At 40.3% G+C, this 288,358-nt stretch overlaps 2 protein-coding genes and 1 pseudogene across 2 annotated transcripts; 1 reads left to right on the plus strand and 2 right to left on the minus strand.

The window, feature by feature from the left end:
• The first annotated feature begins 3,278 nt into the window (after window positions 1–3,278).
• On the plus strand, window positions 3,279–123,981 carry Map3k15 (mitogen-activated protein kinase kinase kinase 15). Its single transcript, XM_075958962.1, has 29 exons — window positions 3,279–3,680; window positions 19,282–19,421; window positions 21,615–21,638; window positions 40,043–40,236; window positions 43,213–43,381; window positions 45,406–45,512; window positions 70,109–70,279; window positions 72,471–72,583; window positions 72,931–73,090; window positions 77,257–77,407; window positions 79,720–79,827; window positions 83,832–83,881; window positions 86,529–86,624; window positions 90,561–90,648; window positions 92,484–92,617; window positions 98,535–98,662; window positions 101,109–101,239; window positions 101,459–101,564; window positions 113,562–113,719; window positions 116,070–116,253; window positions 116,949–117,114; window positions 117,543–117,717; window positions 118,576–118,761; window positions 119,268–119,373; window positions 120,191–120,404; window positions 122,703–122,815; window positions 123,353–123,453; window positions 123,529–123,605; window positions 123,909–123,981. The coding sequence occupies exons 1-29, from the start codon at window positions 3,320–3,322 to the stop codon at window positions 123,979–123,981; spliced, it is 3,984 nt and encodes a 1,327-aa protein (XP_075815077.1). The 5' UTR covers window positions 3,279–3,319.
• Window positions 34,524–36,989, minus strand: LOC142841624 (dehydrodolichyl diphosphate synthase complex subunit Nus1 pseudogene; annotated as a pseudogene).
• Window positions 123,215–138,677, minus strand: Pdha1 (pyruvate dehydrogenase E1 subunit alpha 1). Its single transcript, XM_075958961.1, has 11 exons — window positions 138,508–138,677; window positions 133,362–133,421; window positions 132,538–132,711; window positions 130,683–130,809; window positions 130,066–130,157; window positions 129,247–129,339; window positions 128,098–128,253; window positions 127,785–127,856; window positions 126,857–126,924; window positions 125,472–125,580; window positions 123,215–124,859 (listed from the first exon to the last, which is right to left on the minus strand). The coding sequence occupies exons 1-11, from the start codon at window positions 138,562–138,564 to the stop codon at window positions 124,695–124,697; spliced, it is 1,173 nt and encodes a 390-aa protein (XP_075815076.1). The 5' UTR covers window positions 138,565–138,677; the 3' UTR covers window positions 123,215–124,694.
• Window positions 138,678–288,358: the final 149,681 nt, after the last annotated feature.

A 288,358-nucleotide genomic window follows, 5' to 3' on the forward strand; every position in this document is an offset into this window, starting at 1 on the left:
CCACGATCTCATAGTGATACACAGATTATTAGAAATGGGTTGAATCAAGATGTGAGAGTTAGCCAAAAAGAGGCTAGAGCTAATGGACCAGGCAGTGATTTAATACAGATTTTCATGTGGTTATTTCGGGGGTTAAGCTAGCCGGGCCGGAAATGCAGCCCACGCCTCCCTTTACAACTTGTCTCTACCTCCCAAGGGCTGGAAAGTATGCGTCATCATGATTAGCTTATATAACACTCCTGAAATGACAAAATTATAGAAATAGGGAACTGACTAGTGGTTCCCAGTGGTTAGTGATTGGGAGTGATGAGGCTTGAGATGATTGCGGCTGCCAAAGAATAACAGGATGCATGCTTGTGATGGAGCTGTTTTTCTATCTTCATTAGAGCAATGTCAATATCCTGGTTGTGATAATGTACTACTAGTGTAACAAGCTGTTACTGGGGAAAACTGGGTCAAAGGTATGCTAGCTAGCTCTATGCGCTTTCCTATATCTACATATGAATATGCAATTATCTCCAAATCAAGCTTAATTTTTAAAAAGTCTTTTATGCACACAAAATAGCAATGATGACAAGTAGGGAATCTCCTAGAAGAAAATCATCAAGTTAGAAAATAGTCCGGAAATTATGTCTTAGAGAAATGGAAGGGACTGGTATCACCTGAAATAGGCGACCTCCTGGGGGCAGTACTCAGAAAGCTGCCCAGGAGAAGAGGATCACATTACCATCCACAGGGAGAAAGCACAAAGAGGAGAGTTTTTCCTCCACATCCGGAAGAACATTTGATGACGCTTCTGCAACAGGGCAAAGAGGTTTCCAGGACATGAGGTTTAGTGAATGGAAAGGCACAAGTAAGAAAAAAAAACACCTGTTCAGCTAAACAGGCAAGACTAACCCAGCATTTTGCAATTTTCTACTCGGAGGGGTTATGGGGAGTGGGGAGAACATTGGACGTTGAGGCCTGCTTCACGTGTGCAAATTGCTGGAGACAATGTGGGAGTGTGTTGTGTGTGCCAACTTCAGGGGAGGCGCTTGTTAGTTGGGTAAATGGTAGGTTCTTTACTCAGCAGGGTTTGTATTGAGAGAAAGATGCTATTCAAGTCATAATTCCCAACTCCTGAGCTTTTTGCTCCATCAGCCAGGCCCCAGAGAGACACGAGAGGAATCCGAGAAGACTGCTGTGAAGACAACAGTAAGACACTGGCAAAGAGGTTGGAAATGGGTGACTCTGCCCTCTGAAAGGCTGTGCCAGTCACTGGAGTAATTTCAGACGAGCAAGCACATTAGCAAAATTACTACTATTATGCATTGCAAGGTTGCAAAGAACACACGTGTCCTTGTAGAGCACCGTGTTTTTTGTTTTTAAAGTCTTAGGAGAAAGGTTGTTGAAAGTTTGCCGGAGTCCTATCTGAGTGTTCCCACAGATTTCCTCAGAGCTCACCATGCAGACACTCAGAATGTTCCTGATTTCTACTAGGGCTGGGACTAGGGAAGGGTTTCTTGAAGGATTTCTGTGGACATGTTTTACTGTCTTTTGGGGAATTGGCGTGAAGCACTGGCGAAGTGGAGCCAGGCAGGTTCTTTGGGCAGGTAGTCCAGCCTATTTAGACAGAGACCCTGTCTCAGAACTAAATTGGATGGTGTGGAGGGTGCCTGAGAAATAGCACCCAAGGTCTTGTAGCCCCCCCCCCATGCATGCACATGTGTGCCTGCATACACACACAAAATAAAAAATAATTGAAAAGTGGGCAAATGACCTAGACAGGTAATAATACTCCAAAAGAAGTCACGCAAAGGACACAGAAGTATAGAACAAGATGCTGACCACCTTTACTCAACAGGGAATTGCAAAGTCAAATCAGAACGAGTTACTATTTCATACCCACTAGGAGCTGTAATGAAGAAAGATAGGTAATACCAAGTGCTGTGGAGGGGATGGAGGAAATGCAGCCTTCAGACACTGCCGCAGCATGGGAGATGATGCAACCACTTTGGGAAGCAGTGAATTTCTTTGAAGGTTAAACACTTAGCATGCAACCCAGAAACCCTCCTGCTAGCATTAGACTCAAGGCAAATGAGACCCCATTTTCATACTTTGTCTGATTCCATCTAGTACATGAAATAGCCAGCAGGCAGATCTAGAGCCAGGGCTGACAATTTGCTAGAGGTGAGGGAGTTCAGGGGATGGGATGACATGATTTCCTGGGGTTTGGGGGAAGATCCGGGTATTCTAAAATTATGGTGATGGATACAGAAGTGGGACTATGCTAAGAAATCTATCAAGTTATCTTGTCCTTTTGTTCTGGATGGTTTGTAAATTATATCTCAGATCGGTTGCTACAAAAAACTCCAGCCTGCCCTCCCTATGACAACTCGTAGTGCATTCTACTGTTTAAAAGATAATTTAATACTGGAGGCTGAAACGGTGAGGTGCAGAAGATGTAGTGGAGACCTCTTTGGAGTCTTAGTAATTCAGAGGTCAGGCAGGCAGTGCAGTTCTACGGAGGGCTATTTTCCAGGCAAATAAGGTTTGTTGCTGGAACCCTCCCCATACCTTGTCAAGGTCACTACAAAAGTAAAGACAAATAGGGCTGCAAGACGGGGCTCAGGCAGGCTATGTACTTGGCAATTAAGAGTGCCAAATGAAGCATTGCTCATCCCGATGCGAAGTTAAAGCGCCACCTGTATTTAGCTGGGAATTGAATATCGATATTCAATTAGTGCCTTGGAAGTCTACTGTGGGTAAAGGCTTCTACTTGTTTGGAGGGGAAAAAAGGAAAAAAAAGGACGAAAGGAAAGAAAGAGGGAAAGGAAAGCAAAGGAAGAGAGAGGAAGAAAGAAAGGAAGGAGATAGGAAAGGAAGGAAGGAAGGAAAGAAGCAAGCAAGCAAAGTAGGAAACCAGCTTCTAAAGGTAGTTAGAGGGAAGGATGAGGAGGGACCCAAGAAATCTAATCAACCTAACCCCTGCAATCCCTGGCTCGACCAGCGGCAGAGCTGGGGGGCACTGCGCGGGGGAGCCGGCAGGGGGCGCCCTCCCCGTTCCTGCCCCGTGGCTCTCGCAGCCGCCCCCTCCACCGGTCCTGACGTCCGAGCCCCCGCCTCTTTCTCGTGGGCTTTCAAAGGGCGCTCGGGGCAAGCCGGCCCTGAGCTTCGCTCTGGCAGCAGCTGAGCGAGGACGCTGTCGTCGTCACCTGCGCACAGCGGGCTCTCGGCACGCACGCTCCGGGTCCCTCCAGCTGCCGTCCGTCTCCTGAGCAGCAGGTGCCGCGGGGATAGCGGCTCAGCTTCGAAGCCACCAGCCTCGCGGGCCAGTCACATGGAGGGCATCAGCAGGCCGGCCCCAGCTGAGGTGCTGGAGGAGGCAGGCGACTTGCCCCAGGGCAGGCTGCGGCTGGGGTCTGAGGGAGAGGCGTGGCTGGCGGGGCCCGAGGGCGCAGGGGACGCCGCCTCGGGCTATGGCTGCGAGGCTGAGGGCAGCCGCGGGCCGCGCCGGGCTCTCAGGGCTGTGTATGTGCGCAGCGAGAGTTCTCAGGGGGCGGCGGCTGGCGACCCCGAGGCCGGGGCTCTCAAGTGCCTCCTTCGAGCCTGTGAAGCCGAGGGCGCCCACCTCACCTCCATACCCTTCGGGGAGCTCGACTTCGGGGAGACCGCCGTGCTCGATGCCTTCTACGATGCAGGTGAGGGCGGGTGCCCCCTTGGTTCCCACCTCCCTCCAGCTGTCCTAGCTCTCTCACAAGCCCTGCCACTCCCCCACTCTGCCCTGGCCCTCTCCTGTGGTCTCCCCTTCCATCCTCCCACTGTTGATGCTTAGGGCAAAATCTCTACCTCCTGGACAGGGGAGAACATGTAAGGAGCCCTGGGACAGATAAGAGACTGCAGGCACTTAGACCCATTTCACCTTGTTTTTTATGGTAGCCAGCAACACACTGTAGTGCCTAAGACACTGGTTCGCAACCAGGTCGTGACCCTTTTAGGCCACGTAACAGATATCTGCGTTCCGACTCATAATGGAAGCGAAATTACAGCTATGAAGTAGTAACGAAAGTAATTTTATGTTTGGGGGTCACTACAACACGAAGAACTGTATGAAAGGGTTGTAACGTTAGGAAGGTTGAGAACCACTGATCTAAGATGATGTTGAACCTGTTCCCCACTTTGTTTTCTCCTGGCATATCCCCAATGTAAATGAATCACGTCAGTCATCTGGGAGTGCTGCAGTTTAAATCTTGTTAGGTAAAATGGCTCACTTTCCTAATCCCAGGAGACAGAGACAGGAGAATTGCAAGTTCAGGGCCCACCTCTGCTATGTACAGCGTTTGAGGCCAGTCTAGGGTCCAAAGTGAGACCTTGTCTGAATCAAGCAAAACAAAATCTTGCCCATCTCAGACCAATGACATCCAATGTGAGGCCTTGGGAGTGTTTTAATTCTTCCAGGTGATTCCATTCAACAACCAGAAAGTGGCAATTACTGCCTGGCATTCATGTGTGTGGTGGTGCTCCCTAGTGGCCTTTTGGACACTTTCACAGGCTTATAGTGGGGTGCAGTCTCCCACGACATGATGGTTTTTAATCTCACAATGTAATCCATTGCTAGACTAAGACCCTGTTCCAGGCTCACTGTAGTGAGTGCGACATAACAATCCAGTTTTCCCGTCACCACTTTGAGTTGACAACAGTTCCTTCCCGTGTAGAATGAATTCTTACCTGCCTGTTTTCCTTACTTAACCTTTGGAACAAATTTGTGAGACCAGGACGGCATTCCTAAGCATTGTATACGACACAGTAATTGCTAGGGGATGTTGGTGCCTCAGTTCCTCCACTGGGCAAATGGAATTAACAGTATCTACCTTAAACCTGAAAGCATTTGAGCAGAGCCTTTGGGGGTTGTTTTCAAACAGTGTTCATGGCCTGTCATTATAGCAGGATAGACGTCTTAGCTGTGTGTATAAAACTTAGCGCTTTTGCATGTTTGGCAAGTTCTACCACTGAGCCACCTTCCCACCCCTTACCCCCTAAACAGCAATCAATTCAGCTTGTTTACTGGAGGCAGCCCGGATGTAGGTTTTTTTTTTTCACAGCAAATGGCCAAACCCTCTCCCATCTGGAAAGAGGTGGAGCGTCAGGCTTGTTCAAACAAGTGGCAGCTGTACCCGCTGAGCACACTCTCTTGACATTTCTGTCCATGCTGAAAAGACTCTTGAGCAGCCTGTCTTTTCAGAGAAGTTGTTCAGGAGCCCACTTCACCTAGAACCACTCCGTTTTTCTCGACTTTTATTCATTCTGCTCCCAAACGGAGTTTGAAAAGTAAAATGTTCTTTGGGCCCTCGGGCCCAGCTTCTCCCCTTGCCTGCTGATAGCCAGTTGAAGCATCCGTGTGCAGCGTCTGCTTTTCTGGGCCTAGTAGTGTGTGCTCACATGCCCGAGCTGCACACCTTCAGCTGCTTCAGCAGGCTCCTTTGAACAGACCGGATGTCACAGTGACGACATGAAACCCGAGCACCCGGAGGGAGAGGAATCACCTTTGCTCGCTCTGGCTTCACACTGTTGACTTTTGCCTACACCGGGAATCCTTTGGCCAGCCTTGCCCTTGTCGGAAATAAAGAATTTGGGCCGCTGCTGCTGCAGTAAGCGGAGTTCTTTATTAAACAGATGACCTCCACAGCCCTGCCCTTTCCTGGCTTACCCATCGCCACTCTCACCAAAAAGATAGAAATCTGTCACTGGCTGTTTTGTTAAAAAAAAAAAAATCTCTAAAACCATGATGTAAAATTGAGTAGCCTCTGGACACAGGTAGCCATTAACATTTAAATTGGTTTAAATGTAAAATATGATCCGTGGAGTCAGAATAGCCTGTTTCAAGTGCCGAATATGGACAGTTAGGTGCTGTGAGGGAGATGGCAAAGATACGGAATGTTTTCCTCATAGTGGAAGGTCTCCTTAGCGATGCTGTTCTAGAACAGGATTAGTGAGGGAGGGCAGCTGTTGAACTGTCCCAAGTGTATTGTGGGGGGAAACCAGAGAGGTGGGACTTAGGCACTTCCTGTCTTCTGTTCTCATAGCAACTCAACGCGGGCTTTGATGTGTACGTATACTGTTTTGTGTGGTTGTGTGTGTGTGTGTGTGTGTATCCTAGATTTTTGTGTCATTAGCAAAAGGTTGATTAGAGGAGCTTCAGGAAAGCTACAGGCTGATGGAAAAATCGAAAAGAACTCACACTGGAGCTGGGAATGTGCCTTAGTGGCAGAGCACCTGCTTAGCATACATAAAGCAGAATCTTGGAAAACAAAAGAACTTAATGCTGGGTACACTAGACGGGAAACCTTGGCAGTGGAATGGAAATAGAATGACAGCAATGATTTTCTTTGTGGTTATTCGCGGCTAGGTAAGTATGATTTTTAAAAATAAATGTAGCAGGAGATTAAAGATGGCCTCGGACCTCTGGCTTATTCTGTCCCCGCTGGAGAGAGTGGCCTGATGTGCCACTGTGTTTTCATTTTCTCTAGGGATAAGACTGCACGAGCCCCTGCCCAGACATCAGCTGGTTTCTGCCCCCCCCCCCCAGGCCTTTGGTGGGCCTTTCCTGAGCTGCCTCCTTTCTGTGCTGCTCTTACCGCTACTCGCTCAGCATTAAGCCTGGAATGCTCTTTAGTCCTTAGCAAAGTGGAAAGAAACATTTCAGCTGCAGAATTTAATTGAACCATGGCTGCTCACCTTGAGTGCATTCTAAATAGAGAGATTTATTAGCCGGTCCATTGCTTTACTGACTTAGAGTATTTGTTACTATGGAATATGTATAATTTTGATTCCCAGCAGTCAACTTCCAAGCAATTTTGCTATATGCCATAAACATATAAGGCCCTCTATGTATCAGGCTTTGAGATAGCTGCTAGTCAAATCCTAGTTAAACACTGAACTTATACAGGGTACACTGGAAGAAATCATGTTTCCTGTTACTTTGGGCAGGGTTTGAGCTATTGGGTGTGACAAGGTTTGGTATAAATGCTTGGTGGGTTCCGGGGTTTGATTTTGTGATTGGTGGGGGAGGGCGTTTCAGGACTTGGAAGCCAATTTCATTCTAACTTTGAGGGTAGACTAGAGGGCAGTCAGAATTGGACTCGGAGAGGGGAGGAAAAGAGAAGGTGCATTTGATAATTTGCGTTCTTTTTCCTTTTCTCGTTCTTAAATTATGTTTATTATGGAAAATTTCAAGCATGCACAGAACCAAGCTTCAGCAATTCTTAACATTCTAACTTTCCTTTGATACCAGGGATTGAACCTACATGCAAGGCAACTGTTAGACCACTGAGTTATAATCCCCACCCTTCATTCTGTTATCTCTTTCCTACCCATTCCCCACCCAAACTTGTTACTATATTCGCTACATGCACAGCAATGAAAAGTGACTAGGCCTTGTGTAACTCAAACTCTATCACCATATAGACTTCTGTCTTCCCACCCATGTCTCCTTCCACTTCTCTCCCCTCACTCCATTCTAGACCCCAAGCAATAACTGATTTGCCATCACTTTAGAATTGAGCTACCTTTCTTGGAGTGGCTATCTTTTGTGGCTTCATTCACTCAGCATGATGTTTTTGAGATTCACCCATGTCATTACATGGCATTTTTTTCTTTTTTAATGCTAAGTACTATTCCATCATAAGAATAAGCTCCAGGTGCCAGGTGTAGTGACAGCTAGGCTACCCAATTAGCAAGCTCAAGACTCCAAGTTCAGTGAAAGACCCTGTCTCAAAAACTGAGGAGAGCAGTTAAGGAAGATGCAACATCAACCTCTGATCTCCACATGTGCTCCCATATACACAAAGGTGCATGCACGCATGCATACACACACACACATATACACACACACACACACATATTCAGACCATTCTATTAATGGACATTGGGGCTGCTTACAGTTTGAGGATATTACAAAGAAAACTGCTAGGAACATCTGTATGTCTTTTGTGGACTAGTGTTTACTCATTCTTCTTGGAATAGCTAGTAGTGAAATGGCTAAGTTCAAAAATTAGCTATATTTTCAGCTATATAAGGATCTTAAAACCCTTTATCTAAAGTGGTTATACTATTTTATATTCCCAGAAATGCTGCATGACATTTTCATATCCTCATCAATACTTTGAAGTATTGATCTTTTAAAATTTAGTTTTTGCCGGGCGGTGGTGGCGCACGCCTTTAATCCCAGCACTTGGGAAGCAGAGGCAGGCGGATCTCTGTGAGTTCGAGGCCAGCCTGGTCTACAAGAGCTAGTTCCAGGACAGGCACCAAAGCTACAGAGAAACCCTGTCTCGAAAAACCAAAAATAAAATAAAATAAAATAAAATAAAAAAATAAATAAAATTTAGCTTTTTAGTGAGGAGTATAGTAGTTTCTCATTGATGGATTTAATATGTCTTACCTAATAATGATGTCATGCACCTTTCTAAGTGATGTTTGTGACATGAATATGAAGTCACTTACCTATCAATTGTTGTTACCTTCTTGTTGAATTTTCAGCTCTTTTGATATATTTTGTGTTTAAGTACTTTGTCAAAGCCTGAGCCTCTCTCTCTTGCTAATTCGTCCATTTGTTGATGCTTTTTGATGATGCAGTCTGATTTAGAATATCTTTTAGAGCTTTTTAGCCTGCATACCTAAAACACCTTCCAGGTTTTAGTTGTTCCAACAACTAGTCCATGTAATCTTCTGAAAGCTTCAGTTTTCACTTTTATATCTCAGCTTTCTCTAATGAAACTGACATTCTGAGCAAGACACCTTAGCTTAAAAAATTTAGAGAAGCTAGTCTTGGCCTAGGATGAATCTAACATTTGGAGATTGGTAACAGGACCCTGGCTGCATCCTTTCTTCTCATCCTTCAAAGACTCAGAAGTCCAGGTTCTTTAGACTAAGGACCTGTCTGGCATCTGAAGACATGTGTCCATCCTAATAGTCCACTGACCTTGGAATGCTTGGCTTTATGCGTCAGAATTTGAAAGTCTACTCTATTATCCGTTGGCTGAATGTATCTGAGTCTTGCTAAAAAATGTCTCCAAGTAAGTGTCAGTGCCTTGAATTGAGCAAGTGCTTACTATCAGTTCTCTCTGTCCCATTCCTCTCTAACTCCTGCCATGACTTTGGTGTATAGTGTATTGCTTGGTGCAGTCGAGACTCAGATTTAAATCTCTTAAACAATCATCACATAGTAATGGTCTCCTGTAGTTTTTAGGAAAAGATTCCTAAAAGAGTTTTTGTGATTAAAGAATGAACTTCCTCTCCATTCCTTGTTCTGAACTGAAGAAAAAGACCCAAAATCCAGCTTTCAGTGTGCTTTTTGTTTTCCTGTTCAATTGAGACACAGTATATACAGAAAAAGGTGGGTGAGTTCTGCCTAATATTGTCCTTTTTTATAAATATAATTTCAGTTTGTACCTTGACATGTCTGTCTCCTTTTGTTTACCGTTGGTGTGTGGGCTACCTCTATGACATCATTGTAGCCATAGCGTATTCTTTGCCATTTCTCTATAGTACAGTGATTCTCAACCTTCCTAATCCTATGACCCTTTAATACAGTTCTTATGTTGTAGTGACCCCAACCATAAAATTATTTTCATTGCTACTTCATAACTCTAATTTTTGTACTGTTGTGTATTGTAATGTAAACATTTGTGTTTTCTAATGGTTTTAGATGGCCCCTGTGAAAGGACCATTTGCCCCCCTCCAAGGGGTTTTTGAGCCACTGGTTGAGAACCACTGCTATAGTATTTCAGTGCAAGAAGATGCCACAATTTATTTTCTGTTATAAAGAAGCATTTGAGTTGGTTCTATCTAAGATAATTATAAATAGTGCTGCTGTTATGAATTAGGTTTTTTAGACAACTTTATTGGGATATAATACATTTATTTAAAATATAAAGTTCATAGGTTTTAGTGTATTCACAGTTATGTAACTATTAGTACTGTCTAATTTTAGGCTATTTCTTTTAGCCCTCAAATAACAACTAACTCTTGTAAAAAACCACCTGGAATCTAGTGAGAATTACATTAATCCTTTCCAAGGGCAGTGTCCCCAGTAGTCTAGTCACGTTATATTAGTACCCAGCTCTTAAAGGTCCTACCTACTAGCTTTATACTACCACACTGGATATAAAATATTTTAACACATTAACCTTTAGGGTCACAGTCAAATATTATATAAAACTGTGGTTTCCAAATATTCATTATATAGTTCATATATAGCAAGTACCATTTTGAAGTTTAGAATGACTGTTGGATTTTCATTAGATTTCACAAGACCCAAATTTCAAACCATGTTAGATGAGTTTATTTAGAAATGTGCTCTCTGTCCTGAGAAGGAGAATTCTGCATCTAGAGTACTGCTTGTTACTAAGATACAGCTAAGTCTTTGTAAAGCCTATGACTAATGGACGTGTATGGTTGGTCAATACAAATAATAAGCACTCTGCATTCATTTTACAGTGGAAATCAGACATGAAAAATACAATGAATCTAGAAGAGGTAAGGACAAAGAAGGATAGTTTCCTATCCATCAGTGAGTCATTAGCCCTGAATGGATCCAGTTGCCTTTAAAGGCTGTGGCAATAGAAGCCAACGAGGAAATGTAAAGCATAGAAGAGGTGAAATCAGAAGTCATGCAAAAGTCTCTATGTTTAGTGATCTTGAAGGAACAATTGATTTTCTTAAGTAAAAGATAGCAGTATGATTGTTGAGGAAGTAGATGTAAAATCCTCGAGTCTTTCCCATTGACTGGCACTTCAGTGAGACAAATAGAGAAGAGCATCAATTTAGGACCTATTCCCTATGATTTTTGTCAATGTCAAAGAAAAGCTTCCTGACCTTTTCATGGTTGGTGGCATGTGGCAATAGCATAGCAAACCAGCTCTGCTCTAAAAAAATCATGTATCTCAAAGGTGAGTTGAATGTAGAAGTTGTGCTTAGAAAACCCTGCTAAGAAATAAGACGCCCCCCCCCCAAATTTCCTCTTAATGAAACAGTAGAAGAAATCTGAAAAGAAACTACCATGTGATGCGGATACAGTATATTCAAAGGAAGCCAGAATAGGGACTGTGGAAATGTGACAGCACGGATGATAATGACGGTATGGATGCTACTTAAACTGCAGCCTAGCTTGAAGTATAATTTGGCACATTGTTGTTCTGCATTGCTAGTTGTAAAAGCAGCATTCTTGTGCAAAAGTCAAAGTGCCTTAAGTCATGCCATGCCGTGCTTTATAAATACTTCACCCTGAGTAAAAGGAAATTAGACACCATGAGTCTGTTCACCTTAGTGGGCACACATAGTTTGCTTATCTATGGTTTATTTTGGTCTTAAAAATAAGTACTAGAAGGCTAAAGATGGAATTTCTTGATGGGTCCTTACTCTTCACCTTTCTTCTTCCTAATCAAATCTCAAAAACCCCAAGCAAGTTAACCCATCTGATGATAGCACCAGGTAAGGATGTGCTAAACTCTTGACGCTGATTTGGTTGGTTAGCATTTTCTGCATAGTATGTTCTGGAAAATAAGAGTTTTTTCCCTCTCTTTAAATGGAAAATAAGTTTAAATGACACTTCACAGCATTCTTTGTACTGGCCTCACCTGAAGTTTATTAGAAATGAGGAACAATGATAAAGACAGATATAATTTTAGTAGAAGTCAGTAGACATGGCTTCTGTTCCATAAAGGTGAGCTTTTTGTTTTTAAGGCAGTTTTAAGGGGACCAGTATTACCGTATGTCTAATTACATTTCTAAATGTCTCTGGCAGAAAACTTATTCTGAACTCTAGCTTTTTGTTTAGAGAAAGAAAGGAAAAAAAGGAAAAAAACCTCTCATTTACAATCATTTCTTTTTTTTTCTACTGGGAGGAAGATAGGTTTACAGACAACCTGGAGTGTATTTAAAGACTGGCATGAGCCAGTGTGCACACAAAATTACTATGTGGTAAATCATTTGCTATCATACCATTAACTAATGCCATGATGCATAAATTCAGTACTTTTAAAGCGCGCTAAACAGTGTGGTTTTGTTTGTTACCTATAAAATATTTAACAAAAATGTTTAAAGGTCAGGCATGGTGATGTACTTACTCCTGTAATCTTAGCACCTATAGTAGTGCAGAAAAGAGGGTGAGAAGTTCAACATCATTTGTTGCTACATAGAAAGTTCAGGATGAGCCTTTGCTACTTGAGACCCTGGCTCTTAAAAACTACAACAAAATTTTGTTTTCAATTGATCAAATGGTCTTTTTAAACTGGCAATGTTACACACACATATAATGTGTTTGGATCAAATCCATCCCATATTCCCTCCCCTACAATTCCTCTCCTATTCCCCCAACTACTTTTCTCTTCCAACTTTATATACCTTTTTTTTTTCTTAAGAAAAAAAATCCACCAAATCTGTTTAGGACTTGCCTGTGTGTGCGTGGGTGTAGGGCCATCTACTAGAGCATGGGTAGCCTCCCAGGGACCGTATACCTAAAGAAAACTAACTCTCGCTTCCCAAGCGGACAGGTAGAACCACCTCCCCTGTCCATGCTGGAGTTTTGCTGCCTTGGTCTTCAGCAAGTTTTATCAAAAGTTTTAAGAATGTAAGGAGTTTAAATGAATTAAAACCCTATGTTTTTCATATTATTTCATATGAACACATTTGGAATAATTATAATCAATAAATTTTTGAGGGGTATTTCAGTGATGAATTCAGACACTATCCTGTTAGTTTAGATTTGAACAGGATCCTTGGCTTTTTGCATTCTCTGATGGGGAATCACTTCCTAAAGAGAGTTAAACTGCATTAGTTAGGAGTGTGTGTGCCTGCCTCATTGCCTCACGACCAGAGAGGATGGGTTGTGCTTTATAGCAGCCCCCACCCCACAGCAAGGCTTGCCTGCAGCATTAGGAACTGACTGGTAGGAACTTTGGGAGGTAATGGTTGCTAAGCTCACAGAATGCATTTGGTAATGAAAACTTGCATTTTATCTCTTCCTTTTTAATCTGTGATCTGTTTACCTAAGATTTAGTCTGATACATAAATTGTTTTCCTCCCAGGTAGCTCAGTTTTAGCAAGAGAGTCAGGAAAGTAGCCTCATCTAGGCACAGGCCAGCCTAAGACTGGGGCCAGAAAAGGTGTGTTTGAGGCGTCTCTGTTCTGCCCAAGTTAAGTGACCTTGAAGAGTCTGTTAATAGCTTTGTGCTTCTTTTCCCCTACCTGCAAAGTAAAACCAGACTGTTCCTTACCTATCTTCTGAAGGGTTACTGAAACACAGCTGAGATGTCTAGAGGGATTTTCCATGTGGCAAAGCTTATGAAGGTTGTGATAAGTAATCTGAAATGATTGAGTTTCTCTCTCTCTCTCTCTCTCTCTCTCTCTCTCTCTCTCTCTCTCTCTCTCATCTTTTATCCTCTTCTTGTTTGTAGTTTTGTTGTTTGTTTTTGTTTTGAAATGCAGTCTCACATTGTAACACAGGCTGATCTGGAACTCACAGCAATCCTCCTGCCTCCTGCCTCTTGAGTACTGAGATTATTTGAATTGGTGGCCTCTTAAAAAATTGCAGTTGAGTGTCTTATCAGAATTAGCATTTAGAAATTTGATGCTAGATTAGTGCCATAGTTGCTCCAAAAACAAACCAGTTGAATCTTGTCTAGGTACAAATTCTCATGGTGAATTTAATCTATTCACTTGAGTAACAGACGTCAGTAAGTAAAAGTTTCAAGTTTGATGAGTCCAGCATAGTGACACACCTTTTTAATCCAGCACGTGGGAGGCAGAGGCAGGCATAATTCTGTGAATTCAAGGCTAACCTGGTCTGTCTACATAGTGAGACCCTGTTTCAATTTCTTTTTTCAGATTTGAAAGGCTTTTATTATTGAACATGAATTGCTTAGAATTTGGAGAGGTTTTGCTGTGTAGCTCAGGCTGACCTGAAATTTGCAGCCCTCCAGCCACTGTCTCCTAAGTCTGAATTCCTTCTTGAGTAGAGGTCGTCACCTATCTAATTTTAATTGGTACTGGAGAATCTCTGTGTAAGATCTGGGTAAAGGCACAGAAGGCTACCTTTCTGGAGGTGGTAAAGCCAGTATCCAGATTCCAGTGAAGAATATTGAATGGGCAGAGAAAGGAAGAAATTTATGTTACCAGATGAAAATGTAACCCACTTAGCAAAAGGCCACTCCATCAAATTCAAGGCTGCCTACAGAGATGAACTGTGTAACTTAAGGTCTGCTATCCTTCAGCTCTGGGCTCTGCCTCTTCCCACCACACTTTTTTCTTTCCCTTTACTTCCTATCCTCTAATTAATGTTAGTAGTCACTGTGGCCTTGGAATTAGCATCATTGTTGCCACTTACAATAGCTCCCTGTGAAGCACTTAAATTTAATTTTGATAAGTAATAGAGTCCAGGGAAGAATCGAGTAAGCAGACTACCTAATGTACTCTGCTGTTATTTTTGACTCTGCATATGTCTGCAGGGCACGGAATTGTCCGTTTGAGATAAAGTGACCCAGCTGAGTTGTAAAGTATTTCCTCAGCATATATGTTTGTCCTTTTATTAGCGATAAACTCTTAATGGGTAAATTTTAATATCATAGACTCCTGTGTTAAAACCTCTTATGACTGTTTTTAAAATAAAATGCCTCTAGGTGAGACATTGATACTATTAATATTTCTTCAAGTTCTCATCTTTCAGCCACACATTCTGAAATCTTTAGGGAGAAAATAATATAGCATCTAGTATTTGCTCAAAAGAATATAGAAGGGCATGGGGTGGGTGACAGTAGAGATAAAAGGAAGCCTCTCATGGGCTTATAATTTGTGAGATAAGGATCATTGGAATTTTATTATACTCTGTGTGTGTCTATAATAAAAAGGTTTTCAAGAACCTTACCAGAGGCTCCTCATTGCCTCAAAGTAGACTCCAGTTCCCTTGGGATGCCGTTACGACCTGTTACCTAGTAACCCTTCCAGATTCATCTCCAAAGGTGTTCTGGCTCCTATATTAACATTGCACCCTGTCTTGCCTCTGGTCCTTTGCATTTTCTTTTCTTCCATTTTCACCCTCTATTGACACTCCAGTTTAGTTGCATAAGTCTTACGAATTCCTCCAGGCTTCTATTATTATATTATATTAACTGCCACCTGCCCAAGAATGGTTGAGAACCTTACTAAGGGGTACATCTATCACTGAGATTCTCCCAGTTTATCTAGCCTTTGGCCTTTGGCACAGAAACTCTTCTTTTTGGTTGCCTACCTAGGTCGGTCTGTCTGTCTGTCTGTCTGTCTGTCTGTCTGTCTCTCTCTCTCTCTCTCTCTATATATATATATATATATATATATATATATATATATATATATATATATATATATATATTTGTGGGGAGAGGTTCCTGTGCATATGTAGGACACAGGTCAACCTTGGGTGTCATTCCTTAGGAATTATCGAACATGTTTCTTGAGACAGTCTTCACTAGGACCTCAAGTTTACTGATCAGGCTGAGCTAGTTGGCTAGTGATCCAGGTATCAACTTGTCTCTACCTCTCTACCTAGGGAAGTATGCATTACCATGACATAGGATATCTATGTCAGTTCTGGGGCCAAATCTCAGGTCCTCATGCTGGCATGTTGACACAAAAAGCACTTTACTGGATGAGCTATCTCCTCAGTCCCTGTACTATAAGAGCTGTTTGAGGAAAGTGATTATGCCCTATTCACACCTGTATCCTTGGTATTGAGCATAATGCCTGGCATGCAGGTGGTCGTATTCTTTTTAAGAGAATAAAAAGCCCACTCAGGGCTTAGTGACATTTGACCTCAGGTCTCTCAAGTGTCTCAGTATTGAGCCAGTGGTGCTTGGAGCTGATATGATTTTACTTGCCACCTTGTTTTCTCCTGCCTACAGCTCTAGTCTGTTGTGTTTCATCAGTACTTTGATGGCCTTTCAGTGACCCACAGTGTTGCAAGCCTAAGTTTGAACATACTTCTGTGCCTTTCTACTCATATGACGAGGAAGCAGCACCCATCAGACATGAAGCTTTTATGTCACCACCACCACCCCCTTTGAAAATCACAAGCTCTGAAAAGGCAACCAGTACTAAAGACACTTTAAATATGCTGGCAGCTGATGCCACCAGTGGACCCTCTACTTTGAATAGATCTCAACCACAGGGCATAACTTCAGGGAGCATTATATGCCCAAGGTGAATAAGTAGCCATGGCACAGAAATGCTAATTGTAATAGCTTGAAATAGGAAAGAGAAAAACTGACTAATATCTCCATCTGTAGACTTGGTAAAGAAATTATGATTTAGTCATCATGCAGTGGAATTTTATACAGAAATAAAATGTAAGAACTACACTGACACAAATTGATTGAATCACATCAAATACTAGAAAGTCAAAGACTTTGTCAACTATGATAGTATTAATAGATATAAAGTTATATGAAAAACAATATACTGTGTGTATTATAGTCTGTTCAGGATGCTGAAACCAAATATCAGAGCCTAGGTAGTCTACAAATAACAGATTTATCTCTCCGTTCTGGAGACTGGATACCAGCAAATTCCATGTCTGATAACAGTCGGCATTTGTCCAAGTGTCTTCATGGGATAGAAAGAACAGCTCAATTCCCTGGAACCTCATAAAAGAGGGCACTGATTTCATTCATGCATACATATTCCAAAGGCACCATCTCCAAATGCTGTCACATTAGGGGTTCTGTTTCAACACATGAATTTTGTGGGCATATAGACATTCAGCCTTTAGTGTGCACATATAAGTGATACATAATAGAAGTTAGCTTTCTCTGGTAGATCGGAGGGATATATGGAGGTCTAACTTGTGCTTGAATGCTAAGCACATGGGTTTTACTGCATTATCTTTCACTGATAGGTACATGTTGTAGTAAGCTTTCTTGTTGGACTTTCTTGGACTACCAGCTAGCATATAATGACCCAGGGACTTAGTATTAATAAAGCTTGGCCTTAGCTTGGGCTTTTTTCTAACTAGCTCTTATAACTTAATTAACCTTTTTCTATTAAGCTACATTCTTTCACATGGCTCAGTTACCTCTCCTCTATCCTATCCTGACTTGTTCTGTGACCCATTGGTGTCTCTCATGAGCCTGGATTCATCCCTCTGACTTCCTCTCTCTACTGGAAATCCCACCTATACTCCCCTGCCTAGCTATTGGCCATTCAGCTTTTTATTACACCAATTACAGCAACACATCTTCACACAGTATACAAATATTCTACAACATTTCCCTGTTTGTCTAAATAAAAAGAAAAGGGTTTAACAATAACACAGTAAAACTATATATAATAAGAACAATGATCAGGTAATGATTATATGCTCAATATCTAATCCATTTGTATTTGGCAATTTTAAAGAAAATAATCTATTATCTTTCCTATCTTGAGTTCAAAATTTATACCTAAACTACTTTCTATCATAACTTATATTATCATCCTAAAAATAATCTTTTTAGACCTAAAAACATTTTCTTAGATAAATAACTTAAACTTTTATGTCTCTGAACCCTATCCACTTCACATCTGGTATGTAAGGTTTGTTTTTCTAATTTTAGTAACAAGAAAAACTGTATTTATAACTATCTTGTTTTCAACCCCATCGAAGACCCAAGAAGGATATACTATTACCTGAGTAAACAGGAAGTGTGTAGCAAACAACTTCCAAAACTATAGAAACGACAGAGACATTTGGCTCCTTTGTAATGCTGGGGCATCCATCTTTTGCCTTCAGACCTAGAATATCTGACAGATTTTTTTTGTGAAGCAGGAAGTTTGAAGGATTGTCATACCTTGCCTTGGCAAGCTTTGGCAGTCACCTTCTTTTGTGTTCTGCTTGTCCAATTTGGACAACATACTGTCAGCAAAGAGGCAAGGGTAGTTTCTTGCCCAAAATGGCTAGGTTTGCCAAAATAGAAAGCAAACTCCATATAGAGGTTCTTTGATGCCCATCATCCTTTCTTGAAGTCTATTGGTGCTGCCAGGAGCAGATGTATCTCAGTGTCATGAAAAGCTTTATGTTATTAAAACATCTTAAATGCCATAGTCTGTAGATCTTTGAAATTTTTGAAGACAATATATCTATGTACAATATCTTTGTTTGACCTTTAAAACATATCTAATAAGACTATAAATTTGATTGTTATAGATGACTACTAACTTGCACATCTTAATTATCTTAAATGATTTATAAATATAGCTTTCAGTGACTAGAAATCTATATTACATTATTAAATGAGCTACATTAAATGAGTACACTGCTTATAAATCCCATTCAGATGCCCAGTAGCAGGGCCTCTTAAAAGAGTCACACACACCTCTGTACAGTGCAAGCACCCAGCCTATTTGGGACTTTTTTCCCAGCTTTTTCAGTCCCTATATGGATTTATGTGCTGGATGTTGGACACCAGTTGTAGGGAGCTTTTATCATTGGACATTCTTGGACCCCTTGACTATAAATAGTGACCCAGAAACTTATTAATTTTGAAAGTTTGGCCTTAGCTTAGGCCTTTTTTCTAACTAGCTCTTATAATTAATTTGTTTCTATTCATCTACAGTCTATCATGTGACTCAGCTGCCGCTCCTTTGTCCCATACGTCTGACTTGTTTGGCATCTCCTGCATGCCTAGATTCATCCCTCTGACTTCTCTGTTTCTGCCAGAAATCCCACCTATACCCTCCTGCCTAGCTATTGGCCATTCAGCGTTTTATTACATCAATCACAGCAACATATCTTCATATAGTATACAAATATTCCACAACATGTGGTTTTTGTATATCTATTTATAAGAAGAACCACCATTGAAAACAAATCTGTCAGCGAGTTCTAAGTGAAAAATTATTCTTAGCACTCAAGAAAGGAAAACAAGACAGGTATAGTGTCACACGCCTTTAATCCCAGCACTTGGGAGGCAGAAGTAAACTCACTCTGTGAGTTCTAGGCCATCTGTCCCTGTCTCAAAAATGTGTAAAGACACACACACACACACACACACACACACACACACATGCATACATATGTATTGGTCTCTTCATTCTTAAAAATTCTTACTGTTGTTCTTTTACAGTTCATGGGAGGTAATCCTAGTTAAATCATTTATCACTTCTACTTTATGTAAAAAGCTGATGGTAGAAGAACGAAATTGCTATAATCCTTATTGATCAGCAGCAGCAAGCAGAATAATTAAGTACACAGATCATCTCAGCCCCTCCCAACTCTTTTCTCCTTGTTCATCCCAGATGTTGCTTTCGTGGACATGAGTGATATCTCCAGACAGCCTTCCCTTTTCTACCATCTTGGAGTTCGAGAAAGTTTTGACATGGCTAATAACGTCATTCTGTACTATGATACTGATGCCGACACTGCTCTGTCATTGAAGGTAAGGAGCGTTGCTTACCTTCCTTTGGATACTTAATTTATGTCCATTTGAAATATGACTTCTAGCACTGGAGGTTTGAAAATGTGCTGAAGAATCACTTGTAGAGTTTCTTCCTTCCCACCACACTTTCTAGCTTCCACTGAAAACTCCTTGGCTGCTATGTGTGCATCCTTGCTATATTGAACTTTTGCAGGCACCCAGCACTTCAGGCTTAGGGAAGCTAAAGCAAAATCTGTTAGTTTCCACTGATGCAAACACAAGGCTCTGAGTCTCCTCATGGGCTGTTTTCATCAAATATACACATTATGAAAAATAGTTCTCAACTTTCATAACTAATCATATGAAGACAACCTAATGGTTACCAAAATGAGCAAAAAAATTAGCATAGACATAATCAATATTTCATTGATTTTTCCTTTAATCTGAAAGGAAAGCTTAACTGTGGAAACCTGTATGTTCCTGCACAACTCAGTAATTATTGAGAATTTAAAAATGTGGTTTTTGAAAGCTTCATGCAAGCTTTCTTGAATAGCATAGTACTTTAAGATGTTTTAAAATATATTAATAAAATGTAAATTTCTAATCCGAATTGTTCCAAACTTCATCTTTCCTGAATAGTGTTGAATATCTTAGCAGTAGCTAGGTAATCCTGGTTTGTGTGAAATCAATTTAAGAGTAATATATTAGTTTGTTTACAGCAGCACCTCTCAACCTTGACTGGCCTTTAAAATCACCCCAAGAGCTGGTTAATGCCCCAAGACCTAGGTCACACCCAGATCAGAAATATCAGTCTCTAAGGGTGGGACCCAGATACATTTTTATATTTTAAATCTCCCACATTTACAACCAGGGATGAGAACCAGTGGTTTAGAAAGTTTGACTTCACAGATATTATTCCTAAGTGTTCAGCTCCCTCAGTACTAAAAATCATGTGTATATAGCAATACAATTTGGTACCAAAGTTGGATGTTTGTGTTTCTTGAGATTTAATATTAAACCATATTTTTCTGGTTTCTGCAATGATTAGAGATTATTTCCTGCAACAAATGCTACGTGTTTCAGATATATAACCTGTATATAGTAAATTTTACATATACTTTAAATAAAATGTACCATGTAATTAGAGCTCTGGACTGTATTGTGCAGAAATCATTTATATGACTAAGAAAAGAAACTTTTGTCAGCATATGTTACATTATAGAAGTTTCCAAAGATTTTAAACAATCTAAATTATTATATATCTCTACACATGGACTTCTATTCATTAAATAAGTTGTATTTAGAAATCTACAGGAATTATAGATATAAAAATTTGATTATTTATATTTTGAGAAATGTGAAGTTAGAATGTATTTTCTTGTGTACATTTTCCTCAACCATGTCTTAGCAAAACCTTCAATAAAATCCTATGACATAAGTTTTATTTTATATTGTTTTACAGTTGTGGAGATTGCAAATTCTTTAATAGTACAACTATTTCCTAAAAATGGAAATGACTAGCCATTTATACACCAAAAGCAGGAGACTACACTAATTACCTGAAACCAGAAATGTCACAATGCATAATAAATGTTTTATATGGAGGCTATTCAATTATGTATTCTTTTAAAATAAATTTCGGGTTTCAGTGTAAAAGTGTTGCAATCAATTGATGCATAGTCAGCATGCTAAGTTAACAAACACTGTTGTCGTCATACTTTGAGCTACTTTGAGCATGCCCAGACAGCTCCAGGGGGGGTCAGGACAGTTTGAACAACACTCTCTGTGAGAAGGCTGACTATGGGATGGCCTGAAGCCTTCATACTAGTTTGTTCAAGAAATGTTCAAGCTGAAGCATAGCTAGTAGTGCTTTACTGTCTTCTCTGGCAAGGCAAGGACCAGGGCACCAAGCACCCCAAAGTGAGATCTTAAACTATATATGAATAAATGTTTTTCTCTAATATATTTGAGAATGTTTTTAAGTGTATATCTCCCCCAGTATTTGCAGAACTAACCAATTATCAGTTTTTAACTAACCAATTATCAGTTTTTCTTGGCATCTGAATTTTGAATGTAGAGTTTCATTCTATTTGAAGCTTTCAAAGGGTACACCAAATGATTAAACTTAAACTTAAAATGATTAAGATCTGGAGAGACTACTGGCTATGAGAATTGACTTTAAAATTTATATTCATATCTTCTTTTTCTTTTCAGGATATGGTTACTCAAAAAAACGTAGTAAGTATTATATTTTAAGATTTTCAGCCATATGTATGTAGATTGGTAAAATGCTTAACTAATGATCTTTCAGATAGCAGTAATATTTTTAAAAATATTTTTATTTATTTTGCATATGTATGGCATGGTGATTGATAGGGGCATGCACCATTGCATGTATGTTGGGGTTAGTGCTATCTTTCCACCATGTAAGTACCAGGAATTAAACTTGGATCTTCAACCTTAGTGGCAAGTACATTTACTGGCTGAACTATCTTACCAGCCCACATGGGTGATTCTTTTTAAAATCATGCCTGTTGATTTTGATTATAAGAAAACAACCAGAAATAGTTTGTCCTTCAATGCAGTTGGTAGGTCAAGACCCATTCAGCCATTCATTGAGTGGGGCAAAAGGTCAAGTCAGGCAAGTATGTATTCATTTCTCACTAGGGCTTTGAACTTGGTACAGTCTCCTTGTTTCTTTCTGAGTTGGGTCATTCTTCCTGAAGTCAACAAAAGACTTTTATTTGTTTGCTCATTTTTGTTTTGTTTTGTTTTGCCTTGCTGGAGGCCAACATTCCATACTTGCCCACCAAAGTTTTCCTGGTAATGGAGGAATGTGACCTTGTAACCCAGTTCATATGGGGGCCACACCTGACTTCTGACACAGTAGAAAAGAAGTGGGATAGAATTTCATTTCATTCTGTTTCTTCCTTAAGTACTGATGTCTCCAGATATGCATCAAACAAGTTACTGTGCTTGCAGAGTTTCATCACCATGTTGCTTTGAACAAGCTAATGAAACTGTCACCCTAGAAAACATTACAACAGCTCACCTCTTCAAATGTACCAAAATTACTCTAGATATTTTATTTATGTAAACATACATTTACAAACATGTAAATATATGTTATACACATACATACACATATACACATACATATAATTTCAGCCAGGCAGTGGTGGTGATTCATGCATTTAATCCCAGCACTTGGAAGGGAAAGGCAGACACATCTCTGAGTTTAAGGCCAACCTGGTTTACAGAGGGAGTTCCAGGATAGCTAGGGCTAAATGGAGAAACCCTGCCTAAAAAAAAAAAAAAAAAAAAAAAAAAAAGCAAAGAACTCATTTTAAGTGTATGGTTGTTTTGTCTGCATGTCTGTTTGTGCACCATGTGCATACATTGTCCATGGAGTCCAGAAGAGAACATCAGACCCTAGGAACTGGAATTATACATGATTGTGAGCTACCATGTAGATGCTGGGAATCAAACCCAGGTCTTGTGAAAAGCAGCCACTGCTCTTAACTGCTGAGTCATCTCTCTAGCCCTTCCTGTTGAATGTACCCCAAGCTTCTTCCCACCCAACCTCTGATATATGGTATTATATTTTAAGAAATCGTAACCTAGACTCGGGAATAAGCCCTTGGATCACAGCTTCTTTCCCACCAGCCCTTCTAGAATGGAAGGCTTTCTTGCCACTTCTCCTATTCTACTTGGAGTTCCTGCAGGGACGTGGTAGAAAGGGTTCAGGAAATGAGGTTCTTAGCAGGGCATGCTCTTTAGGAAAGTAGGAGCTTTATGTGACTACCTCACAGAAAGTCCCACTGAGCAGCTAAGGGGCTCAGGACACCAACACAATTCCCCACATGAGGTGAGCCTTCCTTCCCCACCCAGGGATGACATTTTAGAAACAAAGTGATTACCATTGGAACATGGATTTGTAAACAGGCATATTTAGAAAATAAGACAGAGTGGTTTGGAGTTCCTCTTCAGAAAAGAAATGGGAATATGTGTGCCTTTCTGGCATTCCCTGCTAATCACCCAGGAATTCTATTAACATTTGTAGTAATTCTAAGTATAACTTAGCCTCATTTTTCCAGTGTGGTTTGTTTGGGAATAACTTACTCTAGAGGATTTGGCAACAGCCATCTCTGCTGCAGTTGGCATTTCATTAAAATTCAGTGCCCTGTATTCTAATGCTTGAGAAGGCATAAAGTATCACCGCATTCATAAGAACTATAGAGAATGACTGGAGATAACTTGAAGGAAAGAAAATAGCATCAACTAGGAAAGACTAAAGGGAAATAAACCAGGGAGTGCTTGCATTCATGCTCATCCTCCAATATTATCCTCTTTCTGGTAATAAAAGAGTTAATTTTGCACTGCAGATGGGATGGAAATAAGGCAAAGAAGAATGGTTTGCATCAGCAGAATGGGCAGCTTACAGCTAATGGTGATTAAACATTAAAGCAGAATGTCAAAGTAAATTGGTTGAATTTTAAGAAGAATTTGCTCTATATCCCTTGTCTGTGGATTGGGTCCTACAGTCATATAACATCATAACATACAACATACAGACTACAAGAGAAAAAATGATAGAACTGTTGATTTGTGATCACTTTGAAAGGATTGAACACGCAGGCACACTCCCCCGCTACCACCACAAGCACATAGTCATAGTGAAGTGTAAAGCTCATGAGTCGGGTACAGACTAAATGCCATTCTGTGAGCATGCAGACATCCTGTTGTATCTTTAAAATAATTTTATATAAATGGAAACCAAGCTATTTTGAGGTCTTCAGGGGGCAGTTTGCTGGTTCTAGAATTGTGCCTTAAATGCATTGACTTGAAGTTGATATGAAAGAGGGGTAGGCATACTTGGCTTCATTTTTAGGAGCAATGCTAGAAATTATCATAGCTGGACATTTACACGTTCTCCACCATGACAGAGCATATCCTCAAACCAAGAGCCAAAAAATAAAACCTTCATTAAGTTGCTATTTTGAGGTGTTTTGCAACTGCAATATGAAACATAACAAACATGTCCTCTTAACAATACTGCATTTTCTAATCCATGAACATGGGCTATTTTTCTATTTATTTTGGTTGTCTCATTTCTGACAGCAGTGTTTCATCATTGTCAGAATACTCATTTTTTTACTGCCTTGATTTAAATTCAATTAAAGTTTATTCTTTCGGTTGTTCTTATAAATAGAACTATTAATTTGTATTTCTGAATTGATTATAAAAAGCGCTTTTCACAAAAATCTTTTAATACCACATTTAGTTCATAATTCAAGTATTTGAAACTACAAGATTTTTTGTCAGAGTTCTCACTTTTGCTATATTTTTATCTATAGTGTATTTATGACAGATCAAGAGTACATCTTTATGAAAGAAAAAAGATTGAGAATATAACAAGTCCTGAGGCTATTTTGTCTTTTAAATTTTGGAACTTTCTGGTACTTTGTCAGTAGTGTACATTATCTAAAGGTATTCTGTAACTTCTTTTGTTCTAATTTTCCTTTTCATGGGTTGATTTATATGAATCACTAGAAGCAGAGTCTGAGGCTTGGTTTAGGGTCCAAGTGGCTATTAAGAAGTGACCTTGAAGTCCACACTAGGTAAGTGGAGGAAATGACGCCTTTGAGCAGAGATGAGTGGAGTTGTGATGCTGGCTCATTGATAGTGATAGCTGTGGCCCCGTTCCCTGGGAGGTCTGAGTTTAGAAGGACTTTTCTGTGCTGTTGCTGTCCTGTGTTGTCGTTCTTGTATTGATATATTCCTGGAAGCAGAATAGCACTGGATGAGGCACATTTTGCCTCTGACAAAGTTCTAGAAGGGTCTAATAGTAGAGCTGATCTGCTGAAGAAGTCTCAGCTGAGAGGGACCTGAATAATGCACCTGGGTATACACTACATGATAAGCATTTCACTGCAGAAACAATAGAAGTCATATGTACCTCAAGAGTAAGGAATACATTCTTGGTTGATGAGCACAGAAATACTTTGTTTCAATTGAGTGGAGGGTTTATTAACTGAAAGCTACATAACTTTAACAGAGAGGAGAGATTTTGACCTATATTATTTCTATAATCCCGGAAGAATTATAGGCTGGTATAGGTTCCATTTTATGTTTATAAATGAAATTGTTGAAAAATGCTAGACCTCATTTTCACTTGTCATGTCCTAATGCCAGAGTTCAGTTGTTTTGAAAAAAAGGAGTTAAATTTCCAAAATAAGATCACATTATTTAAAAGTACCATTTTATTAAAAACTTAATCTGGTTCTTGACCTTTGGACTAGGTAATTATTTCTTTCTGGAAAATAAGATTTTAGAGAAACTCATTGTTCCTGTTTAAGTGGTTATCTTTATAATCCCAATGAATTGAAAATTCTTTGAGAAACAGATGCTGCCAATATTGGCATCATTGTTTTAAATTATGGAAATCTTCTCTAACATATAGATTGGGTTAAACCTAAGTTCAAGGATAAGAAATTTTTTCCTAGTCCTTCCTCTTCCTCTTTATTTTTAAAGTTTGCCATGGCTTTGGAGCCAAAATTATCAAATGTGATATCTTAGTTTCTTTTCCTGTTGCTGTGATAAAATACTCTAACAAAAAAAATCTTCATGGAGAAAGGGTCTATTTTGGCTTGCAGTTTGAGGGTACAGTTTTGTATCATTGTAGGGAAGCAGCTGGTCATATCATATCCACAGGAAAAAGAGACAGATAGAGAGAAAGACAGGAAGAGGGAAATTAATGCTACTGTAGTAAGGAGACCACTAGTTTGTTTCTAGATGCTTAGCCCCAAAATAACCACACAGAAACTGTATTAATTAAATCACTGCTTGGCCCATTAGCTCTAGCTTCTTATTGGCTAACTCTTACATCTTAATTTAACCCATCTCCATTAATGTGTGTATCGCCACATGGCTGTGGCTTACTGGGTAAAGTTCCCAGCATCTGTCTCTGGTGGGCTACATGGCTTCTCCCCAACTCTGCCCTTCTTTCTCCCAGCATTCTGTTTAGTTTTCCCTGCCTACCTAAGTTCTGCCCTATTAACATGCCCAAAGCAGCTTCTTTATTCATTAATGGTAATCATAGTATATAGAGAAGAATCCCACATCACCTCCACTTTAAAAGGAAGGTTTTAACTTTAACATAGTAAAATTACATATAACAAAACAGTTATCAAGCAAGAATTACAGTTAAAATATTTATATCTATCTTTTATCATAACTAAGAAAAATATAAATTCTTGAACTCCCATCAAAAACTCCAGAAGGATATAATATTACCTCAATAAACAGGAGGCGCACAGTAAGCAACTTCCAAAACTCTAGAATTGACAGAGACATCTCACTGCCTGGGCAGTCACCCAAAGTTCTTCTTTACCATTGGGACATCCAGCCTTCAGCCAGAGGCCCATAGTATTCCGCAAACTTTTCCATGAGGCAGGGAATTTCAAAGACAGTTCTGCCTATATTGGCAGTTTGTCAGTCACTTTTTTCTGTGTCCTGCAGAATGTCTGGTAGACTCTTTCATGAAGCAGGAACCTTAAAGGACAGTCTCACCTTTAGACAAATTCAGCAGTCATTTCTCTGTGGGTCCTGTATGTCCAGTTCATCAAGCAGCCCAGGCAAGAACAGTTTCTTACCCAAATGGCTAAACAACTTCATAAGGAGCCTCTTCGATGTCCACCTTCCTCTTGTAGCTATTGGTGCTGCCAGGAGCAGATGTGTCTCATTGTCCTGAAAAGTCCTAAGTTCTTAAAACATTTTAAATGCCATATTCTGTAGTCTTTGAAAAGTTTGAAGAATGCCTATCCATCTGAAATATATCTCTGTACATCTAGAAAATCTAACATGAATATTAAAGTCAAGAGCAGAAATACATATACATAGTATAACAAAATTGACTTTAAATTTATATCAATAAATCAAGATCCATACCAATGCAAATCTCTATAGTATATCCCCGTTTAAATGTAAACAAACATTATAAACAATATTTAGGGATATGGGCATAGTTCTTCTCCAAACTGCTTCTTGCTGTTTATTGGGTGAGGTAATTTTTTGAGGGGTGTTCAAAGTGACCTTTCAGGGGGTCTTGATCCATCAAACCACACTAGTCTGGAAGGATTCCACAGGTTCTCATCCTCTGTGGAAACAAAAGAAGAACCTCTTTTCCAAAGCAACATATCCTTATCAAATTCTAAAATCAAGATACCTTTAAAGTATATCTGTTGGTTACTTAGTTCCTTCGCAGTTAAAATTTTCAAAGAAAACACAATAATATACATAATCCAGACTCTTCTGTGAATTTTCCATCTTTATGTGGCTTATTTTTTTTACTCCTTTTAATCTATGACTGTGCTCTATCTCTTTAAAGACTTTTTTTCCTTTTATGACTTTCTATTTCTTCTCTCTCCTAAGCCTATGTACATTTATCCACCACTATGATCCATTTTGAGGTCTTTTTAAATCTGGATTTGTCTTTATTGCATATCTGAAATTATTTTCTGACCAGAAGCACTTTTTAAAATGCTAAGTGCTTAAGAATCTAAGCTGCAACTTTGCTAGGGTACATATGATACTTCCTGCTTGCCTTGTCCATTCCAACATGGCAGAGCTGCTTGCCATTCATTAATGGTAATCACAGCATACAAAGGTTGTTTCTCAGCCTCCTGACCTCATTTGCTCTACATAATCATCCTTTTAGGAATATTTAGAGTATCTAGAAAAAGATTTACATATCAATGTCATCAGAATACTAGTTGTGATACATCTTCATGGAGTAAGCTAAATTGCCTTTGTTAAATTAGTTCTAATGAGCTGGATTCATGAGATTATTTCATTTATAACAGTTTGAAATAATTCATCCTAGTTCACTATCCAACATATGTTATACTAATCATTCATTGTTTTTCTTTTTAATTTCTTGTCTGTCCACCTACAAAAATCTGAATGTCTTTCATCTTTTAAAGATGCATGGGGCCCACTCTTCCTCATTGTAAGAAGAAAAGCAGCACACTCAAAAGGCTACTTTCATTTGGAGTTCAGAATTACTTTTAAAAATATAGTCATTAGTCCCAGTTTCTTTCTGACAAATTTCTTAAAACTTTGGGATGGTTTCTGAAAGATTTTCTCAAAGGATGTATTTTTACCTTCCCAAGTGTTAAGATTCCTGCTGTCTCTTCAGTCCTGTTTATTAAACTCACTGAGCTGATTTCAGGGTTCATGCATTTCCTCTCTTTCTTCTTATTTTTCTCTAACAGTAGCTAAACATTTGTTCCCAACTCAGCTCCTCTCCTAGCTGCAGGGAAGCCTTCATCAGTTCCTGCTGCCATTCATTGGCTCTGCCTTCTGGAACAAAAACCCGTCATAGCACACATCCTGCTTGTCAAAATGCTGTTTTCACACCTTATTAGGATTTCAACAGGACTAGAGCAAAGTTTACTCCTATGCTGTTTGGGAAGATAGGTTTGCAAAAGCAGTAAGGCAAGCAAGGTTTCAGCAGAAATGTTTGTTTCAGAAGTCTATATAAATAGATTTTGTTCTTGTGCCTTTAATCTGTCTCCATGTTACAGAGGCCTGGGATTATTTAATTATGATACAAATATCTTTGATATCTTTTATTTTGCCATAGTGACCCACACCTTTGTTCAGACTAACCTGAAATTTACTATTTGGCCCAAATTCAAAGCAGTCTTCCTGCTTCCAACTCCTGGTGCTGGGATTATAGAAATGGTCTGCCATATCGGCTTAACTATGTCTATTAAATGAAATTTATAAGAAAATTTATATGTGTATTTGCATATGTGTATGGTAGGGTGGGATTGTATTCATTTTTTCTGTTTTGACATTTTTGCTTCTTTTGTCTTTTAAATGAAACTGATAAAAAATTTACATGTGTATTTGCATATGGGTATAGTAGGGTGGTATTGTATTCATTTTTCTGTTTTGACATTTTTGCTTCTTTTCTTTTATCTTTATTCCAGTACAACTTTATTTCCATTTGTATATTTTTTGTTCTTGTTGTCAAATACATTATATTTCTACATTTAGTTTTTAAATAAGAAATTAGCAATCACACATTTTATTTTTACAGTGCTAAAGATCAAACTTCAGGCCTTATATACAGTAGGCAAACAATCTACCACTGAACAATTTCCTTAGTCCTTGGTTCTTTGAGACTTGGTTGAGCCAAGGAGCTCAACCTGGCCTAGCCCAGGATAGCCTTGAATATGCAGCTCTGCTTCTTTCTCTTAAGCGCTAGGATTATAGGTGTGTGCCAAATACCTATAAATGCATTTTCTAGCCCTCCCCAGCACATTGAATGTCATCCCAACACCTTCATTGTTTCTCATAAAAGTAAGATATTATCTTATTGAAATTCCTTTATTTATGCCACTTTTTTCTTATTGTTTTCAGCTTTTTTAACTTATTAGATTAAAAAAAATGCCAATCCCAGTTTGGATGCTCACCTTACTAGACCTGGAAGGAGGTGGGAGGTCCTTGGACTTCCCACAGGGCAGGGAACCCTCACTGCTCTTATCTTATTGAAATTCCTTTATTTATGCCATTTTTTCTTATTGTTTTCAGCTTTTTTAACTTATTAGATTAAAAAAAATGCCAATCCCAGTTTGGATGCTCACCTTACTAGACCTGGAAGAAGGTGGGAGGTCCTTGGACTTCCCACAGGGCAGGGAACCCTCACTGCTCTTTGGGCTGATGAGGGAGGGGGACTTAATTGGGGGAGGGGGAGGGAAATGGGAAGCGATGGCGGGGAGGAGGCAGAAATCTTTAATAAATAAATTAATTAATAAAAAAAATGCCAATCCAAATTCCCACTCCCTCCCCTCCTCCCATTCCCTCTACACACCCTTCCACCCCACCCCACCCCCATCTAATCCTAAGAGAGGGTAAGGCACATTGCTTTGTGGAAGGTCCAAGGCTCTCCCTGCTTTATCTAGGCTGAGCAAGGTGTACTTCCAAAGAGAATAGGATCCCAAAAGCCAGTACATGCAGTAGAGACAAATCCCAGTGCCACTGCCAGTGGCCCCTTAGTCTGCCCCAGCCGTGTGGTATGTACTCACTCTTAAGTGGATACTAGCTATAAACAAAGGACACTGAGCCTATAGTTCATGATCCTAGAGAAGCAAGTAATAAGGTGAACCCAAAGAAAAACATACATAGACCCACCTGGAAATTGCAAACAGACAAGATTGCCTGACAAAATTGGGAGCATGGGGGCGGGGGGGCGAGAAGGGAGGGTTGAAGGGGAAGAGGAGGGGAGAAGGGGAAGGTTGAGGAGAACTTGAGGGAATGGGATAGTCGAGATGGAGGAGGGACAAAGATGAGAGCTTTCAGCATTTTTATCTCTTGTCTTTGTTAGGATTTGTATGTATGTATGCAAATATTTGTGCAGATGTAATTGCGTATGGAGGCTAGAGAAGGATGCATGGTATCCTGCCTTATCACTCCACGTGTTATTTTGTTGAAACTGGGTTTATCACTGAACCTGGAGCTGGCTAGTAGCCAGTGATCTTCCTGTCTCTTCCCCTAATAAATAGCACTGGGTTTACAGGCGTACAACCATGCCTGACTTCCTATGTGAGTGCTGGGATCTGAACTCAGCTCCTCATGTTCAAATAGCAAGGGCTCTTATCCATTGAGTCATCTCTCCAGATTGATCTTTCAAGATTCAGGGTATAGTGTGTCTAAGTTTGGACTTGTGTCTTCAGTCTGCTTGAAATTCATTGAGTTTCTTAGTTATGTAGAGTTAGTGTTATTCATCAAATTTAGGAAATTTTCAACAATTATTTCTTTGAACATTTTTCTGTCTTTATCCCTCAGGGACTATTACTATATGTTGTATATACTGGTGCATTTAATATTGTCTCACATTTAATTAACACTCTGTACATAATTCTTCGTCAATTTTGCTCTGTTCTTCAGGTTGCATTAATGGAGATATCACTAACTTGAGGTCTGTTTACCTTGACTTTCTCCAGTGAAGTTTTCATTTTGATGATTGAATTTTCCCACTTCAGAATTCTCATTTTTTTTTACTATTTTGCAATAATTTTTGTTCATGGATACTCTTTTTTTGAGACATGATTATCATGCCTTCCCTTTTTGGCTTTGTTTAATTCTATTTTACACTTTGTAACATTTGTTATGTATTTATTTTTTGGCGTATATGGGTGTGCATTTCGTCGCACCTGTGTGGAGGTCATGGACAACTTGCAAGAGATGATTATCTCCTTCCACTCTGAGAGTGCCAGGATTGAACTTCGATTGTTTGTCAGTGCTTTGAGGAAGCAACTTTACCCACTGCACCATGTGGCTGGCCCTGGTTGTTTATTTTTAATTAGCATACAAAATAAGTTTCATTGTGGAATTTCTAGACATGATTTGTCTTTGTCAATTCTCCTGCTCCCGTTTTCTCCTCTCTCTGCTTCCTGCTTTCTACCCTTTCATGTTTCCCTTGGTTCTTTCAACATATTTATTTTTTGTTTGGTTAGTTGTTTTTTTTTTATTTCAACATCTTTATAATATCTGTTTAAAGGTCTAAGTTCAATATTTAAATCCTTTCAAAGGCAGATAATGCTGCCTGCTCTTTTCCCCATATTATGATTTACCCTCTCCTGTTTCTTTGCATATTTTCTGTGTTTTGCTAAAATAAGAAAATGGACATTTTAGGTAGTTTATTGTTGAAACAGTGTTTATTGATTGTCTTCCCACTTCTGGGTCTGCTGTTTTTAAAACACCAGTGGGCTACAGTGAAGTCTGTGTCTCTATATTGCTCCACTCTAAATGCAGCTCCTTCAGGGGTATAGCCTTGGGCAGGGGCACTTATTTTAATTTCTCCATGAATGACTGTTGCAGTTGAGCTCTGGAACTGTCTTGTCCTTTGCTGTCCCTGTCATGGTTGATTAGTAATGTCTCTGATGACTCATGCTGAGTGGGTGTTGCATCTAGTTATTAGTCTCTCCTGTTAGGTGATAAGTCTAGAATATGTTTTATGTTTTTAGTTGAAACAGAATGACATCACTTCCCTCCTCCCAGCAAACCATCCCTCAAACCCTCCAATGCTCCCCACTATCAAGTGGATAGATAGCTTCCTTTACTTTGATTATACGGAAAAATATATATGAATTCAACTTGCCGAGTCTGTATTGTTTGTGTATATATCATTTCAAGGCTAATATTTTACATTAGACTAACAATAAGGCAGCTTATCCTAGGAGAAGCTAATTCTCCTTCTCCCATTTGTCAATAGTTGCATATAGTTCTTTATCTAAGGGTAGGACCCCAGGAAAGGTTCCCCCTTCCACATCCACTGATAGTGCTATTGTCCCAGTCTTTTTTATTCAGGCATTCTGAGGAAAGACTGTGTCACAGCAGACTTCCTTATATTCTGGCTCTTGTAATCTTTTATTCCCCCTTCCTTGATGTAGGATCCATTTTTTGTTTGCTTGCTTTTTTTATAAAAAAAGTGTGTGTGTGTGTGTGTGTGTGTGTGTGTGTGTGTGTGTGTGTGAGAGAGAGAGAGAGAGAGAGAGAGAGAGAGAGAGAGAGAGAGAGAGAGAGAGAGAGAGAATGAGAATATGAATGAATATGATATATATAGGACAACTCTGTGTCATGGTCCTTTGTGGAAGTATGAGGACAACTTTATGGAAGTCATTTCACTGACCCTTGCTTACCTTTTGATGGTTCCTTGAGGCACAACTTGTTTCACAATCTGAAATAATTACATGTGGGCCCTTTTTAAACTAGTGGTCTTCAATTCCAGTTCTGTTTATTTTAATTTTAAATATATTTTAAAAATCATAAATAGGGTTTATAATTCAAAACTGAAACATGTATTCTTCAGAGTCTGACAGGCAATTCCAGACCATATTTTCCAAATCCAATTTCTTTGCTCTTTTTTAGATATATGAGGCCTAGCATTAAAACTACTCTATTCTAAATAAGTGTACATGAGTCTTGTACATTTGAAAAAAGTTTTCTGAAAATTGTCCATCAAATATAAAGAATGGCTTCAACTCAAAGATTATCAGTGTGGGAAAAACATCTACCAAAACTTCAGTTCTGTCAGAACCAATGCTGTTCTCTAGAATACAGGAGAACACAGAAGATCACGTTAAATTATGCTCACAGACTTTGGCCTCTATCCCACTTAATCATTATGCAAGGTTGTCATTGAGATTTACTGCGCAAAGAAAACTCCAGGTGCATGCAAGAGAGGAGCAGATTACTTTTGAGGGAAAGGGATACCTTGGCAACTTCTTTCAGAAAAAAAGCTAAAGGAAAGATTTTTAAAAATGATTTGGGTAGTATACAGCTTACTAACCATCACACAAATAAGGAAATAAAATCTGTCTTTTAAGGACATTTTCCATCTTTAAGATGACCATTTACTTTTTGTTATTTTTTTACTAATTCCATAATTAAATTTTTATATTCTGTGCTTCAGTATTGTAAGATTTATTTTTCAAATGATCTTTACAACCCAGACCAGAGCATTTTTCTCAAGTCCCACTGTTTACTATACTGAAGAAATGAAATGGACAGAGAACTGAGGAGGTTGCTTTTGCTCTGAAAGTGAGCAAACTTTCAAAATGGGAACAATCCAGAGTCTCTGACTCTCTCTGTAAATCAGGAAACTTTCACTCATTAACTCCATATATTATTCTCAAAAATTGAAGTTTAGTCACTAAGAAAGAGTGAACAAAAACTATCTCCACCTACCATGAACAACTAAAACAGCTCTACTCGTTCCCTCTACTCCCACAAAAAGAGAAGTAGTAGGAGCTGAAGCCTTTACATCTGGATCTTAGCTCCTAAGACACTGCCACTACTTGTTTGAACTGGTCTCTGTACCCCATTCTTCAGTGTGTCCCCATTACAATTTATTCACACACACACACACACACACACACACACACACACACACACATATTCACTCTCTGGTAAGTCACTTTGTATTTGTTGGTAAACTACGAGGAATTTGAGCTAGGTGTGTACAGGGTTTTATAGGTACTTTGTAAACATCAGAATCATTTAGGTCCTTTTGTTCAAAAGCCTGAAATCAAATTATACAACCAGGAACCACTACTTTCCCAGATGCTGTTCACAAGGTATATGCTGATCAAGGACAGAGAAAATGTTCCCATAACTGATGTTTAGATGAGAAGGCAAAGATACAATCTCAGTCAATCTGATTTGCTAGGGAAGAAAGCCTAATGTGCTGTCCACAGGAATGAAGTACACACTAAATCAGGATCAGGGAAACCATGTGAACTAAGTAAGCTGTCTAGCAAGATCTACATCCAAATCTGCAGATCTGCTCTGCTTCTGGGATGCTAACTGCTACTAACTGGTAAAAATCCTGGGCAACTCTCAGGATAGTTGCTTTTCCATCTTCTGGGGACAGCACCTTCATCGCCAAAGAGAAATTTAAAACTTAAGCATCATTGTTACTGGTTGCAAACTCTACTGAGAATTTGGAACAATCTAAATCCAAAGGTTCCTTCTACTCTTTTAAAATTTTCAACTATAAATACGGAATTATTGATCTTGAAAACACCTCGCCCCTGCTGCCATCTTCCTCTGCCTTCAGTCACAAGTCCAGTTCTTGAAGTCTGTTCTAACCTCAGGAAGGCTCCTCTTTGCTGTCTCTTTTAGTTAAATTGCTCTCTGAAAAACTTAGGGCTGAACTAACTACCTTTTATTTATTGCTGTCAGAGCCCTGCAAGGCTCTTCTTAGCTCCTTGCCACCAATCTCTTTTTTTAGGAGTGTCCATAGACTTGAAATGTCCCATGTTGCATTACACATAAAATCAGCTCCTTACTGAGAAGGAGTCCTTACAGCCTCTTCTTCCTCAGGCACTGCGCTATAATGATGCTCTGGAGCAAGCAATGGAGGCAGCATCTTTTCTTGGGCTAATACCCTGTTCTGTGAGTGATGCATGGGTAGAGGTGGCAGTCTTGGGTCTTTTCTTAGTATCTCCTGGCATGGAATTGTTACCTGAATAAGTAGGGGTAAAAGCAATCAGAATAGAACTTCTGCCCTAAAAAAATAGTGCTTGAAGGAAAAAGGGAAGCCTGGTTCCTTTTGATCACACTTGATAGGAACAGAGTACCTACAATAAGAGGACATAATGTCATCCTAGAGTCAGAGCTGGAGAGAATGCCATCTTTTTTTTATTATTAGATTTTTTTAAAAGAAAATGCCAATCCAAATTCCCACTCCCTCCTCTCCTCCCATTCCCTCCACACATCCTCCCACCCCACCCCCCTCTAATCCTAAGAGAGGGTAAGGCACTTTGCTTTGTGGAAAGTCCAAGGCTCTCCCTACTACATCTAAGCTGATCAAGGTATACATCTGAAGAGAATAAGATCCCCAAAAGCCAGTACATATAGTAGAGACAAATCCCAGTGCCACTGCCAATCGCCCCTCAGTCTGCCCCAGCCATACAACTGTCACCCACATTCAGAGGGTCTGGTTTGGCCCTATGCTTGTTCCTTCCCAGTCCAGCTGGAGTTGGTGAGTTCCCATTAGCTCAGGTGAACTGTTTCAGTGGGTGTATCCATCGTGGTCTTGACCTCTTTGCTCATATTCTCATTCCTTCTACTCTTCAACTGGACCTTGGGATCTCAGTCCAGTGCTCCGATGTGAGTCTCTGCCTGTTTCCATCTGTTGTGGGATGAAGGTTCTATAGTGATATTTAAGATAAGCATCAGTCTGACTACAGGGCAAGGTCAATTCAGACACCCTCTCCTCTATTGTTTAAGAGTCTTAGCTGGGGTCATCCTTGTGGATTCCTGGGAATTTTTCTAGAGCCAGGTTTCTTGCTAGCCCATAACGGCTCCCTCAATCAAGATATCTCTTTCCTTGCTCTCATCTCTATCTTTCCTCTATCTCAACTATCCCATTCCCTCAAGTTCTCCTCAACTGTCCTCTTTACTATACTCAGAGTTCTGCAAAGCCAAAAATATCATCTAGTCCCCAAGATAAAGCTCAACTCATTTAAAATGTGTTTTAGTGAGACAGTATTGGTAATTGTTTTTAACAGACTATTTTAAGATTCAAAATGTGAAATGACATGGCCCAACAAAGTATAAGAAGAGCATTTCAGGACAATTATATTTTAAATTAAAATAGAAAAAAATGTGACTTATACTTCCATCAAGCAGATTTTATTCAGAAGGAAAACATGTAAATTGTAAAATCTCCCACATTTTCTGTTTGATTTTAGATCATGATATTGTGACAATTTTCTCTATAATTAATACATTTAGTTTTAATTTAAAAGGAGTCTTATCTCTTACTTGTTGTCCTACTGGGGACATAGTATACTTTAAACATTACTTTGTGTGATTAAAAATTATTTTGTGTGATATATGCATATTTATGTGGGTACATGCATATGTGCATGCAGATGAATACCTGAGGTTGATGTCAGTTATTTTCCTTAATTACTCTCCTCATTTTTGAGATAGCTTCTCATTTAACCTGGAGATCATCTATTTACCTAGGCTGGCTGTCCAGTCGCCTTTAGGGATCTGCCTGTCCATGCCTCTCAGCACTGGGATTATAGACAAGCTCAGGCCTGGCATTTATTTGGGTGTTGTGAACCCCAGCTTGTGCATTAGGTATTGTACTGAGTGAACCATCTTCTCAACCCCACAAAAGTACTTTCTGATGTTATATCTTCACTGTGTCCAACTTCCTGGATACCTCTACTACTTTAGTTTAAAAATTGGAAAAAGCCAGATGAATGGTTCCTCATGCCATATAAAGTCTTTCAAAATGCAAGTTGAAATATGGGAATTGAAGTTTTAAATTTTTTTCATGGACTGGGTAACTTAGGTTAGCCTTAAACTTGCTATAGAGCTGAGGATGACCTTGAAATTCCAACTCTAACTCCAAAGTGCTAAGATTACAGGTATATGCCACCAAATCTAGTTTATGAGATGTTGGTGATTAAGATCTAAATTTTTAAGCTAGTTTTTTTTCCTGAAAGTTCAAACAAAAGGTTGAATACATGAAGGGCCTGTGGAATATGCCTGTAATCTCAGGAGTTGGGAAATAGAAGCAGAAAGATGAGGACCAGGAGTTCAAGGTCATCTTGAGCTACACAGTAAGTTTGAGGCCAGCATGGGCTCCTTGAAACTTAGTCTCAAATTATGTTCAGCTTGGTGAAAGTCAATCTGATCTGCAGCTGGGACAATGGTCTAAATGTAATCAGATTAACCCAGAAAACACTGAGACTCTTTCCTTTCTAGATATTTCTAGTAGAACCTAGAGTAGCATTAGTTTATTGAACAGCCCTACTTAGTCTTAGTTTCTGTTGTATTTGCATTCAACTAAACCTCCAGTATTTTCTTTTTTTCCCTGCTTAATGTTTCATAGGGTTTTAAAAATTAATTGATTTTTTTTCATATTATATGTACATATATCTATGTGTGTATATATACCCCCATATATATATCATGTTTTCTTTCCCCAACTCCTTCCAGATCTCCCTTCCTTCCTTCTCACCCAACTTCATGACCCTTCTTTCTCTCTTTCTATAAAAAATTTCTAAACAAGAGGGGATGGAAATATGGCTCAACAGTTGATAGCACTGACTGCTCTTGAAGAGGACCCAGATTCAATTCCCAGCACTTACATGGCAGCTCCAACTGTCTGTAACTCCAGTTCCAGGACTTCTGACACCTTCACACAAACATACATGCAAGCAAAACACAAATGAACACAAAATAAAAATAAATTATGTGTTTAAATGCCAAAACAAAACAAGAAAACCACAAAAAAGCACATGAAGAAGTTCATTTCATTTTGACCAATTACTCCTGGGCATTGACCTGCCATGGAGTGTGGTTGATATACCCAGTGATATGCTATTAAAGAAAATTGATTTCCCTTTGCCAGCAGGCATTAATGGCAAATAGCTAGTTGGTTAGGGATGTTACTTTTTGTCTAGAACCCTCTCAGTGCTCTAGGACCCTGTGCAGGGTTCTTTTGAACCTGTGCAGGTCCTATGCATGCTGCCACAGTCTCTGTAAGTTCTTACGTGTATCAGTTCTGTTGTGTCTGGAAGTTAGTTTTTGGAGTCATCCACCACATCTGGCTCTTGGAATCTTTATGCCTTCTCTTCTGTATCCCTGAGCCTTAAAGAGAGGAGTTTGATAAAGACATCCATTTAGGACTGGGTGCTCCAAGGTCTCTCACTTTCTGCACATTGTCCAGCTAAGGGTCTCTGTGATAGTGCCCATCTACTACAAAAAGTATCTTCTCTGATAATGGTTGAGTGAGACATTTATCTTTGGGCATTGCACTATGTCATTAAGAGTCATTTTATTGCTATTCTTATTTAGCAGAATAACAGTAGTAGGTTTTTCCCTAGGTACACGGCCAATCTAGTCTCAGGTTGTTAGCCACTTTAGCAGAATCAAATGTGGGTTCCATATCATGGAGTGAGACTTAAATCTAATCAAAGAGTGGTTGGTTACTCCAATAACATTTATGACACCATTGCAGCAGTATATGTTGCAGGCAGGTCACATTGTAGGTTGCAGTGTTTATAACTTGATGACATTGATGCTTACTTTACTCCTCTGTTACCATGCACAGTAACTTCAGCACCATAAATGCTAGTCAGTAAGTATGGAGTTTCCAGTTGGGTTTCAGCTTGACTTCTCCATGTTTGATGACATAATTAAGTGTTTGTTGTCTTCAGCAATATGGCCTTCCTATCAGGTCGTGGAAAGCAACCAATATCCTTGGCAATCTCTTGTGATGTTTGGGATGAACCATGGGAGCCCCTTGTCCAACAATTCAATAAGATGTAAACTGTTCCTGGTACAACCTCCAGTGTTTTAAAAGATTGTTTTTCAGAGTCAAGCCACAGGTCTCCATTCTATTTAACTATGTATGTATGCCAAATTTATTTATATGCTTATATATTTATGTATATTTATAGTTATAAAGATTGATTATAAAACGTCATATAAATGTATTTTTAACCTTCAATATGTTAAAAATTTAGTATAATTAATGCCCTTTAAAGGTAATGAATATGTTTTTCAAAGGATCATGATTCAGTGAGCTATAATTATTCTACAGGACAAAAGATGCTGCTTAATGATGTGAAAATTGTTGACAGATTTTTATAAACTCCTTGAAAATAATCATATTTGTTGATGTGTGCTTTCTGTAGAATCACTTTTATTCACAAAAGTTAGTAGAAACTGTATTAAATCATCAAATTATATGGATTTTTATTTACACTAAAAACTAATAAGCCACTTTATAATGCTTGGTTATCAAGGGGTGCAGGTTCCTTACGGTTTGGAGAACAGGCAATAAACTTAAATAGTTTTTAAAACTTAAAGCTCTGTAAAATTTTTGCCAGTGAAATTCAAAGGTATACAGATGGTGGTGATTTTGAAATTGAATGGTTTCCTGTTTTGAGCCTAATAGGTTTGAAATGATAATCACACGAAGTGGTTTTCATGTTGTGTGTCTTCTCCTTCCCTGTCCTACCAGGTCTGCCTGTTCAGGCCTATAGCTGTGCTTCTGTATCACTCACTTTCTGAAATACTTTTTGTTTCTTTTTTTCCAGGCATCTAGTGGGAATTATTATTTCATCCCTTACACTGTGACACCATGTGCTGATTATTTTTGCTGCGAAAGTGATGCCCAAAGGCGAGCCTCAGAGTACATGCAGCCCAACTGGGACACCATCCTGGGCCCATTGTGTATGCCCCTGGTGGACAGGTTCACTAGCCTCCTTAAGGACATCCGTGTGACCTCATGGTAATTTCCATCAGCCACCATAAATCCTGGGAGTCTTGCAGAAAGTGATTTTCCCATCACTTTCAGGGAGATGATATACTTTGAAGTGACCAGGATGCCCAGAGAATAGGGGGCATTGGCCATCTACTTAATCATCTTGGAATCCATCATTACCCCCTTAGTGCCCCCTCACTAAGCTGAGTTCCTGAGATGAAGCCAGAAGAGAACAGGGCATGGGCATAATTGGCTCAGGAGCTAGCCATGGTTCCCTATGTGACCTTGATAACATAACTCTTCTTCTCTATGTCTCTGTCCTCTTTTATAAAACAGGGAAGTTAACTCTGTGGTTGTCTTTAAATGGTCTCTTTTACCTCTAAGATTCTGTGTTTTCATAATTTTGTGGACATAATTTTATACTCAGTTGTTCAGGTTCTCAAAATGCCAGAGCAAGGTTATTCTGACCTTAAGTTCTTGTCATAAGCATGCATTGAGTCAAGCTTCAGCCAGCCTGACCTTAGGATGTGTGTGACATGTTATTCATGGATTTATGTCATGTGGTATGGTGTCTACTCAGAGGCAGATAGGTTTGAGTGTGAATTCTGGCTTAGGTGATTGTTCATTGGGTAGCTCTTTGAACCTTAGTGCTAAATAAACTGTACCTTCAGTGTTGTTAGTTGAAAAGTTAAAGGCAGGAAATGATTTTTAACTAGAATATCCCTGTTGTTTTGCTCACAGCCAATTTAAAGGATTTATTCCTGTAAGTTGTGTCATAAGAAGGATTTGTTCTTCCAAAACAAATGAAAATCCAAAGGACTGGCAGAACTGACTTGTAATGAAATGTCAAGGACCTCATGTCATACTTTGGCTCAGATCATGGCACCCTGAACGGTGAAGGGTTACTGTTAAAGTACTGGCATGAAAGTCACACTTGTTAACAGACTTCTCACCTTTTCTGTCCTGATGCCCTTCCTTCGGATGCAGACTTTAATGAAAAAGTCTGATGACAGCAGCAGAAAACAAATAAGGGGTGATTTTTTTTTGACACCTTAACAATTACTGTCTTACTTCAAAGGAAAGATTTTAGTGAAGTTTAGAGAGAAACCTCTTCTAGAAGCACATAACAAAGAGATATATAGCTTGAATGTGGCAGAGGAATCAGATGTCTTTGTAAGAAATAGATTCGTTTGTTTTTCATTCAATAAATTCATATATTAGGAAGAAAACAAGCTTTGAGGGCATTTGTTTTAATTTCCAAAAGCTCAAAAAACTCTTTCCTGTAACTGGTGTCTGTCATCATTAAGGAGAGGGTTAATGGTGCTTATGTTAGAAAACCTCTATAACAGGGATAGCAGGTACGTTTTTAGCCCAAGTACCAACTCTGGCAGATTTATTATCTCTAGTTTGAGTTTTGTGCTAAAAGGCACTTAGAAACCATTTCATGTCCACAGTGATTAGCAACGTCCTCCCTCATCAGCTTCAGAAATGGCTACATCCTTATTACATATTTGATACCTCCCAATACACCAGGCATAATTTCATTTGCATAAAAGTTACTGTTCATATTTTTTCTTTTTAAATTTTTTTTTCATATTTTTTTCTTTTTAAAGCGATTTTTCAGTTATCCTTGAAAACAAGTGTAACTTTTCCCTTGTCAGGCCAAACTAATAACACCTTAATACTTTGATGCCTTTGCAGTTTGCTGAATGGGCAGTGGATTATACCCAACTTAATGACTCACTCAGCTACTAACAAAGTTTTAAACACTGGCAGAATCTACTAATTTGCTCATCATTAGTGTAATGGAAGTTGACAAATAAGGAAATAAAGAATGAAAAGAGTACACTGGCATTTTTTCTATCAGAAGCGTATCTGTAGGCTATGACTGTATTCTTAAATGTTAATTGAGGTCTTATTAGGAGCATTGAAGCAGATTATATACTGTGTGCACACTTATGTGCCGTCACTTCATAATTATTTAGACTAAGTGCTATTTTCTTCTTATTTTATCTGTGTCATTTCTCTTTCTCTAGAGCTGAGTTACTCTTTCCTAAGTGAGAAACTGAAATTTGTTCTTTACAGTTATATAATTTCAGCTTCTTAATGAATTGATAACATAACTGCTTGGTAATGCCCAGGTTCTATTTTAAATTACTTGGAAAATAGACAAGATGCTTAAACTAATCCATGGTCACCATTGTAAATTGGCTACTATACCTCTAGATGAGAATGCTTTTCAAGTTTTAAATGAAGTATCACATACTAATATTGGCTGAATGAGAGGCTATGATGACATTTCAGGGTAGATTTATACTGTTTTAAATGATTTTCATACTTTATTGTTTAGATTTTTATATTTGAAAACATTTTTGCAGAAAAATATAACAAGGAAAGGGAAGGGTGGAAGGTACTGTTGTCTGTAATCTTCCTAACATGTCCTCTGTGTACCCCTTGTTGGATTCCTCAAAAAAAAAATACATCACTAGTTTTCATTCTCCTTTACCTGGGAACAGCTTCTTGACTACAAGCTGGGAACACTTAGTAGATGAAAAAAATGTTTTTAAAATGAATTTGCCTAGGTTTTATGTCTTTTGGAGTTTTGTTTGACTTTTGATAATCTGTTGGAAGTGGGGGAAATTAAATAATCATGTAAACTTGCTTCTATGTTGTGTACATATATATATTTATACATACATGTACACACACACACACACACACATATATATATATATAAGGGAGTTGCGCTAAAAATTCTTTAGACTCTAAGTTCTAAGTTAAGTTTTGAAGATACTTTTAAAGTTGTAATAAGCTGAATTTTAGTATCATCTACTAATTTTTGCTGCAGTATGCAAAAAATGTATATTAACATGTTTATTGGTATAGGAAGACCCAGGGATGGCCAAGGCCCCATATGTTATTGAGACCTGTGCTTGTCTGAGCACTCCTTAAGAGAGACTTAGATGCATGAATATAATGAGGGGTGTTTGTTTTCTTCTTCAGTGTTTATTACAAAGAAACCTTGTTAAATGACATCCGGAAAGCCAGAGAGAAATACCAGGGTGATGAACTGGCAAAAGAATTGACTCGGATCAAACTCCGCATAGATAATATTGAGGTTCTGACATCGGACATTATCATTAACTTACTCCTGTCCTACCGTGATATCCAGGTATGAAATATACTAAGGTGAGGCTAGCATATGCCTGACTTTTCTTTGTTATAAAGAATTTCTCATACAATGTATACTTATTTACATCAGGAGTGTGATGAAGAAGCTGCTCTTAATAAGCATATGACCTGGATGGGCTGTTATAGATGATTTAGAGGTAGTTTTGTCATATTAGAGCTGTAGTAAGCACTCCAACAAGAGCCCCTGTTGTGCTTAAAATAAGAAACTAAGAGTTCAACATTTTATGTATATTTTATTCTAGGTAATAGAATAAGCTTTTTGTAAATTCTGATTCATTAAACCTCTTAACCCTATGGTTTAGGTATTCTTTAATTGTTTCTATTTTAGAAATGAAGAAATTTGAGGCACAGAAAATTAAGTAACCTGATCAGATTTACAGAGCGTGGTAAAGTCAAGATTCAAACAGAAGCTGATTAGCTCCATTGCCCTTGTTTTCAACTCTTCCAGAATTTCCTTTATGCTTTGGTCACGCCTTTCTCTTCTTACCACAACTCCTCAGTGAGAGTAGACATAGCTGGACTATATTAAAGAACTAGGGAAGCAGATGTTTATTCTAATATAGGCATCAGAAGTTACTGGGAAATCTTGAGACTCAGGTTATGAGGTGTGGAATCCTGAAGGGAAACTGAGGATTTCTCTCCAAAATTGAATTCTTTTCAAGGGTGTCTTGCATCTCTTCCTTCTGGAGGCACAAAATCAGGAGCATTGGGAGTTCAAAGTCATCTTCAGCTACATGGCAAGTTCAAAACTCAATTGTGCCATAATTCATTTTACAGAATTGGGATCAACCTCTAGTGCAGCTCTGTGGTATTCTACAAGTAGAAGATGCTTTCACAATGCAATGATTGCTACCACACCCTTGCCCTTGAAATGTTTCTCTGACTTGCTGGCTTTCTTTTACTCTTCCCTTCCTGAACCGCTTCAGTTCTTAACTTTTCATTGTTAGAACTCTTAAGCACAAAGAAGAGCCAGAAGGTTCCTTGGATATATTGTCTTCTCTTTTCTGAGGCAGCAGCATCAAAGTCTAAAGCTAAGTATTAGGTTTCTTTAGGAAGATCCTCTCTACTGACTGACTGGCAGTGAGTTGGCCAATACCAGTAATATCTAATCCTGGCTAAATGGGTATCTATTGGTGGCACTGCCAAAATGGAACCCAGTGGAGACACACATGGTAGCAGTTTAACCCCTGGGGTAATGTGTGTAGCATTTAAAGCAGTAGTTCTTAGCTTGCTGGTATTTGGCATTGTCTGGAGAGACATTCTAGTTGTCAAAACTGACTGTGTAGGTCCGGGGTACTTGTGGTTTCCAGTAGAGATACAGCTACCCATCCAACAATAAATACATGGACAGCATTCCGGAGCAGAAATGTAAGCCTAGAATATCAACAGTGCTGCAGTTGAGAAATTTTAACTTAGATTAATTTGATTGATTTAGGCAAAATAAGAAGGAGTAAGATGTTTTATCCATTTGCATTGGAAAGTCACTAGGTCTTCTTTCTTGTGTGTATTTATCCAACTGATTTTAATGCAGTTCTGCTCCTGGTATTAACCCTCCCACACTCAACATATAACATCTTTTTGTTGTTGTTGTTGCTAGGCTCACATGTGTTCCTGGTTTTGGGTTTAACAAAATTTTTACTTTTATTTTTGCTTTTTGTTTATTTTGTATTTTTTTTGAGACAAGGTTTCTCTGTAGCTTTGGTGCCTGTCCTGGAACTAGCTCTTGTAGACCAGGCTGGCCTCGAACTCACAGAGATCTGACTGCTTCTGCCTCCCGAGTGCTGGGATTTTTGTGCTCTCTGGTAGCAGGAATTCCTCTTCTGTCTCATTTATGTTCTTTTTCTTGATAATTTTTCTGTGTACTTGCTAAGGCTACAATTTCACTAAATACTGTCTGCTAGGAAAGGTTTCTCTTTAAATTTGGAGGCTGTCTTATGTTTATAACTATTCAGAAAAATCATAGAACTGTTTCCTCTTTCTCACACTGAGACATTTTTCCAACAGGACTATGATGCAATGGTCAAGCTGGTAGAAACACTGAAGATGCTGCCTACATGTGATTTGGCTGATCAGCACAACATTAAATTCCACTATGCATTTGCACTGAATAGGTAAGAATGATTATGTGTAGAGTTTGTGAACATGTGACCTGCTAAATTCATCTGTTGACTTGTAACATTCATTAGATATGATCCAAGTCATATGCTAACTGCTGAAGGTATGAAAACGCACAAGGTACTTTGCCTTTGGAACACATATTTTCTTAAATCAGACATGTAGAAAATCCTAATAAGGCCAGGTGTGGTGGTATATACCTTTATCCCCTGCACTCCGGAGGCAGAGGCAGGCAGGCAGATCTCTGGAGTTCAGGGCTGTCTGGTCTATATAACTCTTGTGTCAAAAAAATTCTAATAGTTTGGGGAGAGATATAGTTTAATGAAGGGGTTGTCCAAAGTTATATAGATAAAAGTATAGCAGAAGGAGAGAGTTTTTCTGTTTAGGGGTATAAATGCTTCTTTGTATTTTCTGGTCTAAGTTTGAAAGAATTCTATCATGGATGGGAGATGGTAGGATGTGGAGGATAGTGAAAGGCCATTAAATTTGGCTGGAGTGTGAGCATAGAATTATTTTTGCACAAGGTGCATCTAAGTAATATCAGGTGAAACCAGAACCCAAGACGCAAATGAAGGAAAATACAGGATATAAAGTTAAGCATAGAGGATGGGATTATACACATGAAAAAGGTATTGCTGGGTGGTGGTGTGCATGCCTTTAATCTCAACACTCTAGTCATAGGCGCACTTTAATTTTAGGCCAGAGGCAGATGAATCTCTCTGAGTTCAAGGCCAGGCTAGTCTACAGAGCTCATTCCTTGTCAGCTAGGGATACACAAAGAAACCGTGTCTCAAATAATAAATAAACAAATAAAATAGAATAGAAAGAAAAGAAAGAAGATATTGATGGTATCTTTTAGGCTATGGAGGACTAGCTGAAGTAGTAAGGTTGATGTTGCACAATAGATAATGAGGGGGTCTTAGTTAGGATTTCTATTGCTGCAATGAAACACCATAACCAAAAAGCAAGTTGGGGAGGAAAGGGCTTGTTTGGCTTATACTTCCACATCACTGTTCGTCATCGAAGGAAGTCAGGGCAAGAACTCAAACAGGGCAGAGCTGATACAGAAGCCATGGAGAAGTACTACCTTTACTGGCTTACTCCGCACGTCTTGCTCAGCCTACTTTCTTAAAGAACTGAGAACCACCATCCCAGGGATGGCACCACCCACAATGGGCTGGCCCTCCCCCATAAATCACTCATTAAGAAAATCCCTTACAGGCTTGCCTACAGCCTGATCTTCTAGAGGCATTTTCTCAATTGAGGATCCCTCCTCTCTGATGACTAGCTTTTGACAAGTTGACTAAAAACTAGCCAGTATAAATGGTGTTGATTTTTAATTTATTTATTTATTAAAGATTTCTGTCTCTTCCCCGCCACCGCCTCCCATTTCCCTCCCCCTCCCCCAATCAAATCCCCCTTCCTCGTCAGCCCAAAGAGCAATCAGGGTTCCCTGCCCTGTGGGAAGTCCAAGGACCACCCACCTCCATCCAGGTCTAGTAAGGTGAGCATCCAAACTGCCTAGGCTCCCACAAAGCCAGTACGTGCAGTAGGATCAAAAACCCATTGCCAATGTTCTTGAGTGGGAAGTACTCTACAACACATGGGCACAGGAGACCACTTCCTACGTATAACCCCAGCAGCACAAACATTAAGGGCCTCATTGAATAAATGGGACCTCCTGAGACTGAGAAGCTTCTGTAAAGCAAAGGACACTGTCACTAAGACAAAAAGGCAACCCACTGACTGGGAGAAGATCTTCACCAACCCCAAAACTGACAAAAGTCTGATCTCCAAAATATATAAAGAACTCAAGAAACAAGACCGTAAAAGGCTAATCAACCCAATTATAAAATGGGGCACTGAGCTGAACAGAGAATTCTCAATAGAAGTGCAAATGGCCAAAAGACACTTAAGGTCATGCTCAACTTCCTTAGCGATCAGGGAAATGCAAATAAAGACAACTTTAAGATACAATCTTACACCTGTCAGAATAGCTAAAATAAAAAACACCAAGGATAGCCTTTGCTGGAGAGGTTGTGAAGAAAGGGGTACACTCATCCATTGCTGGTGGGAATGCAAACTTGTGCAACCACTTTGGAAAGCAGTGTGGCGGTTTCTCAGGAAATTCGGGATCAACCTATCCCTGGACCCAGCAATACCACTCTTGGGAATATACCCAAGAGAGGCCTTATCATACAACAAAAGTATATGCTCAACTATGTTCATAGCAGCATTGTTTGTAATAGCCAGAACCTGGAAACAACCTAGATGCCCTTCAATGGTGTTGATTTTATTTCCTGTGTGTGCATACGTGTGTATGCACGTGCATGTTTGTGTTGTGTTGTTTGTACGTGTGTGCATGCATGCATGTATATGTGTAACTTAGAAAGTGTTGCCTAGAGACTGCAAGCCTCCAAAGCTTAAATAGTAGGTAAATTAGCTAAAATGATGTAGCAAAGAGCCTGCGAATCCAATGATTTAAGTAAGACTGAAATTTTCCTCTTGCTTAGCAGGATAGAATTGAGGGAACCAGGCTGTTAGCACAGCAGCACTGCTCTAGAAATGGCTTTTAGACTTAGCATCCAACCATTTTATAGGTTTTTGTTGTCCCCTAGACAAGCAGTTTTCAACCTGTGTTGCAACCCTTTGTGAGGTTGAATGACTTTCGTAAGGGTTATGTATCAAATACCCCGTACATCAAATATTTACATTATGAGTCAAAATGGTGGTAAAATTATTGCTATGAAGTAGCAACAAAATAACATTGGGGTCACCACAACATGAGGAACTATATTTAAGGGGTCACAGCATTAGAAAGGCTGAGAACCACTGCTCTAGCATGTTGGCTTCATCTACATAGTTGAAGCTAGTTTACTGCCTCTCTTACATTATAACAGATAGGCCATGGTTACAGACAAGAAGAAAGTGAGAGCCAAATTATTACCTTTCTCTCCCTTATTCTTTCAGGATTTTGTACACTGTATTTTGATCATTCATCCCCCTGCCCTAACTACCCCAAGATAAATCCCTCTTACCTCCCAGCCCAAATTGTATCCCCACTTTTAAATTTTAAACCCATTGAGTCCAATTTGTGATGCCTATATATTCTTGGTTGTGCAGTCGACCTACCAGGAGCTACACTTTTAAAGAAAACTGACCCTTCCTTTCTCTACACTAACAATTGCTAATAGCTCCTTGAGTAGGGAGTGAGACTTTCGTGCCCATCCCACCTCTCCATGCGGAGATTTTGTCTGGCTTGAACTGGCCCAGGTCTTGTGTATGCTGTCACAACCATTGTGAGTGCATGTGGAATTGCATTATGTGTCTAGAAAACACTGTTTCCTTGTAGTCATCTATGACTTCTGGCTCTTACACTCTTTCTGCCCCCTTTTCTGCAGTGATGCTGGGACCTCTGGAGGAAAATGGTTGAATATATATGTTCCATTTAGGGCTGAGTATTCCACAGTCTCTCATTCTTTGTACCTTGACCAGTTGTAAATGTTGGCTAATCACCATCCACTACACATAGAAGTTTCTCTGATGATGTTTGAGAGATACATTAATCTAAGAATTACTAGGAATCTGTTTAATACTATGTTCATTTAGTTATAATAATAGTAGATTATATTCTAGGGCTGCAGGTTTTTGGCCTGATAATAAAGTATGGGTTTCATCTTCTGGACTGAGACTTAAATCCATTCAGAAGGTGGTTGTTACTGGCATGATGTTCATGACACTATTGCACCACTGGGGATGTCTTGCTAGATCATATGTGTGTGTACATATACACATACATGCATATATATGTGCATGTATGTGTGTATATATGTATGCATATATACATATATGTATACATTTGTGTGTGCATGTATGCATACTCATAAAGGAGTTGAAAGAGAGTCACTCTATGATGAGGCACCAGTGCCTCTACCAGACACCATAGGCTAACAAATAAAAATCCCCATGCTAGGAATGGGTTGCCTCTTTTGGAGTTGTTGGCCAGTAAGGTTTCATAGACCCCCAACATTACAAGTGATTGTCAGTGTGAAAATGTGTGTTCTCTTTCATGTTCTACACCCCAAACCCCAGTGGGTCTTAAGCTCAACATCCCAAAGTAGGGAAAGCATTTTAGAAATGAAGGTCAACCTTCGTTAAACCTGGGAAAACAAAGTCTAACAATCCTGTTCCCCCAGTGTATGAGCTCCAATTTTAGTAACACTTGCTTCCATGTGATTGAATGTTGAGTTAAAAGAATTGTGTCATCACTTGTGCAAATTTTGAGAAAATTCCTAGTGCAGTATAAAAACTATAAAAATTAGCTTGTTAAATAAGAACTGGGAGTTGCTTGTTGCTATTTTTTAGCTAGACAAAATAGAGTGTACACATTTTCAAATAGTGAATGAAATAATGATTACTGTTCTCTCAAAGGAATGAAAGAATAAAACAGGCTTTGAAGTGGAAAATTGACATCTAAAAATGGATATGACCCTATGAGATGATTCAGAGATAAATAAATTTCTAATCTGGAGGGAGAATAGTTGATATTGCACACAAAACCAACATCCCTTATGCTTCCTGGTCTCAATGTCTCCTGTCAGGAGACTCTGTTGAGCCCAGGCAAGAGTCCTTGGTACTGAGAACCTTATTTTCACATAATAAGCTAAGAGTTTCCAATTGATTCATAGTCTTTAAGTTTATGTTTCTATTTTAACTAGTCCAGTTGTAGTAGGATATGGCTTTGTATACAATTTTAAGGAAGTTGTAGTGCTACCATATATATATATATATATATATATATATATATATATATATATATATATATATATGGGAAATAGTGATGGGGAAAAGGGAGTATTCCTGCATTTCAGCTGACCTTTAACTTTTATGAAGTGAACCAAAACATGACCATAAATTAGTTACTAAAGGTTGGCAGGCATGAATGATGTTTGACCCTCAGATGGCAAGGACTCCCTGTCAGTGGGAAAGCTGGCTTGAACCAGCCAGCATTTCCTGGTATCTTCCACTTGACTGCATTCAGAAGCCCATTCAAAGCTACGTGAAGTTTCCACTGAGCAATTAAACTGCTGGCCTCTCATGGTGTAGAATCCTTTATGAGCAATTTTGTATTTGCTATTGCTCTTATAGACAAGACTTTACTATGTACAAGTGTGTACTAGTTCAGGCATACTATTCTAACCAAGGATCTAGCTAGCAGGCTGAAAGATGACTATGCTAGACAGTGTTTTTATTTTTGTTCCCTATCACCATTGTATTACCCGAGAGAAACAATTTAAAGGAGGAAATATTTCATTTGGCTCTCAGCTTCAGAAGTTTTAGACCATAGTACTCAGCTCCATCATAGTACTCAGATCTGTGGTGAGGCAGGATATGGTGGGAGTCACATAAAAGAGCAGAGAAGTTCACTTCGTGGCTGACAGAAAGAAAAGGGAAAGAGGGAGACAAGATATATCTTTTCAGAGCATGTCTCCAGTGACTCACTTCCTCCTAATAATGATGTCATATTATTGATCCGTCAACATACTGACTAGATGAGAACCCTTATATCTAGTCATTTCCAAAAGGGCCATCAGCTGGCAACTAGCACCTACTATATGCCCCCTTGTGGTTATTTCATATCCAAACTGCCCTCCTAAAATCTTCTGTCTGTCTTATAATACAAAATGCATTCAATCTACTTCCAAGAGTCAATATAATATTAACAGTTCGGGCTGTGTTAAAAAGTCCAAGCCCAAAGTCTCTTTGAAGACTAAAGGAAAACTACTAGTTGTGAACCTCTGTAAAATGTAGAAGTCATGGCTGTATACATTCCACATTCAAAGGCACTTGAAAAAAATTCTAGCCCCAAAAAGAGAAATGGGGCCAAAAAAGAGGAATGGGACAAAAGAAAGACTAGAACCCAGTAGGACAAACCTGAAATCCTGTAGATGCATGTCTAGCATCCATGACATGTGGTGCCATTATGTGAGCTCTAGGTGGGTTAGGATTGTCCTGTTGCTGTGGCCTTGCTGTTTGCAACCTATATGACATTTTGGGTTGGCCCTGTTCCCCCCTGCAGCCTTCTTTAGCTGTTCAAATTTCTGATCTCCCTAGTATTTTTTATCTGCACTGCTTTACACGTTGCCCTCTAGGTGTTGCCTGCAGGGATCTTGATCCTGTTACAAATTGCCTACCCTCCCAGGCTTTCTTTTGAAATCTGGGGAAAGCCTCATGATCCCATAACTCTTGTTTTCTGTATCCTTGTAAAAACAGCATCTCATGAGCAACATTAAGGTCTGTTGCCAGCTAAAGCAGTATCTGTGCCCCCCTTGGACTATGGCTTCAGTGGCCTATAAATGCTTGGATGAGTGAACATGGAGAAACACTTTCCACGTGGCCTTATGCCAGCAGAGTGCCGTACAACTCTTTTTTTCAAAGCACAATCTTTCAAATTAGTTAATCTTTATACCCCTGAGCCTGAATGACTGGGTCTTGGTCATTCCTGAAGATAATCAAGGTATATTTACTATTGTCCTGATGCAAAATAGTTGGCTTCTTTAATGGCCCAGAGCTCTTCAGCAGTCATATTTTCCTTGATCCCAACATTAGCTGCTGCTTTTCTGCTCAAGTTGCAAAATATCCCAATCTTTCTACTTACAATTCTCATTGTAAACTTGGCTAAAAGCAGGCAATGAGATAGATGCCACAATCTGAATGACCACTTCCCTTGAACTTTCCTCTGCCAAATTTAGTAGTTTACCATCTTTATTGTTTTTATTAATTTTATTTTTTGTATATGGGTGTTTTTTCTTCATGTATGTCTATACCACTTGTATGCCTTATACCTGTGGAGGCCAGAAGAGGTATGGCTCCCCTGGGTTTGGAGTTATAGAGTTTGTGAGCAACCATGTGGGTGCTGGTGATTGAAAACAAGTCTCTTGGAAGAGCAACAGATACTTTTAACCACTGAGCCATCTCTCCAGCCCAATCTGTCACCTTTAAGTTCATCTTACTATAATATCTCAAGACACTGTAGACGGGTTCTTTTTCATGATATTATACTATGGCTATCATCTAATCTAATTCCTAGTAGAGTTCTTGTTCCCATCTGAAATATCATAAGCACAATCTTTACTGTCTACATTTTATTAGCCTCTGGTCTTGTGAACTCTCGCCAGAATCACCCATCAAACTTGGTTACAACCTTTTAGCTTATATCTCCAAATGTTTTCAAACTCTTAACGAAACCAATTCCAATGGCTTCTGAACCACATTATCAGGTAAACCCATAGACAGAGTCCCACACGCCTGCATATATAAAGTTTTAAAAGCTGAATTTAAAAGATATCTCTTATTTGAAATGTTTGGGACTAAAGTATTTTTTTGTTTTTCAGGTTTCCCCCAAGATTTTAGAATATTTACATACTTTACCAGTTAAATACCTTCATCAAAAAATACTTAATTGGGGCTGGAGAGATAACCCAGCAGTTAAGATCTCTGACTGATCTATTCTTTCAGAGAACCTGGATTTGATTCCTAACACCTACACGGCTCAGAACAGTCTATAACTCCAGTCCCAGAGGATCTGTTGCCCTTATCTTCCATCCTTGAACACTGCATGCACATGGTACACAGATATATTCAAGCAAACATCCATTTACATAATAATTAATTTTTTTAGAAATCTGAATTTCCAAATATGATACCCTTAAATTTTTGGATTTTTAGGTTAAGGATATGCAACCTGAATTACTTGGAATAGTCATGGCATGAAGCAGGTGTTTATCTATAATATCACTGTGTACTTGGATCTTTCATACTTTACCAGGCTTCAGTGATAACTTCTGACCACTCCCAAGTATCAAAACAATTGACAAAATGCAGAGATTGCCATCAAATGGATATATTTATCAAAGGAGAATCCCAACCAGCAATGTTATATCATATTTAATGATAAATTTAAAACAATGTTGTTGCCATTTTCTGTCAGACAACGAAAGTACAGATCTAAAATAATTAAAATCAGTTAAGGAGTTTTGAAGGTAGTTGTCTTCACTACTTAATACCAATCTTTCTAATAAGATTTAGAATATGTTTTTGTGTTTATTTTTATCTTGTATATTTTTTGGGGAAATGCCTTCTCAATTTCTCTAGTGATTTAAGGTATTTTTTTTTACTTTATAACAGAGTCAGATATAGGAGAATTTGTGTTAACACATCTTCCTTTTTGAGTGTTTTTTAAAATTTTAGGTTAGCATAGCATTTTTATTGTTTTTAAACAGCAATTGAAAATTAGCACACAGAGTAATGGGTTTAATTACAGTATTTCTGGATTTTTTGGATTATAATATAACATCATATTTTGCTTACCTCCCCATTATCTTTCCTTGTTCTGACCCCTGTTGTTCTCTTTCTTCCCCTGATACTTCCTTCTGTTTTCATGTTACAACTACATATATATTTAAATCTTAGATTCTGCATATGAAAGAAAATGTGATATTTACCTTTGGTTTAACAAAGCTTATATCTTTGAACCTCGATATCCAGAAAATTTCAGTGATATGGCATTACTAGTCAGTCACTTCATTGGTGCTTTAAGGCTCATGGCAGTAAGTATTGGCAGCTGCCAGATTCAGATGTCATTTAAGAGCCAAGATATTATTTGTAATACATTTTGACATATAAAATAAAGCATCAGTCATTAACCATTTGCTTTAGTCCTGTTCTATTGCTGTGAAGAGACACTATGACTAAGGTAGCTATTAAAAGATAAGGGATTTAATTGGGAGGTTGCTTTCAGTTTCAGAGGTTTACTCCATTCTCATGGTGGGAAGCATGGTGGCATGCAGGCAAACACTGGTACAATAGCTGAGAGCTACGTCCTGAACCAGAGGCAGAGAAAGAGAGAGACGGAGACTGACTGGCTGGGTTTGGCATGGGCTTTTGAAACCTCAAAGGCTACCCCAGTAATGCCCTTCCTTCAACAAAGCCATACCTACTTTATAACAAGGCCATACCTCCTAATCTTTGTAATCCTTCTCAAATAGTGCAAATTCCTGGTGACTAATAATTCAAATATATGGGGGGAGCTTTCTTATTCAAACCACCACACCATTTCTTGAGGAGATCTAATCTGTTAGCAAGTCCTCCACTTGGCATTAAATGGACAGCATGCGGACATTATCAATTATTTGAATATTTAATTTCCATATTAAATCTGGAAGAGCAAATTGTAAATCTGCATTTATACTTGGAGAAATCACATTCTCATTTTAACCCAAGGATTCCAGGAAAGTTTAAAAAGAAAAAGTCTTGTTTGTAGAAACTATTGAGATTTCCCCGTAGATTCAGTCTCTCTTATGTCTCAAGAGTGTGTATTAAGAGACTTCAGATGCATTCATTTCTTTTGATACTGCCCTTGAAATAGGGCATAAAAGAAAAGGGGAAGTAGGTTTTCAGATTTGTCAGGGCACATTTCTGAAGGGGGACACAAGAATCAGCAGATCAATACTATGCCTCTCCCTTCTAAGTTCAAGGATAGTCATTCACATTTTAGGCTAAATACTGTCAGTATCATAGTGTCAGGTAGTCCTTTACAGAAGACTCCCATGCTTGGATGTGTGTGAAAAAAATTATTTCTAGTGTATCACAGCTCTCACTAAAGCAATATGGAGAAGAGACTATTATGCCTGTGTTATGGGAGCTGTCAAAAAGTATCTGTGTGGTAGGGCATGTTTTTGTTTGGGAGTTATGTGACTATTTTCCACCTCCACTTTGTTGATATATACCCAGTCACCTGTAAGTAAGTCATGTGACTTCTCAGGAATTAGAACTTCGCAAAGATTAAAAATAAAAAGAGAGAGCCAGGCGTTGGTGGCACATGCCTTTAATCCCAGCACTGGGGAGGCAGAGGCAGACAGATCGCTGTGAGTTCGAGGCAAGCCTGGGTTACAAGAGCTAGTTCCAGGACAGGCTCCAAAGCTACAGAGAAACCCTGTCTCAAGAATATATAATATAATATAATATAATATAATATAATATAATATAATATAATATAATATAATATAAAAAGCGGGGTAGTAAGATGGCTTAGCAGGTAAAGGTACTTCCTGCCAAACCTGACCACTGGCATTCAATCCCAAGGACCCACATGCTAGGAAAAGGAAATTAATTCCCACAAATTTACCATCACATGGATGTATACCAACCTTTTGGTTGTACTCAGGGCACAGTTTCAAGGTCACTTGGCACTACCCCAACTATTTCAGTAATGGATGTTTACAAGATGAAAGGTAGGGTCTGACTATAATGATCAGTTTAGTTCAGCCTGAATGAAGGACACATTTATGATAGAAGTAGGTAGCTGTAAGGAAGGCTGGTACTAGAGATTGAGGACTACATACTTATGAGGGATTTAGGTTTTGTTCAGTAGATACTAGGGTGTTTCTGTTGAATAAGCAGGAAATTCAGAAGTTCAAGGTTTTCCTTGGCCATATAGTAAACTCAAGGGCAGTCTGGAATACATGAAATCCTGCTGAAAGAGAGGTAAGGGAGAAGGAGAGAGAAAAACTTTTTATGTACTATAAAGTTACAGTCTACATTCTTCCCTAGAATCAGCCTCTGAAAAAAATAGGGTACACATAATTTATTTGAGTGGTGATCATTTCCTCCCTTCTATTCCCCTTCCCAGTTTACCCAGGAGATCTTAACTATTTTCCTTTCCTGGGGCTCTCCATGTGTATCCCTCTAAGGGTCCTCCTTTTTACCTAGCTTCTCTGGGGTTGTGGTTCATAGCCTGGTTATCCTTTGCTTTATATCCAATATCCACTTATGAGTACATACCATGTTTGTCTTTCTGGGGAAAAATTTTTTAAAACAATTATTTTATTTGTGTAATGTTTAGTATAACTAAAAGAAGAGGACATAAACTTGATTTTTTAGAATTCTTCTGGGCAGTGTAAATGGTAAATCCTTGTCAGACTAATTGCTATGAACTTAGTTTTCAAGAATATTCTTAGTATCAAAATGTCAGTATTACTAAGGCTATAATACATGTAAAGTGATAGATTAATGTTGTTCAGCTAACTGATAGCTTTGCATGGTGAGAATTACAGGAGATTACAGTACCAATGAACAGTAGCATTCAATATCTAGGTTAGCTTTTTCTGTATATAATAATGGCTAAATTATCAAATGTTGAGATGGTAGCTGGTATCTTACAGTTTTAGATAAATTTTAACATAACTGTTATAACATTAAAAGTAAAAACAATTGCCTATCTGTATTCTCCTTTTTCTAATGTATTTTTTTTTATTTTTGAGAATTTCATTGGATTGGAGATTTAGCTCAGTAGTAGAGTGCTTGCCTAGCAAGCTCAAGGCCCTGGATTTGGTCCTCAGCTTCAGAAAAAAAAGAAAAGCATTTCTTACATGGATATTGATTGTATTTACATCATTGCATCATTTCCACACCTCTACCTCACTTTTCCCCTTCCAATCCTTCCTATCTGCCCCCACTGTCTCTCAAGTGAACATTTTTTTATTTGCTATGATGTAATATTTCTCTGTTCAAAAGTGGTTTTAATCTGGGTGAATTGTCACACACCTGTTGTCCCAACTACTAAAATGCTGAGGCAAGTGGATCTTTTGAGCCCAGGAGCTTGAGACTGCCTGAGCAACATTAGGAAAGCCCCATCTCAAAAACATGTTTTGTTTGAGTGCCTGATAAGTGAGTACCCAGAAAGCTTTTAGCAGTGCATCTCTGGATTATGCACATACACGTGGAGCATCTTCTGAGAGCAACATGGGAGAATCACTATAATGAGAAAACTACCCCATGACCCCTCCTTTATGAACAGATGGAGACTGTTGGCTCTGTCATTGATCCAAATGAAGCATCAAATCCAAATGCTAACCATCAAATGACCTTCTAGAATGAGAAAAATTTTACAAAATATTATTATTATCTAGAATTTCATACATGTGTAAAATGTATCTTGATCATATCCATCTCCAACTCCTCCCTGAAACTTCCCCCAGGCTGCTCCTAAATATACCTCCCTCCAAAATTTATAACATCTTTTTTTAATAGAACTCACACTGAGTCCAGTTTGTGTTGTTTATATGTTCATAGGTATGGGGTCATCCATTTGGGTGTGGGCTACCTACTAATGACTACCCACCTCAAAGAAAAGTGATTCTTCTTACTCCAGCAGCTGTCATCTGCCAGTAACCCCTCAGCTAGGGCTAGAGCATCTGGAACCCACTGCCCTCAGCACATACCATGTTAAAATTTTCACCTGGCTTGATATTCTGCAGGTCTTATGCTGGTAACCACAGTTGCTGTGTTTTCATGTGTGCAATAGCCATGTCATGCCCAGAGGACATTTTACAGTACTTCTTCAAATCTTCTAACTCTTAAGTTCTTTTCACCCCCTTCTTCTGAGTTGTTCCCTTAACATTGGGTGAGGATGGATGTAGCCAGCCTATCTATGGTAGAGTAATCACAATCACTTATTCTCAAAGACTTAGGATAGTTATAAGTTGTCTGCATTAACCTCTACCCTCTGAAATAAGCATGTCTGATTAAGATTGAGAGTATCACCAATCCGTATGTTAAATGTAAATATTTGAAGATAGTGTGACAATGTGCTATTTATTAAAACATCAGCTGAAAACTGAGAATTTAGAGGGAAAGAAAGGGAGGTAGGTGGAGGGTTATGGGAGTGAATGTAATCAATTCATTGTATGTATGTACAAATATATGAAACTTAAATTTTTATATGTATGGATGTTTTGCCTAGGTGTATGTATATGCACTATATACATGCCTGATACCTGTGTTAGCCAAAAGAGAGCATTGGATCCCCTGAAACTGGAGTTATTGGTAGTTGTGAGTCCGCATGTGGGTCTAGGAATTAAAGCCAGATTTGCTGAGAGACCAGGAAGTGCTTTTTACCGCTGAGCTATCTCTCAAGCCCCAGAACTTAAAATTTTAAGTTACTTCTCACCTATTCTTACCAAAGAATTAAATTAAGCCTCATGTAGGGACTCAATACAATGTATACCACATCTTACTTTAGTAACAAACTATTTTGTGCTTTTAAGAGGAGTCGCCTAGCAAATCAGATGACAATTAAGTTGAGAGTTCCTATACCTAAACATAGTAAAGGCAATGTACAGCAAGCCAACAGCCAAAATCAAACTAAATGGAGAGAAATTCACAGCTATCCCACTGAAATCAGGAACAAGACAAGGTTGTCCACTCTCTCCGTATCTATTCAGTATAGTTCTTGAGGTCCTAGCTAGAGCAATAAGACACCAAAAGGAGATCAAGGGGATACATATTGGAAAATAAGTCAAACTCTCACTGTATGCTGATGATATGATAGTTTACATAAGCGACCCCAAAAATTCTACCAAGGAACTTCTACAACTCATAAACACTTTCAGTAATGTATCAGGATACAAGATTAACTCAAAAAAATCAGTAGCCCTCCTGTACACAGATGATAAAAGGGCTGGGGAAGAAATCAGAGAAACATCACCCTTCACAATAGCCACAAATAACATAAAATATCTCGGAGTAACTCTAACCAAACAAGTGGAAGACTTCTATGACAAAAACTTTAAATCTTTGAAGAAAGAAATTGAAGAAGACACCAGAAAGTGGAATGATCTCGCATGCTCCTGGGTAGGTAAAGTTAAATAGTAAAAATGGTAATCTTACAGATTGAATGCAATGCCCATAAAAATCCCAGCAAAATTCTCCACAGATCTTGAAAGAATGGTACTCAACTTTATATGGAAAAACAAAAAACCCAGGATAGCCAAAACAATCCTGTACAATAAAAGAACCTCTGGAGACATCACAATCCCTGACTTCAAACTCTGTTACAGAGCTACAGTACTGAAAATAGCCTGGTATTGGCTAGCATAAAAACAGACAGGAAGACCATTGGAACTGAATCAAAGACCCGAATAACAATCCTCACACCTACAAAAACTTGATTTTTGATAAAGAAGCAAAAAATCTAAAATGGAAAAAAAGAAAACCATATTCAATGAATGGTGCTGGAATAACTGGATATCAACATGTAGAAGAATGAAGATAGACCCATATCTATCACCATGCACAAAACTCAATTCCAAATGGATCAAAGACCTCAACATCCAGCCAGCCACACTGAACCTCATAGAAGAGAAAGTGAGAAGTACACTTGAACACATTGGCACAGGAGACCACTTCCTAAATATAACACCAGTAGCACAGACACTGAGAGAAACAATTAATAAATGGGACCTCCTAAAACTGAAAAGCTTCTGTAAATCAAAGGACATGGTCAACAAGACAAAATGACAGCCTACAGAATGTGAAAAGATTTTCACCAACTCCACATCAGACAGAGGGCTGATCTCCAAAATATACAAAGAACTCAAGAAATTGGTCATCAAAAGAACAAATAATCCAATAAAAAATGGAATACAGACCTAAACAGAGAGCTCTAAACAGAGGATCTGAAATGGCTGAAAGACACTTAAGGAAATGTTCAACATTCTTAGCCATCAAAGAAATGCAAATCAAAACAGATCTGAGATTCCATCTTACACCTGAAAGAATAGCCAAGATCAAAAACACTGATGACAACTTATGCTGGGATAAAGGGAACACTCCTGCATTTCTGGTGGGAGCGCAAGCTGGTATAGCCCCTTTGGATATCAGTATGGTGAATCTTCAGAAAATTAGGAAACAACCTTCCTCAGGACCCAGCAATACCTCTTTTGAGTATGTATCCAAAGGATGCTCAATTGTGCCACAAGGACATGTGCTCAACTATGTTCATAGCAGCATTGTCATAGCCAGAACCTGGAAACAACCTAAATGCCCCTTGACCGAAGAATGGGTAAGGAAAATGTGGAACATTTACACAATGGAGTACTACACAACAGAAAAAAATAACGACGGCTTAACATTTGCAGGCAAATGGATGGAGCTAGAAAACATTATTTTGAGTGAGGTAACCCAGACACAGAAAGACAATTATCACATATACTCACTCATAAGTGGTTTTTAGACATAAAGCAAAGAAAACCAGCCTACAAATCACAATCCCAGATAACATAGACAACAATGAGGGCCCAAGAGAGACATACATAGATCTAATCTACATGGGAAGTAGGAAAAGATGAGAGCTCCTGTGTAAACTGAGAGCCTGGGGACAATGGGAGAGGGTCTAAGTGGGAGGGTAGAGGCAGGGAGGGGAGCAGAGAAAAATGTAGAGCTCAATAAAATTGGTAAGAAAAATTTGAGAGTTCCTGTAAGTCCATCTCTTATGGGACTAGTAACTGGATAGCCAGAATGCATTTTATGAAATGAGTTCAGAAACATGGAAGATCCAGCTGCCCATATGTCAACTTTCTTGTATTTGTGAAGATGTGAGGAAGGCCAAATGGTTGGTTCTCCTTAGACAAGAGCTAGCTTCTCCTTAGGTATTTAGGCAAACGCATCTTGGAAGGAGCTAAACTTTGAAAAACCATATGGAATAAAACGTAAAGTTTGAACAAAAACTTCTGAGTTGCTCTGGATATGTCTTTTTGGTTAGGCAGAGCTTTAGAAAAACTTTTCAGAAGAGAACTAACCATAGCTCCAGTGGTCTGGTTCCTTCTCTAGCTCACTGCACTTTTAGCTCGTCTTTAGTGTGAGGAGCAGCAGGCTGTTGATACTGTGGATGCTTACATCTGGAGTTCCTCGTCTGGGAATACTTTTTTTGTCATCACTTTAGACTGACTGGGATCATCCTTAAGAATCTAGTTCAAGCATCCCTTTCTGAGATAGGCTGGTACTAAATCTAAAAGGGACACATCTCTGTGTTTATTTGTGTAATATCTATCATCTCTCCCACTAGACTCTGAATTTGAGATGGGGGACTGTGCCATGGTATAGACTAGGCCACTGTATATACCCAGTGCTTAAGATCACTGTGCAACCTGTATGCAAGCATTCAATAAATATTTGTTGAATGGACTAAATTAACTAATGTCTAAGTGATTGGCTACAGTGTATAGTTGGAAGTGATCCGTATGTAATGAATGCTATATATATGGATGCTATAGTTATTTTCAGGGTTTGGCAGCAAAAAGCAAGTTTTTTCATGTCTTCTTTATTTACATGTGAGTGTATACATAAAATATTTCAGTGATATTCAGTATATATAGAAAATAGAGGAAGGAAAGGGAGTGGGAAATATGTAGCGCAATAAAAACAATAAAAAAGAAAATATCAAAAAATAATTACTGGTAATACCACCACCCATATTATATTACTTTCGTGGCTGTGATAAAACACCATGACCAAAAGTGACTTATAGAAGAAAGAGTTTATTTTTGTTTACAGTTCCAGAGAGAGAGTCCATGGAACTAAGTGACAAGCTCTACCTCCTATAGGTTCCATAGCCTCCCCAAATAGTACCAAAAGGAGATCAGGTATTCAGAGCCTATGGGGTCCATTTTCACCCAAACCTCCACAAATAGTATCCACTGAATTAGGACCCAAAGCAGAGGATGTGGAAGAATAGAGATTTACATAGATTAGACCAGGGTCAGTGGTGATAGAAGTCTTCCTAATCAGGGACCCCATGTATTTGATACTCAGGAGAGATAGCCTCCTCAGAGAGTTTATCTTCCTGACCATGGAAACAATCTGCCTTCTTAGTATTGTTGACTTATGTATTCACCAGGGTAAGGTTACTGCTATAATAAACAGCCCACAAAGTTAATACCTTGCAATTATGAGGATTTCTCTTCCCTTATGCAACAGAGTTGTACAATTAAACCATAGTTTTATTTTTAATTTATTCTTCTCTCATATATTATATCCCAACCACAGTTTCCCCTCCTTCCTCTCTTCTAAGTCCTTCCCAGGGATATCGACCAAATGGCATATCAAATTATAATAAAAGTAGGCATATAACTACAGTTAATTTTAGAGCATTTGCAGCATTCCCTCTGAATAAATCTGTCCATTACCAGTCACTTCCCTTTCTTGTTTCCTCCAGTTTTCCTCCCTATTCACTATTAATCTATTCTGACAACCCATTAGTAGTTACTTCCAACTCCCTCACCTCACTAACCAATATTCTTTTTTTGTCCCTGTCTATGGTTTTGCCTGCTCTGGCAATTCCCTATAAATAGAGTGAGAAAATACACGTTATTTTGTGTGTGGCTTTTGTCATGTGGCATAATATTTAAAACATTCATTTATGTTGGAGAATGCCAGTACTTCATTTTTGTGGCTGAGCATGCTACAGACCATATTTTATTTACCATTTCATCTGTTGGTGGATATTTGGGTTTGTTTCTACTTTTCAGTCATTGTATGGAGACTTCTATGAGCCTGGTGAGGGGTTACTGTTCGTTACTCCTTCCTTCATGTGTTCTTTCATCCAAATAAACTGCAAGGGAAAATGGAAAATGGAGTCTGGGTGACCAGGAAGGAAAGGAAATAGGCTGTAGTGAACCCACAACAATTTGTAAGTAAGATCCTTTGTGAAGATTTAACTGGATCCTTTGTGAAGATTTCTAATAACATGTCACAGAGCAGGATCAAGGCAAGAATATGCTTCAGATCCTGCCACCTTTGTGCAAGTGGAAGAAACAGTCTGCAAAATGTCCAGTTCTGTCGCACAGTCTTCTAGTCAGTGCAGGGCCATCACATATTCCTTCAAATCTCCCTGAAGGCGGGGAAACTTGGCAGGATGGGAGCACGGCCAGAGTTTCTGCCTGTGATGCAACTTGGACCTACTTGTAGAGTAGGAAACAACTATTTTAATTTTCATTTCTTTGGCTATGGGCATTGTTCATATGACAACATAGGTTGTTTCTAGTTGTTCCCTTCTTCTGTAAGTATGAGGCATCTGGCCAGGGGAGGGCACCTGCTTTCCTGTGGCAGGTGTGTATCTATCAGAGCCCAATCAGGAAACAGAAACTACCTCGTGTACTTAAAATGGAGGAAACTGAACATGGGAAATTGGTTGCATAGACAATGAAAGAGTTGATGGAATCAGAAAACCAGGAGGCAGCCTAGAAATTAGCAGCTATAGGAAGCTGCACCACTCTTTCCCTGGAGAGGTCTAGAATAGAGGGTGACATTAGTAAAAGCCAGATACAGGAGTAACCTGGAGTAGTGATCCTGAGGCAGCCTCCTGGGAGCTATCTATGGAAGAGGACCAGCTGCGGTCAGAGGTGCTCCAAACCAAGAAAGGACAGACAAAGTTGCTTGATCTTTTCTTCATCCCCATCTTCCAGTTACCTACCTAGATGGCCTTCCAGTGGCGATAGCCAGATACATGGTCATAAAAGCCTGAAGACTTACCCTGAACAAAGCAGAATGGTGAAGACTAGGAGAGTATCTGAAAGAAAACAGACCCATCAGTGACCCCATAAAACACTTTCAGATACACCAATTGTCTTCTGTATGCTCTTAACACAACTCTATTGTAGCATAGTTTATATACAATAAAATGTAAAATTAGAAGGAAATAATTTGATGAGTGTGGCCAACAAAATAATACTCATCAGATTACCAGTGCTGAGAGCTACAATGATTTAATCCTCAAAAGTTACCTTTTTTTTACCGCTTCCTAGTCACTTTCCACTCCCATCCAGCCTCAATTTGCATAGTTTTGATTGATCTAGTTCCCCCCCCCCCCCGCTCATCCTTTTTTGGGTAGTGTCAGAATTTGTATATACCCATTCAGTGATTTTTAAATTTTTTTCCTATGGTTCTTAGACTTGGTTTCTAGAGATTTCATTATTCTTCTTTCTCTGCCTTATTTCCTCAATTACTTCTCTCCCCGCTTTCCTCTTTCTCTCCCTTTCTCCACCCCCACCATGTACAATATTTATAAAAGCAATGTATTGTTAATAATTGATTTCAAATTTTTGTTTGGAGTAGATTTTTGTTTATTTGTTTTGCTTTTTTCCAACACAGGGTTTCTCTGTGTAACAGTTCTGGCTGTCCTGGAACTTGCTTTGTAAACCAGACTTGCCTCTAACTCACAGAGGTCTGCCTGCCTCTGCTTTCTAAGTGTGGAGTAGATTTTTTTGTGACACAGTCTCACACTGTTTCTCAGGCTAGCCTGGACCTCATCGAATTCCTCTTGTCTTGGTGTCCCAAATGCTTAGATCATACACATAGGTGCCCACATGTCTCCCGAGTTCTTTTACTTTCAGTAAAGTCATCCCTAGGGCAGTCCAGTTGATTATGTTGTATCTCAATTATTGGATCCCATTTTTCTGCTTCTCTGCACATCTTAGAATTTTACTGTACTCCATATATCTTTTCTCAAACACCTGAGTCGAAGTATGGTTTAGTTTTGTTTGTTACTGTGAGTATTGGAAGCCTTGCCTAGACCCCATGATTAGCATTTATGGCTTTTTAGTAGTTCTAGAGACTACTAGGTTGACAACGGATTGCATTTTAATTTGATTCACTTCACCTGTGATTAGACCAACCCCCAGTCCTCTGCTGCCTTTTCTGTCTTAAAAATATTTTGTGCAAAAAGAGCCAGAGACTGCCATTTCTGATATCTTTGGACTCAGTTTTTGCAGGGCCTGGAATCCAAGTGCTGTGATTAATGCATGTGATAGCTTTTGGTTTCTGAGCTTATCTTTAATTTCTAGACTAAATTCAGGGAGTGGAGATAGAACAACAGAATTGTTAGGGTGAGTGATTTTATTTTGCTTAGGGATAATTCTAAATTGGATTCTCTATCATCTTAATACTGTTTTTTTTTTTAAAAAAAAAAGCTCATTTACTCCTTGTCTTTACTGTCAAAGGCTCTTTCTTTCAGTGGTCTACTTAGACAAGGCAAGCAAGTGTGGAAATTGTCATACTTCTGTAATTGACTTCATCATGACTTCCCACCATAGGAAGGACTGTTCACATGCTCGTATGTCCTAAAAGTCTTTTATTTTGTTTTCAGCACCTGCAAGACAATGTTCTAGAAAGGATGGTGGTTCTTTAGAGAAGACCTCACTCATAAGAAAATGATCTGGAGGAATGTCAGAAAGAAGTCAGGGGTCATGTCACTGAAATACATGAGGAGGAAAGCGATAGGTAGAGAGACTAGCACAGGTAGCAGCAAGAAGGCTTGCACAGCTGGAGCAGATGCATAGATGATGGGGAGTATAGGTGGGAAGAGATGAGATTGGAGAAATAACTAACTACAACATCTTGGAAAGTATTGGAGGCCATTTTTAGAAAATGATACCTTTTCTAAACTAAGTGTCCTTGAAGAATTGTTGTTGTATTGTTTAAAGCAGAGTCTTATTGTGTAGTCAGACCTCAAATTTACAATAGTCCTCCTGCCTTAGCCTCTAAAGTGCTGGGATGCAGTAATACACCAACTTGCTCCAGGAGAGGTTAGATTGGACCTGCTACCTGACATAAAATTGTTGCAGGATCAATGGCTTCTGCGTTAAGAATACATTGTAGAGAAGTAAGGGAGAAGGGGGAGGGGGAATGACTGTGGCTTGGGCCATGGTGCTAACTGTGGAAGTCATGAGGAGTGGATTTTTCAGATATGGTTTGAAATAAAAACCAGTGGCATCTGTTTGATGAATAAAACAGTATTAGGGGACATAAAGCATGACTAATGTTATTTTTTAGCCTAATAATTGAACAAGATGGGGAAGGCTGCAAAAAGACCATTATGATAGTGTGATCAAATAATTTTAGATGTATTGAATTTGAGAGATTAGACATGCAACGGGTATGCTCAGGTGGAAATATAAATCTAGAGTTTGGGGGATAATCTGAGCCAGAAGTAGAAATTTGATGGTTGTCAGAATATAGATGGTTTGAAAACTCGGGTTATAACTAGATTGTACTATGAGGAGATTTAATGTATTTGATACAGAGGAGAAGGGCCAAATGTTTACGTTTGGACATCTCCATTGTTAAGATGATAGATATAAGTAGTAACCAAGCTCCAGTAAGAGGATAATCAGGTGACTGCAGTGTCCTGCTACTCAAATGAATGAAAAAGGAGCCACAGTTGTCATGTACACACACAGGTCAAATGCATGTGTGTATCAAATGATCAGACAGCTCAAGGACTGAGAATTGTTACATAGATTTAGCAATAGTGCAGACATACTGAGTCCGAATGTGCAGGATAAAAAGCATGGATGTCCAAGTCTCATATCTGGAGAGTCACATTTAACTAACTGATCTGGTGTGCACAGTGGATTCCAGGACTTTTAAAGACCCCTAGGTATGTCTAATAAGGTTAAGACCACTATCATCTTTATTTTATCATTGTGATATGTCCTTAGTGTCAGAAACTGACATTTCTGACTGATTAAACACAGAAGTTTTTATCTGTAGGGCTTGTTTCTGGGTACTTGGGATCTGAAAATGATAAGCAGATCTGAAAGCTGATTAGTAACCAGTAAAGGGATAAGCTGTTTAGTGCCTGTCTTAAATTGGCTTTTAAGCTGAAAATCTCTTGGCTTTCATTTTTTCAGGTGTTTGATTTGATTTGTGTTTATTCAAAAGACATTTTGTTTTAACAAGGGTAAGTTCAAGTTAATAATAATTTTAAAAACTCAAAATGGAATTTTAGTATAACCAGTCCAGAAATAAAGTAGCCCAACTTGAAAGCATTTAGGTGAGTTAAGCACATTCCTTGAAAAATCCTGAATATTTCATCCCTCAAAAGTTGTCTAGTAACAGATATAGAAATTTAATAATTTTTCACATTCTTACCATAGATGTTAGGAGTTATCTAGATGCTTTAGTAAATTTGAGTTGGTTTGGTATCTGTTAAAGAATTAAAGAATATCATGGTAGGCTATAGAAAAAGTCTGATTTGCAGCCAGGTTAAATGAGATACTCTATGACAAAGAGAGTGGGAACACAAATGCATTAAAAACAAGACCAAGGTAGAAGATAGAAAAAGAGAGTAGAAAAACAGGCTTAATTTTTACAGGTTCCCAAAAGGATGCCAAATGTCTACACTAGCCCTTCTCAATCTGAGTTACATCCCAACAAGAGAAATAAAGCCTAATGCCCCATGGCATCCAGTGAATGACATGAGTAATTCTTTCCTGAGTATGCAGTGGGGCTAGTCATGTACCATCTTTGGAAGAATTTAGAAACTGTCATACAAATGATATGATAATGCTCTCTAGGGTTTAATTTTATCATGGAACCCCAGTTGAGAAAGCCTATTTAGGTACTATTCTGTCTTCTTAGATGATGAAGTAAGTTTTTGAGGTATGTCTTTAGGAAAGAAAACATTTTTAAAAACCTGCTATAAAAGTACCAAAATTTAAGAAGATTAGTTTCTTTATTGATTTTACTAGAATAAAGCTGAGTGTAGTAGATACAATCTCAGAATTTTGGAGGCTGAAGCAGGAGGACTGCCATGAGCTTTAGGCCAGCCTGGACTACATACTGGGTTTCAGTTCATCTTGGGCTGAGTGACATGTCCCAACAAAATATTTAAAGGATTCACTAGACTAGTTATTAACAAAGCATAAAGACTACCATTTTATACAAATCCTCACGAGAGTTTTCTAAAGAGTTTAATGTGTATCCTTCCAGGCTTCTGTCTATCTGCATGAACATCTGTGTTAGTAGTGTTTATTTCAAAGAACAGGATCGTGCTTTTCATTAGCATTTTTCCATACAACATTATGGATATTATTCTATATTATTATGTATTTATTCCTTTCTAAAGGCTGCATTGTATTACATAGCTTGGTTGTTACACATTTTTATCTGTTCATTCTGTCAACAGACATTTACAATCATCTCCAATTGTTCACTATTACAAGCAATGCCGTAACAAAAGTACTTTTCAAAACTTGTTGGGAAAATTGTATATTATAAATTCTAGAAGTTGAATTGTAACCAGGCAGTGGTGGCACACGCCTTTAATCCCAGCACTTGGGAGGCAGAGGCAGGAGGAGATCTCTGTGAGTTCGAGGCCAGCATGGTCTACAGCTAGTTCCAGGACAGGCTCCAAAGCTACAGAGAAACCCTGTCTCCAAGAATTCCCCTCCCCTGAGAAAGAAGTTGAATTGTTAAAGTCGGGATGCTTGCCTATCTTAATTTTTATGTAAAATTTCAAAAATTGGAGAATACTGTAATTGTAGGCAAGGATCTTCATAGACAAAGAGCAACAGGAAATAGAGAAATCAGAGTCTGGTATGGTGGATGGTGGCGCATGTTTATATGAGTACTAGGAAGGCAAAGGCAGAATCACTGTGAGTGTCATCAGCCTCGTCTACACAGGAAATTCTGGAAACAGCCACACCTACAAAGTGAGATCATGTCTAAAAAAGATGGAGGAAATAGAAATGCAAAAGTATTTATTGCTAAGATTGTCTCGTGTGGTTATGGGGCCTGAGAAGCCCCATCATAGGCTGCCTTCAAGCCACAGACTCAGGAAAACCAGTGGTAGAATTCAGTGAGTCCACAGGCATGAGAATTAGGAGTGTCACTGTACATGATCCCTGAAGTCTGAAAACCTAGAACCAAGAACTTCAGTGTCTAAGGGCTGGAGAAGATAATTTCACAGCTCAAAGGGAGGGAAGGAGAAAAATAGATTGAGATTAGCCTTTTTGGTCTACATGGACTGCAGTGTTAGTGGTGCTAACTAGCATTGGTGCTAGTGGGTCTTTAATCTATTGACTCAAATGCCAGTCTCTCCCACACACCAAGAAATGATATTTTTACCAAGTCTCTAGGAAACCATTAGCAAAGTCAAGTTGATATGTAAAACTAACCATCATTATAATTAATCTCCATGTACCCTTTAATCACTTGAATAGATAAATTTGCAAAAGCAAAATTTTATTTTACCTTAACCCTCACTTTCTTCTACTCAAAGATCAGATTTTATTATGAATCAAAGATGTTCCATTTCCTCAACAGATATATCAAGGTTAAGGGTGCTTTTATGAAATAATTATAGATATGGTATCATAGCTAAAATTAATTACAGTTTCTTAATATCAGTGTTCACAATTTCCCAGTTTTACTTTTTAAAAAGATTTATTTTCATTTTATGTTTATGAGTGATTTGCTTGCTTGTATATGTGCACACCATAATACATGCAGAGGCAAGAAGAGGGTGTTAAATCCCCCGGAATTAGGGTAATAGGCGGTTGTGAGCTACCTGACATGGGGTACTGAGAACAAAATCTGGATCCTCTGCAAGAGCAGTAAGTGCCCGTAACCACCAAGCCATTTCTCTAATGTCTTATTTTTTTTTACAGTGGATTTGTCTGATTATGAATCTAGACATCATTTATATATTGCATTTGATTGACAATGGCTCTTAAGTCTCTTTTTAATACTGTTTTTTCCTCTTTTCTTCTTCTGGTACATTAAGAATAAAATCAAGAAAGGAATTGACTATACTTTTATATGAGATTTTTCTGGCACAATTTTTAAGTAGTTGATACATTTGAAAAGGGAAAAAGAAATCTTAGAGTACCTGTCCTTTGAGCAGAACAAATGAATATATATATATATGTAAACATCTTAACTTAGATGTTTATGATCTCATAACATTTTTCAGGAGAAACAGCACTGGTGACCGTGAGAAGGCTCTTCGGGTCATGCTCCAAGTTCTGCAAAGCTGTGATCACCCAGCTCCTGACATGTTTTGCCTGTGTGGGAGGATCTATAAGGACATCTTCCTGGATTCAGGCTGTGAAGAGGATGCAAGCAGAGACAGTGCCATTGAGTGGTAAATAGCACACACAGTGCTACATAGAGCAGAACCATGTAGGCTAAATAGCCAGGGCTTTCCCTAGTGCGTATATATGCTTGCCAACTGACAGTGAAAACCATTGCAATATATGTGGTCCAGGGATGTTCACATTTCTGATTCTGAGAGAAAGCTGTGAGAAATGGGTTCCTGCTGTTGTTTATGCTTATCCCATTCATTTACTCATTCGGGAGAAAGGAGGCATCATGTACTTCTGCCAGTTGTCCTTTCCAGAATTGTGTCTACCACCATTGAGCATCATCCTCCCAGTGAGCTATTCATGTCTGCCTGTCTTTATTCAACAAATGTTTATTCAAGGCTTATTTTGTACTAGACACTTTTCTGTATGGGAGGTGCAGACACAACAGTCATGAATCCTTATCTTTAAGGACCTTGCCTTGCTGTTGAGAGAAGTCAGCAAACAAATAAAATCTATAGGATATCAACTTCTGGTGAAGGCTTGAAGGGAGAGTGAAGCAGAGAGGGAGGGTAAAAAGAAGGCTGAGAGACTGTTCTGAAATTTTATTTTATTTTGTTTTATTTTGGGGGTGATAGGGATCAAACCCAAGACCTTGTACATAATAGGAAAGTGCTCTGTTACTATAGTTCAGCCCCTCATTTGTGTTTTTAAATAGGATATTTAAAAATAAAACTGTTTTATTTTTTGGAGGCTTGTGATTCTGTGGGATTTTGAGGCAGTTCCCATCCTGGTCCTCACTCCTGAAGTTGCTATTAGCTTGAGGGTTAGGCAGAACTAGGAACCCTAAGATGGCCCCATGAATATTTGGCAGCTGATGTTTAAAGTGAAGGTGGGAGCTACAAGGCCTGCTGAGGCTAATTTTCAGGAACTCACTTGAACTCACTTGTGTTACATTTTGTGAAAATAAGTCATGTGGCCTACCAAAAGCAAAACGGTAGAGAAATATGCTGTATCTTGGCCACCTAATTTTTTTGCGCACAAATTTTTCTGGGATTCCCAAACACTTCCATACTTTAGGACCCATTGAGAGGGACATCCGCTCAACTTCCCTCTTAGACTGTGATCTTACATCACCTGCTCTTTTTGCCCACTTGTTGGGTGACACTGATACTGAATTCACTGCAAATCTCTTGTCTCAGCCTTGCAAGTATTGAGAATAGAGGCATGACCCTCCACCATGTTTAGCTTTGGTATAACTTTTCATTGTGACGAAAAACAATGGGAAGATCCAGTGAGATATATGAAATTTTAAAGTCTTAGAACAGGTTGGACTTCTGTTGAGTAGCAATGGTTTTCTTGCTGTCCTCTGGTCTGTGTGGTGGTACTTGAGTTATCCTCCGAAATTCATAAAACCACATTGTAACTGAATGATAGCTTTTCACTTTAGGAATTATTGTGTCACTAAATTCTCTTGTCACATAAATGAAAAGAAAATCACCCATAGTTTGCAAATCGTTGGTATTCAACTCCATTGAATAAATTATTTTTCTTTATCATAGTAGTCATACTTGCTAATAGGATAAACATTTGTGTCTAGTAAAGAATAAAGATGAGAGTTAAAATGAAATTGTAAAGTTCTTCCTATAAACTAGCACACTTAAGAGTTTTTGTCTTATTCCCTATCCTAATATGGTAAATTCCCTACCGCTCAGCTCCCCCGCACATTTGCATTGATAGCCATTTAGGATCTGCTATTCAGGCAGTATGGTCGTACATGAAGAAGGGATTCACTGTTGTGATAATGGAAGCAAGCAAGCAAATGGCATGTAGAGAAATAACCCATGATTGATGCTATTGCTATAAAATAAAAATACCCAATATACACTGAGGAATTTAACGTAAAATGAGACTTAGATATCAAATTATCATTTTGGAGGATTATAATGGAGTTTAAATTTCTTTTGTATGTTTTCATTTTATTTCCTTATTTATATAGTCAATACAAGCTTCTATAATCAAAATATCTTAGGAGAAAAACTAAAAGCTTCTTAGTGTAAATTACTGTGTTGCTGTTACATTTTTAAAACTTTGACGCTGTATGTACCTGTTCATCAGGGTTAGGGGGAGGGAACTATAAAACATTAGAGTAATAAGTATTTTCATGAAAAGATCATTTGTATTATTGTGTGCACATTTCATTCTAAATCAATAACGTAATGTAATAAGAATTTGGTGGTTCTGTAATTATAGGTATCGCAAAGGGTTTGAACTCCAGTCATCTCTTTATTCTGGAATTAACCTTGCAGTTTTACTGATAGTTTCTGGACAACAGTTTGAAACCTCAATGGAACTAAGGAAAATAGGTAAAGCTGTTCATTATTGCAGGTATTTATGATTTATTTATACAAGTTGAACATTAAAAAGTTCTTTTCAACTTATCTTTAATCCCAGCACTCAGAAGGCAAAGGCGGGTAGATCTCCTTGAGGCTGGGACCTATTCTACATAATGACTTCCAGAGAGCCTGGCCTACACAACAAGATGTGTGTGTGTGTCCGTTCAAATAACTAATGCTGCTTTTCAGTTACTTTACAATAGCAAACCTGACACAGCAGCCAAATAAAATGCCTGCTCATCCTTTTCCTAAATTCTTGTATGATATGGCAGAACTAGAAAGATTTGTTTCATGATATCAAAACTCCAATTCTTAAGGTGTCCGGCTGAACAGTTTATTGGGAAGAAAAGGGAGCCTGGAGAAAATGAACAATTACTGGGACGTAGGTCAGTTCTTCACCGTCAGCATGTTGGCAAGCGATATTGGGAAGGCTGTCCAGGCAGCAGAGAGGTTGTTCAAACTGAAGCCCCCGGTTTGGTAAGTCCCATCTGTGCCTAGTAATCTCATGTCTCCATATCTGATCCTGTTCTAAATGTCTCATTCAAGGAGAAAATGTTAAAAACCAGCAGAACAACTGCTGTTTCTATTTTAATGTTTCTTCATTAAAGCAACTAAGACAGACATAACAGCTCTGAGGGGGTTATTGCTTTTATGTGTAGGCTGGAAGAGACAGATGTGCTCACCTGGAATGTATCCTTGCATGCTCTGTCCCTGAGACTAGACTGTCAGTTGTCTTGACTTCTTTTAGATTGTGTCTTCAAGAGCAAAATGCTGTTTAATACTAGTATGTGTATGCTTTTGTGATAAAGCACATAGTAAAACTGAAAAAGAACCTCGAGAAAATGATGTTCCTGGCCTGGCCACACTCAGTAGTCTGCTGGCCATCTTGGCTCGGTGGTGATGTAGGATCTTTTGTTGACCTTCAGTGAGGGTGTTGGCATCCTCCTCACTTGCTATACTGCCTGGCTGTTCCACAATGTACCCCCATTCCTATAGAAGCCCAGCCAGCTAATACTATTAAAGGACCTCTGGCCCTAGGTTATCCCAGCTACCAGCAAGACCACTGAGGAAGACATTGCCTGCCACTGCCATTGTGGGAGCTGATTGTCAGTTCCCTACAAGATGATCTTATCTCCAAGGAAGTACTGACTCCTACATAGCCATGAGACCCTCCAGAGAGCACCTCTGCACTATTCCCTTGTTCTGTGGTAGGGATGGGATACCCCAGTGACCTTGTCACACAGGTCCCCCCTTTTTTTGTCTCTCAGGGCAGCTTCCTACATGTAACAAGCTCACACTCCAGCTCCTTCCTGTGGCACCCTGATGAGTTTTAGAGCTAGTTTTTTGGCTTTAATGATGTTCATCTCCGATGAAAATTGGGCCTAAAAGACTAATAATAAAGACTGGTTAATAAAATGGTGACACAGCAACAGCTGTAGATTAACCCATGAGTCAGCCATTTAACTGTGCAGAGAAGGTTACTCAAAAGACATGAAATATGTTTATCAGAATGAGAAAGAGCAGGTACAGGTTGTATTTTTCTGCATTAAGGGTTCCCAATCTTTACTGTTCATTGGAATCATTTGTGTTGCTGAAAGTATAAATTGTGATGCCCAAACTCCAGTGTCTCATTAAGTACATCTTTAGTGGCCGGACGGTGGTGGCGCACACCTTTAATCCCAGGACTGGGGAGGCAAAGGCAGCAGATCTCTGTGAGTTCGAGGCCAGCCTGGTCTACAAGAGCTAGTTCCAGGACAGGCTCCAAACCTACAGAGAAACCCTGTCTTGAAAAAAAAAGTAGATCTATAGTAGAGCCTGAGAATTTGCATTTCAAGCTATAAGATACTCATACTGTTAATCTGGGAACCATAATCTGAGAACCACCTTTCTATAGACTCTCATTTTAATTACAAATGTGTGCTTGGTATGCTACTCACAGAAAAAGCATAGACAGTATCAGACTTCACCATAGATATATGAAGCTCCATCAGAATTGTGGTTACCTTATTGATAGCTATATTCTCATAATAAATGCTTAGTAGATACTTACATAATGCATAAATGATAAAGAGGAATGTTTTCTTAGGTATTTTCTAAGGTGCTTACCTTAGAGAGATGACTTGATAAAAGTTTTAATATTATGTTTTCTCTTATCCATGTTATCTGAGTTTTCTAAAATATGAATCTATTTCAGGTTAAATATTCCTTATTAGAAATACTTAGAATCCTAAGCATTTGAGATTTAGGAGTTTGGCTTGTTTTTCTTTATTTTTTTAAAAAATATTTCTATAGACTTTACTAGTTGAGCATCCCCAACTCAAAACTGAACTGTTTCAAAACCTAAACATTAAAACTGTGCAAAATGATGGATTTCATTGTTCAATTCTTCTGTAAGAATGATCATATACTTATTGACTGTACTCAGCCCCATTACCTTCTCCCATCTCCTCTCCTTCTCTCTGGTCTTCTTCCTTTTACAAAACAGTACCCCTCTACTTTCAAGTCTTTTTGAAAATTAAGACTACATTTCCCTGTATTTTTCCTCCATGGCCTGGATTATTCTGCTTAACCTGTTGATCTTTAGTTCCATCTATTTTCCTTCAAATGTTAGAATTTCATTCTTCATACTCAAATAACACTCAATTATTTATGTATACCACGTTTTCCCTGTTGATGGACACCTAGGCTGATTACATGTTCTGCTACTGTGAACCATGCTGTAATAAGCACAGAAGTGCAGATATAACACTCAAAATTTTGGGGTTTTGGAACATCTCAGATTTTGAATTCTCTGACTAGTTCTTACCTTATATTTGCATGTATTTTTTAAAAAGAATACTTTAAATGGCCCATGTTTGCCTGCTAGCTCTTACTTTGTAGTTTAGTAGACGAGTTGGATTCTTGGGGTAGAAATTTCTTCAATCATACCCAGTTTTCCCTATTCTCCCTAGAAGAAGCAAGCTAATATTTGATCTTCAGACCATATCGACATATTCTAGGTTCTCTTAGACTGAAAGAGTGCATCTATATTGGGTCCCTGATACTCTTAGAATGGCTGCTGTGCATAGCTTCCTAATCTTAAAGTACGTTGCTGTGACTGGACCAGTTAGAGTAGACTCCAGAGAGAGGAAACCTGAATTGGATCTAATGCCTTTACATCAGTACCTGAGTTGACTGACAGTGCCCAGAACCCAAAAGCCAGACTGATGATTAGGATTTACTGGAAGAACTTAAAGAACTCAGAACTTTTATGGCTTGTTACAATGAAATGTGTCTAGGGGAGATTATATACCCTCTTCCAATTCCCATCTCTCAGTGGACCAGTATTCATGGTGCATAATTCTCACATCACTGATATGTGACATTGGGTGTGAAATGTTGTCCTCTAGGAAAGTTCAGTAAGCCTTGATGTGCAGCTTTGCAGCTTTTTTATTAGAGTTAATTATGTAGGTATAAAGTGTTCATGTATCTGCTCTTAATATCAGTCTTCAGCTCCTCCAGAGGTCAAACTGATATGGTACATGGGCCAAGGCTTCCACCATATTGTTAGTGCAGACTAACTAATGGCCTAAGGCCCCTGGAAAACACATTTTTAGCAGACAAGATATTCCAGAGCTTAGAAGAGTATTAGTATCTAGACTAGAGCCAGCATATATATAGAATGTGTCAATTTTGAATGCTTAAGGCCTGGTAAGCACCCAGACAAATAAGCTAGAGTCTTAACTGGTTTACTTTTCTAGATTACTCCAACTTTATCCTCAAGGAACTAAATAATACAATGATGCTTTCATATTAACCATTCATATTTAGTACAAGAGAGGTTGTAACCACCATTGCCTAACAACTATATTTCCAAATACTCAGTGACAATAGCATATTGGGCATAATCAAGGTCTCCTGATATGAAAGTCTACCTGATAATATTATTAAATTTTTAGTAAAAGATAACAAGTTTAGATAAGCAGTTTCTGGAATTGAGGGAGAGTATGGGTACAGAGAGGAAGTAGTTAATACTATAGGACAACACCATGAGGTGTGGTGGCTTATAGCGATGGACATGAACTCTACCTTGACTGTATCAATGGCAGCATTTGATTTTAATCCTATACTATGATTTTGATTGTGATAGTATACTATAGATTTGCAAGATACTGTCTTTAGAGCATACTGAATCAAGGATATACAGGTTTCAGTATACTATTTCTAAAATACCTTAAAACAGAAAGGTTACTTAATTTTTTTAAAAAATGGATTTGACATATTGGGATTTTGTAATTGCATTTTCTGTTGAACTAATTGCTTTTGTTTTCTAAAACAGTTATCCCATGCTTTTCTCTACAATTAGATGTCATAATGATGTTTGGTCTTAACCACAAAGCCAAGAAACGTTAGATAGTATGTCCTAAAATGGGGGTGTTAGTAAAAAGCTGTCTTTTAGAATTTTGCTGGACTGATTTTGCCTGTTCTTTGCATTTCTTCTGACTAGTTATGTGGTTGCTCAGTGCCTTTATGAAGAGCTTGTGACAAATGCGAATTGAAGTACATAAGGCATTGTTTGGGGAAGCTTCTTTTAAATGGATTAAAATTGTTTCAGTTTCTTTAGGAATCTAATTTATGAGGTTTGTGATTTTTTTTTCCCCCAGGTACCTGCGGTCATTAGTTCAGAACTTGATGTTAATTCAGCGCTTCAAGAAAACCATTACAGAACATTCACCCAGGCAGGAACGGCTTAACTTCTGGTTAGATATAATTTTTGAAGCAACAAATGAAGTTACTAATGGACTCAGATTTCCAGTAAGATATGCTAAATGGGGCGGGAGGGTTGGTTGTTCCTTTGCTGAGATTAAACCTAGGAACTGGAACATACTAGGTGAATATTCTACCACTGAGCAATACTGCTAGTCCCAATCTTTTTTTTCTAAATATTTATTTATTTATTTATTTATTTATTTATTTATTTATTATGTATACAATATTCTGTCTGTGTGTATGCCTGCAGGCCAGAAGAGGGCACTAGACCCCATTACAGGTGGTTATGAGCCACCATGTGGTTGCTGGGAATTGAACTCAGGACCTTTGGAAGAGCAGGCAATGTTCTTAACCTCTGAGCCATCTCTCCAGCCCCATAGTCCCAATCTTTTAAGATAGAACAAAGACACTAGGGATTCATACTAAATAATTATTAAAAACTCTAAAAAGGAAGAAAACTGCAATTTATAATATTTGGATAATAGTCCTCTGTGAAATCAGCAAATGATAAATTAATCTCTGGGGAAAAGGTGCCCATGTCTCTCAAATAGTGATTCTCAACTAAATGTAATTTTGTTTCACTGAAGGGACATTTGGCAGAATTAGGACGCATAATGGGCTGTTAGAACTATGTGTAAGAGGTGATACTACTGACATTAAGGTGTAAGGACTAGGGAGTCTGGTAAATGTCTCCCAGTAAGTAGACTAGCACCTCCTACACACACAGAGAGAGGGAGAGGGAGAGAGAGAGGGAGAGAGGGAGAGAGGGAGAGTCTGGTAAATGTCTCCCAGTAAGTAGACTAGCACCTCCTACACACACAGAGAGAGGGAGAGGGAGAGAGAGAGGGAGAGAGGGAGAGAGGGAGAGTCTGGTAAATGTCTCCCAGTAAGTAGACTAGCACCTCCTACACACACACACACACACACACACACACAGAGAGAGAGAGAGAGGGGGGGGGGTGGGAGAGGGAGAGTCTGGTAAATGTCTCCCAGTAAGTAGACTAGCACCTCCTACACACACACACACACACACACACACACACACACACACACACACACACAGAGGGGGGGGGTGGGAGAGGGAGAGTCTGGTAAATGTCTCCCAGTAAGTAGACTAGCACCTCCTACACACACACACACACAGAGAGAGAGGGGGGGGGGGTGGGAGAGGGAGAGTCTGGTAAATGTCTCCCAGTAAGTAGACTAGCACCTCCTACACACACACACACACACACACACACACACAGAGAGAGAGAGAGAGAGAGAGAGAGAGAGAGAGAGAGAGAGAGAGAGAGAGAGAGAGAGAGAGAGAGAGAGAAATATTATCTGGCTCAAAGTTCAAAAATGGTAAGGCAAAAATGAAAAGATCTTGTTGTAAAAAATGTTATACATGGAATTTAAAGCTGTCTTTTTCTAAACTTTGCTTTGCCTCCAGGGCTACTAATTAATATTTAAAACTTTGTTGAAAAGGCAGAATTGCTTCTAGCATTTCATTTAGTTTTTGTTGCAGTTTTACGGGCATCTCATAAATTTTATAAGTAAGATATCTAAATATTCTAGAAATTGAATTTCAATAATTGTATTTCATATTTATGCCTTGATACTTTGTGGATATCGGTGATTTTAATAGGAATTTCATTAACTACTCAAAATGCAGTTATTGGGAATGATTATAATTATTTTGTTTCTAGGTAGTAATACATTTTAAAATCTTGTTTTAATTTTAAAATGTTTCAAACTGGATAGGCACATATCAGTCAAGAAAGCAGACACTTGTGAAAGCTTCACTTAGGTTTTTCATATTAAACGTGTTGTTGCTCCATTTGGGAGACTCGTTTTCTCACCCTCTCCCTCCACCTACATCTCTATGCGCTCTCTTTCTCCCTCCTTCCCTTTCTTCCTTTCTGCTCTCCAATATGCTTAACCAATTAACTAATGTTTCTTGGAAACGCCACTCACTTTTCATTTTCCTGCATATATACATACTTGGTACTTGCTGGTCCCCCTGTCTGTTTCCTTATTTCTCTCAAAAACAGTAACTTCCTTCTTTGTCACCTTCTCAAGAAGGCCTTTTTGTCCTCCCTATATGATGAAGCCCAACTTCCCCACTTCTGACAATACTCGTTTTGGAGTGTTGTGTGGCATTGGATTGGATAGCCTTGTGTATTCCTTGTTCTGGATGCCGCGTTTGGAACAGAGCCCTCATACAGTCAGGTTATGTGCCATGCTACAGACCTGGTTCCTAGAGTCATGTTTGGCATAGTTGCTCCTTCATATTCAAATTCTTCCATTTCCTCACTTGGCAGGGGTACCTGTTATAGATTGCTGTGTTTTGTAAAAATCTGCTCTTATTTTAGGTTCTGGTAATAGAGCCAACCAAAGTCTACCAGCCTTCTTACGTTTCTATCAACAATGAAGCTGAGGAAAGAACGGTTTCTTTATGGCATGTCTCACCCACAGAAATGGTAAGGGGAAAATCATGAACAGCCCTTTCTTCAATATGATTTCATCAACAATATGATTTTCAAATAGGACAGTTTATGTGGTAGTATTAGAAATAATAAGAACCCATGCAGGAATTCTAAATCATGAGACTATGAAACTAATCACAGATGAAAGAAGAGAGAGCTTTTTTTTTTTTTTGGATGTGGGCATGGAGGGCATGTGTGTTTATGTATAATCAATATAAAACTAGTACAGTTGGGTTTTTTTCAAGTTAGATTATAAGGGCCAGGTTGTGGTGGCACAGTCCTTTAATCCCAACACTCAGGAAGCAGAAGAAGGTGGGTCTCAATGTGTTCGAGGCCAGTCCGGTCTACAGAGCTAGTTCTAGACCAGCCAGGACCGATAACGCAGAGAAACTCTGTCTCCAACAACAAAAAACAGTCTTTAAGGAAGTAGATACAGAATATATAAAGTTCCTTCATATTTCTCAGCCCTTGTCCTAATTTCCACCCCATTTCTAGTGATTTAGTAGATATCCCTGTGTCCTTGTCCTAATTTCTACCTCCATCTCTAGTGATTTGGTGGATATCCCTGTATCCTTGCTCCAAACTCACTTGTATGTGCATAATATATGCACATATATTCCATACTTTACACACACAGACATTTTACATTATTATGTGGCAATACAAAATACATTTAAATTTTTAAGTTTTATTGTGTGTATTTATTTATTTGTATGTGTTCATGTATGTGCATATGTCATAATTTGCATGTGAAAGTCAAAGACAACTTTTAAGATGTGGTTCTTCTTTGGTATTTGAGGATCAAATTTAGGTCATTCAGTTTGTGCAACAAGTGCTTTTTATCTTGACCTAACATTTTTGCTTTTGAAACTTGTTTTTAAAGATTTCTATACATCATGGACAGTTTTTCACAACACACACACACACACCTGATTTTTAAAATGTCATATTTCTTAAGCTTTCTTATCGTATAGCATATTTTTTGGTCTAGATGAACCTATTTTATTTCACCTTTTTCATTGATACCTAGTAAAATTCTTCCATTTTTCACCCTTGTCAATGATCTTACAGATGAGCCTGCTTGACTCAAGAGTATGTGTGTTTAGAACTTTGATAGCTACTATCAAACTTCTGTAAGCTTATATTCATACTAACAATTACAATCGTCCATTATAAAGATTACAGAATGCTGAGCTGGGTCTTCGGGTCTATGGTAATAGAAGTATCTCCATCTGTTTATATAACGTAGTTCATTAGGTTTGTTCTTCCATAAGTTCTGCACTAATGAAGCACAGTGCCTTTGACGAGCGCATTAGATAGGTTTATTTGCTGTGCGTGTGTTTCCATGGAGTATAGGGGGACTTCTACCATTAGCTGAGCAAAGGAAGATTATTTTTTCCCTGTTAGCAAAAATGAGAATGATTATGTTATCAGGTAAAAACAAGAATTATTTTCACAAATAAAACACAACATTGTAAAGTAAAGAGACTCAAACTCAAATTAGAAATGCCTTAGCAAATATAGTCAAATCTCAAGCAAAGCCCAGCAATTTTGTCTAATGTTTAACTCTGGAGTAATGTTCTTGTTGAAAATACAGTTAACAATCATTAATGAGGATGAGATGCCATGATGTGCTTGTATTTAGCCTGCATAGTGTATATTAAATAACATGGATGCAAAAGAGAGGTTATATATATGTGCTCATACATATCTAAATGATATATACAATGTATCGCTTGTACATATATACATATTTCTCATTTGAAGAGTGCACACATTTTATTTTGCCTCATCTTTGTTTTTTTAAAATCTTGTCATTGAAGTACAGGTAGTACCCCTCTAATCTTAAAGACCAAAATAGTCCAAAATCTGAAATTCTACTGTTATTAGTCACAGAGCTTTAGATTTTGGAGCATTTTAGATTTCAGATATTTAGATCAGAGGTGCTCAACTATTAAAATCTATGGATATATTGCAAAATCTGAAACATTTCTGGGCCCCAATATTACAGATTGGGGAAAATCGATCTTTATTATATATACATGAAAACATGTTCAAATCATAAATGTATGCTGTGATGCATTTACAAGGTGAAAAGAAAGCACTTCAGAAGTCAGCATACGTCAAGGAGTAGAATTCCAGTAAACCTGCCCCAGTTCCCTCCATGTCCTCAAGATGGAAATTCCTGTTCCAGTCACTTTGTACCATGGCTGTTACTATCACTGTGGTAGAAACTTCAAAGTTCAGATCTGTAGATTTGTAATTTCATTGATATAAATGTGAAATACCTCATATTTTAACAGATGTTGCAGAAAAACCTAATGCTATTAAAGCAAAATGGTTTTGATGTTCTAGAATTCTACCACTGTGGCCTCCTTCATTTGAAATCCTGGGATGGTTATTGGCTCCTAAGTGAAATTTCCTTTGGTGCATGTTATCTTACTAATTGTAAATATCTTAGCTTTTTCTTAGTAAAAAATGGAAAAGAACTATTCAAAAAGAAAAATTTCCTTGACAATAAAATGTTTTGTTATGTTCTTCCACTTGTCAGAGGAAATAATCAAAGAGGTAGAAGTTTTGTTTTTCCGAGAGACACATTCTACATTTGCCGTCATTACAATTTTGAAACTCTGCAGCTTTTGAAAAGCAAGAGTGAGTTGCCTAGAGTGAGATGACATTTTTTCTTCACAGTTATATTTTCCCTCATGGCATATGTGTGGATGATGGGAAGAGAACTCTCATATACATGTATACAACTTCATGTAATGTCACTGCAAAATGAAATGAAATTCCTGGTTTATTAAGAATTCAAACTTATTGGAAGTATGAGGTAGTAGTATGCTGAGAAATGCTGACCATTTCTTGGAGTTCAGGCTGAGTTGTGGAGTTTGATTATTTCTGTGGTTTATTTAATCCCAAAGACCAATTTCTAAAAACTATAGGAAATCAAGTGAATTTTCCTGTATAAAATTATTTTCTACAATTATATGTTGGTGGTGTAGTCTGAAACTGTATTTTAGACATTTCCTTTATGGCCTAACTTTATGCAAAGTTTAAGAGCAAGGAATGGTAGTAGAGGAAAGGGACAGTTGTTTTGAAAGTTGAATCTTAGTGTGTAGTGGAACATGTTAGTTTTATTACCATGCTGTTAAAAAACAACCTTCCATTTCAATATTTTAACATGATAAAATTTTGTGTATGCTTCATGCCATATCCAGGCTAATAACAGAAGACCTCAAACCATCTTGCAGCTGGAGAAAAGGAAGGTAGAAGATTGCTGTAGGAGTTTGGGGGTATTTTTTGTTTGTTTTGTAAGAAGGAGTTAGGCTTTTTATAGGGAAAAATGCTTTTTCATTTACTTTTTGAAAATAGGGTCTCACCCTTTAGCTCTAGATGGCTTGCAATTTATTGTGTTACCAGGCCAGTCTTGAATCTGTGGCAATCTTTTGCCTACTTAGGGCTGGGATTAGACTTGTCCCCCATGCTCAGCTTTCATAGCGGTTTGTATGGGCTTCTCATACCTCATTGGTAAGGACTCTGTCACATAGCCTCACCTAACTGCAAGAAAGACTGAAATTGGGGTTAGCTTTGTGGCCAGGGAAAAAGTGAAATGAAGAGAAATGAGTTTTGTCAGTCTCACTTCTCCAAATATTTTTATAAGCCACTCAACTGAGATGGGCTGTCCTAAAGCTATTTCAGAGTTTGCCTACTGAGTTGACAGAGATGAAAAACTACTCAATGTGTTTCTGTGGGTAGGGTAGCTATCTCAAATTATGCATCTCAAATTTACATTGTTTGCTCTAAACTGGATCAGAGACATACATTTTCATATCTTAGAAAATGTTTTATGTGTTCCAAATTATGCGAAGTGTATGGCTCAAACCCCTAATCACTGTTGAAAACAAACTAGAAAAAAATAAATGACCATAGAATGAAACCAGAAATGATACTTTATTGAGAAAAATTAAGCTATTAACTTCTGTCTTTGATACTTGCAGAAACAAATCCATGAGTGGAATTTTACACCCTCTTCTATTAAGGGAATAAGGTAAGAACATGAGAGAAAATATGCTTTCTGTTTAAATACAAATAATGGTGGTGTTTAATGTGCTTTGATGGTTCCACTTATCAGATATGATGTCTTAATTTTTGTTTTTAACAGAACCTAGCAGACTATTCTCTTTACTGTTGTCCTATATGAAGTTCATAGTGTGATGCTAGGAAGGGTCTCTTGACTTTTCTAATCCAGTAGAAGAAATTGATTGGCTAGCAAACTTTCAAGAGTAGTTCTATCTCGTGACTGAACAAAGAATATCCTTTTAGAGCCAAAACGTTCAAGTGCTTGTCACCAACGGCTCAAGTTAGGAGTTACTTGGCATCTAGTACTTGAGCAGTGCTTCTTGACAGAGCTCTGGAGGTAGGGGGACTGTTAATAGGGACACAGATGATATATTCCAAGAAGTATGCAACTTGCTTTTGGGATCAGGAATGGCAAGCTTTCCTGGCTTACCCCAAGCCAGGCTAGCATACCTTAGCTGCCCTATTCAATGTGCCAAGATTCCAAAGGGGAGAGTTGCTATGAAGTAGATAAGAGTTCTCTCTTTGATATGTGGCATTGTAGAATCACTTGGCCTCTGTAGGTTTCTGCTTTTTCTGTTTTAATCAAATCAGGAAGTTAGACTGGAGTTTTCTGTTCTTTCTCTAAATATATGACTTAACTCAGAAGCCATTGAATGAATCCCTAATTACCTTCACACCCAGCATAATCCTGTCCTGAATACATTTGTGACTAAATGAAATAATGGCGTACTTGGATAATACTGCCTAGAAACCACAAGATAGTGCGAAAGGCATTTTCAAGACTGTCTTACGTGAAACAATGTTGTATAAAAAGTTGTTGTGGCCTTCTGTTTATATCTCTTCAAGGAGATACCTCTAGCTGCCAATTCAGCAGGGATTTGCATAGGGCTGTGACTCAGACTTCAGGACTAGCATAAAATGACAGGCATGCTTTGAATCCTATGATAGTTATTTTTTATAGATTAGTTTTTCAAAACTGGCTCATTTATAACCTAGATTTAATTTGTTTTGAATCACCCTGAGCTGTTCCTATTTTAATACATGTTCTTTGTGTCAACTACAGCATAAGAATAAGAAATGTTTCATTTATTGGGAAGCTTAAGCAAGAGAATCATGAGTTGGGAGTCCAGCTGAGGCTACATAGCAAGCTCAGCACCACCCTGAGCTGTACAGAAATACCTTGTCTCAAAACAAACAGACAAAAAAAAAAACCAGGTTCTGGATCAAAAGAAATGACAAACAAGGGGCCAGATAAAGTGGCTTCATTTGTTTAAAGAGCTAATTGTATAGATGGTAAACTGACCTGATTTCTCTGTAGTGCCACCTGGCAGAATGAGGGTCATATCACATTGACCCAATGTGAGTGAACTTTCTCACAGCACAATCTATGAGTAGATAAGAGTGTGACGACTTTCATTTACTGGCTTTGTGTAAGCAAACTGAATATTGCTTGTCTGAAACTCTGTAAGTCAGGTCCAGACATCAGGTGGAAGTAGACTGAAATACATTTGAAGGACTTTCTCAAGTTTACGTTGCGTGACCATGAATACTGAGATCTGATACTTTCTAAGTGTATTCTGAGGCTATAATTATTTCATGAATACCCTTATCTTTCTGTTTCTGTAAGATTATAAACTACTAGAAGACAGAGATAATATTCTCTAACCTTTTGTTGTGCATGTTTTCTTTGCCCTGAATATAGAGGAATCTCTTGATACATGTTAAAATCAATTGATAAATACATTTTCAATATAGATGTCTGTAGCACGATTAATAAAAGTCCAGAGACAGATACTGGGGTTCAGCCTGAAGGTCAGAAAAGCAAAACAGCCAGACACTGGCTCTTACCTCTACCTCAGTCAGAAATGGCAATCCTGCCTCCAGGAATCCTCAGAATGAGACTGTGTGTAAGAGCTGTCTCCTTCTGTCTTATATTCCTCTCTAGGACTGGGATTAAAGGCGTGCACCACTATCACCTGGTTTCTATGGTAAACTAGTGTGGCTACTGGGATTAAAGATGTGTGTCACCACTGCCTGGTCTGTAAGGCTGACCAGGGCGACTGTTTTACTCTCTGATCTTCAGGCAAGCTTTATTTATTAAAATGCAAATGAAATATCAGTAAAAATGTCTCTAATTTTAAATTTCATAGAGTATTTTCTAAAAGATGAATGAATCATTGGGCCTAGAGAGATGGCCAGGTTGGGTGGATCACAATCACCAGCTCTGTATCTCTAGCTCTCTGAAGGATCCCACAGCTTCTGCTGGTCTCTGCAGAACCTGCACACACAGGCAATACACATGCATAATTTAAAAATAAAAGTACTTTTAAAATAATGATTAATAAAATCAGGAACTAAGAAAATTTAAGGTAGATTTTTAAAAGATTTTCTTTAAAAATTAAAATAAACATCACAATATATTTTTTGTTGTTATTGTTTGTTTTTTGAGATGTGGTCTCTCTGTGTCACACTGGCTATCCTGGAACTTGCTCTGTAGACCAGGCTGGCCTAAAATTCAGGGATCCATCTGTCTCTGTCTTCTAGTGCTGAGATTAAAAGCATGTGCCAACACTTCTGGCTTTATATAAGCATTCTTATGTTTTGAAATTTTACAGCCTATCCAAGTTTGATGAACGGTGCTGTTTTCTTTATGTCCATGATAATTCTGATGACTTTCAAATCTACTTTTCCACTGAAGCTCGGTGTAATAGGTGAGTTATAGCTAATTTAGGTGCAGCATATTTATGAGATGATCTTTAAAGATCTTTGTTATAAAAATGTTTATTAACTGTACTGTCTTTCTCAAAATTTTAGTTAATAGACAATTGTTTTTTACAGCACTGAGGTATAATCCACATACATTCCAACCATCCAAAGTATATAAGCTAATGATATTAATGTAGTTCCAGACTTTTACAACCATCACAATATAATATGAGGATATTTTCAGTATTCCTAAAGGAAACCTAGTAGCAGTTAATATTCACTTACCATTTTCTCCTAACCTCCCCCTCTATAACCTTAGCCCTATACAACTACTTACCAAAATTTCTATGAATTTGTCCATTTAGGATATTTGTATTCATGTTGTGATATAATATGTGGACTTTCATGCCTGACTTCTTCTCAGTAGCATCCAGTTTTCAAGAGTCTTCCATGGCATCCCAGAATCAGTACTTTGATGCTTTGGGGTGCTGAGTAGCAGTACTCCCTTGTATATCTAATGGTGCATTTTATTTTATGCTCATCAGTTGTTGGTCATATGGGATGTTTCTATCTTTTGAGCTATTGCTATTTTTTTTCCATGTACATCCATGTACAGATTTCCTGAGTACACAAGCTTGATTTTGGGCATCAAAATACTGAATTTTAAAGTAACTTTTCTCCCACGTTCCATTACCATTAGCAATATGGGAAGGTTCAAATTTCTCTACCTCCCTGACTTCATTGTTCTTTTAGTTCTAGCTATTATAATTGATATTTGTTTGAATTGCATTATGTTTCGTTTGCATTTCCATAATGACAAATGATTCTAGGCATCTTTTCATATGTTGACTGGACACTTGGGTATCCTCTTTAAAGAAATATGTGTTCAATTCCTTTGCCCAATGTTGAAAACTATAGGAAAGTCTCAATAAAGTAGAAATAATTTCCAAACATGTTTTATACAGAATTCCTCGGTGATATTGTTTCTATATGCATGTTTTTTCTCTAAAATAATGACGAGTAAACCATAGAGATAATGCTGCAATGTCTATAAGTATTCCAGTATATTTCCTAAAAAAGGAATCTTCACTTATATACTTACTATAGTTACATAATTAGGAATTAAGATGGCCCTGGGTTTATATTCTAGTACAAAATTTCATTTATTTTTCTCCTAATGTTTTTTATACCAAAACAAGGTATTTTATTTTGGTTTGCAGTCCAGTCTATGATCATGTGCTGCATTTAGTTGCTATCTCTGTATTAAAGTCTTCTCCCACCTTGAAGATTTAATACTTTCAGAGTGCACAGGCATTATATGTTGTAGTCTTTTAATTGAGGGTTTGTTTGCTGTTTCCTCATAATTATATGTGCATTATGTATATGAAGTAGGAAAAAAGATACCATATTACTTAGTAATTCATATCAAAGGATACTCATTGTCCTAGGGTTTCTATTACTGTGAATAGACACCGTGGCCACAGCAACTCTTATAAAGAAAAACACTTAATTGAGGTGGTGGCTTACAGTTTCAGTGGTTCAGTCCATTATCATTATGGTAGGACATGATGGCATGCAGGCAGACATGGTGCTAGACAGGTAACAAAGATCTATAGGCAACAGGAAGTGGTCTGTCTCACTGGGTGTATCCTGAGCATATATGAAACCTCAAAGCCCGCTTCCACAGTAATACACTTCCTCCAACAAAATCACACCTCCTCCAATAAGGCCACTCCTCCTAATAATGTCACTCCCTTTGGGGACCATTTTCTTTCAAGCCTTCACAGTCAATATTATTACTCATGATGTTATCTTGGATCAGCTAGTGAAAGTGATGTTTGTCCAATTTTAGTTGGGTTATTTGTCTTTTTGTTATTTATTATTTTATTATTTATTAACTTGTATATTCTCCATACATACCCAGATACAATTTATAAGACCTTCTTTGTAGTAATATGGGCGGCAGCGGGGCTGCGTCCCCAACACCCCAGCCACCTGCCCAGCTAGCTTTACCCGAAATAATTACATGGACACTGTATTCATTTAAACACTGCTTGGCTCATTTCTACCTAGCCTCTTCTAGGCTAACTCTCGCACCTGGACTAGCCCATTTCTTATCATCTGTATAGCACCGGTCTTACCGGGAAGATTCTTGCCTAAGTCCATCCTGGGTCGGAGCTTCATCACGTGCGTCTGCCCGGGAGCGGAGCATGGCATCTCTGCTGAGGCATCTGCTCCAGAGAGGAGAGCTGTCGAGTCTGACCTCACTTCCTTCTCCTCCCGGCATTCTGTTCTGTTTACTCTACCTACCTATATCCTAACCAATAACATGGGCCAAGGCAGTTCCTTTATTAGCCAATGACCTTCCTCCATCACTTCTTCCATTCTTTGGTTGTCTTTCCATATCACTAATAGTATTACTTATAACACAAACATTTTAATTATTAGGTTTATCCATTTTTGTCATCTGAAATTTTTGTTTATGCTTAAGGTTTTAGGGGCTGGAGATGGCTCAGCAGTTTAGAGTACTTACAGAAAATCCACAACAAGCAGTTCACGATCACTCCAGATACAGGGGATCCATTGCCCTCTTCCGGCCACCATGATCACTGCACACACATGGTATGTGTACTGATTAGCAGACACATAAACACACATAAATAAAAAACTAAATTTAAATAAAAATGCCTTGCCTAATTCGAGGTACTCTGGTTATTATTATAGAATTTATTTTTATAGAAATGATTCTATGGTTCTATCAATTTAATAGGCTTGGCTGTCATATTTAGATATCTGGTGCATTTTAATTCATTTTACTTATTGTTGGGGGCATGCCAAGGTGCTCACATTGCAGTGAAAAGACAACTTGCTAGAATAGGTTTTCTCCTTCTTGCATGTGGAATTGATCTTAGGTCTTTAGGTCTGGCAGCAAGTGACTTTACCCACTGAGTTATGTCACCATCCCTTTAATTAATTTTTAATATACTATAAGATGGAATATAACTTAACTTTTATGTGTGGTACTTGATTGTCCCAATACCATTGATGGAAAAGAATATTCTTTTCTCCATCAAATAGTCTTGGCACTCTTATAAAATGAGTTTGCCCTCTAAATTTATAGACTTCTATTCCATTGATCTACATATCTGTCCTAACTAGATATAGCCTAGTATCCATTGATCATCTTTTTCTTTCTTTTTTAGTGATTTATTCTTACCTTATGTGCATTTGTGTCTTGTCTGCTTGTATGTCTATGTGAGGGTATTGGATCCCCTGGAACTAGAATTCCAGACAGTTGTGAGCTGCCATGTGGGTGCTGGGAATTTAAAACAGGTTCCCTGGAAGAGCAGCCAGTGCTCTGAATCACTGAGCCGTCTCTCCAGCCCCTGATCATCTTTTTCTATCCCTCCCTGCCCTCTGCTGTCTTCCTCCTTTGGTAATCCCCACTCTATTCTGACCTGAAATTAGTCTGTCAAAGGGACATCTGTACTCCCAAGTGTATCTCAGCACTTAATAGCCAAAAATGAAAACAGTTTAAGTGTCCATCAGCTGATAGTGGATAAAGAAATGCGATACCTATACAGAAAATGTAGTTAACTCTAGCCTATGGATGGAATCTACAAAAAGAAGTCTTCAGTTCACTAGAAGAGAAACTGTTCTTGTTGTGTTTTACATATGTGCTACATTAAGAGAGGTACTTTAGTCTCAGGTAACCAACTAGTTAGTTGATAGAGACACTTCATGAAGAGTACTTACATATCACATATGTTTTGAACTAGATTAGGGAATCACTAAAGTACCATGTCAAATCAAGGGTAGAATGATTGTCCCATACTTGTTTATTTTATGTGTAAGTATAATGTAATACAATAAGGTTAAGTTAAACATAAGGGGAAAGAACGTTCCTGATGGGTGGTATTCTGTGACATTTGTTGTTCTAGGTTTTGCACTTTGGTCAAAGAGATGCTAAACAATGGAGTGGGCAGTACAGTGGAGTTGGAGGGAGAGGCGGATGGAGACACCTTAGAGGTAAATCACAGAAGATCCAGAACTAGGAAAACATCCTTTAATATATATACCGTTGGTGCTTAAAGAAAAAGTCTCAATTTTCATGTGAATCCTCTATTAAACATAGTTCAAGATACCTTTGAAAACCAGCCAGACATCATTGTCCATGGTCTCAGAAATTAAGTATAAAGTGTTTGTAGAATAATCTTATGATCATAGGATTCTGTCAGAATGTTTAAGAAAAATAGCCATGGGTTACATTAAAGTTTTCTTTTATGCATAACTATGCAAAGTATATTTTTCTAAGTTAATATTACTTATGAGACTCCAGGAGAGATATTTGACAAGCTGGAAACCAATTTTTGCCTAAATGGACTTTAGTTATATCTACCTGCACATGGTATATTAACTATATCAAGGTTTGAATCACTTTAAGGAAAGTAACCTTATCATAAACTCATTTGGACAGCACAGTTGTCCACAATGACTACATCATTTATTTGTATTTTAATCTTGCAGTCATTCAGATTTGTCACTAATTCAAGTTCTCCCAGTAATTACAATTTCTTGAAATTTTATTATATATTTGAAGTTAGACTGAAATTAATTCCTTAAGGTTTTCTTCAGAATGTATCGAAAGGGTTCATTTAGTTATTGGGTCAAGGTACAAAAATTATTAGCTGACAATCAAAAGTGTATTGCAGAAGTGAAGTGAGTAAAGGCAACAGGTGTGGGAAGAGAGAAAGCTGTGAAATAAGTCTGTCAGACAGTGAGGACCCTTTAGTCATCTTAATTGTGTATTAATTGTCATGAGCACCCTATAGGAAGGAACTTATGGATTAGTGTATAAATTGCTCTGGGGTAAGTACAAACAGTGAGGACATGCCAAACCCCAGAAATACTCATTCCTTTCTCTCTGTTTTACATAAGAGTTGCTTAGACTACTGTCATCTTTGTTTTAATAATTACATAAATTTAATAAATTTAAATGCAGCTGCCTACAGTGGCTTATTATGCTTGTCATTTTCATTTTACTGTGTATGTGCATGCTATGTGAGGAAGTAAAAGGATAACTCTGGACTTAATTCTCTCCTTTCTATGGCTTTGGGGGGTTGAACTCAGGTCATCAGGCTTGCGTGGTAAGCACTGATACCAACTGAGCCATCTCACTGGTCTTGTTTTTGCTTTGTAAGACAGTTTTTTTTCTTTGTAGTCCAGATAACCCTGAGCTCTCATGAACTTCCTGTCTTAGCCTCCTGAGTGCTGGAATTATAGGCATGTGCTACCACATCAAGCAGGGTGGCAACATGATGTGGAAATGTCAACAGGTTTTTATGAGAAGACAGATGAAATGGACTAGCAATTTATCTTAACTGTAAAATGTATTTGCAACATGTGCTAGATCTATATGACTGAAAGGGAGTCCTCCCAACATGCAATATTAAGATGTTAACATTTATTGACTTTTAATTCTTTCCTGGGCTATTGAAAGAGGCTTGTTTCCTGACAAGTTGATAAGTGATCATGCAGGAAGATACTGATTTGTGGTATTTAACATCCTTAGAAAGTTTTAAATTGCAGCATTAAAATGGTGAAAAATCTCAAAAAGGTAAGCCAGGTAATTTACAGATGAGTCTTATTTTTACTTTTCTGATATTACATTTCATTAAGTCATTCTATAAATACATAAACAGATGAGAATAATTGTTAAATGAAAAGTATATAGCCTAAGAACCATATTTTGCTTGGCACTCAAATAATGCTTTGTAATTTTGAAAACTTGTTAGATAAATTTTGGGCTTCTTTTCAGTAAGTTGTATTTTGTCTTTTTTTCCCCATTGTTTTCCCTTGTTTAGTATGAATATGACCATGATGCGAATGGGGAGAGAGTTGTCCTGGGGAAAGGCTCCTATGGGATTGTGTATGCTGGCCGAGATCTCAGTAATCAAGTACGAATAGCCATCAAGGAAATCCCAGAGAGAGATAACAGGCAAGTTGGGACTGTCCTCCATTTCAGCAATCTGTATCCCAAGCCTACCACTGATGGTGTAAGGATTTAATCTATGTCAGCAGAATGGTGTGGCTACCTTATGTTGTCAGAATTTAGGATGATCGTATTAGAAGGGTAATCTGCTTTTGTTCTCTATTAAGAAAACTCAAACTACTTAAAAGTTTATAGATTAAAGAATGTCATATTTCAAAGGAAATTGTATTTCTTCCCACAACTATGTCTGAAAATTTACTCTTTATGCAGCTATTTGAAAATATTTTAAAATGTGACTGAGAAATTTTTTTCTCTTTGTTTTTCAGTGCTGGCAAGCACTCTACCACTGAACTACATCTCTAGCCTTGACTGAGTGCTCTTAAATTTACACTGTAACAATTGAAAATGGCTATGATTTGTCTGGATATATCATTATAGAACTTAAATGCAGTTAAAAGTCAGAGTTTCACAATACAAATTTTGTTAATAACTGTGGTCTTCAACCTTACCATAGATTTGGGGCTATTTTTCTACCATCAGTATTACAACTTAGCAATTTTATTATTACATTTTTTTAATTTTTCATACATTAGAGTTTGATCATATTCTTTGTCCTCTCCCAAGTCCTCCCAGATCCTCCCCGACCCCCCGGCTTCCCTACCCATCCAACTTCATGTTCTTAGTTTACTTTATTTTAAATTTAAACCTCATCTAAATCTAAACAAAAACACAGCAGTGCTTACTGTTGAGTGATTCTGTAGAGAATCTATGTACATAATCATGACCCCAACAGAAATAATCATGGACCATAGACACATCTACCATAGTTGTCAGTGTTGCCTCCAGCTCTGGGTGCTAATGCTCTGGGATTGTGAATTGTAGGCTGGTTTTCTTTGCTTCATGTCTAAAAACCACTTATGAGTGAGTACATATTTTTCTTTCTGGGTCTGGGTTACCTCAATATGACGTTTTCTAAATCTATCCATCTGCCTGCAAATTTCAAGATGTCATTATTTTTTCCGCTGTGTAGTACTCCATTGTGTAAATGTTCTACATCTTCTTTATCCATTCTTCAGTCAAGGGACATTTAGGTTGTTTCCAGGTTCTGGCTATGACGAATAATGCTACTATGAGCATAATTGAGCACATGTCCTTGTGGTACAATTGAGCATCCTTTGGATATATACCCAAAAGTGGTATTGCTGGGACTTGAGGAAGGCTGTTTCCTAATTTTCTGAGAAATTGCCACACTGGCATTCAAAGGGGTTATACCAGCTTGCACTCCCACCAGCAATAAAGGAGTGTTCCTTTTGCCCCTTATCCTCTTCAGGATAAGTGGTTATCAGTGTTTTTTATCTTGGCCAATCTTACAGGTGTAAAATAGAATCTCAGAGTTGTTTTGATTTGCATTTCTCTGACGACTAAGGATGTTGAATATTCCCATAAGTGTCTTTCAACCGTTTTCGATTCCTCTGTTGAGAGTTTTTTGTTTAGGTCTGTACTCCATTTTTTATTGGATTATTTGTTCTTTTGGTGTCCAATTTCTTGAATTCTTTGTTTATTTTGGAGATCAGCCCTCTGTCTGATGTGGAGTTGGTGAAGATCTTTTCCCATTCTGTAGGCTGTCATTTTGTCTTGTTGACCATGTCCTTTGATTTACAGAAGCTTTTCAGTTTCAGGAAGTCCCATTTATTAATTGTTTCTCTCAGTGTCTGTGCTACTGGTGTTATATTCAGGAAGTGGTCTCCTGTGCCAATGCGTACAAGTATACTTCCCACTTTCTTTCCTATGAGGTTCAGTGTGGTCGGATTTATATTGAGGTCTTTGATCCATTTGGACTTGAGTTTTATGCTTGGTGATAGATGTGGATCTATTTTCATTCTTCTACATATTGATATCCAGTTATACCAGCACCATTTGTTAAATATGCTTTCTTTTTTCCATTTGATATTTTTTGCTTCTTTGTCAAAAATCAGGTGTTCAAAGATGTGTGGATTGATATCCATGTCTTTGATTCCATTTCATTGGTCCTGCTGTCTGTTTTTATGCCAATACCAGGCTATTTTCAGTACTGTAGCTCTGTAGTTGAGTTTGAAGTCAGGGATTGTGATGCCTCCGCAAGTTCCTTTATTGTACAGGATTGTTTTGGCTATCCTGGGTTCTTTGCTTTTCCATATAAAGTTGAGTATTGTTCTTTCAAGATCTGTAAAGAATTTTGCTGGGATTTTGCTGGGCATTGCATTGAATCTGTAGATTGCTTTTGGTAAGATTGCCATTTTTACTATGTTAATTCTGCCTACCCATAAGCACGGGAGATCTTTCCATTTTCTTGTATCTTATTCAAATTCTTTCTTCAAAGATTTAAAGTTCTTGTCATATGGGTCTTCCACTTGTTTGGTTAGAGTTACTCCAAGATATTTTGATTTGTGGCTATTGTAAAGGGTGATGTTTCTCTGATTTCTTTCTCAGCCCATTTATCATCTGTGTAAAGGAGGGCTACTGATTTTTTCGAGTTAATCTTATATCCTGCTACATGACTTGTCTGGGACCAGCCTCAACAAAACACCACTTGCCAGGATCGGTGCGTGGAGATTTAGAAAAATGAGTAAAGAATATGAGGATGCATAAAAAACAGTAAAACAGAAACCATAGAATAGTACCGGGAGGGCATTCCAGTGAATACTGAAATTTTCCGAGTTTAATTTTCCATACACTTTTATACCCCAATACAAAAGGGGGACAAAGGCAACAAAAGACTTCTTTAACATGATACAAAGGACAGGACAATGGCAATGGGTTTTTGATGCTACTGCACATACTGGCTTTGGGGGAGCCTAGGCAGTTTGGATGCTCACCTTACTAGACCTGGATGGAGGTGGGTGGTCCTTGGACTTCCCACAGGTCAGGGAACCCTGATTGCTCTTCGAGCTGATGAGGGAGGGGGACTTGATCGGGGGAGGGAGAGGGAAATGGGAGGCGGTGGTGGGGAGGAGGCAGAAATCTTTAATAAATAAATAAACTAAAAAATAAAAAAAAGGACAACTTGAACAGTTAATTGCTTTAACACTTTGAGACATCAAGTCATTAGCATTGTTTAGGCAGTGAAGCCACCCTAGACCAAGTCTCCTAAATGCAGCCCTTTTCCAGGTAACCTCCAATTAAAAAGAAGCAAAAGCATGCTTGCATATCCTGACCATCTGTCAGGATGGAAATCTGCTCACATTTTTTGGGCCTCCACAATTACTGGAGGTGTTTATGAGTTGTAGAAGTTCCTTGTGATAATTTTTGGGGTCGCTTATGTAAACTATCATATCATCAACAATAGTGAGAGTTTGACTTCTTTTCCGATTTGTATCCCATTGATCTTCTTTTGTTGTCTTATTTTCCTAGCTATAACCTCAAGTACTATATTGCATAGATATGGAGAGAGTGGACAACCTTGTCTTGTTCCTGATTTTAGTAGGATCACTTTGAGATTCTTTCCATTTAGTTTGATGGTGGCTGTTGGCTTGCTGTATATTGCCTTTATTATTTTTAGGTATGTTCCTTGTATTCCTGCTCTCTTCAAGACCTTTATCATAAAGGGGTGTTTTATTTTGTTGAAGGCCTTTTAAGCATCCAATGAGATGATCGTGTGGGTTTTTTTTTTCTTTTAGTTTGTTTATATGGTGGATTATATTGACAGATTTTTGTATGTTGAACCAGCCCTGCATCTCTGGGATGAAGCCTACTTGGTCATGGTGGATGATTTTTCTGATGTGTTCTTGGATTTGGTTTGTCAGTATTTTATTGAGTATTTTTGCATCGATGTTTATGAGTGAGATTGGTTTGTAATTCTCTTTTTTAGTAATATATTTGTGTGGTTTGGGTTCAGGGTAACTATAGCCTCGTAAAAACAGTTTGACTATCCTGTTTCTAGTGTGTGGAACAATTTGAGGAGTTTTGGTATTAGTTCATCTTTGAAAATCTTGTAGAATTCTGTGCTGAAACCGTCTGATCCTGGGTGTTTTTGGCTGGGAGACTTTTGATGACTGTTTCTCTTTCTTTAGCAGTTATAGGTCTATTTAATTTGCTTCTCTGGTCTTTTTTTTCAGCTGTCAGTCATCTTGGAGGAAGATGCAAGATGAAAATAATTGTTTATTAGATTTAAGGCATGAGAATTTAGAAAATGAAATTTCAAGGACATTCTTTTTTAAATAATATATGACCCCTGTAACAGGAAGTTGAATAGACAAATATGTAAGACTATCACCCACTAAGCATAATTAAGAATTAAGTTATAAAATCTGGGAGTAGCCCTGTCTAGTTTCGAGTTCCAACCATTTCCTTTTTTTCTTTTATTATTATTATTAAAAATTTCTACCTCCTCCCATTTCCCTCCCCTCCCCCCAATCCCCCTTCCTCTCCCTCTCCAGTCCAAAGAGCAGTCAGGGTTCCCTGCCCTGTGGAAAGTCCAAGGTCCTCCCCACTCCATCCAGGTCTAGGAAGGTGAGCATCCAAACTGGCTAGGCCCCCACAAAGCCAGTACATGCAGTAGGATCAAAACCCAGTGCCATTGTCCTTGGCTTCTCAGTCAGCCCTCATTATCCGCCATGTTCAGAGAGTCCAGTTTTATCACATGCTTTTTCAGTCCCAGTTCAGCTGGCCTTGGTGAGCTCCCATTAGATCAGCCCCACAGTCTCAGTGGGTGAGTGCATCCCTCGTGGTCCTGACTTCCTTGCTCATGTTCTCCCTCCTTCTGCTCCTCATTGGGACCTTGGGAGCTCAGTCCAGTGCTCCAATGTGGGTCTCTATCTCCATCCATCGCCAGATGAAGGTTCTATGGTGATATGCAAGATATTCAGTATGGCTATAGGATAGGGCCATTTCAGGCTCCCTCTTGTCAGCTGCCCAAGGAACTAGATGGGGACATCTCCTTGGACACCTGGGAACCCTCTAGGGTCAAGTCTCTTGCCAATCCTAAAATGGCTCCCTTAATTAAGATATCTACTTCCCTGCTCCCATATCCACCCTTCCTCCATCCCAACAGTCCCATTCCCCCAAGCTCTCCCCATCCTCCCCTTCTCACTTTTCTCTCCCCCTTACCCTCACCCCACCTCCACCCCCAAGTTCCTAATTTTTGCCCGGCAATCTTGTCTACTTTCAATATCCAGGAGGATAACTATGTTTTTCTTTGGGTTCACCTTATTTAGCTTCTCTAGGATCACAAATTATAGGCTCAATGTCCTTTATTTATGGCTAGAATCCACTTATGAGTGAGTATACCATATTCCTCTTTTTGGGTCTGGGTTGCCTGACTCAGGATAGTGTTTTCTATTTCCATCCATTTGCATGCAAAATTCAAGGTATCATTGTTTTTTACCGCTGAGTAGTACTCTTATGCGTACATATTCCACACTTCCTTTATCCATTCTTCTGTTAAGGGGCAGCTAGGTTGTTTCCCTGGTCTTGATTTAATTTTGGTAAGTGATATTTATCCAGAAAATTGTTCCTTTCCTGTAAGTTTTCCAATTTGTGGAGTACAGGATTTTAAATATGACCTGATGATTCTCTGTATTTCCTCCGTGTCTGTTGTTATGTCCCCCTTTTCAATTCTGATTTTGTTAATTTGGATATTCTCTCTCTGCCTTTTGGTGTGTCTTCATTTTGACAATGAAACACCACACAATGCTGAGTGTGGTATTTTCCACTGGTGTCATGTTGATATTCAAATGTTTTTGATCATGTAGCTTTTTGGATTAGGAATACTCAGCCTGAATCCCATGTTTTACAAGTAGGAATTTAAATATTCTCATGGAATCTGAGAAAGAGATCCCAGAAGGGATGGTTAGCAGCAAGGTGCATACTGTTAAAGGACTACTAGGGCCTAGAGCCCTGGGATTGGACAAGTGCAGAGGCTTTGTTTTTTTTTTTTCTGTAATAGGTACTCTCAGCCTCTGCATGAAGAAATAGCCCTGCACAAATATCTCAAGCATCGCAACATTGTTCAATACCTAGGCTCTGTTTCCGAAAATGGCTACATTAAGATATTTATGGAGCAGGTGCCTGGAGGTAAGTAGACACTCTTTTGAATTTGCATTCTGAAAATCGCTTATGACAGTACAGTCTGAATATCATTGATTGTCTCACCATTTAACAAATGATAGACCTTTTTGGAAATTGGAAAATATTGGGTTTTTTTCAGAAGAGTTTTATACAACTTTGCAAAGGTCACATAAACAGTTTATTTCGGGCTTGTTTATTCTGCTTAAAATACTCACTGACTGTCTACTGAGTGCCAACATTGGAGACAAAGACTTGAAGAGAACAGTATCTCTGGCCTTGAGCTTTGCTCTTCTCAGTCTAGGAGTTTAGAGGTGGTTTGGAAAAGGATGGGAAAGGGACACTGGAAGTTTTTTATAATTTTATACATGCATATAATGCATTATTATCTTATTTATCCTACATTATTCTCTGCTGTCTCTTTTCCCTTCCTGGCGACCCTTTCTTCTTCCAACTAGTCTCTCTCTTTCATATCTTTTTTGCGACCCGGTGGGTTTAATTGGTTGCTTATATGAGAATGTTTATAGTTGTTTTTAAAAAAAAATTAGAGCACGGGTAACATATCAGTGTCTACACCATTAAAGAAAGTCACCACTACCACTATTAACTGCTAATAGCCTCACTGGCCTTCCCTATCCATGATGAAATATTGAATGGCCCAATTTTATGCAGCTCATAGGCAAGGTAACTTAAGTTGCTATGTGTTTATAATTGCAATGGACATGTCATTTTCAAATGGCATTGTTTCCTACAATCCCTCCCCATTTTCTGGCTCTTAGATTCCTTCCATTTCCTCTTCTATAATGTTCTCTAGTCCTTGGAGAAGAATGATAGAAGTGTCGCATTTAGGACTCAGAACTCAACAATCCTTTATTCCTAGTACTTTGACCAGTTACAAGCCTGCATTAACCACTTCCTACTACCAAAAGACTTCTCTGGCCACATCTGATAGCAGTACTAGTCTTTGGAGTATAAACACAAATATATATGTAATTGACATGTCTATTAGCTAAGCAACAGTAATAGATTCTCCTCTATGGCCTATGATCTACTCAGTTATAGACTTTTGGTCACATTTACAGTACCAGGCATTTATTCCCTCTTGGGGAATAGAACTATAATACAACAGAAAATTATTGGCACCCCCTGTAACAGTTATGCCACTATTGCCTCAGTGTGCACATCTTGCTAGCCTGGTCAATATCAAAGAATGTAGGGTTAACCACCACGTATACCACTGACTATCTTTCTTCTCTACCAACCTGCATAATAACTTTATGGTCCTATGAAAAGTAGCCAGTAGATAGGTAGTTCCCTGGCCAATTCCAGTTTGATTTCTCTCCGTCCTGTAAACAAAGTGGGTGGTGTATTCAGAAGGAGTCCTAGTAACTAGTTCTGGTGGGCAATCAAGAGCAATGGCAATAGCCAATTTTGTTTTGAAAATCTCTGGGGGCCTTGCTGGTAAGCAAGTCATAGGGAGGTATCCCATACCTTGCACTGGAATTTTCATTTCAAAACTTTTAGCTTGGGCTGGAGAGATGCTTGGTGTTTAAGAGCATTTGCTGATCCCAGCACCCACAAAGTGCCTACAACTGTCTGTAACTCCAGTTTCAAAGGATCTTATGATACCTGCAAGCTCCTGCATGCACATTACACATAAAATCTATTTTGAAAGATTCATGTATTCTGGAAACAGTATTACCCACCCATGCAGGATACTTCCTGTCAGATGTTTTTAATTATATTTTTAATTAGTTTACAAAATAATGGGTTTCTTACATGATTTTAAATGCATCCTTAGTTTTGGTAAACCCTCTACCATCCCTACCTTTCCTCCATCTCCCTATGGCAACCCCCTTAAACCATTTTTATTATACCCAGTATCCCTAATACACACTTTCATATCACATTGGGCACAGTTACTTTTAAAGAGATATAGCAAAATAACAAATGGATAATAAAGCCAAATACCAGTGTTTTATATATGAAATCACTACATGTAACCAATGGAGTATTAGAAGTAATTGTTTTGATCTATAACTGGTAGTTTGAATGGGTCTAGTCATTAAGATTCAGTTTTCTGGTTAAATAAATTATAAAAAGTAGAGTAATAATTACTATAAACATTATTGGTATATTAAATAGCCCCATCTCAACTAACCATTGGGTAGGTTAAATGAGATAATACATGTAACAGCTTCTGGAAAGGTGCCTGGCAATGAACAAGAGCTAAGATAAATGTGTATGCATTGAAATAATAATAAATCTCATAACATTGTAATTGAATAGTGATAATCAGTATCTGAAAATTAGTATAAGGTTAAAAACATCACTATAGTTTATTCCCTGACCCATTACAAATGAATCTTTGTCATCCTGTTGGTTTTTGTTTATTTTTTGGTTTGGTTCCTTTTGTTTGTTTGGTTTGGTTTGGTGTTGCCATGTCACTTTCTAGGAAGCCTTTCTGCTCTCTTGCGATCCAAATGGGGACCAATGAAGGAACCCACTATCAAGTTTTATACCAAACAGATCCTGGAAGGCCTGAAGTATCTCCATGAAAACCAGATAGTTCACAGGGACATAAAGGTATGAGCTTCTCTAAACCATCAAAGTGGTGTTTTTTTAAGCCTTTACTATAGTATGGCAAAATAGTGTGCACACAGAGGGAGACAGCTTAGCAGGATAGCCCCACACTATCCTGACAGGTCCAGTCTTTTTAGAAAGAATTTATCAAGGTCCTATACTATAGGCTTTTGGTTTGCTTAAATCTGACTTTGCACACTCAATGCTGTTCTTTTTCCAAAGGGCGATAATGTGCTGGTGAACACCTATAGTGGAGTGGTAAAAATCTCTGATTTTGGAACATCTAAACGCCTTGCAGGAATTAACCCATGCACGGAGACCTTTGCTGGTAAGCAGAGCAGAACTGGCTGTGTGGTGCCATTTAAGCTCTCTTCTGAACCTGTGGTCCTCTAATAACTACTTATTGGTCACCTTTACAACAGAGTATCATTTGATTTTTCTAAATTTATTTAAGACTTTTCCATAGAATATAGTTTGATCATACACTTTCCTTTCCCCCAACTCCTCCAAGATCTTTCCTACTTTCCTACCCACCCAACTTAATTCTCTCTCCGTCCGACTCTCACTCTCTCTCTCTCTCTCTCTCTCTCTCTCTCTCTCTCTCTCTCTCTCTCTCTCTCTCTCTCTCTCTCTCTGGTGTGTGTGTTACAAAATGAAAATCAAAACAATCTTGTAAAAACAGACAAAAATACTAAAACAAAACAAAAAGTGTGTAAAAAACATGGAATCATCTGTTTTATGTTGGCCAGTTAGTCCTGGGCATGAACCCTGCCTGCCCAAGACCGTGGTTGATATACCAAATGACAATCTAAGATTTGCCCTTTGCTGGCAGGTATCAATTACAGATAGCTTCTTGGTTAGGGTTGGAACTTTGTGTCTCCTCAGTTTGGGGAGTGTTGTCTGTTTTGGACCTGTGCAGGTCTTGGGCATACTGTCATAGTCTCTGTGAGTTCATATGTGTATCAATCCTGTAGTGTCTGGAAGATGTTCTTGGAGCCATCTACCACTTCTGGCTCTTACCGTCTTTCTGACACATCTTCTGCATAGATCCCTGAGCCTTGAAGGGAGAGGTTTGATAAAGACATCCCATTTAGGGATGAGTGTTCCAAAGTCTCTCACTTTATGCACATTGTCCATTTGTGAGTCTGTGGTAATTCCCACCTACTATAAGAAAAATTGTCTCTGATGAGGGCTGAAACATTGATCTACAGATAATAGCAATATGTCATTGGGAGTCATTACTGTGTTCCCTTAGCAGATTTAGTAGGTTTTCAACTAGGCCCATGGCCCATCTATTTTCTCATGTTCTTGACAGTGTCATGTATGGGTTCCATTTCATGGAGTGGGTTTTAAATCCAATTGAAAAAGATATTGGTTACTCCCAATGTGTGCCTCTATTGTACCAGTTTATCGTGCAGGGCAGGTCACTGTCATAGGTGGCAGTGTTTATAGCTTCCTAATATGATATTTGCTTTTCTCCTCTGACATGTGTAAAGTAATTTCCAGCAACATGAACACTAATCAGTAGGGGGTAAAACTGCTAGTTGGGGGGATAGAAAGATGGTTCAGTGGTTTAGAGCACTGGCTGCTCTTCCAGAGAACCCAGATTCAATTCTCAGCACCCACATGACGGCTCACACAACTGTCTGAAATTACAGTTACAGGTGATCCAACACCCTCACAGCTACACCAATGTATATTAAATAAATAAAGTTTTAAAACTTGTTGTTGGCACTTGTTGTTAATTGATATCTCCATGTTTGATGTTATACGTAAGCTGTATCTTCAGCAATAAGGCATTCGATCAGGTTATGGCGAGTAACTAATAACTTTGATGATACCAGTGGTGTTTAGGGGTTCTATGGGACCCCTTTAGCCAATGACTCAAGAAGATGTAATCCATTCCTAGCAGTGAAGGTTTATTTGGTAGCATAAGATATCTAGTTTGTGCATTATCTTCCCCATTATACAGTGACTCCCTTTAACTTCCTTTCCTATATGGAAATATTTTGAGACGCTTCTAGAACAGCAAATTTCCATATGACTTTTCAAAGGCCTTTAATGATAATTGTCTATCTCCATATTCCCTTCTTTACTCCCTCCTCCCACCCCCTTCCTCATTTACCCCCCTTATTTTAGTTTCCCCTTTATCACTTTATAACACTAGACTCTATTTCCCCTTATTTGGAAGATCCTCTATTCCCTCCTAGTCCCTTACCTAACCTTAGACCTAACCTCTGGTTTTTTATCCTGAGGCTAATTATCCTGAGGAAAGAGGGTATGTGAAGTTGAAAGACTACATTCTGTCCACCTGTTGGCGATAAAACTCTCTGAATGTTGACAGGGACTGGATTCAAAGGTGATATAAATTGCCAGCTGGTTTTCCATTTACCAGACCAGTAGGTATAAGGCCTCTCATAAGCTACCTGTGGCTTTTTGGAGTTCCTGCTTAAATGCAACACTAGCTAAAATTTGATCCCTGGAAAGAAGTGCTGGTTTTTAATAAGGTTGTGGTCTCCTAGGGAGGAGCATGACGATCACAAAGAACATTCCTGACAGAACTGTGAAACAGCTCTCAGAACTTTATAGTTCTGAAATAAATAAGGTAGTTGATTGTCCTGTCCTTGAAATGGCCAGAGTTGTAAAATGGACAAATTTGGTCTTATCTGTGGTAAATAATGTTCCAGTTTTAAAAGACTTTTCTTCAATAAGAGAACTGTTGTGTATTAGTCCCTGGGTACCCACAGTGGAGACATGACCCCCTCCCAATTAAAGGGAATGTTAATCTATCAAAAATGACTTTTTAGTTATAAGTCCAGAGGAGGTACATGTGCCTTAAAATGGGACAAGACTCACCAGGACTCCATTAGCATTTTCCACATAAAGAATATGTTGAATCTTCACTTATGATTTCTGATATAAATATGCCCTTATTTACATATGAATATGTATATAAGACTGACCCCCCTTTTATCTTCTCATTTTACAACTGTAATTGAAAATAACATATCTTCCTCTTTGGAAGCCACAATTAGCTTGGCTATATGTAGCAAGAGGGGATCTGATATGACAAGGAACTATTTCAAAATCATAAAACACCAACAGTTTATTTCATAATTAGCATCCCTCAGGAGGAAAAAAATCACATGGAAAACACATGTATAATTCATTATTGCATATCACATTTCTCACGTAATTGGCTTAAGGAGGCATGAATTTTGCACTGCAAAATAATGCAGGGGTGTTTAGGGGATAATAAAGGAGGGATCTCATTTTGATGAGGAAATTCTCCTGCATGTAATTACTCTTTACAAAACAGAAGAGTTCTGTAAAGGAGTCTCAGCTGGCTGGTAAAGAACTCTGGTTATGGTGGATAATGGTGGAACTTTTCCTCATAGATGCTCTGAAATTTTCTGAATCTTGTTAGGAGAAACAATAATCTCAGGCAGTTGCATGCCCTGAATCCCTTCCTTCCTATGTTCCTATGAAGGGCCTTTGCCTTGGGTATGATAAACTAATTACAGTAACAAAACTCAATTTTGAACAGTGTTGGGGCTGGAACCAGGACCATGCCAGTGCTCTATTACTGAACTACACACTGAGCCTTTTTGTCCTTATTGTGGTAGGTTTAACACTTTATGAAGATAAAACTTAGTGTCGTTAGAGCAACCATTTGAAATGCATAATTCAATGGTGTCTGGCAAATTTACCACATCCTACAGCCATTGCTCCAATTCCATTTTTAAACATTTCTGTTTCCCCTGCAATATCTCTGTGCCCCCGTGCAGCCAGCCCTAGTTTTAATTCCAGACAGTCACTGAATTGACTCGGTATGTGTGCAGATTTGCATGTTTGGGATATTCCTGCACATGTAATGTGGCAATACACATTCTAAAAACGTTTACCTTCCTCACTTAGTGATGTTTTCAAGGCTCATCCAGGACTTATTTCCTTTCCACCCGAATAGTCTCCCAAATTATGAATGATAAAGGTTCTTCTGTGACCACTCACACAGGAACCTTTGTGTGAATGTATGTTTTTATTGCTCTTACACACATACTTGCCGGGCGATGGTGGCGCACGCCATTAATCCCAGCACTCGGGAGGCAGAGGCAGGAGGATCTCTGTGAGTTCGAGACCAGCCTGGTCTACAGAGCTAGTTCCAGGACAGGCTCCAAAGCCACAGAGAAACCCTGTCTCGAAAAAAAAAACACACACACATACTTAATATTAGAACAACAACATGAACTTTATTTGGTCTTTAGCTATAAATACCCTTCAATCAAAGATGAGCAGTCCCAGTTTCTGGCTCAACAGCTTGTTTCTTGTGTCACCTTGGACATATAAATTACTATCTATCTCTCAGATTTTTATTGAGTAAAATGACACGGGACATATTTTTCCTGAAAAAAAAAGACAACATACATGTCTATTCTTCCCAGATAGACAGTTCATGATAGAACAAAGTATGGATACACCAACGTCCACTTCAGTGAACCAATGAATTTTATTGGGATTACTTACAGGAATAGGATGAGAGGTTACTTACAGAAACAGAAATGACTCAAAGACAGCTGTATCACCAAAGCCTACTCCAGCAAGGGTAATAGCTCACCAAAGCTGGGAACCTGGAGCACACTATATAGCCTGTAGGTAGCCTAAAAGGTTGGAGAGTGAGTGCCCTTTCCAGGTTGTTCAGCTGTTCTAAGCCTCTTCTAGGCAGCATGGCAGGGTTTGTTTCTTCTAATTAATTTGGTTGTTCTCTGCTGTTTCTCTCTCTTTTTTATTTTTTAAAGATTTGTTTATTTATTTATGTATGTATTTATTTATGCAGCATCCTGCCTGTAGGCCAGAAGAGGCCAGAAGAGGGCACCAGATCTCATTACAAGTGGTTGTGAGCCACCACGTGGTTGCTGGGAATTGAACTCAGGACCTCTAGAAGAGAAGTCATTGCTCTTAACTGCTGAGCCGTCTCTCCAGCCCTCTTTTTTAGTTTTAAACTGCTTGGTTCATCTCTGCTTCTTCCAGGCAGCTTGGCTAGTCTAGGAGTTGGCTAGTCTAGGAGTAACTCAGCAGTCTTTACTGTTTAGGACCCTCCTTCCTCAAGAGTAAATAGAGAATCTAGAATCTAGTCAGTTTCATGGACTTCCTGAAGTTATTTCAAGTTGTTTACTTCCAGTCAAAATTAATTTCTCTGCAATATTTTGCTTCCCTTTAGAACACCTACTTATTTGACCTCCCTGTAGTTAAGAAGTTTCCCTCCAAAATGGAAAATTAATCTCCAAAGAAACTGTTTTAACAACAAATGGAAATGTTTACAAAAATAGACCTCAGGGGGTTACCAAGGATGAAATGGATCAATACTGATGAAATATTTTGACTGCACCTGGATCATAGCAAGAGAAACAAGTATTTGTTAAATAAATACAATTTGTATTTTAACATTTAATATGAATTTGCATTTAGAAGTTATAACTTCTAAGTTAGCGCTTGAGAGCTAGAGGGTTCCTTTGAGAGGACTAAGTTTCTATATGGAATATGTTGAACCTGTGGCACACAAAAGGTCATCATAAAGGTTATATTTGTCTCCTATTGCCCATTACATTCAGCCCAGAGCAGATTTGGATTGTCCCATGACTTTTCCAGCTGCTTGGATGACAGAATCACAGTGGAACTTGAGGGAACAGCAGGTTAAAATGGAAGATGGGAAAGGTATAGGCTTATATACTCATGAGTGCTCTGGTCCTCATTAATGCCGCTGACCCCCTTGCCCCTCTCCATGCCCGCTGCATTGTGGACAGTGACCTCTTCTCTACAGTCAGGAGTGCTTGCTTCTTCTCTACCTCTTTCCTAACTCACCAACTGCAGGAAGGCAAAGAAAAAAGATTGGCAGGTTAAATGGTGTCTTGATTAACACCGTTGTAAGCTGGATCCCTGTTCTCTGCGGTTTAGTGTTTGATGTTCATTTCTCTTGTTGGATTCCCTCTGAATGTGACCCCCGTATCATGGTTGGCCATTGACAGAGTGTCCTCTGAATCTCCCTAACCACTTATCCTTCATGTTGTACCTAGAACCTACTGCACTCTTTCTTTCCATGGAACATTTCCTAGAAGACTGTTTCTGTAGTTCTTTGAAAAATATCTAAAACCAAAATGGCTATAACTGCTCCCACTTCTTGAATCTGAGGTTTGTGTTACCTTCAACTCATCATCGAGAGGCTGTGATACTGCTGTGCATTTACTTCTTCAGCAGCCTGTACTCCATGCAGGTTATCAGAAGGGAATATGTAGTATCAATCTCTTATTGGCTATAAAGTTTTGGGTTGGGAAGAAGTGGTGCTTCCCACAAGGCCATCACTTAGACAGCATGATTAGGACAGTCTCCATTACCATGGGAGGTAGCACAAACTTCTCTTTTCACTACTTTTTTAATATAAAATTTTGAAATTTAGGCCACTAACATCTCAAGGAACCTATGGGATATGCTAACATGTGTGACCTCCTTTCAAATGTACATATTTGGAATATCCTTTAACCTGCTTGAGTTGCCATGGGCCACATCCTACTGGATTCCCCCACTCTTGCTCTTCTTATTTGTCACCAATCTAGCACTATTCTCAAAAGAAGCTGCTTTTAATACCTACCCCACATCTATTTTTTTTTTACTCTTGAAGTTGAGTCCCTTGACTTGGATGAGAGGTCCCCAAGTAAGGCATTCAGACTCGTGTACTGAGCAGTTTAAAGGTCTCTTGGAAACTCTGCTTGTGTGGTCCCTGTCTCATTCCTTGCTCTAGTATCTACATCATAGCTTGGTTCCTCTATCAGACAGTTGCCTTATGGCACATCTTTTCTTTTCTAAGGATGTGAAAATCCTGCCTTGGAAACTACCCAGAAGCTTCCAGTAGAATATACCCCAAGGGGGCTGAGTCAGCACCTGTGGGTCTTTTGGACACTGTGTTGTGAATTCTATACCATCACCTGTGGCAGGTGTCTAAGGGCTGGGATGAGTGGGATATGGTGCCTCTTGGAGGGAAGCTAGTGAGGCTGTGAGGCCCTAAAGTGAGCCAGGCGCAGGGCAAGGCAATTTTCCAAGATTTGTGCATGGTTCAAACACATCACAATACCATCTTCACAGGTCTTCTCCAGACTCCAGCCTTTGGTAGAATTGACACATGCCCCTGCATACACACCACTGGGGCTATTCCTTTATCTGAAGTACTTGTGTGGTTCCATGTCTTTGTTGACTGTTCATGTGAGTAGTGTATCAAATGGAGTGCCTACATTTCCACCATTGCTCTACATCTTCCAGGAATGTGGGAAAGAAGCAATAGTTTGTCTTTGAAGCCCTGTAGGAGTCATTCCTTTTCAGGTAGCTTTTTCTTCAGCAGTGCTTCTTGGTTTGTTATATAATTCAGTGATGTCAAGTTCTGAACTCAGAGACAGAAGATCTGGGTTCCAACTTCAATGATTAGTTTCTCTGAACATCAGTTTCCTCCTGTGTAAAATGTGTTATAACAATAGATGGCACCTCCTTTGCCAAATCTTACAGAATTATGAACGGTGCATAGTACCTACATGGAAATTATTTATAGGTCATCAAATACTGATCCAAAGTCAGATGTGGGAAGCAACCTGCAATCTAGCTGAATGAGGGCTGGATAAAGTGCCTCACTTCTAGTGAATGGAAAAGATAGAAGTGATGGTGGCAGCAAATGTCCACTTCCTTCTCTTGGATGATTCTCACTGATAAATCATGTCTTGAGCAGTCCTCTGGAAGATTCCATTTCATGAGAAAATGCAGTTAGGAAGCTTTCTGCTCATCCTGGTCTGAAAGAGGGAGCTTCCAAGCAGACCTAGCCATTTTAGGCTAATCTTTAAATCATGTAGTCCAATTCACATCTGGACTGCGGCTTCATGGGAGACTCCCTGCCTGCTCAACTGACTGCTGCTGGGTCCCCGCCCTTAGATGTTGTGTGAGATCGTAATGACCTTTTTGGTTATGTTAAGGATGGAACACAGCCTCGTGAATGCTAGGCAAATGTGCAACTACTGAGCTATACTCTGTGTACCGATACATTGTTTTAAGCTGCTAAATTTATAACATAGAAATAAATAATATGGATGTCCTTACTGATTCCTTAACTTTACAATAGTTAATAGTCATTATGGTCTTGTATAGAGAAAATTATACATTTAGCTTAAGGATATTAATTATGGTTTTAATTATGAAAAATTTATACTAAGGTAGATAGTTACTTGATCAGGATCAGTTAGGCATCACTATTTGATTTAGTACTATTTTTGAGTTCTACATAATGTAAATTTATTTTCATGTTCTTTTTACAAATTATTTTAGAGATTATAATACCTTTCCTCCTTCCTTTACCTCTCTCCAAATTCCCCCATATACCCTTCTCCTTGTTCTATTTAAATTCATAGTTTCTTTTTACATTAATTGTTGTTACACGCATATATGTGTGTATATACAGCATATATTTATATAACCTGTTTAGTCATATAATGTTACTTGTATGTATATTTTCCTCTTTTAAAAATATCTTTGTACACTGGGCAGTGATGGCGCACTTGGGAGGCAGAGGCAGGTGGATCTCTCTGAGTTCAAGGCCAGCCTGGTCTACAAGAGATAGTTCTAGGACAGGCTCCAAAGATACAGAAAAACCATCTTTGTACATAAAGAATGAAATTGTATCTTTGCAGGAAAATATATTCAACTAGAGATCACCATATAAGCAAAATAAGTTAGATTGAGAAGAAGTGTGTGTTTTCTTATATTTGTGGACCCTTGTCCTATATAGATTCATAAATCACATCTAAATATGACACAAAAGTAGGGGACCATCTTCTGGGGAAATGAATGGAAATATGGAAAGGAGAAAGAAGAGGGCTGTGAATATAGTTGAAGTATATGAAATAATTGTATGAATATGTGTTTATGAAAGCAATCACTGTGTACAATGAATGTATATCAAACACACACACACACCCCTACACCTACCTTTCAAGTATGTTAGCTATGGTCCAGGCAGGAAAATATAAGTCATCCTAATTGTTTTCACAGAGCATTTTCTGAGTACTGAAACTGAAAAGGCAAAAGGAGGCTGAGACATCAGGAGGCTTCATAAGGGTGGGAGTGCACAGTTGGTAAGGTAGGATTAGAACCTTGAGGAAGTAGTGTGCCTAGGCTGACATAGGTACTCTAGTACTTACATGCCTGGTTCTGGGAGTGTATAGTGACAAAAATTGGGATATTAGAGCCAACTGATGGTCCCCATTCAGGCCTGCTCACAGGAACAACAAACATACAGGGAAGAGTAAGTCCCCTTTTGTTTGTAATATAACAAGTAAAGCGCCTGAAGATCAGAGTATAGAGCTAAGCCACTAGTAGGCCATAGAGGCCAGGCATTAGTGGCACACACCTTTAATCCGAGCACTTGGGAGACAGGCAGACAGATCTCTACACAAGACTGATCCAGTCTAAAAGCAAAACGGAGCCAGGTAGTGGTGACTCATGCCTTTAATCCCAGTACTTGGGAGTCACATGCCTTTAATCCCAGTACTAAGGACGTAGAGACAGGAAGGGATATGGCTGGGCAGAGAGAGGAAAATAAGGTGGAAGGACACAGGAGCTCAGATGTAGTCTGAGCATGCAGTCTGAGGAATCGTAGAGACAGGATATCTCCTTTAGTCTGAGGATTCGGTAGAGGTAAAAGGTTTCTCTAGTGGCTGACTGTGCTGCTTCTCTGATCTCTCAGCTTTCCCACCCTAATATCTGACTCCAGGTTTTTATTATTCAGACCAGTTAGAATTCATGCTACATCCCCCTCTATCCTTCCAGAGTCTTTCTACCGCCTTTTAGTTGCAGAACCTAACAGGGAGCTGCAGGCAATGAGGAAGGGGATAGCAGCCCCAGCATCCCAGAGCAGAGTGAGATGCGTGCTAATAAACAGTATGGTGTTAAATCTTTCTGTACTTAATTATAGATTATTAGAAGGAGCATCTCCTGCCAACACTATTCCCTGTGTTAGTCACAGCGACAACAGCCTGCAGGGGATATTGTAACACCAGAAGTTTCCTTCCTGAGGCACTGGGATTTCCTCACAGTGCAAGTGCACATGAGATGCACCTTCATCTTGCCTAACTTTGCAAGTGACTCAACAGTTCCCCCTTCATTTTCACTCTGAAAGCCAAAGCATTTATTTGTGCCCCACCCATCTGTTTTGTCTTCCCCAATAATAATCTATAACTTCAAAGGTGGTTGAAACTAACTGAAACTATTTAAAATTCATTTCTTTTGGCTTCATTAACTACATTTCAACAATGTACTAGTCATGTGTAGCTGATGGCTACCATGTCAGATTGTATAGAATATATGCCCATTATTGCAGAACATTCTATTGGTCAGAACTGTCTTAGAATCTTTAAAAGGTTCATAGGAAGCTGGGTTTGGTGGTCCACACTTATAGAGGCTTGGAAAGCTGAAGAAGGAAGACCACCATTAAGTTTGACACCAGCCTAGACTATATAGTGATTTCCAGGCTAGTCCAGGCTGTGTAGTGAAACACTGGATGAAAGATGATACCAAGCATAGTGGTTTGTGCCTCTGAACCCAATACTCTGGAGGTTGAGGCAGGAAAATCAAGGAGAGTTTCATGTTAACCTAGGCTACATAAAGATCCAGACTAGCCTGAGCTACAGAGTAAGACATTGTCTCTGTTAATGAATTGATATTTTATAGTAAAGAAAAATGGTAACATGATGTTGGCCTTTCAAAAAAAATAGTACCTTTATTGAGTAAAAACTCAGGAAACCACCTTTGGTTGTATGGTCTTGAGACAGACCCTCTTCTTTGCTCTGGACATGAGTTTTATAGCCATGCCTTGGCCAAGGTCATCTGAACCTCTTTGTCAGTCCATAGCATCTTCTGATGGCAAGTCCACACTTACACTCTTTTTTCATGCCACATTAAGGAAAACCAAAGATTTTACTCCCCAGGCCCTTCATTGGCCTCTCCAACCTCCTGCTCACCCCATGTCTTCCCCTTCACTAATCCTTTCACATTCCTGTCACCATAGCCAGTCACCACCTTCCCTTTAACAACCTCTAGTAGCTCCTGACAAAGTCAGCCTTCCCTTACCACCATTTTTGGCAAGGGTTGTTCCTTTGCTACCTTTAGTCACTTTGCCCCAGATCCACCATCACCATCTGGTGCAGATCCACCAGGCTGTACCCTGGACTCTGTACTTGAGCTTTGCTAAGCTCTTCCCTCTGATTTGATGTTTTTGTGTCCTCTTCCATCTTTACAGCAGAAACTTACTTCACTGACAGCATCAGCTACCGCCCTTTTGGATCATGTTGGTTGTGCTTTACACAGGCTGTTCCCTACTCATGACAAAGGGCAAAGGGGGAACTCATTCAGTATACAAATTTTGGCCAGGAGCTCAATGGTGGCTCACAGCAATGGCTTTTGAGATACCTCCTACCTGATTCTTGCCCGTCCCCCTTTCTGGGAATTAAACTTGCATTGCAGATTAACACCATGGCCCTTCCCTTTTTATCTTTCATGCCTCTTTTCCTCAACAACTCTCTTATACCCTACTTTGTCAGAGAACAAAATTAACACATTGATAATTTCCCTGGTTCAGAGAAAAGCCTAATCAAGCATTTATTCATCTACACATGCCTCCTTGTAGGTACCTCTATTAGAGCACTACATTTTGGTTGTGAACCTAGCCTTTAAATGGCTGATCTATCTCTAAACAATGCATTTTGCTTTCACTGTTACCGCCACCACCACCATCATGCCATCTTCTCTACCATGTTAGCTCCTTCTTATCAGCTTATTTCTCCCATTCCAGTTTCTCTGTGTCTGGTATGCATTAAAACATGCATATTGAAGCCAGACAGTGGTGGTGCACACATTTAATCCCAGCATTTGGAAGGCAGAGTCAGACAGATCTCTGTGAGTTTGAGTCCAGCCTGGTCTACAGAGTGAGTGCTAGGACAGCCAGGGCTACACAGAGAAAACCTGTCTCAAAACAACAGACTCCCCCCCGCAAAAAAAACCCACACAAAACATGCATATTGAGTTGGGCTCAGTTATCCTTTGGGGGACTAAATCCTCTTTCAATATTAATCATGTTAAAGAAAGCATATTGCATGCCACTGACCAATAAATGATGCAAGCAAATGGCTGACACACGAGAGAGGTCCCCATCTGCCGCTGCTGAGCCCACTCATTTCTATATTTATGGTTCACTTTTAAGCAATATGGTGCCCAAGTTTTGTTTATTTGTTTTTTCACATAGGAACTCTTCAGTACATGGCACCTGAGATTATTGATCAGGGACCTCGAGGGTATGGTGCTCCTGCTGATATCTGGTCCTTGGGCTGCACCATCATTGAGATGGCAACCAGCAGGCCTCCATTCCATGAGCTTGGTGAGCCACAAGCAGCCATGTTCAAGGTAAAATATATTTGTTCATTCAGGTGGTTTGGATGGATGTTGAAACAGAACTCTCCAGATGTGAAGCTCGGGATTCTGAAGTTTGTCTTGGCAGAAGGTTCTCATAGCTTGCCTGTCTCACATCAGCAACCCAGACAGTTGCAAGGCCAAGATAAAAAGTCAAGAATCCTCTGACCTTTTAATCCCAGTAAAACCCTGAATGCAAGGGCTACAAAACAACTTCCCTCAGCACATCAGTTACTATAATTGATCTATTTGGGGCCACTGAAGACTACCAACTGCCATCACAGGTCCTGAAATCTATAGCAGCTGCCACTAAGGAAAACATGCTGTCTACTTTCTGGTCTGCTGAACTTTTGTGGTGCTCAGGAAGCACAAACGACAGCCACGAACCGAATTCGTCCATAGAACAAAAGTAATTTTCCTGGTCCTCTTCCTGTCTCCTGCTTTTGTTTAACTAATAAGCTGTACAAACTCTTTGGAAATGTATTGACTTTTTTGGGTTTGAAGTCAAGATTTTATTGCCAACAAAGCACAGTCAAAAATCTTAGTGATGTATTTAGGCTGAATATGATGGTACGCTCTTAGGAGAAGTTGGGAAACAGAGGCAGAATGATCAGGAGTTCAAGGCCATCCTCAGCTACACACTAAGTTTGACGCTAGCCTGGGACACAAGATACCCTTTCTTACCCCCAGCCCCACCCATGCATGTACAAGATGCCAGCTGCTACCCACTTTGCCGTTTTCATTCTAAGAGCCAGAGAGGGACTACCTCTTCCCACTTGAGAATCAGGTCCTGGTGTTTTTATCTTTGTGTATGCTGGTGCTGGTGAGCACTGCCAACTTCTCTTCCCCATTGCTCAGGTGAGGAGTGCTACAAGTAATGTCTGACAATTGGAGTCTATCCAGCATCTAATATTCTCACAACTCTTAGGCCATTCATCTGTTCAAGCCATAAGGAGTAGTGTCCTGAGAATGGGACATGTCACTTGGTCAAGGGCTTTGTGATGATAAAATCAGAAGGCTCTGCAGTTTCAGAGCTCACAGCACGAAGCAAGGTAGTCAAAATCAGCACCCAGGACAGCCAAGGAATGGACAGTGAGTACGGATATGAAAGACAGAGTGGCTTTTACCTCTGGGTTGCAGAGTTGGGAAAGGCACAGGATGGTGCTGGGGGTTATGATGACAGCTCCTACAATGGCTAGAGAGTAGCCTCTAATGAGAACAGTTATATAGGAAGAGGTTATATAGAGTTATATAGGAGTTTTCAGAGAAGATTTCTACGCCATGATGAGACGTGATATCTGGGGACTGACTCTTGTTCTACTGTGGTTCACATGGTACCTCCTTTAGCAGGGAAGTGGATTAGCTGGAAGGAAGAAGAACTGAAGCTACCTTGGTCTTACAAGTCCTCTCAAGAAAGATTATTCCTCCCTCAAACACAACCTTTGGTGGGGATAGGGAGCATCTTATCTGTAAGATGGACAATTTGCTTATCTGTAAGGCGACCACCTCAGGGTATACTTGCTTATGGCTTAGAGCTGGAGGCTAAGAATCTGGGCTGTGGAGTAAAATAGAGATAAAGAGATCTGAGAGGGTGATATCTGATAAGAGTCTTTATCTGGAAAGATAGTACCTATCTTTGAAACCTTTGAGTTTTCTCAACTGGAGCTTTCCTACCAGAGAAACTCTCTTCCTCTAGAGGAGTTTCTCAATCCTTTATTACAGCTCCTCATGTTGTGGTGACCCCCCAACCATAAAATTATTTTGTTGCTACTTCAAAACTAATTTTTCTATTGTTCTGAATTGTAATGTAAATATTTCTGGAGATAGGTGTTTGCCAAAGGGGTCATGACCCACAGGTTGAGAACCGCTGCTCTAGATGCTTAAAGCAGTTGTTGTTCACAGTTCTGAGTTGACTGTTGGTCTTTGAGTGTTCTTCCTTGGCTTTGCTTGTGGGTGCATCCACCTGGTGGCCTTGTTGGGGCAGGATCATCTGACAGGGCACAGCAGGGATGGTAGATGAACCACTCTTTCCACGTGCTTGTCTATCCTGGCTCCCTTTTCATACTGTGGTGATCTCCAGACTCCATGAGCAGTGTCTACCAGGTTTTGTAAGGCCTATGTCTTGAAGGCCTCACAATATTGCTTTCCCAACAGTTTTTTGAGTCATGAGAAGCTAGTCAAGACTTCAGGGAAGGGGAAATAGAGTCAGTCCATCTGTAGTTCAGAGGAGCAGAAACATCATGTGTCACCAAGCTCTGATCCTCATGAGATAGCAGCTTCTATTGAACAGGCATGCACCTGAATTCACCCAAGGCTGACACTGTTAACTGTCCCTTCAATGCAGGTAGGGATGTTTAAGATCCACCCTGAAATTCCAGAAGCCCTTTCGGCCGAAGCCAGAGCCTTCATCTTATCATGCTTTGAACCTGATCCTCAGAAACGGGCTACTGCTGCTGACCTACTCGGAGAAGGGTTCTTAAGGCAGGTGAACAAGGGCAAGAAAAACCGAATTGCTTTCAAGCCTTCAGGTAAGGCCTACCAGGACAACTGGAGAACACCCTGGGCTTGAGCTGCTCTCATGCTCAGAGAAAGAACAGGGGGCCCTGGAATACCAAGCTTCCCATGCTAGGCCCACTTAAATGAAGAACACCAGGAGTGGACCCAGAGGTTTGAAGAGTATGCAGGCCCAGGCAATTGTCCATCTATTTTCTCACAGGCACAGGGCACCTCCTAGATCACTATGATGCTCCGCCCTGTACTTAAAGTACTTCTTTGAGGTTTGTGCGGTGGAGGAAGACAAGAGGTCCTCTGCCTGACCTTCCCCACCTGTAGAGCCTGATGCCTCACTTTTGAAGTCTGGCCTGCTATCCTTTGTTGATACTGACTTGATAAAAGGGCACATAGGGGTAGTCTGCCTGTGGTTGCCATCCTGCAGGCCAGAAAATTCTACATGACACTTTGTTGTGTAGTAAGTCCTGTCAGTGAAGTAGGGTTGACCTAAAAAGAAAACAATTTGCCCTCTTTCCACTGGGTGGATGAGTCAGAGGCTGTGGCAGTGTGACTCACCAACTTGCTGCAGAGAGCTGTGTTCCAGATGAGGCTCACCCCAAATGTACATTTTCACTAGATCCTTCCCCTAGAGATTGTTCCAGCAGATTAGAGTACTCATCATTAGCAAGCCCTTATCTGCACACCTGGCCACTCTCTGGCTGTTTCTCCACAGAGAGTGTCCGGAGTAGCACTAGTACCCTGGCCCTACCCTCATCGGCTGAGCTCATGGGCAGCAGCAGCAGCGAGCATGGTTCCATCTCCCCAGACTCGGATGCCCAGCCTGATGCATTCTTTGAGAAAGCTCAGGTGCCCAAGCGTCAGCTCAGCCACCTTCTCAGGTACTGTCAGTGTCCCTTGTCCCTCTACAGGGTGCTGGTTGTTTCTCAGTATCAGAACACTTGTTGGGTCATGGAAAGGGTTTTTGCCGGGCAGCAGGGTGGTCAAGGAAACAGTTCCTTCAGTCAGTGCCCATTCTCTTTTCTGGTTGTCTCTATTCTTCCTCTTTCCCCTCCCCCCTCCATGCTTCTCCTTTCTCAACTCCTCTTCCCCTCCCCCTCTGCCTCTCAGTTCTCTCCCTCTACCTTTCTTTTGGTCCCTTATTTCCTTGTTCTCCTCCCCCAAGGATACCATAGAGGGAGTCAAGGAGGGGAGAGGGAATACTAACCTCTTGCCCACTCACAAGTTTCTTTTCTGGAGTCTCCCCCAGAGCAGAACGTGCTACCCTTCCAAGACAAGCACGGGAATTGTTGAATGTGTTTGTCTGCAGTGTCCCAGATGAAAGCTCGGCCTTAGAAGACCGCAACACAGCCTTATCCCCAGAGGAGAGGGATCCTGGTCTTTTTCTGCTGCGCAAAGACAGTGAGCGCAGAGCCATCCTGTACAAAATCCTTTGGGAGGAACAGAACCAAGTGGCTTCCAACTTGCAGGAGTGTGTGGTCCAGGTACAGGCTGAGGGACGGGGGTCTGCTAACAGGGACAACAGGGTGGCCTGTCCTCTGGCATTTTCACATAGTAGTCATGATTGCTGTGCTTATTCCCGACACCTTTCCCTTTCCTAACAAAGGAAAACACAAAGAAAACTCCCCTGAAAGGTAAATTTTCAGCCTACTGCAGTGCTTCCTAGAAGTGTGGGGTGGTGCTGCCCTCTGGTGGAGAACAAGCCAGATGGCAGCTGAAAGCCCTGGAAGACTTAGCGCTTTCTAGGCCTCCATCCAGCCTCTAGAGCAAAGCTTCTCAAGCTGCAGGCAACCCCTTTGAGGTCACATATCAATTCATAACAGTAGCAAAAATACAGTTATGAAGCAGCAACCAAATAGCTTTATGGTTGGGGTCACCACAACATGAGGAACTGTATTAAAGGGTCAGAGATTAGGAAGGTTGAGAAGCACCATGCTAGAGCTACACCCAGAAGTTAAGAGAACAGCCACTATAGGGAAAATGGTTATGGAAGAAAACAAAGTTTTAACTAGGTCACAGTAGTAGCAAAGTGATGTCTCTCCTTATTATGGATGGGAAGTTACTTTTAAGAGAGACCATTGCCCTGCTGTGAACTGTACCTTCCGAGGCCCACCCAGTGCTCAAACAGAATGATAGCATCATTCCCTGCTGGCTTACTGCTGAGGCGTTGTCTACCCACCTATCAGAGAGGATCCCCAAGACTGACAGGAAGGATATGGAGAGCTCCCACAATTCCATTTAGCAAATGTAGAGTCTACTTTCCCACAATGCATGTAGAAATTCCTACCTCCTGACTCAATCAAACGCAAATGATTTTGTGTATGTGTGTATGTGGTTGTCAGAGTTCAGAAGAGTTGCTTCTCTCAGTTGGCCACATCAAACAGATAATTGGAATCCTCAGAGACTTCATCCGCTCTCCAGAGCACAGGGTGATGGCGGCAACAATAGCAAAACTAAAGGTGGACCTGGACTTTGACAGCTCATCCATCAACCAGATTCACCTGATCCTGTTTGGATTCCAGGATGCTGTGAGTGCTATCGGGCCCGGAAGAACATGATAGCTAAACTAGTTAACTCACCTGTTCTTCTCATTTGTTCACAACCAGAACCCCAAATTTCAGCAGCTCTTTGTAAGCACACAGTAATTGCATTTTACCACAGAGAGCATGCATAGCCTATAGGGAAAGGCACTTGCCAGAACACTGGGTATGCTTCTATGCCTGCCCGATGTATGTTCCTCCGATATCAAAGCCAGGTCTGGTTTATCTTGTTACATGTTCCCAATAGTCTGTCATGTCATAGATGCTCAATAAATGCTCTTTGAATCAACAGCCAAGAGGCCCGGTGACATAGAACCCATTGTGACTTAGGGTCTACCTAGAGGAAGGTTCATTCAGAAGAATGAAGCAGGCAGAAATCCAGGGTAGCACAGCAACACTTCATCTCACAGGGAAGAGGAGCAAATTAGAATTAGTAAGTTCGTTTCTTAAAAGTTCAAAAGAATAGACATATGGACTTTTGTGACTTTTTTTAGGTCAATAGAATTTTGAGAAACCACTTAATTAGGCCTCACTGGATGTTTGCAATGGACAACATCATTCGCAGAGCTGTGCAGGCTGCAGTTGCCATTCTCATCCCAGGTAAGTGCCCTCTTGCACTCAAGGTCAGGTTCAGGCTGCCCAAGAGAGCATTAGCCTCAAACATCCAATTCTGTTTCCATTTTGGTTTTATACTTCCCCACAGTTAAGTAAATGCTGTCATAGATCTTTCTGGGACTAAAAGTCTGTGATAACATCTCTTAATGTCCTATTTACTTACCTCCTGGGCATAATGAAGGTGACTGTGTATAAAGTATACTTTTGATCTTAACAAGGAGTCAGTGTTTGAAGGCAGGGTTCCTCCAGTGATCATACAGCCTCCTCAGTGTGCATGTTCACCCATGCTTATCAGATAATTGATAATTACATGGCTGTTTCTTCAGAAGCATCCTTCACTGGCTACAGATCTTGATGTATAGTATGTGCATGTTCATTCTGGGGAACAAACTCTGAAGTACATGCTGTATCTCTGTGCTATGTAGAGCCCAATCTTAAGAGGCTTCCTTTTTGAAATGTTAGCACAAACTTAATGCTCAGCTTGCTTCTCCTGTGGTACTTTGGCTGAAGAAGGCAGGCTTTAGAATTGTTGCTCTCCCTTCCTTTCTTCACACTGGGCCCTGGCTGCTCACTTCTGCCTGCTCTCCCAAGTGCTTCTTGGAACAGGAACCAAGCAGAGCCCAAGCCTGTTTGTAGCCATTCATTGACATTTTTTTCTTGTGTAAACTCAGAAAGAACATAGTTACACTGCAGAGAGTCCAATCAAATCATCTCTTTAGTCACTAGTGTCCTCACACAGCAGGCAGTGCAATGCAATGAATTGTCTTATTGAGTGCTGTTCTGTGCCTTGGTCTGTTTTCAGAGCTCCAAGCCCACTTTGAGCCTGCCTCTGAGGCCGAAGGGGTGGACAAGGACACAGAAGTGGGAGGGAATTATCCCTTTGTAGACCTGCTTGGCCAAGAAGTGCATATGGCACCCAGAGGTATCAGACCTGGCTCAGTTGCTATGGAAGAGGGCCAGCCCCAGCAGCAGGACCCAAGCCTCCAACTAAGCAAGCTCAGGCAAGAGACCAACAGGTCAGGATCTCACACACCTTATACAAGATCCTCTGGTCACGGTTGAGAACTTTATCTAGGTCTTGGGGAAATGTATATTCACTGTCAGTGAACTGGAGCAAGGGTACATTTCCAAGTGCACAAAGGCCTCCATTCTCTCAATGCCAGGAATCAGTACAGTGCGTCGTCACAGGTCACACACAAATCTGCCATACCAAAAGCAGCAAGCAGCACCATCTGAGGTTTGGCTTCACGATGGCACCTCTGGCATGGTATGTGGTCCAGCAATGAACAGCTATAGCCTGTCCCCACAGAAGCAGCTGGGGGAGTGGGGGCAATGTAGCAATTTGTAGGCAGTGGTATATCCTGTAGCCCTACTCCAAGCCTTCCTGGTCACTTGTTAGGATCCCTAGGCAGGCATTAGTAGATTGCCTTTCCAACCTTGTAAACGAATAACACAATTCCCCTTTGCTCTGGAGAATCAATAAGCTTTTTAAAAACACCACCCACAGCTATAGTAAACTAGATGGTGTTTGCTCCAAACGTCACATTGTTGCTTGTGGCAGTGCTGTCTGAATGGGGAGATTAGGTACTGGGCACACACTTTTGGATAAAAAGATGTACACAAATAACCCTTAGGGGAAGTTTGATCTTAGATATTTTTAAGGTCTGGAGTTTAAATAATCATGATGGCAAAAACTCGGGAGTTTTAAAATGATGACAAGTACAAAAAAGTTGGCAGTAATACATTTCTTCAAAATGTCTTGCAGAAAGATTTTAATTATCCAACTCAGTGTTAACTCAGTTAGTAGTTAATAAATACACAGCCTGGCCGGGCGGTGGTGGCGCACGCATTTAATCCCAGCACTAGGGAGGCAGAGGCAGGCGGATCTCTGTGAGTTCGAGACCAGCCTGGTCTACAAGAGCTAGTTCCAGGACAGGCTCCAAAACCACAGAGAAACCCTGACTCGAAAAACAAAAAAACAAACAAACAAACAAAAAAGAACCAAAATAAATACACAGACTGCTTATCCTCAGGGTGTGGCATAAACAAAAATGGAATTCCCCATTAAAAGCTCAAGCTACTTGATGTGCTCAAAGAGGAGCTTCTTGAGACAGATGAAGGCAGGCAGGGCAGAGGTGAGAAAAAATTTTACTTGTTGAGTACTAGTATGATCTCCTTGTGGTCTTGCTGGGGTAGAAGTATCCACCTCTCCCACTCCATTTGCTAACAAATGACCCCAAAACTGTTTTCATCTATTTATATTATGGCTGCGCCCTCTCGGGCAGTATCAATAACTAACTCCAGTAATTTAAAGCTTAGTCCTGCAGTCATTTGTTCACCAGTAGATAACCACATGGCATGCCTTTTTGATTAGTTTTAAATAATCTTGTTTATTATTAGATACATGAGCAAATGAAAGTTAGCCATGGTTCTGACTTCCAGCTCTGTTCCCTTCTGCTGTTAATGAGCTAGCATGGGGCGATCCAGAAGCTTGAGGCTTAACTGTATCAAGTCATGCCTTTCATGTCTCAGGGACACCATGAGTAAGACTAAATGGCAGAAGATAAGGAAGACCCCACCAGAGACAGAGTAAATTGCTTAAATAAACGGCTTGGCAAAGAATGTTTACTTCCTAAGAATTGTGTGTCCTAAGGTTTAAATGCATTATGGGCAGTCCTCGGTGTTAGTGATTGCTAGCAGCATTCCCCTCATGCAGCTGCAGCTTGCACGGGCCATCCTTGGTCCCCTGGCTGTTCTTGTCAAAATACTACTCTTGCTTTGGCTACTAATGAGTGCAGAAAGAAGGCTGTCCATCCTAGAGTCAGCTACTTTATCCGACTTGGTTTGAATAATTAGGTGCTCCTTCTGGCCAAGTACTAATGATCAATGGGAAATTCATTTTTTTGGTTCCCTGATACATTTTGAAACAAAACTGTCTTTGTCCAGGAGGCTGCTCTAATAAAATAAGCAAAACATTTCTCACAGCTCTGCAGACTTCAAAGTCTAAGATCAAGGTGAGGGTACATAGACAGCTGTACACTCGCAAGGCCTCTTACACTACCATTTAACATGCATTTCAAGAGGGATACAATCACTGGCTCCATTGCAAAAATATACCCACACTCTCAGTACTGGGCCTTTGGCATCAAGGAGAAGAAAAACACATTTTTCCTACGCAAGCTTCTCTTTGGGGCCCCACAGCTTGGGTTTAGATTGTGCCTTTTTCTTTGTTTATCCAATACCTGATGTTTAACAGATGTTTGAATTGAATGTGAATACTTTATGAATGATGGGTGTTGTTTTTTAAAAAACAGACTTTGGGAACACCTAGTTCAAAAAGAAAGAGAGTGCCAGAATCTTCTACGGCTAACTCTAGAACAGAAAACTCAAGAATTACATCATCTTCAGTTAAAATACAAATCCAATGGTGAGTCATTTTCCCTTTGCTCTGATATAGGTGTCAAAGAGGGACAAACTACTAAAACTCTGACTTAACACCTTGAAGAAATGGCTGAGGTTACCATATAGTATACTGATTCTAGTCGGTATTTTAGAAGAGGCAAAACTGGACAGAAATCACGATGGACAGGGAAGAGCCAAGAAGGGTAACAAAAAAGTGTCTTGACTATGACAGTCCCACGATTTTGTGTCACAGAGGATACCTAAATTAGAATGACTCTCAAATCTGCCCCTTAAAGCATAAAAGTAGCTCTTAGGATAAAGAACTGGACATAAAGCTATGCCACCAAATCTTAACACTTGAGTTTCAGTGTAGATAGAGATGATTTTACTCTCTGGAAAGGGACCCAAGAATTGTAAAAGTAGCTGAGTCAGAAAAGTTTATTTCCTTTTCACATCACATTTACATTCTGTTTGGATATGTCATTACATCCACTTTGTTACTTTCGAAGTAGTTTATGGTTATACATTACTATACAATAAAACAAAATTGGAATCATTATAGGTGGTACAGAGAATCCAGCACCCCCTGATGAACTGGGAACAGACAGAGAGCTTATAGACTGGTTGCAACTACAAGGAGTGGATGCAAATACAATAGAAAAGGTAAATTTCTAAATCAAATATTCCTATGATGTTGTTGAAAAGCTGCTTATCTCATAAACTGAATCATTGTTTCAGATTGTTGAAGAAGATTATACACTTTCTGATATTCTCAATGACATTACTAAGGAAGACCTAAGGTGCCTTAGATTACGGTAAGAGCTTCCAAATAGTTTGTCTTGGAAGGTCTTAGTGAAGTAGAAAAACAAAATGGTGGTAGCTTCCTCTGATCTTAAATTATCTTCCACTCTTGTTTAAATGCCCACACCTCTACACAGAGCCACCAACATTCCTATGGCACCAGGTTCAGACAAAGAAAACACTTTAATAAGTTAGGTTATATTTTGAAAGAGTATTTATCTGGCAAATGTAATCCTGTAGATTGAATGCTTGCTTCCCCTATTTGTGAGGTGGCTGTTTTCAAATTTGCTTTTCTTATGAAAACTCCTATTTTGCAGCGGTGGTGACCTCTGTAGGCTCTGGCATGCAGTCTCCCAGCACAGAAGACAAATGCAGGAGTCCTCACACTGAGCCAAGCTCGAAAGAATAAGCAAATACCCTACCACCTGCTTATGGTCAAAGCTTCTGTTCGTGTACACACAAATCCTGCGTTTACATAGAAATTCCAGCATGTATAATTTTAGACCATCCTTGTTCATAAACAGGATTGTATGTAACATCAAACATGATCTAGTATATTGAATTCTTAGGACTGTACTTAATTTAAAAAGTCAGCATACCTTATAGTAACTGCTGGAAAGATAAAGCATAATTCTTAAATGTGAAAGGTAAAAACAGTGTGCCTTGCAATGGGAGTACAAGTTCATGTTTGTTAAATGTCTAAAAGGAGAAAATTAAATTATTTTATCTTTGAAATGCCTGATTATATAATAGCCTTTGATCACAGAGACATGGTCAGTGCTAACAGATGACAGCCTCCACAATGCAGGGTGGCTGCTACTCTTCTACCTGTGCAGTGTACTAATTCCAGCATGCCACCACGACATATCTGTGGTAGGATATGAGGGAAAGGTATAAACACTCCATTATCCATTTCAAATCCTATACAAATTCATTACACTCTTATTCACATGGATACACTGCATACAACATAGAAACTGCATGCAACTTACTCTTCCTTAATTTACATGTCTTCAAGACTTTGGGTATTTCCTGTCCTTAAAGTTGAAAGCACAAAGAGTTCTTACAGTGGATGATGAACCCCCATTCATTTCAGTTTCCCATTAACTGACTGACTTAAACTTGATCCATTGGTTGGCACCACGCACTTCAAAGGGAGGATCACTACTGTAGATGTGATAGCCTAGTTCCTCCAAGGGTGGCTCTGGATCAGCTGTAGCAAACTGAGCAGCATCTTCGATTTCTTTCCTCACTTCCACATCAATCTCCTAAACAATGCAAGAGATTTTTTTCAATCAAAGGCAGCTTTGGAACCAACTAGAAAGTCTGAGAACCTGTTACTATATAATATGTGACTCTTCACCACTTAAAGACAGTATATAAATTACACATGCAAAGGACATTTTTAGGGAAAAAGGGGGCGGAAACAAAAGTTTTTGTACGAATGTCTATTACTCTACTTTCTTTTTTTTGAGACAGGATATCTCTATCATTGAGCACAGAACTCACCAGTTGGCCAGCACACTCAAAGCATTTGTCTTCACCTCTTTCTAATCCAGAGCTAGAGTTGTACACATTCACCACTGTGCCCATTAGATGTGGGTGCTGGGAATCCAGACTCATATCTTCATACTTCTGCGGCAAGCACTTTACCAACCAAGTCATATCCCCTGCCCTGCATCTCTTTAATTCTCAGCAGAAAGACCAAAACCAATAGCCCTGTGAGACTTCAGATTCAACAATAACCTCATCAGAATGCTTTCTGGGTTTGAAAAAACTCAACTTTCTGGCCACCTAGGAGTGACATTTTGTGAGGTGTGGGAAATTAGTCAGTGAACCTACCTTTAAAACCAGACTTAAACCTCCAAGAGCAACTGTACCTTTAATTCTTCAACACTTGCAAGATTGCTGTTCACCATTCTATCCTTGAGAAGCATAATAGGGTCGCTCTTACTTCTTACTTCCTGGATTTCTTCTCGAGTGCGGTAACTATGGGTAAGGGAGATGTGGTGATAGACCCTTAAGAACAGTGCCTGAGAACTTTGTGAAGTATAAGAGTATATTTTTGAAAGAGAGGAAGGAACAAGCTAATACTGATGTCACTGTGAGACTAGTTAGGGTGGTAGGCATCTTTTATAGAAAGCTATTCACTGTAACTTGGGGGTTTACTGGCATTCTAACAAGGACCAAGTATTTGCTCCTTTGACCTGGAAGAGAGGGTCACCAGTTTTACACATTTAGCCTCATTTTTTTTTTACATGGATGGAGCAAGGAAGAGCTGGCAGTGGTGATAATTCTAGACTTTTGAAGCATCATGAATGAATGAAACTTATGCCCTGGCAATGCTGAAGCATGTATGGGGTTTCATGATCTAAGTTGATGAGAATGACTGACCAGGTCTCTTCCTCCTGAAGCATCATACCAAGCAGGAAATAACTACACCTTGCCTTTCTCACTAAGACCCCAAAGCAGCATGACCAGCAAAATCCTAAACACACCAAGTTTCTGATTGTTTCCCTTAGTCCAGTGGTTCTCAACTTTCCTAATGCTGTAACTCAACTTTCCTAATGCTGTAACTCTTTAATAAAGTTCCTCATGTTGTGGTGAACATTATCTTCATGCTTTGTTGTGGTGAACATTATCTTCATGGCCACCTCATAACTAATTTTGCTACTGTTAAGAACCATAACGTAACTATCTGGCACGTGACCCCTGTGAAAGTGTTGTTGAGAGCTACTACCTTGGTCCATTCTACAAGGGCTGAACTAAAGTTCGACTTCTAAACTGTCAAGTCTACTAATTCATCATTACATGCTAGAGCTAAAAGAAAGGAACAACTTAAACTTTCCATGTAGCAGTTAGCCTTGCTCCCTACCAGTGAGACTTTCAAATCTCAGTCCTCTCCAAGTAGAATTTGCCATGCCTGAATTTGGGGTGATGCCCACATAAACTAAATGACACCTAAAATAATTCTCTCATCTGCCTTACATTGACAGTTCCACACTGCAATTTAGTTACATAATGTTCTTTTTTAAATGACTGCTCATATTCATGCTAACATACAGGATATAACATATAGGATACATTGTAGGGATCTTCAAGCTGCTTTCAGACTAAGCCTCAAAACAACCACTTGATGCCAACAAAACAATTTTATTTGGTTGTTAAGAGCCAATGAAGAAGTTACTCTACTGTTTGATTTAAGTAGCCCAAAGCCTGCCCAGCCACCATGGGAACCACAATCAAGATACCCCATGAACTTTACCTGACTCCAGGGTCACTCATACTATGTCCATGGTAACGGTAAGTCTGTAGCTCCATCAGGATGGGCCCCTAAAATAGAGCCATAAATGGTTAAGGCTACAAAGATATGTGCCAAGAATTGTTGCCTCAAATGGAGACACACACACACACACACCCCGCGACATCCAATACATTCTTACCCACCTTCTATGTATCAGCTGAGTTGTCAAGAGTTTACTGGTTTACTTTTTCTTTTTTTTTTTTTGAGACAGCATTTCTCTAACAGCTCTGGCTGTCCTGGAACTGCCTCAAACTCAAGAGATTCGCTGCCTCTGCCTCCCTGAGTGCTGAGATTAAAGGCGTGCACCACCCAGACTGATTCTTTTTCTTTTTTTCTTTTTTTTTTGAGACAGGGTTTCTCTGTGGTTTTGGAGCCTGTCCTGGAACTAGCTCTTGTAGACCAGGCTGGTCTCGAACTCACAGAGATCCGCCTGCCTCTGCCTCCCGAGTGCTGGGATTAAAGGCCTGCGCCACCACCGCCCGGCTCAGATTGATTCTTAACACCAATTTATTATGTCCTGTTTCTTCCTTCTCAATTTTAACAAAAGTAAATTGCAGAGGCATGTTTTCCGGGCTTAGAACAACCAGTTAAACTTAGCTACTTGAAGCTCCTTTTAAGCCAGTCTCACTGTTCCCCTCTCCCTCCCTGCCATACACTGGCAAGTAAAGCAGCAAGATATATAATAAAATACAAGAATAGAGAAATATGGAGTGTTTACTAGGTGAGTCAAGATCATGCTATCTCATTGGACTCTGCTTGTTTCAGAGAGCTCACTTAGTCATTACCCCAGGATAGCTCCAACTGCCATCTGGAAAGGCTTCTTTTAACTGAAGTGAATGTCATTATAAACCTGTAACCTTAAAAGCCTATGAAAAGAATCTCATCTTACCTTACCAGACCTACAATATGCAGCTGCAAACTTTGTTGCCTCTCGGACACACAAGATATCCATTCCATCTACCTGTTAATAAATGGGGGATGGGCAGAATGTAAATGAACTATCCAGATCCATTTAACTTTTATTGTGGTGCTGAAGAATGGAATCTAGGACCTAACTCGTGCTAGGCAAGTGTTCTGCCACTAAGCCACACCTCCTGCCCTCCCATTCAACTTTTAATGACCTATTCAAGCATAATGTGAAGAAACTGTAGAACATCTAGCAGATAGGGTAGAGGTTCTGCCTCTACAATAAGGAACCTTACCCTCAGTCCAGGAATAAAATCTCCTCTTTTGTAGTAATCTGTGCTGGCCGCTGCTCTCTCGACAGATGTCCCCATGCCATAGCGGTTATTCTCACAGATGAAAATACAAGGTAGTTTCCACAATGCTGCCATATTGTAAGCTTCAAATATTTGACCCTAAAAGCATTATATAAAATGCAAGTGGTTTAATTTATTTCTCTAGACTTTTTCACCATTCCTAATAGTTGTTGCTCTGCCTAACACAGAGAGCTTACACTAAGGCCAAACAGCCTCATCTTTATAACCAAGTTTCTGGTGGTGAGGGAAAGGAGCACATGCTGCTATGGTAGGGAAACGTGGTGTGTACTGTATGACTAGTATACATTTTGGGGGATCTACTAAAATAAAACACACTGCAAAAAGGAACATGGAAAAGCACCAAGTTACCAATTAGTTTTATGCTCTGCTATTAATCTGTCACACTCAATTGACCGATAATCAGAGTGAACCAGCAGCATCTGAGATTCGGCATCTAGGACAGGGTCTCACTAAGTGCTATCCAGAGATTGGTGATTACACTGAGACCAAGACAGGATGAGCAAAGAAACCAAGAGCCAAGGTTCAGACATTATAGGAATCTGGTATTGCATTCGAGTCCAAGTGAAGAGTCTCTGTATCACACTATTGGTTTGTAATGGTCTACATTTAGCCAACAAGGCTGGACCTATGGCTCAGCTATAAAGATCACTTGCTGCTCTTGTAGAGGACCTAAGTTCAGTTCCCAGTGCCCACATGGCAGCTCACAACTGTCCTTAACCCCAGTTCCAGGGGACCTTCTGACCTCCATTGGCACCAGGCACACATGCAGTGCACAAACACACATGCAGGCAAAACTAGAAATAAGTAGATCTTTTAAAGAGAAATTACAAAAAAAAATCTCCCACCACAGAGCATATTTGCAAAGCATAAATGTAACGCAAAGAGACACATCATCACAGAAATGTACCCTTAGAAGGCTCATGTCAAGAGGTTAATCTCCCATGTGAGTCTGCCACATGAAACGCTATTTCAATTAATAAACAATATGTCATTTCTTTATAAATCCAAATATGGCCAGTCACAACTTGGACATAAAAGTAATTGTTTCTGGAAATTAAGAGATGCACTTACCTGATTAGCAGCGCCATCGCCATATAATGTCAAACAGACCTCATCTTTTCCATTGTATTTGCAGGCCAGAGCAATCCCTGCTCCTAGGGGCACCTAACAAAGAACAACCAAGAAAACTGTACAAATTAATCTGAGTTAGAATGCATTTAAATTTCAATGCCTGGAGAATATGGGAAGCTAACTAGTGCTGCAAGTCTTCATTCCTAACCCTGTCACTATCTACCTACCCTGTTATTTTGAACAAAACATGAATAAATCCTATATTGTTTCTGATTTCTGCACCCAAAGATTTAACTACTGATCACAACAAGATTAAAAAAAAAACGAAGCCTAGATATATAATAAAACCTACTGTAGTGGATATTGTTGATGCTGTTAATGCTTCACTTCTCATTAATCGATGAGAACAAGGACTTCCTATTCATGAAAGTAAGGTTTTTGCTTTTTTTTCTTAGGCTGTCACTTTAACAAGCCCTTCACTTGTAACTGGATCCCATTGTTAGCACTGCCTATGAGTATGTCAGAGTGAGTAAAGTTGAAGTGATGAGCCATTGATTTTACTGAAATATAAAAAGATGAAGGGATAGCTCCACCACTATAGGCTCTTACTCATAAACACAACAAAAACAACAAACCTTAATCACTACCCAAATCTACTTAATTCCTCAGATGGGAAGATAAAAGGCAGTAAGTAAAGACAAACCAAACTCCCAAATTACTGAAATCCTCTGAAATTACAGAAGTTCTCTGGAGTGAAGAAGGTCCTGAAGACACAGGCCAGGATCAAATGTATCAAAGCATGTGCTCTTCCTCAGTTACCTGAGCTCCAACGATGCCATTGCCCCCATAGAAGTTCTTGGCGTACATGTGCATCGATCCGCCTTTCCCTTTAGCACAACCTCCTCTTCGTCCTAGAAATGGCAGCACACACACCAAGCATAAATAAAAACCACCACACAAAGCAATAACCACCACCCAATCCAATTGTCTGTCCCTCCAGGAAAACACACCTCCTCATCTCCGTGTCTGTGATAAGGTTAGACTAAACCAATGGTGCCTTCTTTCTAAACGCTTGTTACCTTCAGATGTTAGCAAAGTATTTTTGACACTAGGTTTAGAGGGAGTACACACATTATCTAGAATCTGCCTACATTTCAAAGTACTTCAACACAATTTACTTTCTCTGTTAGATTTCTCATGTTTTAGTGAAAGCAAATCTTATTTTCCAATTTCACCTGAGGGTCCAGATGACCTCATAAATGGTTTACTCAAAGTCACAACAGAGGTACCAGGATACATACCAGAAGGCTTGATTGTTTCAAAAACGAAAGTTCTAAGATTTTTACCACTAATTCATAATGCTTAGCAACTTAATGGAAGATATTTGAAAACCTCCCCCACTCACAATATCTCTTCCCTGTAAATCCACAGCAAACCTGTTAGCTCTGCAAGAATTGCTCGGACAGGCAGGCCCCGAGTGAAGGTGAAGCCATGAGCTCGATAGGCTGTGATGAGATGGTCCGTGGGGTTTATGCCAGCCTCTAGGCCCACACAGCAGGCTTCCTGGAGTAAAGGAAGAACCACGAAGCAATGCCATTATTTATATTTGAATAAAGAACTTTATTAGATTCAATAATTTAAAAACCATGGATCAAGCTGGTCAGTGGTGGCACACACCTTTAATCCCAGGACTCAGGAGGCAGAAGCAGGTAGATCTCCGTGAGACTGAGGCTAGCCTGGTCTACAGAGTGAGTTCCAGAACAGCCAGAGCTACAAAGAAACTCTGTCTCAAAAAACCAAAACAGACCATAAAACTAAATAATTCCAAAACCACACATGGATCAGTGAACCTGTCATTAGTAACTACAAAAAAGTATTTTTCGTTAAAAGAAAAGGGTAAGGTCTAAATCAGAAGCCATACCCAATCCACAAATGTGCTGTTTCCCTTAGCCTGGACAGAATTTAAAAATATAATTTGCCAGATGCCAACATTAAAAAATTGATAGAATGCATGCAAACCAAAGAAGTCTTAGGTCTGTGTTTCCACATGGAAGTAACTGACTGAAACCAAGTCGTGGCATCTCTGAATGGGGCCTAACCATCCCAACTCCGCACTGATCCATCTTACCGTTGTTCATATTGTTATATATAACTGACTTCACTCATTTATTCTACCTAGCTAGCTCTGTAGACTGCTAAATTTGGAACCAGTTACTGTCAACTTAAAAAGTTCTAGAATCACCTAGAAGACAAAGCTCCGGGCATGTCTATGAGGAAATTTCTTGGGCAGAAGTGGGAAGACCCACCCCTACATGTGGATGGCAGCATCCCATAGCCTAGGATCCCAGACTAAATAAAAAAGGAGAAAGCAAGGTAAGCGGCAGCATTCACATCTCTGCTTCCTGACTACACATTCATGTGACCAGGTAACTCAGCTCCTACAGCCATGCCTTCCCCACCAAGATGGACTGTACCTTCAAGCTATGAGCTAAAATAAACACTTCCTTATGTTGCTTCTGTTGGCTATTTTGTCACAAATGGAACACAGAACACACTCTCTCCCTCTCTCTCTTTCTCTCACACACATACAACACACACTCACACTCATAAAACAACAAAATAGCCCTTTCCCCAAGAATGCATACAGCATAGATGTGTGGGGTTCCAGCAAATTTTAAAAGTAAAATTCTAAGAACAGATATAAAATTCAGAAATGCTAAGTGTGAATAAATTCTTATGCCTACAATTCATAGTGGGTCCTAGCATTCTAGTTTTATTTTGAAATCCCTACTTCAAATCCTTCTGACCCAAGAAGCAGGGTGAAAACCAATAAACAGAAACCATACTTAAAGCTAAGTGTGGTGGCTCATGCTTATAATCCCAGCATTCTGGGGGATGAGGCAGCACTGTCAAGGTTCAGGGGTTTCAAGCCAGCTTGGACAGTGAGAAAGAACTCAGTGAGTTAAAGGAGGTTGCTATCAAGCCTGGAACCCATATGGTAGAAGGGAAGAACCAAATTCTGCAACCTGTTCTCTGACCCCCCCCACCACACATACATACTCACACCCAGGGTGGCACATAAATACCCCCGACACACACACACACACACACACACACACACACACACACACACACACACACACACACACAAAATAAATGGTGGTTTTGAAATTCTAAAAGCCTAGGATGAAGGCAAAGAAAAGAGGTGACAGGGGAAAGAAGGCATAAAGAAAGAAACCTATTTAAGTATCCTAATAACATGCATAGCTTTCTAACAAACCTACCACTTACCTGACCATCACACAAGTGACAGAAACCACGGATAATTTTCTGTTTATATAGCTGATCTGCCTTTAGCTCCATTCGCCGCACAGTCTGCATCATCCTGTAGTACTTGAGCCCATCCTCTCTGGTGAGCACTGTGGTGACTGGAGGGCCCTCTTCTAGCCGATGAAGGTCACATTTCTGAAATGAAATAAGGGAGTCACCCTCCAGTTACTACTCCACAAATACTGCTGATGCAGTCTAAGATCCAACTCCACATAAATAATACACAACTTGAACTACAGCAAAGAAATGCATGCCTCAGCGGTGCTTCAAGAATAATGTGTGAGAAAACCTTGATCCCATCACTTAACTGTGAGAGCAGGAGGAATAAGAGTTCAAGGTTATTCTTTGCTAGATAGGAAGTTTGGGAGTAACTGAGGCTCCATGAAACTGCTTCTAAAAGAAAACCAGTGCTTCAAAATGCTTCTGATTGCTTAAATTTATGGCCATCAATGTTTCACTGAATCCCACCCCCTACTAAAGGTACATCCAATCTCTGGCTCAAGAAGGTCTATTTGCCAGGATAGCTATCAGGTCAACCCAACGTATTTGTGGGTGACAACATGTCAGAATGTGAAGAGGTTGAACAACCCTGTTGGAGTTTATTTTTAAAGCCTGCATCCTTTAAACTGCTAGCAAGTTACTATTGCTAAACTTCTCTGAACCCTTGGTTCTAGAATATTTCAAAGAAAGTAACCCTACCTTCACAGCGCCAGTATCAACTCCTTAAAGTGAAACTGTATCAGTACCTGTGAAAAAACTAGAAGCACAAAGTGAAACACTCTTACCTTAATCTCAAATGTAGCATCATTTGCAAAATTACGGGAAGCTACTAGCACTCTGCTTGCCTAGAAAACAGAAATATGCAAATAAATTCATTACTTCTGTTTTTTAACTGTCCAGAATAAGTCATTACTATCATGAATCCATGCTTAAAGAAAGCATGGATTTTGAACACAGCCTCATCACTATCTGAAAGCAAAAAAGGAAGGTGGCAAACACCAAGTCTATCCACTTTCCATTTTGTTTTCAAAGCAATTACAGTGAGAACAATAACAATGGTCAAATCGAAGAAACTAGATTGTGTGGGCTTTTTAAGGTTTATTTGAAAATACTTCAAATAAAACTATGTTAATCCCTATTTAAGGCAAGCTACTTTTCTATGACATATAACCATGACGGAAAAAAAACATTCAAAGCATGACATAAATACCTTAGTGAAAAACATGTTAATACTTGTCAAAAATCATGGACTTGGGCCAGCCACTATATAACTTGTGCAGTCTAAATTGAGAAGTCTCCTGTTAGAGCCCCATAACAGAAGAATGTTCTCTTAAAACAGTATTCCCCTGACTGGTTTGAGTGGTTATTACTACTTAAGAGTTACTGATTCCTTTCTACCCTCACAACTGAACAAATTCAAGTACAACAAAAACATTCTAAGTGATAGACCACAAAAACAGTTCTTCTATTCTAGCCACTGGCTGCCACATTTTCACATACTTACATGTAAACTCATATCATTTCTTTTCCTGGAGATCCCATAAAAAAGAATGTTCAATGTGTAACCCAATATATTTTGCAGCACTGAACTTGACCTTGGTGAGGAGTTAATGTCAGCACTCTAGCTATAACCTCCAAGTTTAGGAGCCAACAGGCAGATTTAAGACCTACTTATCTCTCTTCTGCTCTTTTCTGGGTGGGTGGAGTAGACAGAGTGGACACCTGGCCAAAGGGATTATTTACATCCTAATCTGGACAATGGAAGATTGTGTCATTCTAGTCAGAATAGCACAGAGCTTAAAAAATTCATGAATTATTTCTTTCTGGAACTTTTCAAACCACACCTTATAACAGGTAGCTGAAACCACGGAAATTTGCAAAGCCATGGACACAAGGTGGGGAGGGGCACAATATGGCAACTGCTGTATTATTATCTGATAAAGCCAACAAAGGCAAAGGCACTACCCAAGGAAAACTCTAAATACCAGTAACGGATCCTTCAGTTAAATCAGAGGTACAGAGCATGTGTTAAGCTATCTTAAAATGAAAAAAATGTAAAAAAAAAAAAACAACAACAAAAAACCCCTAAACCTGAAGCCAATCAAGTAGCAAACAAATAATTATTTGTGGAGCCAGAAATAGCTACTCTATTGCAAAGTAAGTTTCTGGATACAACTATAGAAACTAGTTTGGGGAACAATCTAGGGCAGAGACTACCCCCACCAAAGCTGAGGTGCCTATTTAACATATCAAAGCCGAACCTGCCAGGTTATCCCAGCATTCCTCAGTCCACAGCACTCCCTACCCAGAACTCTCTCACCCAGGAGCTGGGCTGCCCTTCCCCCAGAGGCTCTTCCCTATATAATCCAGACACTGTGGTTACACCTCCCCTTTTTGTATCTTTGGCCTCCTGGCAGCTGCACTTGGTTCCCCCTCTCCCACATGGTACAGCTCAGTCATGTCCACTCTGGACTCTCCCAGACATCCCTGCTTCTGACTATGCTGTCCCACAAAGCTACAATAAACTTTCCCGTCGTCCCCCATACCAAGGAGCAGTCATGACCTTTCCTTTTTATTCCTTTTTTTCCTCACAACCCACCCAAGCGTTGGTAGCAAAGATTAACTCTCAAGGTAAAATTTGTAAAGCCAGGCGTGTTGGCGTACACCTTTAATCCCAACATTCCGGAGGCAGAGGCAGGCGGATCTCTGTGATATCAGCCTGGTCTACAAAGTGAGTTCCAGGTTAGCCATGGCAGTAACAGCAAAATTCAGTGTGTGTGTGTGGGGGGGGGGGGGGGAGACAGGACACCAAACAAAAAGAATTCTGCTTAAATGGAATTCTTGTTGAGTTTTCTTTTGTGGGGAGTGGGATACTGGGAATTGAACACATGACCTTACATATACTATGTAAATGCTCTATCTTTTGAGCTACACTTCAGCCCCTAATGAAATTTCTTTCTTGGAGACCTTGAACAACTTATTCAATAAAAACTTGTAAGTATACAGAATTTTCAAAAGTATTTAAGAACTCTCAGAATGTACCAACATGAATTAAAAACCTTACCTCCAATATGCAAAGGCAAAAAAGTTATTGGTGGTAAAAATCTCACAAAAGGGAGCATAACAAATACAAGCAATAAGGCAAAATAAAAATTTTAAATGCAGCTCAGTCTTAAAAAGCTTTGAAAGCTTTCAACCTCATTTCAAAGTAAAACCACATTTTTGTAATCCGTTTCAAAGTTGCACATCCAAACAGTGATGAGACAGGCAAACTTTAAGCCTGAGGTAATCTTCACACTTGCCTAATTTTTAAGGGGGAAATAATTAATAAAAAGCGCAAAGGCACAAAACAGGCAGAGGCCTCAGAGGAAGTTAGGAGATTAACTAGGCACATTATCTTAGCTATCAAAAAGCAAACGCCTAATCCTTCATTCTCCCACAGAGGATCCTTGGCCACTGCAGCACTAGTTATACAAGTTTAATGAGCCACTGCTTACTGTTTGTAAGGGTATTTTTGCAAGGCTTAAATTACATTTAAAAGTCTTTTCACATGTATAACATGAAAAACTAAAAAACGAGCTATGTTGTATTACACAGGCTGCAATAAAAGAGAAATCTGCAATTCCTTAGAATTGCAAACTCTAAAAGGACACATTGGAGTTTAGAGGTCTACTTGGAGATGAAAGGTGAAATTTAACTTTTCAACATTATGAAAGGCTTCAGGACTGGCTCCTAATTAGCATGTAACAAGTATGCTCACAAAGAAAATTGCCAGGCATAATGGTGCTCGTCTTTGATCCCAGCACTCAGAAGGCAAAGGCAGGCTGATCTCTGTGATTGGAGGCTAGCCAGAGCTACACAGTGAGCCCCTTAGAGAAAGAGACAAAGACAGGTCAAGCTGTTCCCCACCCTTAGCATGCCGGATGTGGGGACACAAGATTTTAATGCAAGCAGTCAGGAGATAGAGGATGTAAGCAGATCTGAGTTCGAGGCCAGTCTAGGATACATAGCAAAAGACCTTGTCTCAAAAGAAGAAAAATTCAAAAACTAGCTACTGGAGAGTTTGCACAATACCACCACCAAGTGAGAAAATAACAGGGTTCTTTCTATGGTGAATTCGACTCTAGAATTCAATTTTTTTTTCCTGCTGTAAGGCGATTAAAGGAAATGGTAAACTTGACTTTCAGACAAAGAAATACACCTAAGGTTAGTGTGTAGCGTCTAACAAAGATTTAAGGGGGTTTCCCATCTCCCATTGCACTCTAGACTCCAAAAGAGGACGGAGCACATGTCTTAAAAGTGGAAGGTAGAATTTTTATTGATTAAAAGTGGAAGGTAGAATTTTTATTGATTTCAGATTCTACTTCAACTTCTTCAAACTCTGATTTAGTTAAGAACTGGCTCTTCCCTTTTCCACTGAGGGAAACAAAGCTTCTTTTAGTTTTCAACTTTATTTCATGCCCAATCTCCAAGGTATAAAGAAATTCCCCTTTAACTATTTCTACACACAACAAACTTGTTCAATACTAGACCTGGATGGAGGTGGGTGGTCCTTGGACTTCCCACAGGGCAGGGAACCCTGACAGCTCTATGGGCCGACAAGGGAGGGGAACTTGATTGGGGGAGGGGGAGGGAAATGGGAGGGGGTGGCGGGGAGGAGGCAGAAATCTTTAATAAATAAATAAACGGAAAAAGAAACTTGTTCAAACCAATTAAAATTTAGGAATGCAGTTTGAACACCTGTGAAGATTCTGGCCGAATTCAGGACACATACTATAAAAGCTCAGGAAATGCCATACACATATGCAAAGACACATTAAGAAGTGTGCTGTACTGTCGATTCAGATTCAAACAGGAATACAGCATTTACTCAATCAAAAGGTGTTTTTTCTTTTACTGAATGGAATTCCTAGAGAAGTGCACCTTTAACCTTCCCACAACCTCCCCAAACTAAGCAGAACTGCATCAAATCCTGAAGAAATCGATAGAACCAGAATTACAAGTCAAAGCCTGGTGGCAGTTACACCAAGAAAACGCAACCTCTGGGCGGCTAGAGGTCAAAATGCTAAAAGCTTAGGTGTTCAGACACCTCTCAAAACCCGGACCATAAGTTAAGTCGTAACCTCTAATCCCTACCCTCCGAGAACCATTGCTATTTTATTTCGCTACTTTGAACTCTAAGCCTCTGTGTGTTTAAGGGTAAAGGCGGCTTCCTCTGGGTTATGCTCGATTGCTCTAAAACTGACTGCCAAAAAAACCTCAGATGAGCAGGGAGTAGAGGAAGTTTGTTTTCCGTGAGCCTGACCCCGTCTGAACCCTGCTCAGGACCGAGCGAGCACAGGTGATCCACAAATGCTCACCCAGCTGGGCACCCGTACGTGCCAAATGCCAGGCAGAAAGGTTGGCACACGTGCCACTCTCCTACTCAGGACTGAGATGAGGAAATTGGGCCCTGGGACGATTGAAAAAAACAAAACTCTTTTCTCCTTGTTGGCAAGGACTCGATACTAGTAAATTATGAAGTTGGGCTGAGCACGGATCATCCGGCTACTGGGACTGCGAGTTCTTTATTTCGTCTTACGTGGCCACTTGGCCACGAGCTATGACAAGGAGGACAGTGCAAGTCACCGGAGTCCATGGAGGCTGGAGCAAGCCCAAGCTCCGCCTCCCGGCGTCCCGTAAGCAGCGGACGGTTCTGGGGCGCTGCTGGGGAGCCGGAGAGAAGCTCCACCCGTGGGGATTGGGGGAGGTGCGGTGGACCGGGCGGTTCTCAAACCCCTCCGCCTCAGGCCGTGACGACACGCACCTCGCAGGAGGCCCACGCGAGCTCCGTAGCTCGTCACCCCCGGCACCCGGCCGTGCGCTCCGGGGGTCCGGCCCGCCCTCCTCCCGCCCCGCCTCAGGCCGGCTCGAGCCCCACCCCAGCCTCACCGGCTTCTGCGCAGCGCCTGCCAACACGCGGGACACAGCGGCGAGCATCTTCCTCATGGAGCGCAGCAGACTCACGCGCTGGCAGCTGCACCCGGGCACTCAAAAGGAGTGGTTCGGGCGTCCCCAAGTCTCCTTGAGGCGCCCTGAGCCGAGACCCCGCCCTAAACGCAGTGACGGAGTCGGTACGGCATCACGCGCCGCGCCAGCCTGTGGGCCAATTAGAATGGCTGCCGGCGAAGGCTCCGCCCATCTCGGGAACCTGCGACCGCCCATTAAAGAATTAACCAAAAAAGGGGTGGGGCTGTGGGCGCCTTCCGTCGCTACGCGGCTAGCGGGTGAGGAGGCGGGAGCCAGCCCCAGGGCGCCTGCGTGGGAAAGTGGGGGTTCGGGGAGGCCTGGCCTTTCTCTTGCTCTGTGCACCACAAGCCAGCGACGAATGGGCGAAGGCGGGTCCTCCTCTTTGCCCTGTCGGGCCGGTGGTGCGGCTTTACAGCCTTGTCCCAGTACACAGAAAAAAGCCGTGGTGTCGGGCAGAAAGACCATCTGGTTTCTAGAAATAGTTCTGCCACTGATTTGTCTTTTAAAAGATCACATAGCCTTACAAAATGTTGCCCTTGTTGACTTGGGTGAGAATAACAAAAATAGATTTAACAGTTAAATGTTAGATGTTGCTGGGTGTGGTGGCACGTGCCTGTCATTCCTTCTCTAGGGAGGCTGAGGTAAGCTGATAGCCGCTGGAGTCGGTGGCCAGGCTGGCTCCTTAGGTCAAGGCAAGTTTGGGCTACTCAGAGAGATTGTCTCAAAAATAAAAATAAGTAAATGAAAGTAAATACTAATGATTGACCATAGAAGTATAAGAGCTCAGTGTTAGCGCTGATCTGTCCTATGACTTCCTGTTAGTGTGCTTCTTTTCAAGGGGGACTCAGTTTTAGCCAAGCAATTCTTCTGGCCGTTATTCTTGGGAAAAGACAGATTCCTGTATCTCCTGTTTGTCGTTGTTAACCCAAACACTAGAAAGATTAGGACACAAGCCTTTAGGAGAGCGAGGGAATTCTGCAGGTGACTTCTCAAAAGTTTGGACTGTATTAGCCACAGTGGAGGAGTTTATGTTGCTTTGAGAAGTTAACCTCAAAGTATCATTCGATCAGAAAAACGGAGGTTGACTTTTCCACTCAAATGTCCAGCATTGGCCAGGTACCATTTCTATGAGGTCACTTGGGAACCCAAGATAAAAGGTACTGTAATATTTGAAATTGTGATCCCCATGGTCAATGAAACATGGAAGGAGAAAGTGCCTGAAAGTTCTTACAGGCTCCTTCACGTGCTTTGGCTGACTTGTCCCCTCTTCCTGGAACTGACATCTTGGTCATCTGCTCTGTCCTATTCTGTCATCCACAGAGGAGGAGGAAGGATGAAATGGGTGCTGAGAGTGGAACGTTATAGCCCATGGGAAAGAAACAGCTATGAGTCCTTCACAAGGACTCCACCAAGTAAAAAAAAAAAAGGGAGCAGCGCTTCCTTGCACTGCAATTCCAATTAATTATTGGAAAAGGAGCCCTGAAAATAATGGGACACAGTTGCTGGTGCTGGGGAGGCAGAGATGGGAGGATCCCTGGGACTTGCTGGTCAGTCAGTCTAGCTGATTAGTAATCTCCAGGATAAGTAAGAGTCCCTACCTCAAAAAAAAAAAAGATGAAGAGTAGTTGCGGAAGACACAACATCAACCTCTGCCCTCCTCACATATGTACACAAATATACTCGGACTAAGGGGATGGGAATCACCATATGGCAAAGACATAGTCACCATTGCGGGTAATAATTATCAATAGAAGCTAAAACTAGTGGCTGAAAAAAATGAGGAGCAAGACCTTTGCATTATCAAAAAAATGTTTTCCCACAAGAAATTTATCATTATGAAGGTTAATGCCTTGGAGAAACTACCGTGGAGAAACAAGGAGTTTTAATAACTATAGTATTTTTGTTATTCTTTTCTTTGCAAAAATTACAAAGCCAAGGCTATGAAGATGGCTCAACAAAGTAAAGACACTTGCCACCAAGTCTGAGGATATAAATTCAATCCGTAGGTACATGTGGAAGGAGAGCACTGACTCCAGTAATTTGTTCTTTGATGTATACACACATACACAGGCACGTGCATACATGCACAGAAACTGAAAGTGAGAGATACTTTGCAACATTGTAGCCAATGGGGAGAGATTGTAACTGTGGTGGTTACTATGGGCTACACTGACACTGTATGTGTTAAAAACAGTTACAAAGGGGTCTGGCTTATAGAAGGGAGGTCAGGGAGATGAAGAAAGACTTGCCCAAGGAAGAGAAAGTCTTGAGAAAGGAGGGCTTCTTCATCTTGGATGACATTGGAAACAAGAAACTTTGTTTTCTCATCCCTCTGGCAGAACTCTCCAGTTTATGGTAGGTTTCTAAATGGACATTTAAAGGTCCTGTATGTTTTTGTTTTTTTACTTTTTCTTTGCAAATCTCCTGAAAGTTCTCAATCAAGCTGAGTTTTAGGGAAAGCATGGTCCTTTGCCATGCTCTGTTCAGCTTCGGGGATTGACCTAACCCGGTTGACGAGGGAATGAAAGAAAGATAGACACACATACAGAAAAGCTGGGATCTGGTAGGTTGTGCTATTCTAATGGAGGTCACCAACTGCAATAGCAACCTGGAACCTCAGTGTGTTTATTTTATACATCTGAGTCAAAGCAATGGGGATATCGTATGCAGATGAATAAAGAGTAGGGTTTATGGTATACATATGAATAAGGAGACAGATTTAAGTAATCTCAGTAGAAGTTCTCTTATAAGTGAGCAGTCTTAGGCTACAGTTATCCAGGAGGAGGAAGCTGTGGTTGCCAGTTTCTGTACACATTGTCAACACTTGCCCTTCTGCCTTTGTTCTCCCTCTGAGCCTCACTCCTGGGGAAGACTTTGCCACATGCATGGGTCCAAGGCATGGGATCCTGAACATGGCTGCATTGATACCAACAACCAACATTCACTCAGGACTTAGTCTGCACTCCATGGTCTTTAATGTGCTTTTGGTTTCCTCCCTGCCACCTCTCCCCCACCAGAAAATCGAACAATCAAAACTATCAAAGTCAGCATTCAGAATTATCTTTAATGTGCTGGCACCATGCTGGCAGAGGGATTATGTCTAGAGGCCTTTATGATAGCAGAACTACTATATGGAGTTTGCATAAGCATAGCACACAATAAAATAAATGCAACAAACCAATATAATCATATATCAAGTTTCTGGCATAACCCGTGGAGAGAAACCACAAGTTACTACTTAATACGAGGGAAAAGTGACTACGCCTCCTCCTCAGTGGGATATATCCTCAGTGGGAAAATATTATTTATATATATATGTATATATGTAAACTCATTTTATATGATATATAAATAAATATATATTAAGTATATTTATTATATATGGCAATAAATATATAGTAAATATAAATACATATATAAACTATTGTCAGTTACCATTAACTATCATTGTTGTTGTTATTGAGACAGGGTCTTACTATGTAGACCTGGCTATTCTGGAACTCTATGTAGGACATGCTGGCCTCAATAATTACATTTTTGTAGAAAAAAATGTAAGTTAAAATATAATTGGATTACTTCCCTCCTCCTTCCCTGTTCTCCCTCCAACCCTTCTCATGTCTCTTCCCTCTATTTGCTGGTCTCTTAATTATTTTTTAAAGAATAGTTTTATGATTTATTTAACTTTATTTTATATACATTGCTGTGAAGGTGTCAGATCCCCTAGAACTGGATTTACAGACAGTTGTGAGCTGCCATATGGGTGCTGGGAATTGAATGCAGGTCCTCTGGAAGAGCAGTCAGTGAGTACTCTTAACCGCAGAGCCAGCTCTCCAGCCCTATTATTATTGTTGTTACATATATGCAAAAAATAAATACAACGTGATACGTCCATTTAGTGTGGCTCATGTGTGTATGATTTCAGAGATGCATGCACACACACACATACAAAGTGTATATAATTATGTGGAGATGGGAATATAGCTCATTGATAGGAGAGTGATTGCCTAGCATACATGACGCCCTGGGTTCAATTCCCAGGAATGCACAAAACTGTCATGATGGTTCAAGCCTGTATCCCAGCACTTGGAAGTTGGAGGCAGGAACACCAAAAGTTCAAGCTCATCGAAAATATCATTAGGAACCCCGATTTTTGGCATAAAGGAAGTGTTGTAAATACAAACACCGAGAAGTCAAAGTTGAGTGGTCTTAACCATATCCCCAGAAAGTCCTAGACTCAAAAATCTGATCAATAATAGTTCTTCTGGTAACTGGCAAAGAAAAAGAATCATGGCTTTTCTCTGCCTTTGTGTACACACTCAAAAAAAAGGCAAAGAAATGGCTTGTTTCCCTTATCATAAAAAATTATGCTGTTTTAATGCCCCCATCTCACAACTCTAAAGTCCCATTGTGGAGGGACTTTGAAACATGGGGTCACATTGAAAACTAGCAACTCAACTCATGGCATGCCATAACAAGAGATAAAGTGGCCTCATGCTTGCGAACTGTTCTAGCCTCCAAACCAAGAAGGAAATCGACTCAAACTCCTACTAGCTGAAGAGGATGCTTCAGTCTTCCTGGTTTAAAAAAAAAAAAACTACAGGAAATACATGTGGGCCTTACCCCTTATCAAAGATTCTTCTTGCAGCAGACAGAATCCATAACAGAAAGGCACAACTGATCTAAATGCAGACAACAACTGACCCTCTGCTGCCCAGTCCCAACTGATACAGCTACAAGAGTCCCTATAGTTAAGGTTCTGGGACCATTGTGAAAGAGAGGGTGGAAAGATTCTAAAAGCCAGAAGCCCAGAAAGTCTGTTGTATGTGTCCTCTAGCTATGACAGGGAAGCTGCATCTATGAAGTCTCAACAATGTGGCTGCCTAAGCAAGACCTACACAATGCTAACCCCAGTTAACAGCCCAACTAGCTTAGGGGCCACAGCCCTGGATGAAGAGCTTCAAGCAATTGATGACTACTGAAAGAGGGAGACTTAGTCTTCCCCCAGGGACTCAAGGGCACACTAATTCATTATGCAACCCCATGTGGTCAGCCTCAAAAACATATACATTTGAGCAACAATAAAAGAACTCAGCAGGCTATACTTATGTATTTATTCATGTATGTATATGTAACACTAATAAAGAAAAAGAATCTATGAGTTTGAGGAGTAGAGGCCATGAGAGGGGTTGTGGGGAGGAGATGAAATGGGAATGGTATAATTAATTAATAATAATAATGGTTTTAATTAAAAGTAAAAAAAAGAAAGAATACCTTTTGAATGAAAACAATGCAAGAAATACTCAGGACAGATGACCTAGTGTTTTACTAAGCAATGGACACTATTAAAATAAACAGGGAACTGTCACATACTAAGAAGGGATTTCTTGCTGGGCGGCACCTTTAATCCCAGCACTTGGGAGGCAGAGGCAGGTGGATCTCTGTGAGTTCGAGACCAGCCTGGTCTACAAGAGCTAGTTCCAGGACAGGCACCAAAGCTACAGAGAAACCCTGTCTCGAAAAAACAAAACTAAGCCGGGCGGTGGTGGCACACGCCTTTAATCCCAGCACTCGGGAGGCAGAGGCAGGCGGATCTCTGTGAGTTCGAGACCAGCCTGGTCTACAGAGCTAGTTCCAGGACAGGCTCCAAAGCCACAGAGAAACCCTGTCTCGAAAAAAAAAAAGAAAAAGAAAAAACAAAACTAAACAGCAACAACAACAAAAAAACAAAAAAAGGAGCATTCCAGTAAGCAGTACCCCTCTATGGTGTTCGCTTCAGTTCTTGCCTTGAGTTCCTGCCCTGACTTTCTGGATGATGGATTATAAACTGTGATATGAAACAAACCCTTTCCTCCTCAAGTTGCTTTGGTCATGATGTTTATCAAAGCAACAGCAACACTAAAACACCTTCATTCACTGAGCAATACATGTTGAAGCCGTCCTTATAGTCTAGTCTCTTAAGGAACAGGAGACAGTGGCTAATGGCAGTGTCTCTGTGCTTCTGTGGAACTTGGGATCTGGCAGGCAAGGGGAGTGGTGGCACTTATTAAATATATAAATTATTATACATACAATTACATACGTAACCCATTTAAGTTGTGGTATGGAAGGTGAGGGGCTGGTGATCCAAGTCCATACATGGTAACTTGGAAATAAGAGGTATTTATTTCTCACGGCTCTGGAGTTTGGGGTGTCTAAGGTCAAGGAACTAAGGGCTACTCCCATCACACATGAATTACATAATTTTGCACGCCCTTCTCAATCTGGTCTTGTTTACCTATCATGCGAACCATGGCTGATTAGTCTGGCCTGAAGTTACTTTCTCAACAATTTTCTGGGCTTATTCCCAAGCAGAATTAATCTTTGGAAACCTAGCAACAGGCCCGTGGAGAGGCAACCTAGTCGCTGGACTCTGGAGCTAGTCCACCTGGTCTCCAATCCTGGCTCAACCACTTACTAGCTCCATGACCTTGGACAAGTTCCTAAGCGTGTCTGGGCTTCCACGCCCTCATCTTTAAACAGGAATGAAGGAAGTTGTTCATTTCCTAGTGCTTTCAAGGAAGCTTTCATGGGTTAGCATTTGTCAAGTCTCACACTTGGCCCTTAATGTGCCCTATATTAGAATTTTGTTACTCTATAGAAATACGCAGATCTTTGGCATTCTCGGTGCTTTTGGTGAAAAGCCTCTGTCTATCAGATGTACTTTGGCAATGAATTTAAGGATTAACTCTGTTCCTGTGGAAGCAGTGCTGTTCCCAAAGCCATATCTGCCAATGGAGAGGGGAGGCTGGTTGGCATAGTGATGAACATTTGGTTTCATTGGATAGGACCAGCCAGCCTGGGCAGTAAAAGCCATTCCCTTCTTTCTCTCTCTCTTTCTGTCTCTCTCTCCTCCCTCCCCACCCCCCCTGTCTCTCTCTCCTCCCTCCCTCCCTCCCTCCCTCCCTTCCTCCCTCCCTCTCTCTCTCCCTCCCTCTTTCTCTCTCTGTGTGTGACTGTGTGTTGTGTACATGTTCATGTGTGCATACTCCCTTTCACCCATGTGTGTGCCTATGTAGGTTAGAGGTTGATGTGGGAATATTTTCCTTAATTGCTCTCCAGCCTGGAGCTCACTGATTATCTAGACTGTTTGGCCAGATAGCTTTAGGAGACCTCCTTCCCCACCCTCCCCATCCCCAGCTCTAGTATCATAAGTGCATGCAGCCGCATTAGACTTTTACATGGGAGCTGTGGATCTGCACTCTGGCCTGCATGCTTGCATTAGCAAGAAGCACTTTACTGGCTGAGCCATCACCCCATTGCCATTCATACTTCTCACACAGCTTGGAAATATTTTTCTTTGGAGATTCACAGGGGTGAGAAACCTGTGTGAGGAGTCTGGGGATTTGCTAGGAATACAAAAGGGCTTGCTAAGTGAATGGAGGGACAATTATGTCAATACTGTGCTTTGTTCTGGGATTTTCCAGGCATTATCTACCACTGCAGAAAAATCCTACAACCAACAGCAAGGCTTCAAGTGGTATTTGAGTCACCGAGCTAACATTGCAGGTCAGCCTGCACTCACGGCTGTTAGAGCCACATTGATTCTAGGCTTGTAGTCTTTGTCCAAGCTTATGCATTTGTCTATAATGAATGGCTTTCACTTCTTTGTTTGTTTGTTTTCAAGACAGGGTTTCTTTGTGTAGCCTTAGCTGTCCAGGACCTTGCTCTGTAGACCAGGCTGGCTACAAACTCAGAGATGCACCATCTGCCTCCAGAGTGCTGGGATTAAAGGTGTGTGCCACCATAGCCCGGGTTTTGTTGTTGTTGTTGTTTTGCTTCCAGTTTTTAATATTACAGTCTTTAAAAATCCTATATTGTTAAGTTGGGAGCGTAGACCCCAGCCCCTCACATCTATCCCAGCCCCCAGGCCTGAGAGTTGTATTGGTCTGGACTCCAAATCCCAGCATGCCAGGTCCTGACCCCAGGACCACTCCCTCAGGGTACTTAAGTGAACTCCCAAAAGGAGGAACACGTGGTCCCTTTTCCTTCCTCCTGGTGGGGCTACCTGAGAGTGCAGAATTCCCATTAAACCTGGATATTTCTTAACTTGTCTTGTTTTGATTTGGCTTGATTGGGAATTTGTGTCTGCAGAGAGGTTGCGTTAGGAAAAATTCCTAACATATACCCAATGTGTACACATAGGTTATATTATCTATGGCTTTCACTTTAGAAATTTATAAGCAGGTTAGCCAGGTGGTGGCTTTAATCCCAGCACTTGGGAGGTAGAGGCAGGCGGATCTCTGTGAATTTGAGTCCAGCCTGGTCTAGAGAGTGAGTTCCGGGACAGCCAGGGCTACACAGAGAAACCCCATCTCACCACTGGCCAAAAAAGGAATGTAGCAGGTGTCTTATAGTTATACTTCAAAGGGGCCACGAGAACCTGGCCTGGTGGCTCACACTTGTAATCCCATCACTCGCCAATTTAAGGCATAAAGATCACTATGAATTCCAGCCAGGCTGTTTCACACAATGTTTTCCAGGCTAGCCTGGACTATGGAGTACCTGTCTCAAAATAGGGAAGTAGTGTAAGGGTAACACGGGTTATGATAGGATTTTGAGTCTTCTTCCAGGGTACTGGGACCTGCAGCTGGAAAACTTCACTAACTTAGTGGCTCTTGGTTTGCTTTGTTGGTACCTGAACTTGGTAGGGAAATGATATTTTTTTGGCAGCTCTGGGGATGGAACCCAAAGTCTTGTGCATGCTAGGCAGGTGTTTTTAAGATTGAGCCACATTCCCAGCCTTTACTAATCTCTGTTATTCGCCCAACCCACTTTTTTTTTTATAGCTCCATAGTATGAAACTGCTTATGGCAGCTTAAATGAGAACAGCCCCAACAGGCTCACATTTGAAGGTTTGGTCTCCAGTTAGTGGAACTGTTTGGGAAGGATTAGAAGGTAGGATTTTTGTTAGAGTGGGTGTAGCCTTGTTGGAGGAGGTGTGTCACTGGGACTGGGTTTTGAGGTTTCTTTTTTTAAAAAAATATTTTATTTATTTATTATGCATACAATATTCTGTCTGTGTGTATGTCTGCAGGCCAGAAGAGGGCACCAGACCTCATTACAGATGGTTGTGAGCCACCATGTGGTTGCCGGGAATTGAACTCAGGACCTTTGGAAGATCAGGCAGTGCTCTTAAGGGTTTTGAGGTTTCAAAAGCCAACCCTATGCCCAGTCTTTCTCCTTCTTTGTAGATCAGATATGAGCTCTCAGCTACTTCTAAGCACCATGCCTCCTTCCCTGTCCACTTGCCTACCTGTCCACATGCTGCCAAGCTTCTTGCCGTGACGCTAAAGCACAAACCCTCTGAAATTGTAAGCAAGCTGTGGAGGCTGAAAACGCAGGCCCATTTCCACCTTGTCTGCCAGTCAGAGAGTTTGGAGATTGACAAGCATGGTTGTGCCTCCCAACTCAGGAAGTGATTGCTTGGTTCTTTTGAAATTAAGATAGCTCCGTGCCATCCTGACAGGTGGTCAGGATATGCAAACGGACTTCTGCTCCTTCTTTTGTGACTATGAGGTCACTGGGGGAGGGGGCAGTCTTCAGGATGTGAGATCTAAAGCACCTTTACGACCTAGACTACAGAATGCTAAAGATTTGATGTCTCGGAGTGATAAAACTTTGACTGTGTGAGTTATCCTTTGTATCATGTTAATAAAGTCACCCCCCTCCCCTAATGTTGGGTATAAAAGCTGCAGAAAAAGAACCCAACTGCGCAGGGAGGGGGGTATTCTGTCCTGTTATTTTTTTTTTTAACGCGTCTTCGTATTCTTTACTGTATTTCTAAAATTCCACGCCCCTACCCTGGTAAGAGTTATTTTTGCTGAGGCTGGTTCTCAACGGCAAGCCCCCAATTAAATGCTTGATTTTATAAGTTGCCTTGGTCATGGTGTTTCATCACAGCAATAGAGCAGTGGCTAAGACACTGCTTGAGTTGTCCTTGGCCATCTGTCCAATCTGTTCTCCTTCACACTCCACACACGTCCCTTACTTCTCCCTCCACTCCAGCTATGATTCCCTAAAGTGTATCGTCGTTATTCCTGGCATAGGCTGGCATTGGTTGGGGCTACAGTAAAAATGCCAGACCTATAAGTCTATCCATACCTGGAAAATGCAAAGACGGGTAGATTGTACCTCACCCCCTTCCCTCTTGCATTACTGCCTACAGCCAGTCAGCCAGTTCTAACATACCTGAGGTGAGCGTGCCAAATGCTATTCCACTTTGGTATGTTAGCGCCACCTGCAGGACCTTTCCATTTAATTTTTCCTTATTTTGCTAATTGATTTTTTTTTTTTGGTCTCAAAGCTTTGGAGCTTGTCCTGGAACTCACTTTGTAAACCAGGCTGGCCTCAAATTTACAACTCAGAGAGATTCGCCTGCCTCTGCCTCCTGAGTGCTGGGATTAAAGGTGTGCGCCACTCCTGCCCAGCTTGATTTTTTTTTTTTTTTGAGACAGGTTTCACCATCCAGTTTAGCCTTCCTGGAACATAGTATCTCCGTGACACTTTAGGAACTGGGGTTACTTTCAACAATGGCTGATTTAGGCCTTTCATTAATGAATAAAGTCCATGTCCAAGGCTGTCACATGATTAACCTCAAGGAAGTTGGTGAGACTAGAGTTTAGAATTCCTGAGACTTAGCCTAAAACTTCACACTTTAGACTTTTAGTAGTGAGTGAATAAATGCATGAACAATAATTTCACACTCCTTGGGTTTATACCGTCTGCAAAGAACAGAATTCAGTCAACAGAGTGCCATCAACACGCCTTCTGACTTACTGGACTCTTCCACACACTAGGTCAGCCATCTCCCTTGTGATGTGCCCTAATCAGGGAGCCCCACTGAAGGGCTGTCCTGAATGATGGCTGAAGACTCCTGATCAGCAGTCCGTACTTTAGAAAGCCTGTGCCTGCCCTATTTAAATTCGTAGCAGCGCTCTGGAATCACAGCTCAGTAGGGAGAGTGCTTACTGGCGTGTAGCCCTGAATGCAAGTCCCAATGCCATATGCAAAATACAGGTGTGGCGGTGCATGCCTATAATCCCACCAGTCAGGAGGTACAAGTTTAAGGTCATCCTCAGTTACATAGTAAATTTGAGGCCAACCTGCCATACATAAGACACCCTGTCCCTCGCCTCCCCCCCCCCGTTTTGTTTTTTCTTTTTTGTTTTTTTGAGACAGGGTTTTTCTGTGTAGCCCTGGATGTCCTAGAACTAGCTTTGTAGACCAGGTTGGCCTCGAACTCACAGAGATCCACCTGCCTCTGCCTCCTGGATGCTGTACTCTCTCAAAATTAAGATGAAAATAATCTTGTACTAGAGGAACTTATTGATGCATCTAAGAAGTTCTAGAAATAAATTTTAGTGGGTAAGTGGTGTTCTGGAGATGTGGGCAAGAAGAAATCAGAGGGATCTTCGCCTCTGCATGAACAGAATAGAACAATCCAGGAGCCCAAGACCAAGTACCTTTAGAGCTATGACCTATGTCTGCCCTTATGGAAGATAGTCCCATGACTGAGTGGGCCTTGGGTCAGCACTTCAGGCTATTCAGGCACCCACAAGGACAGAAGAATGTATTACTAAGCTCATGGGAACAGGATGTGTGGCAGAGTTTGTATCTGCCTAAGTGAAAGATTTCTGACAGAATTTTGCCTGTGATTTTTCTACACTGTAAAGTGTAGAGAAGTTTGAGAGAAGGAAGGAGACAAAAAAAGCTCCCATCTACTTCCTTCAAACAAATCGGTCACTGTGGAAGGACAGAATTTCTTTATTAAGCCAACTGAATTGGGGGGCAGTACTCACTCTAGGATTTGGAAATCTACACAGATAAATCCCATACTGTGAAACAACAGCAACAAGAACACATAAAACGAGCAAACACACAAACAAACAAACACCCCACTGCTAACCTTTCATCAAAAGGTACCGTGGGGGCTTTGGAACAACCCCAGAAAGCAAATGTTCCAAATCTCCATAGCTCTTCCCACTGGAACAATGATAGAATTATAGGGGGGGGGGGACCTGAACTATGTGGGAAGCTAAAATTTAAGGAATGGATTCTTAGTTGTTCTCAAAGGGCAGACCTCCCTGCAGGAGGCAGCATCAGCACAAATGGGGATACAAGTTAAAGTGAAAATTCCCATCTTCCCTCCCTGTAGAAGAGCAAGCAGAGGCCTGCAATCTTTGTTTTCCAAAATTCTCTTGGTGGCTTGGGTACAAGTCTGAGGGCCAATCATGCACTTTCAGAGTCTTTGGCAAGTCAACTAAGTGGCACTCTCTCATCAACACAGTAACAGAGAAGCATTTGTTCTGTAACAGCTGGATAATTCCACCAGGTTACACTCTAACACTGGAAATTCCAAACTGGAAACACCTTCTCTGTGTTTTCGGTTTGGGATTAATAGTCATAGTTTCCATTTCGGCCATGAGATCACAAGAGTAAGCAGCCAGTACCTTTTTTTTTTAATTGGAAAAAAAAGTTCATACAGTATATTTTGATAATTTTTCCCTTCCCCAAACTCTTCCCAGATCCCTCCCACCTCCCTACCCACCCAACTTTATATTCTTTCTCTCTCTTTCTTTCAAAAAAAAAAAACAACCAAGAAACACAAAAATGTAAATCAAAACAATCAAGCGAGAGACCAATAAGACAAAAAAATGCCAAAATTAAGTAAAATGAAATTTAAAAGTCCACAAAAATACCATTGAGTTTGTTTCATGTGGGCATGAGTCCTGCTCTGGAGTGTGGTTGATAGACCCTATTCAGTGACATTTTAGCAGCCAGTACCTTTGAGTGTGTTGTTTAGCTAGGTTGGTCAGTAGTTAGTGTACTAAATGCATTTTCTTGTGTGTGTGTGTGTGTGTTGGAGGCATGCCTTGTGTTCATTCAGAAGCCAGAAGAGGATGTTGGTGTCCTGTTTTATTCCTCCCTGTCTTATTCCCTCCAGATAGGGTCTTTCACTGAACCTGGGGCTAGGTGGGAAGCCAGAAAGCTCCAGAGATCCTCTTGTCTCTGCTTCCTCACATAGCTGGAGTTGCAGGAATGTGTATAGCCACACCCAGATTTTTATGTGGGTGCTGGGGATTTGAACATAGGTCCTCAGGCTTGCATAGCAAGTATTCTAACCTACTGAATCATATTCCAATGCTCCTACGTGCATTTTTTATCTATCACTTACAATGTGTATATTGGTAGTAGAAAAAAAAATCTGTTCTGGGATGGCATGGTAATCCTGTCCAGATGAATGCTAGCACTCTAACCTGAATCACAGGGAAAACCACACTGATTTGTGAGCAAATGGCTAGCTGGCAAGACTAGACAGAAATAGGGGGAAATCTTCAGTGTACAATTGAAGACAAACTCCACTATGGGGCACTGCAACAACAGTAAGACACATGTGTGTGCAATTAATGCGATTTGTGTTGGGCATGTTTACTACTGAAAAGACCTGCTTCGCGAGCACAATCCTCAGGAGGCATTTTGACATGTGAAAAAGGGAGGACTGTATCACAACACCACACAGATTCTATAAAACTGTAGTCTAACATGAGAAATACAGGGGAAACCTGATCTACAGTAGTGTTAATAAGCCAGAAGATATGATTCTGACCAGAGAAGCGAGAAGCCTACACAATCTTCCCACCAGGTGGCAACCCAACATAAGCAATAGGAAAAGGTTGGGCTTAACACACCCTAAAAAATGAAAATGTTTGTCAATGAGCATGGAACTTTCTTGAAATATGTAAAGACAATATTCCCAGTCTCAGCTCACACAGTAGTGATGGGTACGTGGTTTCTTCACTTAATAAAATGTAAACTAAAATTTAGTGCTCAGTGTTTTGAGCGCATCTTGATTATAGTGTTCTTTCTTTACATTTTAGTGACTTGCTTCTACAGTTTGGCCACTGCTAGCAAATCCTCTTGGGAAAAAAATAAAGCATTATTTTTTTTTTCTGTTTTTCCAGCCTCTACTACAGAAGCTGACACATAGCATGAATTCAGTAAATATTTACTAAATAAGGATGCGTGTGTAATATTAAACTACAAGCAGCTACTGAAGAGAAAATTAATATGAGAACAAGATATGAACTAGAAAAATACAAATAAAAAACAGGTGATCTTGAGCTCTTTTCCTAAGGCTTCTTCCGAGAAGAGTATAGTTATTTCTTATGCCTGTGCATGTGTATGCATGTATTTATGTCCTCCCTTGGCTTCTTTAGTCTTCAGTTGGGCAGGTGGAAAAACATGATTGAGACTAACATGGCAAATGTTATTAATCTAAATGCCTTGGAGATGAGGGTTTTTTTTAAATAAAAGTTGATGAATTAAAAGATACAAAGGGGCTAGAGAGATGGTTCAGCTATTAAGCGCACTTTCTCCCCTTCTAGAAGACCAGTGTTTGATTCCCAGCACCCATGTGACTGATCACAGCTGTCTATAACTTCAGTTCCAAGGCATCAGACACCTTCTTCCAGTCTCCAAAGGTATTGCACTCATGTGACCCACAGATACGTGGCAGGCAAAACACCTGTACACATAAAATAGAAAAGAAAAAGAGGTTTAGTAGTGTTTTAAACAAAGGAAGAAGAAATTCAGGGAGGAAGGGAGTTTGGTGCAGTTTCAAATGCCCCTGAGACACTTGCCGCAACTGACACGCCCTGAAACTCGCTCTTTAAATGCAAGAGTTTGGTTATGAGAAGACCTTGGGAAAGCTTTCTCTAGCACCTGCCCACACCCCACCCAGACTCCTGGGTTCACTCCAGGTGCCACGTGAGGATTTGGTGAGGGCCTGCCACAAGCAGGTTCACTTGGGAAAGCCAGGAAGAAAACATCCTTGCCTTCCTGCCACCTACCAGCACTTTCTGGGTTTAAAGGTCATTTTTTCTGGGTTCTGCCCTACTCCCCAGTCTCTGATGCCACCAAGTCAGATAACCCACTCTCCAGTCCCTGAAGTTCAAGGTTATTCTTCATGGTCACACTGCTCATTTGTGTCTGCTCTCCCTCACTGGCTTCTCTTCTGTGTTTAGGAAGGAAGCTTGCAGTATATTTTTTTCTGAACTGAAATCTGTCTAACCTGCTGCCTATAGGTCCTCATGTAGTCAAGGATAGCTATAATGTGGCCCAACACAAACTTGTAATCTTACTTAAACCATTATGAGGGCTAGGTGGTGGTGACGCACACCTTTTAATCCCAGCACCCAGGAGCTAGAGGGCAGGCCGGATCTCTGTGAGTTCGAGGCCAGCCTGGTCTAAACAGTGAGTTCTAGTCCAACCTACATAGTAAAATTCTGTCTTAAAAAAAACAACAACAACAACAAAATGAAAACAAACAAACAAGAAAACCATTATGAGATATTTTGTAATTATATTTTGTATCCTGATTGTGCAATTCCTGAGATTGTACTTTGTAGGTTGGACATGCCTGATTGGCATCACCCACAGATGAGAGATTTGAGAAAAAGCCACACAGCATCTGGCCCCTTGTGATCTACCCTTGGCCACTGGGCTGCACTGTTCACAGAGCTAGAAGCTCCAGAGATTGGTTGGTTGTGATGCTCCAGGGAGGTACACGATGGCCTAGTTCCTGGCTCCTGGCCTACTTCAAAATAAAAATGGGTATATAAGGTCCTGACATTTCATGGTCTCTGTCATTAGTCACGGTGTCATTCCCCAGAGCTTTAGCTTCTGGTGGCCTCAATAATTTGGCTAAGCCTTGAGCATCTCTCACTTCTGCCTCTCTTCACAATTCTCTCCAGCACTGCAACGCCCACACATGCTTCCGACACGAGCCTGGAGTCATCCCAGCAGCCCACATCATAGGCCACTGCTTCAGCCTCCTCAGTACACCCTTGCTCACATGTCATGTGAGTGCCTTCTAAACCTGTTCCTATCTGCATCCCACAGAGATGTAAAGGGTGCCTCTCAAAAGCACTAATCAGTATTGTCCTTCCCCTGCTCGACACCTTCCTGTGCTTTCTTGGTTTCAGCAGAACAAAACCCCAAGTTTCTTACCAGGCTGCCTTTTGTCTTTGAGCCTCAGCTCACATCATCAGTTAAAGACAGCTCATCCCCATGTCTAAGTGACTCTCTTCCACCTGACTATGTCGGTTCATGTATGTTCCAGTATTTATCATCGGTTCCCCTCACTAGAATGTGTAGGACCCTGCTAGTGTTGACATCTTGACCTTGGTGGGCACCTCAGATCCTAAAATCATGCTAGGAATCCAGGGGATACTCAGTAAGTACATGACAAAGGACTCCTCCCGACTCAGGCTAATCTACTATCCCAAAACACTCGGGAGGATCGTAAGCATCTGCATACTCTATGTACACAAAAGCTCAGTTAATCACTGCAATTGTGGTACTTAGATTCTGACACAGCATTTTGGGCATTGCACTCACCTAATATTCCTTGGGAAATTGAGAACACAGGAGAGCTGCGGTGACTTCCTCCAGCTTTGAAAGCCTAGCCTTTTTAGGGACCACCGCAGAGAGGAAACCCACTCCACACAGAGGAACCCCACTCCTCTGAGTCCTGGAGCCTCTTATTTGCTGTTCTGTGTACTTGAAGCAGTGACATACATACTTTTTTATAAATAAATATAAAAAATAATTAGTTTAGGATAGATGTTTACATAACATTGGCCTCTTTGAAATGAAGAACAAAATTATTCAAATGGCAGAATGATGTTAATTCCATTCATGGCTGTTCAGTGGTATGTTTTATAATTAAAATATTAAAATAAAATAAAAATCTATTATAAAAGTTCCGTTGTGGGACAAGGGTCTATACCCTGTCACTTGTATTCCTGTCAGTAGCCAGGCAGGAAGTATAGGTGGGGTGAGCAGGCAAGAAATAGAGGCGGGACAACGAGAATTCTGGGAAGAGGGAAGTTTTTGTGTGGAGTTGTCACTCAGATACAGAGAAGCCAGACACAGAGCAAGCAAGATGTGACTGCCTCACCGAAAAAGGTACCAAGCCATGTGGCTAACACAGACAAGAATTATGGGCTAATATAAGTTATGAGTTAATAAGAAGCTTGAGCTACGAGGCCAATCCGTTTATAACTAATGTAGACCTCTGTGTGTTTCTTTGGCTGTCCTGGAATTCACTATGTAGACCAGGTTGTCCTTGAACTCACAGAGATCTGCCTGCCTCTGCCTCCCAAGTTTTGGGGATTAATGGTGTGTGCCACCACACTTTGAAAATACTTGAAAAAAAAAGAGAAAAATTGTACATCAAAATTAATCATACTCCAAATTTCTCTTTCCTGGTGAACGTTAGAGTAACCATTTGGAGCAGGAGTTCTGGAGTTTCCAATGTTACATTTTCATTATTGAGTATGTTTTACAATTTTAGGTTCCCTTAGATCTATGGCTCTCAGCTTGGAGTGATTCTATCCTATCCCCATTAAGCATGCTGAAATGTCTGAAGTCATTTTTGGTTGTCATCATCACTACTTGAGGGAGGAAAGTGGACTGAGGTCCAGGGTGTTGCTAAGCAGCCTCTGAGACCCAAGATAGCCAGTGGTACAGACCACCCTGGGCCTGAACTGTTCTCTGACTTCCTGTGGGTTCCAGTGGTGTTCTACAGGAACAAGGGGAGGGCTTTGAGCAGGTCCGTGTCACTGTCACGCCACTTTTCTTCCAGTCCCAAGAACAGCAGTATTTGATGAGTCATAATCTCACAGTTCAAGCAAAGTTTGCCACGGGAGAAAGTATTACAAAAATAACAGTGGATCCTTGTCTTAGTCACTGTTCTATTGCTGTGAGGAGACACCATGACCAAGGCTGCTTATAAAACAAAGCCCTTAATTGGGACCTCACTTTCAGTTTCAGAGGAGGAGTCCATCATCGTGTGCAGTGTGGAAACGTTGGCACAACCCTTTACCAACTCTTGAGTCCACATGCTTCTACCTGCCCAACTTGGATGTCTCACCTGTTTCCAGAAGGGACCCTTGACTGATACAGTTCTGTGGAGCCTTTGCAGCTCAGCACTGGTTTATTTCAGAGGCCATTAGCACAGTTCTTTGGAGATGATATCATGTAAGAACTCGTGTATAGTTCGCCTTTCCCTTTCATGAAGGGCATGTTTTCTCCACCGCCTTTACATCCTTGTGAACTTTAAACAAAACTCTAGCAAGGTGCATTAGCAGGATGCAGCTCTCGGCTCTTGTCCTCACAGATCCCATTTGTGCCCTCCGTGTCAGAGCCGCGGAGAATGAGAATCGCTCACTCAGGCTTTCCAAATGCCAGGAGGGCAACCAGAGGAGACTGTTAATCTTTCAAGAAATGTCTGTTACGAGATGTCAATGGCCCTTCCTTGTGAGACCTTGATGATCTTTAGGTTAGAGCCTGTTAGATTTCAAGGATATTAGGTAGGAGGAATGAGGAAGGATTTCTCTAGGGATGATGGGATTTTTTTCCCCTCAGCCCTTCTGTCTTATTCATTTATTTCTTCCATTCCCAAGAACAGCATTATTTGATGAATCATGCTATTGCAGAATTAAACCAAGCTTTCTAGGGGATAAAGCATTACATAAATAACAGCGGGTGCTTGTTTTAGTCAGTGTTCTACTGCTGTAAAAAGACACCATGATCAAGGGAACTCCTGGAAAAGAAAGCACTTAATCGGGAACTTGCTTACAGTTTCAGAGAGTTAGTCTATTGTCATCATGGTGGGGAGCTTAGTGACAGGTAGGCAGGCATGGTGCTAGAGAAGTAGCCAAGAGTTCACATCTGATCCCCACATTGCAGGCAGAGAGAGAGAGAGACACTGGGCCTGGCTTGGGATTTTAAAACGTTAAAGCCTACCTCTAATGATACACTTCCTCTAACAGTTCCACTAACAGGGTACCAAACATTCATATATACTAGCCTATGGGGACCATTCTCATTCAAAGCACAAAGCTACTCTAAGAAATACTAATGCCTTCCTCCTGTGACCTGGTATCCTAGTTTCATTTCTGTGGCTGGGAGAAAACACCTTGACAAAAGCTAACTGGGAGGGTAATGGTGTTATTTTTATTTGCAATTCCAGGTTTTAGATCATTGTAGATAAGTCAAGGTAGAAACTTCAAATAGCTAATCACATCCCATCCACAGCCAAGAGAAGAGAGAAATGAATTCATACCTGCCCTCTTGCTTGCTAGTACCGAACTCAGTTTCTCCGCTCTTACACAGTTGAGGCCTCCTGCCTTGGAAATGGTGCTACCCAGGTGGGCTGAGCCTTCCCACATCAATTAATTCGAGACAATCACCTATAGCCATGTCTACAGGCCAGCCCGATGTAGGAAGTCTCTCAATGAGACCCTCTTCCCGAGTGATTCTAGGTTGGGATTTAAAGATATCCATCAGAACTAGCCAGTCTCACGGGGTTAAGGTTAGAGCTAGTCAGTTAGGAGTGAGCTATCAGCTGGTCACCCATTGCCTCTTCCCTGCACACACACATACTTAAGGTTATGTGCCGTTAAAGATTTTGTTTTTATTATTATTTTAAAGTATGTGCATATGTGTGTTATTGTGCATGTGTGCATAGTGCCTGGGGATTTCAGAGAGGGTGTCCGATTTCCTAGGGCTGGAGTTGAAGGTAGTTGGGAGTTGCCTGTCAGGGGCATTGCGAGATTCTACTCCACTCCTTTTGGAAGAGCAGTGTGCTCTTTTGACTGCTGAGTCATCTCTCCCGCTCCGGGTTATGTGCTCTTGATCTGATTGAGGCTCAAGAAATTCTTCTATTTATCCAACAACATTTACTGATCACTTCTAATAAGCTGTTCCCCGGAGGAGAGAGAACAGTGACTGTAATACAGGCATAGTCTTTGACAGCTGCTCCCAGCCTTTGACAGCAGCTCCCAGTTAGAAGAGTTAAGCATCAGTAAGGAATTACCCAAAGGTGAGGAACCCAGCAGGGGGAGCCTGTTTTGCCTGCCCGAGGTGCTGGGAGAAGGTTCACTGAGGAAGTGAGAATTAAGCAAGGTGTTAGAAGGAACCGCAAATGGACACTGGGAAGGGGGAGGGGGAAAGACCATTCCAGGAAAGAGGGACCAGCATATGCAAAGGCACACAGAAAGCTAACAAAGACAAGCACGAGGCGGGGGTGGAGGTGGGGTGGGGGTGGTGTCTAAGGAAACTGCCCTGGAGCCCCGGACTGGGGAATTTGAGAAGGTACGTGGGTGGAGTGGGCTAACACCCCAGAAGAGGCTGGGAAAACAGGCTGGGGATGGGATCCTGAGTCTTTTGTGAACTAAAATTCCCGAAGAGAAGCTGTGTCTGGCTGTGAACAATAAACTCCCCGAAGGAGTCTGTATCCGCAAAGACTGATGGACCTGTTGGAATTTCAGTACTGTGGAGAGATGAGAATTGTGTAGGTTCAGGGGCTAATTACTTTATCTTGAGCTAATTTGGGCCTTCTGGAACAGCCGTGCCTTGCCCCACGCTGTTATCTCAAGTGACACCTCATGATAATAGATAAAAACCTCTTAGAAGCCGTTAGTTTAGAGCACAAGCTTCTACCAACCCAAGAGCTAAAACGTCTTCAGGTTACATTTTAGGCCTACAAAGAAAGCTCCCTCTTCCCCATGCCGCTGCCTCTTTGATGGACCCAGCAATGGATTTTAAATTTCCCTTGATTCATGGCTTCCTTTGTTCTGTAAAACTACACGAACTTCATGAAGCTGCTTCCGCGTCGGAACATAGGATTAGGGTAGCCAAAATCTGAACTCTCAGACCACAATCATTCAAAATGGCTCCAGAATAAAGTAGCTCTTATTCCCTGGAGGGTGAAAGCTCTGATTCTCACGTCATTAAGGAAGTTGGACTTCACAGTGTAGAACCAGTTGACGGTGGATTTTCTTTTTTAAAGCTGGAGATAACATTGTTGGACTTCCCTCTTTGTGAGGTTATTTTGGCAGGGTCAAGCAGGGTGTGCTGAAAGGGAAGGTCGCTTGGAGGCAGTTCTTTGTGAGGTAGGACTGAGGTCACTGGGTGGAAGGCGATTGGCTAATAAGGCAGAGGGGAGGAGCCCTAGGAAGGAGAGGTTGTGGGGAAAGGAGGGCTAGGAGGGGGTGGCTTAAGGTAAGTAGAAGTTGGGGCCTGGAGAAATGAGTCAGTGATTAAGATCACTGACTGCTCTTCCGGACGACTCTGATTCATCTATGACCATTACCACCCTGAATGCTCCTGATCTTGTCCAGAGGACCCACTTTCAATTCCCAGCACCCACATGGCAGCTCACTACTGAAACTCCAATTCCAGGAGATCCGACAGTCATCCTCATACAGACATACATGGAGGCAAAACACCAATGCACATAAAAAATAAAACTTGAAAAAAAGATAAATTGTAGTTCAAGTTCCTGTAAGACAGCCTTGACAGCCTCCTCAAGAAAACAGATGAGCTTGTTAATACTGATGTGTGGGGGCTGGAGAGATGGCTCAGAGGTTAAGAGCTGGCTGCTCTTCCAGAGGTCCTGAGCTCAATTTCCAGCTTCTACATGGTGGCTCACAACCATCTGTAATGAGATCTGGTGCCCTCTTCTGGTGTGCAGGCACACATGGTATACATGATAAATAAATCTTTTTAAAAAAATGAATATATGTGTGTGTGTGTGTGTGTGTGTATACACCCAGACCTGACACTGCTAAGAACTCAAAATTGAATAGGCCTTGGACCTAGGGGAAAACCAAATACTACTGCTCTGCTAAAGGAATGTAGCAATACAATGACTCCTAAGGACATCCTGCTTATACGCAAAGATCATGCTCAGCCATCATCGGAGAAGCTTCCTCTTGTGGTAGATGGTAAATAACAGAGACCCACAACAGGACAATGTGGAGAGTGAGAGATTTTGGAACAAGTAGTCCTAAATAGGATGCCTTCCTTAGACCCCTCCCTCAGGGCTTAGGCAGCAATGAGGAAGAGAGGGGCAGAAAGATTCTAACAGCCAGAGGGGAGTGTAAAAGATGGAGAACATAGCCCCCAGTCTCCATGAGTTCCCGCAACAGCAGGATGTCTGAAAGGAGTTTCAGAGAGGCTTTTTCAGCATCTAATGAAATGATCATGTGTTTTTTCTTTCAGTTTGTTTATATGGTGGATTATGTTGACAGATTTTCATATGTTGAAACACTCCTGCATCTTTGGGATGAAGTCTACTTGATCATGGTGGATTTTTTTCTTTTTTTTTGATATGTTCTTCCATTTGGTTTTCCAGTATTTTCTTGAGCATTTTTGCACCAATGTTTATGAGGGAGATTGGTCTGTAATTCGCTTTCTTTGTCGAGTCTTTGTGTGGTTTCGGTATCAGGATAACTGTAGTCTCATAAAAAGAGTTTGGCAATGTCCCTTCAGTTTTTTTTTTTTTTTTGCATGGAACAATTTGAGGGGTTTTAGTATTAGCTCTTCTTTGAAATTCTGGTAGAATTCTGCACTGAAATCATCTGGCCCTGGGGTTTTTTTGGGGGATTGTAAAAGTTTTAGTGACTCCTATTTCCTCCGGGGTTACAGGTCTATTTAAAATGTTTACTTGGGGCTGGAGAGATGGCTCAGAGGTTAAGAGCATTGCCTGCTCTTCCAAAGGTCCTGAGTTCAATTCCCAGCAACCACATGGTAGCTCACAACCATCTGTAATGAGGTCTAGTGTCCTCTTCTGGCCAGCAGGCATACACACAGACAGAATATTGTATACATAATAAATAAATATTAAAAAAGTGTTTATTTGCCCTTGGTTTAATTTTGGTATGTGGTGCCTATCCATGAAATTGTCCATTTCTTTAGATTTTCCAATTTTGTGGAGTACAGGTTTTTGAAGTACAACCTAATGATTCTCTAGATTTACCCAGTGCCTGTTGTTATGCCCCCCTTTTCATTTCTGATTTTATTAATTTCGGTATTCTCTCTTTGCCTTTTGGTTAATTTGGATAAGGCTTTGTCTATCTTGCTGATTTTTCTCAAAGAACCAGCTTGTTGTTTCATTGAATCTTTGTATTGTTCTCATTGCTTCTATTTCATTGATTTCAGCCCTCAATTTGATTATTTCCTGTTGTCTACACCTTCTGAATGAGTCTCATTCTTTTTGTTTTAGAGCTTTCACATGTGCTGTTAAGTCACTAATGTGAGCTTTCTCCAGGTTCTTTATGTAGGCTATGAACTTTCTTTCCTATTAGCATTGTTTTCATAGTGTCTCATGTTGTACATTCATTTTCATTGAGTTCAAGGAAGTCTTTATTTTCTTTCATTCTTCCTTGACCCAGAGGTGATTCAGTTGAGCATTTTTCAGTTTCCATGAGTTTGTAGGCTTTCTGTAATTTGAATTGTTGTTGATATGATAAGATACACAGGGTTATTCCAAATTTTTTCGTGGGTGCAGCTTAACTTCCATGGGTTGAAGTTTTTCTTCTAGTATTTTCTGTAAGGCTCGATTTGTGGATAGGTATTATTTAAATCTGGTCTGTCATGGAATATCTTGTTTTCTCTATCTACGGTGATTGAAAACTTTTCTGGGTATAGTAGTCTAGTCTGGCATCCGTGATCTCTGAGTATTTGCAAAATGTCTGTCCAGGACCTTATGGCTTTCAGAGTCTCCACTAAGAAGTTAGGTGTAGTCTGATAGGTCTGCCTTTATATGTTACTTGACCTTTCTCCTATTCAACTCTTAATATTCTTTCTTTATTCTGTATGTTTAGTGTTTTGGTTAATATGTGGTGAGGAGACTTTTTTTGGTCCAGTCTATTTGTTGTTCTGTAAGCTTCTTTTGCCTTCATAGGCGCATACTTCTTTAGGTTGGGAAAGTATTCTTTTATGATTTTGTTGAATATATTTTCTGTGCCTTTGAGCTGGAATTCTTCTCCTTCTTCTAGCTCTATTATTCTTAGGTTTGGTCTTTTCATGGTGTCCCAGATTTCCTGGATGTTTTGTTTTTAAGAATTTGTTGGATTTAACATTTACTTTGACTGATGACTCTTTTTCCTCTACTGTATCTTCAATGCCTGAGATTCTTTCTTCCATCTCTTTTCTTCTGTTGGTTATATTTGCATCTGTAGTTCCTGTTCGTTTACCCAGATTGTCCATTTCCAGAATTACCCCTGTTTGTGTTTTCTTTATTACCTCTATTTTGATTTTCAAGTTTTGAACTGTTTCCTTCACCTGTATGATTGTCTTTTCTTAGCTTTCTTTAAGAAATTTATTGATTTCTTCCAATTTTTTATTTGTGTTTTTGTTACTTTCTTTAAGGGATTTTTTTCAATTCCTCTTTTAGGGCCTCTATCATCTTCATAAAGTTATTTTTTTTAACATTTTTTTATTGATAAAAGAAGAATAAAGAAAAAAAACCAAATTTCCACCTCCTCCCAGCTTCCCCTTTCCCTCCCCCTCCTCCCACTCTTCTCCCCCTCCTCCCACTCTTCTCCCCCTCCTCCCACCCCTCTCCCCTTCCCCCCACTCCTCTCCCCCTGTCTCTCCAGTCCAAAGAGCAGTCAGGGTTCCCTGCCCTGTGGTAAGTCCTAGGTCCTCCCCCCTCCGTCCATATCTAGGAAGGTGAACATCCAAACTGGCTAGGCTCCCACCAAGCCAGCAGATTGCGTAGGATCAAAACTGCGTGCCATTGTCCTTGGCGTCTCATCAGCCCTCATTGTTCGTCATGATCAGAGAGTTCAGTTTTATCCCATGCTTTTTTTGGTAATAGTCCAGCTGGCCTTGGTGAGCTCCCAGTAGATCAGCTCCACTGTCTCAGTGGGTGGGTGCACCCCTCGTGGTCCCGACTTCTTTGCTCATGTTCTCCCTCCTTCTGCTCCTCATTGGGACCTTGGGAGCTCAGTCCATTGCTCCAGTGTGGGTCTCTGTCTCTATCTCCATCCCTCGCCAGATGAAAGTTCTAAGATGATATGCAAGATATTCGTCAGTATTGCGCTAGGATGGGGTCATTTCAGGTTCCCTATCCTCAGCTGCCCAAGGAACTAACTGGGGACCTCAGCTTGGGCACCTGGGAGCCCCTCTAGGGTCAATTCTCCTGCCCACCCTAAAGTGGGTCCCTTAACTAAGGATTGTGGTTCCGTGCTCCCCTATCCAACCCTCCTTTATCCCGATCCTCCTATTGCCCCAAGTCCCCCCTCCTTCCCTTCTACCTTTTCTCTCCCCATCTCCCCTTACCCCCTTCCCACCCCACCCCCAAGATCCCACTTTTCTCCCCGGCAATTTTGTCTACTTCCCTTATCCAAGAGGATAACGATATGTTTTTCCTTGTGTTCACCTTCTTACTTAGCTTCTTTAGGTTCGCCAATTGTAGATTCTGTGACTCCTATTTATGGCTAGAAACCAATTATGAGTGAGTACATCCCATGTTCTTCTTTTTGGGTCTGGGATACCTCACTCAGGATAGTGTTTTCTATTTCCATCCATTTGCATGCAAAATTCGAGAAGTCATTGTTTTTTACCGCAGCGTAGTACTCTAGTGTGTATATATTCCATACTTTCTTCATCCATTCTTCCATTGAAGGGCATCTAGGTTGTTTCCAGGTTCTGGCTATTACAAATAATACTGCTATGAACATAGTTGAACAAATGCTTTTGACATGTGATAGAGCATCTCTTGGGTAAATTCCCAAGAGTGGTATTGCTGGGTCGAGGGGTAGGTTGATCCCGAATTTCCTGAGAAACCGAAACACTGACTTCCACAGTGGTTGCACAAGATTGCATTCCCACCAGCAATGGATGAGGGTACCCCTTCCTCCACAGCCTCTCCAGCAAAGGCTATCCTTGTTGTTTTTGACTTTAGCCATTCTGACAGGTGTAAGATGGTATCTCAAAGTTGTTTTGATTTGCATTTCCCTGATTGCTAAGGAAATTGAGCACGACCTTAAGTATCTTTTGGCCATTTGAAGTTCTTCTGTTGAGAATTCTCTGTTCAGTTCAGTGCCCCATTTTTTAATTGGGTTAATTAGCATTTTAAAGTCTAGTTTCTTGAGTTCTCTATATATTTTGGAGATCAGACCTTTGTCTGTTGCGGGGTTGGTGAAGATCTTCTCCCAGTCAGTAGGTTCCCTTTGTGTCTTAGTGACAGTGTCCTTTGCTTTACAGAAGCTTCTCAGTTTTAGTAGGTCCCATTTATTCAATGTTGCCCTTAATGCCTGTGCTTCTGGGGTTATACCTAAGAAGCGATCACCTGTGCCCATCTGTTGTAGGGTATTTCCCACTTTCTCTTCTATCAGGTTCAGTGTTTTCGGGCTGATAATGAGGTCTTTAATCCATTTGGACTTGAGTTTTGTGCATGGTGATAGATATGGGTCTATTTTCATTCTTCTACAGGTTGACATCCAGTTGTGCCAGCACCATTTGTTGAAGATGCTTTCTTTCTTCCATTGTATACTTTTAGCTCCTTTATCGAAAATGAGGTGTTCATAGGTTTGTGGGGTAAAATCCGGGTCTTCTATACGATTCCATTGGTCGACTTCTCTGTTTTTATGCCAGTACCACCCTGTTTTCATTACTGTAGCTCTGTAATAGAGTTTGAAGTCAGGGATGGTAATGCCTCCAGACGATCCTTTATTGTATAGGATTGTTTTGGCTATCCTGGGTTTTTTGTTTTTCCATATAAAGTTGATTATTGTCCTCTCCAGATCTGTGAAGAATTTTGATGGGATCTTGATGGGGATTGCATTGAATCTATAAATTGCCTTTGGTAGAATTGCCATTTTTACTATGTTGATCCTCCCAATCCAAGAGCAAGGGATGTCCATCCATTTTTTGGTATCCTCCTCAATTTCTTTCTTCAATGCCTTAAAGTTCTTGTCAAATAGATCTTTCACTTCCTTGGTTAGATTTACCCCAAGATATTTTATGCTGTTTGTGGCTATCGTGAATGGAGAAGCTTCTCTGATTTCCCTCTCTGCTTCCATATCCTTTGTGTATAAGAGGGCGACTGATTTTTTGGAGTTGATCTTGTATCCTGCCACATTACTAAAGCTGTTTATCAGCTGTAAAAGTTCTTTGGTGGAGTTTTGGGGGTCGCTTATGTACACTATCATATCATCTGCGAATAACGAAAGTTTAACTTCTTCCTTTCCAATTCGAATCCCCTTGATCCCATTATGTTGTCTTATTGCTATTGCTAGAACTTCCAGCACTATATTGAAGAGGTATGGCGAAAGTGGACAGCCTTGTCGTGTTCCTGAGTTAAGCGGGATGGCTTTGAGTTTCTCTCCGTTTAATTTGATGTTAGCTGTCGGTTTGCTGTATATAGCTTTTATTATATTTAGGTATGACCCTTGTATCCCTAATCTCTCCAAGACTTTTAACATAAATGGATGTTGAATTTTGTCAAATGCTTTTTCAGCATCTAATGAAATGATCATATGGTTTTTTTCTTTCAGTTTATTTATATGCTGGATTACATTGATAGATTTTCGTATGTTGAACCAGCCCTGCATCTCAGGAATGAAGCCTACTTGATCATAATGTATAATTTTTCGGATGTGTTCTTGGATTCGGTTTGCCAGTATTTTGTTGAGGATTTTTGCGTCGATATTCATGAGTGAGATCGGCCTGTAATTCTCTTTCCTGGTTGAGTCTTTGTGTGGTTTTGGTATCAGAGTAACTGTAGCTTCATAAAAGGAATTTGGTAATGACCCTTCTGTTTCTATATTGTGGAATACATTGAGGAGTATAGGAATTAGGTCTTCTTGGAAGTTCTGGTAGAATTCCGCATTGAACCCATCTGGCCCTGGGCTTTTTTTGGTAGGGAGGTTTTTGATAACAGCTTCTAATTCTTCGCGACTTACAGGTCTGTTTAGATTGTTCACCTGGTCCTGGTTTAATTTTGGTAAATGGTATTTATCTAAAAAAGTGTCCATTTCTTTTACATTTTCCAGTTTAGTGGCATACAGGCTTTTGTAGTAAGATCTAATGACTCTCTGAATTTCCTCTGTGTTTGTGGTTATGTCCCCCTTTTCATTCCTGATCTTATTAATTTGCGTGTTCTCTCTCTGCCGTTTGATTAGTTTGGATAGGGGTTTATCAATCTTGTTGATTTTCTCCAGGAACCAGCTTTTTGTTTCATTGATTCTTTGTATTGTTTTCTGTGTTTCTATTTTGTTGATTTCAGCCCTCAGTTTGATTATTTCCAATCTTCTACTCCTCCTAGGTGAGTCTGCTTCTTTTTTTTCTAGAGCTTTCAGGTGGGCTGTTAAGTCTTCAATATGTGCTTTCTCTGTTTTCTTTAAGTGGGCACTTAGTGCGATGAACTTTCCTCTTAGCACTGCTTTCATAGTGTCCCATAAGTTTGAGTATGTTGTTTCTTTATTTTCATTGAATTCAAGGAAGACTTTAATTTCTTTCTTTATTTCTTCCTTAATCCCGGTATGGTTCAGTAGTTGACTGTTCAGTTTCCATGAGTTTGTAGGCTTTCTGGGGTTAGCATTGTTGTTGAATTCTAACTTTAATCCATGGTGATCTGATAAGACGCAGGTGGTTACTAATATTTTTTTGTAACTGTGTAAGTTAGCTTTGCTACCGAGTATGTGGTCAATTTTCGAGAAGGTTCCATGAGCTGCAGAGAAGAAGGTGTATTCTTTCCTATTTGGGTGGAATGTTCTATAGATGTCTGTTAAGTCCATTTGTTTCATTACCTCCATTAATTGTCTTATTTCTCTGGTAGGTTTCTGTCTGATTGACCTGTCCATTGGCGAGAGAGGAGTGTTGAATTCTCCTACTATTAGTGTGTGCGGTTTGATGGCTGCCTTGAATTTTAGCAATGTTTCTTTTATGTACGTGGGTGCTTTTATATTAGGGGCATAGATGTTCAGGATTGAGACTTCATCCTGATGAACTGTTCCTGTTATGAATATAAAATGCCCCTCTCCATCTCTTCTGATTGATTTAAGTTTGAAGTCAACTTTGTTAGAGATTAGTATGGCCACACCTGCTTGTTTCTTAGGTCCATTTGCTTGATAGGCCTTTTCCCAACCCTTTACTCTGAGTAGGTTCCTGTCTTTGTGGTTGAGGTGTGTTTCTTGTAAACAGCAGAATGTTGGATCCTGTTTTCTTATCCAATCTCTTAGCCTGTGCCTTTTTATAGGTGAGTTGAGACCATTGACATTAAGTGATATTAATGACCAGTGGTTGTTAACGCCGGTCATTTTTTTTTAGTTGTAGAGTTTGTATGTATCCCTTCTTTGGTTTGTGTTGATGAAGGGTCTCTAGATGCCTGAGTTATTGTGGTCATTATTGGACTCCTTGGTTAGTGATTTTCCTTCTATTACTTTCTGTAAGGCTGGATTTGTGGCTGCATATTGTTTGAATTTGTTTTTATCCTGGAAAATTTTATTTTCTCCATTTATAGTGAACGAAAGCTTGGCTGGGTATAGTAATCTGGGCTTGCATCCATGGTCTCTCAGTTTCTGCAGTACATCTATCCAGGACCTTCTGGCTTTCATGGTTTCCATGGAAAAGTCAGGTGTAAGTCTGATAGGTTTACCTTTGTAAGTAATTTGGCCTTTTTCCTTTGCCGCTCTTAATATTTTTTCCTTATTCTGAATGCTTTGTGTTTTGATAATTATATGGCGAGGGGATGTTTTTTTTTGATCCAGCCTATTTGGTGTTCTGTATGCTTCTTGCACCTTCATAGGTATATCTTTCTTTAGGTTGGGAAAGTTTTCTTCTATAATTTTATTAAATATATTTTCTGGACCATTGAGCTGCACTTCTTCTCCTTCTTCTACTCGTATTATTCTTAGGTTTGGTCTTTTTATTGTGTCCCATATTTCCTGAATGTTTTGTGATGAGAGTTTGTTGGACTTGCTGTTTTCTTTGATCATAGTGTTTATTTTCTCTATGGTATCTTCAGAATCTGAGAGTCTTTCTTCTATCTCTTGTATTCTGCTGGTTATGCTTGTTTCTGTAGTCTCTATTCGTTTACCTAGATTTTCCATGTCCAGCCGGCCCTCTGTTTGTGTTTTCTTCTTTGCCTCTATTTCAGTTTTCAAGTCTTGAACTGTTTCCATTATCTGTTTGATTGTTTTTCCTTGGTTTTCTAGGGTATCATTCACTGATTTATTCAATTCTTCAAACTTTCTGTTATATTTCTCATCCATTTCTATAAGGGCGTTTTTTACATGCTGTTTAAGGGCGTCAATCACTTTCATGAAGTCAATCTTTTCTCCTTCTTGATTAAGGTGTTCATGTCCTTCCGTTGTGAGGTCGCTGGTTTCTGGTGGCTTCATGTTGCTTTTCAGTTTGTTGGGCGAATTCTTGCCTTGGCGTCTGCCCATCTCTTCTTCCAAATACTCCCTTATGGATCTTCTTTTACCAGATCAGGTCTCCTTGCCTACCCAACGCGGCCTCCCCAATGTTGGCTCTCCTGGCACCAAGGGATCAGGTCTCCGTGCCCAACCCTGGCTCGTCCCAATGCTGATTCTCCCCAATGCTGGTTCTCCTGGGGCCGGGAGATCAGGCCTCCGTGCTGGTTGGGCAGCTCGCAGACAAAGCGCCTACCCTGCTGGGTGCAGGCAGGCCACAGAAACAAAGGAATTGCAGCCCGCCTGGACGCAAAAGAGGGCGGGGGGGGGGGGCGAAGCTGGGTGTGCCAGGAAGAAAGAGGCAGTAACCAGGGAATAGAGGTCCTGCAGAGAGCCCAAGAAAGACAGGAGGCCAAGGGACCCCCGAGATCCCCGTCCCTGGCTGGCGCCGCGGACCAGAAACTCACCCCAACGCTGGTTCTCCTGGGGCCGAGAGATCAGGCCTCCGTGCTGGTTGGGCAGCTCGCAAACAAAGCGCCTACCCTCCTTGGTGCATGCAGGCCACAGAAACAAAGGAAGTGCAGCCCGCCCGGGCGCCCCGAGGACTGGGACCCAGCTCCCAATGCCACGCGCCAAAAGAGGGCGGGGGGGGGCAAGTGGGGAGGGCTCTGGACGGAAGCTGGGTGGGCCAGGAAGAAAGAGGCAGTAACCCGGGAATAGAGGTCCTGCAGAGAGCCCAAGAAAGACAGGAGGCCAAGGGACCCCCGAGATCCCCGTCCCTGGCTGGCGCCGCGGGCCAGAAACTCACCCCAACGCTGGTTCTCCTGGGGCCGAGAGATCAGGCCTCCGTGCTGGTTGGGCAGCTCGCAAACAAAGCGCCTACCCTCCTTGGTGCAGGCAGGCCACAGAAACAAAGGAAGTGCAGCCCGCCCGGGCGCCCCGAGGACTGGGACCCAGCTCCCAATGCCACGCGCCAAAAGAGGGCAGGGGGGGGGCAAGTGGGGAGGGCTCTGGACGGAAGCTGGGTGGGCCAGGAAGAAAGAGGCAGTAACCAGGGAATAGAGGTCCTGCAGAGAGCCCAAGAAAGACAGGAGGCCAAGGGACCCCCGAGATCCCCGTCCCTCTTCATAAAGTTATTTTGAGCTGATTTTCTTGTGCTTCATCTGCATTGGGATGTTCAGGTCTTGCTGTTATAGAAACACTAGGTTCTGGTAGTGCCATATTGCTCTTTATGTTGTTGAATGTATTTTTGCACTGCCATTTATATACCCAACTGGGTTTGGGATAATTATAAGTACAGGTGTTGATTCTTGTGATGTCTTTGTTGAATGGGTCTTTTGTTCCTTTATTGTCTGTTTTCTTTGTTGTATTTTGTCTTGAATGGTCAAGGGTTCTGGTGATTGACTGGTTGTCAGGTCGAGTAGGGTTGTCTCAGCAGAGATTTGTTGGGGTTTGGGTGCTTAGATCTAGTGTGTCGTCTAGTTTCTCTGGGGTGTGGGATTTACTTGTGCCTACGGGGTCTATTCTTCTGTCTGGTGTGGGATGTGTCTGTGCCCATGGAGTCTGTTCTTCCAACTGGTGTAGGTTTTGCCTGTTCTGCTAACTGGTATGGATGGCACTTGTGCCTATAGGTTTTACTGATGTTGCTGAAGAGGGCTGTTCATGGGGAGATGCTGGAGTAGGTGGGATGGCATGGCAGAGTGGGTCTGTTCTTCCCATTGGTATAAGTGGTTCTTGTGCCTCTAGAGACTTTTGATGTTGTGGGATATGGTTAGCCAGGGGAGGATGATGAGGTCGGTGGGTTTGGGAGGTGGTTTTGTAGGTTACTGAGTTCAGTGGGTGGCAGAGGTGGTGAGGTGGTCTGCCTACAGGTCTCTTACCTGCTGGCCTGCTGCTAGGGGCTGCACCAGAGTGGTGGAATTCCAGGAGTGTTGGGGGCAGGGTCCAGCTGCCTTGCAGGGACTGAGATGGGTGAAGGAGGGGCAAAGGATGTGCCCTGGGACTTAGAGCCTAGAGATTAGGGTAATTTAGCTGGGAGACCAGTCAGTTACCTGTTCTTCTAATTGGTGTGGGTGGTGCTGTTACCTCTAGAGGCTGTTGATGTTGGGGAAGGGTTAGCCAGGGGGAGGATGATAGGATCAGTGGGTTTGGGTGGTGGAGTGGGTCTTGCAGGTTGCAGGGTCGAATGGGGGTGGCAGTGGTGGAGTGGCCTGCCCACAGGTATTTTATCTGCTGGCCAGCTGTTGGAACTCAGATGGGAAGGGGTTGTCAGTTCATATTTATAAAGGAAGTTATCAAAAAGATTTATTGTGAAGTATTATGCAATAAAATTTGCAACCCCCAACTTAATAAAATCAACACTAACGGGTATAAAAGGCTACATAGGTTCAAGCACACTAACAATGGAGACTTTACTACAATGTTCTAAATGCGAACGCCTGTATGTGTGGATGCACGTGCTATAGCACACTTGTGGAAGTCAGAGGACAACTCTCTGGAGTTGGTCCTCTTCTACATTTCTTCTGGTTCTGGGAATTAAACTCAGGCCATCAGGCTCACAGAGTAGGTGCATCTACTTGCTGTGCCATCTTGCCAGCAAGGAAATGCAATCAGCCTAGATGTCTATCAATGAACAAATGAACAGTGAAACTGGGATACATACATATAAGAGAATTTTATTTAGCCATGAAAAAAAATGAAATCATAAAATTTGTGGGGGAAAGGAATGGAACTGGAAATCATATTCAGAGAGGTAACTTTTAGGATTCCCCCAAACAAATCCTGTATATTCTCTTTCATATGTGGCTCCTAGACTCTGTCAAGTATGTAAGACCAGGTAGAAGTAAATATGGAGAAAGACCAGGAAACTAGAAAGGAGGCCATATAAGTGGGAAAGGGAGGCTTTAAGGGAGATGGCAGGGAAGACAAAGGAACAAAGTAGAAGGGGAAATACTCGAAATGAAAGGATACAGTGGGAGATGAGGGAGGAGGAATGGAGAGGAAGAATTGCTTGTAATGAAGAATGTATAATAATTTCATATGGACACCTATTACTTAATAAGCTATCTTCTAAAGAAAACCAGTGAGACGCAGTAAAATAGACTAGTCATAATATTACAGTCGCAACAGCAGTTATGTGAATGTGGCCTTCATTTCATCACACAGCGTCCTGTGCTTTCACACTCGAAGCAACACTTTGCAACTTGTTGGCGTATTTGAATTGTCAGCATCACTAGTTTTGCGCTTCGGGTCTATTATGTTAGAAAAGTTTACTAAAACACAAGCACAGAGATACTGACTGAAAAGTGAGTCTGACAACAGAGACGGTATCAAGTGGCTAATGGGAAGGTTACATTGCACAAGGAAATGGTTCACATTTTAGGCAGGGTAGCACAAAACTGAGAAATTTCACTATAGTACTTGGAATGGTGTATAATTAAAATTGTATGACATTTTTTTGTTTTTAAAAGATGATGAGTTAGTTCTATATTGACTTGGTTATTTATTTGAAAAGGGAATATCTGAGAGTTCCTTCTTAAATCCAGAGGAAAAGTCCAAACCAAAGGTAGTTATATTTGTATGAATTTTGTGATTTGATAGTAAATATTTGATAGTAAATATAATTGGAAACAGTACAGTATCAGAACCAAAGTCTATGATACTTGTCTGGATACAAGACTAATATATTTAGATATATTAGTTTATTGCTGTGACCTGTTTATTGCTGTGACCAAATGCCTGACAGGAACCAACTTAAGAGGGAAGGGTTTTTGGCTTAAGTTGAGGTGTATACAGTCCATCATGGTAGGAAAGTCAGGGCAGAAAGAACATAAAGCTGTTGATCATATGAAGTCCATAGTGAGGAAGCAGAGAGAGATGAGCGCTGGTGATCAGCCTGCATTCTCTTTCTTTGGTCTAAAGCTCCACTCCATGTAATGATGATACTCATATTTTGGTGAGTCTTCCCACCTGACTTAACCTAATCTAGAAACCCCATCATGGACATGCCCAAAGGCTTGTCTTCTGTGTGTTTGTAAATCCTTTCAAGTTACTAGCCTTGTCTTTTGTTGATATTTCTCCTTTTTTTCTAAGAGAAAAGGCTCCTTACCTCCTTTCCCACTCCCAGTATCTCTGAGCCAAATGGAGACTATTGCTAACATATGGCCATGTCATGAGGAAGACATTACTTCCCATAGATTTCTGTGATCTGTGTGGTTTGGATCTGCTGAAAGGGGACATGCTCCCCAAAGCCCTATTTATGCATGTGAGCCTGCCCCACCAAGTCTTAGGAAAGCCAGGCTGGATCAGAATGATGCTCTTGGTTTTGGACATCTAGACCTCCTCTCTAGCCCCTCACTGCCAAAGAGAGCTACACACTGGCCACATCTCGGAGACATCAAGGAACCTAAGCAGCTCCATGAGGAATCTGCAACTAATTATGCCTCAGAGACTGCTGTGAAGGCAGGAGCAGCTCTTTTCAGGCGCTGGGTATGGAACAGTGTTTGGATTTGGCAGGCTACCCTGACTCAGTTATGCATCCATGGGGGGAATGGAGAATACCAGTCGTTTGGAAGGACCTCACTCTTTGCAGGGGATGAGCACACCAGCAGCCAGGACATTTGGCAGAAGAGTCACTCCCTCCTGGGCACAATCAGCGCATCTTTTAGTCATCTGCTCTATGGAAAGTCTGGCTACTTATTGAGAGGGATGGAAGGAGTGATGTTCTTAGGCTCGGCTGAGCTTGGATAGGCTTCTTCCAATGCTATTATGCCACAGGACAGCAACTTTATTTAATAAAGCCCATCTTCTACAGACTCGAACTGGAGGAAAGGATTTTCACGAAAGAAATTACGCTGAAGTGAAGTATGTAGCCGCCCACAAACATGGCAGATGGGATAGGAGCTTTGATCCGGTAGTCAGGTTGCCTGGATGCAAATGCTGGCTCCACCAGTGACTTATACTGTGACATCACATAGGTAGTTATGAGGCCTTATATTGGTGTGGAGAGTGTTACTGCTATGTCATAGGGGTCTCCTGAGGACAAGATGAGATAATCAACAGAAAGTACTTAGCATGCATTTCAGTGTGTGTTGTTTTATGTGATAGGAATGACTCCACCCAAGCATTCAAACAAGTTTTATTTACTTTAGCTTAAATTCAATGTGGGGTACCCATCTTGATACAGTGGGAGAAGTTCGAACTCAGTCTTCTCCATCCCAGACTTGTTTAATGGTTGTTGACCATGTTTCCACATTGGATAGGGTCCTACATTCCTCTCAAGTTCAGCAGTTCTGTTGCTTTCAAGATCTTTTTGGAGTTCTGGTAAAGATGGAGTCCTGTCTCTGGGATCCAAGTTTCCTTGTATACCATGTGGCTAAGTCCTGCAAGGTCTTGTCACCTTCTTAGGACATTGCTACAGCCCCAGGGATCACAGGGGTGCTGACTTTTTCCCTCTCCAAAGGCCTCATAATCAAACACCGTGGTATTTGAGAATATGAAAACGCCAACTGGTCCCAGAAGAGCAAGCCTTCCTATGAAATTCACTAGACCATACTAACTGAAAAATAGAAGAGCTATTTTGCCAGTATTTTGATGAAATGAAACGACTAATAAGTCTGCTAGGAATTAGAATTCTGTCATTTCTTACACACTGCCCGAGATAATTATGGTTTTGAGCCCCACATAAGCACAGCATGATTTTGTCTGAAAGTTGTGTTTTCATTAGTTTTAAAACTTCTTATTTAGAAAAAAAATGTAATGCTTACAGTGCTAAGGAGGAAGGGCCGTTGAGGCTATACTCCTCTCTGGGGAGCTACAGGCTGTTTATGGTTGCTGGGGGATAAAGAGACATTTTCTTTGGTGGTGTGGCCACTGGCAAATTTCCTCTGCTACTGTAAATAACCTCTGACCCTGAAAGAATTTTCCTGTAAGAAGCCCTCATTAAACTCAATGCATCGCCAAAAATAAAGACATGAAAACAGAAGGGGGACTGGTTGGGAAGAGGAAAGAAACAAGTAGGAATGGGGAAGGAAGGTGACAAGAGAGGGTAATTGGGGGTAATATGATCGAAATACGTTGTATATATTATGGAAATCTCATAACGAAACCGGATTGTGTACAACCAATATGTGCTCGTAAAATACTTAGAATTTTTTTTTTGTTTTAATTTTGTGTGTGACTATGTGTGGTTTGTGCATGTGGGTGCAGTTCCCACAGAGGCCAGAAGATGGCATCAGATCCCCTGGAGATGGAGTTACAGGCAGTAACTGTTACAGGCTCTGCAACATGGGTGTGTGCTCTTAGCTGGCAAGCCATTTCTCTAGCCCCCTCCCCAATATTTTCTTAAAAGAAAAAAATAATACTCATGGGGAAGTTACAATACCAACCCAACAAATATTTATTAACATTTGCATGTTTGCTTTCTCCCTCACCATCTGTATAAATCCAATTTTCAATGAGCTACTCTAGGCTAAATTGTAGACATGATCACCTTACATTTTGAATACTTCAGTACTTCTTACAAAAAGGACACTCTCATATGCAACAACAATATGATTATCAAGGTCAAGAAATGAAAAGTTATTGGACTGGGGACCTAGCATAGCGGTAGAGTGATGGCCTGCTATGCACAATGTCCTGGGTTCTATTTCTAGCACTATAAAAAAATTCAACGGTGGTAGATATGATATGATATTCCTCTCTACATATATTCTGTAATGAAATTTTATCCACTGTCCTGATGCTATCCTTCAGAGCATTTTCACCTTCTGGTATGTAATCCAGGATCCCTTACTGTATTGACTTGTATTGAAGTCAGTGCTTATGAAGACCTGATTAGAAGTCAGGTGTGGTGAGTTTAAATTTTTATAGCTTCTAGTCTTCTCTCATGCTTTACATCTCGACTGCAGTTTCCCCTCTTTCCATTCTTCCCAGTCCCTCCTCTCACTTCCCCTCTCCCCCAGATCAACTCATTCTCAGTTTCCCTTTGAAAAAAGGAGCAGGCCTCCCAGGGATATCCATCAAGCATGGCCTACATACAATAAGATACAATAAGACTGGGCACAAAGTCTCCTGGACAGTTGGACGTGGCAACCCACTAGGAGGAAACGGGTCCCACAAGCAGGCAAAAGTGTCAGAGACTGCCCCCACTCCCTTTTTTGTTGGGAGTCCCACAAGAACACCAAGCCACACACAATCACAACATATATGCAGAGGACCTAGCTCGGACACATGCAGGATCCTTGTTTGTCAGATCAGTCTCTGAGCCCCTGTGAGCCCTCCTTAGTTGATCCTGTGGACCATGTCCTCGTCGTCTCCTCATCTGGTTCCTAGAATCTTTCTTGCCTCTGAGATGTTGAGTTTCAATGACATTTTATCCTCAAAGAGCTCCGGACTCTTTTTAGGCTGCTGCAAGGACCAAGAGAGGTCTTTCCTCTTTGTCAACTACAAAACACTATGGAAGCCGACAGGACAGGACTTACTTCACACATTTCCATTCCTAGTTAGATTCTTGGGACTTAATTGCAAAATCCTGAAGGGATAGGAAGGCATGAGACAAAGGCTAAACAAATGGTGTCAACAGCTAAACTTAAGGGAGATGATGGTAAAATTAACAAAAGCTCCTTTAGAAAGTTAGGAGGCTCCATTTTCCTCAGACAACACCGTTTTCTTTTATTTAACTGAAAAACATTCTCTCTCTTTCTCTTGTTTATTGAGACAAGGTTTCTCTATGTATCCCTGGCAGGGCTGGAACTAATTCTTTGAACCAGGTTGGCCTTGAACTCATAAAATTCTGCCTGCCTTTATGCCAATACCAAGCTGTTTTCAATACTGTAGCTCTGTAATAGAGTTTGAAGTCAGGGATGGTAATGCCTCCAGATGATCCTTTATTGTATAAGATTGTTTTGGCTATCCTGGGTTTTTTGTTTTTCCATATAAAGTTGATTATTGTCTTCTCCAGATCTGTGAAGAATTTTGATGGGGATTGCATTGAATCTATAGATTGCTTTTGGTAGAATTGCCATTTTTACTATGTTGATCCTCCCAATCCAAGAGCAAGGGAGATCCTTCCGTTTTCTGGTGTCCTCTTCAATTTCTTTCTTCAAAGACTTAAAATTTTTGTCAAATAGATCTTTCACTTCCTTGGTCAGAGTTACCCCAAGATATTTTATGCTATTTGTGGCTATCGTGGAAGGTGATGCTTCTCTGATTTCCCTCTATGTTTCCTTATCCTTAGTGTATAGGAAGGCAATTGATTTTTTGGAGTTGAGCTTGTATCCTGCCACATTACTAAAGGTGTTTATCTGCTGTAGGAGTTCTTTGGTAGAGTTTTTGGGGTCGCTTATGTATACTATCATATCAAAAGTTTATGCTCAACTATGTCCATAGCAGCATTGTTTGTAATAGCCAGAACCTGGAAACAACCTAGATGCCCTTCAATGGAAGAATGGATGAAGAAAGTATGGAATATATACATATTAGAGTACTACTCAGCAGTAAAAAACAATGACTTCTTGAATTTTGCATACAAATGGATGGAAATAGAAAACACTATCCTGAGTGAGGTAAGCCAGACCCAAAAAGAGGAACATGGGATGTACTCACTCATATTTGGTTTCTAGCCATAAATAAAGGACATTGAGCCTATAATTAGTGATCCTAGAGAAGCTAAATAAGGAGAACCCAAAGACAAACATATAGGCATCCTCCTGAATATTAACCTTCATCAGGCGATGAAAGGAGACAGAGACAGAGACCCACATTGGAGCACCGGACAGAAATCTCAAGGTCCGAATCAGGAGCAGAAGGAGAGAGAGCATGAGCAAGGAACTCAGGACAGTGAGGGATGCACCCACACACTGAGACAATGGGGATGTTCTACTGGGAACTCACCAAGGCCAGCTGTCCTGGGTCTGAAAAAGCATGGGATAAAACCGGACTCTCTGAACATAGCGGACAATGAGGACTACTGAGAACTCAAGAACAATGGCAATGGGTTTTTGATCCTACTGCACGTACTGGCTTTGTGGGAGCCTAGGCAGTTTGGATGCTCACCTTACTAGACCTGGAAGGAGGTGGGAGGTCCTTGGACTCCCCACAGGGCAGAGAGCCCTGATTGCTCTTTGGGCTGACGAGGGAGGGGGAGTTGATTGGGGGAGGGGGAGGGAAATGGGAGGCGGTGGTGGGGAAGAGACAGAAATCTTTAATAAATAAATGAATGAATGAATGAATGAATGAATGAATAAATAAATAAATAAATAAATAAATTCTGCCTGCCTCAGCCTCCCGAGTGCTGGGATTAAAGGTGTGTGCTACCACAGTCCACAAAAAAGATCTCTCAAATATTGAGCAGCTGTGATTCTATTTCCAGACTTCGCCTCCCCCCAGTTGAAGTATAATTTTTTTCAGAGCAAAATACACAGATTTTTAATGACTTCTCCTATTACCCCAAGAAGCCTCTATCATGTCTCTTGTCAGTAACTTCCATACTCTCTGTAAGACAAACTGTTATTATGTTATTGTTATTATGGTATATGGTATTATAGTATTGTTTTCCTGTTCCTGAACTTCACATCAATTGTATCATACAGTATGTAAATTTTTTGTATTTGATTTCTTTTTCTCAGCATTTGGGTAGATTCATCCTTGGTTGTATATAGGGTTAGTGCAATGATTTTCTTAATTGCTGGATAGTATTTTATTTGCATACATCACAGTGCTTATCCTTTTTACTATAGATAAACATTGCATCATTTCCAACTGTGGGTCATTATGAATAATAATGGTATTAATATTTTCATATATACGTATAAATTCTGATAGACATAAAAAGTCATTGTTATTAGTTATACATCAGGAACGGAACTTCTTAGTCATAGAGTATATCCAAACACAGCCTTTCCAAAGCGTTCGCAGCATTTGTCCTTCTGCGCACCCGAGAGCCTTAGCTTTCCTCAGTTTGCCCGTACTTGGTGCTACAGCCTTCTTTCTTTGTTTGAGCTCTGCTGTGGTGTGCATGTAATGACACCACACTGAGTTGTATTGACATTTCCGCTGAAGGTCGCACTGATCAATGCGTGGGTCATGCCTGCTTTTCCAGTGGCAGCCTCTGGTAGCTGCTTCTTTGAGGAAGTGGAAGAGAGCAAGCAGACTCCTGAGATTCAGGCCAGAGTGTGCCCATAAAAGGCATCATTAGAGCATTGGAGGGCCTCTCTCTCTCTCTCTCTCTCTCTCTCTCTCTCTCTCTCTCTCTCTCTCTCTCTCCCTCCTCCCTCCTATATGTTGTGTATGTTGTGGCTGTTTTTCTCACCTGTAGGCATCTGGTATCTTTGGCATACCCTTCTGCCTTTCTCATGGTTGGAGAATTTGCTGTATGGATATTGACTTTTTAATGCTTTGGAATCCTATTTTTTTCCCCAGTAGCTGAGGCAGCTTCTTCTCACCAAGCATGTGGATGGTCTTCGATTAGGGTCAGGAATACATGGGAGTAGGTACTCTGAGGAGGGAAGATGTTCTTCCTTCTTCACAGGAAACAATAGCTGAGTTCCAAGCACTGGAACCCCACAGTCTTCTGTGAGGTCTGTTGGATCTGTCCTGGAGCAGAGAAGTGACCGAGTTATGTCCCCGATCGTCTTGTATTTGAATCTGACTCGGCTACTCTTTTCTCCCACCCTCAAATCCCACAGGTTCTGAGAGCTGTTTTGTTTTTGTAAAAATGAATTCTTTATTAAACATATTTTATAGTTACAGATAAATTCATTTCCCAAGAAAAATTATAGACTTCAACTTAACAGTCATATTTCCAATGTTGGGAAAATTAATGTTGATATTTTTTTAAATCTAACTACCACCTGTGTTCCATTTTTTATCAAGTGATCTAATTATGTTCTTTGTAATTTCTTTTTTCTTTTCTTTTTTCTTTTTCTTTTCTTTCTTTCTTTTTTTTCTTTTTGCTTCTAGTGCAAGATCCGGTGTAGGGTCAGGAGCTGCATCTAGTGGTAATGATTCTTAGTCTCCTTTAATCTGGAACCATTTTAGGAGCTAGATGCATATACGGTCTTCATACAATCTGCAAATCAGTTAACAGTGGAGAGATGTGATAACACCTGTCTTAGCCTAAGTTCCTATTGCTGTGACAAAACACCATGAGCAAAGGTGGCTTGTGGCGGCAAGGGATTATTTGGCTCTCACATCCTGGGTCACAGTGTATTGAGGTAAACCAAGGCAGGACAGGACAGGAACCTGGAGGCAGGAGCTAATGCAGAGGACACGGAGGGCTGCTGCTTATTGCCTTGTTCTTTGTGACTTGCTGAGCTTTCTTTCTTTTTTCTTTCTTTCCTTTTTTGCTTTTTCTTTCTTTCTTTCTCCTTTTCAGATTCATTTATTTCACTTCACAGGTAAGTTTCCTCTATCTCTTTTTTTAATTTTGTTTTTGGGATTATAATATAACTGTCCTATTTATCACTTCCCTTTCTTCTCTCCAAGTCCTACCATATACCCCTCCACCATTCTCCTTGAAATTCTTGGCTTCCTTTTTCCATTAGTTGTTATTGCATGAGCATATGTATATACATATATATTCCTAAATATAACCTGTTTACTGTATATACTGTTACTTGTATGTGTGTTTTCAAGGCTGTTTGTCAGTATTCTTACAGCACTCAGGACCACTAGTCCAGGAGTGGAACTGCCCACAGTGAGCTGGGCCCCTTGACATCAACCACGAGTAAAGAAAATGCACCACAGGCTTGTTCACAGGCCAGGAAGCTGGGAGCATTTTCTTAACTGAGGCTCACTTTTCCAAAATGTCAAGTTAACGTGAAACTGGTAGCAGAGCTCCTTGCCTGGATGATCAAACCTAATATTCACAGTGAGAAGTAAATGAATTTCTGGGCCTCCAAACATGATACCCTACGGATGCATTCACTGAGAGTGCAAGATCCTAATGTGGTCATGAGGGAACAGGAAACATGTGAAAGATAGAGAACTTTCATTTAACTCAAAGAAGATGCTGAGGATGGGCTAGCATGGCTCCGAGCGTCAAAGGTGCTTGTTGCCAAACTTGATGACACGAGCTTCATCCTGGACCCATATTTCTTTTAATGTGAAGAATCTACCTTTTAACATGATGTATGCACGCGCGTGCGTGCGTGCATGCGTGCATGTGTGTGTGTGTGTGTGTGTGTGTGTGTGCGTAGGCAGGCAGGTAGGCATGTAATTAAACTAGAAAGGGAGGGAATGAAGAGTTTTTAACGCAGGAAGAAAAGAGGGCTTTGGAAAATGATATGAAAGCAGAGTGGTAGCTATCTGGGGAAGGGAAAGGGAAGAGCCAGAAGTTGTCACTAGGTATGGGGGAAGGCAGTGGAGAAGAATGAACGAGAACAAAGTATAATGGTACACATGTATGAAGACACCACAATGAAGGCTGGGAAAATGGCCCACTAGGTAAAAGCACTTGCTGCTCCGGCCTGATAACCTGATAGCAGATCTCCAGAACCCATGGAAAGGGCATGAAATCCCAGCATGCCCCTACTGGGAGGTGGGAGGCAGAGATGGAGTCTCTGCAGAAGGTCTTGAGCTAATTGTCTGGCTTATGTATCATCAAAGAGACTGTTTCAAATAAGGTGGGAAGGTGAGGAATGAGACCCAAAGTTTGTCTACACACACACACACACACACACACACACACACACACACACACAGTAATCTTATGTGCTCTTACACACAGTGATCTTGGCTCTGTGGGAGTCTTAAACTTGAATACTTCAGGGTATTTATTGTCTCAGAGGAAGTGAATCAGAGGCTTCTAGCCCTTTGACCTCCGAAGTGTAAAGTAGGTACATGTAGAGGTGAGCTCTGACAGAATCCCAGCATCCTTGCATGATTACGTCTTCAAATATTAAGACAGCATCACAGGACTCCAAGGTAGAATTAAAACAAACAAAAACACAATCCCAAATAAACAAATGATAACAAATCTGAAAAACCCCGACCTCTGCAAAAATCCAAGCCCCAGCAATGTCCTGCCTATAAAAGATTCTTTAGCTTCAAGGACACACATAAGCTAAAAGAGAAGGGATAGAAAAAAACTCGAATGCAATTCGTAGCCAAAGGAGAGTAGGAGTACATACAGGTCCAGGGGACAAAGTAAATTTCAAGTTAAAGGTAGGCGGTGGGGGTTTAGACCTTTACTCTCAGTACTCAGGAGGCAGAGGCAGGCAGATCTCTGTGAGTTTGAGACCAGCCTGGTCTACATAGAGCTAGTTCCTGGACAGTCACTAAAGCTACACAGAGAAACCCTGTCTCAAAAAACCAAAAAAAAAAAAAAAATCAAATTAAAAAGTTACAGGAGACCAAGATGATTATATAATGACTAAAAAGGTAAATATGAAAAAAAGATATAATGCTTACAAATATACATGTAGCCGACACTGGATCATGAAAAACAGATAAAGCAAATGTTAACAGAAACGAAGATTAAAATTGATTGTAATACAGTACTAGTAGGGGACTTCAGTACCACACTTTCAATAATGGATAGATCACTCAGACAAGAAATCAATGAGGAAACAGTAGACTTTATTAATACTACAGACCAAAGGATCTAATAGACACACATAACACACCACCCAATAGAAGGGCAATGCATAATTTTTTCATGAGCACATGGAACTTCTCTAAAATGGATAAGGTATACTGAGCCATAAGCTACTTAATAAATCTTTGTTTTGGAATTAGGGTCTCTCTCTATAGCCCTGGCTGTCCTATAACTGACTCTTTAGACCAGGCTGACCTCGAACTCACAGAGATCCTCCACCTGCCTCTGCTTAAAGACGTGTGCTACCACCACCTGGCAACTTATAGCCCAAATGAGTTCAGTTAGAGCTGACCATATGAGCATTGGGGCTATGCAAACGGAGCATGATGAAACATGGATAACCTATGGGGGTAACACCCCAGAAGAAAACGAACTCTCCCTTTCTTCGCACCATTTTCTACTAGTAGCTTCTCAGGAGTGGGGCCTCGCTAAGTCCTCCCCCATCAATACTGTAATTATAACTGGTTTAGATCAGTATTCTCAACCTTCTTAATCCTGTGACCCTTTAATACAGTTCCTCATGTTGTGGTGACCCCCAACCATAAACCTATTTACATTGCTACTTCATAACTGTAATTTTGTCCCTGTTTTGAATTGTAATGTAAATATCTGGTATGCAGAATGTCTGATATGCGATCCCTGGGAAAGGATCATTCAACTCCCCAAAGGAGTTTTGGCCCACAAATTGTGAACTGCTGGGTTAGATCTTGTGTAAGTCTTCAGGTAAACGCAGCTGCTGGAAGTTCATGAGCAGGAGCTGAAATTGGTAGAGGGACACATAGGGAGAATCTAAGGAGTTGAAGGTGGAAATGGGTGGTGGTAGATAATGATCAAAATACATTGAACACGTCTTTGAAATTCTTAAAGAATAAGTAAAAAATATAAGAAATTTTATGGGATTTAGTAAAACTGATTTTTTTTTGAAAGACAGGGTTTTTCTGTGTAACAATCCTGGCTGCTCTGGAACTCCCTTTGTAGACCAAGCCGGCCTCAAACTCACTGAGATCTGCCTGCCTCTGCCTCCCAAGTACTGGGATTTAAGACATGCACCACCACCGCCTGGCAGTAGAAGTGATTTTTAAGAGGAACGGTATAAATGCCTGTATTAAAAAAAGGAGAAATCTTAGTTAAGCAACTTTATTTTATACAACTAGAAAAGAAAAAAAACTAAGCCCAAAATAAATCACAGGAGAAATAGAAATGATCACTAAAACTAAAAAGTGTTTTTAAAAGATTCAAAAAATTTAAATTTTGTGTGTGTGTGTCTGTGTGTATATGTGTGTGTGTGTGTTTATATACAAGTGCAGTGACCACAGAGACCAGAAGAAGCCAACAGATTCCCTGGAATTGAAGTTACAGATGGTTGTGAGCTGCCCAGTGTGGGTTCTTGGAACTGGACTATGGTTCTCTGCAATAGCAGCTAATATTCTTGACCACTGAGTCATCCCTCCAGCCTTGGCAGTGTTGTTTTTAAAAGATAAAATGACAAACTTTAAGCTTCACTAAGAGAAAAAAAGGGGAAAAAGATGCTAAATTTCCAAGTAAAAGAGGAGATATTGCAACTGGTATGATTATGTACCAACACATTAGATAGCCCGAAAGGAATGGATAAATTCCTAGAAACATGTAACATTATCTAGACTGAATCATGAAGGACTGGAAAATCTGAATAGCTCAATAACAATTATTGGGGGTTGAATTAATGGTCAAGAACTCCCCAATGAAGAAAAGCCCAAGAAGTGTTGGCCTCACTAGCAAATTCTCCCAAATATTTAGAGGAGAATTAACACAAATCTGTTCAGAATTCTCACAAGTGATGAAGAAGAAACCCTTCCAAACTTATTTTATGAGGCCAACATTACATTGATCCCAAAGCTAGACAAGGACTCTGCTGTGAGAATAGAAAATTAAAGGTCAATATTCCTGATAGACACAGATATAAAAATCCTTAATAAAATATTAGAAGTCAGATTAAACAATAACATCGAAAAGATTGTGTATCATGATAAACTGAGATTTATTCCTGTGATGCAATATTTCAATATATGTAAATCAATAAACGTAGTACCATGACAGGGATAAAATCACACAGTCATGCCCATTGATGCAGGAAAAAGTGTCTGACAAAGTTGATGATCAAAAAACATTCAACAACAGGGCTGGAGAAATGGCTCAGTGGTTAAGAGCACTGCCTGCTCTTCCAAAGGTCCTGAGTTCAATTCCCAGCAACCGAATGGTGGCTCACCACCATCTGTAATGAGATCGGTGCCCTCTTCTGGCCTGCAGGCATACATGCAGACAGAATACTGAGAATAACTGTATACATAATAAATAAATAAATCTTTGGGGAAGAAAAAAACATTCAACAAATTAGACAGAAAAGGTATATATAATATTATAAGCCATATATGACAAGTTCACAGCTAACATCATACTCTAAGGTAAAAAATCTGATGTCAGGCAGTAGTGGTGCACACCTTTAATCTCAGCACTTAGGAGGCCAAACTGGTTCACGGAACGAGTTCCAGGACACTCAGGGCTGTTACAAAGAGAAACCCTGTCTTGAAGAACCAAACCAAACCAGAATCAAAAACCAAAAACCAACAACCCCACCAAAGAAACCAAAACAAAACCTCCCCAAACCCCCCAAAACAAAACAAAAAGGTAAAAATTTAAAGTAATTTATTGTAAGATCAGGAACCAACCAAATAAGAAGGTCGACCTTTGCTAGTGTTGGGGAGATAGAGACAGTGGCTCTTTGGGGCTCAAAGACTACCCAGTCTTGACTATTTGGTGAGTTCCAGGCCAGTTAGTAACCCCGTCTTAAAAAAAAACCAAAGGTTGACAGCACTGAGGAATACCACCCAAGGTCGCCTCTCCTCTGGTCTCCACATGGACACCTTTGCACACTCATCTGCATACACACGAATGCCCACTCCCCATACCCTAACATGTCTACCAGAACTCTAGCATAAATAAACTCCATAAAGTTATAGGGCAGAAAACAGAAATATGGCCAAATCAGTTGTCATCTTATATACTAAGGGGAAACTATTTGAAAAAGAAATTAAGGGAACAATCTTATATACAACCATATCAAAAAGAATAAAATATGTAGGAATAAATTTAACCAAGGAGGTGGAAGTCCAGTAAACTCAAATCACAAGTTTATTAATTAAAGAAATTTAAAAATAAATAATTTGAAAGATACTTTGTGTTCATGGATTGGAAAAATTAATGTTATTAAAGGTGTTCATTTTAGGGGAGGGACAGAGAAGGAGCGCAATGAAAAAGATATCTTTTTGAGATTTCTCTTTTTTTATTGCTTTTATTGAGCTATACTTTTTTTCCTGCTCCCTTCCCTTCCTCCCCTTCCTTTCTACCCTCTCCCATGACCCCTATACTCCCAATTTACTCAGGAGATCTTGTTTTTTTCTCCTTCCTATATAGATCCATGTAAGATCTCTTAGGGTCCTCTTTGTTGTCTAGGTTCTCTGGGGTTGTGGACTGTAGGCTGTTTTTTCTTTGTTTCATGTTTAGAAGCCACTTATGAGTACATATAATAATTGTTTTTCTGGGTATGGGTTACCTCATAATGTGATATTTTCTAGATCCATCCATTTGCCTGCAAATTTCAAGGTGTCATTATTTTTTCTGCTGTCTAGCACTCCACTGTGTAAATGTGCCACGTTTTCCTTATTCATTCTTCGGTCAAGGGGCATTTAGGTTTCCAGATTCTGGTTATGACAAACAATGCTGCTATGAACATGGTTGAGCACATGTCCTTATGGTACGATTGAGCACTCAATAGCGGTTTTGCTGGGTCTTGAGGTAGACTGGTTCCTAATTTTCTGAGAAATCGCCATACTGATTTTCAAAGTGGTTGTACCAGTTTGCACTCCCACCAGCAATGCAGAAGTGTTCCCTTTACCCCACATTCTATTCAACATAAGCTATCATCATTGTTTTTGATCTTGGCCATTCCTACAGGTATAAGATAGAATCTCAGAACTGATTTTATTTGCATTTCTCTGATAACTAAGGATATTGAGCATTTTCTTAAATGATTTTCAGCCATTTGAGATACATCTGCTGAGAATTCTCTGTTTAGGTCTATATCCCATTTTAAAAATTAGATTATTTGTTCTTTTGATGACAAGTTTTTTTTTTTTAGTTCTTTGTATACTTTGAAGATCAGTCCTCTCTCTGACGTGAAGTTGGTGAAGATCTTTTCCATTCTCTAGGTTGCCTTTTGTCTTGTTGACCTTGTCCTTTGCTTTACAGAAGCTTCTCAATTTCAGGAGGTCCCATTTATTAATTGCTTCTCTTGGTTCCTGTGCTACTGGGATTACATTTAGGAAGTGGTCTCTTGTGCCAATGTGTTCAAGTGTACTTCCCATTTTCGAAAAGATATTTTGATAGAGAGAGCCTGGCACTAGGGAAATTCCCAGGAATCCACAAGGATGACCCCAGTTAAGACTTCTAGCAATAGTGGAGAGGATGCCTGAATCAGCCTTATCCTGTAGTCAGATTTGTGACTACCCTAATTGACAATCTAGAGCCTTCATCCAGTACTTGATGGAAGGAGATGCAGAGATCCACAGCCAAGCACTGGCTGACCTCCTGGAGTCCAGTTGAAGAGAGGGAGGAGAGATGATATGAGTAAGGGTGAGGGTGTGTCAAGATCATGCTGAGGACACCCACAAAGACAGCTGACCTGAGCTAGTGGGAGCTCATAGACTCTGGACTGACAGCTGGGGAGCCAAACTAGGCCCTCTGAATGTGGGTGACAGTTCTGTGGCCTAGTCTGTTTGTGGAGCCCCTAGCAGTGGGACCAAGATTTATCTCTGGTGCATGAATTGGCTTTTTGGATCTCATTCCCTATGGAGGGTGACCTTACTCAGCCTAGATATAGTGGGGAGGGACTTGGTCCTGCCTCAACTTGATATGCCAGACTTAGGTGATTCCTTACCTTCTCTGAGGAGTGGATGGGGGTGGAGTGGGGGGAGGTGGGAAAGGAGGGGGACTGCAGTTGGTATGTAAAATAAATAAAAAATTTAAAATAAAATTTAAAAAAATGTTCATTTTATTCAAAGCAGTCAATATGTTCAGTGTAATCCCTATCAACAGTCCAATGGCATTTGTAATAGAAACGGAAAATTTGGTGGAACTAAAAAAAAAAAAACTCCAAATAACTAAAATAATCTTGATTAAGAAATGTGGCAACATCACATTACCTGATTTCAAAACAGAGTGTGTGTGAGCTCACATGCATGTGTTGTGCTCACGCATTCATAAACACTTAGATGGTTCATATCTGGGGTATTGTGACTAAAGCTGCCGTGAACGTGGCAGTACAGATGTGTATCTCTTTGGGATTCAGATTTCACTTTCTTCAGCTAGGATCCAGAAATGGGACTGCAGTATAATGGTTCTGTGTTTACTTATTTTAGAAATTTTCATACTGCTTTCCAGAATGTCTAGACCAGTTTGCCTACAGTGTATCGAGTTCCTTTTCAGCACATCCCCAATAACACTTACCATTTTCTTTAATTTTGAGATTATGATACAATCAAACATTCCCCCCATCCCTTTCCTCCCTCCAAATGCTCCCATATACTCCTGCTTGCTCTCCTTCTAAGGAGAGCATATCTAAGCCCAATAACCTAGTCTTTATCAATGGCTAAACACACACACACACATTCATATGTGAGCAAACACATACACACAAAACACACACACACACACACACACACACCAAGCTACAGTAATCAAAACAGTATGGTACTGGCATGAAGACAGATTAATAGGCCAATGAACAAATTAAACACATACAGTGAACTGTTCTTTGACAAGGATGCATGATGAAGAAAGAATAGTCTCTTCAATGAATTGTGTTTTAAAAAAACTTGGGTAAATAACATGTATTAGAAACTTGAAATGAGACCAGAAATGTTAGAAGTACTAGAAAAATATAGGAAAAAAAATTGGCATTGGTGGGGGCAACAATTTTTTTTTGATGTGACCCTAAAGTCAGAGGTAAGAATGGCAAAAATGGGTTTCAAATAAAGAAGTTTCTATATAGAAAAAGAAACACCTGGCCTGGTGAGCTGCGACATCTCAACAGGTAAAGGAACAAGCTATCAAATGTGACAACCTGAGTTTGATCTCGGGCCCCACATAGTGGAAGGAAGAACTGACTCCTACAATTTGTTCTCTGACAGCCACACACAAAATAAATAAGTATAATTAAAATAGTTTATAAAAATTAAAGCGATGAGAGTGAAGTGGCAGCTATAGAATTGGAGAAAATATCTATAAACCATCTATTTGATAAAGGATTATTAGCTGATATATATAAGGAACTCAAACAACTCACTGGCAGAAAAACAACCCAACTTAAAAAAAAGAACAAAGGACCTGAACATTTATCCAATGGAAACATATTAATGCACCTTGGGTATATAAAAGGGTGAGCAACATCACAAATGACTAGGGAAAGGTAAAGCCAAGCCTGCTATAAAATATTCTAGCACCTAAGGCTCACGGAACATTTTGGAAGAGGGAGTGGAAAAATTGCAAAAGCAAGATGATCAGGGAGTTTGCTCTGAGATTGCGTCTCCTAGTAACAGCAGAAGCTACACCCATAGAGTCTCATCAACATGACTGTCCAAATATGAACAGAACAGGGATGATACCAATGAAGATGCCAATGTAGATAGGGAAAACCCCATGGGGCTTGAGTCTTATACAAAGAACTCTAGTCAACTGAGGAAAGATGGGAGAAGGAGGGGTGATGTGGTGGACTGAATGAGAATGAGCCTCATATACTTGCGTGCTTACTGCTGTAGGGTATTCATCAGAGATGACTGCTCAGATTTAAGTCTCTTTGGGTTTAGGCCAATGGAAAGTCTTTATTAGCCACACAGGGACTACACTGGGTGTTTGGGATCCTAGTGTAGCCCGAAGCCTTTCTCAGGGTGAGTTTTAAACACAAAAACCATGTTCTGGGTTGACAGTTCACTAACAAGAACAGTTAACCAGAAGCAGAACAACAGAAGCTAAAAAACAAGGTTAGTACATTTAGAGACTTTCCCTATAGACTTTGATGGATTAGACCTTTGTTTTTGGTTTTGGGAGGTGGTGCTGTCTACATGCTGTTTTACAGCCTGAGTGGTAATTTCATTATGGAGTCACTTATGCTAAGATCTGGAGGCCTACTAAGATCTGGGGCCCTGTTACACTCAGTTTCCAGTTAATAAACTGTTTGGAAGAATTAGAAGGTGTAGCCTTGCTGGAGTAGGTGTGTCGCCATTAGAGGAGTGTTTATGAATGTGTGAGCACACACATGCATGTATGCTCACACAAGTACACACACACACACACACACAACAGAATATTATTCAGACTTTAAAAAAAGAAGGGACTGCTACTGTTTGTAAAAATGTGGATGAACGTGAGGGACATAACAGACAATTGCTTGCAAAGAAAAATTATTGTCTCCAGTGGAGTCTTATTGTATATATTAACCAAACTTAAGGGTAAGTTCCATGCCCAGTAGTAGATGGGGAACACAAAATGAACTCAATGGTGTTTTTGTAGATTTTTTTTTTAATCTCATATTGCTTTGTTTGGGCATGTCTTACCTTACTGGTTCTTTGCTTGTATGTTATGGCTTCTGATTTTGTGTTTTTATGGGCTTTGTGTATGTGTGTCTGTCTGTTTCTTGTGCTTTTTCCTTTATCTTTTTTCCTGTTTGTTTTTTAAAGCAAGGGAGCAAGAGCTGGAGAGAGAGCATTCAGCTGCATAAGTAGAGAGGTGGGAGGGAGGATCTGGGGAAAGGTGGGGAACAGGGATCAGACTATAATGCATGAAAAAGAACTATTTTTTATAATAAAAGGAGAAAAAAGAAAGAAAGGGAAGAACATTCTGGTAAGAGAAATAAGCCAGGCAGAGAGAGCCAAGCACTCTAACCAGCAGATTGGTGACGAGTTGAAAGGGAAGACACTTTTACGACAAGAAAGCTTTCCCAATATGTTCCAAATTTCTCTTGCAGAAAGCTATCTTTTTTTTTTTTTGCTGAGGCAATTTCTACTGTTCCTGTGCTTTAGTCTTTGTCCCTTGTCATCCACTCTCCACAGAGCCACCGGACTGAGCTGATGAAATGAAATCATATTCTTCTACCGGAACCCTTCTCCTAGTTTTTCCTCCTCCTTGGGATGAGATCCCGATGCCTCCTCGGGTCTGTAAAGGCCGGCATGAACTGGACTCTACCTCTGATTGCACATATTGCTCACTCTAGGCTGGTCATATTGGCCTTCTTGCTGGTTGTTTGTCTTAAGACATTATCTCATGTAGTCTAGCCTGGCTACAAACTCACTATGTAGCCTCGGCTGGACTAGGGACTCCTTATGCTAGGCCTGTACCTCCCCAGTTCTGAGACTACATAACCACATTGGCATTTTCTTTGACTAGTTTTGGAGTACACGGAGGTTATTCCCACCTCGCGTTTGTTGCACATGTTCTCCACTGACAACATCTTTTTGCACACTCTCACGTTTGTTTCTCAACCCAATGAGAGTTGTTCAAACATTATCTCTTTGGTGAGGCCTTCCTCCCATCATTCGGAACCCATTCTATATGTGCTCTTTCTGAATGGTGGAATGTCTTGAAAGATGCCTTTCAAACTTAGGTGCGTGTACAGAGTGCGATTCCTGTTCTCTGGCTTTCCCGTGTTTGCACCGCTGCTAATTTGAAGCAATGACTTTTCTGTTATGAGAAAAAAAAAGCCAAATAATGCCCCATGCAATTGATAATACTGTGAATGAATCTTGGAGGATCAAGATTCAACTAGGAGAGAAACCTTTGGGTGTGTTTATGAGAGAGTTTTCAGATTGGGGGAACTGAGGAGAGATGACCCACTCTAAATGTGGGCGTCACCATTCCATGGACTGGGGTACTGGGCTGAACACAAAATACAAAAGAAGTGAACTGAGCAGCAGCTCTCTTGGCTCCCTGCTTTCTGACTGCAGATGCCACGCGGCCAGCTGCCCACCCTCATGCTGCCACGCTTGCCCTTTAGCGTCTTTCACACTGTGAGACAAAGAAAGCCCTCCTCCCTTAAGGTACTTTCATCAGATATTCTGTTATAGCAAGGAGAAAAATAACGCATGCACCCCCAATCCAACAAATAAACCAGCCAAGCTCCCAGAACCCTACGCCAAGTTTGACCAGGCATTGCTAGTACGAGAAAGGACAAACACTATTCAAGCCTCCTTCTGGGGTCTGTCCCTCAGCTTTCTCACGGTCAATGGCTCATTCCATATAGCTTGTCCTGGTAATAGATATGACCGTCCATGCAAAATGAAACGCTTTTTATTTGTCAAAAATCCTTAACAAACCTGAAAAGAATGTTTGTTCATACAAAATTATCACAGAGAGTGAGGTGGCCACGAATAGCAAAGTGAGGAGGAAGCAGATCAGGCAATGGCTTCTTCCTATAGACACATGCACAAATCAGAATTTGTGCGTAGAGGACAGGGAAGAAAAGAAAATGGTGATTATAGAAGCCATGTCTACTGAATGGTTCACAAAAATATCCGGTGCAAATCCAGACCTTTGAGAAATTTCACTTTGCGTGAAGGCAACCAGTCTCACAACTCCAAGGAACGTAGAGGAATTATGGGGGGGGGGGGGAGGGGAGGATGCCCTTCCTTACCCCAAAGGGCAGCTGCTGTTCCTTAGGCTTGCAGTGTGGAATAGCTTCCATTTTCTTTCCATATCTCCTGTCCATCCCCATGCACCCAGCTCTGTTTGGGGAAACTGTCCTGTATACACGGTACCACTAGATTCTTTTGTCCTGTCTCTTCTGCTTGGGTTTGCTGAGTACACCATATCAGTAGAAGATCTGAAGGCCTAAGAGGGTAAAGTTACTGTATTTATTCTTCAGCAAGCCCCCTGCTTACTAGGTCAATGTGGCTTGCTAGATTGTGGTGTGAGAAACAGCCCCTTGGAGATGCTCACCGCTACAGTTTCCCTTCTGGATTTTGTTTTGTTTTGTTTTGTTTTTGTTTAAGGTTGTACCAGGTTCTTGGTGTAAGTAACTCCGTGGAATCATATTCTCTTTACTCAAAATTCTGATAAGACTGTACAAACCACTCCTTTATTCAACTTTCCTCAAATTATGCTCATTGAGTGTGGCATTTGTCTCTGCCTGGCACCCTGATGCTTAGTGTTTAGCGAGAATGGTTGGAGGTACTGGATAGCAAAGGCTAAGTTTGCCAATGAGTCAAGCCAAGCTGGATGTGGTCGCGCAGACTACTGCATCTCCTGCTTTAGGAGGGCCGGCAGTGCACAGGGAGCACAGCACTCCCTTTCCCTCCCTGCCGATTGATTTCAGCTAATAGACTCCTGGATTAGTCATTTTGCTAATGAGTAGCTTTTCTCTGGCCCTCCGTGAACTAGGCCAGAGAGGGGCCCTACAAACTCTTAGGAAACCTCCTGTAAAGTTTCACAGAGAACAGAGAGCTAGGAGCTGCTGGGTATCAGTGTTTAGAAGCTGCAACTATATTTGGAAACTTAATTGTCTTTCTAAAAATCTCAAGTAAGAAAAATGAAGGGTTTTATGATAATAATGTCTGAATAATACACCCCATGGCCCAATATGCTTAGTTTTCATTGGCTTCAAAGATTTTTTTTATAGTTTAGGAAAGCAAGCAAAGGAAAGACACCAGCGAGTCTCAAGTAGGGGTGGTTGTGTCTCTCTGGGGGACATTTGGCAATGTCTGGAGACATTTTTGGCTGTCACTAGTGGAATGAAATTTCTATTGGCATTTATTGTGTAGGGATCAGGGATGCTGCTAAATATAATATATAGGAGAGCTCCTCTTTCAGCCCTAAACAAAGAATTATCTGATGCTAGTAGTGCTGAAATTGAGGAACCCTTCTCTGTACGCAATTATAGTTCTATTAGCGGGGAAATTGGTGTGAAATACTGTCTGTAACTTTGCAATTTGAAAACCACACTCCAATTAAGTTAGGTATCCCTGGTTCCCTGATACCACTGGAAATCACTCAGTACACATCACTGTCTTGGAGTTTGTTGCATTTTGAAAATAGTAAGTTTATTGCAGGACATAATTGATGTTTTCCAAAATAGAAACCAGGCCACTTGGTCGGATGGAATAAAATAATTTTGGAGCACATGGCTTTTGTTTTTTTTTTCTTTTTGAAATGTCTCTCTAATCAAAGGCATTTTCTCTTCAGACTAGGGCTTCAACTAAAGAGATGCCTAGCCCAAAAGGAAGTCATCTTCCGTTCAGAGCTTGGGTGAGACAAGAGTAGTTGGAATTAGCATCTGACCCATTAGCAACTGCAAAGACGCCTTGAGAGCTGATGCTATTTGGGAAGAATTTTACCAGACACAAAGGTATCAAATGTCCTGTCTCTTTCCTGCCCAAAATAGTTCTGGCTTAAGCATGAGGTTCCCAAGGTGTCTTTGAGTAAGAAGGAAAAAAAAATCGGTTCTGGGAATTGACTACTGTACCCCACCCCCAACAATTACTGGTGAAGGAGGAGGCCAAGAGATTGTATTACTTATCATGTCTGCCATAAGGCACGAGGTGTGCTTGTAAAACTCCATTTTATTAAGTTTACTCTGTGTGGGAGAGGTAGGTTCAGGAGGAATCAGAGAACAATGAAAGTCTCTGAAATCCATTTATGGAAAAGGAAAATCAGCCTGGTATTAAAACTAATGAAGATGCTGGAAAAGAGTACATGGAATCTCTGGAAAGACAGATATAGACAAACTACTTAAGGTCAGCGTCTGAGAAGATGGAGAAAACACATGTGGCCAGGTAGAAAGAAATGCCAACATTTCCAAATTAAGTAGCCCAAGGGGAGACTGCATTGTCGGAAAAACTGATTCTATGCAAATCTGCGGCTTCCAATACGGGCTGTTGGAGTCCATTAGGAGAATTGGTTCATGGGCCTCACCAATATAGGAGTTGGAAGGAGCACTAGAGAATTCGATGACATTTCTGTTGCTCTCCAGAAGCCGGAACTGGTCTGCTCAGGCTGACAAGGCTAAAAGGAAGAGCCCAGATAGGTCCGGGTTGCAGGAGTCTACCCTGGTTGTCCAAGTGATGGATAAATAGTGAACAAAGTTTGCTGCCAGAGTTGTGCAATTTGGATTTTGCGGAGCATCCAAGTTCAGCTGTCTGCCAGGTGAAGGTGCTGGGCAGTGGATGGCCATCGTGGCTGACACCAGCCACCTGCCTTTCCAAAAGGGGCTTGCCCATGGTGTCTTAAAGACCCTCCTCATTGCCTAGCCAGTGAGGCTCCTTAAGAATATGGAGGTGAGTTGACCTCATCATATTCCAGCTATGTAAATGGTAACATTAGCTAGCATGGAAGTAAAAATGTATTAGCCTTCGTCGTGGAATCTATTACCCAAGGATTATGCAATAAATGGTTTATCCTGATCATTGCGATGGGGACAAAAGATAGGGATCAAGACAGCAAAAGTATTAAATCGGTATTTGAAAGCCAGAGAGGAAATCAAGAAGATAAAAAGAATTAATTGTGGTAGAAATAATTCCAACATTAGTACATTAGTAGTCCCCCATAATTAACAGTTACTTAACTATGAGCAAGAAGCTGCAAGGTATGTTTCCGCATAGATTTCCTCATACAGCTCTATGGGGTAGGTAGGTACCATTTCCTCCTTTACCAGCCTTATAAATGAGGATCTGAAATGCAAACTCAAGTAACATGTTCAGGTTCCCAAACCTCCAAAGCAGGAGAGCTGGGATTCTATCCGCATCAACTTTCTGGTTCTGCCTTAGGAAACTCCTGGGGGAGCAGCTGCACTTTTATTACTCAGGGGTTTTAGACGAAGCAAAATAGCAGCGCGTGTGTCATAGGAAGTCATCTCTAATGGCTCAGGAGTAAGTTCAAACTTTGATCCGGAGCTTCTGTTTCTGCCCGTTAAGGAAAGCTTGGTGGGAAGCACTAGTCATGTTGATGCAGTCCGTTGTGGGTTTCATGCTTCCTTCACATATACTCTCAGTGGATCATCACTCAAACCTTGTGAGGTGGGCTGGCAGGCCACGCGTGACCACACCCCTTCTTAAAATGCGGTGGGTAGTCCCGTCAGAAACAAAGCATTGCCAAGTTACTTATCGCCAAAAATATGTGGGCGGAGGGAGAAAGCAGATTCCAAAAAAGTTGCTTATTTCAGTCCTGAGCCGTTCATAGAAGTTTGTAATTTATTTCCACAACAGTGTGATTGCTTCCTTTTCAACAAGGCTTTGACTCACTCAGAGGAATGTATTCCATTACATGTCTGCTGGCTGCAGGCGTTTTATGCAGAGCCTGTGGTTGTCATGACAACTGAGACTAACAAAATACAAACCATGAACTCTTTCAACATTGGTCACTAATTTGCTTCTAACAGCCCACCTCAGAACCATGGAAGCTGATGGTGTTTTTGAGGTTGTATATATTTTTATCTTCTTCCACTGTTGGCAGTATGAAAATCTTCTCAAGATATCAGTGCTGTGTTCATGAGAAAAAAAACTTGACCTCAGCTAAAGAGTATTTAGAAAGCAGTGTCTTTGCTCGTATTTTTCTATTCTATTTCTGTTCTATTTCTTCAATTTTTAAAAATTATTTTATTTTGTGTGTATGGGTATTTTGCCTGCATGCAGGTCTGTGCACTGCATGTCTGCCTGGTGTCCACATAGGCCAGGACAGGGCGCCATATCCCCTGGAACTGAAGTTACAGATGGCCTTACAGTCACTGTGTGGGTGTTGGGAATTGAACTCAGGACCTCTGGAAGAGCAGTCAATGCTCTTAACCACTGAGCCATCTCTCCAGCCCCTATTCTATTCTTTAATCAGCTCTTTTGTCTTCCTTTCCTTTCCGTTCTTTTTCTATAGCATTGGAATTTGAACGCAGGGTCGCATGCATGCTAAGTGAAGTCTCTGTCTTCAAGCTGTATCCTTATTCTAAGCTTAAAAACTTCCATTTTTCATGCAAACTAAATTATAGCTCTAGCTTAGGCAAATAAAAAAACATAATGCACCATACTTTACTGATAGCCATATCCTTCAGCATTTGCTATTTGCATATCAGGAAATATGCATATTCACAATACTAATAGGAAGTAGGATGTTTGGAAGAATACTTTCTAAAATATTAAAAAAAGTTGTCATCTTACAGCTAAATGGAACTTTAGAAGAGTGACAGGGAAGTTTGACATATTTCTTTCTAAATTGCAGTGCAACTCTGTTTCTCTTTGTTTGCCATCTGCTCACAAATATTGTGATGGTAGCCTCTTTTGGGGGGGGGGTCGCTGTCATCTTGACCGGCCTCACTTGTGGAGGTGCAGTTCACACTAATCCTGTTCCAGGGGTGGGCATGTGACACAGTGTGACCATATAGAGTATGGCATTCCAGTGGCTGTTGGGCTTGCTTCGGGATAAACACTTGTCCAAGACCCTGCCAATCTAGGCCAATATAACTCAAGTCTATGAGTTTTTTTTAAATATTTATTTATTATGTATACAATATTCTGTCTGTATGTCTGCAGGCCAGAAGAGGGCACCAGATCTCATTACAGATGGTTGTGAGCCACCATGTGGTTGCCGGGAATTGAACTCAGGACCTTTGGAAGAGCAGGCAATGCTCTTAACCACTGAGCCATCTCTCCAGCCCCCAAGTCTATGAGTTTTGTTGAAGATCTGGAGATGGCTTAATATTTGACTAAGGTAACGCACAGTTGTATGAAAAGTTAACACTACTTTCAGCCATCTTGAGAGCTAATTGGTCTAGAAATGGAGTTTACTTCCAGGGAAAACAGAACTCAGACAGAAAATACAAGGCCTTTTTTTGTATATAATACTGGGCATCGAACCCAGGGCCTTGCCCTTGTTAGGTGGGAGCTCCTCCACTAACCTACATCTCCAAGCAAGTCTCCTTCTAGATTCAGCCTTGCTCTGAACTTCTCAGTTAATCTGACCAAATAAATTCCCTTTCCTCTTCACTTTAATTGGACTTGTTTATAAATCATGAGTCCTAATTAATATGATTATCTTATTTTAAATGGTTAATAATCAAGTCTAATTTAAAAACAGAAGAGATCTTCAAGGATCCTGTTTGAGTGAGTACGTGATCACAACCCCTAATGAGCCTGGGAGCCCTTTTGTAGTCAAGCCCTGGAGGAAAGTTTATTTGTTTAAATAATTTAAGACCTCCCCTTCAAAATCTTTCTTATGATTTTAATCTGTGCTTCTGAGAAACAGCTCAGAAAGGATATCTATGTGAACTGCAGTGTTAACTGAAGCACACCCGTGGGATTCTATCATAGAAGACTCACTCTTCCTGACGAGTCTCTGGACGTGTTGGTGTCCGCATACCCTGCTTAAGTGCTCAGCTTCAACCTACGATCACATTTAATAACCTGCGGCCCCATAGTCATCACATTGGGTTTTCGTTGTTATTCTTGTCCATTGAAAAACCTTCAGAGGTTCGGCAAACAAAAAGACCTCCTTAGTGATATGGCGGTTATGATCTTGTTTTTCTTCAGACATCTTCAGGAACTTGGCAGATTTTCCTATTCCCTCTATCCTAGGCGGCTAAGGTATTTGCATTACCAGACTCTCCAGAGTATCAATAAAATGTTCAACTGTTACATTATGACAGGGATTTGCAACCTTGGCTGCCAATTAGAATCACCTGGGAGTCTTTCAAAGTTCTTAATGCTCCAGCCCCACCCTGGGCAATTCCATCAGAAGTTTTTGGAGTGGGGTCCTGGCATTGGAGGTTTTAAAAGCTCCCCAGGTGACTTTTAAAGTCCAGACAGGACTTTGAACAATTACATTATTGGAAATATTGACTAGAATGTGTGAATTGGTTCAGCCATGAATCATTTAGTAAGTAATCTTTTAAAAACAACTTTCCCAAATAGAATCTTTCCCAGAAAACTATACATGTAAATATGTATGAAATACTGCAATCGGAGCAGCTCATACACTGAGGTAAATTTCACCAAATCTCAGCTTTCCAAGTCTTCATTTATTCATTCATCTGTGCATGCATGTATGTGAGTGTGTGCATGTGTTTGTTCATGTGTGCACACACATATGGAGGTCAGAGGTCAAGTTAGGTGTTTTTTTTTGAATGCTCATTACATTTCTTGAAATCGAGTTTCTCACTGAAATTGGAACTTATTAATTCAGCCAGCCTGTCTGGCTAAGGAGCTTGATGGATCGATCTGTCCTCTGTCTCTCTGGCACTGGGATTCCAGACACATGCTGACCTGCAGGGCTTTTTCATAGGTACCAGGGATCTGAACGTGGTTACTTACGCTTGTGTGAAAAGTACTTCACTAACAAGGAGTTTTCTTCCTAGCCCCCAAGCATTTATTTACTGGTGCTGGAGATTGAACTGAGGGCCTCATCTCTGGCAAGCACCCTACTCCTATGCCCTCTGTAAACTTCTTTCAAAGTAATATCCAAGAGGCTGATCCCCTGGAACTGGAGTTGAAGATTGTTGTGAGGTGTAATGTGGGTGCTGGGAACCAAACGGATCTTTTGGAAGAGCAACAGGAGCTCTTAAGCATTGAGCTTTCTTGCCAGCCTAATATATACATTCTCTCTCTCTCTCTCTCTCTCTCTCTCTCTCTCTCTCTCTCTCTCTCTCTCTCTCTCTCTCACACACACACACATACACAAACACACACACATATAGTAATGTGTTTTCCCATGACTTTTCCAATTAGCCTTCATATTTTAATCCCTTTTCCCTTCCTCAGTATTACCCTCTCCTTTCCTCAGTTAAAGTCTCCCACCCTATCTTTCCCATTCCATCTTCAAATCACCCCTGTCTCACTGTCACCTTCGCTAGAGCTCTTTTATCCTAATGGACACACTTTAAGGCTTAGGGGACTTCGAGGAAGAGGAGCAGAAAGACTGAAAGAGCCAGGGGATCAAGATGTTTGCTGTGACATATTGGCTTCTTTGTCTGACGTAGAGCAAGTTCTAATTGGGCTTAATAATAAAAGCCTGGAGTCAATATTGGGGTAAATGCTGAAAGATCAGAGAAGCAGAGCTGACAGCCACTAGAGAGACTTTTTTTTTTGAAACAGGGTTTCTCTGTAGCTTTGGAGCCTGTCTTGGAACTCACTTTGTAGACCAGGCTAGCCTTGAACTCACAGACTTCCACCTGTCTGTGCCTCCCAAGTGCTGGGATTAAAGGTGTGTGCCACCAAAGCCTGGCTAGAGAGACCTTTTTCCTCTACTGAATCCTCAGACCAAAGTGGGCAAGATGCTGTCTCTAGGACTCCTCAGCCTGAATGCTCAGACTGAATGTGGTGAGTCTCCTCCCCGCTTATATTTCTCTCTCTGTCCAGCCATATCCCTATCTGTCTCTATCTCCTTAGTGCTGGGATTAAAGGTGTTTGACTTCCAAGTACCGGGATTAAAGGTGTGAACCACCACTGCCTGGCTCTGCTTCTCTTTTAGACTAGATCGATCTTGGGTAGCCCAGGGTGGTCTTGAACTCACAGAGGTGTGGCTGCCTCTGCCTCCGGAGTGCTGGAATTAAAGGTGTGAGTCACTACTGCCAGACCTCTAGGGCTAAGTGATGGCTAGCTCTGCACTCTGATCTTCAGGTAAGTTTTATTTGTTAGATCACACACAAAATATCACCACAGTCTGACGTGGGAGTTGCACCCACAAAAATCTCCCCAATACGGTAGCAGTATAAACAAGACCTGCATAATGACAACAACAGTTGAAATGCCTGTGCAGATGGGGGAAATGTCATATGGTCCCAGCTCTAGAAGATGGGCTACATGGTTGCTGAGAGGAAAGTCAGTTTTCTTCAGAGATGAGCCCCCTGATGTGTTATCTAATCCCAAGGGGCCAACCCTAAACACATGTACATATGAACAATACTAAGTGAACTCAGCAGGGGTTTTTTGTGTGTATAATAATAATAATTTAAAAATAGAGGCCACCTTTTCTGAGGAATGACTGGGGGTGAGGTGGGGGGAAGATGGGGGAGAGGGAGGTGGGGAGGGAGTGGGAACTGGGATTGGTATGTAAAATGAAAAAAAGATTGTTTTAAAAAATAAATAAAAACATGAAAATAAAAACAGAGGTCAGTAATTTGAGAGGGAATTGGGGAGACATGAGAGGAGGTAAGGGAAGGAGGAAGGGCAATAATAATACTCATGTTGAAATTCTCAAAGTAATTTAATTTTAAAAAGACATGGAAGAGAGTGAAGTTAAAGTTAAATATAGAGCTTCATTCCATTAATACAAACAAAAGGGATTTTTAAAAAATTGTTTTTATGGAGCTATAGATTTTTCTCTGCTCCCCTCCTTTCCTCTCCTCTTCCCTCCTCTCCTCTCCCAAGGTCCCCATGCTTCCAATTTACTCAGGAGATACAAAAGGGAATTTTAAAAGAATAACTAGGAGATTATCAATAGAAAACCATAGAAATGAAGAAGTGTGACCCTGTGCTAAAAAATACAAAATGAGGGTTGATGAGATGGCTCAGTAAATAAATGCATTTGTCCTGATGACCTGAGTTTGACCCTTGGAAGCCACCAGGCAGAAGGATAGAACTGCTCTACGTCAAATAAATAAATAAATTTAATAAAACATAAAAATAGTGGTGGCTATGGGAAGAAATGGATGGCCTGGGCTCTTATTCTAGGTCAACCTAGTCTGTATGGTGAGTGTCTGCCTTTAAAAAGTAGCAAAACAAAAGAAATCATTAGTCTATTCATCAGGGATCTTCCAGACCAGGTAATATGCACAGTGATTATTAGAAATAAATTACACCGAAAACAAAGGTAGTGAATTCTCAGAAACCTATTTTCAGATTTTTAACCTCATTTTGATATTATCTATTCCCTTGAGGCTCTTTACACCCACTATAAGCATACGGTGGAAATGCCACGTAATGACACTACATGATGAGAGAGGTGCCGGTTCCACATTCAGTAACATATCGCATTGGCAGCTTGAACTTGGATATAATGGGAGTACTTCCTAGCACACTTTTTACATTAGTGCTATACACACATATCAAATATATATATGTGTGTGTGTGTGTGAGATTTCTTTCTTTTATTTTATGTGTACAATTCTGTTTCGTTTACACGTGTGTCTGTGTACTACATGTGTCCTTGGTGTCTGTGGAGGCCAATGCCATCTCAGGGCATTGGATGCCCCTACACTGGAGTTATGGACCATTGTGAGCCACCATATGGGTGCTGGGAATTGAACCTGTGTTGCTTGAAAGAACTATACATATTCTTAACCACCATCGGAACCACCTCTTGAGCCGCAGGGACTTAAAATTCTGGGAGCCAGTTGTCCCCACTTTCCACCACATTACTGCTCACATCCTTCACCCTTCTCCTCACCCATGGTCACCTGAAGTCATATTGGATGAAAAAAAGTTAGACAACAAAGGGAAAATTCTTGTCAGTAACTCCAAATTGAGAGAGATGGGAACCGCTGAGAAATTAAAACACCCTTAGGAAGCACCAATGAAAACCTCCAAGTACTTCATTACAGATATAAAATAGACAAAATTCTGAGTGTGTGCCACTTACGGATTCATACAAAATTGGTGATTTAAATCCCAATACCCTTGGAGTAGAATGTGTCCCTAGGTGTGGGAACTGGACTCCTACTGTAAAACATGGAAGCAGTTTTGCAAAGAGAGTCCCACGCCACTAAAAGGGGAGCATGCAACCCCAATTCTAGTTCTACTCCTATGGTTTTATCAGGGTAAAGTAAAGCATATAGAATATCTGATCAGACCTTAACTCGGAGCTCTAAGACATAGCCAGGTAACATAGAAGAGGATCAGGAGCTTACCCATAAAACGTACAAAACAAACAAACAACAATGACAAGAGAATAAAAAGGGTCAATGACAGAGAAAGCATTTGATGTTACAGTTAAGGTAGCAGAGAAAGACAGCTACAGGAGAGGGAATATCAGTTTTCTTCAATGGAGTGTCACTGGGTGTGGCAACTGCACCCTAAAGCAGGCCTTATGATCAGGGACAGTCGTCTACCATGACATGGACTCCATGCTTTTTTATTGCCCTTTTTTAGTTTTTATGTGTGCTTTTTTTCTTTTTCAAGAGAAAAAGAATATGAAGTTAGATGGGTAGGGAGGGGGTATTCTTGAAGGAGTTGGGAGGGGAAGGAATATGATCAAAATATATATAACATTTAAAAAAAAACTCAATAAAAAACAAGAAAAAAGATCACTGAAATAATACATGTGCCTAAAAGATGACATATCAGAGTGAGGAAAACAAGTCGAGAATCAGCATAACACTGTTAGAGGTTGGATAAAGTCACTTGAAATAGAATGGACCAAAAGTACATTATCAAATTAATGACAGAGCAAAAGCTTGAGGTCATATAGTTAAAATAAAAGATAAGTGAAAAAATTTAGACTATTAATAACTAAATGCAATTGGGTAATATTTGAACTAGGGGATCAGAATCACCTTTAATGAGAGTCAGATGTTTATGGAACCCGGAGAAGGACACGACACATAGTATTCTGGTTGGGAATATATATGTGGGAGCTAAGGAACATTCAATTCAAAAGCAACAGGAAGCATTCTCTTAAAATATGTGTCATAAGGGACAAATATGGAGGAAATGATCTATATTAAAGGGATTAAAGAGCATAACAACTTAATACCAAACGTGAGCCTCTAGAAGACCGTGTGTTACAAGGAAAATGCTTTAAAGGGTATTATTGGGTCAACCGGCAAAACTGCAGTGTGAACATAAGATTTAAAATATAGTTTAACCTTACATTTACTATGATCTATAACTGCTGTGGGTCTAAGGGACACTCCTCCATTCCAGGAAAAGCTACAAAGCTAGTAAGAAATTGACTTTCAATCAAGAATCTTGGCAGAAAATTACAAAACAACCACAAAAGGCGGAACAGTTAACAGCCACTTTAAATTGTCTCTACAGTCATATCTAGCCCAAAGAGAACAGAATAATGTTACAGCATTCTTACTAAACTAAAGGACGGTCTGTGCATTTTAGATTCAGTCTAATCGCTCTTTAAACACATCAGCTTATGTGGCTAGTCATGTAGCGGAGTAGTACAACATTTACCTAGCTAGGTTGAGGTCCCAGGTTCCATCGATAACACTGTAAAAATAAACAAATGAATAAACAAAGAAATAAATAAATACAATAAGGTAAGGCCTTTATGTGAAGATGAACATTGAATGACTGTATAATGATTAATTGCATGAAATAGAACTGACACATCAGGCTCCAAATTGTGGCAACTTTAAGATGTCTGAACAATTATTGAACAAGATGTTCAAAGGCCAATTTTATTCCTTTACTCTGGAATAAACAATACAATAATGAAATTAAGTAAAAATTCCATTTATAATAACATTGAAAATAACAACGTATTATTTATTTATTTTTAAAGATTTATTTATCATGCATACAATGTTCCTTCTGCATATACACCTCCATGCCAGAAGAGGGCACCAGATCTCTTGACAGATGGTTGTGAGCCACTACGTGGTTGCTGGGAATTGAACTCAGGACCTCTGGAAGAGCTGCCAGTGCTCTTAGGCTCTGAGCCATCTCTCCAGCCCATACTGTATTTTTTCTTTTCTTTTCTTTTCTTTTCTTTCCTTTTTCTTTCCTTTTTTTTTTCTGAGGCAGGGTTTCTTTATGTAACAGCCCTAGCTGGCCTGGAACTCACTCTGTAGACCAGGCTGGCCTCAAAATCACAGGGACCTACCTGCCTCTGCCTCCCAAGTGCTGGGATTAAAGGCATGTACCACCACCACCCAGCTGATAACATATTTATAATAAATGAATTAACATCAGAAGTTAATTAACATATATGCTTTGAAAATTATCAAATATTTTGAAAGAAACTTCAAAAGGCCTAAATAAATGGAAAGCCATGCCATGCTCATGGGCAAGAAGAATTAATGTTTTTTAAGATGGGAATGATTCCCAAGTTGCTGCAGATTCTCTACCAAAATAGCAGTCAGCTTGTTTGTAGAAATAGATAAACTGACCCTGAAGCACATGGAAATTCAAGGAACTCAAGGAACTCCGCATAACTAAAACAATCTGGATGTCCTACTTAAGGTTTCTATTGCTGTGATGAAACACCATGACCAGAGGCAAGCTGGGGAAGAACAGATTTATTCGGCCTACATTTACACATTGCTGTTCATCACCAAAGGAAGTCAGGGCAGGATCTCAAACAAGATAGGAACCTGGAACTGATGCGGAGCCCATGGAGGGGTTCTGCTTACTGGCTTGCTTCCCATGGCTTGCTCAGTCTGCTTTCTCATAGAACCCAGGACCGTCAGCCCAGGGATGACACCATCCACAAGGGGCTGGGCCCTTTCTCATCAATTGCTAATTTAAGAAAATTCCATATAGGCTTGCCTACAGACTGATTATGGAGGTATTTTCTCAATTGAGTTCCCCTCCTTTCTGATGACTCCAGCTTAGTGTCAAATTGACATAATACTCGACAGTACAGACGGCTGCTTAAGATGGGAAAATTGAGGGCTGGAGAGATGGCTCAGTGGTTAAGGGCACTGCCTGCCCTTCCGAAGGTCCTGAGTTCAGTTCCCAGCAACCACATGGTGGGTCACAATCATCTGTAATGAGATCTGGTGCCCTCTTCTAGCCTGCAGGTATTACATGCAGACAGAGTACCAAGAATATTGTATACATAATAAATAAATAGATTTTTTTAAAAAAAAGATGGGAAAATTGAGGAATGATTATTAATGGACATGGGATTTCTTTTGGGGTAATGAAAATATTCTAAAACTGATTCTGCTGGTGAGTGAATAATTGTGCATACACTGAAAAACCAATGAATTGTGTGCTTAGAATGGGTGGGTTGGGTGGTATGTGTATTCCATCTTAATAAAAAGTTTTAAACTGAGCATGGTGTTGCACGCCTTTAATCCTATAATGTGGGAGGCAGAGGCAGGTGGATCTCTGAGTTCGAGGCCAACCTGGTCTACAGAGTGAGTTTCCAGGACAGCCAGGGCTACACAGAAAACCTGTCTCAAAAACCAAAAACAAAACAAGAAAATAAGTATTAAAAGTTTCTTGAATAAAAGGGGAAGAAAGAGCACAGAATTTAATTAGCCAAAGAAAAACCTATTTACTTAGGTTAAGATTTAGAATTACCCCCACTTCAGGCCAACTCATCAGGCAGTAATCTCACTAAAACACTCACTGAGTTCCCACATGCCAGGCCCTGACTGAGATGGGCATTGAGGATAGTGAACCAAACAAGCACTTTGCTGTACTCAGAATACTCAGACTCTAAGTCTTAGAGTGTTCCAGAATAACATAAGTTAAAGAATTAACATAGCTGGGTGGACTCTGTAGAAGAAAAATGCAGACAATAGGAAAAGGTATACTGGAGGATCCTGATCTAATCTAGAAAGGAAGGGAAGCTTTAGTGGTGCAGCGATATTAGAATTGAGTGCTTGAGGTTTAATAAACTAGGTGAGGGGCTGTGAGATGGCTCAATGGGTAAAGGGGATGCTCCCTGGGACCCACCCACGTGGTAGACGAGGGAGCCAAGCCCATAGGTTACCCTCTATTTGACATTTGCCTTGTAGCACACACTTGACCCCCCTCCATATAAGTAGATATACAAAAAAAAAAGCAACCTAGGTGAAGAATAGGTGCCAAGTGCGGTGGCTTCTAGACAGAGGGACCTGGACCATCTCCACCTGTATTTTACGTGTTAGCGAGCCTGCCTTCACTACTACAAATACCTGATATAAACAGCAGAAATGATTCATTTGGGTTCACATTTTTGAAGATTTCAGTTCATTGCCACTTGGACCTTTTGTCTTTGAAGGACAGAACTATACCATAGGCCAAAACTGGTCACCTTATGGCAGCCAGGAGGCCAAACAACATCAACAACAAAAAAGCCAAGAAGGGGTCAGTGTTCCAATGTGTACCTCAGGGGTCTATCCTTAGCAGCCTAACATTCTTTCACTAGGCCACACCTCCTAAAAGTTCTACCATCTCTCACAGTGGAGTGCCACAGGCTTGAGGATAGTCTTTAACATATGGGCCTTTGGGGACTACTTGGGATCTAAGCTATAGCACTTCATTAGGAAACTTTTCACTCAGTAACACAAAAAGGGAAGTAACTGACGATATTTGTAGTGATGACGTGACTTTCCCACTTCTTACCAAATTTCCTCGTATCTAGCACTTACACTTGAATCCATGGGAAACAGTTTATGAGACTCCCAGATGGAGAAGGGAGGGGAGAATGTTCAGAGGAACCCTAAGGAAATGCAGCTGGGTCATCCGAGTGCTGGTGAGCTCAGCCACAGTCATTACTAGACATAGGTCTTCTTTAAGCTTCAGATGTATGTTGGTGCATGAAATCATGCCTCAGGACTCCGGAGTCCTGTTATTTACAGCTGTAATGTTAAAATTGGCACCATGAGCACTTTATAAAAGGTGGGTGGAGTAGCCCTTGGCCTCTGCCATATATTGCCTAGGCTCTGTGCTGGTATTCTCAATTGAGTACAGGTGTAAGCAGATGGAAAAGAAATTCTCTTGCAATCCTCAGTGTGTTTTCATTAACTTAGCATCTGTTGGAAAATTTGTTCTGAGAATAGCATCAAGGAACTGATCAACATTGTGGGTAATGGCCAAGTGAGGCCTCTGAGGGATGGCTTCTCTGTTGGCCAAGGATTGCTTTGCCAAAATTTTCAAAGCTATGGGGCTGCCTTGGCAACGCCAAGTAACACAAGACACCAGAGTTCTTTAGATTTACCATTACAGTTACAGTTGCTCCTAAGCCTGGAAGATTGGCAAGTGTGTTCTCTGGATGATCTGTTTTAATGTTCTATTCTTTTCTTGGCTGAATAGGGTAGTGAGATGTCTTGTGTGCTGTTAATACCATCCTAAAAGATGTTAGTTTTGTTTCTCGTTACTGTTCATCTTTTCAGTTTATTTTCTCTTTTCTTTTACCTATGAGCCTGTTTCCTGATTTCTTTCCATTGACTGGCCAGCTAGAATTTTGAGCCGTATATAAAATGGCTCACTGGATAAGGCTAATCAATCGTTGAGTATCATCAAACATGTTTAATTAAAAAGAATTCAGTTATACTATGTGCAAAGGACACACGCTCACTTCTCTTTCAGCTTCTCTAACATCCCTAGCTTCTGCATCCTTTTTTAAAATCATTGTTACTATGATCAACACTTGAACCCTCAGTCAAAGGCAAGAATAATTAATCAAATAGCGATGGTGCTATTCCTCTTGACAACGAATGACTATTTTAAGATTCTCTAAAGTCAGTTTTCTTCTAGACCAGTGATTCTCAATCAGGAGTTGCATATCGATAGCCTGCATATCAGATATTTACATTACAACTCATAACAGTAGGAAAATTGGCTATGAGGTAGCAGTGCAATCATTTTATGGTGGGGGGGTCACTACAACATGAGGAAGTGTATTAAAGGGTTGCAGCATTAGGTTGAGAACCACTGCTCTAGTCCAAGGAAGAAGCCAGTAGTATTCTAGACAAGCTGCAGTAAAATGAAGTTGGATTCTGGATGCACCATGCCTGCTACCAAACATCTTGTTGTGTGTTATAGTTTCCTGATTGCTGAAGCTTGTGTAAACTAGGTTATTGTTGCTCGAATTTAAAAACACACTTCACTGTTAGTTCTCTGAGCCTTGTTTCTCAGGCCCCTTTTACTGGTTTGCTTTTTTTTTTTTTCCAATTTTAGGTTTTGTCCTTGGTTCTCTATTCTTAGTCTTCAGTCACTGTGAATGAACTTATTCATTCTTGCTTCAACTAAAGTATACATGCTGAATGGACTTCTAGATCCAGATTCCATCTTAGCCTTCCTCAGGCATGTGCTCTTTGTTTCTGTCTGTATCTGTCTTTGTCTCTCACATAGATGCACACACACAGAGTTAGAACAACAAAACCAACCTTTTATTTTATTTTTTATTTTTTTTTCTAGACAGGATTTTTCTGTGTAGCCCTGGCTGTCCTGGAACTGACTCTATAGACCAAGCTGACTCAAACTCGCAGAGATCTACGTCCCTCTGCCTCCACAGGGCTGGGATTAAAGGTGTGCACTACCACCACCTGGCAATAAAATCAACTTTGATCAAGCTTCATAATCACATACATAGTTAAAAAAAATGTAGTAGGCACTCAGGCACCATCCTTGGGAAGACACAGATTTCTACATAGTGTTCAGACTCCATATGTCATTCTTAACATACAACTGGAGGGAAAGACAAATCCTTCTGGGGTGTCTTTTGCAGTGTTCTACCCTATGCCAAAACTGAACTCGTTACTCTGCTTCTTGTGCTCCCAGTCCTCTAACTTTTTCTTTTCCTTGTAATCAAAGAGTTAGTAGCAGCATCCATCTTCAAGAATCTAGTTGCATAGGTGGGGAATAAGTAGTGGGAAATAATATATCATGTCTTAAGGTTTCCCGGGTATCATTTCTATGTGGGTATAGGCAAAGGCCAGGAAAAAAAACAACCTTAAACGTATGTATTACACTACCTTGTGTCCCTATTTCTGAGGTGGAACTTCTAACTCAGGGCTGTCGGACAGACCTTTCTGAAATGTTGTAAAGGGTGTCTACACATTTAGTGCAGAAAACGCTAGCCACATGTCTCGTCTGAGCATCTGAAAAATGTGGCTGGTAATTGTTAGGAATGGAATTTTTACTGCTAGTTCATTTTTATTAAGTTAAAGATACACATGCACACTAATAGCTACCATAATGGAGAATGCAGCCCTTGCGAAGCCTTCATGGTTATTCCTGGGATTCTTTATGAACTTAAAAATAAGGCAGCTACTATTTATACCAAATGTGTACACAATTGAATATATTTTTTTTAGCTATAAATAATGAAATCGTATCATTTGCAAGAAGAAAATATAACTAGAAAAAATTATATTAGCTGAAGCCAGCCAGTCTCGGAAACATAATTATACACTTTTCTCTCATTTCTTGTTCTTAGATTTTATATAGATGCACAAAATCATGCATGCATATGACATGAAAGGGAACAAGGGGTACTAACAGGAGAGGAGTAAAAAAGAGAAGGTTAGTGGGGTATGGGGAAGAATATGTCCAACATATATCATTTGTTTGTATGAAAATATCCTTATGTTTTTATGTAACATATTGCCATATATAATGAGTATACACGCTGACATTTAATTTTTAAATTTTATTATTGTGCTTGTGTCTAGGTGCACACATGTCACAGGGTGTGTGTGGAGGTCAGAGGGCAGCTTTTGGGAATTAGTGTTCTCCTTCTACTGTTAGTTCTGGCCATTGAACCCAGGTTGTCTGACTTGCTCTGCCAAGAATGTAACCTGCTGAGCCATCTCATTGCACCAGCACAATGAAAAATATATAAAAAAATAAAAAACAAGAAAAGAAAATATAGGAAGAAAAAGAGGAGGAGGGAGAAATAAAAGAGAGAGGAGGAGGAAGAGGAGGAAATTCAGATAGATATCACGCTGTGCCCAGAAGGGCATCCCATCATTTTGCTTTCGGATTGCTTTCCTGACTGATAACCGAAGGTTCTCGTTAGGTCAAGCTCTTTGTGTCTAGGATTAATTTGTCTCTTGGGAGACTCTTTAGCTCATATGTACCAGACATCTCTGGGGCCCAAAATTCCTACTTTGTCTAGCTTGTGAAAGTTTCCACAGATTCAAGGAAGCTGATGGAATTATAAATGAAGTATCCTATTTTGACCGAGTTGAATTGGTCCTGCCTGTGTGTAGGGCCAAGAGAGCCTCAGAAAGGAATGGAGAAAAGAAGACAAGGATGAAGTCCTTGGTGAGTTAGTCTCAAAGGACAAATAGGAGCTTGTACGAAGAGAAAAGGGACTTGCTCTAATGTCTTCCTCAGCCTCTCCAAGCCCAGTGATTCTCAATCACTGAATCCCTTCAATACAGCTCTTCATGTTGGAGTGAGCCCCAGGCATAGAATTATTTTCATTGCTACTTCAAATCCGTAATTTTGTTACCATTATGAGTTGTAATGTAAATATCTGATATGTGACCCATAGGTTGAGAACTGTTGCAATAACCTTTCTTTTTTCTGTTTCTGCCTAGATTTCCACTACAGACTTTGGAGATGTTGATTCCGTCTAGACTATGAGACCTTCATGTTCAAAGGTTCTCCATTTATCTGTCGTGAGGCCTTTTCTAATGCAGACAGTAATCCCTGAGGAGACAAACTGAGGGCTATGTTAAGATTTATTATTACTGCTCAGGGTAATGTCTCAAAGATGGAATTTTTTTGTAGGCTCTAAAGTGGAATTATGAGGTATTATTGTTATCTTTTAAGATACTTCAGGATACAGAGATGGGGGTTTTCATCTAAAATTCATAAACATGCCAGTAAGCATGGGTTCAGGTGTCTGGAGGGAAAAACAGATTAATTCCCTACATCTGTGGAGCTTTCTGTCCAGTGCAGACGATAGAAAATGAACCAAGCAGTGACAAAGAAATGTGACTGGGATGCTGTACAAGAATATAATCTGGGGCTGGAGAGATGGCTTAGAGGTTAAGAGCACTGACTGCTCCTCCAGAGGTCCTGAGTTCAATTCCCAGCAACCACATGGTGGCTCACAACCATCTGTAATGAGATCTGGTGCCCTCTTCTGGCCTGCAACCATATATGCAAGCAGAACACTGTATATGTAATAAATGAATAAATCTTTAAAAAAAGAATATAATCTGCCCTACAGTAATTAGGGAGGAGCCATGGGAGAAAGATGAGGGGTGGTCCTATGCATAGGAGGAAAAGAACATTCCAGGAAGAGGAACAGCAGGTATGAAGGCTAGCATGATGCAGTGCGGAAGAGAGTTCTGTAGATGGTGTTGACAGGTAAGTGGAGAAGTGGAGCTAGACAGATAAGCATAGGCTGCTTTTAAAGTGACACACACAGTGCAGAAAGAAACATGAAGTCTTAAATTGTAAGGCTTTTTTTGTTTGTTTGTTTGTTTTCAAGACAGGGTTTCTCTGTATAATGGGCCCTGATTCTCCTGTAACTCGTTTTGTAGACCAGACTGTCCTGGAACTCAGAGATCCACCTGCCTCTGCCTCCCAAGTGCCGGATTAAAGGTGTGTGTCCCCCACTGCAGCTCTAAGCTGGTGTTAATAATGGAAAGCCAGTGAAGGGTTGTAAGTGTAAGTATGATGTGATCTGCATTTTAGAGTAGAGAATGAATTGTAGAAGGTTCAAGATCAGAGGTTACTGCAGAGTCTGAGTGAGGGGTGATAGCGGGGAGAAAGTGTTCACCTAGCCAGACGGTAGGGGTGGAATTTTCTAGGCCACCCAGGTGATCTATGAGTGTATTCAGCTGGACGAAAAAAAAGAGAAAGAACAAGATGTGGGTACTGGCTAATCAAGACAAATCTACTTTAATGTCTTGCCAACTGTGAGCGAGTGTAACTAGCCACTAAGGTAGATTCCTATCTTGGTAATTGCTTCAAAGACTCAAGGCCGACCCCACAGCTTTCTCTATGCATGTGTTCTATAGAGAATTAATAGGCACATCTTTTTGGAAACTTTCAGGGTAGATTTAGGCTTATAAAATGGCAATATTAAACCATCCCAGGACTTCTTTCCAGATGCCGAGTCCTTGTTTCTAGATGTGAGGTAGAACAACTCTCTCAAGGAACCCACAATGAACCATAATATTCTCTGATGCAAGGAAGGTAATCTGCTCTAATTGGGAGACCAGTTTGATGTTAGATTCCTGATCCAAATCTCAATAGAGTATGCTGCCAAGGAATTGAAGTATTACAGCACTAAATTAGCCTTCATGGTCACCCAGCATAGATTGCTTCCAGAATTTTCCAAAAGATTGGCTCATGAACCTAAATCAGTCTTCCTCAACTTCCTGCCTGCTGCTTCTCCAGATTTCCATGGGAATCTGTGATTCAGACATGATTGCTGTTCTGCTCCCCCTGAGTATTCACGTTCTCACCTCTTAGTAACACCTCCTGGGAATACTGGAAGCAAAAAAACCCAGAGTGAAATAGTCCGGATAGTCAGTACTATTTTTAGGTACTGCGTGAAATCCGAAGGCGCTCTTGCAGGCTGCAAGGGACCCTCATAGATCCAAACTCACCTTCAGGTCAGGGCACGGATTAAACACTGTGCTCATGGGGACCCGAGCTTCTGTGGGCTGTGGGCAGCTGGAGCCTGGGTTGAAGAAGCACAGGAGAGATGTGCTCATTAAGCCGAGTCTGGAGTAGCATATTGCGGATCCAGTGTTGCTCTGGCTTGACTTCCCTTTTCAAACCGTTCTTTTGGTTTATCTAGGACATTTGGATGTGGCTCCACCTGGGAAGGAGGCAGGACGTGCTTTGGTTTTTTTTTGCAGCTGTGCGGCAATCAGAGCACAGGTGTACAGCATATGATTAAGTGACCCCAGAAATCCAACTGCCTGGGGTGTGGTACTCATTTTTCCAGCCTGATGCAATGGACTCAGGGTGTGGGTACACTCTGTCTCACTCCCCATTTCTCTCTCCCACCCCAAAACTCTGGATTTCAGTTAACTGGGAAAACACAAGGAAGCAGGATTCATGCTGTCATTAATTTGCTTTTGAAACAAATCTGGTCACTTTTAAAAAATTTTGCTCCCAAAGCACAGGAAGAAAGGGAGGACAAGCGTTTTTTGAAAAATATTGCACTGCCTCCATTAATCCAGATTTCAGTGTGATTTGGCAGGCCATGCAGGGTAACATGTTCCAGTGTTTTAAATTGCACATAATTGCCAGATTAGCTATTGTTTGACTTGTACGATTATTAATGAAATGTGGAAAAAAAGGGTGGTGACTGTGAAGCCTGCCGCAATGTCTAGACACAAGGGTGGGGGTGGGGAGGTGGAACACCAAGGGAGATGATACAGAATTTCCTTGCCTGATTTTTCTCAGACTTAGGATTTCTACCATGGTATTGACAATAGTGGGCCACGATGTTGACAGGTGAGAGATAATGTTTAGATGCAGATGAAACTCACAGGTTTAGATTATATGCTGGAGACTTTTTCTCACTTAAGGATGTTAAAAAGAAAGAAACGTGTTAATTATGTTCAAAGAAACTAGATCATAACCTGCAGCATACGCACACGCTTCCATGAATGCACACTGGATTTGTGGCACTAAATAGCTATAGCTGAGTGGGTCCAGCCAGGAGAAATGCCCAGAGTAACTTGGTTTGTGGAGAGATTTTGGCTTGTGAGCGTTATATGTGGGGTTTGTGGCATTGTGCCTAGATGCATGGAGGATGGATCTGTGTGGTACCAAGTAGAGAAAGCTTTGGTAGCATATAAGAAACATCAGAATTTTTATCAGCTATGATTTTTTCAGGGGTGGTGGATGTGGGAGGAGTTTGGAAAAGAGAACAAATATGATTAAAATATATTGCGTGAAAAAAAATTTAAGTACAAAATTTAAATAAAAGAAACAGCAGAATTTGATCTGTCCCATGTCCTGGACTGGTCACAGTAGCTCAAACTCAGCATCATTTTTCCACTTTAGATAAAGGGGGTGCCTTCTATTAGCAGACTGGCTCTGTGGAGATGAGACAGTGAGTTTCCATTTACGTTCTTGGAACAGACATTGGTGCCTTCTTCCATGGACAGTTATCTCGGGGGGTAACACTGGACAGGAAGAGAAGTAAATGCAGGAGTACCTGAGAATTTAGAATTGATGAAGAGGGTATGGGGATTTAAAAAAAAAACACCTGGGCTGGAGCTAGAGAGCTAGCTCACAGATTAAGAGCACTGGCTGCTCTTCCAGAGAGGACCCAGGTTCAAGTCCCCAGCACCCATATAGTGACTCACAACAGTCTGTAACTCCAATTTGTGTATCTGATGTCCTCTTCTGGCCTCTGTGGCACCAGGCATGCAAGTAACACACACACACACACACACACACACACACACACACACACACACACACACTTGAATTAAAATTAAGAAAAGGAAAAGAACCCTGGCCAAAAGTTAAGCCACACTATTTTTGAGGTAGCAAAAAGTAAAACCATTGTGAATATTTCAGTCTAATCTTTTTGTAATATCCACAAGGAAGCTGAAGTTCAAAGGAGTTAATGGTTTGTTCAAAGTCACTATGTCTGTAAGTGGATCTGGAAAGAAAATGAAAATTTCCTGTCTTCAGATGAACAAGTTTCCCATTGTGATAAAATAGTAGGTATGATGTTAGTTGGTAGAGGATTTGTTGAGCATGTCTGAAGCCCTGGGTTCCACTCCATGACGGTGTGCACATGTGATCTTAGCACTTGGGAGGTGGAGGCAGATCGATCATCCTTAACTGCACAAGTTCAAGATTGGCCTGGGATACATGAGACTGTCTCAAAAACAAAACAAAAGGGAACTAAAGCATTAGATACCCTAAAATTACCATATAGTAATACTAAGTGAATATGTAATTCAAAGGAACTATTGTTTCTCAACCACTAAATGCTCTCTTGTTCTTCATTAAGAAATCAGATAATTCTAAATCCAGGCCATTTCAGATTTCTCTAAAGAATCCCACACATTAATTGAGTCTTATTGTAACTGTGCCAAATATTATGGGCAGGTAATGAATATACTAGATTATTTTAAATAATTTTATTAGACACTAATTCACTTCTTAGGATCAGATTCAAACCTTTCGTTTAGCACAAAATTCACAAGGTGATTTTAGCAGATAAACTTCACAACTATGAGAGAAATTCTGTATCTAGCATTACCAGCTGTGACTTGGAAAGACCAAGGGTTGGAAAGTATATGAAAAGAGTCAGGTGGTTCTAGCCAAGCTTCCAGTACATTCTTGGCGCTTGTCACAACTTAAGTATTGTTTGGTCCCACAGAGTCTTATACATTTCTTCATTGTGAGAAGGGAGAGTGACTTGTTGGCATTCCATAGGTAGCGTTGTCTTTCCTTAGGGCTTGTAAATTGGTCAGACTTGGCCTTGGCCTTTCAGAATCACCCAAGGCCCCTTTACGAATACAAAATGATTTATCTTTCTCTCTAAAGCACTGGTTTCTGTTATTTATTTATGTATTTGTTGATTGAATTTTATTTTTATTTATGTGTATACATTAGTGTATGTCATATGTGTGTGGGTACTCATGAAGGCCAGAGGGATATCAGATCCTCTAGAACTGGAGTTATAGACGGTTATGAAACACATCACGTGGATGCAAGGAACTGAACTTGAGTCCTCTGAAAGAGTACCAAGTGCTCTTAACTTCTGAGCCATCTCTAGCCTTTTCTGTGATAAAAAACCCTATTAAGTTGAAAAGTACTTTGTGCTCAGAACATGGCATTTTTTTCTTCTACCAAAATTTCTTGTGAGTATCTAGGAGTCATTAGACAAAAAAGCAAACAATCAAAATGTCCATTTCTAGGGTTGGGGAGATGGCTCAGTAGATAAAGCACTTATTACACAAGAATGAATACTTGAGTTCAGATCTGTGTGTCCCTACATAAATGTCAGGGTGTGGCAGTGCACATCTATAATCCCAGTGCTTGGTGGTGGAGACAGGTGGCTCTGTAGGGCTCCCTGGTCAGCCTTCTCAGTTGAACTTGTTAGCTCCACGTTCAGCAAGAGACCCTATCACCACAAAATAAGGTGGAGTTCAATAGAAAAAGACATTTGACACTGACTTCTGGCACCCACACTTGGGCATATCTGCACACACACGCACACCCATATACTATGTATATACTATGTATACTCATGAAAACTTTAAAAGCTCATTTTTAAAATCTCTATTCTTTACAAGTTTTATCCAGTATCTGCTTTTCCTTAACAGGAACTACTTTCTAGCAATAACATGTTAGTTTTGAAACTAACTGTGTGTATGTAGCTTTCCTGTCATTTTAAAAGCTTTGAGTTTGGAAGGGGGACCCTGGCACTTAGAGTCAGTCTGCCATCTTGGTCTAATATTTATAAGTCAGATATAAAATCATTTTCTTGTATGGTGACATTCAGAAATCCAGAACACTGAACTGAGTTGATCTAATGCCATCATGGTAAACTGAGTGGCTTTCATATGTTGGACCAAAAGATCCAGCCCATGATCATTGACACTCTAAGAAGGTAACCCATAAAGGTTACCACTTGCTAAGATTCTCTTTCCAGAGATAATTGTGGTTTTTCAGAAACAATTAGCTCTACTTAATGCCATGATGAAAATATTCTTGCAGGGCAGTGTAACACCAGATCTGTCTGTCTTGCCATTCCCTTTAGGGGTTGGTGTGAAAGATAATGTGAACCAGTCTGAACTGGTTTGAACTGGACTGACCTGGCTTGAACCGGTCTAGACCCGTCTGAATCAGTTTGCACCATTTTTAACCAGTTTGATCCTGTCTGAACGGGTCTCAATCGGTCTGAACTGGTCTGAATCCAGGTAGAGTGATATAGTTTCCAGAGATCTTGAATAACCACATGTGGGTCAGGATCATGGCGGGATTTTGCATGCTAAGAACACCGGAGCTAATTTTATGTCTAAAACCAGCTAGCCCTTTGGATAAAATACACTATTACACGAATATATTCTAATCGTCTTCATTTCCCCCTTAATCTTCCCATATGTGAGAAGTCTTGATGCATTCAACTGAAATTAGGAAGTGGATCCTGCCTGTTTCAATCTCTGGGTGACAGACCAAACACTGTTAGACACCCACCTAAATATTATTCTGTCATATATGAAATAGATTTTTTTCAAGACAGTTTCTCTTGGTAACAGCCCTAGCTGTCCTGGACTTTGCTTGTAGACCTGAGACTGGCCTTGAACTTACAGAGATCCAGTTGCCTGTCTCCCAAGTGCTAGGGTTAAAGGCATGAATCACCATGCTTGGCAACATAGATTTTTGTTTTAGGAGGTAATATGCCAGCTAAAAAACATCTAAACAAATTCCCCTACAGCTAAGACCAGAAGACATACTTCTTTTTCTATTATTTTCTTATTGATTTTATTGAGCTATACATTTTTCTGCTCCCCTCCCTTTCTTTCCTCTCCCCTCCCATTCAACCCTCTCCCATGGTCCCCATGCTCCCACTTTATTCAAGAGATCTTGTCAGAAAATACATTTCAAGCATGACCAGATATCAGCCAGGAAGTTCTGGGAATGTGCTTGATTTTCTGACATGGACCACTGATGGAGAAATGAAATTAAATGTCCATTGCGTACCAAGCACAGGCTAGGGAAACATACTCAAAGAATGTTGGGGATGAAAGGAAAAGGAGCATGCGATGCTGCCTACAGGTTGGACTGGCTGCCAACTTCTCCATTCCCCTGATATGAGAAATATAAATCCTTATTGATCAAATCACTACAGTCTAGTTATATGAAGGCATATGCCTTATTTAGGGTTTCTATTACTATGAAGAGACACCAAAACAATGGCAGCCATTAATGAGATTTGATGGGTATTGCACCGATTCTGTAGATTGCTTTTGGTAGGATGGCCATTTTCACTACATTAATCCTACAAATCCATGTACATGGGAGATCTTTCCATCTTTTTTGTGTCTTCTTCAATGTCTTTCTTTAATGTCTTAAGAGTTTTTCTGAATAGAAACAGAGGATGGGTGGATGGGATCAAAGGGGAGACTGAGGGGGGATGGGAGGAGAAGAGGGAGAGAAAACCATGGTCGGGATATAAAATAAATAAAAATTGATTAATAAAAAAACAAAAAAAGTTTTGTTATACATGCCTTTTGTTTATTGTTTGTAGTTACCCCCAAGATATTTTATTTTTTAGGCTATTGTGAAAGGTGTTGTTTCTCTGATTTCTTTCTCACGCTATTGTTTTCATCTAGGAAACCACTGATTTCTGCATGTTAATTTTATATCCTGATACTCTAGGGAAAGTGTTTAATCATCTGTAAAAGTTCTCTAGAATTTTTTAGAGTCTTTTATACATACAATCATATCATCTGCAAATAAAGATACTTTAACTTCTTCCTTTCCAATTTGTACCCCCTTGATCTCTTTCAGTTGTCTTATGGTTCTAGCTAAGACTTCAAGCACTATATGGAATAGGTATGGAGAGAGTGGACAACCTTGTCTTGTTCCTGAGTTTAGTGGAAATGCTTTGAGTTTCTCTGCATTTGTGTTGGTCTTGGCTGTGGACTCGCTGTAAATTACCTTCATTATGTTGAGGTTTGTCTCTTGTATCTCTAGTTTCTCCAGGACTTTTATCACGATGAGATGTTAGATTTTGTCAAAGTTCTTTTCTGTAACTAATTAAATGATCATGCGGTTTTTGTCTTTTAGTTTATTTATTTGGTAGATTACATTTATTTAATTATGTATGTTGAGCAACCCATGTTTTGGGAGAACATGGTAGATCATCTTTTTAGTGTTTTCTTAAATTAGGTTTGTAACTATTTTATCAAGAATTCTTGCATCTATGTTCATAAGTGATATTGATCTATAATTTTCTTTTTTGTTGGGTCTTTGTATGGTTTTGGTGCTATGGTCCTTTCATAAAAAGAATTAGAAAATGTTCCTTAAGTTTCAATTTAGCAGAATAATTTGAAGTATATGAATGTTAATTCTTCTTTGAAGGTCTGGTAGAATTCTGTGCTGAACCCATCTGATCCCGGTCTTGTTTTGTTTGGAAGACTTCTATTGACCCCTTTATTTCACTAGGGGTTATGGGTCTATTTAGGTTACTTATTGGATCTTGATTTTATCTTTGATAGGTCATATCTATGAAGAAATCTATGCATTTATTTTAGGTTTTACAGTGGTAGAGTACAGAGTTATAAAGTATGTCCTTATGATTCTCTGTATTTCTTAAGTGTCTGTTGCAATGTCCCCCTTTAAAATCTAATTTTATTAATTTGGATTTTCTCTGTGTCTTTTAGTAATTTGACTAAGTATTTGTCAATTTTATTGATTTTCCCCAAAGAACCAACTCCTTTCATTGATTCTTTGTATTGTATGTTTGTTTGTTTCTATTTCATTGATTTCAGCCCAAAATTTGATTATCTTTTTTCTGTCTGCTCTTTTTGGGTATTATTTCTTCTCATTGGTCTAGACTTTTCAGGTGTGTTGCTAAGTTATTAATACATGATTTCTCTAGTTTTTTTCCTTATAATGACACTTTATGTTATGAATTTCCCTCTTAGAAGTGCCTTTATTGTGACTCAGAGGTTTTAGTATGTCGTGTTTTCATGTTCATCCAATTATAAAATGTTATATTTCTTTCTTGACTTCTGTCTGTGCAGGAGGCCTGGAGGTTCATGTGCTCACAGATTAGCACATGAGGAAGTAAGAATGTTAAAAACACAGGAATGCTTCTTCAAGGGGGGACATGTATAACCTGTTTTCTACCCAGAGGATAGAAAGAGATGTGGTTAATAGCCTGATGACCTTTGCACTATCCGTGTGGCTAAGATCACACTGGACCTCCCCCAGACCCTTACCATGAGCTTGTTTTTCTCAGTAAATCTATAGAACCTATCTTTATGAAAGGCACATGTACTTTACAAAGAGTTTCTATTTAGTCAAGTTGTGCACATGGGAGTAAGTTATTTATCATTAGGAAACTTTTCACCAAGTTGTGCTATGCTTAAGTATGCCCAAAATAAACTAGTTGGGGGTCAGACTCTGGAAATTTGCACCAACTACTCTGCTGGCCATGGTGGTCATAGAGACTCCCACATGTTTCAACTCAATTTCCAGTGGGGAGGAGATCCCCAAGGCCTGAGCACACTATCAGTTATATTTCCTTGGTAATTATTTTAATATTTCTCAGTTACAAACACTCATGAGACCCTCAGAGTCAAAGTTACCAGCTAGCCAACACCCCTTATCTTCCTATTATATCACTTGACCCTGAAACCTGTGAACAATGGGAAGGATCCATCTACCATTCCTCTGGACTAGGGACTAGAGGGATGGTTCTCAGCCCCGAGTGATGTGCATATGTGTATGCCTGCATGAGTTTTTGTGCATTGCATTTGTGTAGAAGAGGGCATTAGATCCCCTGGAGCTGGAATGACAGGCAGTTGTAAGCTGCCTCGTGCAGACACTGGAAATCAAACCTGGGTCCTCTGCAAGAGCAGTAATCACCTTTGATTGTTGAGCCATCTCTCCGGCACCAACTGTAATAATTTTAATTGTCAGCACTTTATCACTTTTATCTAGTTTATGATCTATGTAGCAGTTTAGTTTTCCTTGTTTTGTGCATGAGGGCTGAAGCGATGGCTCAGCAGTTAAGAGGATCTGTGTTTAGTTTCCAGTATCTACATAATGGCTCACAACTGTCTGTAACTCTGGTTGCAGAGTATCTGACACTCCTTTTCTCACCTTTGTGGGTATCAGGCACATGTGTCCTACACAGACATGCATGCTGGCAATACACACACACACACACTCAGACACACATGGTTGTATCTATGTCTAGACTTGTTAGACACTTTCAAACAAAGGTATTTTATAACAAATCCAAACTTTGTTTTGTGCAGTTCCTTGTGTCCCGTGTAGCTCCAATCCATTCATTTCCACTGATACATAGTATTCCAGTGTCAAGTAATCTGACTTTGACAAGTTAACTTATTATTGATAGAGATTTGGACTGTTTTCAATCTGGATCTATCAAGAACAATGATGTAATCATATCACAAGGACATTTGCTTAACTATGTAATAACCAGAACCTGGAAACAACCTAGCTAGCTCTCACCTGAAGAATGGGTAAAGAAAATGTGGTGCATTTAAATAATAAAGTACTTACTACTCAGCTGTTAAAATCAATGACATCATGAAATTTGCAGGCAAATGGATGGAATTAGAAAACATCATCCAGAGTGAGGTAACTCAGACCCAGAAAGACAAACATGGTATGTACTCACTCATAAGTGGATGATAGCTGTAAAATAAAGGATGATCATGCTACAATCCGCAGCCCCAGAGAGGCTAGGTAACAAGGAGGGACCCACAGAGGGTGTGGTGCATGGATTTCCTAGGGAAGGGGAAATAGAAAAGATCTCCTGGGTGGACTGGGATGAGTTAAGGATAGGAACTTGAGGAATCATCTTATGGGGTGGGTGGAGTGGAAGAGTACTGAAATAGATGTCTTGATATGGGGGCATTTTGGTGTCAGGTAGACACCTGATGCAAGGGAAACTCCCGCGAATCCACAAGGATGATCCCAGCTAGGACTCCTAGCAATAGTGGAGAGGAAGCCTGAACAAGCCATCTCCTGTGATCAGATTGGTGATTACCCCAAATGTCATCAGAGAGTATCTTCGTTAGAGTTTACTATTGCTGGGAAGAGACAGCATGACCACGGCAACTCTTTTTTTTCTATATGTTTTTCTTTTTTATTTTTTTAATTTATTTATTTATTAAGGATTTCTGCCTCCTCCCCGCAACCGCCTCCCATTTCCCTCCCCCTCCCCCGATCAAGTCACCCTCCCTCATCTGCTCAAAGAGCAATCAGGGTTCCCTGACCTGTGGGAAGCCCAAGGACCGCCCACCTCTATCCAGGTCTCCTAAGGTGAGCATCCAAACTGCCTAGGCTCCCACAAAGCCAGTACGTGCAGTAGGATCAAAAACCCTCTGCGATTGTTCTTGAGTTCTCAGTATTCCTCATTGTCCTCTATGTTCAGCTAGTCCGTATTTATCCCATGCTTTTTCAGACCCAGGCCAGCTGGCCTTGGTGAGTTCCCAATAGAACATCCCCATTGTCTCAGTGTGTGGGTGCACCCCTGGCGGTCCTGAGTTCCTTGCTCGTGCTCCGTCTCCTTCTGCTCCTGATTTGGACCTTGAGATTTCTGTCCCGTGCTCCTCTGTCTCTGTCTCCTTTCATGGCCTGATGAAGGTTAATATTCATGAGGATGCCTATGTGTTTGTCTTTGGGTACACCTTCTTACTTAGCTTCTCTAGGAACATGCATTATAAGCCCAATGTCCTTTATTTATGGCTAGAAACCAAATATGAGTGAGTACATCCCATGTTCCTCTTTTTGGGTCTGGCTTACCTCACTCAGGATAGTGTTTTCTATTTCCATCCACTTGTATGCAAAATTCAAGAAGTCCTTGTTTTTTACTGCTGAGTAATACTCTAATATGTATATATTCCATACTTTCTTCATCCATTCTTCCGTTGAAGGGCATCTAGGTTGTTTCCAGGTTCTGGCTATTACAAACAATGCTGCCATGAACATAGTTGTATGATAGGGCCTCTCTTGGGTATATTCCCAAGAGTGGTATTGCTGGATCCAGGGGTAGGTTGATTCCGAATTTCCTGAGAAACCGAAACACTGCTTTCCAGAGTGGTTGCACAAGTTTGCATTCCCACCAGCAATGGGTGAGTGTCCCCCTTTCTCCAAACCTCTCCAGCAAAGGCTATCATTGGTGTTTTTTATTTTAGCCATTCTGACAGGTGTAAGATGATATCTTAAAGTTGTCTTGATTTGCATTTCCCTGATCGCTAGGGAAGTTGAGCATGACCTTAAGTGTCTTTTGGCCATTTGAAGTTCTTCTGTTGAGAATTCTCTGTTCAGCTCAGTGCCCCATTTTATAATTGGATTGATTAGCCTTTTACGGTCTAGTTTCTTGATTTCTTTATATATTTTGGAGATCAGACCTTTGTCAGTTGCGGGGTTGGTGAAAATCTTCTCCCAGTAAGTGGGTTGCCTTTTTGTCTTAGTGACAGTGTCCTTTGCTTTACAGAAGCTTCTCAGCCTCAGGAGGTCCCATTTATTCAATGATGCCCTTAGTGTCTGTGCTGCTGGGGTTATACATAGGAAGTGGTCTCCTGTGCCCATGTGTTGTAGAGTACTTCCCACTTCCTCTTCTATCAGGTTCAGTGTGTTCGGACTGATATTGAGGTCTTTAATCCATTTGGACTTGAGTTTTGTGCATGGTGATAGATATGGATCTATTTTCATTCTTTTACAGATTGACATCCAGTTTTGCCAGCACAATTTGTTGAAAATGCTGTCTTTTTTCCATTGTATACTTTTAGCTCCTTTATCGAAAATCAGGTGCTCATAGGTTTGTGGGTTAAAGTCAGGGTCTTCTATTCGATTCCATTGGTCGACTTCTCTGTTTTTATGCCAATACCAGGCTGTTTTCAATACTGTAGCTCTATAATAGAGTTTGAAGTCAGGGATGGTAATGCCTCCAGACAATCCTTTATTGTATAAGATTGTTTTGGCTATCCTGGGTTTTTTGTTTTTCCATATAAAGTTGATTATTTTGTGACCCATTTTTTTTATGTTTGCTGATTGCTATTGTATATCAGTGCAATTGCTTCCTGTGGGTTGATTTTATATACATGCATACACACATATATGATTTTCTTTTCTTCTAATTTTTTTATTTTATTTTATCATGTGGGGGGGCTTGTAAAGGCAGAGGGCAGATACAAAAAATGGGGGAGATGAATGAAATTGAGATGCATGATGTGAAATCCACAAAGAATAAAAAGTTAAATTAGAAAAAAAAATCCTTATACCCATTGTTTCTCCATATAAAGTTGATTATTGTCTTCTCCAGATCTGTGAAGAATTTTGATGGGATTTTGATGGGGATTGCATTGAATCTATAGATTGCTTTTGGTAGAATTGCCATTTTTACTATGTTGATCCTCCCAATCCAAGAGCAAGGGAGGTCCTTCCATTTTCTGGTGTCTTCTTCAATTTCTTTCTTCAAAGACTTATAGTTCTTGTCGAATAGGTCTTTCACTTCCTTGGTCAGGGTTACCCCAAGATATTTTATGCTATTTGTGGCTATCGTGAAAGGTGATGCTTCTCTGATTTCCCTCTCTGCTTCCTTATCCTTAGTGTAAAGGAAGGCAACTGATTTTTTGGAGTTGATCTTGTATCCTGACACATTACTAAAGGTGTTTATCAGCTGTAGGAGTTCTTTGGTAGAATTTTTGGGGTCACTTATGTGTACTATCATATCATCTGCAAATAATGAAAGCTTAACTTCTTCCTTTCCGATACAAATCCCCTTGATCTTATGTTGTCTTATTGCTATTGCTAGAACTTCAAGCACTAATTGAAGAGGTATGGAGAGAGTGGACATCCTTGTCGTGTTCCTGATTTTAGTGGGATGGCTTTGAGTTTTTCTCCGTTCAATTTAATGTTAGCTGTTGGCTTGCTGTAAATAGCTTTTATTATATTTAGGTAGGATCCTTGTATCCCTATTCTCTCCAAGACCTTTATCATGAAGGGGTGTTGAACTTTGTCGAATGCTTTTTCAGCATCTAATGAAATGATCATATGATTTTTTTCTTTCAGTTTATTTATATGCTGGATTACATTGATAGATTTTCGTATGTTGAACCAGCCCTGCATCTCTGGGATGAAGCCTACTTGATCATAACGGATAATTTTTCTGTTGTGTTCTTGGATTCGGTTTGCCAGTATTTTGTTGAGGATTTTTGCGTCGATGTTCATGAGTGAGATTGGCCTGTAATTCTCCTTCCTGGTTGAGTCTTTGTGTGGTTTTGGTATCAAAGTAACTGTAGCTTCATAGAAGGAGTTTGGTAATGACCCTTCTGTTTCTATGTTGTGGAATACATTAAGGAGTATAGGTATTAGCTCTTCTTGGAAGTTCTGGTAGAATTCCGCATTGAAACCATCTGGTCCTGGGCTTTTTTTGGTAGGGAGGTTTTTGATAACCTCTTCTAATTCTTCCTGACTAACAGGTCTGTTTAGATTGTTCACCTGGTCCTGGTTTAACTTTGGTATATGGTATTTATCTAAAAAAGTGTCCATTTCTTTTATATTTTTCAGTTTTGTGTTATACAGGCTTTTGTAGTAAGATCTAATGATTCTCTGAATTTCCTCTGTGTCTGTGGTTATGTCCCCCTTTTCATTTCTGATCTTATTTATTTGTGTGTTCTCTCTCTGTCGTTTAATTAGTTTGGATAGGGGTTTGTCGATCTTGTTGACTTTCTCCAAGAACCAGCTTTTTGTTTCATTGATTCTTTGGACTGTTTTCTGTGTTTCTATTTTGTTGATTTCGGCCCTCAGTTTCATTATTTCCAATCTTCTACTTCTCCTGGGCACGTCTGCTTCTTTTTTTTTCTAGAGCTTTCAGGTGTGTTGTTAAGTCCCCAATGTATGCATTTTCCGTTTTCTTTAAGTGGGCACTTAGTGCTATGAACTTTCCTCTTAGCACTGCTTTCATTGTGTCCCATAGGTTTGAGTATGTTGTCTCTTTATTTTCATTAAATTCAAGGAAGACTTTAATTTCTTTCTTAATTTCTTCCTTGACCCAGGTGTGGTTCAGTAGTTGACAGTTCAGTTTCCATGAGTTTGTCGGCTTTCTGTGGGTAGCATTGTTGTTGCCTTCTAACTTTAACCCGTGGTGATCAGATAGGACACAGGTGGACACTGATATTTTTTTGTATCTGTGGAGGTTTCCTTTGTTTCCAAGTATGTGGTCAATTTTTGAGAAGGTTCCATGAGCTGCAGAGAAGAAGGTATATTCTTTCCTATTTGGGTGGAATGTTCTATAGATGTCTGTTAAGTCCATTTGCTTTATTACCTCCAATAATTCTCTTAATTCTCTATTAGGTTTCTGTCTGATTGACCTGTCCCTTGTAGAGAGAGGTGTGTTGAAGTCTCCTACTACTAGTGTGTGTGGTTTGATGTCTGCTTTGAGTTCTAGTAATATTTCTTTTACATAAGTAGGTGCTTTTATATTGGGGGCGTAGATATTCAGAATTGAGACGTCATCCTGATGAATTGTTCCTGTTATGAGTATAAAGTGACCATCTCGGACTCTTCTGATTGATTTTAGTTTGAAGTCAGTTTTGTTAGAAATTAATATGGCCACACCTGCTTTTTTCTTAGGACCATTTGCTTGAAACACCTTTTCCCAACCCTTTACTCTGAGTAGGTGCCTGTCTTTGTGGTTGAGATGTGTTTCTTGCAAACAGCAGAATGTTGGATCCTGTTTTCGTATCCAATCTTTTAGCCTGTGCCTTTTTATAGGTGAATTGAGCCCATTAATATTAAGTGATATTAATGACCAGTGGTTGTTTACTCCGGTTATTCTTATTGCTTTTGGTCGTAGAGATTGTGTGTCTCCCTTCTTTGAGATGTGCTGGTGAAGGGTCACTAGATGCCTGGGTTATTGTAGGCAGTGTTGGCAGTGTTGGATTCCTTGGGTTGTGATTTTCCTTCTATTACTTTCTGTAGTGCTGGATTTGTGGCTACGTATTGTTTAAATTTATTCTTATCCTGGAATGTCTTGATTTCTCCATTTATAGTGAACGAAAGCTTGGCTGGGTATAGTAGTCTGGGCTTGCATCCATGGTCTCTTAGCTTCTGCAGAACATCTATCCAGGACCTTCTGGCTTTCATAGTTTCCATAGAGAAGTCAGGTGTAAGTCTGATCGGTTTACCTTTATAAGTTACTTGCCCTTTTTCCTTTGCAGCTCTTAATATTCTTTCTTTAACCTGTATATTTTGTGTTTTGATTATTATATGGTGAGGAGATGTTTTTCTTTGATCCAGTCTGTTTGGTGTTCTGTATGCTTCTTGAATATTTAAATGAATATCTTTCTTTAAGTTGGGAAAGTTTTCTTCCATAATTTTGTTGAATATATTTTCTGGGCCTTTGAGCTGTGACTCTTCTCCTTCATCTATACCTATTATTCTTAAGTTTGGTTTTTTTATTGTGTCCCATATTTCCTGAATGTTTTGTGTTGAGAATTTGTTGGTTTTGCTGTTTTCTTTGATCTGTTCGTTTATTTTCTCTATGGTGTCCTCAGCATCTGAGATTCTTTCTTCTATCTCTTGTATTCTATTGATTATGCTTGTTTCTGTAGACTCTGCTTGTTGACCTAGATTTTCCATATCCGGCTGGTCCTCAGTTTGTATTTTCTTCCTTGCCTTCATTTCAGTTTTCAATTCTTGAACTGTTTCCATTACCTGTTTGATCGTTTTATCTTGGTTTCCCAGGGTATCATGTACATATTTACTCATTTCTTCAAACTTTTTGTTATACTTCTCATCCATTTCTATAAGGGCATTTTTTACATGTTGTTTAAGGGACTCTATTGCGTTCATAAAGTCAATTTTTTCCACTTCTTCTGTGTTAGATTGTTCAAATACTTCTGTTGTAAGATCCTTGGGTTCTGGTGTTTTCATGTTGTTTTTCAGATTATTGGGTGAGTTCTTTCCTTGGCGTCTGCCCATCTCCTCCTATTTATCCTATCTAATGGGTCTTTTAAAAACCGGATCAGGTTTCCCTGCTGGCCCAGGGCTCCGCTTACAAAATGCCCTCGCTCTGTTTCCTGGTTCTTGCCGCAGGCCAAGAACCCTCTCACCCCTCCGAAGGGTCTTCCGGACAGGACCAGGCTCCCCGTTTGCCAGTGACCTGGCCAAACAAAGGCCTACCTCTTTGATTTGATTGTAGTAGGGCAATCTGCTCTCCTTATTGCCTGCCTGACCCTGCCGCTTGCATCTGCTGCCGCGCTGGTCTCCCAAAGCCTCTTCCTGAATGCGGTGTCGCTCTGCTGCGTCTGGCCACCGCCGCTCTGCCTCTGTGCGTCTGGCCGCCGCTGCTCCGCCTCTGTGCGTCTCACCACGGCAACTCTTATAAAGGAAACATTTAATTGGGTAAGCTTGCTTACAGTTTCAGAGATTCAGTCCACTATGATCATGAAGGAGGGCATGGCAGCGTGCAGGCAGACCTGTTGCTGGAGCTGAGAGTGCAGTTTAGACTCTATGAGAAAATGATATGCTGCTTTATTAAAGGAGTTCACCTTATCCTCTAGGTCTGTGAAAATAATATAATCATACGTAATTCTTGCAAATTTTATGGGTATATAGTCGTATTTCATTTTGGTTTTTATTTGCATTTCTCTAATAAGCAATGAGCCTGAACATTATTTCATATCTCTATTTGATATTGCTTCTCTTGTGAACAGCCTATTCGTGTCTTTTTTTTGTCTGTTTTGGAAGGTTTACCCTTTTCTTTTTGAGAAAAAAATCGGTGAAAGGAACTCCTCTGTTAGTAATTGGTAAAACAGTCAATGTAAGCATATAAAAGTAGAAAACAGGCAGTGATAATTGATGAAGAACAGAAAATTTAATTTCAATGGGATTATTTTAAATCTATACACCTAGGCAAAATTTGCACATATCTGGTGCCATTTATTCTCAGGAACATGTTATATCTCCTTATTTGTTCTTCACAGTTTTGTTCTCATAGCCTTTTGCTTTATTTCTTAAGAATTTCTTTCCTACCTAGTGGAGCCCTTTCATTGTTCTTATGATGGTGCTCATTTCTATTGCCTCATTCCTGTCTCTTTGGACTACTCTTTATCAATTTTTGTCTTGCTGATTTTCTCTATTCTGTTAATATTTAAGACAATTTTCAGTTAATTATTTGACAGTTTTGCTCTTTCTTTTCACTTTTTAAAAGACAGGATCTCACTACATAGATATGGGTGGCCCAGAACAGGTGATGCTCCTGTCTCAGCCTCACGAATGCAAGGTTATACAGATATATATTACCACACCCTACTCCTTCTAACTTTTATACTTTCATTTTCTTGCTCTTTCTCAGCTGTGCTCATTGAGAAATAATGGTGATTGTCATGATCTTGACTTTAGTGGGATGGGCACTATTGTTTTTCCATTTAATAACATACTGACTTTCCCCCAAAGATACCTCTGTATTTATATGTACATATTTTAAAATAATCTACAGTTTCCTATTATGTATATATTATTCTACAAAAGTGATGGTTCAGGAGAGGACTCCTGGGTAAAAGTACTTGCTGTATAAATAAAAAGACCTGAGTTTAAATCCTTATCACTCATGTAAAAGTCAGGCATAACCATGAATGTCCTAATCACAGCATTGCGAGACAGAGACAGATAGATCCTGGAACTGCCTGGCCAGCAGCCTAGCTAAAATAGCAAGCTTCAAGTACAGTGAGAGATCCTGTCTCAGAAGCTAGAGTGGAGGATTTTAGAGGAAGACTCAATGTTCTCTGGACTCTGCATGCACACATAGGTATGCACACATGCCTGTGCATGTCTATATACCTACCCTCCCACAAAATCTGTTCATTTCTGCCAAACAATTTTTCCGTGTGTGCAGAGAGGACTATTTGATCTTTCTCCAGATCTAGTAATATGTTCAGTATTCAAAGTGCACTAATATTGAATGGTCTATGAAAGACCCTACAGACCCCCTCCTCAAAACCCGTAGCTAGCATGCTCCCGGGGGAACGTCCTGTTTGCTTTTAAAAAAAAATTCTCCGGATCAGCAGCCAGCCTGCTCCTGTAAGAACATCCCATGTGCTTGAGAGAGCAGGATATCTATCAGATAGAGATAGGAAGACTGCAAGGCAAGATGTCAACAAAGCAGGTTAGCTATAAGATAGGAACAGGATGATTGTTGCCAGGCATCCATGCTGAGAGAGGAAACCATTCATGCCCCCGTCTCATTCCGGTCGACAGATAACCACACTTTTGCTTCTGTAAACTTGCTTTTTGCTCTTCCCTATAAAAAGCCCGCCTTCCAGTTGGCAGGTGCGCAAGTCCTCCGAAAGACTTGCTGCCCGCGGGTACCTGTGTTTACTCAATAAACCTCTTGCGATTTGCATCCATGCGGTCTCGGCCTGTTCCTTGGCGTTGGGGAGGTCTCCTCCCGAAAAGAGGTCCTCGTCGAGGGTCTTTCAGTCTATAATTTCCTAATAAATTATACTTAGTTGAGCGGTATTAATTTATTTAATAGTCAGCTGAGCACATTTGTTAAGTATTTTATTTAGAATAATTATCTCAAAATATAATTGGTACTGGACCACAATTTTATATGTGTACAATATTTATCAAATTTTAGTATTAATGTAAAAATTAGTTCAAAATTTCTTTTTTATAGTTTCAAACAATTTAAATAACAATAATCTGAACTATTTTGTAATGAATTAATATAATTACTCTCTATTTTTTTACCTTAATTGGAATATAGTGATGTATACTTGCATGTACTACAAAAGCAGAATTTGATGTATTATACATGTGTTTGTGTGTGTATATATATTCACAAAACTGTCAGCACAACTGAAACACATCATCATGGTCCTTTGACATTTCTCTCTCTTTCTAGTTCATTTTTGACAGGGTTTCTCTCTGTATCTCTTGGCTATCCTGAAACTCACTCAGTAGACTAGGCTGGCCTTGAACTCACAGACATCCACCTGCCTCTGCCTCATGAGTGCTGGGTTCAAAGGCATGCGCCACCACTCTTCAACTTTTCTTTTTCCAAGACAGGTTTCTTTGTGTAGCCCTGGGCATGCTGGAACTCACTCTGTGGATCAGGCTGGCCTCAAACTCACAGAGATTCATCTGCCTCTGCCTCCTGAGTACCCAAGTGCTGGAATCAAAGGTGTGTGCCACCACTGCTCGGCATATTTCCATGTAAATTTTGAGTCAGTTTGTCAGTTCCTTCTTATGCTGAGCTTTTGATTGAAATTCAGATTTTCATAAATTTTAACATGAATTTGGAAATAAGAGATATCAAAAGAATACCAAGTTTTCCTTCATGGAACTGCTTCATAATTTTTAGGATATAAGGTTTGCTATTTCTTGTAAAATTTGTCAATAAGTTTCTCATATCTATATAGTATTGTAAATTGCCTCTAGTAAACTTTAACATTTCGTTGGCTTACTGCTAGCATATAGAAATAAAATGGTGATTTAATTTTCACTTCTAGCATACCTTTCTTGTAGGTTCCTTAGGATCACTTACATAGACGACTGTTAACAAAGTAAATCTGCTAGTTTATTTTCCAATATGTAGACCTTTGATTTCCTTTTCCTTGCTTTGATGTTCTGGCCAGTACATCTTGTATATTGTTGAATGCGAATGGTAAGGGGGAGCACATTTTTATCTTGTTGATAGCCTTTAAAACCCTTTATATTTATTTCTCTCTGTCTCTCTCTTCCTCTCTCTGTGTGTACATGTGCATGTTTTCAGGGCATATGTGTCAAGGAATGCAGGAGGAGCTCAGAGGACAGCTACTATGACTTTGGTCTCTGTTTTCATCATGTAGATGTGGAGGATTGAATGCAGTTTCTCAGGTATGGCAGCACTTTACCTGGGAAGCCATCTCACCGGCCGTGTTTATAATTTTATAAAGAATATGCTCAGCTGTAGATAATATAATCAAAGATTATAGGTTTCTATAGCTACCCTTTATCAGAGTTAGTGAGTTGCATTCCATTCCTAGCTTGCTAAGACTTTTTTCCTCGTTAATGCATGCAGAATTTTGTCCGGAATATTTTTCTTTCTCAACTTTTTATATTTACTTATTTTATTTTATGTGTTTGAGTGTTTTGCTTGCATACAGGTGTAGGCACCATGTGTGTGCCTGGTGCCCTTGGAGGCCCAAAGAGGGGATCAGAGCCCACAGAACTGGAGTTACAGATGCTTCTGAGCTACCATGTGGTGCTGGGACTCAAACCCGGATCTTCAGCAAGAACAACAAGTGCTCTTAACTTTTGAGCCATCTCTCCAGCCCCCAATCCAAACCCCCTGCTGTGTGATGCTGGAGAGTGAACCTAGGATTTCAGGTAAATGTTCTTCTGGACATGAACGATGGGATATTTTTTCTCTTCTTCTTTTTTTCTTTCTTTTTGCCTTTCACCCACTCTTGCTGGTAAGTTCATTCCTTCACTGGTATTAGACCTATTTCTTTGGGATTCTAATATGTATTGAACACAGCTAAGGAGTACAGCTATGGAACTGATTGGCTTCTTGGACTTCCTATCAGGAGACAGTCATTGTTGGATTAGCCAAACCACAGCCAGTAATCTTCCCCAATAAATCCCGTTTATATATGCATATATTTTTACTCTATCATTTTAGTCATTCATTCTATCGTTTCTGTTTCCCTAAAAAAACCTAATAAATACAATTGCAATTTCTTGATTTTTTTTTCCAAATTCAAGACCAACATTGCTTTTTTGGAATAAATCCTGCTAATTTATATTTTATATTCTTCTATATGTTGTTGGGTTCAATTTATTCCAATTTTAAGATTTTATCTATATTTATAAAGGTGACTGATCTATTATTTTCTGTTGTGCAATGATTTTGTGTGATTTGGACATCAGGGAAATGCTAGCCTCACACACTAAATTAGAAGATGCTTTTCTCATCTTTACTTTCTGTAATATTTGTGCTTAGTTCTCCATTTATGCCATCTGGACCTGGAGTTTTTGATGTGGCAATGATTTTAACTACAATGCTAATATCGTTAATAGATACGGGGCTAAGTATGCTGATGCATGCCTGTAATCTCAGCTCTTTTTTTTTTAAATTTATTTATTTATTAAGGATTTCTGCCTCCTCCCCGCAACCGCCTCCCATTTCCCTCCCCCTCCCCCAATCAAGTCACCCTCCCTCATCTGCTCGAAGAGCAATCAGGGTTCCCTGCCCTGTGGGAAGCCCAAGGACCGCCCACCTCTATCCAGGTCTAGTAAAGTGAGCATCCAAACTGCCTAGGCTCCCACAAAGCCAGTACGTGCAGTAGGATCAAAAACCCATTGCCATTGTTCTTGAGTTCTCAGTAGTCCTCATTGTCCGCTATGTTCAGAGAGTCCGGTTTTATCCCATGCTTTTTCAGACCCAGGCCAGCTGGCCTTGGTGAGTTCCCGCTCTTGAGAAGATTGTGAATTCTAGGCCAGCCTGGGCCATATTAAAACAACAAAACGAAGGAGGCCAAAATGACTCAGCAGACAAGGGTGCTGGCCACCACACCTGATGACTTGAGTTGAAACAGAAAATGACTCTTGCAAGGTGTTCTCTGCTATCTCCATTTATACCATTCTTTATATGTGTGTATGTGGATTCAATTCAGAGCCTTGTACATGATAGGAGAGCAATCTACCAGGGCCCACTTCCTCAGACACCTTCTCTTCTATGTGTATCCAATGCTATACATTTCTCACCAGGGACCACTTCATGAACTGCATGCCACAAATGTTCATGTCTGAAGTTCTTTGTTTTCATTTTCCATCAGTTTGAAATTGCTTCTAATGCTTTTTAAAAAATTGTTTTCCTAGTCATTAGTTATTATATAGAAGCATATCTTTTAACTTCTAGGTAGTTTGGGATTATATAGATAGTTTATTAACTTCTGATTTAATTCTTTTTGATCAGAGAACATATTTGTTTATTTGAGACAGGATCTCATGTAACCCAGGTTGACCTCAAGTTTGATTGTAGCTGAGATGAACTTCAATTTTGATCTTCCTACCTCCATCTCCAAAGTACTAGAATTACAGAGTTACATCACTATGCCTGACTAAGTAAAAACACTTTGAATGAAAAAAACCCTTTTCTTAATTATGTCTTTTAGTTCTGTATTGTCAGTGCTTTGAAATCTTGGATTTTTTTTTATAATTTATAGGGATGGCTTCTCCCAAGACTGACTAGTTCCTAGAGACAGCAAAGGCCTTATCAGGAACTACTGCCTTTAATATATGAACCAGTCAATCTAGAAGTCACATCATCAATTATCTATATTTCTTAAAAACTGTAATGGCTACACAAATAATGTTGCTATGAACATAGTTGAGCAAATATCCTTGTGGTACAATTGAGCATCATTTGGGTATATGTCCAAGAGTGATATTGTTGGGTCCTGAGGTAGATAGATTCCCAATTGCCATACTGATTTCCAAAGTGGCTGTACAAGTTCGCATTCCCACCAGTAATGGAGAAGTGTTCCCCTTACTTCATATCCTCTCAAGCATAAGCTATCATCAGTATTTTTGGTCTTAGCCATTCTGACAGGTGTAAGATGGAATCTCAGAGTTGTTTTGATTTGCATTTCTCTGGTGGCAAAGGATGTTGAGCAATTCCTTAAGTGTCTTTTGCTATTTGAGATTCCTCTGTTGATAATTCTCTATTTAGATCTGTACCTTATTATTATTATTATTATTATTATTATTGTTTTTCGAGACAGGGTTTCTCTGTAACTATTGATCCAGTCCTGAAACTTGCTCTGTAGACCAGGCTGGCCTTGAACTCACAGAGATCCATCTGGCTCTGTCTTTGCCTCCCGAGGGACAAAGGCATGCATCTCCACTGCTCGGCTATAGATTTGTACCCAATTTTTAATTGGATTATTTTGTATTTTGATATCTAACATCTTGCGTTCTTTGTATATTCAGATGTGGGGTTGGTAAAGATCTTTTCCCATTCAGTTGGCTGCTGTTTTGTCTTGTTGACCATGTCCTTTGCCTTATAGAAACTTCTCAGTTTCAGGAGGCCCCACTTATTTTTTTAATTAATTAATTAATTAATTAATTAATTTATTAAAGACTTCTGCCTCCTCCCCGCCACCACCTCCCATTTCCCTCCCCCTCCCCCAATCAACTCCCCCTCCCTCGTCAGCCCAAAGAGCAATCAGGGCTCTCTGCCCTGTGGGAAGTCCAAGGACCACCCACCTCTATCCAGGTCTAGTAAGGTAAGCATCCAAACTGCCTAGGCTTCCACAAAGCCAGTACGTGCAGTAGGATCAAAAACCCATTGCCATTGTTCTTGAGTTCTCAGTAGTCCTCATTGTCCGCTATGTTCAGAGAGTCCGGTTTTATCCCATGCTTTTTCAGACCCAGGCCAGCTGGCCTTGGTGAGTTCCCAATAGAACATCCCCATTGTCTCAGTGTGTGGGTGCACCCCTCACGGTCCTGAGTTCCTTGTTTGTGCTCTCTCTCCTTCTGCTCCTGATTTGGACCTTGAGATATCAGTCCGGTGCTCCAATGTGGGTCTCTGTCTCTGTCTCCTTTTATCACCTGATGAAGGTTAATATTCAGGAGGATGCCTATATGTTTTTCTTTGGGTTCACCTTCTTATTTTGCTTCTCTAGGATCATGAATTATAGGCTCAATGTCTTTTATTTATGGCTAGAAACCAAATATGAGTGAGTACATCCCATGTTCCTCTTTTTGGGTCTGGCTTACCTCACTCAGGATAGTGTTTTCTATTTCTGTTCATTTGCATGCAAAATTCAAAAAGTCATTGTTTTTTACTGCTGAGTAGTACTCTAATATGTATATATTCCATACTTTCTTCATCCATTCTTCCATTGAAGGGCATCTAGGTTGTTTCCAGGTTCTGGCTATTACAAACAATGCTGCTATGAACATAGTTGAGCATATACTTTTGTTGTATGATAGGGCATCTCTTGGGTATATTCCCAAGAGTGGTATTGCTGGGTCCAGGGGTAGGTTGACCCTGAATTTCCTGAGAAACCGCCACACTGATTTCCAAAGTGGTTGCACAAGTTTGCATTCGCACCAGCAATGGATGAGTGTACCCCTTTCTCCACATAGGAGGCCCCACTTATTGTCCTGTGTTACTTGTGTTACAGTGGTCTCCTGTGCCAATACATTCAAGGCTACTTCCCACTTTCTTTTCTATGAGGTTCAGTGTGACTGGATTATGTTGAGGTCTTTGATCTACTTGAACTTGAGTTTTGTGCATGGGAATAGATATGGATCTATTTGCCTTCTATATGTAGACATACACTTATGCCAGCACTATTTATTGAAGATGTTTTCTTTCTTTTCCATTGAATAATTTTAGCTTCTTTCTCAAAAATCAGGTGTTCATTGGTGTGTGGATTAATATCAGTGTCTTTGATTCAATTCCATTGGTCCGCCTGTCTGTTTTTGTGCTAATACCAAGCTGTTTTCATTACTATAGCTCTATAATAGAGTTTGAAATCAGGGATGGTGATGCCTCTAGAAGTTCCTTTATTGTACAGAGTTGTTTTGGTTATCCTGGGTTTTTTGTTTTTCCTTATGAAGTTGAGTATTGTTCTTTCAAAGTCTGTGAAGAATTGTGTTGCGATTTTGATGGGGATTGCATTGAATCTGTAGATTGCTTTTGGCAGGATTGCCTTTGTTTACTATGTTGATCCTACCAATCCAAAAACATGGGAGCTCTTTTTATTTTCTGGTATCTTCTTCAAACCAGGCACTAGGGAAATTCCCAGGAATCCACAAGGACAACCCCAGCTAAGAATCTAAGTGGAAAGAGAGCCTTAACTGGCATTCCGCGGTAAGCAGATTGATGACTACCTTAATTGTCATCATAGAACCTTCATCCAGTAACTGATGGAAGCAGATGCAGAGATCCACAGCTAGCACTGGGCCAAGCTCCTGGAGTTCAGTCATAGAGAGAGAGGAACAATCATATGAGCAAAAGGGTCAAGACCGTGATGGGGAAACCCACAGAAACAGCTGACCTGAGCTAGTGGAAGCTCACTATCTCTGGCCTGACAACTGGGGAACCTGTATAGGACCGAACTAGGTCCTCTGAATGTGGGTGTTACATGTGTGGCTTGAGCAGTTTGTGGGGCCACTAACAGCAGAACCAGTATTTATCCCTAGTGCATGAACTGGCTCTCTGGAGCCCGTTCCCTATGGAGAGATACCTTGCTCAGCCTAGATATAGGGAGGAGGGCCTTGGTCCTGCCTCAAATGATTTGCCAGACTTTGCTGACTCCCCATGAGAGGCCTCACCCTCTCTGAGAAGTGGATGGGGGTGGGGTGGGGGAAGGTGTGGGGAGCAGGAGGATGGGAGGGAGAGGAAACTGGGACTGATATGTAATATAAAAATGATTATTTTAAAAATAAAGAAGAGATCACATCTTAGAAACAAAAAATTTCCACATGCCACCAGGTTATATCTTCCACAAATTCCGTATTTCTCTTTATTTATGTCATTTTTGTCCATATCTAGTAATAAACATACCTCCCTTTCAAAAAAACCTGTAATGGTTAGATATATCACACAACATAGATATAATGTCACCAATGATCTGTTTTTAGAAGAACTGTTCAACTTTTAAAAAATATTGTAAACAATGTTATACAAAAGTATACACTCTTTTATGTCTTGCTGGTAGGCCTAGACATAGGATTTCTGGACTAAAGGCAATGCCTATCTTTGAGGGTCTTATCAGTTAGTAGAAAGGCTATCACATTTCTTCCCAGAAATGTCTGGGGTTCATTTTTGTCTTATATTTTGCTTCCAATGAGTTTGATCGTTTAAAAGCATGGGATTTTTTGAGTTCCATATTTCTTTTTCTTTTTTATATTATTATTTATTTATTAAAAATTTCTACCTTCTCCCATTTCCCTACCACTCCCCCCACTCCTTCTCCCCCTCCCTCTCCAGTCCTAAGAGCAGTCAGGGTTCCCTGCCCTGTGGGAAGTCCAAGGTCCTCCCCCCTCCATCCAGGTCTAGGAAGGTGAGCATCCAAACAGGCTAGGCTCCCACAAAGCCAGTACATGCAGTAGAATCAAAACTCAGTGCCATTGTCCTTGGCTTCCCATCAACTCTCATTGTCTGCCATGTTCAGAGAGTCCAGTTTGATCACATGCTCCATCAGTCCCAGTCCAGCTGGCCTTGGTGAGCTCCCATTAGATCAGTCCCATTGTCCCAGTGGGTGGAAGCACCCCTCACGGTCCTGACTTTTTTGCTCATGTTCTCTGTCCTTCTGCTCTTCATCTGGGTTTTGGGAGCTCAGTCCAGTGCTCCAGTGTGGGTCTCTGTCTCTATCTCCATCCATCGCCGGATGAAGGTTCTATGGTGATATGCAAGATATCCATCAGTGTGGCTATAGGATAAGGTTAGTTCAGGCACCCTCTCCTCTGCTGCCCATGGAACTAGTTGGTGAAATCGCCTTGGCCACCTGGGAACCCCTCTAGAGCCAAGACTCTAGCCAACCCTAAAATGGCTCCCTTGATTAGGATACCTTCTTCCCTGTTCCCATATCCACCCTTCCTCATCTCAATTATCCCATTCCTAAACCTTCTGAAAGAAGCATAAATCAGGCATTGTCATGAAACATTTGTGATAAATATTCCAGTAAGTTCATCTACCTGTCATAATCATGCAGAATTAGGTATCTAAAAACTAGGGACAGCTCCTGAGTCCTCAGGTCCCAAGAAAATTATTCAAACTCTCTAGCTACTCCTAACCCTGCTGTACCTTGCCTTGCCCACTAGAGAAAACTCAATAAAGCCTCTTGACTACATTCCCATCTCCTTCTGCCTCCTGACCAAGCCTGGTAGTCCTTTGTGTTGCCCTGTGGCATGCCATGCCTCCTCTTGAGAATCTGGGAGTAACCAACTATCTTTTCAATGGAGTAGTCTCCTGATCCTTTGGCCTTGTCATAGCTGGATTATAATAAGACTTTTTATTTTCAAACAGGCCAGAATAGGAGCTGTCTTTCTAAATGTTTCATGCGATTGTAAAATAATGCATATTCTGCAGTTGTTAGGTTGAAATGTTTCATAAGTGGCAAGCAGGTCAAGTCAGCTGTCAGTGTTTTACAGTTTTATATTTTACTGGCATTATGTTGATTAGTCCTGTCAACTATTGAGAAAAGTATGCTGAAGTTTCAGACCATAATTGTGAACTTAGCTAGTTTTCCTCTCAAATTTATACATTTTTAATTTATTCATTTTAAAGCTCTGTCATCACATCTCTAAATGTTTAGGCTTTTATGTCATCTGGATGAATTATTTCTTTATTATGGCTCTCTTTATTTCTACTATTAGACATCACCTTAAAGTCAACCTTGATATTAATATAGCAACTCTAGTAATTATTCTGCCATCTCCCTTCCAGTGGTTCTTTCTCTAGCATTGGTTATATTATATATGTGTGTGTCCTTAACAGTACATAGGTGAAGTTTTGCATGAAATCCTGCAAATATTTTGAGCCTTCTTTGCATGCAGTTTTTTTAAATAGTCCTCTCTTCTCTCCACTCCAGTCATCCCTTATTCCAAACACTTCCCAATTCTCTCCTCAAATCAGAGAGTTTTTTAGACAGCACTGGTTCCATGATTGTAGGACCCCAAACAAAGTACAATGCAAATCAAAATCATTCACAAATTATTAAGGATTCTAAGGCAGTGATAACTAAGCATTAAGACAAACTTGGAGCTCTTATGGAGACCTATGCCACTATACAAATGTGCAGCTGGTTTTGTCACTGAGTTCCATCTGGGGTCCACCTTTCTAAGAAATAAATACAATGTGAAAATCTAATATAATCCTGCAATATGGTTGATTCATAACACATACAAAAATACTTCCTTCTTTCTGGATTTTACAAGGCCACCGAGAAGACAAGATATTCCATTAAAAAGTTAAGCAGCACCATGAGACAAAACCACATCAATGGCCAGTTGAGTGGTGGGGATGGGTGTTGCTATGGTTTCAAGATGTAGGACTTGAGAGAGACTCTAAATGAAGGATAGAGCTTAGGGAAATTCAAAACAGAAGTAAAGGTGAAATATGATAGGTGCCATATTTGATGTACCTCACAATCTCACTTCATAGTCAAAATAGAGCACGAATCTATCGAACTGAAGCAAAGTACTAGTATTCTTGCTTTACAGATGGAGAAATTGATGTTAATGAAGACTGAGAGATTTGCTTGAACGCATGTGACTAGTGAGCAGTTTGTGTAGCTAATATATGATCCAGAAGAGAATGAGAATTAATCTCATTCATGTACTTTCTATGCTAGCACCATACCAGCATAAGCAACATTTGAATGGGCTGGGCTGGAGAGATCCATGGCCAAGAGTGCTTACTACATAGGAGTTTAGTTCCCAGCAACGATGTAATAAGATGGGTCTGGCCATGCTATACCTGTAACCTCAGCTCCGAAATGGATGGAGACAGGGAGATTGCTGGGGCCTTGCTGGTTGCCAGACTACAGAAAATGCAAGCTCCAGGGTCCCAAAGAGACCTTGTATTAAAAAGGAATAAAGTGGAAAATGATAGAGAAGGACACTTGATGCCCTTCTCTGGACTCCACAAACACAAGTGCACATGCAGCATTATACATATATACACATACTCAAATACATATGAACATAAAGAGGGCGGTGAGAATCATTAAGCCACTTTGGACTTATCAGCTAAGACAGGTCAAAGGGAAAGATATGCTTTGGTAACTTTGGGTCAGATTATTACAAAATATTAAAATTATGGGCCTCAAGTTTATACTTTCCTTTTATGGTTAAGGGAGAGGTCCTGGCAACAGAGAGTAAATTATTTTTAAATTTTCTTTCCAAAATACATTGTATAAATAATGGGATAGTGATAGAAAGTAAATCCTTGAAATTGTGGGTATCTATTTACATAAAGTGCCAAGGGCCATATCTACTTAGGTAATCAACAAGCATAGAGATAATAGATTCTACTCCCCCAAAGCCTTTCATCTTTTACACTCTCTTAAGAAAACCTAAGTTCATTTTTCCTTTCCTGAACACTTCATTTTTTCCCTCCAAATAGCAGCTTCTGTTTTATAGATTATTCTTGTTCTATTCTTCATTTTGGCTCTATAAAATGAACATCTGGAATTTTCCTGGGCTTATATTTTTGAAATAAAATTCTATTAAAAGATTTTTTGTGGCTCAAAGGATAATTTATTGTTCTCTTTCAAGCTGGTGGAATGCTTATCATTGTCAAAGATAAATTTAGCATTTCAATCCCAATTGAAGCCCTTCAATTGGCAAGTATAATCTTGCTAGCACCAAATTCATCAAGTTTTTAAAAAAGAGAAAGATATGCCTTCTTGACTATGGTATTAAACTAGGTGGGCATTGCCATCATTTTAAAAGTGAATCATTGGGAAAATTCTTAGTCCACCTAGAAATGGAAATTCCTTAGAGGTTCCATCTGCCATTAAAATGCCAGAAATGCTTGCTTTTGTAAGAGTCTGATAAGAAATTTTGCAGAGTTGCATTTGTTTCCTAGGATACTATTTCTTGGAGGCAGTCTGATTCTTTTATGTTAAGGAGTTAGGGCACACTATCAATTCCCTCCTTTCTCCTGATGGATATAAAAGCACATTTTTTGGTTCAGCTCTATCCTTGGGTAGGTCTTTACTTCTTATTAAAAAGTGAGATATAGGGGCTGATGATGGTTCAGCGGCTAAAACAGTATGCAACAGAAACTGATGGCCTGAGTTTGATCCTCAGAACTCGAATAACAGTGGAAGGAGAGAAGCCTTTCTACAAAGTTGTCCTCTAACCTCCATATGTCTTGATGATGTGGGATGTCCTTTTGTATATGTGTTGCTTTTATTGGTTGATGAATAAAGCTTATAGAAATAGAGTAGGCAGACTCAAGCAGATACCAGCCAGCTGCCAAGGAAACAAGACTTGTAGAAAATAAGAAAATTCCATGGCCACGTGGTAATATATGTCGGCCCAAAAGTGTTGTAATTAATATAGTTTCTGTGTGATTATTTGGGTCTTGGGAGGCCAGGAAGCAAAAGCCCAGTCTTTGTTTACAAATGACGCATAAACATTTGGCAAGAATTTTTACATAAAGCCTGAGAAAGCTTTTTTTTTTTTTTAACAAAAGGATTCTAGACAGACAACAACAGAGTCAAGCGCAGCTTCTTGGTAATCATCTTTTCTCCAGGAGGCTTTGTTTGCTGGCAGCAAGCAGAGGCACGGCTCCTTTAAGACAGGCTTCCTGACTCAGCTTTAGTGGTAAAAACCTTGCAGCTCTTTTAAGAGGCTCTGCCACCAAACAATTAAATGGTGTTTATGAGCAGCCAACATCAGGCTTCTTGGTGGTGGCGTGGATCTAGAAACTCCACAGAGTTGTTGGCAAACACATAGCTCCCACCAGTACCTCCGCCAGGAAGCTAGACTCTCAGAAAGTTAAGGAATGGGGTAGAGCCAGCCGTAGCCATATCGTTTAGCAGATTCTTCTTCTTCTTCTTCTTCTTCTTCTTCTTCTTCTTCTTCTTCTTCTTCTTCTTCTTCTTCTTCTTCTTCTTCCTCTTCCTCTTCCTCTTCTTCTTCCTCCTCCTCCTCCTCCTCCTCCTCCTCCTCCTCCTCCTCCTCTTTCTTCTTCTCCTTCTCCTTCTCCTCCTCCTCCTTCTACTTCTCTTCCTCCTTCTTTTTTGGTTTTTCAAGACAGGGTTTCTCTGTGTATCTCTGGCTGGCCTGGAACTCACTCTGTAGACCAGGCTGGCCTCAAACTCACAGAGATCTACCTGCCTCTGCCTCTCAGAATGTTGGGATTAAAGGTGTGTGCTACCACCTGGTCGTTCAGCAGATCTTAAAGACTCATGTGCTCAGAAAAAGATAGAGATATACAGTAAAGACAGATGCAGATGGGGGAAAAAATCTTGAAATGGTTTGCATTGTGATTAAAAATATATGTAGGTTTGGGAGGGAAAAGAAAAAGAATAGAGAAAGTCTATAAAAAAGAAAGTCCATAAAAAAGTGGCTGGGCATGGTGACACATGCCTTTAATCCCAGCACTTGGGAGGCAGAGGCAGGCGGATCTCTGTGAGTTCAAGGCCAGCCTGGTCTACAGGGTGAGTTCTAGGACAGCCAAAGATACACAGAGAAACCCTGTCTCATAAAACAAACATAAAAATTAAAAATAAAATAAAATAAATAGAAAAAAGCCACATAAAGATAGAAAATACAAAGAGAGTTTGAATATTGTATGCTATTGTGTTTTCTTTAAAGTTTTGGACTACAGAGAGACATTTGATTCAGGAGCTGCTAAGCTAAACCAACATGTATATTTAAAGCTATCCTGAGTTCAAAATTTGAACCTAATGAAGAATGATTAATAAAAACTCAGAGTCAGAAATTGGGGTCCAATCTAAAGGTCAGAGAAGCAAAGCAGCCAGCCACTGGCTCTTACTTTGACCTCAGTCCAATAATGGTGATCATGCTACCAGGAATCTCAGAATGGGGCTGAGTCTGAGAGTTGTCTCCTCCTGTTTTATAATCCTTCTAGTTCTGAGATTAAAGGCATGCACCATTGGGATTAAAGGTTCTGCCTGGTTCCTATGGCAACTAGTATGGTTACTGGGATTAAAAAATGTGGGTTACCATTGCCTGGTCTGTAAGGCTGACCAGTAGGGCTGTTTTACTCTTTGATCTTCAGGCAAGCTTTAATTATTAAAATACAAATGAAATGCCACTACAGTCTAAAAATATGCTACTCTAGAAAAGAGGTTCTGCTTTTGTTTCTCCAGAGGAGCAGAATCTGTGAATTCCTTCCAGGCTAATGTAGTTTTCTGGAACAAGACCCCCTGAAAGGTCTCCATGAACCCTAAAATTACTTTGCCCAACAAACAGCAGGAAGCAGTATGGAGAAAATGATGCCCAAATTCCCAAGATGATTGTTTATAAGTGTTTATTTTCATTTTAAAAGGGTCAGTTAAAAATGATTAATCGTCACAGTCAATTTCTTTTTCTTTTTTTTGTCACAGTCAATTTCTAAAAAAATAAGGGGGATATGATATAGAGATGCATACTTGCATTTGATATAGAGATGAATCTTGGTTTATTGAGACAAATTTAAGGTCAATTTTGTTATAGTGTATATGTATTTCTGCTCTTGTTTAAGGTATTGTGTTTGTATGGCTCATTTACAAATATAATATATAATTAATAAATACAGATTAATAGTCATCTATAATAATCAAACTTTTAATTACACTAGTTAGATTTTCTAAATATACAGAGATATATTTCAGTTAAACAATCTTCAACACTTCAAAGACCTACAGAATATGGCATTTAAAATATTTTAAGAACTTAGAATTTTATCCACAGTGAAACATGTCTGCTTCTGGAAGCACCAATCTACTTCAAGAGGATGATGGGCATTGAAGAGGCTCCTTATGGAGTTTGCTAGTCATTTGGGCAAGAAACGGTTCTTGCTTGCACTGTTTGACAATATGTTGTAAAACTGGACATGCAGAACCCACAGAAAAATGACTGCTGAACTTCCCAAAAGAAGGTGAGACAGTCATTCAGGGTTCCTGCTTCAAGAACAAAAAGAGTCTGCCAGACATTTCTGCAGGACACAGAAGAAAGTGACTGACAAACTGCCAATGTAGGTGAAACAGTCTTTCAAATTTCTTGCTTCATGGAAAAGTCTGCCATTTACTATGGTCCTGTAGGCTGAATATGGGTGCCCCAATGTTACAAAAGAACTTTGGATGACTGTCCAGGCAGCAAGATGTGTCTGCCAATTCTAGAGTTTTGAAAGTTGCTTTCAATGTACTTTCTGTTTACTTAGGTAATAGTATATCCTTCTGGGTTCTTTGATAGAGTTGAAAACTAGTAAGTTATAATTATGTATTTCCTTAGTTATAATAAAAGATCAATTAGATGTAAAATTTCAGACTCACAAAGGTAGGATAGATGATAATTTCCCTTAATCTGTCAAATGTAAATAGACTAAATATTGTAACTATAATTTTTCCTTGAAAACTGTATTGTACATGCAATTTTACTATGTTAAAGTGAAAACCTTACTTTTTAATTAAACAGAAAATGGGAGATGATGTGGGATGTCCTTCTGTATATGTGTTACTTTTATTGGTTGACAAATAAAGCTGTTTTGGCCAATGGCTTAGCAGAGTAAAGCTAGGCAGGAAATCTGAACAAAGATACATTGAGAGAGTATGTGGAGTCAAGCAGATGCCAGCCAGCTGCCAAAGAAACAAGATATGTAGAAAATGAGGTAATGCTGTGGCCACATGGCAATGCATAGACTAATAGAAATAGGTTAAGAGCTAGCTAGAAATATGCCTGAGCCATCGGCCAAACTGTGTTGTAATTAATATAGTTTCGGTGTGATTATTTGGGCCTGGGAGGCTGAGAAATGAAAGTAGAGTTTCCCTCTACTTCATATAGAATACTAAACAATATTTAAAATTAAAATTATGTGAGATATATAGTAGTACCCTATGTCCTTATCTGCAGATGATACTGTTCTAAAACTCCTAGTGGATGCTTGCCATCATGAATAATTTTATACATAGCATTGGTATATACTATGTCTTTCCTATACATATCAAAGTAAAGGTGCATGGAGGTCTACTCTCCCCACCATGAAGTCATAGTAAGGGCAGTGAATAATAGCTCTCAATCAACAGGGTTAAAAAAAATGAGAACAATATAGTAGTCCTTTCTTAGCCATTAAGAATACATTCCAAGAGATTCAATGCAATGCCCATCAAAATCCCAGCAAAATTCTTCAACGACCTTGAAAGAATAATACTCAACTTCATATGGAAAAGCAAAAAACCCAGGATAGCCAAAACAATCCTGTACAATAAAAGAACTTCTGGAAGCATCATAGTCCCTGACTTTTGTTGAAACAAGTGGTGCTGGCATAACTGGATATCAACATGTAGAAGAATGAAAATAGACCCATATCTATCACCATGCACAAAACTCAAGTCCAAATGGATCAAAGACCTCAACATAAAGCTAGCCACACTGAACCTTATAGAAGAGAAAATGGGAAGAACATTTGAATGCATTGACACAGGAAACCACTTCCTAAATATAACCCCAGCAGCACAGACACTGAGAGAAACAATTAATAAATGGGACCTCCTGAAACCGAAAAGCTTCTGTAAAGCAAAGGACACAGTCAATGAGACAAAACAACAGCCTACTGAATGGGAAAAGATCTTCACTAACCCCACATCAGACAGAGGTCTGATCTCCAAAATATACAATTAACTCAAGAGATTGGTCATCAAAAGAACAAATAATCCAATAAAAAAAATGGAGTACAGACCTAAACAGGGAACTCTCAACAGAGGAATCTAAAGTGGCTGAAAGATACTTAAGGAAATGTTCAACATCCTTAGTCATCAGAGAAATGCAAATAAAAACAACTCTGAGATTCCATCTTACACCTATAAGAATGGCCAAGATCAAAAACACTGATGACAACTCTTGCTGAAGAGGTTGTGGGGAAAAGAGAACACTTCTACATTGCTGGTGGGAATGCAAGTTGGTACAACCCCTTTGGATGTCAGTGTAGCGATTTCTCAGAAAACTAGGAAACAACCTTCCTCAAGTCCCATTAATACCATTTTTGGGTATATATCCAAAGGATGCTCAATCTTACCACAAGGATGTGTGTACTCAACTATGTTCATAGCAGCTTTATTTGTCATAGCCAGAACCCGGAAACAACCTAAATGCCCTTATACTGAAGAATGAATAAAGAAAATGTGGTACATTTACACAATGGGGCACTACACAGAAGAAAAAAATAACGACATCTCGAATTTTGCAGGAAAATGGATGGAGCTAGAAAACATTATTTTGAGTGAGGTAACCCAGACACAGAAAGACAATTATCACATGTACTCACTCATAGGTGGTTTTAAACATAAAGCAAAGAAAATCAGCCTACAAATCACAATTCCAGAGAACTTAGACAACAATGAGGACACTAAGAGAGACTTATATAGATCTAATTTACATGGGAAGTAGAAAGTAGAAAATGACAAGATCTCCTGAGCAAATTGGGAGCATGGGGACCTTCGGGGATTGTTTAAGGGGGAGGGGAGAGGCAGGGAGGGGAGCAGAGAAAAGTGTAGAACTCAATAAAAATCAATAGTCTTTAAATGCTAGTCTTTAAATATTGTGCACTTTCAGTTGTTTTACTTTTATCAGTGTTAGTGGGATCCTAGCAGGTTTTATTTATTTATTTTTATTTTTCTGCTTTTTGGTGACACTGGGAAGGAACTCACTCCACCACTGAGCTTTGGCCCTCTTGACAGGTTTCGACACAAAGGATATCTAAATCTATGTTCAGGGAATTGTGTAAACACATCCTGTTTTTCGTCAGGTACTCAAGTTTGTCTACAAGAAGGAAGCACCATTGTTTGAGACAGGCCTTTGATGAGCTTCTCCAGGTGAGCAGAGAGGCCCTGAAGCAATAGCCAAGGCATCAACAGGGTAAATTTCCTTATTTTGCAATTTACCAATTGCATGCATCTAAGAATACGGAGATTGTGGGTTTTTTTTTTTCAGAATCTCATAAAACACCAACATGTATTTATTATCTCCAAAAGCAGTATATGGAGTCATGTATATAAGTATGGGAACTCCCAGAGAAAATCACCATCACTGTATGCATTATACTGGGGAATAGATCTCTGCATCATTTTCTCTTTTGTATACTCTTTACACATAAAGGTATTTAGGTACTAAATCATACTTCATACTTACATACTTTATTTTAAACTAAATACTATATTTTAATGAATTTCCTTAAAAACTGTAATGACTAGATATATCACATAATACAGATGCATTATTTTATATGTCATCTATACATTAATATAGATGTTACCAATGCTCTATTTTTAGAAGGCTTGTTCAACTTTTTAAAAATATTGTAAAAAATTCTGTGATGACCCTCTTTGTACAAAAGTATACCCTTTTGGATGTCTTGCTTGTGGGCCTAGACATAGTATTTCTGGACTAAAGGTGATGCCTACCTTTAAGGGTCTTATCATCAAGTAGTAGAAAGGCTATCACATTTCTTCCCAGAAATGTCTGGGGTTCATTCTTTGTTTTATATTTTGCTTCCAATAAATATTATCATTTAAAAGCATGGGATTTTTTTTTAGTTCCATATTTCTAAACCATCTGAAAGAAATGTACATCAGGCATTGTCATGAAACACTCGTGGGAAATATGAAAAAGGTACAAATTCTTCAATATTCACAACATCGAAATTATTTTATGCCTGTTTTCCATTTATACAGGCCTTCTGTGGGGGTTTCTGTTTAGATTAAATACACTTTTTGGACATATGTTTGAAAATATACTTTAAAAATCAGTTTTGATAAGGAAATCATCAAACCCACCATGCAGAACATAATAGGCTAGAGAAATACTCAACAATCAGTCTGTGATTTTTTCTAATTTCATCACCCTCAGAATTAGCTTGTTCAAAATATAGCCAGCTAGCAGCTTATCTCTACATTCAGTGGAGCGCTGGCAGCAGCCCTCAAAGACTTTTCACTTACTGAAAAGGAAATATGGTCACCTTGTCTTTGGTTAGACTGGCTGAGGAATCTTGGCTGGTAGGCACAGGAAATATTCACATTGTGGAAAGGACCTGAAGGAATAAAGGGAAAGAAATTACTGTTGATTACAGGGCTCATGAGTCAACTCCAATTTAAGGATTTTCTCTGAAGTGGAGAATTAAAAAAAAAAAGCACCGGAAGCCTTAGGGATAGGGGAGGAGAAAGCTAATGGTCGTCAGAATAATTTTCTTTGAAGTAAGTAATTCATTTCCATAAGGACTGCCATGAAAATGAATATGTGAAGGTGGAAATGAGTATGCATTTGAAAATGTTCTTTTTACCCTGGATGCTCTTTTGGATAGGTGCGCATCAGCATTGGCTTGGAGGGGTTCAGAATCGATATTCAAGCTGACCGCAGAAGAATGACTCAGATGTGATATGTCATTATTTCTCTTGAGATTCTAGAAGTTCTCTATGAAGGAACTATTTGTTTTTATTTAATGCTACAAATGAGTGTGTTTGGTTGAGTAGCAAAACGAGATTTCAGATTCCTGTCTTTAGTTTCTGATAGCCTTTCTTGGTGGCCTTGAGAAACTAGTTCTGACCTTTTTCATTAAAGTTCTGTCAAAATGCTGAAACAAAAATGAGAGATGTCAATTAGATATTTAAGAATATTGGCTGAGGGACATGTATGATGCAGTAGATAATGAAAATTTGTTTATTGAAAACATCTGATGATTAACTCGTAAAAATGGGAAAAAGAATTCTGCTTTTATATTTGAGCAAGCTTTGCTTCATACCCTGGCAAGAACAATTTAATACCATTTCTTAAGACTATAAAAGCCACTGCATTTATTGAATTGCTCTCTGACATCTATTTTTAACATATGACAAGTACTGTTCTTGGCCAGCCCTCAGTAATGTCCCCAGTGAATGGTCTGCCAGAGTAATTTGAGAATAAATATTTTGAGGTATTATCATTCCCAGAAGGTTTTCATGAGCTAGGTCCTTATACATTGTGCAGTTTTAAGGCCATCTTTAATGCTGCTTTTGACTTCATATTTATGAGCCTGTTATGAAGTTGTAGTGGGGGTAGAACCAAAATCTGTCTTGCAGGGAAATTAGGCTGTAACATGTGGCTATTGTGCTCAAAGGGGTATAATTAAAGTTTTATAGAATCCCATGGCTCCACAAAAAACAATCTTGATGATGGGCTAGGCATGGGCTTTTCTACTTCTCATTTGTTATTTCATTTAATACATGCCTTATACATAACTGTTATCTCATTTAATACACACCACAGAGCTGTGATCACACCTGCTTCATCCAGGAAGTAACCGATAACCATAAAGAAAATAACAGATTCCAAGCCCACTGAGTGCGGGGGGAAGAAATGGGAATTGTTGGTTTCCAGAGCTTGTGTTATCATTTGTGCCACTTCCACACAGACCCACCATGGTTTATATCGAGACTCACTCAGTGCTCTGCATCGCTGAGAGCTCCCCAACCTGCTTTTAAAACTGCGAGTGGAGGTAGGGCTGTCATATGGCAGACTTCTTGCCTAGCACGCATGAGGCTCTTGGGTTTGATCCCTAGCACCACACATTGTGAATGGCAGCACTCCAAAGGAGAGATCTTTAAAAAAAAAACAATGAAAACAAAAACTGAGAGTCGTGTACTCTTACTGATGGTGTTGCTGGTGACAAGTGCCAACTGCCTAGGGGAATCAAAGCCTAATCAGTATGTGGTCCTGAATCATCACTTACTGTTTGTGCTGTTTTAAGTCATTATGTTTATGACAGTTTGTTACAAAAGTGATAGGAAACTCAGACAGTTCTTTTACAGAGATATTTTATTATTACAAGTCAGCAACGATGGCCTGCAAATCTCAACTGTTACCTGTTTTGTAAATAAAATTTTATTGGAACACAGGCAAGCCATTTGTTCATGTATTATCTGACAGTTACAATGGCAGGTGCATCTGAAAATGCTGAGCCTGTTAAGCCTAAAAAATTCATTGGCCCCTGATGGAAAATTCACCGGTTCCTAACATGGATTATAATTATAAATATGACACTGTGACTATGGAAGCAAATTAAAAGCAAAACTATGCAGTTTTTTGAGAAAAATAATTCCTTTCCCTTAAATTTTATTAGTCTAAACTTTCTCTGACTGGAAAGTATAGAAAACTGGTAACTCTAAGGCCCTGATCCATTTCATACACATCAATATCCTAGGCTAAAAGGACCAAGTTGCCTGTGTGTCAAGTTAAATAATAAAAAAACCTTTGTAATACAGGGCATTTATGTTCTTGCAGTACATAAGACTTTAATTTTACTTTTAATTCCCCCTCCAAAAAAGCCCAGAATAATTTCCAGCTTTTATTTAAAAAGGCTGTTTTTCTGTTCTTTTCATAAGCTCTCCCTCTTGCTCTCAGCTGGGGAACTCCTGGGATTGGCAGCGTGTCTAGTCCAAGAGGAAGGAGGGCCAGCACACTGCTCTGGCCTTGTCTGCAAGCCAGCTACTCCCAATTAACCACAGCTGGGCCACTTTCTTATTTGGGTCACCTCCCTTCCTTTTTATTTTTGAAGTTTTTCCTCTTTTTTATTTATTTTTCCATACAATATATTTTGATCACATTCTTTCCCTCCCTCCCTTCTGAGAAGGGTGACAGAGATAGGTATCTCTGGAAGAGTGTCTTCCGTGTACTCATGTACTTGAATTTGATCAGACAGTGGCATTTCCAATCATGTTGGCCATGGCTTCTTTAATGGAAAGTAGCCTTGCAGAATAAATTTTTTTTTTTGGCGAAATGTTTTACATTTACCAATCCCCTGTTTAGTATCTCTGACCCAACTTTCATTTTGAATGTTTAAAAAAATCCATTGTCTTAAAACGTTTATGCTTTTCTTGTAGAAAATACAAAATAGTTATAAAAGTAGACAGAAGAATTTAACACAGCCACATTGATCCTTCACGTAATTCAATAAGGAATTAGTCATGGCCAAAACTTCTTTCATCCTCTAAATTTGCCCACTTCCTCCTCTAATTTTTTAAATGAATTGTATTATTTTATATGTTTGGGTGTTTTGCCTGCATGTATTCTATGCACTATGTGCATCCAGTGCCCATGGATGCGAGGAGATGTCAGGTCCCCTGGACCTGGAGTTAGAGATGGCTATGAGCATCTATATGGGTGCTGGGAATCAAACCTAGGTCCTCTGGAAAAGCAGTAAGTGCTCTTAACTACTGAGCTGTCACTCCAGCCCCTTGTCTAAATATTTTGAAACAAATCCCAATCATAAAATTGTTCCACCTGAAATCATTTCACTGTGTAACGCAAATAGATAGTCTTATTTATCTTTTTCAAAATGTTAGGCTAATGGGCTGGTGATGGCTCAGTGGGTAAAGGTGCTCGCTGCCAAGTCAGACAATCTGAGTTTGATCTCAAGGACCCACATGCTGGTCCTTAAATTGGTACATAAATTGTTCTCTGAAATCCACATGTGTGCCATATCATATTCATGCAATACCCTTCCTCACATACAACACAATAAATAAATGTAATAAAATGCATATATATGTGCATTTTTAATTCCATTCTACCATGGAACTCCATTAGGATAGGAGTGGAGTTTCATGGTAGAATGTGTGCTTTGCATGTTCAAGGCTCGGAGTTCATTCTCAAATGGCAAAATAAATAAACACTGCTGAAAAATATGTAACTCACTAGGCATGGTGGCTCATGCCTTTAATATTAGCACTTGGGAGGCAGAGGCAGGTGTATCTCTGTGAGTTTGAGGCCAACCTGACCTATATTGTGAGTACAATGCCAGCCAAAGCTACACAGTAAGACTCTGTCCCAAAAAAATGCAATTCCAGAGTTACTTCTGATGTAGGATTCCCCTCTGTATGCTATCAATATGTTTTATTATCATTGGTTAATAAAGAAGTTGTTTTGAGCTGTGGCAGGGCAGAATAATCTAGGAAGGAAAACTGAACTGAATGCTGGGAGAAAGTAGGGAAAGTCAAAGAGATGCCATGTAGATGCAGAAGGAGAAATATGTCTGCCAGAGTCCACTGGAACCTTGCCAATAGGCTACAACCTTGTGGTGATGCACAGATTAGTAGAGATAGGTTGGTTTAAGATGTAAGAATTAGTTGGAAATATGCATAAGCTAACAGGCCGTGCTGTGTTGTAATTAATATAGTTTTTGTGTGATTATTTTGGGTCTGGGCAGCCGGGCAATGAATGAGCAGCCTCCACCAATGCACTGCTTCAAAATAACACTGCTTTAATACCAGTATCATTTGTTTTAAGCTAATTCATTAAAAAACACTCAGTGTTCACAGAAATGGCATTACCTTTGAATATTTTCAGTGGTTTGTGATTTTTATTCTCTCCTTGAGCTATCTACAAAGAAAAATCTCAAGCATGGACAGGTTTTATTTATTTATTTATTTATTTATTTAGGATTTCTGCCTCCTCCCCGCAACCGCCTCCCATTTCCCTCCCCCTCCCCCAATCAAGTCACCCTCCCTCATCTGCTCAAAGAGCAATCAGGGTTCCCTGACCTGTGGGAAGCCCAAGGACCGCCCACCTCTATCCAGGTCTCCTAAGGTGAGCATCCAAACTGCCTATGCTCCCCCAAAGCCAGTACGTGCAGTAGGATCAAAAACCCACTGCGATTGTTCCTGAGTTCTCAGTATTCCTCATTGTCCTCTATGTTCAGCTAGTCCGGATTTATCCCATGCTTTTTCAGACCCAGGCCAGCTGGCCTTGGTGAGTTCCCAATAGAACATCCCCATTGTCTCAGTGTGTGGGTGCACCCCTCGCGCATGGACAGGTTTTCACACCATCTTCAACACCAGTCTTTTCTCAATGATTCCTTACCCCAACCCTAGCAAACACTAGCACATCAGAGAAGACCAGCTAACATTGGTCACCACAGGATCCGGATGCCAAGGGGTCAATGGGAACTTTTTTAAGTTTATAGAGCATATATTAAGGATTGCCTTTGCTCCTGGATTTGTCTCATTTTGTACAGGGGGTCTTTGTAGAGTTATTCCCCATTCATAAAATTCTCTTCTAACACAAAAACACATATCCAACATGTTGTTGAATAGCTGCCCTTGAAGATGAATGACACAGTATTACTTACTCAGGCAGAAGCATAAATTTAGACTGTATGAAGCGAGACATTTTCTATCATTGATGTTTCTACCACTAGAATTAACAAATTATTAGTTTTAGTGATTTTTAAAAATAATTTTTGATTAAACTTATTCATTTTTGGCTTTGTAATTTTCTTTCATTTTTAATTTTTTGAAGTTAAAGTATAATAACATTATTTTCCCCTTCCCTTTCTCCCCTCCAATGCCTCCCATGTAGCTCCCTTACTTTCTCTCAAACTTATAGTCTCTTTTTCACTATATGACTTTTCTTTGCAATAGATACTATTATAGAAGACCACAGCTGCCACAACTCGTTAATATGCAGAGAAGAAGTGATAATGCAATGCCTAGCCCTAACCGATATATATCCACAACAGAATTCACAGCTAAGGATCAGGGAACAAAATTGTATGTGTGTGGGGAGAGTAGGTTGCAAGAGCCATAGAAATAGGAAATCTACTGTGAGATTGTACCTCCTGGAAATTTATTTTTTAATTCCATATGTTACTGTATTTACATATTTCCCCCACTTCCTCCTCCCCCAAACCTCTCCCATGCCCCCCCAAACTGCTTCTTAAATTTATGGGCTTTTAAAAATTATTATTGTTAGCCAAGTGTGGTGGCACATGGCCTTAATCCCAGCACTCAGGAGACAGAGGCAGGCAGATCTCTGTGAGTTCCAGGTCATCCTGTAAAAGAGTTTCAGGATAGCCAAAATTATTATTATTGCAGCACACATATAAATGAATAAATATATAAATATCATCTCTGATGGAGGAAGGTCATTGGTTAAAATAAAAGAAGCTGCTTGGCTCTCATTGGTTAGGAGATAGGTGGGAGGAGTAAACAGAACAGAATGCCGGGAGGAAGAGGAAGTGAGGGCAGACTCCACAGCTCTCCTCTCGGGAGCAGACGTCCGCCATGCTCCCGGCTCCTGGGCAGACACACGCGATGAAGCTCTGAAGCTCCAACCCAGGATGGACTTAGGCTAGAATCTTCCCGGTAAGACCGGTGCTACACAGATGATAAGAAATGGGCTAGTCCAGGTGGGAGAGTTAGCCTAGAAGATGCTAGGTAGAAATGAGCCAAAGCAGTGTTTAAAAGAATACAGTGTCCGTGTAATTATTTCGGGCATAAGCTAGCCCGAGCAGGCGGCTGGGGTGTTGGGACCAGCCCCGCCGCCGCTCCTTATTACTACACATCTCCTTAGTCCATTTAGCAATTATCATAGGTATATGATTTCAGGGCTGACCATTTGGTATTAGATGACCAATTAGGGGATCATCCCTGGGAAAGACTAATTGTCTTTCTTCTAGCAGCTATTAATTGCTTATAGCTCTTCATCTCATGGAGTAAGACCTGGGAAAACCACAAAAATGACCAGCATGGCAAAATATCCCCTATGGTATATTTTTTTGCACTTATATCATGGAGGTAATTGACAGCAGTGTAATAGCCCTTAAGGCCCCCTCAATGGAAGAGCATTTGTGCCTGGTACTGTAAATCTAGGCAACTATCCATGGCTGATGGACCCTAGAGGAGAACATATTATTGCCAGCTTCCTAAACCAGTATAATTTCTAACTAAAGTCTAAATATATATCCTATGCCCACAGATAAGCATAACTCTCACCCCTCATCAAAGAAGCATCTTTTTGCAACAGATGGAGACTATTACAAAGATACAGAAGCTAGAGTAATCTGAGCATAGAGAACCTCAATTGAGAATATATCTCTTTTAGACTGGCCTGTAGGCGAGACTATTGTCATTTTCTTGATTGATACAGAAGGGCCCAGCCTTTGTGGGCAGTGTCATCTGTCAACAGGTGACTCTAGGGTGTGTAAAAAAGCAGGCTGAGCAAGCCAGGAGGAGCAAGCCGGTAAATAGCATTCTTCCATGGCCTCTGCTCTGATTCCTGCCTTGAGTTCCTACCCCAACTTCTTCTATGATGGTTTATAGCTAAAAGCTGAAATAAGCCCTTTCCTCAGCAAGTTGCTCGTGGTCACAGTACTTACCATAACAATGAAAGTAAACCAGGACACTAAGATTCAAGGCTTGGGAATGAGAAGAATTGAGTTTCTAGTTATTGAATCAAGGAAGATCTTGTGAAAAGAAGAATTAGGACAAAACAAATATAAGTTTGAGGTGACTTTTAGAAATCCATATAGAGATGTCAGGCAGGTAGATGAACATACATTTCTGGAGGGAAGAAGGAGATGCATCAATACATAAGTGAAAGGTACATTGAATGGGATCATTGTCTCAGTATTACTATTTCTGTGATGAAACACCATGATCAAAAGCAAGTTGGGGAGGAAAGGGTTTATTTGACTTACACTTCCATATCATAGTCTATCACTGGAGGAAGTCAAGACAGAAACTCAAAATGGGCAGAATCCTGGAGGCAAGAGATGATGCAGAAGCCATGGACAGGTGCTGCTTACTGGCTTGCTTCTTCTGTCTTGCTCGGCCTGCTTTCTTATATAACCCAGGACCACCAGCCCAGCGATGGCACAATCTACACTAGGCTGGGCTCTCCCCCCCATCAATCACTAATTGAGAAAATGCTCTATGGGGCTGTAGAGATGGCTCAGTGGTTAAGAGCACTGTCTGCTCTTCCAGAGGACCAGGGTTCAATTCCCAGCACCCTCACGACAGCTCACAACTATCTGTAACTCCAGTTCCAGGGAATATGACACCTTCACACCAATGCATGTAAAATAAATTTAAATAAATTATAATAAAAAAGAATTTTCCCTACAGCAGTAGTTTTCAACTTTCCTAATGCTGGGACTCTTTTATATAGTTCCTCATGTTGTGGTGACCCTAAACATAAGATTATTTCATTGCTATTTCATAGCTGTATTTTTGCTACTGTTATGAATTGTAAATATCTGATATGCAGGATATCTGATATGTGCCCCCTCCCAAAGTGGTCATGAGCCACAGGTTGAGGACCACTGCCCTACAGGTTTGCCTACAGCCTGATCTTATGGAGGAATTTTCTCAACTGAGGCACCCTCTTCTCCAGTGACTTCAGCTTGTATCAAGTTGACATAAAGCTAGTTAGTACATTCACCAGTGAAGGATGGACAGATGGAGAAATTGTCTGAGGTGAGTGGTATTGGGCCTCACTACTTTTTACAGTTTGGGAAATTGAAAATGAACCAAGAGTGATTGAGAAAGAGTACAGTAGGAAAAAAGATAAAAGTGTATGGAATCTTAGAAATTTTGTCAAAAATAATTTTAATGACATTCATTACTGAAAGGCACAAAGAGAGAATGGAAACATTGCTCTGAGAGTCAAAATGTCCAGATGTTATTTCGAACATTCGTCACCCCTGAAATGTTCAGTGATGCCCAGGGAGTTGATCTGTAGAAGGAAATAAGCTAATTTCATGATTCCAAAACATCTCTAGGTTATATTTAGTGGGGAAGCAACTTTGAGTGGGAATCTATTTCTATAGCTAACTAGATTGTAAAGAGCTTTTGTTTGTTTTGAGGTAATTGCTCACATAGCCCAGACTGGCCTGGAAACTCCTGATCCTCTTGCCTCTCCCTCCCAAGTGCTAAGATTTCAGGTGTATATTACCATGCCTGGCTGGGAAGATTGTTTTGAGGGTAGGGAATGTTTCTGTACATTTACAACCTCCATAGTGTTGCAAGGATCACATGGAAGTTATATAATGGGCACAAATGTGATAATTACACGTGAAACTCTTCAGCCTTGTAGTGGGAGCTGCGGGCTGTGTTCCTGCCACCCAGCTCCCACCTGCCTGGCTAGCTTATGCCCCGAAATAACAACACACAATTTGTATTCATTTAATCACTGCTTGGCCCATTTCTATTAATGTGTGTAGCACCACGAGGTGCCCTTACCAGGAAGATTCTAGCCTACGTCCATCCTGGGTCAGAGCTTCATCGCGTCTGCTCCGGAGAGCAGCAGCATGGCCTCTGAGCTCACTTCCCTTCTTCCCAGCATTCTGTTCTGTTTACTCCTCCTACTTAATTTTCTGTCCTATCAGGGCCAAGGCAGTTTCTTTATTTAACCAATGACCTTCCTCCATCACAGCCTCGTTTTTTTTTTTTTGTATGAACACCGAGGATGTGGCAACTTGACAGAAAAATCAAACCATGTCCCATGTGAACAGAATCTAGGAGGAAATATATCTGCCAGGTGTATGTGACATACATAAACATCACTCAACTCTTGTCAAGATCTTTTGAGGCACATATCTTCATCAACTCTTGAAGCCATTCAAAGATGTATCTCAAGGTTTTCTTCTTCTCTGTTTGGTACCTTTCCATCCATTAGGGATGCCGAGGAGTACAGCAAAGCAGATGGCTGGAATGCTGAGGATTTCAGAGACAACTGTACAGAGTCATGAACTCTGAAGTGACTCATTGGTAATAGTCTACTTTTAGTTTAATTGCTGGGAATGTGAAAACATTCAGCTCACGAATTCTTTCTGATGAGGGTTGGCAAAACTCACCTATAGATATTTGAACTGATGGCTTATTTTCTCTTTTGAGTTCTTTTGTATTATTTACTTGCATTTTTCCTGTTAGTGCTGGGGACTGAATACAGGCACCCACCATGCTAAGCAAATGCTCTAGCACTGAGCCATATCTTCAGCCTTTTGTGTTTGTGACATACTGTGCAATTGCTTCTATGAACTCTGTAGAATAGATAACTCCATTTCTCTCCCCCAATGGTTCTATAGGGTAAAATACCAATAAAATTTTTGAACTGGAGGTATTATTTTTTAATAAAAATATCATTGTACATTGGTTTAACCTTTAACCTTCAGTATGATTTTTTTTTCCTCAGTGGCTTCTTTCTCACCTAGAGAAAAAGAGAGATTTCAGAAATGCAGGCTGGCTATGAAAAAAAAAAACCTTCATTGTTTTATCGTATACACCAACCTAGAGGTGTTCTCAGCAGCTTGTCAAAAGACAAAATGCAACAGCAAAACTTACACAAGAATAAAAGAAAGGAAGGAAGGAAGGAAGGAAGAACAAAAGCAAGGAAAGAAAGCAGAGAAAGAAAGAAAAAAAGCAAGCAAGCTGCTGATGCCTTTGTTTGTTGCACTTGGGGCTGGTTGAGTTTACTGATAGGCAGGCCATCAAGTAATCAGCCTTCTGGCAGTTGTTTAAACAGCGTAAACAGCACGGATGATGAAATCGCCTCCCGTGGACACACTCAAAATACTCAAGTAGTCTTTTCAGGAATGGCCATGCTGCTAGAGTGTCCTGTTCTCTCTGACAACATGGGGTCATTTTTGTGCTGTTATTAACATGTTTGCAATCTAGATGGGCCCAGCAGTCACTCTTGAGCAGCTACACTTAATGCGGCACTTTGAGCTGTTCTACTGACCAAAAGCAAGTCAACAGTTGACAGTTTGCCTGCTTTCTTGGTAGCTTGCTCTTTTTCCATTACTGTGGCCCTTTTGTCTTTGCTTATCTGGACATGTAAGCTCAAGAGGCGTCTGCAGAGCTTGCACTTTTGGTGAGCTTCGGGTCTCTTCTAGTTCTTCCTTGGAGCCAAAAAGGTGCATTCACTATGTGAGTAGGAGGTGTTTCCTCTCAATTTGAACATAAAGCGGGAGAAAGAGTCAGGGCACCACTTCTAATAGGTCCCAAGGAATTACATAAGTAGAAGCACAGTTGTCTTTTCCCTGTTTTCATATCATTACCAAGAAGGATGTGAGATCTTTGCCATCGATTTGTAAGGCAGGGTTTCAGTTTGCTTTCAAACTGCCAGTACTGAAAGCCTAATCAGAAACAGCTTAAACCAGGGTTTACCCAAACTCCAATGTAGCTGGGCACCTGGGGCTCTTGAGAAAATGGAGATTCTGATCCTGTTGATCTTGGGCTGGCTGGGGTTTTGACTCTCTCCTGAGCTCCCAGGCATGCAGATGGCACAGGGAATCATTCTTTACCTTGAGTGGCAGGGGCTTAACAGTAAGATCATAATTGCCTTGTGGAACAAGTCCAAAGGAAGAAAACTCACTGAGAAATTGCATGAGATCATTACAAATAGTCTTCCAGCTCTTCCGTAGTGAGTTTGTTGGTATTGGTCTGTGTGCTTATTTCTCTCATGGTTACAAAATGAATGTAATCAAAATGATTGCTTCTTCAACCAGCCAGAGACAGAGATGGAAAGGCCAGTTTTTTCTTCTGTCTCTGTCTTTGGACAAAGAATATACGTTCACAGATTTTCCCTTATGTCCTATTGGCCAGAATTGGGTGTTGTAAGTTCTTTCCCAAACCAATGACCAGCAAGAAGCATTGTGATTCTCTTCTACTATTCAGGATTCATCCTGTGGGTCTGAGAGGGTATCCTGTGCTTCTTTGTAACACATTGGCTATCTGAAACCTGAGCGAACACCAGGGTACTGTTGGTTAGGGAGAAGGGGATGGCTGGGCTCTTGGGCACGCAGCCAAGTGTCTATCATAGGCACTGTCCGGAGCTAGACTTCTGGTTTCCATGGGCAGGGAAATAATCAGATTACATCATAATGTCACTGTGATGAAAAGTTCTATTTAACCTTGTGTTTAATCTTCAGCCAATGAGTAACACATTTTAAACAACATTCACTGCGATGGTGACGGCCAATTCTAGGGCAACCAGTGAAGTAAATTATTTGTTCTTAGCATGCTTGCCCATTTGATAGCCTCACATTAACCCATTGTCCAAGTCAAGAAATCCATTACACACACATGGCCTCTCCTATCTGCCCAGGGGGCTCCTTTTCAACTGCATATACTTCACCCTCCAGATAGTAGAACAGAAAACAGGTAACCATTAGGGCATTAGTTAGTGCGAACATGGTAATGGCTTCCAATGGATCCCTTTCATAGCTTCCCAAAACAATGCCTCCATTTCCACACAGGCTTTAACCATATACTCTAGTCTTGGGAGCTGGCCTGGTTCATGAGGGAACATAGTCTAGTAGACCTGCAGGTATTAGTTGCCTTAATATTTCAAAAGGAAAGTACAAAGCACAAAGATTATTATCTCCAAGTCCCACCATCTTGTGTTTTCTTTGGGTGGTGGGTCAGACAGGGTTTCTCTGTGTAACAGCCCTGACTGTACTGAAACTCTCTTCGGAGACCAAGCTGGCCTCTAACTCTCAGAGACTTGCTTGCCTTTTCCTCCCGAGTTCTGGGATTAAACGCTTCTGTCATCATGCATGGCCCATCATCTTGTTTTTTAAAAATCCAAATAAGAAGACAACATTTAAGTAACTACTAAAAGACTGTATATGAGAGGAAAAAAAAAACTATACAATGTATGCATTGTCTCCCTCCTGCAGGCTTCCTCCATCTTGACATAGAAGCTTCTGCTGTTTTCCTCTGTGTAACTACCTATTTGTCAGATGCATAAAATTCCCACTATATGGCCAAAATACATCATATTTTAATACACTCTTAAACCCTGCTGCTAGTAAAAGTCATTAAATGGGAAGTTCCCCTTCATTTCAATGGAAAGAACAATGATATAATATTGATAATATAATTCCTGATCCTGAAACTTTTTTTGCAGACAGATGTGTAAGTGTTTTTATTGTCCAGCTGCTATGTGTAGCAACAATCCTAAGTAAACAGTTTGGATGCCAGGCCAAGAGGAAGGTCCAGTGGATTCACTAAAGGACAGGCGAAGAGCCGGGCGATGGTGGTGCACGCCTTTAATCCCAGCACTTGGGAGGCAGAGGCAGGCGGATCTCTGTGAGTTCGAGACCAGCCTGGTCTACAGAGCTAGTTCCAGGACAGGCTCCAAAGCCACAGAGAAACCCTGTCTCAAAAAAACCAAAAAAAAAAAAAAAAAAAAAAAAAAAAAAAAAAAGGACAGGTGAAGACTTGGCAGTAGTGGGGATGTATATGAAACCGCCAGTCTTTGGAAGACATGGAGAACTATGAGAAGCTTTCAGGTAGAGAGTCAGTATCAGAATCGGATATACATATTGATAGTTTTCATTTGCTTGGGACTTGGACACTAAGGCCCTTCTTATATGAGTTACTTTGGCATAATATCACAGTAGTCTCTCAGGGTTAGAAAAAAATGACCAAGCCGGGCGATGGTGGCGCATGCCTTTAATCCCAGCACTCGGGAGGCAGAGACAGGCGGATCCCTGTGAGTTCGAGACCAGCCTGGTCTACTGAGCTAGTTCCAGGACAGGCTCCAAAGCCACAGAGAAACCCTGTCTCGAAAAAAAAAATAAAAAAATGACCAAAGGGATGATCCTACTCCTTCTTGTAAGTCAATCACTGTAGTCCAAAACTTGGGTGATTTTTTTCAGTTCATGTTTCAAGTTTCTCATGCTTCATGGGATATGATAAAATCGCCTGGAATATAACTTCAAGGAACATTCCAATGTGAAAAGATCAGCTATAGTTGGGCTCTTCTTCCAGCATTCCCTGGCTTGTTGTTGGCTACCGTGTTAACTTGCTATACTGTCTCTCTGTTTTTTTTTCCCCAGAGACTTCCTCCTTTGTGTGTTCCTGGCTGCTCCATTAGTCCTGGTGTGTGTGCACTTGGCCTCAAATGCTCTCACAATATACCTCTCTGAAAGTTCTCATTGCTTTGAGGCCACGCATCTAGCAATTAAGAATGAAGATTCTGGAGCCAGGGTTACCATCTTCAGGATCTTGAAAAATGATCTAACCTTTTTGTGCTTGAGTTTTCTCATCTATATCACTAAGATGGTAAATATTTACTCTAGAATAATTTTATGGGATTTAATATATGTGTTCACCACAGAGCCTGGAACACTGTAAGCATCCAACATATGCATGCTATTTCAGCCTCATTCCCCCTATTAACTATCTGTAGAATCATCTTCCCAAAGTATCGTATTAACACCCCCTGGGCTGGTGAGAAGCTCAGCAGGTAAGGCACTCACCATGCCAGCCTAGTATTCTGAGTTGATCCTCAGAACCTATGCAAAGGTGGAGGGAGAGCCCTGACTCCACAAAGTCATTCTCTGGCGCCTCCTTGCACACCATGACATGTGTGTGCCCACACATGCATATAGACACAGACACTTCACACACACAGCAATAAACCAAGTGAAATAATAGTCTCTAGTATATACCAGACACTATGGGAGGTATTTTAAAACACAATACCCAGTTAGTCACGGCATGCTGTCTCTATTTTACAGATGAAATGAAGACTTAGTGGTTCCTTCCCCAAGTCTCCTATCTGTTCAGTGAGAATACTGGTTAGGTATTGTGCTGGTTAATACTAAGTATGAGCTTGACAGGGTCAGAATAACATGAGGAGACAGATGTTTGGGTGTGTCTGTGTGAGATTTTCTAGATCATATTAAACCAAGGAGGGAAGATATACCCTAACTGGGTGGGTGGTTTCCATCCCACTGGATGGGGGTCCCAGACAGAGGAGACAGGAAAAAGCAAGGTAAGCACCAGCATTTCTCTATCTCCACTTCCTGACTATGGATGTAATATGACCAGATGCCTCAAGCTCCTCTTACCATGACTTCTCCTCCATGTACCCTGAAACATGAGCCAAAATCAACGCTTCATCCCTCACATTTCTTTTGTCATAGCAATGAGAAAAGGAAGTGATGTAGGTATCCTGTGTTTTCTTTCTCAGTCCCTCTGCTGAAAACCTTAGCCCCTCATAGCCTTTTAAAGCTTTTCTGGTCTACTAAGTTAAGTATAACTTTATTCTTCATGACCAACAGCCCTTATGAGCCCATTCTCCCTTGCTTCTGATTGTTATATGAATATTTTGGTTTTCCTGCCAAACAAGCTTCAGGAAGACCCCCTCCCCTCCACACCTACTCTATGCGGGGGAGGGGAGATAGACACTCCTGGCAGTCCGCAAACAGTCAACACTAAAAGGACTGGCCATCCATTAGTGATGTTGACCATCACAACTCTTCCATTTCAGCTTTCAAACTCAAGTATGGAGCAGGTAAAAGAATATACTTAGAGTTGAGAAATGTAGCGCTTAACACAAGGAAAATGAATGAGTCAGTACGTGAGTATGTGAGCACTGGGGTGGAGGATCTCTTGTTTAGTTGGTTTGCTCCTTATCTGGATGTGTTAGTCACTTATTGCCCCGAATCCTACAAATCATGCAACCTTCAGTTTGCATGAAAAATGTCTCTTTCTTGCTCAGGGATCTATTGATTGGCTATGCTTTAGCTGGGCTTGTCTCCGGACTGTAGACCCAAATGTACCTATAGTCACATTTCCTCATTCTTGGAACAGCAGCTCCCAAGGCTTTGTTATTCTCACAAAGGGTGTGTGCCGGTTGGATTTAAGCCAACTTGACACACAAACTAGAATTATCTAAAAGGAGGGAAACTTAACTGAGAAAAAAACCTCCATAAAATCTAGCTGCAAGGCATTTCCTTAATTCGTGATTGACGAGGGAGGCCCTAGCACATTGTGGGTGCTGCCATCCCTGGGCTGGTGGTCCTGGGCAATCAGAAAGCAGGCTGACCAAGCCAGGAGGAACAAGGCTTAAAGCGTCACCCGTTTGTGACCTCTGCCTCAAGTTCAACCTCTGTGATCCTGTCCTGTTTGAGTTCCTGTGCTGACTTCCTTTAGCAATGAATTATGATGTGGAAGTGTAAGCTACATAAACTCTTTCCTACTCAACTTGCTTTTTGATTATGGTGTTTTGTAGCAGCAGTAGAAACCCTAAATAAGACAAAGGGTAAAAAAAAAATACACAATGCAAGCCAGACATCCAGAAAATTAGGAACTTCCACTTATATCAATTAGATTGACATTGCACTGGCCAAAGCAAGTCATGTGACCAAGCTCCAAATCAACAGGAACATACAGGGAGAATTTCCTATTCTACTAGGAGGTATTGTAAAGCCTTTGGCAGAAAAAAAGGGGGCAAAGAATTGGAACAGAAATTCAAGCTATGTGCTGGTGATGATGATGCGGGCTCACTATGTAATTCCAGCTGACCTCGAACTTGCAATCCTCCTGCCTCAGCCTTCTGAGTGCTTGGGATTATAAGCATGTACCACCATACCCAGCTAGAATCATATGTTAAGACATTTAATTAATTTTGGATCAACTAATAATAGAAAAGAACACACAGAGCTTACTTTTGCTTTGTGTATTGACAGAAAATCCTTTAAATTCTGTCATGTCAACTTTGACATGTGTTTTGAGATGGTCCAATGTTCTCATTGTCCAATTGACTCAGAACAGCTATGAATGTTTGAAAACAACAACAACACAAAGGAATGGAAGCTTTGTCTTTTTCTCTTTTTAAGCTTCTTTTTTTCTGTTTACTTAGCTTTTATATCAACTCAGATATTTTCAGTCATCTGAATTGAGCTGTACATGTCTGCCGAAGCTGATTATGCTCAGTTGGTAGTATGCTTGTCTACCATGCTGAAAGCCCTGGGCTCAGTCCCCAGCACCACCTAAGCCAGGCATGGTGGTACATGCCTATAACACCAGCACTCAGGAGCTGGGAGGAGGAGACTAAGAAGTTCCAGCTAACATAGTGACCATGAAGACAGCCTGGATTGTATGGGACCCTGTCTCAAAAGTAAATAAATAAGCCAGTAAGATGGACTACTTTAGAATGTCACTACTGCAGAGACCAAACCAAATTGAAACTTCTCTTTTTAAAATGTCAACAGTGCTTCTCTACAGGGGGAAATTAGAAAACTCTCGATTCCCAGAACACAACCACATTGATAACTACATTAGTTTCTTAAGAGATCAGGGCCAAGCCGGACAGTGGTGGCGCATGCCTTTAATCCCAGCACTCAGGAAGCAGAGGCAGGTGGATCTCTGTGAGTTTGAGGTCACCCTGGTCTACAGCGTGAGTTCAAGGATGGCCAGTGGTATACAGAAACTCTGTTTCAAAAAAAATAAAACAAACAAACCAATGTTGTGAGGCTCAGCACTGGCCCTGTTCAAAAGCTCCCCAAATGGCTCTAATGGGCATCTTTCCACTTTCTAACAAGGTGAGGCCCTCTGGCTGTGAATCTGTTGACAGGTAGATTAGGTTTAGTATACCTTCACTTAAGGCTGTCAATTGGAACAAGCTCTGGTAAGTATATACGCTAAGGCTCCTTTAGTCTTTCTGCATTCCATAATAACGCAACTCTAACTTGGTAAATCCCATGTCTTTTTCATTGTGTTTCTTGGTAAACTTTGAAGTGGCTCCAGGCAGTGACAGCTCCTTGAGGCCCTGATAATTCTCTTCTGTCTCTCTCCCCTTTCTGGATGGGGACTCTGGTTTTTCTTCTCAAGTGAGTGCGGTGGTGTAGAGATGGTCTCAAGAGTATGAGGCAATTGTGGTCACGGTGTTCCCTGCTGCTCTTTTTCTAGGAAATTCACTTGTGTTCTAAGAAGATTATTACATTGACCTCTGCCAGGAGAGAAACCACTGAAGAGCTGTGCCGATGTCGAAGCTTCTCCAGACACGTCTGTAGCGACTCAGACATATAAAACAAACAATTCTGGAGTCCCTAGAGCCTCTCATTAGGAACTCTTGATGGACAAGCCGCCTGACTAATGGGGGCACTGGATGTGCAGGCATAGTTGCATTAGGGCGATTCCTCACTCCTCCGACTTAAGAAACAAGTAAACATTTTATTATGTTGTGGAAAATTGAAACTAAGTCCTCTGGGGACTGAGAGCTTTCATTTCAACACTTTATTTATTTATTAAAAAAACATTCTCAAGTGTGATATACTGGCTGTTTTAATAGAGAATTTGGAAAATGATTTCATTGATTATGCTTCTCCTTGAACACATCTCACCTTTGAACAAGCTCAGGCTTCCTTCTCCCTCTGCCTCAGTGGTAGATGCTGCCAACAAGACCCTCTATTGCTTCCCACCTCCCACCTAGCTCAGTCAGTCCCTGAGCCCTGAAGATTTGTCCCTTGATTGTTTTTCTGAATTCTCCTCAGCACAATTGTCATTGTCCCCATCCCTAGTACCACTCCCCGTTCCCAGATATTCTAGTTTGGTTTTGTTGCTGTGACAAAACACATTGACCAAAAGCAAAGCAGGGAAGAAAGGATCCACCCCATCCTATAGCTCCCAGGTCCCCATCCATTACTGCGGGAAACCAAAGCAGGAAGTCAAGGCAGGAACCAAAACAGAGACAATAGAAGAATGCCGATTATTGACTTGCTCCCCATGATTTGCTCAGCTTGCTCTTTCATTTAGTGCAACCCAGGGTTGGCACCACTCACAGTAGGATGGGCTAATCCATATCAATTATTTATCAAAGAAATGACCTATGGTCATGCACATAGGCCAATCTAACTGGGGCAATGAGGTTCCCTCTTCCTAGGTGACTTTAGTTTTTATCAAGTTGAGAAAAACTAACCAGCACACTAACATGACCACTGTTTAGTGATGTGGGAGTGTCATATATCAATCTGTTGATTTCACTGGTTAAGCAATAAAGAAACTGCTTGGCCCTCATAGGTGGGAGGAGTAAACAGAACAGAATGCTGGGAGAAAGAAGCTGAGTCAAGGAGTCGCCATGATTCTCCCACTCCAGACAGACGCAGGTTAAGATCTTTCCTGGTAAGCCAGCTCTTGGACTACAAAGATTAATAGAAATGGGTTAGATTAATATGTAAGAGCTAGCCAATAAGAAACTGGAAGTAATGGGTCAAGCAGTGTTTAAAAGAATACAGTTTCCGTGTAATTATTTTGGGTAAAGCTAGCCGTGCGGGCGGCCGGGTGCCGGGGACGCAGCCCGCCGCTCCAACTACAACAGTTTAGCTAAGGTTTCTATTGCTATGATGAAACACCATAGTCAAACAAATTGGGGAGGAAACAGTTTATTTGACTTATACTTCCAGATCACTGCTCATCATTGAAGGAAGTCAGGACAGGAACACAAACAGGGCAGGAACCTGATGCCGAGACCATAGAGTGGAGCTGTTTACTGACTTGCTCCTTGTGGCTTGCTTGGCATGCTCTCTTACAGAACCTAGGACCACCAGCCCAGAAGTGTCACCACCCACAATGGACTGGGCCCTCCCACATCAATAATTAAGAAAATGTCTTCCAGCTTGATTCTATAGAAGCTATTTCTCAACTGAGGCACCCTACTTTCACATAACTCTAGCTTGACTTGGACTTTAGGGAAAGCCACGGCATCCTTTTTACATGCATGGATGGCATATTAAAATCTGCTCTTTCTCTTGTCATATTGCTTGAAAATCTCCCACTGTTTTCCTCCTTGCAGAATGAAGTCTGATTTTGGGAAAAGAGCCCCAAATAACCTGTAACACATTGCTCAACTGTCTCACTTCTCTGATCTTCCCTATCTTTACTGACATTCTGCTGGTGTTCTGACGGAAGGATAGCTCTACACAGGTCCAGGCCTTTGTTTCTGCTATCTTTTGGAGGTTTAATATCCTTTCCCCTTCTTTTTGCTTGTCCAATGCCAACTCTCCTTTAGAATGCAGCAAGAGTTCATGTCCTTTGAAGGTTACTATTATGATATACCATGACCAAAAGCAAGTTGAGGAGGAAAGGGTTTATTTGGCTTACACTTCTATATCACTGTTCATCATTGAAAGAAGTCAGGATAGGAACTCAAGGCAGGAACCCAGGCACAGGATCTGATGCAGAAGCCATGGAGGAATCCTGCTTACTGGCTAGGCTTGCTTGGCCTGATTTCTTATAGCACCAAGGACCACCAGCCCAGAAGTGTCATCATCCACAATGGGTTGGGCCCTCCAATATCAACCACTAATTAAGAAAATGTGCTACAGGCTTGCCTACAGCCCAATTTTATGGAGGAACTTTTCCATATGGGCTTCCCTCCCCTCAGATGATTCAAGCCTGTGTCAAGTTAACATAAAATTAGCCAGCACATGCTCCCTTTCTTTCATAATATGCTTGTGGTGATTTGAAAAAGAATGGCTCATTGATTTGATGCTCAGTCACCAGGGAGTGGCATTATTTGAAAGGAATCTGAGGTATGGCCTTTTGTAGGGGGGAGAATGTCACTGGGGTGGGCTTTGAGTTTTCAGAAGCCCAAGCCAGGCCCAAAGGCTCTCTTCTTGATGCTTGGGGATCTGGATGTAGACTTTTCCAACACCATGTCTCCCTCTGAGCTGCCATGTATAACACCATGCTTTTCTCTGAAACTGTAAGCCACCCCCAATTAAGTGCTTTCTTTTATAAGAGTTACTGTGGTCAAAGTGTCTCTTCACAGCAATAGGACAGGGATTAAGACAGTGCTCAATTTTCCCTACCATGCTCATTAGCTGAGGTAGATTCCCATCTTCAGAAGTCCCATAATGCCCTGTGCATGATGGGGTCCAGGTGAACAACAGGCTTGATTCTGTCTTAACGGTGCACTAGTTCATTCAGTGTCTGCTCACACTTTACTGTTCCTATTTTTACTCTCTTAGCTGCCACTTAACAAAGCCATTTGGAACACACTTTTAATTGCTTCCTCCCAGCTCCAGAGACATTCTAGATAGCAGTGTCTAATCCATCTGTATTGCCCTGGAGGTTTGGAGAATAATTAGACTTATTAGAAATTACAGAGCCAATAAAATTGAGTGGTTGGGTGTGGATGTTGGCACTACGGTTGAAATATTTAAATTTCTATTCTTCATTTTTAAAGCCTATTTCTTCCAATATGCACACTTTTATGAAAATGATTTTAAGGATGTGTTGTAGGAGGTTTCTTGTTTGTTCCTGGCTGCTCAGCCCCAAAATAACCACACAGAAACTGTATTAATTAAATTACTGCTTGGCCTATTAGCTCTAGCGTCTTATTGGCTAGCTCTTATATCTTGATTTAACCCATTTCTATTAATCTGTGTATCGCCACATGGCTGTGGCTTACTGGCAAGGTCCCATCCAGCGTCTGTCTTTGGCAGGGCTACATGGCTTCTCTTGACTCTGCCTCCTTTTTCCCAGCATTCAGTATCATTTATCTTACCTAGCTCTACTCTACCCTATCACAGGCCAAGGGAGATTCTTTATTCATAACTAAGAAAATCAACATATATAGAGAAAGACCTCCAATACCATTTTCCCTTTTCTGTTTAAATAAAAAGGGAGGTTTTAACGTTAACACAGTAAAATTGCATATAACAAAATAGGTATCAAGCAAGAATTATGGTCACAGTATTTATATCTATTTTATCTTTTATCATAACTAAGGAAAACTATAATTATAACTATTCTTCAACTCCATCAAAGACCTCAGAAGGATATAATATTACCTATGTAAACAGAAAATGCATTGTAAGCAACTTTCAAACTCTAGACTTGACAGAGACATCTTGCCGCCTGGACAGTCACCCATAGTTCTTCTGTATCATTGGTGCATCCACCTTCAGCCTACAGGCCCATAGAGTCTGGCAAACTCTTCCATGAAGCAGGAAATTTCAAAGACAGTTCTACTTATGTTGGCAATTTATCAATCACTTTTTTTTCTGTGTTTTACAGAATGTCTAGAAGATTCTTTTATGAAGCAAGAACCCCGAAGGATTGTCTCACCTTTAGACAAGTTCAGCAATCATTTATCTGTGGGTTCTGCATATCTAGTTCACACAGCATAACATAAAACAGTCCAGGTAAGAGCAGTTTCTTGCCCAAATGGCTAACAACCTCATGAGGAGCCTCTTCGATGCCCATCTTATTCTTGAAGTAATTGGTGCTGCCAGGAGCAGATGTGTCTCACTGTCATGAAAAGTCCTAAGTTTTTAAAACGTTTTAAATGCCATAGTCTGAAGGTCTCTGAAGGACTTGAAGAATACCTATATAACTGAAATATATCTATACATCTAGAAAACCTAACATGACTACAAGCTTGACTAGTATAGATTATCTATTTACCTATATTTCTTAATTATACATTATATTTTTAAATGAACTGCACAATCACAATACCTTAATTAAGAGCAGAAATATTATATATATATATATATATACATATATATATATCTCAAAATTGCCCTTAAATTTTTATCAATAAACCAAGATCCACACCAATGCACATCTCTATAGCATATCCCCCTTTAAATATAAACAAACATTTATAAGCAATAATTTTGGGAATTTGGGCAAGGTTCTCTCGAAACTTTCTGCTTTTTGTTGGGAAAAGTAATTTTTGGGGTGTTTATGGAGACCCTTTGGGTAGTCTTGGTCCATCAAACTACATTAGTCTGGATGAAATCCCCAGGTTCTCATCTTCTTTGGAAACAAAAGAAGAACCCCTTTTCCAAAGGAACATATCCTTACACCCAAATTCTGAAGTCAAAATACCATTATGTTGCTTAATCTTAGCAGCTCGTACAAGGGAAATAGCTCTCTGTACTTCAGCTCCTTTTACAGTCAAAAAATTCAAAGAAAACACAATAATATACATAATCCAGACTCTGTATATTCTATCTTTATGTGGCTTTATTACTCTATTACTGTCTCTTTAAATACTTTAATTACTTTTTAAAATGTTAAAAATGATTTGCTTCATTTTATAACTCTCTATACTCTTTTTCTTTTCTCTCCCAAGCCTACACACATTTTTTTATTGATAAAAGGAGAATAAAAAAACCCCACAAATTTCCACCTCCTCCCAGCCTCCCATTTCCCTCCCCCTCCTCCCACTCTTCTCCCCCTCCTCCCACTCTTCTCCCCCTCCTCCCACCCCTCTCCCCTTCCCCCCACTCCTCTCTCCCTCCCTCTCCAGTCCAAAGAGCAGTCAGGGTTCCCTGCCCTCTACACACATTTTTTAAAAAACCTTACTGTGACCCATTTGGAGGTATTTTTCATCTGAATTTGTCTTTATTGTGATCTGTAATCCTTTTCTGACCAGGACCACTTCTTAAATTGCAAAGCTCTAGAACCCTCAATGTGCTTCTTACATCTGTTTGGAAAAGGAATACTTAAAGACTGATACCATAGGGAGGCAAGCCAGGAAGGGAATTTAACAGTGGGGAGGTTTTGTGGCTAATGGGTTAGCTTTAGGCCTTGCTGTGATTCTAATCATGGAGCTCCCAACTTGCAAAAAGTATTCATTAAAGTCTGAAAATGAGAAAATTGCTGCTAATAAGATAGGTGTCACTGTGTCAATTATAGCTTTTGGATGTCACAGCTGGCAGGGAAGGTGGCCACAGAGAATAAGCTGGGGAACAAGAGATAATTGTTTTGCTCGCTTTTAGTCCAGAAAGAACTTAGGTACTATGTTTTGCTCTAAGCTCTGGAGTAAACTTTAAAGGATTTATTCATTTTCATGAAAAATGTAGGGTTGTTTTCCTTCCTTTCACTTCTCTCTCTCTCTCTCTCTCCCTCTCCCTCCCTTCCTCCTCCCCTCCCTCCCTTCCTCTCTTCCTCTTCCTTTCTTTTCTCTCTCTCTTCCTTCCTCATCTCTCCCTTCCTCCTTCTCTTTCTTCTTTCCTTCCTTTCTTCCCTTTTTTTTGTTTTAAACTGATTGGCTTAGTAGTTCAGACTTCTTATTAACTCTTTTTTTTATTTAATTTTTTTTATTGATAAAAGGAGAATAAAGAAAAGAAAGAAAAAAAAACAAATTTCCACCTCCTCCCAGCCTCCCATTTCCCTCCCCCTCCTCCCATTCTTCTCCCCCTCCTCCCACCCCTCTCCCTTTCCCCCCACTTTTCTCCCCCTCCCTCTCCAGTCCAAAGAGCAGTCAGGGTTCCCTGCCCTGTGGTAAGTCCTAGGTCCTCCCCTCTCCGTCCATATCTAGGAAGGTGAACATCCAAACTGGCTAGGCTCCCACCAAGCCAGTACATTGCGTTGGATCAAAACCGCGTGCCATTGTCCTTGGCGTCTCATCAGCCCTCATTGTTCGTCATGTTCAGAGAGTCCAGTTTTATCCCATGCTTTTTTGGTAACAGTCCAGCTGGCCTTGGTGAGCTCCCAGTAGATCAGCTCCACTGTCTCAGTGGGTGGGTGCACCCCTCGTGGTCCCGACTTCTTTGCTCATGTTCTCCCTCCTTCTGCTCCTCCTTGGGACCTTGGGAGCTCTATCCAGTGTTCCAGTGTGGGTCTCTGTCTCTATCTCCATCCATCGCCAGATGAAAGTTCTAGGATGATATGCATGATATTCGTCAGTATTGCTCTAGGATAGGGTCATTTCAGGTTCCCTATCCTCAGCTGCCCAAGGAACTAACTGGGGGCCTCAGCTTGGGCACCTGGGAGCCCCTCTAGGGTCAAGTCTCCTGCCCATCCTAAAGTGGGTCCTTTAACTAAGAAATGGGGTTCCGTGCTCCCCTATCCAACCTTCCTTTATCCCGATCCTCCTGTTTCTCCAAGCCCCCCTCCTTTCCTTCTACCTTTTCTCTCCCCATCTCCCCTTACCCCCATCCCACTCCACCCCCAACATCCCACTTTTCTCCCCGGCAATTTTGTCTACTTCCCTTATCCAAGAGGATAACTATATGTTTTTCCTTGGGTTCGCCTTCTTACTTAGCTTCTTTAGATTCGCCAATTGTAGACTCCGTGACCCCTATTTATGGCTAGAAACCAATTATGAGTGAGTACATCCCATGTTCATCTTTTTGGGTCTGGGATACCTCACTCAGGATAGTGTTTTCTATTTCCATCCATTTGCATGCAAAATTCGAGAAGTCATTGTTTTTTACCGCAGCGTAGTACTCTAGTGTGTATATATTCCATACTTTCTTCATCCATTCTTCCATTGAAGGGCATCTAGGTTGTTTCCAGGTTCTGGCTATTACAAATAATACTGCTATGAACATAGTTGAACAAATGCTTTTGACATATGATAGAGCATCTCTTGGGTAAATTCCCAAGAGTGGTATTGCTGGGTCGAGGGGTAGGTTGATCCCGAATTTCCTGAGAAACCGAAACACTGACTTCCACAGTGGTTGCACAAGATTGCATTCCCACCAGCAATGGATGAGTGTACCCCTTCCTCCACAGCCTCTCCAGCAAAGGCTATCCTTGGTGTTTTTGACTTTAGCCATTCTGACAGGTGTAAGATGATATCTCAAAGTTGTTTTGATTTGCATTTCCCTGATTGCTAAGGAGATTGAGCACGACCTTAAGTGTCTTTTGGCCATTTGAACTTCTTCTGTTGAGAATTCTCTGTTCAGTTCAGTGCCCCATTTTTTAATTGGGTTAATTAGCCTTTTAAAGTCTAGTTTCTTGAGTTCTCTATATATTTTGGAGATCAGACCTTTGTCTGTTGTGGGGTTGGTGAAGATCTTCTCCCAGTCAGTAGGTTGCCTTTGTGCCTTAGTGACAGTGTCCTTTGCTTTACAGAAGCTTCTCAGTTTTAGTAGGTCCCATTTATTCAATGTTGCCCTTAATGTCTGTGCTTCTGGGGTTATACCTAAGAAGCGATCACCTGTGCCCATCTGTTGTAGGGTATTTCCCACTTTCTCTTCTATCAGGTTCAGTGTTTTCGGGCTGATATTGAGGTCTTTAATCCATTTGGACTTGAGTTTTGTGCACGGTGATAGATATGGGTCTATTTTCATTCTTCTACAGGTTGACATCCAGTTGTGCCAGCACCATTTGTTGAAGATGCTTTCTTTCTTCCATTGTATACTTTTAGCTCCTTTATCGAAAATGAGGTGTTCATAGGTTTGTGGGATTAAATCCGGGTCTTCTATACGATTCCATTGGTCGACTTCTCTGTTTTTATGCCAGTACCACCCTGTTTTCATTACTGTAGCTCTGTAATAGAGTTTGAAGTCAGGGATGGTAATGCCTCCAGACAATCCTTTATTGTATAGGATTGTTTTGGCTATCCTGGGTTTTTTGTTTTTCCATATAAAGTTGATTATTGTCCTCTCCAGATCTGTGAAGAGTTTTGATGGGATCTTTTTTTAAAGGCAGGGTTTTCCTGTGTATCCCTAGGTGTTCTGGAACTTGCTCTGTAGACCAGGTTGGCTTTAAACTCAGAGATCCACTTGACTCTAAACAATGACTTTTGGGTGTATGTGTGGATGGTTTCCAAGACAGGGTTTCTCTGTGTAGCCCTGGTTGTCATGGAACTCTCTCTGTAGACCAGGTTGGCCTGAAATTCACAGAGATCCACCTCACTCTGCTTTGTGAATGCTGGGATTAAAGGTGTGCACACCACCACCATCCCTTTTTTCTTCCCAGTGCATCATCTGTGTTATTCATTTCCACATACATTTAGATTCAAAACATGATGTATATATCCAAAATAATATGTAAACAGACCACGAAGTATATGATGAAATGTAATATTTCCTTCTATCTTAGATCACTAGTTCCTCCTCAGAGGTAATTGCTGTATTTATCCATCCAGAAATATTCTATGCAAATACAAGGACACATATATTCATGAAAGGATTCCCCATCCTTGGACATTTAACTGGTTGCTCTAAGACATTAAGTGGCCTCAGCTGTATAGCATTCTATAGCATGATGGGATGCAATTTAACCAGTTTATTGCACCCGGAGTAGGAGAGCATCCCTTTCCCTTTTCAGTCTTTGGCCAAAAGCGCATTTAAGCTGCATTCCACCTGCAGTGTTAAACAAGCTCTATCTGCTTTTATACACTGTGTGTGTTTTCTACTCCAAATAACCTGGAATTTGGTGAGGAAATTCCTCACTTCCTCCCCAGGGAGATACTAACCCATTTAGAGGCATTTTTTGGAGACTACAGAGTCTTCTTTGAGATAAAGATGAGGACTAGTCACATGACAAACTGTAAACCTGGTGTAGGGAAAAAGAGTGAGTACTGGGGCTTTCCCACAGTTTCCTGGAATGGGTGTTCACCAATGAAGGCTCCAGAGTCGCGTTGGTTCCTTAGGGATGCCAGTTAGCAACAGTCAGATGATTCATTACCAGAGGGCAACCTCCACTTCGAGGGTGCTTCTCTCTCCATCACTATCGCTAGCCAGAGATTTAGCAGGAAGCATCAGGGCCAACTGTCTCCTGTCTTCAAGCTTGTTAGAGCTCAAAGATGCCTCTGAGATCATTGACAACTCTCTTCCCAGTACTCTTTTAGCTTTTAGTTTAGTTTTGCTTTCATTTTTTTGAGATTATAATTACATTATCTGAGGCAGGGTCACACTAGCCCAAATTGATCCCGAATTTATGATCTTCCTGCCTCAGCCTTTCTAGTACTGGGATTACAGGTATGAGCCACACCTGATTTACCAGTTACAGTCACTGCTAGAACTGGACTTCAAACTTCCAAATGTCCATTTCATTCTCTCTACATCTGGTATATTTACCTCCCATCTTAACCCTCAGTGGAAAACTCTGAGGAAATAATATACCAGATGTCTATACAAAAGCATTACAAAGAATGATGAATTTCACACACAATCTAGACACTCATTCAATTAAATAAGAAGGCATAGGGACCGTACCCTGATCCTCCAGCTGATGTGATTTCTAAATCTATGTAATGACAGATTGGTGTGGCTGTGATTTGAACCCAGAACCAGGGAATCCTACTGCGAGAACTTTAAAGTCTGTATGGAAAGACGATGTGGCTAGGTAAGTAATTGAATGGTAGTGTTGTGTGGTTTGAATGAGAAATGGCCCCATCGAGTCATGTGTTTGAATACTTGGTACCTAGCTGGTCCTATTTTAGAAGGTTGTGGACTCTTTAGGAGGTGGAACCTTGACGGAGGAAGTAGGCTAGGAGTAGGACTTACAAGTTTTCTAACCTGGCCCACTCCCTCCCTGTCTGCTGTCTGTTTCCTAACTACAGATACAGTCCGAAGAGCTGCCATTCCTTTCCTGCCATGATGGAACTGCGAGTCAAATCAGCCTTCATTCTCTTCCGTTCTTTCTGTCAGGTATTTACACGAAAGGTAATTAAGGTGGTAGGATAACTTTTTCCCATTCTTCCTTTGGTGTCTGGGAGAACTGAAGGACCATGTCCCCAGGAGGACTTGAGGAGGGGTGGCAACCCTTCTGAGGAGGTGGGCTGTGGAGGAAAAATGTTTCCACACACAAGGAAGGGCTATGGCAGCAGTGACAAGTTCGCATGCCAGCCCTGACATAGGCTTGGGATGTCCAGTCCTTGTCTGAGCTTCATGGAGAGCCAGAATAGTCCTGTCCTCAGCATTCTTCTAGCCGATTAACCAGTGGGAATGGTTTTTTCTCATCCTTAAAATGGGTAAAATTCTACAAGTTTATTGCAAAGGTGAACACAAGGTAAGTAGCACACATTACAATGCAAGCACACTTGCATTATAATTAGAATAATTAGAATTTTTTTCATTTCTAGTATTTTATTTTCTCAGAATTTTCAAGTGTGGATTGAGATAGGATAATTTGGCAATTTTCTCCTAAATCTAGACAGTCTAAGAGCACCTACAAAGACAGTAGAAGGAATGAAATGGACATTTGGGGGTTTGAAGTCTAATTCTAGTAGAGAATGTAGATGCTAAATCGATTACTGCTTTCTCATGTGTAGAAGGGGTGATTGTGACCTATAAGGCCAGTTCTACTCAAATGCTGCACATTCTATGGAACTGTCAGGGCAGCTAACAATATCAGTTTTTTATTGTTCAACCTTTCTTTTATGTGTGTATGTGGACTATGCTTGTGTGTGCCTCTCTGTGTGCGGTTGTGCTCATCTGTATGTGCGCGTGTAGCAGCTCGAGGGTAATTTTGAGGATCTCTCTCTCTTCTCTTTCATTATCCACCTAACTTTTAGAGACAGAGCTTCTTTCTAAGCATGTTGTGGTCAATGTTTCAGGAAGACTGGCTGGAGAGAAGGTCCCTGGGGATCACCTATCTCTGTGTCCTTAACACTGCGGTTCCAAGTACATGCCTGACTTTTATGTAAACTCGGGTCCTCATGTTTGCACAACAGGCATTTTTCCCACTGAACTGTCTCCCTAGCCCCGTCCACCATTTCATAAAGCAGCATTTCCATAATATTAGCTGGGATTATTTTAAGAAAATAATGTTTTCTCATTTTATATACCAATCCCAGTTCCCACTCCCCGCCCCCATCCTCCCATTCCCCTCCCCCTTCTGCCCACTCCACCCCCACCCATTCCTCAGAGAGGGTAAGGCTTCCCATGGGGAGTCAGCAAAGTTTAGCACATCACTTTTGAGGCAGGACTAAGGGCCTCCTCCCTGTATCTAGGCTGAACAAGGTATTCCTCCATAGCGAATGGGCTCCAAAAAGCCAGTTCAAGCATTAGGGATAAGACCTGGTCCCACTGCCAGTGGCCCCACAGTTTAAATGCTATCAGAGCTGTCCTGTACAGAACAGTAGCCCAGCAGCCATATAGTCATATGTGACTGATTGAGCACTTTAAATATGGCCAGTTCCAACTGAGAGGTAACAAAGGGATAAAATACATAAGGAATTTTAGGATATCTCAGCAGTAAATTTTTTATGTAGAGATAGCATTATATGCACAAGTCAAATATATTACCTTTTTCAAATGACATGTGTATCATATACACCATTAAAACTGACAAATATTTGAATAAAATCTATTTAATAAAATATTAAAATTAAATAAATATTTTAGTTAAATGATATATAGTAGGAAAATCCCACCCATCCCAAATCTTTCTCTCTTTGTAGGCTGAAGGAAGAATTCATCGTTGCATGTATGCCAAGCAAATGCTGTACCACTGACCTACATCTCTAGTCCTCTCTTTTTTACATAAAGTAGTAACTATAAAAAATAAGATCATATATGTGACTTGTACTCTCTGTTGACTAACCTTAACTTTTCTTCAAAGGTAAGAATCCAGTATGTATAGTAAAATGAACACAATTTGCAACTTTAACTCACAGTCCAGTTGATGTCCATGTTCACATTTATTTGGTAAAACCTTTTGTAGCACAAACCAAAGCTTGTAGTTGTTATTAATAACTCTGATCCCTTGGACAGATGAAGAAATTATCTGGAAATCACACCAATTTGGGTAAGCCTTGCTCCTCCACTTTGGTTTGAAGAACTCAGCGAGTGACCTCGCACTATGGTGGAGTTACTATATCTAGTTTTTGAAAATGGAGAAAAGTCAGATGGAAAAAGTCAGAACAAGGGAGGTTTTATCTTTTTGTGGCCTTCGTGTTCCCACTGCTCGTCTGCCATAACTGATTTTCTTCAGGCAACAGGGTGGTCTGTGTCTTCGGATGATAGCCGGGTAAAGCTAGGTGGCAGCAGCAGCTTGTTGACAAAGGCAAGAAGCCAGACCAGGGAGACAAGGAAAATGGTCTTCTCTAGACTTCATCCTTCACATCCTGCCTACACTAGCTTGCTGTTAAGCAGGTGAATGGAGGAAAGATATGAGATGCGGAAGCCCCACTGACTTTGGCGGGAAACTCCACTTCATCTGCCCTTTAAGGTACAGTGTAACAGGGTCTGTCCCCAGTCCTTGAGTCCCTGTGATCAGCACAGTGTAACCTTGCTCCAGCTTCACTGGCCTTCTGATTTGTCATGAAGGCTTTGGAGGGGCAGTGTCACCTTTTCTCATCAACTGGTGAGAAGATATGACCTTGTGCTGAAATAATGCCCAGCTCAGATGAGCTCCCACATCGATTTACAGGAAAGTTATTCATAACAGGTATATTAATGAAAGCCTCACTTCATCTTGATTTTATTGCCCATAATTTCCTGCAAATTAAAAAAAACATGGTTAATTGAATCCATTCCCACCCTCCCGTCCTCAACAAAAAGACTGCAGGCAAAATAAGTTTCCAACTATTGAGAATTTGGCATCAGTGGAGTTCCCTATAAAAGGGCTTGTACAAAACGTACTACGGACAGAAAAGATGATCTCAGATGGAAGGTTGGGGGAAGAAGAAGCAGTACAAATAAAGTAGTAAATATGTAGGTGGTTTGAAATGGTGAGTATAAAAGCCATAATCTATGGTCTTAAAAATGAGTCATGATATCTAGTATTACTATTGTATGAATAAATCAGGCAAATGGTTATTAAATTTAAAGTATCAAAAGTTTTTGTATCTGTCAACAGAAAAGTAAACGTCTTAATGGAAATATCGATGCTACTTGTGCTGTTTTTACAGAGGGACCACTAAAGTAATAAAAATTATATTGCCATGGATCCTCAGGTAGGAAATAGCTGAAGCACAAAGGAAAGGTATTTCTTGATCTTGTTACAGTAGTGAGCAGTCGAAAAGGCCTCTGGAATGTTCTCCTTCCACAGAAACGTGTCCTTTGGGCTCTTTCTCCTCCATTGATGTATACGCCACACAGTATCAGTTACCATCAGCTTCAAGCAGTTCTCAGTAAGGATCAATTCCTTGCTCTTAGCTCTCATCCATTAGGAATGTCTTCACTTCGAACTTCTCTGATCAACTACAAACTCTTTAGTCAGGTTTACTTACTGAAAATTCCAAGTATTTGTTTTCTTTTTTCATTAAAACAGAACCCGACATAATATTTGCCATGTTTATTTTACACTCTTGTATTTTGTGATCCATATTATTTATTTATGATTTCTGCCTCCTCCCCGCCACCGCCTCTCATTTCCCTCCCCCTCCCCCAATCAACTCCCCCTCCCTCGTCAGCCCAAAGAGTAATCAGGGCTCCCTGCCCTGTGGGAAGTCCAAGGACCACCCACCTCCATCCAGGTCTAGTAAGGTGAGCATCCAAACTGCCTAGGCTCCCACAAAGCCAGTACGTGCAGTAGGATCAAAAACCCATTGCCATTGTTCTTGAGTTCTCAGTAGTCCTCATTGTCCGCTATGTTCAGAGAGTCCGGTTTTATCCCATACTTTTTCAGACCCAGGCCAGCTGGCCTTGGTGTGTTCCCAATAGAACATCCCCATTGTCTTGGTGTGTGGGTGCACCCCTCGCGGTCCTGAGTTCCTTGCTCGTGCTCTCTCTCCTTCTGCTCCTGATTTGGACCTTGAGATTTCAGTCCGGTGCTCCAATGTGAGTCTCTGTCCCTGTCTCCTTTCATCGCCTGATGAAGGTTAATATTCAGGAGGATGCCTATATGTTTTCCTTTGGGTTCTCCTTCTTATTTAGCTTCTCTAGGATCATGAATTATAGGCTCAATGTCCTTTATTTATGGTTAGAAACCAAATATGAGTGAGTACATCCCATGTTCCTCTTTTTGGGTCTGGCTTACCTCACTCAGGATAGTGCTTTCTATTTCCATCCATTTGCATGCAAAATTCAAAAAGTCCTTGTTTTTTACTGCTGAGTAGTACTCTAATATGTATATAGTCCACACTTTCTTCATCCATTCTTCCATTGAAGGGCATCTAGGTTGTTTCTAGGTTCTGGCTATTACAAACAATGCTGCTATGAACATAGTTGAGCATATATTTTTGTTGTATGATAGGGCATCTCTTGGGTATATTCCCAAGAGTGGTATTGCTGGGTCCAGGGGTAGGTTGATCCCGAATTTCCTGAGAAACCGCCACACTGATTTCCAAAGTGGTTGCACAAGTTTGCATTCCCACCAGCAATGGATGAGTGTACCCCTTTCTCCACAACCTCTCCAGCAAAGGCTATCATTAGTGTTTTTTATTTTAGCCATTCTGACAGGTGTAAGATGGTATCTTAAAGTTGTCTTGATTTGCATTTCCCTGATCGCTAAGGATGTTGAGCATGACCTTAAGTGTCTTTTGGCCATTTGAAGTTCTTCTGTTGAGAATTCTCTGTTCAGCTCAGTGCCCCATTTTATAATTGGGTTGATTAGCCTTTTGCAGTCTAGTTTCTAGAGTTCTTTATATATTTTGGAGATCAGACCTTTGTCAGTTGCAGGGTTGGTGAAGATCTTCTCCCAGTCAGTGGGTTGCCTTTTTGTCTTAGTGACAGTGTCCTTTGCTTTACAGAAGCTTCTCAGTCTCAGGAGGTCCCATTTATTCAATGATGCCCTTAATGTCTGTGCTGCTGGGGTTATACATAGGAAGTGGTCTCCTGTGCCCATGTGTTGTAGAGTACTTCCCACTTTCTCTTCTATCAGGTTCAGTGTGTTCGGACTGATATTGAGGTCTTTAATCCATTTGGACTTGAGTTTTATGCGTGGTGATAGATATGGATCTATTTTCATTCTTTTACAGATTGACATCCAGTTTTGCCAGCACAATTTTTTGGAGATGCTGTCTTTTTTCCATTGTATACTTTTAGCTCCTTTATTGAAAATCAGGTGTTCATAGGTTTGTGGGTTAAAGTCAGGGTCTTCTATTCGATTTCATTGGTCTACTTCTCTCTTTTTATGCCAATACCAAGCTGTTTTCAATACTGTAGCTCTGTAATAGAGTTTGAAGTCAGGGATGGTAATGCCTCCAGACGATCCTTTATTGTATAAGATTGTTTTGGCTATCCTGGGTTTTTTGTTTTTCCATATAAAGTTGATTATTTTGTGACCCATTTTTTTTATGTTTGCTGATTGCTATTGTATATCAGTGCAATTGCTTCCTGTGGGTTGATTTTATATACATGCATACACACATATATGATTTTCTTTTCTTCTAATTTTTTTATTTTATTTTATCATGTGGGGGGGCTTGTAAAGGCAGAGGGCAGATACAAAAAATGGGGGAGATGAATGAAATTGAGATGCATGATGTGAAATCCACAAAGAATAAAAAGTTAAATTAGAAAAAAAAATCCTTATACCCATTGTTTCTCTGTGTACTCACTGGAGTATGGAGTGGGGTATTAAAAACAAATAGTTGTGACTGTTGTTCTCTATTTTCCTCTTCTTAAGTGGAAATGATTTCAATGTTTCACTATTAGTTATGGAATTCCTTGTGTAGTTTTTGTAGTTATTTTGTACCAGGCAAAGGAAATTAACCTCCATTTTAAGATGCTAAGAGATCTGACAATTAATGGATAGTGTCCTTAACAAAAGTGTTATTGCATCTGTAAAGATTATCCTATGCCCTTTTCCTCATTCAGGCACTATGGAAAATTGTATTGATTCATTTTTTTCAAGCAACTCATACCCTGTTTTACTGAGGAAGGTTTGTCGTGACCATTTTGTCATGTTTCTGTGTTGTTATATCCTGCTTAGGATTATTTTGTGTGCTTCCATGTCTGAGAAGGAAGAGGATTATAGTTCTTTAGTAGGCTCTCTCCATCAATTTCTCATATGAAGGTTCTGCTATCCTCATAAATTGACTGGAAATGCTTTATTTCTGTATTACAGAATAGTTTTGTATGATTAGTATTATTGGTTTCTTGGTTATTTAGCAGAACTCATTTTAAAACAAGGAGCAATGTATTCAACAGAACAACACCCCCCCCCCAAATCTAAAAGGAACAAATAAAAATGTAATGGCTAAATAGTTAAATAGAAACAAAAAATGGGAAGTTTTGATCAAGCTAGTTTTATTTCTCTGCAAAAGCTAATGAATTACACACACATAAAATCAGATTAGTGACGTGACTACTTCGGCTATGGTTTACCTCTATCATTTCAGTATTCAGGTGGAAGCAGGAAGATCACAAGTTCAAGGCCAACCTGGGTTACAGAAGACCCTATCTCAAAGCAAAACAATCAGGAAGAAAAATGACAGGAATGAACCATTTCAAGAATGTAACCATAGATACTATGGGATTTTAAAAGGTAACAAAAATGATATTCTAAATTACTTACAGGTGATAAATTTTGAAATGTGAATTTAAAAGACAAAACCTGGTGACAAAGGTGTAACCTGGGCAGTATATGGGGCCACTGATAGTGGGACCAGAATCTAACTCTAACGCATGAACTGACTTTGTCTAGCCCATTCTCTATGGAGAGATACCTTGCTCGTTCTAGGCATGGGGACCTTGGCCCTGCCTCAACGAGGGCACAGGACAGTCTTAGTTGATTTCCCAGGGGAGGCCTTCATCTCTCTGAAGAGCAGATGAGAGGTGGGGTGGGGGGAAGGGGGAAGCAGGAGGATGGGAAGGATGGGGAACTGGGAATGGTCTGTAAAATTAATTAATTAATTAATTAGTTAATTAATTAAAAAAGACAACCCCCTAGAAAGGTGTAATTTACAAAGTCTGATTTAAGAAGAAATAGAAAATCTGATTGACTTTTAATCATTAAATCAATTTAGTTGGAACTGGTGGTATGTGCCTGTAATTCCAGCTTCCAGGAGACTGAGGCAGGAAGATGGTGAGTTTGAGGCCAGTCTTTGTTCCACAGTGAGACTCTGTTTTCCAAAACCAAGAAACTCAAACCAAAACTGGGCCTACGTGATTTAAGGAGGAAGGAAGAATAATTTTATAAAGTTTCAATAGATATACAGTATGATTTGCCCTAATTTATAATCAGGTGAATACAAACCAAAGCTGTGGTCTATCACTTCACCTACCTTTGATTAGCAATAATTAGAGTTGTGATGAAATTAAGTCTTGGCAAGGATGTGAAGCAGCTGGAGTAGGAGAAGTTATGATGACTCTGAGAAACAATTTAGTATTATCTAGTCAATCAAAGATGCATTCCCCTCATGACTTAACAATCTCTTTCCTTAGCATATATGCTAGAACTAGATTTGTTGATGAATAGTCAGGGCAGCAGCTTCTTCAATATTTAATAAGAACCCAGAAAACTCCAAATGCTCATCAATCAATAAAGTAAGAGGTTTGTGCATATAGTAAAAATTATATGGTGGTATAGGGGAATCTCAGGCAGTCAGTGTAAAATGGGAAGAAGCAGGTATCAGAAACCATACAGAATGATTTAATTCATATACAAATGAGAAACATTGAAAACTCAACAATATCATCTTCAGAAGTTCAGAAACATGCAACAAAAGTACAAAGAAAAATATTCCACAAACATGAAATGCAAGGAAGTGGTTACCTCTAAGACAGAAAGGATGGCAATTGAATCTGGAAAGGTGACATGGGAGCTGAAGAGTCATTGATGGAGCTCTTTTAAAGTTAATGTCAGCAGGGGTTGGTGTGGTGCTGTGATCCTGCCTACTTGGGAGACTGAGGCAGGACTATTATAAATCAAAGGCCTGCCCAGACTACAGAGTGAGCTCAGGAATAGCTGAGCAATTTACTGAGAGGCCCTAAAATAAAAAGTAAAAATAAGGCTTGCCTAGCATGTGTGAAGCTCTGGGTTCAATTGCTAGTGTTGAAATAAAAGCAAAGTTGATGGTACAACCACTTACAATGGAATATGCCTGCAGTCCCAGCACTCAGGAGGCTGGGAGAGAAGGGTTATGATCTTAAGGCCAGCATGAGAATGGTTTCATAAGCCCATTTTAAAATGCATGCATAAAATTGATAGCGGTACTGTTAGCACTGATATTTCATTAACATGAAGATGATTTTAATCTATTTAATATTTAGTAAGATATATTCATGGGACAAAAAAATGAGATAAAACTAGAGGTTTGAATCAAGTCAGACATTCAGTTAATAGGGGTTACAGAAATAGAAAACACATACTGTTCTTTCAGAGGAAATTATCAAAGACATAAAATAGGAACACATCATTCGGGAATAAGAGAATACAGTATCTAGAGGTAATGGGTATGCCAGAGCCTATAAACATAAATGTTCAGAACACTGGAATACAGAGAACGTTCCAGAATTAAAGTATTGGGAAACAGAATGTCCTGATATGGCATTATTGAAAGCTAAGCCACAAAACGACTTCATCTTCAGAGTTCTGAGGAAAAGCAATGGTGAACCCGACATAGCCAAATAAATGATCAACAGAATATAATGCTAGGTGGGATAAGCATAATTCTAGTTAGGTGAGAGCTTGTAAAGTTTGTCTTCCACAGAGAGGCTGAAGAAACTACTGCAGGATATATGACCCAGAAAGAGAAATATAGTATAGGATCATGATGAAGGAGAACCTTGGGAACTGCTCTGTGGGAGAGCTAATAACACACGGTGGGCTGATGTCTCCAAGTGAGAACAGAACAGATCCAGTATCTATTGGGGTAAACTCCAAGGAGCCAGGAGTGGTGTCACAAGCCTAGAACCCCAGCTCTGGGGGAAATGAAGGCAGGGTTGTTGGGGGCCAGCCTCGACAAAAATACCTTTCTTCCAGAGTGGAGGCATGAGGAACAGAAATATAGTAAAGAATACGAAGACGCAAATGAAAATAATAAAACGCAGAAACACATAGGATAATATCGGGAGGGAATTTCAGTGAGTACTGAAAATTCACCCGTGTTTAATTTCCAACTGGTTAATATACTCCTGACCCCAAAAGGTAGGAGTAAAACAAAAGACTGCATTAACATACAGATTGAAAGTCACAGGCTACATTCATCTTTCATTCCCTAGATTCTCGCTGTAGACAAACCACTCCCTGGGTGGAATCCCAAGTTATTTCCATAAAGGGAACTGGAACTTAGTTGGATCCTTAGACTTTTGTGTTAGGTAGGGACCAACTACTTCCCTATTTCAGGAGCCTGAGGTCTGGCAACTGGCCACACCTGTTCACTGTAGCCTTGAGAGAGCAGGGCGCTGATTTACAACTAGGTGGGACCTCTGTTTGAGTTAGAAGCACAATAACCTTGAATGAACTAGAAACAAGACCCAAACTCTCTGACCTTTGACCTCTTTGGGCCTCCACACAGTTGGGTTTCTGTTGTTGAGTTAAAACCCCTTGACCAAAAGTGACTTGTGTTTGAAAGAGTCTATTCTGGCTTAAGGTTCCAGGGGAAGAAGCCATAACAGCAAGGGAGACAGCATCAGCTGGTGGCCAGGTCAGGAAGCTGACAGATCATAACTTCAAATGCAAACATGAAATAGAGTGAAAGTAGATGTAAAGCAAGGCAATGAACTCTCAAGACCTGCCCTCCAGTGATGTACTACCTACAGCAAGGCTGCACCACCTCTCCAGAATCCACCGCCAACTGGGGACCAAGTGCTCAAATGCCCAAGTCTATGAGAGACATTTCCCATCCAAACCACCAGAGTGATGAAGTGTTTGAAATCAACCTAGGATGTAACCTAGTGAAACATTGTCTCCAAGCAAAAACAAACAACACACTCAAAGGCATTTTCATGGCTTCTTAGAGGGCTCTGAGACAAATTGGTAAGCAATGTATTAATTTTTTTAAATTTAAAAATATTTAAAAAAGATTTAAAAATCAAACAAAAAGGATGAGTAATAACTGATAAAAATCAGTGTTTAAATAATGGAATCAGAAACCGAGAGGTTATGGTGCTCACCTTTAATCCCAGCACTTGGGAGGCAGAGGCAGGCAGATCTCTGTGAGTTCAGGGCCACGGTCTACAGAACAAGCTCCAGGACAGCAAGGGCTGTTACATAGAGAAACCCTGTCTTGGAAAACCAAAAAAGGGGGGGTGGGGGATCAGTACTTACTATCTATTGTAAATAGTGTTTTCATAGTTAATGTAAAAGCTGAAACCGGATTTAAATGAAACTGTTGGAGTTGAGATTGCTCAGTCCTGTTCTTCTATAGAAAGTAACCAATAATTATAAAGTAGAATTCTTAAGAAACAGCAGTAATATCATTCCATGCAGAATTACTAAAAACAAATCTGTAAAAAATTAAAAGTAGTACGCTTTAGGAAGAAGCAGATAACTATGGCTTTTTACTTCAAAACAAGTCATGTTATTTTTATCTTAATTTAGTTTTAGTTTTTCGAGACAGGGTTTCTCTGTGTAACAGCCCTGGCTTGTACCAGAATTTTTCTTTTGGGCCACCAACCAGCTCCCAAATCATGACTTGGAGACTTCTTATTAGTTCTGAATGCTCGGCCTAGATTAGCTCATTTCTGGCTAGCTCTTTTAACTTAAAATGAACCTGTTTTTATTCTACCTTTCGCCTCAGGGCTCTTTACCTTTCTGTTAGATAACTTACATTCACTACTGTGTTTGCCTGGTTGGAGGCTGCCTGGCTTCTTGCCTTGGGCATGTATCTTATTCTCTCTTCCTTTTCTCTAGTTCTTCTCTCTTTCCTTTTCTTTGAGTCTAGATTTCTCCTCTGCTCACCAGCCCCACCTATTCTTTCTCTGCCTACCTATTGGCCATTCCACTTTTTACTAGACCAATCAGGTGCCTTAGGCAGGTGTAAACAGAGGTTTCTCTGTCCCCGCCTTTTTCCTTAGCCATGCCCAAATAATTACTCAAGAGTTATATATTAATTATTAATGTCCAACCAATAACTCAGGCTTATTACTAGCTAACTCTTACATTTAAATTAACCCATATTTCAATCTATGTTTTGCCATGTGGCTCAAGGATTTTTACCTCATTTTCAACACATACTGCTTGTTTGGCGACTGGCTAGAATCTCTCTTGACTTCACTCCTCCTCATCTGAGTTCTCAGTTTGACTGTTCCGCCTAACCTTATCCTGCCTAGCTATTGGTCAAGCAGCTTTAATTATTAACCGATGAGAAGAATACATATTCACAGCATTCAGAAGTGTTATCTCACAGCAGACAGGCAAGATGAAAAGGATGCAAAATGTCTTTACATAACTAAAGATACATCCTTCCATCATTAAACAACTGCAGCATAAACAAAAGTAACACATGTTTACATGGTTAAGGTAATATTCTGCAGCATTAACAAATGTAATGCATTATTTGCCTACTTAAAATAATATTCTACAACATTGGCCATCCTGGAGCTCACTCTGTAGACCAGGCTGGTCTTGAACTCACAGAGATCCACCTGCCTCTGCTTCTGAGGGCTGGGATTAAAGGTGTGTGCCACACCACAATCTGCTATGTTATTTTATTTTTAACATACTATATTTATATAAAATTAAATTGCTAAATGCAATATGTACGACCTTGATAGTAATTGTCATTGGTATGCATTGGTCATACCTCAACAAATATACACTTGAAGAACTGTGTGT

Source organism: Microtus pennsylvanicus, chromosome X (genome assembly GCF_037038515.1).
Source record: "Microtus pennsylvanicus isolate mMicPen1 chromosome X, mMicPen1.hap1, whole genome shotgun sequence".
NCBI lineage: Eukaryota > Metazoa > Chordata > Mammalia > Rodentia > Cricetidae > Microtus > Microtus pennsylvanicus.

Bases quoted from the DNA above. Each gene is read 5' to 3' on its own strand.
- Map3k15 (XM_075958962.1), top strand. From the start codon at position 3,320: ATGGAGGGCATCAGCAGGCCGGCCCCAGCTGAGGTGCTGGAGGAGGCA. The intron at 45,513-70,108 runs GTAAGAATGATT...AACATTTTTCAG, and splicing joins TATGCATTTGCACTGAATAG to GAGAAACAGCACTGGTGACC. The intron at 118,762-119,267 runs GTGAGTGCTATC...GACTTTTTTTAG, and splicing joins TGTTTGGATTCCAGGATGCT to GTCAATAGAATTTTGAGAAA.
- Pdha1 (XM_075958961.1), bottom strand. From the start codon at position 138,564: ATGAGGAAGATGCTCGCCGCTGTGTCCCGCGTGTTGGCAGGCGCTGCG. The intron at 132,712-133,361 runs GTAAGAGTGTTT...ATTTCATTTCAG, and splicing joins ATGCTACATTTGAGATTAAG to AAATGTGACCTTCATCGGCT. The intron at 125,581-126,856 runs GTAAAGTTCATG...CCTTACCCATAG, and splicing joins ATGAGTGACCCTGGAGTCAG to TTACCGCACTCGAGAAGAAA.